General features: G+C 44.8%; 1 protein-coding gene across 2 annotated transcripts; it reads left to right on the top strand.

Moving 5' to 3' along the window:
• The first annotated feature begins 26,581 nt into the window (after nucleotides 1-26,581).
• On the top strand, nucleotides 26,582-231,053 carry PDCD2 (programmed cell death 2). Of its 2 annotated transcripts, XM_073551858.1 has the most exons (6): nucleotides 26,582-27,001; nucleotides 113,862-114,107; nucleotides 182,878-183,039; nucleotides 221,156-221,277; nucleotides 224,640-224,753; nucleotides 228,678-231,053. In XM_073551858.1, the coding sequence occupies exons 1-6, from the start codon at nucleotides 26,716-26,718 to the stop codon at nucleotides 228,837-228,839; spliced, it is 1,092 nt and encodes a 363-aa protein (XP_073407959.1). In that variant the 5' UTR covers nucleotides 26,582-26,715; the 3' UTR covers nucleotides 228,840-231,053. The 2 variants fall into 2 exon arrangements, with proteins under 2 accessions (XP_073407959.1, XP_073407958.1); XM_073551857.1 differs by lacking the exon at nucleotides 182,878-183,039 and having other exon boundaries at nucleotides 26,587-27,001.
• Nucleotides 231,054-288,358: the final 57,305 nt, after the last annotated feature.

Raw genomic sequence — 288,358 nt, forward strand, 5'->3', positions numbered from 1 at the left:
CAGGCCCCAAATCAATTCTTAGAATAACATTAATACTGGATTAACAAGGTTACCGAATATAATGAAAATTATTAAATGTTCTTACCTGTATTCAGATACAGACGATTCCCAGACTATACGAAATCCATCACTTCCCCTCAGTCCGCGATAACTGATAATGCCTCTGTTGATGCCTAATGTTAAGCAGAGGACTTACTTAAGGAGTTCCAGACTCCCCCGTGCACGGTTTATAGTACTCACCGGTGAGGGAAAGATATTGTATTTCCCAGCCAATGCACCAAATGACAGTGAAGTTTTAGTCTTCCAATTAGAAATCGTCCAGACCTGAATAAGTAAGATGATTTGTTCTTTATTGATCATGTCGGCATGGAGAGAGAATGACAGCTGCACCAGATGTGAGCAGTCACCTGTCTGCCCCAATACAGATTCTTTGAGTTTAAATAGAACAACAGAAGTTAATACAAAGTTTGCAAAATAGTACATATGTTGGAATATGCTTAAATGTCATCAATTCTTATCTACGTTACCAGAGAAGAGAAAGGGATGTCACCTTTATTTGTACGTTAGACTAGGTAAGCCAACTAAGCATTCACAAAAGTTATACCCATGTCTTCACAATACATCAGCTGAATAGAGTTTCTAAGTCAAGAAACTTAAATGTCATATATGCAATTATGCATATATATATATATATATATATATACACACACACACTGTATATACATACTGTGGTGTAGTGACCACTGTGTCCGCTAGGGGGGTGGTGTTTGGATGTCCTAGGAGAGAGGATGAATGGCAGAATACTGAATGACGGTTGTGTATCTCAAGGTGGGTGGCCTTGAGATGGAGACTTATGTGTGTGTTGATCAGCAGTGATACTGCTGAGGTGCTGTTTCAATGTGTCCAGGAGAAGTCTCCAGGTAGCTGGGGAGACGGGCGGAACTAGTTACCTACAAATCCACCCAGGGGTGTGGTTAAGAACAATATTGTAAAGAGTGTGAGAATGGTTCAAGGACCTGTGATGAGGTCATAGCCATGTGACCCGGTGGGCGTGGCTGCGGACCATATAAGGTGGCCAGGGTAGGGCACATGGGTGAATGCTGGGACCCGGTTGGTCCGTTGTGGAAGGTCCCGCTGGGAGATGTCTCCTTTCCTGACAGCACGTGAATGCTGGGTTGAATGGCTGCACGTGCCTGATGATTCCCTGGAGGGAATGGATGTCTGCAGCATGATGAAGTGGTCACACAGGGTAGGCATACACAGACTCTTCAGCCTCAATTATCTCACCCACGTCAGCGTTTCCAGGGATTACAGAGCTGAACTCTGTCATGGACGCTATGCTGACGTTATGAAGTTTTATGTTGCTGCGGTGGGTTTATGATGCTAAATAAACAGCATGGATTATGATTGTTTATGGAAAACTTGTGCCGGATCTGATTTTGTGGCTGGTAAGCGAGTATCCCCTACTTGAATAACAGCACTACCTTACAATACATATACATATATGTATATATACATATATATATATATATATATATATATATATATATATATATATATATATATATATATACATACAGATATATACACACACACACACACACACACACATACCTATACATAAAAGAAAGGACTTTATTACAATTATTATAACATTCCCTCATCTTGTAATAAAGTCATTTATCTGTACACATTGGGGACAGATTTCATTTGACAGATTTCACAGAAGATCTTTTAATTATATATACATACACATATACGGGGTGGGCCATTTATATGGATACACCTAAATAAAATGGGAATGGTGATATCATCTTCCTGTTTGTGGCACAGTAGTATATGGGAGGGGGAAAACCTTTCAAGATGGGTGATGACCATGGCGGCCATTTTGGATCCAACTACATTTTTTCCAATGGGAAGAGGGTCATGTGACACATCAAAGTTATTGAGAATTTCACAAGAAAAACAATGCCGTGCTTGGTTTTAACGTATCTTTATTCTTTCATGAGTTATTTACAAGTTTATGACCACTTATAAAATGTATTCAAAGTGCTGCCCATTGTGTTAGATTGTCAATGCAACCCTCTTCTCCCACTCTTGACACACTGATAGCAACACCGCAGAAGAAATGCTAGACTAAGGGAGTCCTTGTAGGAATGCCTAGACCTGACACCCATAATGTGGTGATGCACCATCTTGCTGGAAAAACTCAGGGAACTTGCCATCTTCAGTGCATAAAGAGGACAACACATCATTATGTGGCAATTTCAGATATCCAGAGGCATTGAGGTTTCCATTGATGAAGAATGGCCCCACTATCTTTGTACCCCATACCATCAATTATGGGTGTCAGGTCTGAGCATTCCTACATGAACAGTTTCCTGGAAAGTGGATTGGTCATCGTGGGGCAGTTGACTGGCCACCAAGGTCTCCCGATCTGACCCCTTTAGACTTTTATCTTTGGGGTCATCTGAAAGCAATTGTCTATGCTGTGAAGATACGAGATGTGCAGAATCTGAAACAATGGATACTGGAAGCCTGTGCTAGCATTTCTTCTGCGGTGTTGCTATCAGTGTGTTGAGTGGGAGAAGATGGTTGCATTGACAATCCAACACACTGGGCAGCACTTTGAACACATTTTATAAATGGTCATAAACTTGTAAATAACTCATGAGAGAATAAAGTTATGTTAAAACCAAGCACAGCATTGTTTTTCTTGTGAAATTCTCAATAAGTTTGATGTGTCACATGACCCTCTTCCCATTGAAAAAACAACGTTGGATTCCAAAATGGCCACCATGGTCAATACACATCTTGTAAAGTTTCCCCCTCCCATATTCTAATGTGCCACAAACAGGAAACTGATATCACCAACCATTCCCATTTTATTTAGGTGTTATCCATATAAATGTCCCACCCTGTACATATACAGTATATACACACACATAAAAGGACTTTATTACAATTATAACAGATAAACTTCCCAATTCTTCTGATCGGTGCACAGGGCTGCCACTAGGAATTTCAGATCCCAATACTGGCAACATTTTCGGGTCCTCTTAAGACTCCAACCCAGCTCCGCCTCCACCCATCGAACCTTCCAGTCCCACCGCCTACCCTTGGAAAAAATCCACTTCTGCACCTTTTGCTCACCACACAGTAACCGTTCCCATCAAACACCATATAGCCATCAGCTTTTGTTTGCACCAAAAGATTTTTTAAGCTGCCACCACAAGGTAGGCTCTTTTGGCTGGCCCTACTCTACTTTAACCTATTTCTTAAAGGGAACTGTTAGGCGTCGGGTTTCTGCAGCTGCAGAGATCCTGAGCCTTGCATTCGTCAGTCTCCCATTCCTCTCCGGCCGCAGAGGAGGTTGCTCAGCAGACTGGTTGATCCAGGCGCTCTGCTCAGACCAGCTCTGTAGGTTTAGTTGCTGCTGCCACCTCTGGTCCAGCAATAGCAACACATGCTGGTCAGCAGTGAGCTACTCCAGGGACTAAGTCCTCCTTTTGGTCCACTGAGAATGCTCTTGGGACGAGCTCTCATTGGAGATCGGAGGTCACATGCTCAGGTCCTTCTCCAGCTCGGATTGAACCATCAGGAAGGTCCCGGAAGGGCGCTGCTATAAAAGAGCTGTTGTTAGGGCTTAGAGGTTAGAGTCAGCGCCTCTCAGTGGCTAAGCTATATGCTACAGTGCATCCCAGTCCTCTGCACTGTCTAGCGTCTGACTGTGCCTTCCTGCTCAGGGTACTGTTGTACCGCTCCAGGTAGCAGTAACCGCCAGTGCGATGCCATGCGCACTTCTAGTGCTTTACTCCCCACCCTGGGTGGTTAGTGGCGTCCGCCAAAGCGGTACTGTGCGCACTTGGCGTGTTTCTATATATATTTCTATCTTTTGCTGGCACCGCAGCCACGGTGCCGAGCTCTGATGGTCTAGAGGAGCTCTAGTCCTGTGCCTCTAAGACAGAGCTCTGTGAATGCCAATTAGCACTCACTCAGCCAAGCTCTGTGAGTACAAACAGGCTACGGCATTTACTATTTGGAGGTTGTGCGGTTCTGTGAGGTAACAGAGTCCGCCTCTGTACACACTGGGTAAGGTTAACCCCATGTGTCCCTTTATTATACCGCCATATCACGTCCGTCATTACAGAGCAGCAGTTAACACCTCTGCACGGTGAACCCCGGGCTGCGAACGCACCTAAATACCATTTTTATTATTTGGTGTGTTCCGCCAGCCCCTAACATTATACTAGTGCAAGGGTCTGGCTAGTAATGGCGGACGAACAGCGACAGTTGCAGTACATCCGGCACCTGCAGGGCAGGTTGGAGGCTCTCGAGCGTTCAGCCTCAGCTGCGAATGTTACTGCGGTCGCTGTTCAGGCAGCCACGGAGGCTGTCTCCCGTGTGACCACTGCCATCCCTGCCCCGACTTTGTCCCGCCTCCCGAGTTCTCGGGCGATAGTGCTTCTTGTAGGGGTTTTGTGAGCCAGTGTTCTATACAGCTGGAGCTGCTGGTAGCACTATTCCCCTCTGAGCGGGCTAAGGTGGGATTTATTATTTCCCTCCTGTCGGGCAGGGCTTTGGAGTGGGCCACACCGCTGTGGGAGCGTGGTGATCATGTGGTGCAGAGTGCCTCGCAGTTCTTGGGCACTCTGAAGCAGGTCACCCATGACAGCGCGCTCCGGCTGCTGGCATTGTCACAGGGCTCGTCCATGGTCAGCCACTTTGCCATCCAGTTCCGGACGCTGGCCTCGGAGTTAGAGTGGCCAGATAAGGTCCTCATTCTGGCATTCTGGAGAGGTTTAGCTGACCATGTGAAGGATGCTCTGGACTCCAGGGAGATTCCCGCTACACTGGAGGAGCTTATCACCGTCTCCACCCGTATAGATCTTCGCTTTGCCGAGCAAAGGTTAGAGCGGTCACAGTGTAGGCAGAGGTTTAGGTTTGCACCCAGTTTTGCAAAACCTCTGGAACCTTCCGATCGGGCGTCCAAGCGTCAGAGGGGGCTTCCCGTGAGGGATCCAGGCCCTGGTCCGCTTGAGTCCCTGTAATCTGTCATGGTTGCCGGCAGTCCGGTCACCTTGCCAACCTGTGACCACAGCGGCTGGGAAAACGCTCGCGCCTAGTGGCTGTAGGAGGCGGCTCAATAGAATCCGCGGCGTTTTCCTCCAAGTTGTCCTTTAAGGGGATACTTGAGTTTGGTTCTCCCACTCTGGCCGTGGAGGTTTGCGTGGATTCCGGAGCGGAGGGCAATTTTGTGTCATCTGCCTTTGCTCAACGGCACGCAATACCACTGGTTGTGATGTCTAAGCCAGTCACCGTCAGAGTAGTGAACGGCGCGACTCTGCCCTCACAGATTACCCACCAAACCGCTCCACTAATACTCTCGGTGTCTCCATCTCATCAGGAGACTATATCCCTCCTCGTCATGCCCGAGGGTGTCGACCAGGTCCTTCTAGGGGTCCCCTGGTTGCGGTATCACTCTCCCCATATAGAGTGTTACTCAGGGAGAATTCTTGGTTGGAGTAAGTCATGTGAGGGTAGATGTCTGAGGGAGTGCATCCAGGTTGCCTCCACCGAGGTCCCCGCAGATCTTTCCTCGCTCCCCAAACACTATCAACAGTATGCGGACGTGTTCTCCAAAAAGGCGGTAGAGACCCTTCCACCGCATCGCCCCTATGACTGTCCTATTGACCTCTTGCCGGGTACTGAGCCTCCTCGGGGTCGAGTCTACCCCTTATCTCTCCTCTGCCACTGATATCGGAACTGTTCGATAGATGACGCGGAGCGAAAGTGTTTACTAAACTTGATCTGCAGGGAGCTTACAACCTGATTCACATCCGTGAGGGTGACGAATGGAAGACGGCCTTTAACACCAGGGATGGGCAATATGAATACCTGGTGATGCCCTTCGGGGTCTGTAATGCTCCGGCCGTCTTCTAAGACTTTGTGAACGACATCTTCCGGGGTATGCTCACCTCCTCAGTTTTAGTCTATCTGGATGATATCCTCATCTAATCTCCAGATATTGACTCCCATCGGAGAGATGTTTGCAAAGTTTTCGACCTCCTACCGGCGAACTCCCTATATGCCAAGTTGGAGAAGTGTGTTTTTGAGCAGGAGTCCTTGCCTTTCCTGGGCTATATCATCTCTGCCCAGGGATTGGCCATGTATCCTGCCAAACTACAGGCGGTGATGGATTGGCAGGAGCCCCATTCGCTCAAAGCGGTGCAGCGCTTTATGGGGTTCATAAACTATTATCGCCAATTCATTCCCCACTTTTAAACTTTGGTAGCCCCCTTGGTTGCCCTCACCAAGAAGGGTGCAAATTCCAAGTTGTGGTCAGAACCTGTCTCCAAGGCCTTCTCCTCCATTAAGACCCATTTCGCTAGCGCTCCCATTCTACATCGCCCCGATGTTGGTAATCCCTTCATTCTGGAGGTGGATGCTTCTTCCGTCGGTGCTGTTAAAGAAGGACTCGCAAGGTCGGAAGCACACATGCTTCTTCTTCTCTAAAACCTTCACACCGGCGGAGAGGAATTATTCCATCGGGGACAGGGAGTTGCTAGCGATGAAGTTGGCCTTCTCGGAGTGGAGACACCTCCTGGAGGGGGCTCGCCACCCTTTCCAGGTGTTCACTGACCACAAGAATCTGGTGTATTTGCAGACGGCCCAGCGGCTAAATTCTCGCCAGGCCAGATGGTCCTTGTTCTTCTCCCGGTTCCATTTCCCCCTCCATTTCCTATCCGGTGAGAAGAACGTCAGGGCCGATGCTCTCTCCCGCTCCGTGGTGTCATCAGAGGAGGAGGAGCCTCGGCTGATCGTCCCATCCGAGAGCCTGAGGACCGTGGCTCCGGTCGCGCTTGAGTCAGTACCTCCAGGCAAGACATTTGTCCCTGCCCATCTGATACCGGAGGTCCTCTCTTGGGCTCATTTGTCCAGGGTGGGTGGACATTTCGGGACAAAACAGACCTCTGAGCTTCTGGCGAAGACGTACTGGTGGCCGCATATGGCCCGTGACGTCAGGGACTATATTCAGGCGTGCGTCTCTTGCGCCCAGAATAGGTCCTCTCGGCAGCTGCCCGCTGGGCTACTTTACCCTCTGCCAGTATCGGACGGGCCCTGGGAGATGGTCATATGGACTTTGTGGTGGGACTGCCCAAGTCCAGTGGCAGCACGGTCATTTGGGTTGTCACCAACCACTTCTCCAAAATGGTGCACATGGTACCTCTCTCCCGGTTACCTTCTGCACGGGCCTGGCAGTGTTGTTTACTAAGCATGTCTTCCACCTGCACAGCATTCCGGAAAAGATTGTCAGCGACCGGGGTCATCAGTTTGCGTTTCGGTTCTGGAGAGAGCTCTGTACCCTGCTCAGCATTGAGCTAAATCTCTCCTCGGCCTATCATCCTGAGATGAATGGGCTGTAGAGAGAGCCAACCAGACCCTGGTCACATATCTGCGACATTTTGTCTCGGCCAGGCAGGATGACTGGGCATCCTTGCTGCCGTGGGCGGAGTTCGCTTTGAACAATGCTGTGGCCGACTCCACCGGTCAGACCCCATTCCTCCTAAATTATGGCCAGCATCCGCGCATCCCTGTGCCCATGCCCGTGTCATTCACCGACTCTAGTGTGGCAGACTGGGCGGTGGAGGCACATGACATTTGGGATCACACTCTGGATGCTATCTGGGCCTCCAAGGAGAGAATGAGGATCTCCAGTGACGCATACCGGCACCCTGCTCCGACCTTTGCCCCTGGCAACTTAGTGTGGCTCTCCACCCGAAACATCAGGCTGCGGGTTGAGTCCGCTAAGTTCGCACCTCGCTACATTGGCCCCTTCAAGGTCCTTGAGCAGATCAACCCAGTGGTCTACCGTCTGGCCCTTCCACCACACTTGGCTATCATTGACACCTTCCACGTGTCCCTCCTCAAGCCTGTTCACATGTCCCGGTTCTCCGAGTCATCTGCCAGGACATCAGACCTGTCTTCGGATGAGTTTGAGGTTAATGCCATCGTGGGATGCAGGGTGGCGCATAGTAAAAAGTTTTATTTGGTAGACTGGAAGGGTCATGGTCCAGAGGCTCGGCCCTGGGAGCCAGTGGAGAACATCCATGCTCCGCTTCTCATTGCGGCATTGAGCGTAGCGAGGCTCATAAAGGAGGGGGCCCTAGGAGGGGGGTAATGTTAGGCGTCGGGTTTCTGCAGCTGCACATCAGAGCTCGGATTGGACCATCAAGAAGGTCAGGAAGGTCCCGGAAGGACGCTGCTATAAAAGAGCCACATGGCCGCACGGCCATGCGCTAGTATAGACTCTGATGGCTTATGGTGTGTATGATGATGGATGCATGTATCTGGTGACTGACTCATTATGAAACCCCTACCCCTGGTTGTGACTGTTGTAAGTGCTTAGAGGTTAGAGTCAGCGCCTGTCAGCGGCTGAGCTATATGCCACAGTGCATCCCAGTCCTCTGCACTGTCTAGCGTCCGACTGTGCCTTCCTGCTCAGGGCACTGTCGTACCGCACCAGGTAGCAGTAACCGCCAGTGCGACGCCGTGCGCACCTCTAGCACTTTCCTCCCCACCCTGGGTGGTTAGTGGCGTCCGCCGAAGCGGTACTGTGCGCACTTGGCGCGTTTCTATATTTCTATCTTTTGCTGGAACAGCAGCCGCGGCGCCAAGCGCTGATGGTCTAGAGGAGCTCTAGTCCTGTGCCTCTAGGACAGAGCTCTGTGACTGTTAATTAGCGCTCACTCAGCCACGCTCTGTGAGTACAAACAGGCTACTGCATTTATATGGCGGTTGTGCGGCTGTGTGAGGTAACAGTCTGCCTCTGTACACACTGGGTGAGGTTAAACCCGTGTGTCTCTTTATTATACCGCCATATCACGTCCGCCATTACCGAGCAGCAGTTAACACCTCTGCACGGTGGACCCCGGGCTGCGAACGCACCTAAATACCATCTTTATTATTTGGTGCGTTCTGCCAGCCCCTAACAGGAACCTGTAACCCCCCACTGACATCACATGATGTCTTCCTTCTCGCGCCTGCATGGACGCGCGGCCTGAGATCCCGCCCCGGATTCTCTACTGATTTATTCACACTGCGGGGTGGGATCTCAGGCCGCGTGTCGATGCAGGCGCGAGAAGGAAGACATTATGTGATGTCAGTGGATGGGGAGCGCTAACTGCACATGCCCAAGAAACAAGATTACAGCGCAGGTGCCAGGTAAATAACTAAACGCTGAGGAGGCGGTGCCCAGAAGAATGGAGGAAATGACTGATGCCTGTGAGGCGTCTGTGTCCGGGGGGGAAAGACCTGCCCCCCGGACAAACTAGAGGTATGAGTGACAAATTATAACAATTCTTTCAGCGGTGGAAGGGACTCCAATTAAAAGAGCCACCTTGACAGAATGCAGCATTAGTGCTGCACAAGGTAGCTCTTTTAGTTAAAAACGCCTGGGGGGTGACAGATTCCTTTTAAAATATCCAATACTCTTTTTAGGTATGTATTTTTTTTAAATTTTCTTTTAAGGGAATGAGTGACATACAGTTTTAAAAATGACTAATAATATCACATATACCGTCACACCATGACCTGACCACATATTACCACCACATAGTGACCGAACAACACCACATACAATAGACAAATACCGCCACACCATGACTAGACCATGTATTAAAATCACAGTGACTGAATACCACATACAAGGAATACCACCACACCGTAGCTCAGACCACATATTACCACCACATAGTGACCAAATACTACAAAACTAATCATTAAGAAAACAAAATACTAAGTGCCATTATACACAGGAGCTCTTTATATAGTGTATAGGTAATACAGTGAACACCAGTGACATTATACACAGAAGTCCTGTATATAGCATAAAGTAAATCATAGAATCGTAGAGTTGGAAGGGACCTCCTGGGCCATCTGGTCCAACCCCCTGCTCAAAGCAGGATTCGCTAAATCATCCCAGTCAGATGTCTGTCCAGCCTCTGTTTGAAGACTTCCATTGAAGGAGAACTCACCACTTCTCGTGGCAGCTTGTTCCACTCATTGATCACTCTGTCAAAAAGTTTTTTCTAATATCTAATCTGTGTCTCCTCCCCTTCAGTTTCATCCCATTGCTTCTAGTCTTTCCTTGTGCAAATGAGAATAAAGTTGATCCTTCTACAATGTGACAGCCCTTTAGATATTTGTAGACAGCTATTAAGTCTCCTCGCAGTCTTCTCTTTTGCAAGCTAAACATTCCCAAATCCTGCAACCTTTCCTCATAAGACATGGTTTGCAGACCGGTCACCATTCTGGTCGCTCTTTTCTGAACTTGCTCCAGTTTGTTGATGTCTTTTTTAAAATGTGGTGCCCAAAACTGGACACAATATTCCAGATGAGGTCTGACCAAAGAGGAGTAGAGGGAAATAATGACTTCACGTGATCTAGACTTTATGCTTCTGTTAATACACCCTAGAATTGCATTTGCCTTTTTTGCTGCTGCATCACACTGTTGACTCATATTCAGTCTGTGATCTATTAGTATACCCAAGTCTTTTTCACATGTGCTGTCACTTAGCCCTATTCCTCCCATTCTGTATATGCTTTTTTCATTTTTATTGCCCAGATGTAGTACTTTGCATTTCTCCCTGTTAAAAACCATTCTGTTAGTTGCTGCCCACTTCTCCAGTTTATTTAAATCTTTTTGAATCCTCTCTCTCTCTTCTCTATTATTAGCTATCCCTCCTAGCTTTGTGTCATCAGCAAATTTAATCAGTTTACCCTCAATTCCTTCATCTAAATCGTTGATAAAGATGTTGAACAATACAGGGCCCAGGACAGCCCTGTGGTACCCTACTTGAGACATTCTTCCAACTGGATGTGCAGCCATTTACGACCACTCTTTGGGTCCGATCACTAAGCCAGTTATGAATCCACCTAACAGTTGCCTTGTCCATTCCATACTTAGTCATTTTTTCAATAAGGATTGTATGAGAGACTTTGTCAAATGCTTTGCTGAAGTCAAGATATACTATATCTACAGCATTTCCTTGATCCACCCAATCAGTGATACCGTCATAGAAGGAAATTAAGTTAGTCTGACATGACATATTAGTTACAAACCCATGCTGACTCTGTTTAATCACTTCATTCTTTTCCAGGTATTGACATACATGTTGTTTAATAATTTGTTCAAAGATCTTTCCTGGTATAGAAGTCAGACTCACTGGCCTATAGTTGCCTGGGTCCACCTTCTTCCCCTTTTTGAAGATAGGAACAACATTTGCTCTTCTCCAGTCTTCTGGCACTTCTCCTGTTCTCCAAGAATTTTCAAAGATTATGGAGAGGGGTTCAAAAATTTCTTCTGCTATCTCCTTCAGTACTCTGGGGTGTAATTCATCTGGACCTGGAGACTTGAATTCATTTAGGTTAGCTAAGTGTTTCCTCACTATCTTTCTGTTTATAGATATCCTGGATTCTTCTATTCCCTTGATAGGACAGTGAATAACAGTTGATGTTACATTTCTTTTCTGAGAGAAAACAGATGCAAAATAGGAATTTAAAAGTTCAGCCTTCTCAACATCCTGTCTTACCATTTCATTATTTTCATCCTGTAAAAATCCTATAGCATCTTTGACTTTTCTTTTACTTTTGACATATCCCCAAAATCCTTTATTATTGCTTTTGACATCTCTTGCAAGCCTCAATTCATTTTCAGCTTTAGATAATCTGATTTGTGCCCTGCAGGTTCTGCAGACAGCATTATATTCTTCTTTAGATATGCCTCCCTCTTTCCATTTTATAAACATTTTTTTCTTCCTTTTTAGCATGTGCTTAAGTTCTGTGTTCATCCATCCTGGTTTCCTTAAATGCTTCCTATTCTTGCCTCTTTTCGGAATTGTTAACAACTGTGCTTTGAGAATTTAATTTTTCAAGATTTCCCATCCTTCCTGGACATTTTTGTCTTTAAGGATATCCAGCCATTGGATCCCTCCAATTCTCTTTCTGAATCCCTTAAAATCTGCCTTTCTGAAATCTAACCTTGACGTCTGAGTCTTCACAGGTCTTCCGCCTCTAGTTATCCAAAATTCTAAAATAGCATGGTCGCTACCTCCTAGGGTCCCAGCCACTTTTACCTCCTCAACCATTTCCTCCCTGTTTATAAGGATTAGATCCAAGGCAGCAGTTCCCCTTGTTTTCTCCCCTACCTTTTGGAAGATAAAGTTGTCAGCAAGAGAGGATAAGAATTTCCTTGACCTGTTAGTTTTGCCTGAGAGAGATTCCCAACAAATGTCTGGATAGTTGAAATCTCCCATGACAACTATGTCATATTTTTTGGAGAACTTGGCCATTTGATGCATAAAGAGTTCATCCATATCTTCAGCTTGCACAGGCGGCCTGTAGTAAATGCCTACAATGGTGTCCTTTCCATTGTTCTGTCCTTGTATTCTTACCCAAACAGTTTCCACAGAACTCCCAGTCTCTGAAGCTTCAATCTCTGTGCAGATATACGCGTTTCTAGCATACAGTGCGACACCCCCTCCTCGTTTATCAAGTCTGTTTCTTGCAAATAAGTTGTATCCTTCTAGTCTTGTATTCCAATCATGTGTATTGTCCCACCAAGTTTCAGTGATTCCAATGACATCATATTTCTTTTCTTGTGTTAGTAGTTCCAATTCTCCTTGTTTGTTGCCCATGCTTTGTGCATTAGTATAGAAACATTTTAGTTTGTGATTGGTTTCTCTTTCTCCAATATTTTTATTAATTAGATTCTTTTGTCTTTGTTCTTCCTTTCCACTTCTAATAGCAGAGTTCTCAATAGCATTTGTCAGGTGTATGGCTTTTTCTGGTCTTTTGCTTCCCTTCCCATGTTGTTCTAGTTTAAAGCTCTCCTTACAAGTGTAGCAAGGCGACTTCCAAATACATGCTTTCCAGTCTTCGTAAGGTGCACCCCATCTCTAGCAAGTAGTCCATCGTATAAGTAATTCACTCCGTGATCCAGAAATCCAAATCGTTGCTGACGGCACCATCGGCGTAGCCAGTTGTTCACCTGCAGAATCTTATTCCACCTCCTTGTTCCATGGCCATCCACTGGGAGGATGGAAGAGAAGACCACATGTGCTCCCAGTTCTTTCACTTTCTTGCCTAAGTCTTCAAAGTCTCTGCAGATGGTTTCCAGGTCATTTCTTGCAGTGTCATTTGTCCCCACATGTAGTAGCAGGAATGGGTAGTCATCTGTAGGTCTGAAGAGTCCTGATATCCTGTCAGACACATCTTTAATTTTTGCACCTGGAAGACAGCACATTTCTCTTGAAGTTATATCCGGTCTGCAGATAGCGGCCTCTGTTCCTCTCAACAGGGAATCCCCCATGACCACCACTCTCCGTTTCTTCTTCACAACATTTTTCTTTCTCCATCCAGGAGGACTCTGAAGGCGTACAAGGTTGCTGTTTGTTGGCAAAGTCTTATCCTGATGTATTTCTTCATCGTTTTCCTACGCGAGAGCCTGGTACTGGTTCCTGAGCAGTATGGGTGCTGACTGCCTCCTGATCCTCCTGCTTCTCTGGGTCACATGTCTCCATTCCTCTGTTTCTTCAGGTGCACTTCGAATTTCTTCTCTTTCTGTAACATGAAGAGATAATTCTGCTCTGTCCAAGAACTCTTCACCTTCCTTAATGATCTTCAACGTAGCTAACCTCTCTTGGAGATTTTGCAACTTTTCCTCCAACAGGGACACAAGCTTGCATTTGTGGCATGTGAAGTTTGGCTTTTCCACTGGTAAGTCTGTGAACATGTAGCAAGAAATGCAGCTCACCAAATGGCTCCTGGCCTCTTCCATATTGAGATTTCTTAAAAACGATGAAAGATGAGCCAAAATTCCTCTTTTCAGCTGCAACGGCCAAAACCCAGTGATCGTTGAGCTCGCGGAGACTCTTCACTTATCCCAGAAGGCACTGGGAATATGCAAATGATCTCCTCAAGACTCTTCCCCTGGTTTTCCGATTTCCTCTTTTCAGCTGCAACGGCCAAAACCCAGTGATCGTTGAGCTCGCGGAGACTCTTCACTTATCCCAGAAGGCACTGGGAATATGCAAATGATCTCCTCAAGACTCTTCCCCTGGTAAGTGTACAGGTAAAACATTGACTCAACAGTGACATCTATAATTTAAATCCTTCATCTTTGCTTTTCTTTTTCATCGGGCACAGGCCGCCATCACTTCTTCCAGCCAGGACTACAGTGTACAGGTAATAGAGGGATAACCAGTGTCATTATACACAGGAGCTCTGTATATACTGTAGTGTATGTGCACTAGTAATAGCAATCACTGATGGCATTATATACAGGAGCTCTGTATATAGTGTCAGTATTCAGACAATAGAGTGATCACTAGTGACATTATACACAGGAGCTCTGTATATAATGTCATTAGACAGACAATAGAGTGATCACCAGTGACATTATACACATGAGCTCTGTATATAGTTTCAGTGTACAGGTTATACAGTGATTACCAGTGACATTATACACAGGAGCTCTCTATATAGTATCAGTGTACAGGTGATACAGTGATCACCAATGACATTATGCATAGGAGCTATAGTGTAAGTGTACAGGTAATACACTGACTTACCAGTGACATCTCTAGTTGAAGTCCTTCCTTTCTTTTATTCTTCATCCTTCTTTTCTTCTTCATCCAGCACAAACCGCCATTACTTCTTCCTGCTAGGACTCGTCTCTGCATAAAATAAGTTATCTAAAGCAATGCTTCCAGAGAACAATCCCCTTTTTCCCTTTGTTATACACTATGCAGCTGAATACAGATGTGCACCCACCATTAATATATAATTAGTTATTATGCAACCCACCATTCCAAATATAAATTATAATCCACCATTGTGCCTCCACCAACTATAAATAGCCACTTTCCCCACCTAATTGTCATGGTCACGTGTGACTGGACACACCACCTCCAGCAGGGCGAATTTATATGACACGCATGACCCTGGATACACCGCCTCCAGCAGGGCGAATTTAAATAATAGAACGTGCAGCCGGATACACCGCCTCCAGCAGGCGAATTTCAGTAGTACACGTGTGTCTGGATACACCGCCTCCAGCAGGGCGAATTTCAGATTAAAGGGAAAAACCAGGAAAATAATTACAATGGTGGCCCTGCGATAGGGAACGGGGACGTGGAGACCTCCTGCACTCCCCTGAGTCAGTATCTCTACACTCCTAACGATCCCTAGGCCGGTTCCGCACCGGGCGCCGATCAGGATACCTGAAATCCCTAGCTCGCCCTGAACCAATCCCTTACTAGTGAAGTGGACGGTGCAGAAACTAATCCCACCACTGCACTAAAACACACATTGAGGAAAGTGACAAACAGGAAAACACCACTTAGCTTTTCTCTGTTGCTAATGCTCCAAGCAACAGAGTCCGACACCTGAGTGCATCTTTTCCTCCAACCGGATCCAACATCTGAGTGCAGCTTTCCAACAACAGAGTCCCACATCTGAGTGCAGCTTTCCAGCAACAGAGTCCAGCATCCGAGGGCAGCTTTCCAGCAACAGAGTCCAGCATCTGAGTCCAGCTTTCCAGCAACAGAGTCCAGCATCTGAGTGCAGCTCTCTTCCAGCAACAGAGTCCAGCATCTGAGTGCAGCTTTCACCATAGCTGCCACTCCACCAAGCTTTGCAAGAACTCCTCGCTGACACCACAGCTGCCACTCCACCAAGCTTTGCAAGAACTCCTCGCTGACACCATAGCTGCCACTCCACCATGCTTTACAAAAACTCCTCGCTGAAACCATAGCTGCCACTCCTCCAAGCTTTGCCAGAACTCCTCGATGACACCATAGCTGCCACTCCAGGATTCTGATTGAGCTGCCAGGAACTCTCTCTAGCTCCTTCCTTCACCAAGGATGGTTGGAAAACACCAATATCAACAACAGTGAGTGAGAACACCTGACACACCTTTATAGTTAGGAGCAAGAGTCTCACACCTGTTAGAGATTCCCGTGCAATAACGCTCACCACCACCGGGGGCAAACTAGAACAAAAGACACCACAGTGCAATAACCCCAATGACCACCGGGGGCAAAACCAACTCCAAGCAACCAGCTCAAAGGAAGAAAAAGGTTACTTATTCTAAACCTGTCATTCACCCTGGATCATGACAGTACTCTCCCTCAATGAGGGGCCTCTGGACCCTCAAGACCACTCCTCATCAGGGAACCACCTACAGAGGGGACGGCCAGATACAGAGTTCACCTATGCAACTACCTGTACTTCAGGATAAAGACAAATGGGCACCGCTGGTATTGGCAATGTATGTTCTGGTGGCGTTGCACATCCCCAGAGCACCGTCCTGGGGAGCGAGTTGTGTATGAGCATGTTTGGAGGTAAAACAAGCTAACAAGACTCCGCACACACTTCCACTGGATGTTATTTGGTGGACACCCATTACTCATTACTTTGTCAAATGCTGTGAACTTTTACTGGAACTGACAACAGAGGTGTCCCCCTGTGTCACCACACTCACACCTCCGCTATTCACCAAGGGAAACACTACCCTCCAACCCCTCCTTGTCAGGAACACCGCACTGTACTTGCTCACTGAGCCAGTGCGCGTGTCCTGAGTGTCAGGATCCTGTCAGCGCCGGCGTGCAGCCTCCGCTGAGCAGGGACTCACCCGCACTGTAGGGGTACCGGGTCAGGTACAGCCAGAAAGTATCGATGCACAGGACCTGTGGATGCTGAAGTTTAGCAAGCAGACACGGGACCTACGGTCATGTGACTGCAAGGGGCGGGGCTTAGCGTCCTGCTTAGTGAGATGGAAAGACACTATACAGAATTATTCAGAGTCAGGCAAAACGGAGTTCATACACAGAGATAGCCGTAACGTACCAAGGATGAGACAGAGCCAAGCAGCAGTCAAAACCAAACAGGCACAGAAGGTACCAAGCAGAATCCAAAGCAATATCCAGAGAACAGACCGAGTCATACACAGATTATCAAGCAACCAGAACACTGCAAAAACACACTCAGGGGTCACCACACTATGCCAAGGGCAAGAGTATAACTGACAGGGATGGGAGCGTCCTGAGGCTATAAGAAGCTTCTCCCAGAACCAGGGAGAGGCCACAATCATAGCCCCAGGTGTGCAGGTAAGCCTGAACCGGGATCACAACCTTTAACCCCAGAAATGCCAGTCATCAGGACTGGTTCCAGACATTAACCCCACATTTGCGAGTCAAACCCGCACTAAGATCATGACAGTACCCCCTGTCAACGGGGGGCCACTGGACCCCCAGGCTTGCCCGGGTACTTAGCATGAAAAGCCCACACCAGGGGATCAGCATGCATCAAACGGGCTGGTACCCAGGACCTGTCTTCCAGTCCATACCCCTTCCAACCAGGTACTGTACCGACCGCCGTACCAACCTGGAATCTACGATATGACCAACCTCGTACTCCACCTGCCCCTCGACCAAAACGTAGAAGCAGCAGACTCGGAGTCTCCCCGGACTGCTTCAAAAGGTTTCAGTAGAGATTTGTGGAAGACGTTAGGGATCATGAAAGAGGGTGGAAGGCACAGCCTATACTCCACTGGATTGATTTTTTCCACAATCTTGTATGGGCCAATGAATTTGGGCCCCAAATTGGCTGAAGGAACCTTCAACTTAATGTTTCGAGTGGAGAGCCAAACCTTGTCTTCAACCTGAAACGTGGGCCCTGGTGTTCGTTTCCTGTCCGCGAAAAACTTATACCTGCCCTGAGACCTAGATATACTCCGCTGAACTTCTGCCCACGTATTCTGTAATCGCTGAACAGAGCCCTCAGCCCCGGGACACCCCGAGTCCAGATGAGAAAACTCACCAAAATGAGGACTGAACCCATAATTGATCAAAAAAGGAGTCATACCCGTGGATTGACTCACCCGACTATTGAAGGCAAATTCAGCCAACGGCAGTGCATCGCACCAGTCATTCTGTCTAGCAGAGGTTAGACACCTGAGAATCTGTTCCAGGGACTGGTTAGTGCGCTCCGTCTGACCATTTGCTCTCAGGATGGTATGCCGACGAAAAGGACAGAGACATCCCTAATTTTTTGCAGAAAGCATGCCAAAACTTAGCCACAAACTGCACACCACGATCAGACACCACATTCAGGGGTACCCCATGCAACCGGATCACATGCTGCACAAACAACCTGGCTGACGGCAGTGCGGACAGGGGTACAAAATGAGCCTGCTTAGAAAACCTGTCCACCACTACCCATACCACTGTATTACCCTTAGATGGAGGGAGATTGGTAACAAAATCCATGGATAAGTGAGTCCATGGTCTTTCGGGTACTGCCAAGGGCATCAGCTCCCCTGCCGGCCGGCTATGAGAGCTTTTAGAACGAGCGCAGACTCCACAACCAGCAATGAATTTTTTTATGTCCGAACCAAGGGTAGGCCACCAAAAGATCCTAGCCACCGCCAGACATGTGGCTGAAATACCAGGATGAGCACTCAGCTTGGATTCATGGAACTCCTGCAAGAGTTTCAGGCGAAGTTGCTCTGGGACAACTTCCCCTCCGGCTTGGCCGCCGGGGCCTGCGACTGGGCCCCCTGAATCTCCCGTTCCAATTCAGATGAGACCTCTGCTATCACAACCCCAGGGTGAAGAATGGAGGATGGTGGCTCAGGGGGCGACACCGGCTGAAAACTGCGCGATAAGACGTCAGCCTTGACATTCTTAGACCCTGGACGAAATGTAATCGTAAACTGAAAACGGGAAAAAAAAGTGACCAACGGGCCTTTCTGGGCGTTAGTCTCTTAGCAGACTCAATGTATGACAAATTTTTGTGATCCGTGATCACCGTAACCGGGTGACTGGCCCCCTCCAAAAAGTGCCTCCATTCTTCAAACGCCAATTTGACCGCAAGAAGCTCTCTATTACCTACGTCGTAATTTCTTTCCGCAGCAGAGAACTTCTTGGAAAAGAAAGCACATGGCCTGAGGGTGGTTAGAGTGGCAGGCCCTTGGGACAACACCGCCCCCACCCCCACCTCAGAGGCGTCCACTTCCACGACGTATGGTTTGGATGGATCTGGCTGTACTAACACAGGAGCAGACATAAAGCTTCTTTTCAGGGTCGCAAAGGCCTCTTTTGCGAGCGAGGACCAGTTTCTCACATCCGCACCTTTAACCCCAGAAATGCCAGTCATCAGGACTGGTTCCAGACATTAACCCCACGTGTGTGAGTCAAACCCGCACTAAGATCATGACACTCCTACTACGAGGCCTGCGCCTCTCTGGGTTGGCTAATGGCGAGGGTTGAGACTTGCCCCTACTCCCTGGCAGCACCCCTGCAGTCACATCTGGAGGAGAAGGGGACGAGGATATGGAGGAAATATATACACTCCCTGGTCGCCTTCCTCCACACGACCAGGAGGGGGCGGCTTATTCGGTGGTATGGAAGGATTGGCGTGAGCCCCGCGGACTATAACACAAATCTGCCCACCACAGGGACATACCCCTTCACCTCGGGGAATACCAGGCAGCACCATGGGGACACCCACTCCTCCCACCTGCCTGGGTGTGTCCGCATGCATGAGCAAGTCCCGCTCACCAGCAGGGACTCTGGGGGCTTCTTTGCCAGAGCCGCAATTTGATTTTCTGGTTGAGCCAGAGGGAAGGCCCCAGACCCTGATAACTGCTGCTGGAACTGCTTCAACACACCATGCAGCTCCTCACTCACCTCAGTGAGGCCCAGCAGCAATTACTCACCGGCCTGAACTTGGCTAAAGGCCTACCAGAAAAAAAAATGTAAGGTTGGTGATAATGTCATGGTCACGTGTGACTGGACCTCGCCTCCAGCAGGGTGAATTTATATGACACGCGTGACCCTGGATACACCGCCTCCAGCAGGGCGAATTTAGATAATAGCACGTGCAGCCGGATACACCGCCTCCAGCAGGCGAATTTCAGTAGTACACGTATGTCTGAATACACCGCCTCCGGCAAGGCGAATTTCAGGATAAAGGGGAAAACCAGGAAAACAATTACAATGGTGGCCCTGCGATAGGGAACGGGGACGTGGAGACCTCCTGCACTCCCCTGAGTCAGTGTCTCTACACTACTAACGATCCCTAGGCCGGTTCCGCACCGGGCGCCGATCAGGATACCTGAAATCCCTAGCTCGTCCTGAACCAATCCCTTACTAGTGAAGTGGACGGTGCAGAAACTAATCCCACCACTGCACTTAAACACACGTTGAGGAAAGTGACAAACAGGGAAACACCACTTACCTTTGCTCTGTTGCTAATGCTCCAAGCAACAGAGTCCGACACCTGAGTGCATCTTTTACTCCAACCGGATCCAACACCTGAGTGCAGCTTTCCAGCAACAGAGTCCCGCATCTGAGTGCAGCTTTACAGCAAGAGTCCAGCATCCGAGTGCAGCTTTTCAGGAACAGAGTCCAGCATCTGAGTGCAGCTCTCTTCCAGCAACAGAGTCCAGCATCTGAGTGCAGCTCTCTTCCAGCAACAGAGTCCAGCATCTGAGTGCGGCTTTCACCATAGCTGCCACTCCACCAAGCTTTGCAAGATCTCCTCGCTGACACCATAGCTGCCACTCCACCAAGCTTTGCAAGAACTCCTCGCTGACACCATAGCTGCCACTCCACCATGCTTTACAAGAACTTCTCGCTGACACCATAGCTGCCACTCCTCCAAGCTTTGCCAGAACTCCTCGATGACACCATAGCTGCCACTCCAGGATTCTGATTGAGCTGCCAGGAACTCTCTCTAGCTCCTTCCTTCACCAAGGATGTTTGGAAAACACCAATATCACCAACAGTGAGTGAGAACACCTGACACACCTTTATAGTTAGGAGCCAGAGTCTCACACCTGTTAGAGATTCCCGTGCAATAACGCTCACCACCACCGGGGGCAAACTAGAACAAAAGACACCACAGTGCAACAACCCCAATGACCACCGGGGGGCAAAACCAACTCCAAGCAACCAGCTCAAAGGAAAAAAAAGGTTACTTATTCAAAACCTGTCATATTCAGCCTGGATCATAACACTAATATATAATTAGCACCTGTACTCTTTCACCCAAGTCAATACCAGTCACTGCATCCTCAATGTCCCCCCACTATGTAGCTCCCGCTCCCCCGATTCATTATATTTACATGGCCCTTCCGCCACAATTTTCGCGGTAAAAAACGCATCCATTTGCACAAAAAGTGCAAAATGCATTAAAATGAATGGGAAGCTTCTTTTAGGCGTTTTTTGAGCGGATTTGTTGGTAAATCCGCGGGAAAAACGCGAAAAAAATGCAACTTGTGAACACAGCCTTATTCATTAGAGTTAAGGCTTGTGTACTAGTCATGCTAAATCGGCCCCTACATTGCGGTGATGGTTGCCCCGTCTCTCCCCTCACTTCTTAATTTGTTGTCCCCCCCGCACTTCATCATTTGCAGTCCCCCTTCATTTCATGTGCTGTCCCCCTCCCTTCATCATTTGCAGTCTCTTCCCCCCACTTCATCATTTGCAGTCTCCCCACGCCATCATTTGTAGTCCTCCTACCCCCTCACTTAATCGTTTGCAGTCCCCCACACACCCTTCACTTCATAATTTGCAGTTCCCCTCACTTCATTTGAAGTCCCCCCTTCCCCCCTCACTTCATTTGCAGTACGACTTCCCCCTTCACTTCATCATTTAGTCCCCCTTCGCCCCCCCACTTCATTTGCAGTATCCTTCCCCCTCACTTAATTTACAGTACGACTTCCCCCCCACTTCATCATTTGCAGTCCCCCTTCATTTCATCTTTTGCAGTACCCCTCCCCCACTTCATTTGCAGTACCCTTCCCCCTCACCTCATTTGCAGTACAACTTCCCCCTCACTTCATCATTTACAGTCCCCTACTTCAACATTTGCAGACCCCTCCCCACACTTCATCATTTGCAGTCCCCCTTCGCCCCCTCACTTCTTTTGCAGTACCCTTCCCCCTCACTTCATTTACAGTCCTTCTTCACCCCCACTTCATTTACAGTCCCCATTCACTTCATCTTTTGCAGCACCTCTCCTCCCACTTCATTTGCAGTAATGCTTACCCTCACTTCATCATTTCCATTCCCCTGCCTTCCATTTGTAGTCCCACTCCTTTCATAGAAGGATCACTGCAAATGATGAAGTGAGGGTAAGCATTACTGCAAATGAAGTGGGAGGAGAGATACTGCAAAAGGTGAAGTGAGGGGGAAGGGTACTGCAAAAGAAGTCACCCTTTCCCCCTCACTTCATTTACAGTCCCTCTTCACCCCCACTTCATTTACAGACCCCCTTCACTTCATCTTTTGCAGTACCTCTCCTCCCACTTCATTTGCAGTAATGCTTACCCTCACTTCATCATTTGTAGTCCCACTCCTTTCATCATTTGTAGTCACCCTTCCCCCTCACTTCTTTTGCAGTACCCTTCCCCCTAACTTCATTTAAAGTCCCTCTTCACCCCCACTTCATTTACAGACCCCTTCACTTCATTTGCAGTCCCCATTCACTTCATCTTTTGCAGTAATGCTTACCCTCACTTCATCATTTGCAGTCCCCTGCCTTCCATTTATTGTCCCACTCCTTTCATCATTTGTAGTCACCCTTCCCCCCTCATTTAATCATTTGCAGTCCCTCCTCACTTCATAATTTTCTGTCCCCCTCCCATCATTTGCAGTTCAGGTTAGATGGCTGTGGAGCTCCGTGAAAAGCTCCCAGGTGTTCACAACACACAGAACTTTATTGAACAATGGGGTCCGGTGAGTAGAAGCACAAGAAGGAGGGCTGGGCCCCCTTCTGTATTGCTGCTCACCGGGCCCCATACAGCAGTAGTGCCCTGATAACGGCCGTTGGTGCGATTTCCAAGGTCGGACCCAAATGATTAATAAGTTATGACCTATCCTGTTGGAGCCCATCCAGTAGCGTAGCTACCGGGGGGCAGAGGGGGCGGTGACCCCGAGCTACGCTACTGAAACTATCGGCGTGCACAGCGCGCCCATACAGTTACATTCTGCGGCAGAGCAGGGAGAATTGATCTCCCTACTCTGCCGCCCAGCCGCTATGGGCCCCTGAGAAGGCGGTGGGGGGCCCTGTGCCAGCAGTGGGCCCCCCACCTCACAGCCAGCAATGTCATCCTGGACTCCTGGGCTTTAATTTCTGTGTGCCCAAGACCTGTGATGAGGTCACGGGAGGGGCGGAATCAGGGGGTCACATGATCAGGGGCTTCAGCTGCTGCAGGGCTCTGCTGTGCTGGTTGTCATGGTGCTGGATGAGGTATGTGTGGGGTCAGGATTGGTTTACAGGGTGGATGTAGCAGGGCTGTGTGTGTTTGAGGGGTACAGAGCGGAGCCGTGTGTGTAGGTGTACGGAGGAGAGATATGCATGTATGAGTTGTACAGAGGAGCGGAGCCATGTGTGTATGGGGTGAGCAGAGCTGTTTGTGTACGGAGCGGAGCCAAGTGTGTACGGGGTGTACAGAGCAGAGCCGTGTGTGTACGGGGTGTACAGAGCAGAGCCGTGTGTGTACGGGGTGTACAGAGCAGAGCCGTGTGTGTACGGGGTGTACAGAGCAGAGCCGTGTGTGTACGGGGTGTACAGAGCAGAGCCGTGTGTGTACGGGGTGTACAGAGCAGAGCCGTGTGTGTACGGGGTGTACAGAGCAGAGCCGTGTGTGTACGGGGTGTACAGAGCAGAGCCGTGTGTGTACGGGGTGTACAGAGCAGAGCCGTGTGTGTACGGGGTGTACAGAGCAGAGCCGTGTGTGTACGGGGTGTACAGAGCAGAGCCGTGTGTGTACGGGGTGTACAGAGCAGAGCCGTGTGTGTACGGGGTGTACAGAGCAGAGCCGTGTGTGTACGGGGTGTACAGAGCAGAGCCGTGTGTGTACGGGGTGTACAGAGCAGAGCCGTGTGTGTACAGGGTGTACAGAGCAGAGCCGTTTGTGCGTGGTTTACGGAGTGGAGCTGTGTGTGCGTGGTGTACAGATTTGAGCCATATGTGTACGAGGTGTGTGGTGCGGAGTCGCGTGTGTACGGGGTGTGCAGAGCAGAGCCGTGTGTACAAGTTGTACAGAGCGGAGCCAGGTGTGTACAAGGTGTACGGAGCGGAGCCGCATGTGTACAGCGTGTACGGAGCAGAGCCGTGTGTATTTGGGGCGTGTGGAGCAGAGCCGCGTGTGTATAGGGGTATCAGGTGCAGTAATAGGGACACATACGGCAGCAGCGGCTCAGCATTGGGGTATCAGGTGTAGTAATGGGAACACATACGGCAGCAGCGGCTCAGCATTGGGGTATCAGGTGCAGTAATAGGGACACGTACGGCAGCAGCGGCTAAGCATTGGGGTATCAGGTGTAGTAATAGGGACACATACGGCAGCAGCAGTGGCTCAGCATTGGGGTATCAGGTGCAGTAATGGGAACACATACGGCAGCAGCGGCTCAGCATTGGGGTATCAGGTGCAGTAATAGGGACACATATGGCAGCAGCAGTGGCTCAGCATTGGGGTATCAGGTGCAGTAATAGGAACACATACAGCAGCAGCGGCTCAGCATTGGGGTATCAGGTGCAGTAATAGGGACACGTACGGCAGCAGCGGCTCAGCATTGGGGTATCAGGTGTTATGATTGAGTCACCGTAGGAGGCAAAAACAGAAATGCTAGCTAAGTCCAGAAAACCAGAGAGGTTGGCAGCTATCGGATTGCAGACCCCTGATCCTATCACAACTAACAGTAGCCGTGGGGGGTTCCTACGATGCCCTAGACCCCTCGATCACAGCCGGAGAATTAAATAGGCCTAAAGCAAGAAAGGGGAAATCTAAACTGCCCCAGAGAAGACCCCAAAGCAATAGGCAGCCCCCAACATATAATGACGGTGAAGCAAGATGAAAACACTAACACAGACAGAAAGATAGACTGAGCAAAGACGGGGCCCAAACTACCTAGATAGGAAAGGACAGGAAGGCTGCTGTCTGCAATCCGTGAAAAACCCTATGAAAATAAGAGCCAACAGACTGACAGTGAAAAAGGCCCTGAAGACGCTAGGCTTCAAAAAAGCTATGTCAGTACTCAGGAATATTCTGAAGACAGAGCAACCGGCAAAAGGAGATTCAGCTCATCCCAGCAGGGAATGGCAGAATCCAGAAAAGCAAGGAAAACAAAAACAAAACATAAATGCAAACAGGCAAAGCAGAAAACTTAGCTTTAGGGAAGCAGGAATCAGACTGGTGTCCTAGAAGTCCACAGAGAAATCACCCGCAGGGCAGAAGGGCGTCGGCAGCCTTATATCCAGTCAGTGACTCCACTCAGCCAGTCATCCTCATTAGGCTCAGGTGCCTGATAATCAGACTCATTACCTTCCTTTACCAGAATAGGGAGTTCACCAGACCTCAGTGACGAAGGGGAAAATGAACTCACAACAATCAGGTGTAGTAATAGGGACACATACGGCAGCAGCAGTGGCTCAGCATTGGGGTATCAGGTGCAGTAATGGGAACACATACGGCAGCAGCGGCTCAGCATTGGGGTATCAGGTGTAGTAATAGGGACACATACGGCAGCAGCGGTGGCTCAGCATTGGGGTATCAGGTGCAGTAATAAGGACACATACGGCAGCAGCGGCTCAGCATTGGGGTATCAGGCGCAGTAATAAGGACACATCCGGCAGCAGTGGCTCAGTATTGGGGTGTCAGGTGCAGTAATAGGGACACATACGGCAGCAGCGGCTCAGCATTGGGGTATCAGCAGGATGAGGAGTTTGTGCAGGTTGGGGATACATGGTGATGGGGCTGGAATATGAGAAGTGAAACGTGTCGTTGTTGTATTCTCTGAAGCCGAGTCCTGGCTGGAGGAGTTGTCATGTTAGTCTGGGCCAGATAGAAAAGACGTGAAAAGTGACCCATTCCATCAGAAAGAACGTCAGCGGTAAGACACCAACACCTGTGCAGTAAGCACATATGTTTTGTAGGACTGGTATTTACCACTGACCATATGGCGGTAATATCCATGTGGTCTTTAGGGATTATTTTCAGTAACAGCGCAGTCATCTCTTACATCCACTATTAGGGTGCGTCACCGAGTTGTAATCAAAGTTACCTATTTAGGGGCCACTCAGAAGTTTCGCCCCCCCTGAACCGAAACCCTAGCTACGCCTTGGAGCTCATCAATCAGCGTGTTTAAACCCCTTTAATGCAAACTATGACAACTGTACATCCCAGTTATGGCGGTGACCAGTAGATGTGCAGGAGCCGCCTGTGTTCTACAGCCCATGGCTCCACTATAGTGGGGATAACGCCTCACAGATATCTGCAGGTAGCTGTAAGGTGGGCCCCTAAAGTCCAGTCCTCCAGTTGCCCCCAGACCAGTAATTTCCTGCAGACACCAAGTTATTTATTGGTTAGACTATAACCCTACAGTTCCCAGTCAGGTAGTATGTGTTCTCACTATGCTGCCCTGTGCTTGAAAGAGGGCAAAGCACAGCGTGCAGCTGCGTCTGACAGCTGACACACAGGCAGCATGGCACGGCGGGAGGCACGCCTCTTTTTCCTGGGTCTTGCTCAGTGCTGGAGCGTGGAGACTTCTGCCTCGGAGCACAGCGCCTCTCAGCCTCATCAGACCGCGCGCTGAGGAGACCACGTGGTCTACACGTCTTCTGACCGCGAGCTGCTCCGTGATGGCGGCTTCCGTTACTGTCATGGAGATCGGCTTTGTGCAGGAATGTGAACCCTGGCGGCTGCTTAGCCCTCAGTTCCCGAGTAAAGTAGGGGGGCGACCAGCGTGGCTAGGAGAAGTGGGGCTGCCTGGCCTCGAAAGACTGCAGTGTGGGGTCTGTATGAAACCTCTGGCTTTCCTTCTCCAAGTGTACGCGCCGTGTACCGGGAGCTTCCACCGGACTATCTTCCTGTTCATCTGCCGGGATCCCTTGTGTCACCGGGCCGGAGAGAGCCGCTGCTATAAAGGTACGGTGGTATAGTGGTTGCCAGGAGAACGGTGTTATAGAGGTGTCTGTCACTCAGGCTCTGGTTCCGCGCCTGCGCACTGAGTCGGGGGAGGGCTGCGGCGGTTAGGGTCCGTGTGGTGGGTTCTCAGTGACTGTGTGTGCTCTGAGAGTGGCCCCTCCGGTGTACAGGTGTCGAATGCTGCAGTGTCAGTGTGCAGGGGCCCGAATAGAGATTGGTTGTAGACCCGAGGGTACGTTCACCCAAGGGAATGGCTGATAGTGTAATCGGTGATCGTAGGCCACCCCCTGAGGAGCCCCTCATTTCCATATTAAAATTTTACTGCATATATAACGTTGCATTTAATGTATATGGTTAGTCTGTTTTGTGTAGGGGCCAGTGTGTATGCGGTGTAGTGGGTACTTTTGGGGGGGCGACATCCCCTATCCTCAGGGAAGAGGAGCGTGCCTCACATGGCTGCTCCATTCTTACCGGGAGTCCCTAATCAGCGGGTCCCAGCGATCAGAAGTTTATTTTCGTTGGCTAGTCTCCATCCTACCAAAGCCTGTCCTCCCCTCCCTGACCGGGGCCACTCCGTGGCAATAACTCTGGGACTCTTATACTTTTCCCAGTGATTCTGAAGGTATTTTCCGTGACATATTGAACTTTTTCATAATAGTAATACATTCAGCACAATATGATTTATATCTACTGTATTTATGGAATTATTGAAATTTTGAAATATTCTCAATTTTCATGTGCTTAACCCCCTTCACATCCTTGGGGGTTTCCTTTTTTTTCAGAGCGCTAGTACTTCCGGATCATGTGCATCCGGCCTTAGATGGAAACCCCGATGTAAGTGCTCAGCATAGAGCGCAGGATAAATGTGATCATAAACCTTAGGTAAAATGTTCCCAATAAAAGCTTCAACTCAATCCACAAAAAAGCAAGCCCTCACTCAGGTCTGTCAGCTGTTAACAGAGAAATACAGTGGGCTTCCACGTTACTGGTAGCACAAAGCCTCTGTAAAAATGGCTCCTCGCCCCCCAAAAGAAATTCAGCAATTTCTTTACTTTCAAATCCCCCTCCCTTCTGATCTCCACACTTTGCTAAACCATATTTACTGCCCACATATTTTGCATTTCTGTAGTGATTGAGAGCCCGCCTAATTTACAGCTGCGTGTCTCTAGAAGCATGAGCTGGGCATAATGTACTGGTCACTACAGCGTACTGGTCACTACAACGACAGATTGCAATTTTCACTCAGTAGCATTCACTACTGCCTGTTTCTGGGAAAACACCCATGGAGTCAAAATCGTCACTGCACCTTGTAGATAAAATTGTCAAAGGGTTATAATTTCCAAAATGGGGTCACTTGAGGGGAATTCTGCTCTTCTTGCGCATATGGAGTCCGCAAACTATTCTAGCAAAATCAGCGCTCCAGAAGGCAAATAGGCCTCCATTCCTCCCGAGACTCCCTGTTTTAGCTAAGCAGGACTGTACAGCCACATATGGGGTATTTCTACATTCAGCAGAGATTGTGGGACAAATTTGGGTGCCATTTGTACCCAATTCCAAGTGTGAAAATGTAAAATCAGGGGTTGACACACAATCTTGGTGGTAAAAATGTACCGTAATTATTTTGTCTTCACTGCCCAATGGTATAAAATTCTGTGACACACCTGTGGTGTCAATATGATCACTGCACCCCTAGATAAATTTGAGAGGATGTTTGTAAAATGGGGTTAGTTATGGGGGCTTCTGCTGATCTAGCACCTCAGGGGTCCTGCCATTGTGACATGGCACCCTCAAAACTAGTGCAGCAAAATCTGAACTCCTATATAGCTTTTCTTCCATTCTGAGCTTTGCACTGTGCCTCAAAAGTAGTTTTCAACAACATATGGGGTATCGGCGTACTCTGTCGTGCACTTTCCCCTGTTACCCTTGTGAAAATAAGAAAATTATGCCTAAAAGAGAATTTTTGTGGGAAAATGTTTTTTTTTTTGTTTTTTTTTGTTTTTTTTTCACTGCTCAACGTTATTAACTTCTATGAAGCACCTTTTGGGTTCAAAGTGCTGACCCCACATCGAAACAAAGTCCTTCAGGGGTCTAGTTTTCAAAATGGTGTCACTTGTGAGCGGTTTTCACTGTTTAGGCACATCAGGGTCTCTCCAAACACGACATGGTGTCCGTTAATTATTCCAGAAAATTTTACATTCACGAAGTCAAACGGCGCTCCTTCCCTTTCGAGCCCTGCCGTGTGCCCAAACAGTGGGTTTCCCCCACATATGGGTTAACCATGAACTCAGGAGAAATTGCACAGCTAATTTTGGGGTCCATTTTTTGGGTCTAAAGTAACATTTTTGTTAACCCCTTTACCCCCAAGGGTGGTTTGCACGTTAATGACGGGCCAGTTTTTACAATTCTCACCACTGTCCTTTTGAGGTAATAGCTCTGGGACGCTTCCATGGATCCTGGTAATTCTGACATTGTTTTTTTCCTGACATATTGTGATAGGAAATTAATAAACACACTACCCAAACCCATTTCCCTTACCAAGGGATTGGCCACAATTTAAATATCAATGAAACATACTGATCTTGTAGACAATACGCTACATCTAGACCAAAAAAGTGTGATAGAATAGATAGAATAGTGAGAGAGATTCTCAATAAAATCTTCTTTATCACATAAATATTGCAAAAAACTGCATGGCCTGATTAGTGATAATTCACATAAAATAGATTCAAATTGACATTACAAAACTAACAAAATAGAATCATAGAAAACCGTATCAGTTTATAAATTGTGTGCTCCACAAATAGAGATAACATTCTGAAGAGAGTGCCACCAAAATTTATCATCCCTCTATTTAATTTATATATTCATTAGAAAAATTCCTTATAGCGTATTAATTCTACACAAAAAAAGGGCAAAAAGCACACTGAAGCAGTTCCCAATATTGCGGTGTGCCTTGCACAATGCAAAATCTCATTAGAAATGCAGACCAGAGCAGATAATTACAGCTACAAATACTGCCGTTGCATTGCATATAATGCTACATTGTATCATGGCTCACAACTAGACATATCATTCACATTATAAATGTCTCATAAAGGCATATTACCTATTCCCAGCTCTTGCCTCATAAATGCCAAATGGCTCGCTAAAGATCTTAGACCCCGACGCGCGTTTCGCTGTCAATGCTTCCTCCAGGGGTTGTTTTATTGAGAAATATAAAATTAAATTTAAAGATGATAATTCATCTCTGTATAATAATTATATGATGTGCTTCCAAAGATATTTTCTGCTTTATATTTTTCAAGATATTTTCACAAAAAATTGCAGAAAATATTTATGCACAACTTTGATATATAGCTTACAATATGTCTTTTATGTCCCTTGAACTTTTGTATTCCCTAAATTTTGATCTTTTGTATGGTATGAGGCACTTCATTTATTTTATATGTTGAAATAAAAATAGAAATTTTATCTACTGTATGTTTCTATCACACTTTTTTGGTCTAGATGTAGCGTATTGTCTACAAGATCAGTATGTTTCATATTGTGATAGGAGTAAAATTTCTTTTATATGACTTGCGTTTATTTGTGAAAAAAAAAACGGAAACTTAGCGAAAAGTTCACAATTTTCCAACTTAGAATTTTCATGCCCTTAAATCAGAGATATGTCACACAATACTTAAGTAACATTTCCCACGTTTACTTTACATTAGCACAATTTTGGAACCAAAATTCTTGTTTTTGTTATGAAATTATAAGGGTTAAAATTTGACCAGCGATTTCTCATTTTTACAAAACCAGTTTTTTTTTTTTTGTTTTTTTTTTTTTTGGGACCACATCACATTTGAAGTCACTTTGAGGGGTCTATATGATAGAAAATACCCCAAAGTGACACCATTCTAAAAACTGCACCCCTCAAGGTGCTCAAAACCAGATTCAAGAAGTTTATTAACCCTTCAGGTGCTTCACAGGAATTTTTGGAATATTTAAAAATGAACATTTAACTTTTTTTTTTTCCTCAAAAAAATTACTTCAGGTCCAATTTTTTTATTTTCCCAAGGGTAACAGGAGAAATTGGATGCCAAAAGTTATTGTGCAATTTGTTCTGAGTACACTGATACTCCATATGTTGGGGTAAACCACTGTTTGGGCACATGGCAGTGCTCTGAAGGGAAGGAGCGCCGTTTGACTTTTTGTATGCAAAATTGGCTGGAATTGAGATCAGACGCCATGTCGCATTTGGAGTGCCCCTGATGTGCCTAAACAGTGGAAACCCCCCACAAGTGACCCCATTTTGGAAGCTAGACACCCCCCCCCCCAAGGAACTTATCTAGATGTGTGGTGAGAACTTTGAACCCCAAGTGCTTCACAGAAGTTTATAACGTAGAGCCATAAAAACATATTTTTTCCCACAAAAAAATATTCTCCCCAATGTTGTTTACCCAAGGGTAACAGGAGAAATTGGACCCCAAGAGTTATTGTGCAACTTGTCCTGAGTATGCTGATACCTCATATGTGGGGGTAAACCATTGTTTTAGTGCATGGCAGAGCTCGAAAAGGAAGGAGTACAGTTTGACTTTTTCAACGCAGAATTGGCTGGAATTGAGATCAGATGCCATGTCACGTTTGGAGAGCCCTTGATGTGCCTAAACAGTGCAAATCCCCCAATTCTAACTCAAACCCTAACCCCAACACACCCCTAGCCCTAATACCAACCGTAATCCTAACGCTAACTTTAGCCCCAACTTTAGTCCTAACCCTATTGGGAAAATGGAAATAAATACTTTTTTTTTTTTATTTTATCTTCCCTAACTAAGGGGGTGATAAAGGGGGGTTTGACTTACTATTTATAGCAGGTTTTTATGTTTGGCAGCTTTCACACGCTAAAAGACGCTTTATATTGCAAAAAATAGTTTTTGCATCACCACATTAAGAGCTAAAATTTTTCCATATTTAGGTCCTCATTCATGTGAGGTCTTGTTTTTTGCGGGACGAGTTGTCGTTTTTATTGGTACCATTTGAGAGTCAGAATGATCAAAAACCAGCAATTCATGATTTTTTTTTTTTTTTTTTTTTTGGGGGGGGTGGGGGCGTTTATACCGTTCTGAGTGTGGTAAAATTGATAAGGCAGTTTTATTCTTCGGGTCAGTACGATGACAGCGATACCTCATTTATATTATTTTTTATGTTTTGTCGCTTTTATGCAATAAAACTATATAAAAAATTATTTTTGCATCGCTTTATCTGGAGAGTTATAACTTTTTTTTTCGCTGATGATTCTGTATGGGGGCTTGTTTTTTGCCGTTTTCCACGGTACCACGTCTATTTATATCGGTCTCCTTGATCGCATGCTATTCCACTTTTTTCCAGCGGTATGATGATAAAGCATTTTTTTATGGTGTTCACTAAAGGGGTTAACTAGTGGGACAGTTTTATAGGTCGGGTCGTTACGGATGCGGCAATACTAAATACCGTATATACTCGAATATAAGTCGAGATTTTCAGCCCAAAAAATTGGGCTGAAAGTCCCCCTCTCATCTTATATTCGAGTCATATACAAAGGGGGTCGGCGGGGGCGGGGGTGTCAGGTCATACTTACCCGTCCTGACGCTGTGTCTTGAGCCCCCAGCTTCTCCCCGTGCTCTCTCTTCCTGCCTTCAGCGGTCACGTGGTGCCGCTCATTAAAACTCATGAATACGCGCATATTCATGAGTTTTAATGAGTGGCACCACGTGACCGCTGAAGGCAGGAAGAGAGAGCGCGGAGAAGCTGGGGGCTCAAGACAGCGTCAGGACGGGTAAGTACAGCGATACTCACCTGTCCTGTGTCCATCGCTGCTGTCTGTCATCGGTCGGTGACTTCAGACAGCAGAGGGCGCGGTGACGTGATTAGTGCACGCCGTGCCCCCTGCAGTCTGAACGTCACTGACTGATGACGTGGCAGATAGCAGTGAGCAGCCATGGACGCAGGACAGGTGAGTATCTGACACCCAGCGACGGAGAGGTGAGTATGTCATTTTTTTATTTTTACATGCAGCAGCATGGGGGGCAGCATATGGGGGAACAATCTATTTAGCTTCTTCTGGGGTCAGCATATGGGGAAATAATCTATGGAGCTTCTTATGGGGTCAGCATATGGGGGAATAATCTATGGAGCTTCTTCTGGGGACACCATATGGGGGAATAATCTATAGAGCATTTCCCACCCTAGGCTTATACTCGAGTCAGTAAGTTTTCCCATTTTTTTGTGGCAAAATTAGGGGGGGTCGGCTTATACTCGAGTATATACGGTATGTGTACTTTTATTTAATTTTTTTTAATTTAAATATTTATTGATGGAATAAATATATATATTTTTTAAAAAATATTTTTACTTTTTTTTTTATTCCTCTATCTTTTACACTTTGTCCCACTATGGGACACTCATTTTGTGCAGGCTGATTGCTTCTATATCATGCAGATCTGCATGCTACAGAAGCTGTCAGCGCTGCACTTTCTTCACACTGACCTGAAAGACTTCCTGGTCATCACTGCGAATGACAGGAAGTCTCTCGACTCTGGAGACTCTGATGTCGTCATGATGACATTGGGTCTCCATGGCAGCGATTGGGACCCCGCATCTGTGACTGCTCCAGAACGCTGAAATCTTGTTTGATCGCAGTGTTCCGGGGGTTAAAGTGCCGGGAGCGGTCCATGACCGCTCCTGGTACTTAGTGCTGGGTGTCAGCTGTGAGAATCAGCAGACACTCGGCCGCACCCCCCCCTCCCCCGTGTGCAGCCATAGCTAATGACGTACTATTCTGTCCATGAGAATTAAGTCCCAGGTTACATGAACGGAATGGTAAGTCTAATGGCAGAGAGGGGTTAAATCTCCCCTTTTCGCCTCATTCAAAATAAAACAATAAAAAAAAATCAAACATACACGTTTTTGGTATCGCCGTGTTCAGAATCACCCGATCTATTAATAAAAAAAATTGCTAAATCGCTGAACGGCGTAGCGAGAAAATAAGTCAAATTGCCAGAATTATGTTTTTTGGTCGCTGTGACATTGCGTTAAAATGCAATAACGGGAGATGAAAAGATCGTATCTGCACCAAAATGGTATCCATAAAATGCTCGGCGTGCAAAAAATAAGTCCTCACCCAACCCGAGATCACAAAAAATGGAGACGCTACGGGTCTCGGAAAATGGCACATTTTTTTTTTTTTTTTTTTTAACAAACTTTGGAATTTTTTTATCACCACTTAGGTAAAGTTCACATTTGCGGTAGAGTCCGCTGCGTATTGTCTGCATTCATGAACGCATACAAAAACGCATGCAAATGCATGATAACACAGCGTTTTTTTCCGTATCATCTTACGCAAGGCGTTTTGCATGCGTTTGCGTTTTTTGGAAACCTTTTTTCCAGGAGATAATCTGGGACACCAGCCACGCCCAATGGGCATAGCTCATGGCATTTCGTTATATAGAGCAGATTTTGAGGCTGTATCCTGCATCAAGATGGATATTTCCAAGGAGAGTTTCTTGTTTAAACTGGATTTGGATATCAAATTCTCTTTTGCCTTTGCTTGTGACCAAGAAAGAGAAAGAAGAAGACGGTGTCGGCGCTTTTGGAAACACCCCATTTTTTAAGTCCGGCAGAGCCTTGGAACCTACCACTCCTTATTCAGTGAGCTCCAGACAAATATTTTGACTACACGAGGATGTCTCAACAGAGCTTACAAGAATTGCTCGGTCGTGTAGAGGGAGCCATCAGCAGACAGGACACCCAGCTCCGTAGAGCTATTCCAGCTGAGGAACGTCTGCTGGTAACACTAAGGTACGTAATATTTAAAACTAAACGCACGCTTGTCATATTGTTTGCAATGTCCCCTTTTTTTTTTTTTTTTTTTTTTTCCCAAAAACCATTGTTGATGATGATGATGATGATGATGATGATGATGATGATGATGATGATGATAATTATTATTAGATTTTTTTTTCTCTGTTTGGCAGATTCCTGGCTACCGGAGAGAGCCTATCATCGCTCCATTTGTAGTTCCGGATAGGCCTTTCCACCCTTTCTGGGATTGTTGTGGACACTTGCCGGGCTTTGTCAGGAATTTATCCCCCTTCCCAACACAGACATCTGGCTGGAAAATGCAGAAAAATTCTGGGAGGTTTGTGATTTCCCCAACTGTGTGGGAGCAGTGGATGGGAAACATATCAGGATATCCAAACCGGCTCAAAGTGGATCCGAGTACTTTAACTATAAAAAATACTTCTTCATAGTGCTGATGGCCATAGCAGCTGCAGACTGTAGTTTCATTGCTGTCGACATTGGTTCTTTTGGCCGTGGAAATGACTCCCAAACCTTTAAAAACTCGGAGATGGGCCAACGGTAGTGTTGAGTGATACCATCCGATACCCTAAAATATCGGATCGGATGGTATCGGCCCGATACGAAAAAAGTATCGGGTATCGCCGATTCCGATACCGGAAGTCCCATTCAAGTCTATGGGACATCCGGTATCGGAATAAGAAAAACCCTTTTCTGTCCGTGTACGGCTGTACCTCTCTGGGGTCTGTGCCGACTGTCCGGGGGTCTGTGCCGACTGTCCGGGGGTCTGTGCAGGCATCGTCCGATGGGACTACAAGTCCCATCGGGCGATGTCTGCTACCATGACGGTGATTGACACATTAGCCAATGATGGGACAGTAGTAGTCCCATCATCCGGCTAATGTGTTGAATGTAATAAAAAAAAAAAAAAATATATATATATATATATATATATATATATATATATATATATATATATATATATATATATATATATTTTTATTTCTCTCAAAGTGTGTGTGTATGTCCGGGATAGGCATCCGCACCGTCACAGCTACAGCCACAAAATTTGGCACAGTCACACGTCTGGACCCCGAGAGCGTCCTAAGCTATGTTGTGAGGTGAAATTTTAACCTCGCGCGTTCCAATTCACCAAACAATTTTGCCCCTATCTACATACTGGGGGGAAAAGTGTGTGTGCGTCAAGCCCCGCCCCTCATTGTGATGTCACAATGCCCCTATTTGCATACTGGGGAAGCAGTGTGTGCATATCAAGCCCCGCCCCTCATGATGTCACAATGGTTGCCATGGCGACGCTGATGTCATCAAAGGTTGCAAGCCCTGCCGCCGCTCATTATGATGTCATGATGGTTGACTATGGGATGGAGGATGTGTGATGGGTATATGGGCACTGGACTATGGGATGGAGGATATGTATGATGGGTATATGGGCACGGGACTATGGGATGGAGGATGTGTGATGGGTATATGGGCACTCGACTATGGGATGGAGGATATGTATGATGGGTATATGGGCATGGGGCAATGGGATGGGGGATAATTATAATTTGCTGTAACTAGCCACAGTTAGTTACTATGCCCGGGCAGCGCCGGGCCTTTCAGCTAGTGTATGTGTGTAATAAATATATATATATATATATATATATATATATATATATATATATATATATATATAATTACCTACATACATGCAACATACATACTGCATACATGCAACATGCATACTACATATATACCACATATATACTACATGCATGCAACATACATATATACTACATGCAACATGCATACTACATATATACCACATATATACTACATGCATGCAACATACATATATACTACATGCAACATGCATACTACATATACTACATGCATGCAACATACATATATACTACATGCATACTACATATATACTACATGCATACTACATATATACCACATGCATGCAACATACATATATGCAACATGCATACTACATACATACTACATGCATACTACATATATACCACATGCATGCAACATACATATATACTACATATATACTACATATATACTACATATATACTACATATATACTACATATATACAACATGCATGCAACATACATGTATACTACATGCAACATACATACTACATATATACTACATGCATGCAACATACATATATACTACATATATACTACATGCAACATACATACAACATATATACTATATGCATGCAACATGCATACCACATATATACATGCATGCAACATACATATATACTACATGCATGCAACATATATACAACATATATACTACATGCAACATATATACCACATATACTACATGCATGCAACATACATATAAACTACGTATATACTACATGCAACATACATACTACATATATACCGCATGCAACATGCACTCATATATATATATATATATATATATATATATATATATATATTACATGCATTCAACATACATATATACTACATACAATACATTCATACAATACATATAGACATACAGTACATATAACATAGAGTACATACTCGCCATCACTTGTCACTTTGATCCCCGAAGCCATTGTCATCTATGGAATAAATATTAAAATAACAAACCACCAATATACTTACCCCTGATCCGCAGAAGTCCACGAGTGTCCCACAACGATCTTGCGTGGAGAACAGCAGCATCAGCTGATGCTACCGTTCTCTACGGGCTCCAGGAATCCAATGACGGGAGGTAGGTATCCTTCCGCACTGTATTCCTCCGCCACTGTAAAAAAAAAAAAGTCCCTAATAAATAAATATACCACATATACTACATGCATACTACATGCATGCAACATACATATATACAACATATATACTACATGCAACATGCATACATATATACCACATGCATGCATATATACTACATGCACGCAACATACATATACTACATGCATGCAACATATATACTACATGCAACATACATACTACATATATACTACATGCATGCAACATACATATATACTACATGCAACATACATACTACATGCATGCAACATACATACATACTACATGCATACTACATATATACCACATGCATGCAACATGCATACTACATATATACCACATGCTTGCAACATACATATATATAACATATATACTACATGCATGCAACATACATATATACTACATGCATGCAACATACAGTCATGGCCAAAAGTATTGACACCCCTGCAATTCTGTCAGATAATACTCAGTTTCTTCCTGAAAATGATTGCAAACACAAATTCTTTGGTATTATTCTCTTCATTTAATTTGTCTTAAATGAAAAAACACAAAAAGAATTGTCCTAAAGCCAAATTGGATATAATTCCACACCAAACTTAAAAAAGAGGGTGGACAAAAGTATTGGCACTGTTCGAAAAATCATGTGATGCTTCTCTAATTTGTGTAATTAACAGCACCTGTAACTTACCTGTGGCACCTAACAGGTGTTGGCAATAACTAAATCACACTTGCAGCCAGTTAACATGGATTAAAGTTGACTCAACCTCTGTCCTGTGTCCTTGTGTGTACCACATTGAGCATGGAGAAAAGAAAGAAGACCAAAGAACTGTCTGAGGACTTGAGAAACCAAATTGTGAGGAAGCATGAGCAATCTCAAGGCTACAAGTCCATCTCCAAAGACCTGAATGTTCCTGTGTCTACCGTGCGCAGTGTCATCAAGAAGTTTAAAGCCCATGGCACTGTGGCTAACCTCCCTAGATGTGGCCGGAAAAGAAAAATTGACAAGAGATTTCAACGCAAGATTGTGCGGATGTTGGATAAAGAACCTCCACTAACATCCAAACAAGTTCAAGCTGCCCTGCAGTCCGAGGGTACAACGGTGTCAACCCGTGCTATCTGTCGGCATCTGAATGAAAAGGGACTGTATGGTAGGAGACCCAGGAAGACTCCACTTCTTACCCCGAGACATAAAAAAGCCAGGCTGAAGTTTGCCAAAACTTACCTGAAAAAGCCTAATACATTTTGGAAGAATGTTCTCTGGTCAGATGAGACAAAAGTAGAGCTTTTAGGGCAAAAGCATCAACATAGAGTTTACAGGAGAAAAAAGAGGCATTCAAAGAAAAGTACACTGTCCCTACAGTCAAACATGGCGGAGGTTCCCTGATGTCTTGGGGTTGCTTTGCTGCCTCTGGCACTGGACTGCTTGACCGTGTGCATGGCATTATGAAGTCAGAAGACTACCAACAAATTTTGCAGCATAATTTAGAGCCCAGTGTGAGAAAGCTGGGTCTACCTCAGAGGTCAAGGGTCTTCCAGCAGGACAATAACAAAAAACACACTTCAAAAAGCACTAGAAAATGGTTTGAGAGGAAGCACTGGAGACTTCTAAGGTGGCCAGCAATGAGTCCAGACCTGAATCCCATAGAACACTTGTGGAGAGATCTAAAAATGGCAGTTTGGAGAAGGCACCCTTCAAATATCAGGGACCTGGAGTAGTTTGCCAAAGAAGAATGGTCTAAAATTCCAGCAGAGCATTGTAAGAAACTCATTAATGGTTACCGGAAGCGGTTGGTCGCAGTTATTTTGGCTAAAGGTTGTGCAATCAAGTATTAGGCTGAGGGTGCCAATACTTTTGTCCGGCCCATTTTTGGAGTTTTGTGTGAAATGATCAATGTTTTGCTTTTTGCTTCATTCTATTTTGTGTTTTTTCATTTAAGACAAATTAAATGAAGATAATAATACCAAAGAATTTGTGTTTGCAATCATTTTCAGGAAGAAACTGAATATTATCTGACAGAATTGCAGGGGTGTCAATACTTTTGGCCATGACTGTACATATATACTACATGCATGCAACATGCATATATACTACATGCATGCAACATGCATATATACTACATGCATGCAACATGCATATATACTACATGCATGCAACATACATATATACTACATGCATGCAACATACATATATACTACATGCATGCAACATACATATATACTACATGCATGCAACATGCATATATACTACATGCATGCAGCATACATATATACTACATGCATGCAACATACATATATACTACATGCATGCAACATACATACTACATATATACTACATGCATGCAACATACATACTACATATATACTACATGCAACATACATACTACAGGCATGCAACATGCATACTACATGCATACTACATATATACCACATGCATGCAACATACATATATACAACATACATACTACATACAGTGCCTACAAGTAGTATTCAACCCCCTGCAGATTTAGCAGGTTTGATAAGATGCAAATAAGTTAGAGCCTTCAAACTTCACACAAGAGCAGGATTTATTAACAGATGCATAAATCTTACAAACCAAAAAGTTATGTTGCTCAGTTAAATTTTAATACATTTTAAACATAAAAGTGTGGGTCAATTATTATTCAACCCCTAGGTTTAATATTTTGTGGAATAACCCTTGTTTGCAATTACAGCTAATAATCGTCTTTTATAAGACCTGATCAGGCCGGCACAGGTCTCTGGAGTTATCTTGGCCCACTCCTCCATGCAGATCTTCTCCAAGTTATCTAGGTTATTTGGGTGTCTCATGTGGACTTTAATCTTGAGCTCCTTCCACAAGTTTTCAATTAGGTTAAGGTCAGGAGACTGACTAGGCCACTCCAACACCTTGATTTTTTCCCTCTTGAACCAGGCCTTGGTTTTCTTGGCTGTGTGCTTTGGGTCGTTGTCTTGTTGGAAGATGAAATGACGACCCATCTTAAGATCCTTGATGGAGGAGCGGAGGTTCTTGGCCAAAATCTCCAGGTAGGCCGTGCTATCCATCTTCCCATGGATGCGGACCAGATGGCCAGGCCCCTTGGCTGAGAAACAGCCCCACAGCATGATGCTGCCACCACCATGCTTGACTGTAGGGATGGTATTCTTGGGGTCGTATGCAGTGCCATCCAGTCTCCAAACGTCACGTGTGTGGTTGGCACCAAAGATCTCGATCTTGGTCTCATCAGACCAGAGAACCTTGAACCAGTCTGTCTCAGAGTCCTCCAAGTGATCATGAGCAAACTGTAGACGAGCCTTGACATGACGCTTTGAAAGTAAAGGTACCTTACGGGCTCGTCTGGAACGGAGACCATTGCGGTGGAGTACGTTACTTATGGTATTGACTGAAACCAATGTCCCCACTGCCACGAGATCTTCCCGGAGCTCCTTCCTTGTTGTCCTTGGGTTAGCCTTGACTCTTCGGACAAGCCTGGCCTCGGCACGGGAGGAAACTTTCAAAGGCTGTCCAGTCCGTGGAAGGCTAACAGTAGTTCCATAAGCCTTCCACTTCCGGATGATGCTCCCAACAGTGGAGACAGGTAGGCCCAACTCCTTGGAAAGGGTTTTGTACCCCTTGCCAGCCTTGTGACCCTCCACGATCTTGTCTCTGATGGCCTTGGAATGCTCCTTTGTCTTTCCCATGTTGACCATGTATGAGTGCTGTTCACAAGTTTGGGGAGGGTCTTAAATAGTCAGAAAAGGCTGGAAAAAGAGATAATTAATCCAAACATGTGAAGCTCATTGTTCTTTGTGCCTGAAATACTTCTTAATACTTTAGGGGAACCAAACAGAATTCTGGTGGTTTGAGGGGTTGAATAATAAATGACCCTCTGAATAAACTTTTCACAATTTAAAAAAAAATTACACAAAGAAATAACATTCTTTTTTGCTGCAGTGCATTTCACACTTCCAGGCTGATCTACAGTCCAAATGTCACAATGCCAAGTTAATTCCAAATGTGTAAACCTGCTAAATCTGCAGGGGGTTGAATACTACTTGTAGGCACTGTATATACTACATACATGCATACTACATATATACCACATATACTACATGCATGCAACATACATATACTACATATATACTACATGCAACATACATACTACATATATACATGCTACATATATACTACATATATACCACATGCATGCAACATACATATATACTACATGCATGCAACATACATATATACAACATATATACTACATGCATGCAACATACATATATACAACATATATACTACATGCAACATACATACTACATATATACTACATGCATACTACATATATACATGCATACTACATATACCACATGCATGCAACATACATATATACTACATGCATGCAACATACATATATACTACATATATACCACATATATACTACATGCATATAAACTACATATATACTACATGCAACATACATACTACATATATACCACATGCATGCAACATGCGTACTACATATATACTACATGCATTCAACATACATATATACTACATACAATACATTCATACAATACATATATATATATAGACATACAGTACATATGACATAGAGTACATACTCACCATCACTTGTCACTTTGATCCCCGAAGCCATTGTCATCTATGGAATAAATATTAAAATGACAAACCACCAATATACTTACCCCTGATCCGCAGAAGTCCACGAGTGTCCCACAACGATCTTGCGTGGAGAACAGCAGCATCAGCTGATGCTACCGTTCTCTACGGGCTCCAGGAATCCAATGACGGGAGGTAGGTATCCTTCCGCACTGTATTCCTCCGCCACTGTAAAAAAAAAGTCCCTAATCTCACTTTATGGCAAAAGCTGCGTGGGAAATTTCTCACACAGCAGTGCCATAAAGTGAGACTAGGGACTTTTTTTTTTTTTTTTTACAGTGCGGAAGGATACCTACCTCCCGTCATTGGATTCCTGGAGCCCGTAGAGAATGGTAGCATTAGCTGATGCTGCTGTTCTCCATGCAAGATCGTCGTGGGACACTCGTGGACTTATGCGGATCAGGGGTAAGTATATTGGTGGTTTGTTATTTTAATATTTATTCCACAGATGACAATGGCTTCGGAAACAGTGACAAGTGATGGTGAGTATGTACTCTGTTATATGTACTGTATGTAGTATGTATGTATGTTGCATGCATGTAGTATGCATGTTGCATGCATGTGGTATATATGTAGTATGCATGTGGTATATATGTAGTATGTATGTTGCATGTAGTATATATATAGTATATATGTATGTTGCATGCATGTAGTATATATGTATGTTGCATGTATGTTGCATGTATGTAGTATATATGCATGTTGCATGCATGTGGTATATATGTAGTATGCATGTTGCATGCATGTGGTATATATGTAGTATGCATGTTGCATGCATGTGGTATATATGTAGTATGCATGTTGCATGCATGAGGTATATATGTAGTATGCATGTTGCATGCATGAGGTATATATGTAGTATGCATGTTGCATGCATGTGGTATATATGTAGTATGCATGTTGCATGCATGTGGTATATATGTAGTATGCATGTTGCATGCATGTGGTATATATGTAGTATGCATGTTGCATGCATGTGGTATATATGTAGTATGCATGTTGCATGCATGTGGTATATATGTAGTATGCATGTTGCATGCATGTGGTATATATGTAGTATGCATGTGGTATATATGTAGTATGCATGTTGCATGCATGTGGTATACACTCACTGGCCACTTTATTAGGTACACCTGTCCAACTGTGTGTTAAGACTTAATTTCTAATCAGCCAATCACATGGCGGCAACTCAGTGCATTTAGGCATGTAGACATGGTCAAGACAATCTCCTGCAGTTCAAACCGAGCATCAGTATGGGGAAGAAAGGTGATTTGAGTGCCTTTGAACGTGGCATGATTGTTGGTGCCAGAAGGGCTGGTCTGAGTATTTCAGAAACTGCTGATCTACTGGGATTTTCACGCACAACCATCTCTAGGGTTTACAGAGAATGGTCCGAAAAAGAAAAAAAATCCAGTGAGCGGCAGTTCTGTGGCCGGAAATGCCTTGTTGATGCCAGAGGTCAGAGGAGAATGGGCATACTGGTTCGAGCTGATAGAAAGGCAACAGTGACTCAAATTGCCACCCGTTACAACCAAGGTAGGCAGAAGAGCATCTCTGAACGCACAGTGCGTCGAACTTTGAGGCAGATGGGCTACAGCAGCAGAAGACCACACTGGGTACCACTCCTCTCAGCTAAGAACAGGAAACTGAGGCTACAATTTGCACAAGCTCATCGAAATTGGACAGTAGAAGATTGGAAAAACTTTGCCTGGTCTGATGAGTCTCGATTTCTGCTGCGACATTCGGATGGTAGGGTCAGAATTTGGCGTAAACAACATGAAAGCATGGATCCATCCTGCCTTGTATCAACGGTTCAGGCTGGTGGTGGTGGTGTCATGGTGTGGGGAATTTTTTCTTGGCACTCTTTGGGCCCCTTGGTACCAATTGAGCATCGTTGCAACGCCACAGCCTACCTGAGTATTGTTGCTGACCATGTCCATCCCTTTATGACCACAATGTACCCAACATCTGATGGCTACTTTCAGCAGGATAATGCGCCATGTCATAAAGCTCGAATCATCTCAGATTGGTTTCTTGAACATGACAATGAGTTCACTGTACTCAAATGGCCTCCTCAGTCACCAGATCTCAATCCAATAGAGCATCTTTGGGATGTGGTGGAACGGGAGATTCGCATCAGGGATGTGCAGCCGACAAATCTGCGCCAACTGTGTGATGCCATCATGTCAATATGGTCCAAAATCTCTGAGGAATGCTTCCAGCACCTTGTTGAATCTCTGCCACGAAGAATTGAGGCAGTTCTGAAGGCAAAAGGGGGTCCAACCCGTTACTAGCATGGTGTACCTAATAAAGTGGCCAGTGAGTGTATATGTAGTATGCATGTTGCATGCATGTGGTATATATGTAGTATGCATGTTGCATGCATGTGGTATATATGTAGTATGCATGTTGCATGCATGTGGTATATATGTAGTATGCATGTTGCATGCATGTGGTATATATGTAGTATGCATGTTGCATGCATGTGGTATATATGTAGTATGCATGTTGCATGCATGTGGTATATATGTAGTATGCATGTTGCATGCATGTGGTATATATGTAGTATGCATGTTGCATGCATGTGGTATATATGTAGTATGCATGTTGCATGCATGTGGTATATATGTAGTATGCATGTTGCATGCATGTGGTATATATGCAGTATGCATGTTGCATGCATGTGGTATATATATGTAGTATGCATGTTGCATGCATGTGGTGTATATATGTAGTATGCATGTTGCATGCATGTGGTGTATATATGTAGTATGCATGTTGCATGCATGTGGTGTATATATGTAGTATGCATGTTGCATGCATGTGGTGTATATATGTAGTATGCATGTTGCATGCATGTGGTGTATATATGTAGTATGCATGTTGCATGCATGTGGTGTATATATGTAGTATGCATGTTGCATGCATGTGGTGTATATATGTAGTATGCATGTTGCATGCATGTGGTGTATATATGTAGTATGCATGTTGCATGCATGTGGTGTATATATGTAGTATGCATGTTGCATGCATGTGGTGTATATATGTAGTATGCATGTGGTGTATATATGTAGTATGCATGTAGTATGCATGTGGTGTATATATGTAGTATGCATGTTGCATGCATGTGGTGTATATATGTAGTATGCATGTTGCATGCATGTGGTGTATATATGTAGTATGCATGTTGCATGCATGTGGTGTATATATGTAGTATGCATGTTGCATGCATGTGGTGTATATATGTAGTATGCATGTTGCATGCATGTGGTGTATATATGTAGTATGCATGTTGCATGCATGTGGTGTATATATGTAGTATGCATGTTGCATGCATGTGGTGTATATATGTAGTATGCATGTTGCATGCATGTGGTGTATATATGTAGTATGCATGTTGCATGCATGTGGTGTATATATGTAGTATGCATGTTGCATGCATGTGGTGTATATATGTAGTATGCATGTTGCATGCATGTGGTGTATATATGTAGTATGCATGTTGCATGCATGTGGTGTATATATGTAGTATGCATGTTGCATGCATGTGGTGTATATATGTAGTATGCATGTTGCATGCATGTGGTGTATATATATGTAGTATGCATGTTGCATGCATGTGGTGTATATATATATATGTAGTATGCATGTTGCATGCATGTGGTGTATATATATATATATATGTAGTATGCATGTTGCATGCATGTAGTGTATATATGTAGTATGCATGTTGCATACATGTAGTGTATATATATGTAGTATGCATGTTGCATGCATGTAGTGTATATATGTAGTATGCATGTTGCATACATGTAGTGTGTATATATATATGTAGTATGCGTGTTGCATGCATGTAGTGTGTGTATATATGTAGTATGCGTGTTGCATGCATGTAGTGTGTATATATATATATATGTAGTATGCGTGTTGCATGCATGTAGTGTGTGTATATATGTAGTATGCGTGTTGCATGCATGTAGTGTGTGTATATATGTAGTATGCGTGTTGCTTGCATGTAGTGTGTGTATATATGTAGTATGCGTGTTGCATGCATGTAGTGTGTGTGTGTATATATGTAGTATGCGTGTTGCATGTAGTGTGTGTATATATGTATGCGTGTTGCATGCATGTAGTGTGTGTATATATGTAGTATGCGTGTTGCATGCATGTAGTGTGTGTATATATGTAGTATGCGTGTTGCATGCATGTAGTGTGTGTATATATGTAGTATGCGTGTTGCATGCATGTAGTGTGTGTATATATGTAGTATGCGTGTAGTATGCATGTTGCATGCATGTAGTGTATATATATGTAGTATGCATCAGGGCTGTGGAGTCGGTAAGCCACAGTTGCGACTCCGACTCCTGGACTTTATCAGGCTCCGACTCCGACTTCGGCGCCGGCTCCGACTCCTTCATTAATGGCCAATTCATAACAACAAATTTACTGTTGTAAAATATTAAACATCGTGCTTATTCAGTTTCTCACCATCATATAAGTAATCAGACCACTTAGAGCAAAAACTACATTTATTAGAATACAATTAGAATATAGCAAATAACTTTTATAAACTTTTCTAAACTGTAAGTAAATATGCAATAAACACTTTTATGCAGTTAATAAGAAGAAATCTATAAATTTGTTCTCAGAAAAAGTATTGCCTCTGTCAGATCCTCCTTCATGGATGCCCTCAAATCTGATCTAATTATTTTGAGAGCAGAGAACAACCTCTCTACACTAACTTGTGTTGGTAGCAAAGCAGTAACCACTCGGGCAACATCTCTGACAATGTCAGGATACAGAGGAATCGCTTGTTGCACTGTTATTTTTGATGAACGGTCAAATTTCTCAATTTCTTTTAGTGCACATGAAAAATTCTGCTGAAATGTACTGGCTGTGTTCCTTGATGGGGATGACTCTTCTTTTATGCGGGAACGCTTTGCACGGTCCTTGTGATCCAAATATTTTTTCGAAATTAAATTCTTCATCAGTTGATGATGAGGGTGAAGATGTGGCAGGACGACCAAATTCTTCTTGTTCCTCCTGACTGTTCTGCAACCCTTTCATCCTTACTGCTATTTCAAACAGAGCTTCTTTTCCTTTACTTAGCTGTGGATCATCTAGAAGAATCCGATGCATTGGGTCTACATAAACAGCTGCCAAAAGAATGTTATTTTGTAATAGTAGCTCCTCTCTCCGTTTCATTGATGTAGCAATGCCACTTGCAATTAACCCTCCTCTTTGGGACAGGCGAAACATCAGGTTCTTCCACTCCTTTAAGAAAATACCTGGAGTTAAGTCCTCTGCTTGTAATTTTTTAGTCACTGTAAATGGGTGCTCTAGCAATTTTTCCAGCTCAGTCACCTGATTCCACTGACTTTCATTTAGCGTCAGTTGAGGGTTAGCCATGTCTACAAGAAAGGTTTTCAGTTCAACCAAGCGCTGAATCATTAAGTAAGTACTGCCCCATCGTGTGGCTTGATCAATAATTGCCCCTTTTCCAGCACGTCTCTTCAAAATTGAGTCAACTTTAGGGGTTCTGGCAACAGTAGCCAATTTTCTCACCTTGCCAATCAGTGCAGCAGCATGTCCTTCTTGCAGACTGTCTCTTATAGCCAGCTGTAGCGTATGCACAACACAGCGCATGTGATGAATGAAAGAACATATTGACACAGTTTCAACAAGATCATCTAAACTATCATGTTGCTGTTCATCTGAAGCAACTTCAGTTTGCTCCTCAGTTACAATACTGTGTTCCTCTATTTCAAACATTTCTGTCTGTGGACCCAGAATGTTCTTCTAGCTGCTGGTCACCATCATTACTCTCATGCATTAGCTTAATAGTACTTATCATATTTGAAGCATTGTCAGTTACGACAGAAAGTACTTTCTCTTTTTTAAGTTCATAGTCTTGCAGAACCTTTTCCACCAAGACCTGGAGAAACTCACTGGTGTGATGAGCTTTGGTGTCTTTTACTGCCAATGTCTTGGTAACTATTTCATTTTTGTCACAAACAAATCGGACATTGATGGCATAATAGTTCACTCTGTGACGTGTGCAGGCATCCATTTTAAGAAACAGAAAGCGTCCCTTGAGAGTTTTTTTAAGTTCTTCCTTTTGTTTAAAAGCTTCTTCGATTACTAATTTTCTAATACTCTCTCTGTCCAGAGAAACACCAAGCTTGCGGGCCATTTCCCCATTCAGACACATAAAAGCTGGTCGTGAAAATAATGAAATAGGCACACTATCCTTTACAACAAGCTCTATGATCTGTTTTTTAAATGTATCTACTGTCATTGTCACAGTAACTTTGTCACTGACAAAATATCTTGCAACTGATGGCTGCAAAGTTCTCTGCTCCTTTGTTTGGCTGGAAGAGCTGGGCACTGGTTCATTGGTTTGGATGCAGTCTTTCTCATCCACTGCTTTCAGTACTTCTGGATGAAAGCGCTGTAAATGTCTCTTTAGATTAGAAGCTCTGGTAGGAGCATTTTTATCTTTGCCTGAATATGCACTCATCTTGGCTTCACAGCATTTGTTTTCGTCTGAATCATTTGTCATACACTGACAGACATAATGTTTTCTATCTTGAGTGATGGTGAAATGTTCAAATACAGCTTATTTAATGTGATGCTTCTTTGACATTCTCAGGTTTTTAATTCTGCATTCACAATCCAAATGACAATTGTTTTTCCTAAAAACAATTGTACAAAATTGCCAGGTCGTACAACTGATATAGTGGTCAGTAATACTGTTATTATTGCTCATGTACTCACAGTTAACTGATGCAAAGTTTGTTGAAAGGATAATACTTCTTACAGTCTTCCTCTTCTGAGAAGCAGGCAGCTGTGAGATGCTTGGAAGATGCACACCTAGTATGATCTAGTCTAGAGGAGGAGCTTTACTACTAAGAATTTGCAACACATTTTCACTTTCAGTTCCATACATTGTAAGTAGGGGGGTTGGGGCAGCATGAGGTTAACCAAGTATAAGATTAGATAAGGGCAGTGGAGAACAGTGGCACACAAGAAGTAAGAAATGTCTCTATCTCCAGCAGAACTGCTTATCACTGTTCATAGTTTGATAGAACATATATATTTGAGTAACATTTATAAAATTCATATGAAAGTTCAATTATGAAATATTAATACATTTTTTTTAAAAGCTGGAGTCGGTACATTTCTACCGACTCCAACCAAAACTAACTACGACTCCACGACTCCGACTCAGACTCCACAGCCCTGGTATGCATGTTGCATGCATGTGTATATATATATAGTATGCATGTTGCATGCATGTAGTATATATGTAGTATGCATGTAGTATGCATGTTGCATGCATGTAGTGTATATGTAGTATGCATGTTGCATGCATGTAGTGTATATGTAGTATGCATGTTGCATGCATGTAGTGTATATGTAGTATGCATGTTGCATGCATGTAGTGTATATATGAAGTATGCATGTTGCATGCATGTAGTGTATATATGTAGTATGCATGTTGCATGCATGTAGTGTATATGTAGTATGCATGTTGCATGCATGTAGTGTATATGTAGTATGCATGTTGCATGCATGTAGTGTATATGTAGTATGCATGTTGCATGCATGTAGTGTATATGTAGTATGCATGTTGCATGCATGTAGTGTATATATGTAGTATGCATGTTGCATGTAGTGTGTATATGTAGTATGCATGTTGCATGCATGTAGTATATATGTAGTATGCATGAATGTAGTGTATATATGTAGTATGCATGTTGCATGCATGTAGTGTGTATATGTAGTATGCATGTTGCATGCATGTAGTGTATATATGTAGTATGCATGTTGCATGCATGTAGTGTATATATGTAGTATGCATGTTGCATGCATGTAGTGTGTATATATGTAGTATGCATGTAGTGTATATATGTAGTATGCATGTTGCATGCATGTAGTGTATATGTAGTGTATATGTAGTATGCATGTTGCATGCATGTAGTGTGTATATATGTAGTATGCATGTAGTGTGTGTATATGTAGTATGCATGTTGCATGCATGTAGTGTGTGTATATGTAGTATGCATGTTGCATGCATGTAGTGTGTATATGTAGTATGCATGTTGCATGCATGTAGTGTGTATATGTAGTATGCATGTTGCATGCATGTAGTGTGTATATGTAGTATGCATGTTGCATGCATGTAGTGTGTATATGTAGTATGCATGTTGCATGCATGTAGTGTGTATATGTAGTATGCATGTTGAATGCATGTAGTATGTATGTTGCATGCATGTAGTATATATGTAGTATGCATGTTGCATGCATGTAGTGTATATACATGTTGCATGAATGTAGTGTATATATGTAGTATGCATGTTGCATGCATGTAGTGTATATGTATGCATGTTGCATGCATGTAGTGTATATATATGTAGTATGCATGTAGTGTGTGTGTGTATATATATATATATATATATGTGTGTAGTATGCATGTTGCATGCATGTAGTGTATATATATGTAGTATGCATGTTGCATGCATGTTGTGTATATGTAGTATGCATGTTGCATGCATGTACTGTATATATATGTAGTATGCATGTTGCATGCATGTACTGTATATATATGTAGTATGCATGTTGCATGCATGTAGTGTGTATATATATGTAGTATGCATGTTGCATGCATGTAGTATATATATGTAGTATGCATGTTGCATGCATGTAGTGTATATATGTAGTATGCATGTTGCATGCATGTAGTGTATATATGTAGTATGCATGTTGCATGCATGTAGTGTATATATGTAGTATGCATGTTGCATGTAGTGTATATATATGTAGTATGCATGTTGCATGCATGTAGTGTATATATATGTAGTATGCATGTTGCATGTAGTGTGTATATATGTAGTATGCATGTTGCATGCATGTAGTGTGTATATATGTAGTATGCATGTTGCATGCATGTAGTGTATATATATGTAGTATGCATGTTGCATGCATGTAGTATATATATGTAGTATGCATGTTGCATGCATGTAGTGTGTATATATGTAGTATGCATGTTGCATGCATGTAGTGTATATATGTAGTATGCATGTTGCATGCATGTAGTGTATATATGTAGTATGCATGTTGCATGCATGTAGTGTATATAGTATGCATGTTGCATGCATGTAGTGTATATATATGTAGTATGCATGCATGTAGTGTATATATATGTAGTATGCATGTAGTGTATATGTAGTATGCATGTTGCATACATGTAGTGTATATATGTAGTATGCATGTTGCATACATGTAGTGTATATATATGTAGTATGCATGTTGCATGCATGTAGTGTATATATATGTAGTATGCATGTTGCATGCATGTAGTGTATATATGTAGTATGCATGTTGCATGCATGTAGTGTGTATATATATGTAGTATGCATGTTGCATGCATGTAGTGTGTATATATATGTAGTATGCATGTTGCATGCATGTAGTGTATATATATGTAGTATGCATGTTGCGTATATATATGTAGTATGCATGTTGCATGCATGTAGTGTGTATATATATGTAGTATGCATGTTGCATGCATGTAGTGTATATATATATGTAGTATGCATGTTGCATGCATGTAGTGTATATATGTAGTATGCATGTTGCATGCATGTAGTGTATATATATGTAGTATGCATGTTGCATGCATGTAGTGTATATATATGTAGTATGCATGTTGCATGCATGTAGTGTATATATGTAGTATGCATGTTGCATGCATGTAGTGTATATATGTAGTATGCATGTTGCATGCATGTAGTGTATATATGTAGTATGCATGTAGTGTATATATATATATGTAGTATGCATGTTGCATGCATGTAGTGTATATATATGTAGTATGCATGTTGCATGCATGTAGTGTATATATATGTAGTATGCATGTTGCATGCATGTAGTGTATATATATGTAGTATGCATGTTGCATGCATGTAGTGTATATATATGTAGTATGCATGTTGCATGCATGTAGTGTATATATATGTAGTATGCATGTTGCATGCATGTAGTGTATATATATGTAGTATGCATGTTGCATGCATGTGGTGTATATATATAGTATGCATGTTGCATGCATGTAGTGTATATATATGTAGTATGCATGTTGCATGCATGTAGTGTGTATATATGTAGTATGCATGTTGCATGCATGTAGTGTGTATATATGTAGTATGCATGTTGCATGCATGTAGTGTATATGTATGCATGTTGCATGCATGTAGTATGCATGTTGCATGCATGTAGTGTATATATGTAGTATGCATGTTGCATGCATGTAGTGTATATATGTAGTATGCATGTTGCATGCATGTAGTGTGTATATATGTAGTATGCATGTTGCATGCATGTAGTGTGTATATGTAGTATGCATGTTGCATGCATGTAGTGTATATATGTAGTATGCATGTTGCATGCATGTAGTGTATATATGTAGTATGCATGTTGCATGCATGTAGTGTATATATGTAGTATGCATGTTGCATGCATGTAGTGTATATATGTAGTATGCATGTTGCATGCATGTAGTGTATATGTATGTATGTATGTATGTAGTGTGTATATATGTAGTATGCATGTTGCATGCATGTAGTGTATATATGTAGTATGCATGTTGCATGCATGTAGTGTGTATATATGTAGTATGCATGTTGCATGCATGTAGTGTGTATATATATGTTGCATGCATGTAGGGTGTATATATATGTAGTATGCATGTAGTGTGTATATATATATATGTAGTATGCATGTTGCATGCATGTAGTGTGTATATATGTAGTATGCATGTTGCATGCATGTAGTGTGTATATATGTAGTATGCATGTTGCATGCATGTAGTGTATATGTAGTATGCATGTTGCATGCATGTAGTGTGTATATATGTAGTATGCATGTTGCATGCATGTAGTGTATACATGTATGCATGTAGTGTGTATATATATATGTAGTATGCATGTTGCATGCATGTAGTGTATATATGTAGTATGCATGTTGCATGCATGTAGTGTATATATGTAGTATGCATGTTGCATGCATGTAGTGTGTATATGTAGTATGCATGTTGCATGCATGTAGTGTGTATATATGTAGTATGCATGTTGCATGCATGTAGTGTGTATATATGTAGTATGCATGTTGCATGCATGTAGTGTGTATATATGTAGTATGCATGTTGCATGCATGTAGGGTGTATATATATGTAGTATGCATGTTGCATGCATGTAGGGTATATATATATGTAGTATGCATGTAGTGTGTATATATAGTATGCATGTTGCATGCATGTAGTGTGTGTGTATATATAGTATGCATGTTGCATGCATGTAGTGTATATATGTAGTATGCATGTTGCATGCATGTAGTGTGTATATATATGTAGTATGCATGTTGCATGCATGTAGTGTATGTATATATGTAGTATGCATGTTGCATGCATGTAGTGTATATATATGTAGTATGCATGTTGCATGCATGTAGTGTGTATATATATGTAGTATGCATGTTGCATGCATGGTGTATATATATATGTAGTATGCATGTAGTGTGTATATATATATAGTATGCATGTTGCATGCATGTAGTGTGTATATATGTAGTATGCATGTTGCATGCATGTAGTGTGTATATGTAGTATGCATGTAGTGTGTATATGTAGTATGCATGTTGCATGCATGTAGTGTGTATATGTAGCATGCATGTTGCATGCAGTGTATATATGTAGTATGCATGTTGCATGCATGTAGTGTATATATATATGTAGTATGCATGATGCATGCATGTAGTGTACGTATATGTAGTATGCATGTTGCATGCATGTAGTGTACGTATATATGTAGTATGCATGTTGCATGCATGTAGTGTACGTATATGTAGTATGCATGTTGCATGCATGTAGTGTGTGTATATATGTAGTATGCATGTTGCATGCATGTAGTATATATAGTATGCATGTTGCATGCATGTAGTATATATAGTATGCATGTTGCATGCATGCAGTGTATATATGTAGTATGCATGTTGCATGCATGTAGTGTGTATATATATGCATGTTGCATGCATGTAGTGTATATATGTAGTATGCATGTTGTGTATATATATGTAGTATGCATGTTGCATGCATGTAGTGTATATATATGTAGTATGCATGTTGCATGCATGTAGTGTATATATATGTAGTATGCATGTTGCATGCATGTAGTGTGTATATGTAGTATGCATGTTGCATGCATGTAGTGTGTATATATGTAGTATGCATGTTGCATGCATGTAGTGTGTATATGTAGTATGCATGTTGCATGCATGTAGTGTATATATATATGTAGTATGCATGTTGCATGCATGTAGTGTATATATGTAGTATGCATGTTGCATGCATGTAGTGTATATATATGTAGTATGCATGTTGCATGCATGTAGTGTATATATATGTAGTATGCATGTTGCATGCATGTAGTGTATATATATGTAGTATGCATGTTGCATGCATGTAGTGTGTATATATGTAGTATGCATGTTGCATGCATGTAGTGTGTATATATGTAGTATGCATGTTGCATGCATGTAGTGTGTATATATGTAGTATGCATGTTGCATGCATGTAGTGTGTATATATGTAGTATGCATGTTGCATGCATGTAGTGTGTATATATGTAGTATGCATGTAGTGTATATATATGTAGTATGCATGTTGCATGCATGTAGTGTATATATATGTAGTATGCATGTTGCATGCATGTAGTGTATATATATATGTAGTATGCATGTTGCATGCATGTAGTGTATATATATGTAGTATGCATGTTGCATGCATGTAGTGTGTATATATGTAGTATGCATGTTGCATGCATGTAGTGTGTATATATATGTAGTATGCATGTTGCATGCATGTAGTGTGTATATATGTAGTATGCATGTTGCATGCATGTAGTGTGTATATATGTAGTATGCATGTTGCATGCATGTAGTGTATATATATGTAGTATGCATGTTGCATGCATGTAGTGTGTGTATATATATATAGTATGCATGTTGCATGCATGTAGTGTGTGTGTGTGTATATATATATATATATATATATGTAGTATGCATGTTGCATGCATGTAGTGTGTGTATATATATATGTAGTATGCATGTTGCATGCATGTAGTGTGTATATATATGTAGTATGCATGTTGCATGCATGTAGTGTGTATATACACTCACTGGCCACTTTATTAGGTACACCATGCTAGTAAGGGGTTGGACCCCCTTTTGCCTTCAGAACTGCCTCAATTCTTCGTGGCAGAGATTCAACAAGGTGCTGGAAGCATTCCTCAGAGATTTTGGACCATATTGACATGATGGCATCACACAGTTGGCGCAGATTTGTCGGCTGCACATCCCTGATGCGAATCTCCCGTTCCACCACATCCCAAAGATGCTCTATTGGATTGAGATCTGGTGACTGAGGAGGCCATTTGAGTACAGTGAACTCATTGTCATGTTCAAGAAACCAATCTGAGATGATTCGAGCTTTATGACATGGCGCATTATCCTGCTGAAAGTAGCCATCAGATGTTGGGTACATTGTGGTCATAAAGGGATGGACATGGTCAGCAACAATACTCAGGTAGGCTGTGGCGTTGCAACGATGCTCAATTGGTACCAAGGGGCCCAAAGAGTGCCAAGAAAAAATTCCCCACACCATGACACCACCACCACCAGCCTGAACCGTTGATACAAGGCAGGATGGATCCATGCTTTCATGTTGTTTACGCCAAATTCTGACCCTACCATCCGAATGTCGCAGCAGAAATCGAGATTCATCAGACCAGGCAACGTTTTTCCAATCTTCTACTGTCCAATTTCGATGAGCTTGTGCAAATTGTAGCCTCAGTTTCCTGTTCTTAGCTGAGAGGAGTGGTACCCAGTGTGGTTTTCTGCTGCTGTAGCCCATCTGCCTCAAAGTTCGACGCACTGTGTGTTCAGAGATGCTCTTCTGCCTACCTTGGTTGTAACGGGTGGCAATTTGAGTCACTGTTGCCTTTCTATCAGCTCGAACCAGTCTGCCCATTCTCCTCTGACCTCTGGCATCAACAAGGCATTTCCGGCCACAGAACTGCCGCTCACTGGATTTTTTTTCTTTTTCGGACCATTCTCTGTAAACCCTAGAGATGGTTGTGCGTGAAAATCCCAGTAGATCAGCAGTTTCTGAAATACTCAGACCAGCCCTTCTGGCACCAACAATCATGCCACGTTCAAAGGCACTCAAATCACCTTTCTTCCCCATACTGATGCTCGGTTTGAACTGCAGGAGATTGTCTTGACCATGTCTACATGCCTAAATGCACTGAGTTGCCGCCATGTGATTGGCTGATTAGAAATTAAGTCTTAACACACAGTTGGACAGGTGTACCTAATAAAGTGGCCAGTGAGTGTATATGTAGTATGCATGTTGCATGCATGTAGTGTGTGTGTGTATATATATATATATATATATATGTAGTATGCATGTTGCATGCATGTAGTGTGTGTATATATATATATATATATGTAGTATGCATGTTGCATGCATGTAGTGTATATATGTAGTATGCATGTTGCATGCATGTAGTGTATATATGTAGTATGCATGTTGCATGCATGTAGTGTATATATGTAGTATGCATGTTGCATGCATGTAGTGTGTATATATATGTAGTATGCATGTTGCATGCATGTAGTGTGTATATATGTAGTATGCATGTTGCATGCATGTAGTGTGTATATATGTAGTATGCATGTTGCATGCATGTAGTGTGTATATGTAGTATGCATGTTGCATGCATGTAGTGTGTATATATGTAGTATGCATGTTGCATGCATGTAGTGTGTATATATGTAGTATGCATGTTGCATGCATGTAGTGTGTATATATGTAGTATGCATGTTGCATGCATGTAGTGTGTATATATGTAGTATGCATGTTGCATGCATGTAGTGTGTATATATGTAGTATGCATGTTGCATGCATGTAGTGTGTATATATGTAGTATGCATGTTGCATGCATGTAGTGTGTATATATGTAGTATGCATGTTGCATGCATGTAGTGTGTATATATAGTATGCATGTTGCATGCATGTAGTGTGTATATGTAGTATGCATGTTGCATGCATGTAGTGTGTATATATGTAGTATGCATGTTGCATGCATGTAGTGTGTATATATGTAGTATGCATGTTGCATGCATGTAGTGTGTATATATAGTATGCATGTTGCATGCATGTAGTGTATATATGTAGTATGCATGTTGCATGCATGTAGTGTGTATATATGTAGTATGCATGTTGCATGCATGTAGTGTGTATGTATGTATATATATATATATATATATATATATATATATATATATATATATATATATATATTAGATTCAAGATTCAAAGAAGCTTTATTGGCAGGACTAAATACACATCAGTTTTGCCAAAGCAGGTGTACAGAAGGGAATTGGGATAGGGACTGTAGGGATGTTGGGAAGGGGCTGTAGGAAAGGTGGATGGGGCAGATCCAGGATGGGGCTATAAAAGTCCATGGCATAGGGAAGGTGGATGGGGGCATGGGGGCAGATCCAGGATGAGGCTATAGAAGTCCATGGCATAGGGAAGGTGGATGGGGGATTGGGGCATATCCAGGGTGGGTGCCATAGAAGTCCATGGCATATCATAGTTCTCTTTCTCGCAGTCTATGGCATTCGCTCACATATTGCGCTGCTATCTCCACTGCTCTCTCTTCTTCCCCCAGCAGGATATATGTTTTCTCTTCCTCCTTCATGGTGGTGAAATCCTGGAAGAGATGTCAGAGTCTCCTGAAGTGAGTGTCCCTCACTGCTGAATGCTTGGAGCAGTGTAGCAGGAAGTGGGTCTCATCCTCCAGGGCCTCCTGGTCACAGTGCTGGCACAGTCTTTCCTCCCTGGGCTTGTAGCTCTGCCTGTGTCGGCCGGATTCGATGGCCAGACTGTGGGCACTGAGTCTATACCGGCTCAGGATCTTGCGGTCTTTGGGGTCCGGGAGTTTCTCCAGGTATGGAGCCAGTCTGTAGTCTCTCTGTAGACTCTGGTACATGGTCAGTTTCTGTGAGCTGATGATGTCGTTCTTCCAGTCACTTACGTACCTCTCCTGGCCTTCGTCTACCATCTTCCTGATTCCGGCTTTTGTCAGGTTGTTGTGATTGGTTTTCTGGTCAGGTTGGGTTTGGGTGAGCTGTTCCGAGGGTCCTGGTTTTTCTGTTTCCCCTACATGTGTCAGGGCTTTATGGTGATGGGAGCTTGGATTGCTCCTACGTAGGTGAGCCCGGAATGACAGTGCACTCTTTAGAACCGTTAGGTGTAGAGGGAATCTGCCCAGCTCGGCCCGGCAAGCACTGTTGGAGGTGCTCCGATGGACTTGGAGAAGGTGCTTGCAGAATTCCAGGTGGAATATTTCTGTTGGGCTTGAATCCCACCTTGCCCAGTCTGGGTAGGTGTGAGGACCCCAGACTTCGCTGCCATACAGGAGGATTGGGGCGATGACAGAATCAAAGATTTTTAACCAGACCCTCACTGGTGGCTTTAGATGGTAGAGTTTCCTTCGGATGGCATAGAAGGTTTTGCATGCCTTGTCTTTCAGGGTCTCTATGGCTTGTTTGAAGCTCCCTGATCGGTGAATCTCTAGGCCCAGATAGGTATATTTGTCCGTTCCTGTAAGGGCGCAGTTGTTGAGGATAAATGAAGGGTGCTGGTCTGATTTTCTCTTTCTCTTCTGGAACACCATGATGTTGGTTTTCTTTAGGTTGACCGGTAGAGCCCAGGTGGAGCTGAATTTCTCTAAGATTTTCAGGTTGTCTTGGAGGCCTTTATCGGTTGGTGACAGAAGCAGCAAGTCATCTGCATACAGCAGGAATTTCACCTGCACGTCGTGGAGGGTGAGACCTGGTGCTGTGGAAGATTCCAGAGCGGTAGCCAGCTCATTGATGTAAATGTTGAAGAGCGTTGGGCTTAGGCTGCAGCCTTGTCTGACTCCCCGGCTCTGCTGGAAATAAGCCGTTCTTCTGCCGTTCACACTCACACTGCAGAGGTTCTCGGTGTAGGAGCTTTTGATAACATCGTAGGTCTTTCCTCCTATTCCGCTCTCCAGCAGTTTCAGGAATAAGCCTGGGTGCCACACCGAATCAAAGGCCTTTTTAAAGTCCACGAAACAGGCGTATATCTTCCCGTTCTTTGTATTGTGGACGTGGCTCTGAATGAGGCTGTGCAGGGTGTAGATGTGGTCAGTAGTGCGGTGGTTTGGCATGAAGCCTGCTTGGCTCTTGCTGAGGACGTTGTGCTTGGTGAGGAAACTGAGGATCCTCTTGTTCAGGATGCTGTTGAACAGTTTTCCCAGGTTGCTGCTGACACATATTCCTCTGTAGTTGGCTGGGTCATACCTGTCCATATATATATATATATGTAGTATGCATGTTGCATGCATGTAGTGTGTGTATGTATATATATATATGTATGTATGTAGTATGCATGTAGTATGCATGTAGTGTGTGTGTGTATGTATGTGTGTGTGTGTGTATATATATATATATATATATATATATATATATATATATATATATGTGTGTAGTATGCATGTTGCATGCATGTAGTGTGTGTATATATATATATATGTAGTATGCATGTTGCATGCATGTAGTGTGTGTATATATATGTAGTATGCATGTTGCATGCATGTAGTGTGTGTGTATATATATATATATATATGTAGTATGCATGTTGCATGCATGTAGTGTATATATATGTAGTATGCATGTTGCATGCATGTAGTGTATATATATAGTATGCATGTTGCATGCATGTAGTGTGTATATATATATAATGTAGTATGCATGTTGCATGCATGTAGTGTGTGTGTGTATACAGTGCCTACAAGTAGTATTCAACCCCCTGCAGATTTAGCAGGTTTGATAAGATGCAAATAAGTTAGAGCCTTCAAACTTCACACAAGAGCAGGATTTATTAACAGATGCATAAATCTTACAAACCAAAAAGTTATGTTGCTCAGTTAAATTTTAATAAATTTTCAACATAAAAGTGTGGGTCAATTATTATTCAACCCCTAGGTTTAATATTTTGTGGAATAACCCTTGTTTGCAATTACAGCTAATAATCGTCTTTTATAAGACCTGATCAGGCCGGCACAGGTCTCTGGAGTTATCTTGGCCCACTCCTCCATGCAGATCTTCTCCAAGTTATCTAGGTTCTTTGGGTGTCTCATGTGGACTTTAATCTTGAGCTCCTTCCACAAGTTTTCAATTGGGTTAAGGTCAGGAGACTGACTAGGCCACTCCAACACCTTGATTTTTTGCCTCTTGAACCAGGCCTTGGTTTTGTTGGCTGTGTGCTTTGGGTCGTTGTCTTGTTGGAAGATGAAATGACGACCCATCTTAAGATCCTTGATGGAGGAGCGGAGGTTCTTGGCCAAAATCTCCAGGTAGGCCGTGCTATCCATCTTCCCATGGATGCGGACCAGATGGCCAGGCCCCTTGGCTGAGAAACAGCCCCACAGCATGATACTGCCACCACCATGCTTGACTGTAGGGATGGTATTCTTGGGGTCGTATGCAGTGCCATCCAGTCTCCAAACGTCACGTGTGTGGTTGGCACCAAAGATCTCGATCTTGGTCTCATCAGACCAGAGAACCTTGAACCAGTCTGTCTCAGAGTCCTCCAAGTGATCATGAGCAAACTGTAGATGAGCCTTGACATGACGCTTTGAAAGTAAAGGTACCTTATGGGCTCGTCTGGAACGGAGACCATTGTGGTGGAGTACGTTACTTATGGTATTGACTGAAACCAATGTCCCCACTGCCATGAGATCTTCCCGGAGCTCCTTCCTTGTTGTCCTTGGGTTAGCCTTGACTCTTCGGACAAGCCTGGCCTCGGCACGGGAGGAAACTTTCAAAGGCTGTCCAGGCCGTGGAAGGCTAACAGTAGTTCCATAAGCCTTCCACTTCCGGATGATGCTCCCAACAGTGGAGACAGGTAGGCCCAACTCCTTGGAAAGGGTTTTGTACCCCTTGCCAGCCTTGTGACCCTCCATGATCTTGTCTCTGATGGCCTTGGAATGCTCCTTTGTCTTTCCCATGTTGACCATGTATGAGTGCTGTTCACAAGTTTGGGGAGGGTCTTAAATAGTCAGAAAAGGCTGGAAAAAGAGATAATTTAATCCAAACATGTGAAGCTCATTGTTCTTTGTGCCTGAAATACTTCTTAATACTTTAGGGGAACCAAACAGAATTGTGGTGGTTTGAGGGGTTGAATAATAAATGACCCTCTGAATAAACTTTTCACAATTTAAAAAAAAATTAAACAAAGAAATAACATTCTTTTTTGCTGCAGTGCATTTCACACTTCCAGGCTGATCTACAGTCCAAATGTCACAATGCCAAGTTAATTCCGAATGTGTAAACCTGCTAAATCTGCAGGGGGTTGAATACTACTTGTAGGCACTGTATATATATATATATATAATGTAGTATGCATGTTGCATGCATGTAGTGTGTATATATATATGTAGTATGCATGTTGCATGCATGTAGTGTGTATATATATGTAGTATGCATGTTGCATGCATGTAGTGTGTGTATATATATATATATATATGTAGTATGCATGTTGCATGCATGTAGTGTATATATATATATATGTAGTATGCATGTTGCATGCATGTAGTGTATATATATATGTAGTATGCATGTTGCATGCATGTAGTGTATATATATGTAGTATGCATGTTGCATGTAGTGTGTGTATATATATATGTGTAGTATGCATGTTGCATGCATGTAGTGTATATATATGTAGTATGCATGTTGCATGTAGTGTGTGTGTATATATTAGTATGCATGTTGCATGCATGTAGTGTGTATATGTTGCATGCATGTTGCATGCATGTAGTGTGTATATGTTGCATGCATGTTGTGTGTGTATATATATATATATAGTATGCATGTTGCATGCATGTAGTGTATATATATGTAGTATGCATGTTGCATGCATGTAGTGTATATATATGTAGTATGCATGTTGCATGCATGTAGTGTATATATATGTAGTATGCATGTAGTGTGTGTGTGTATATATATATATATATATATATATATATATATAGTATGCATGTTGCATGCATGTAGTGTATATATATGTAGTATGCATGTTGCATGTAGTGTGTGTGTATATATATATATTAGTATGCATGTAGTGTGTATATGTTGCATGCATGTTGCATGCATGTAGTGTGTATATGTTGCATGCATGTTGTGTGTATATATATATATATGTAGTATGTATGTAGTGTGTGTGTATATATGTAGTATGTTGTTTTTTGTTTTTTTTTTACATTCAACACATTAGCCGGATGATGGGACTACTACTGTCCCATCATTGGCTAATGTGTCAATCACCGTCATGGTAGCAGGCATCGCTAGATGGGACTTGTAGTCCCATCGGAAGATGCCTGCACAGACCCCCGGGCAGTCGGCACAGACCCCCCGGAAAGCCCGTACTGACGGTGCATCATGATGCGCACAGACCGCGCATCATGATGACGTCATGTCGGCAGCCAATCAGAGCCACAACAGTGGCTCATTGCATTATGGGAACTTCCGATTCCGATATTGAAAAATATTGGTACTCGGTAGCGGAATTCCGATACAGCGAATATCGGCCGATACCCGATATTTGCAGTATCGGAATGCTCAACACTAGCCAACGGTTGTATTCACAACCCTGACGGCCCGCCAGTGCCATTTGTTGTAGGGGATGAAGCTTTTCAGATGTGTGGAAACCTTCTCAAGCCATACTCCAGTTGGGACTTGTCTTGAACCACAAAAAAAGGATTTTTAATTACCGACAGACCAGGGCACGCAAAACTGTTGAGTGTGCCTTTGGTATTCTTGTGTCAAAATGGCCCATTCTAGGGACAGCAATTAATCTGAAAACTAAAACAGTGGATGAGGTCGTCAAGGCTTGTGTGGTTCTCCACAATTACATAATGGCTAAAGAGCAACCATTGTTTGATCTAGACGAATCAGTTGCTAACCAATTGCCAGATTTCCAGCATCACTCTTTCAGGACAACAAGAGAAATTGCAGAAATGAGGGATGCATTCGCGGACTACTTTGTTTCTGATATTGGACGTGTGGCATGACAAGATGCAATGGTTTAATGTATAAATTGTATGTAATGTTATGGTTTTTTCAAACTTTACCTGTCTTTTAAAGTTTTGATGTTACATAAAATTTTTTTGGGGAAAACACCTGTTTCCTTTGTTTTTATTCCCATGCTTTAAACTTAACTTGTGTCAGTAATGTTTCATTCTCATCATCTCCATCATCTCTTCAGTCTGCATTATATTTCCATATATAAATGTCCACTGAATAGATGATTGAAGAAATGTACCTCATAATTTTACTCACCAGCCCGTGTGTAGAACTACTGCAATCAGGATGCCAAAAGATACAGCATCCTGACTGTAATAGTATTTAAACCTGGACAGGTGAGTATTGCAAACCCCTGACCATTTCTGTTTATAATTTTTTATTTTTTATTTTTTTTATTTTGGTGTGAATATTATAAGCTTTGGGGTTTTTGTGTGTTTTTTTTTTTTTTTAACACCTCATAGCTTTTACATGACAGAAAAATCCCAAAAATAAAACAAAAATTGTGTTTCATGGAACTATGAGGTGGAAAAAAAGTGTGTATACGGCGATTTGTGTGTTGACGTCGCACAGTGTATGTTGCCAGCGACGAAAGAGACAAAAACCAAACAGTGGTATGGGGAAAAGAAAAAAGATTTCTTTACAAAAAAATAAAATAATTTTTTTTACACACTGAGGGGGAAATGTTACAGACCACGGGGGTGTGCAGATGGGAGGACTGGCTGGGGGTGGATGCTGCAGGGGTGCCAGGGGAAGGAGCTACAAGATGTGTTGGGTCTGGGAGATCAAGGATGGAGGTGGACACATTAGGAGTGGAAACATGGGACAGAAGAGACACATTAGAAGGGAGGGACAAATTGGACATAACAGACACATTGGGAGGTGAGGGTGGTGGAGGAATCACCACTGTCTTTTCCCACCACGGTTCCTTTCTCTTTTTTTCTTCTGTCTCTCATGTGTTGGGTGATTGCTTGTCCTTCTTCTCCTCTGACTCATGTGACGAGAAGGCGTGTTGGCGGTGGAGGAAACAGGATCAGGTATTTGGGAGCTGGTGGTCAGAATAGCTGGTGCTGGAACTTGAGTGTGGTGGTGGACAGTGTTGCTGGATAAGGACTCCTGGTGATGGTGGGAATCCGCGCAGGAGTAGGCATGGTGGTGGAGTGACTCTCCGCTGCACTCGGCATGGTGGAAGAGCTGTAGTGGATGGCGGCAGGACTGGGCATGGTGGTGACCATACAGGGGTATGCAGCAGAACTCGGTAGAGCTTTGAACTGGGTAACTGGTGGCACAGTGGGAAAAACAGGTGCCAGCGGGTACATCCAAGTCTGCTGCATAGCTTGAACGTATGCAGCATTTCAGGCCTGCATCACAATCAGCTGAAGTTCAGGCGTAAGGTTTTCCACCATGCCCTGTTCAATGGCCGTAAAAAAATGATGTGCTGGCCTCTGTATGTCGGTTCCCAGACTGTCAAGTCGCTGGTGGATAGACTGGAAAAGTGTGTCAACATGGCTCCTAACACTTTCCAGTCTATCTACAATCGACTTCATGCTATCCTGGAAAACCGAGCTCAAGTGTAGATACTCGGGCATGACTGTCCTGTCCTAGGCCTTCTGCTGCTGTCGGGAAGACCAAACATTAAAAAAAGAGGCGGAGGAGGCCTGGGACAGGGGAAGACCTGATGGGCCAGCTGCCTGTTCTCCAGTGTCTAGACAGGTTTACTCTGAATCAACTCCTGTGTTTCTCCACTCCATTCAATGTCAGCAAGCAGTTAATCCTGAATGCTTTATATGTGTCTTCAACTATGCAAGCTTATATCTGGTATATAGTTATTTCAACTTACTCTGCTTGTCCCCTTATGTTGTGAGGTCAAGAAACTTTTCAAAGTGCTTTATGATCCATGTAGTGCTGGACATCTGTTTATCTGACCACAACATTTATTGGGTCCTGCTGTCTCAATTTAGTTTGATTAACGAGAAGAGGGAAAGCAAAAAAAAAAAAAATCTAAGCCTTAGCCTCCTATATATTCAGACATAGCTTGGGGGAGAATTTATGCAGGGGACATTTATGCACATGTAATTGAAGTACATGTATCAAAGTATGAGGCAGTTATAACATGGCAGTTAGGGCAGGAGACAGGTAAGACATTTATATACATCTACTCCCTGTACATTTGGAGTGCAACAAATATATACCATATGCATTTGTGTCATTTATATCCTGGCCGCTGCATTCACACACGTCCATCGCCCTGACATTAACTGTCCACACTCCATCCATATCAGCCCCTCGCTCCTTTCCTCTATGTATAGCACTCACGCTCTTTTCACATTGTTAAATTGCACAGATCCAGTCAGTCCCACCATTCAACATGAGACACTCTCACAAATCACTTACTGTATATACTCGAGTATAAGCCGACCCCCCTAATTTTGCCACAAAAAACTGGGAAAACTTATTGACTCGAGTATAAGCCTAGGGTGGGAAATGCTCCATAGATTATTCCCCCATATGGTGTCCCCAGAAGAAGCTCCATAGATTATTCCCCCATATGCTGACCCCAGAAGAAGCTCCATAGATTATTCCCCCATATGCTGACCCCATGCTGCTGCTGCTGCATGTAAAAATTAAAAAAAAAAAAAAAAAAAAAAAAAAAAAGACATCCTCCAGGAGACAAGAGTGAGCACGTGTCCTAGTTCTTTTAAATGTCCAGCTAAAAGGTGTGTCCAGCCCCACCATATGGGGAATGATGTCACAAGTCTATTGTCCATTGGCTATAAACACTTCCCCTCAATACCTGTTTTAACCCGTATATAATACAGGATGCTAGAGGAGGGGGCCTCCTGTGTGCCACATGGCAGAAATACAGCAAGCTGGAGGAGGGGCTTCAGAGCACAAGATAACATCCTTGGGAATGTTTAAACACCCAATCTAATTAGGGTAGTTGCCTTGAAATATCAATGGTCCTTTGTTGATGGATAAACAAATGACCAGTAATTTACATTCCTTTATCTTAAGTAAGTTTCAGTGACCTTTTGCTTACCTCATCTCAGTGTATATTATATTAAACTGATTGAAACCATATAAAAATAACTCAGTATACATTCCACCCCTTGGTTTCAATCACTTTAATTAATTAACCTGCCACTAAACTATACCATTTATCATTTGCATTGCTCCTATATATATTTATTTATTTGCTACCAATAGAAAACCGCTTTGTTAAAAAACATCCTGGGCTTAAAACGGAACAATTCAAAACAAAAACATTGGACCAGCGGGTGCTGAAATATCAAATGTCTGTAGAAATCTTCTTTCTTTGGATCTTCTTGACCGCAATTTTTAAATGGGTCTGTTGCAGGGAAGCACGGGGAGAATTATGCCATCATCACTTGGCCTTAGTGACTTCACTACGTTCCCTGGTTAGCAAAAGAACAGACTCTGAAGAGCAATCTGTCCCTGCCCTTCATGACATTAACCCCTCAGTGCAGGTGTCCAATGGCTGAGCATAAGAGTACCTTTATCTTCTATTGCTGCCGCTGTTCAGGGCCTTATTCACCCTGGTGATGCTTTAGCAGCATCTGTGCTCAGTCTCATCGCTCAATTGGACATCTTCAGTCTACACACAAGACACAGCCTGCACTGTGGGAAAGTGAAATTCACAATCATACTTGAAAGTTCCAAAGTCTTGGCAGAGCTAACTCAGTCCAAAGCAACAGTCCAAAATAACTCAGTCCATGATATATTCACAGTCCAAGATAGAATAACTTGTTCAATATAACTCAGTCCTGGTGGCTTGTTTTCCACCCCTTGATCAAATGAATCAAACAAAATTACCGTAGGTTTGTTGGTCCAAATTAATTGTGCCCAGGATGACCTTTGAAGTTTTCTACTGTAGCAAATATTTCTACTCTCGATAATAACTACTACATAAAATATATCATATGCGTATGGACTTGTACACTGAAATAAATCATAATATCAAAATATCTGATACCAGTTATCTAACACATCAAATTCATGTCAATCACAATTGCATAATAACGATGATCATAATTACCAGTACAATCATGTTCATGGAGATCACAAAATAATGTTACTAGTAGTCAGAATCAGTACAATTACATGTTAAGGAAAACAGAACCCAAACCAATTTGCTATTAACCCAATTCTAGCAAATTATTATTTTTACATAATATACACATTATATCAACACACACACTCTGGCTTCACCTAATGCATTCATTCAGTAAGCAGGAGAGATTCTCATTTACATATAGACAAACACACTTTGGGTACCCACACATTTGCATTGCATGACATAGGTGAACAAAGCTATATCGAGAACAAAAGACAGACATTAACAAACTAGCATTCATTGAAATCATTTAACATATATGTTCTTCAAAACCCAATTTGCACGGGAGCTCCCAAAAAATAAAAAAATTTTAAAACTCAAAAATAAGTCATAAAATATTAGGCAGATGGACTCCTTTTTCACTACCGCAGGAATGAACTATTTTACTGTGCACTGTATTTACATGTTAATTAAATGGCCAAGGTTGTTTCTTTTACTCCTGCAAACAAAAGGTTAATTACACCCCCCAATCCAACATGTAGTGAACTGAAAAGAGAAAAAAAAACCCAATTCCTTTAAAAACCAAGAATGCTAAACACAGAACAATTAAAATTCAGAAAATGAGCTCATAAAAGATAAAAATATACCAAATAAAAAGTAAAAATACCACATGGATTTTTTTCTTTGGCTGTGAACCAATTTTATCAAGGGATATCCATGACAAATACACAAAGCACATACAATGACAATACAACACTTAGTACAAATAAGTCATCTATTTATCTTGTCAACCCCCCAGTATATTATCAGTCATCTAACTTTAGGTCAGTCTTAAATTCATTGTCTGTACTGTCACTCCCTTTTTTCCTTGTATGTTTCTCTCATGGCTCCCACATACAGAATCATCTTATATTTGCTGTGGTCTTTTGCCTTTTAAAACATCAAGGTCTATTACAAACCCTCAGGTGAGGAATGCACATTTATGCATCACCAAGACCAAACCCAATTCATCATATATCTCAGCCAGTGCATACGTCACAGTATACTCACGGAGTGTTTCTCTTCATATATCAGCCAGCGCATACTTCATAGTATGTTCACAGGAATATTTCTCAAGAAAATTATTCAGAACGAAAACAAACATCATTAGACATCAAATATTAAAACTGTTCAAACAACCATTTTCAGGGATGTTCCACAACTTTTATCTAAAATGTGCATTTAAAATTAGTCCATGAGGGAATCTTGGCAGGGGGTGTAGTATGCCATGGTATTGGAAAAGTGCAAGGGGCGGTTACAGTGGGGGCTTTGCATGCCTCCATCAGGTGTCCCACCTCTATCTTTCCAACTCCCTATCTCATTTGTCGCCACCCTCTTGGGTCTGGCAAGTTGCAAGTTACCTTTTCTCCTCAGATCTTGCCATCTTCTCAACATGTCACTTGTAGAGATCCCATCTATCTCCTGGAAAGGAACTCCACTAGCTATCAGGTCACAAAACAACTCCTTCCTGCTCTTTCTAATTTGGGTATCATCCTCTTTTTTTTCTCCTTTCTTGATCTACTGCCTTTACTGTACTATTTTTTGATACTTTTGCTCTCTCTAGAGCAGATAGCTGGGAGATTAAATTGCATGCTGTGTAGACATTAGTGGAATTTCCCATAAGTGCACTGAACATAGTGAACAATGGTGCTTTATAAGCAGCTGGGGCACCTTCTATGAACTTATTCTTCATCAATACTGTCAATATTGCAGCATCTGGTCCCTTCCAATCCTCAACAACAGCAAAGTGATCATTCAGATCTGGCACAGGATTGCGAGTTATACCTCCTATGCATGCGATTTCTCTCAATCTCTGAACTCCATCTGCAAGAGTCTCCCATCGTGTCTGTGGTATTACTTCCATGGGAGAGACATACACTTGTGCCACAGAATCCCTCACCAAATGCAACAAAGAGAAATTCTCTGCAGTGTCCCTTGCACGGCTCATTTTTAGACGCACCATAGGATCAATACAAATACTACAACGTCCTACTGCCTCAAGACGGTTCAAGATTATAGTTTTGGCTCCCTGATCCCATAATCTGAGAATCCATGCTAACAAAGGTTCTCCAGCTTGCTGCCTGTGCCTGGTAGCTAATTCGGTTAATTCTCCGGCTGTATAATTCCTAGTTTCCTCAGTCATTGAAGCTTCTGCTCCTGTAGCTGCGTTTCCTGCATCCATCCTATCTCCACTACGCTGTGTGACTTCTCTCCTTGTTTCAGTAGTCACAATCGGTCTGACTTGCTTTTCTTCCTCATCTGTCTCACTCTTACAGCCATCACATTCTAGCAAATCTGACCATTTCTCAATCATGGTTCTAATCTGTGCAGTACCAATATCTGACACTGGCTGCTGTCTCCTCCTGCACCTATTCTTATTCACATTTTTCATTACATAAGCTTCAAAATTCCTTTGCATATTGTCATGCTGTTTCATTTGGTCTCTCAAGGCTGATTGCAAGCTAAGCCTTTGCTCTATAGCTGTATGGAGCTCTAAACGCAAATTATCTGCTCCTGTAAGCTTTGAGACACTTGCACACAAATCCATCCAACGGCTGCTGCAGCTTTCTGCTCTTTTGCATCATACCTTGAGAGATCAAATTTGCCAGCCACATCTTGGGGATTTGATAACCGCTGTCCCTTCATATATTTGTTACATTCCTGTGCCATTGGGGTCCACTTTCCTGGTAACACCCATTCTGGCAAAGATCTAACACTACTCTCAACTGCTTTCCTACTCTTAACAAGCTTATTCAATTTTGCAAACATTTTTTATTCAGAACAATCCCACTTTTGACACCAATTTGTATTGTAACGGTTCCAATGGATTGTATTGACTAAGAAAATGCACACACGACAATTGAATTTACTAAATTGATTAAATAATAAACAATATAAAACTATAAATACATATGCATTAATCAGAAACAAGCATTATTCATACGTTGCATTATTCAGATAGATGTCCACCAGTCATCCTCCAGGAGACAAAAGAGTGAGCACATGTGTCCTAGTTCTTTTAAATGTCCAGCTAAAAGGTGTGTCCAGCCCCACCATGTGGGGAATGATGTCACAAGTCTATTGTCCATTGGCTATAAACATTTCCCCTCAATATCTGTTTTAACCAGTATATAATACAGGAAGCTAGAGGAGGGCCTCCTGTGTGCCACATGGCAGAAATACAGCAAGCTGGAGGAGGGGCTTCGGAGCACAAGATGACATCCTTGGGAATGTTTAAACACCTAATCTAATTAGGGCAGTTGCCTTGAAATATCAATGGTCCTTTGTTGATGGATAAACAAATGACCAGTAATTTTCATTCCTTTATCTTAAGTAAGTTTCAGTGACCTTTTGCTTACCTCATCTCAGTGTATATTATATTAAACTGATTGAAACCATATAAAAATAACTCATATTATACACCCTCAACTACCCTCACTAGTCTTCCCTTCTTTTGAGGTCCTTGCCGTCAGACTCTACTCCCCCTTCTCCATGCGAGTGGCGGTGGTGTATCGTCCTCCCGGCCCTTGTCAACAGTTCCTGGATCATTTTGCCACTTGGCTTCCACATTTTCTCTCCTGTGATATCCCTACCCTCATCGTGGGAGATTTCAACATCCCCATTGCTCTTCCCCTCTCCCCATCTGCTACTCATCTTTTATCTCTAACCTCCTCGTTTGGCCTTTCACAGCTTACTAATTCTCCAACGCATGAAGACGGAAACTCCCTCGACTTGGTCTTCTCTCAGCTTTGTGCAGTGGATGATTTTGCAAACTCCCCTCTCCCACTCTCTGACCACAATCTTCTTTCATTCTCTATCAAGAACTGCCAGGCTGCTCAGGTCACCCCCACTGTCCATACAGGCCATTAACACCCTGAAACTTATGAAGAACTTGCAGTCTTCATTGGCCCTTATCTCCTCCCTCTCCTGTCCTGATTCTGCATTGAAGCATTACAATGAAACACTTCAAAGTGCCCTGGATGAATTTGCACCCCCCATAAATAGAACACCACAACACAGACAGCAACAACCCCGGCACACCCTGCAAACATGTTTCCTGCAGCGGTGCTCCAGGTGCGCCGAACATCTGTGGAGAAAATCCAATCTACACGAAGATTTCATCCATTATAAGTTTATACTTAGAACATACAACACTGCCCTTCACCTCTCCAAACAAACCTATTTCAGTACCCTCATCACCTCACTGTCCAATAACCCTAAATGTCTTTGACACTTTTCATTCTCTACTCAACCCAAGAGTACAGGCCCCAACCACGTAGCTCCGAGCTGACGATCTGGCCAATTACTTCAAAGAAGAAATTGACCAGATCCGACAGGAAATTATCTCCCAATCACCTCATACCATGCACTGTCCTCCCTCCCCCACTGCATCTAGCTCACTCTGATTTTGAACCAGTCACAGAAGAAGTAGTAAGCAGGCTCCTTGCATCTTCTCGCCCAACCACTTGCACCAGTGACCCATTTCCGTCATTTCCTCCAGTCCCTTTCCCCTGCTGTCACCCCTCACTTAACTAAAATATTTAACCTCTCTCTCTTCTGGTATCTTTCCCTCCTCATTTAAGCATGCCATCATACATCCACTACTTAAAAAAACCATCCCTCGACCAAAACTGTGCCGCTAACTATAGACCTGTCTCTAATCTTCCTTTCATCTCTAAACTCCTGGAATGCCTGGTCCACTCCCGTCTTATCCGCTATCTCTTTGATAACTCTCTTGTCGACCCTCTCAAATCCGGTTTCCACTCTTTACACTCTACTGAAACTGCTTTCACTAAAGTCTCTAATGATCTACTAACATCTAAATCAAATGGTCATTACTCCATGCTAATTCTCTTGGATCTCTCTGCAACATTCGACACTGTGGATCATCAGCTCCTCCTCACTATGCTTTGTTCCATTGGCCTCAAGGACACCGTTCTCTCCTGGTTCTCCTATCTCTCTGACCGCTCCTTTACTGTATCTTTTGCCGGTTCCTCCTCCTCTCACCTTCCCCTTATTGTTGGGGTTCCTCAAGGATCAGTTCTAGGCCCCCCTCCTCTTCTCCTTGTACACTGCCCCTATTGGTCAAACAATCAGTAGATTTGGTTTCCAGTACCATCTCTATGCTGACGACACCCAATTATATGCTTCTTCTCCTGACATCACGCCAGCCTTTCTAGAAAACACCGTCGTTTGTCTAAACGCTGTCTAACATCATGTCCTCACTATATCTGAAACTGAACCTGTCAAAGACTGAACTCCTTGTGTTTCCTCCCGCTACTAATGTACCTATACCCGACTGCCATTTCCGTGTGTGGTTCCACTATTACTCCCCAGCAACATGCCCGCTGTCTTGGGGTCATACTTGACTCCGAGTTTTCCTTTGCCCCCCACATTCGATCACTGGCTCGCTCTTGTCATCTGCACCTCAAAAACATTTCTAGAATTCGACCTTTTCTTACTTTTGACTCCGCAAAAACTCTTTGTTTCTCTTATTCATTCTCGTCTCGACTATTGTAACTCTCTTCTAATCGGTCTCCCTCTTACCAAACTCTCCCCTCTCCAATCTATCTTGAATGCTGCAGCCAGGATCATATTCCTCACCAATCGTTACACCGATGCCTCTACCTTGTGCCAGTCATTACACTGGCTACCCATCTACTCCAGACTTCAGTATAAACTTATTACCCTCACACACAAAGCCCTCCATGGCTCATCACCACCCTACATCTCCTCCCTTGTTTCAGTATACCACCCTACCTGCGCCCTCCGTTCTGCTGATGACCTGAGGTTAGCATCCTCAATAATCAGGACCTCCCACTCCCGTCTCCAAGACTTTACACGTGCTGCGCCAATTCTTTGGAATGCACTTCCCAGGTTAATACGATTAGTCCCCAATCCCCACAATTTTAAGCGTGCCCTGAAAACGCATTTATTCAGACTGGCCTACCGCCTCAACACATTAACCTAATCTATCCCTGGGTGGCACAGTCAAAAGTTTTACCATAACCAGGTTCCCCGCATCATGTTCCCACATGCTTTATGCATCCATTAGCCTTCTGTGTCTGTACTGTTACACACTTAACATTATGGCTGGTCCAAACAATCAGGGCAGTTATTACCACCCACCTTTCATGTCTACCTCTTTCCTCATAGACTCTAAGCTTGCGAGCAGGGCCCTCATTCCTCTTGGTATTATAATCTGTGATTATTGTTATGCTGTAATGTCTATTGTCTGTACAAATCCCCTCTGAAATGGAAAGTGCTGCGGAATATGTCAGCGCTATAGAAATAAAATTTATACTATTATTATTACTCTCGAAAAACACATGCGTACGTACTCTAGCTTGTGCTTGCGCACGCATGCATTCTCATAGACTGTAATGCATTGTTTCGACGCATTCCTTCCGCAAGCGGCCACACGCGTCTGGCGGCGGCAAATTGCCGCCTCCAAAATCGTAACATGTTGCGTTAGCCGCGCCCCGCCGCAGAACCCACAATGATGCATGCGTAGTGAAACGCGGCCAAAAGCATACAAACGCATGCGAATGAATGCGGCATAAACGCTGCGTACTCAACTGCAAATGTGAATGCAGCCTTAGATAAAAAAAAAAGAACCTAGACACGTTTGGTATCTATGAACTCGTAATGACCTGGAGAATCATATTGGCAGGTAAGTTTTACCATTTGGTGAACATTGTAAAAAAAAAAAAAAAAATTGCACTTTTTTTGCAATTTCACCGTGCTTGTAAATTTTTTTTTTTTTTTTTTTTTTCCCGTTTGAGTACACGATATGGTAAAGCCAATGGTGTTCAAAACTGCAACTTTTCCCGCAATAAACAAGCCCTCACATAACCATATTGACAGAAAAATAAAAACATGTTGTGGCTCTTGGAAGAAGGGGAGTGAAAAACAAATGCAAAACGAAAATGGGCTGCGGCGCAAAGGGGTTAAAGGCAAAAGGTCTGTCAGACAGGGTCATAGGTACTATTCAGAAGAGCAGAAAATGGATAACATAATCTGTGGAAAAATATGGAAGATCTTTCATGGTATGAGGTTGTTTTTCTGGATTAATTTCACCAAGACATAGCCAGAAACTTGGATTTCCTACAGGCTGGTCTGGGAAGTGGCTTAAAATCTAGTACCCTCAAAGTCCAGGTGTGACTGGGGTTACCACGACAGTGTGGAGCCAGAAGACCGCAATGTCTGGTTGCTCCTACTCTGGCGCTGAGAAGAAGTACTTCAATTTAAATCTTTATTCCTTCTGGCAGAACAGGGGTCAATTGGCCATGTTGGAAATCACAGTTCTCAAAGCTGAGCTCTGTTAGCTACTCCCCTTTATAATCTGGGCTCTTATACAAATTTTTGTCAGAGCTAACATTTGCTGCATGGAGAGGAGTTCATATGAGAAGGCAAGTCGGAGGAGTTATCTGTGACTATTGCTTGGTTTGCATGTGGTAATTCCTTATCTATCATTCTCTATTTTAGTTTATTCCTCTAGCTCCACGCAACTTATCTGTGAGTGAATATTTTGTATGTCTGGAGTTTTCTATTAACCCTTGGTTGTATTGCCTTGTTGGCTTGGTGTACTACGGTGCACAATAGCCTCCCTCTTCCTTGGGTGGGGGAAGAAAACGGATGGAGGGGCTAACTCAGGAGATAAGGCATGGGTGGAGGCATCGGCATCTTCACCTTCAGAAGTATCCCTGGGAGTTGAGCGAGCTAGGGCGGCACGTAGTGCTAGGGACAGGGAAGGAACCCCTGGTCCCAGGTGTCAGCCTTCATGTTCTTCCTTTTTTTTTTTTTTTTCCTAGGATTTAGCAACTCATCTGTGGATGAGGAGATTCACGACTGCATCTTCCTGGGTACAGTCAAGAAGGGCCAACGTAATCCCATTTTGTGACCTTAATATTGTCCTCAAGGGTCTAACGCTACCTTCTTTTGAGCCAATATCCTCAATGGATTTAAATAAACTGTCCTGGAAGGCAGCTTTCCCTTGTAGCTTTAACAGCAAGAAAAGTTAGTGAACTAGACCATATGTGAGGATCCTGGAAGATAGAATTGTGTTCCATTTAGACCAATATTTTTAAAAAAAAGTGACATCAAAATTCCACATGTCTCAGTCGATAGTGCTTCCGTCTTTCTACCAGGATCCAACAAACAGAGAAAAGGAATTTAATTTGTTAAACGTACGTATAACCATTCTTCATGATCTCCAACAGATGCAGTCCTGGAGGAATGACCATAATCTCTTTATCCAATATTATGGACAAAACGAGGGGAAAAAGACTGTTAGGGTGCCCGAGGGTGAACCCACTGGACCTCGGCAACGAACCTCCCCTGGGCGAGTGGACCACCCCTATACAGGGAGTGTTAGGGACAGGCCTAGGGAAGACTATTACCGCGGCAGCTGGTACCCAGACAGCCGAAGACACAGGGTAGAGCAGCCAGGAGACAAGATACTGGACCGGGGAAGGATGGCACAAGCGCCGGAGACGGGACCAGGGTAGGACGGCAGGAACACAGGAGACTGGAACCGGGTAGGACGGCAGGAACACAGGGGACTGGACCAAGGTAGGACGGCAGGAACACAGGGGACTGGACCAAGGTAGGACGGCAGGAACACAGGGGACTGGACCAATGTAGGATGGCAGGAACACGGGACTGGACCAGGGTAGGACGGCAGGAGCACAAGAGACTGGACCAGGGTAGCACGGCAGGAACACAGGCGACTGGACCAGGGTAGGATGGCAGGAGCACAGGAGACTGGACCAGGGTAGGATTGTCCCACTGCAAACACAGGAGAGAGAGGTAACAGCGCTAGGTGTAGGTAGGCAGGCGCCGCGCAGAGGGATCAGGAGAGGACGCCAGAAAGTGTGTGGGGCCAGAGTCACGGGGAAGTTCCAATGACGATCAGGCAACGTCACTAGGGAGCGACGGCCTGATGTAGGAGAGTGGGGAGGAGCTTCCGGGTCAGGGTCCTCCTTACCAGCAGGGGAGGCGACGGGTTCAGAGAGGAAGTGCGCGTGCCCGTCGGGACCTGCGGGGAGCGCGCGCCCGGGAGGCCGCAAGCGCCGGCAGAGGAGCAGAGGCACCGACTGGAACGCGCCGGGGAGCGGTGGCCCGGTGAGTAGGATGGAACGCGGGCGGCGGTGACGTGACAGTACCCCCGCCCCCCCTTTCCCTTACGCGCCCTCCTCCCAAGGTTGGAGAGAAATCTTGCCAAAATCCGGGGAGCCTGAATGTTCTCCCGAGGTTCCCAAGATCTCTCTTCAGGACCAAAACCCTTCCAATCGACCAAGAAAATGTTTTTTCCCCTTAGCCTTTTCATGGCGAGAATGTCTTTAACCTCGGAGACCTCATCGGCGGAAACAGGCTGTGGAGTACGGGTGGTAGAGGCATGGAACTGGTTGAGGACCACAGGTTTCAGAAGAGAAACATGAAACGAATTGGGGATGCGAAGCGAGGCAGGGAGCTTTAACTTGTAAGAGACATCGTTGATGCGGGACAGGACCTCGAAGGGTCCAATAAACCAAGGACCAATTTGTGTGAAGGGAGACTAAGGCGGATGAACCTGGAGGATAACCACACTCTATCGCCAGGGTGGTAGAGAGGTGGGTCCAAGCGCCTCTTGTCTGCGTGTCTCTTCATCTTAACCTGAGCTTGTTCGAGGGCGGTTTTGGGCTCCTGCCAGATCCTGGAGAACTCCCCAGACAGAAGATCAGCGGCCGGCACACCTGAGACAGGGGGAACTGGAAGCGGTACGCCTGGATGCAGACCGTAGACAATAAATAAGGGAGACTTGGCTGAAGATTCGTTAGCGTGGTTGTACGCGAATTCGGCCCATGGGAGCAAGTCTGACCAGTCGTTCTGGTGAGCGTTGGAAAAATGACGGAGGTAATTAACCAAAATTTGGTTGGTACGCTCTGCTTGACCGTTAGTTTGAGGGTGATATGCAGAGGAGAAATCCAGTGTGACGTCCATAAACTTGCAGATCGCCCTCTAAAATCGGGAGGTGAATTGGACTCCTCTATCAGAGACAATACGTTGGGGAAGGCTGTGGAGACGAAAAATATGGTAGATAAAAATCTTTGCTAATTCAGGAGCCGAAGGTAATCCAGACAGGGGAACGAAATGAGCCATCTTGGAGAACCTGTCCACAACGACTAAGATGACCGTATATCCAGAGGAACGAGGCAGGTCAGTGACGAAATCCATGGCAATGTGCTGCCAGGGAGCCGAAGGGACTGGTAGCGGGTGCAGGAGACCAGAAGGTAATTGCCTGGGGACATTGTTTTTGGCACAGGATGGACACGAGGCTAAAAAATTACGTACATCCTGGAGAAGAGTAGGCCACCAATAGTAGCGCGAGACCAGAAGAAGAATCTTTTTCAAGCCCACATGGCCTGCAATCTTAGAAGAATGGCCCCAATGCAAGACTCGTCTCCTGTTTGGTTACCGGGACGAAGGTCTTACCCGGTGGCAGGGTAGACAGGCTGAGAGGAGCCACCGTGATGATCTTGGAGGGATCCAGGATGTGCGCAGGGGCCTCCTCGGAGTCAACGGCCAGAAAGGATCTGGACAATGCGTCAGCCTTAAGGTTCTTCCTACCCGGGCAGAAGTGCAGTTCAAAATCGAAACGGGCGAAAAACAAAGACCATCTAGCTTGTCGTGGGTTAAGTCTTTGTGCCGATTGGATGTAAGCCAGATTTTTATGGTCCGTGTAGACTTTAAAAGGATGCACCGCTCCTTCCAAAAGATACCGCCATTCCTGCAATGCCATCTTGATGGCCAAAAGCTCCCTGTCACAAATAGAATAGTTCCATTCCGGAGCAGAAAACATTTTCGAGAAGAAGCCACAGGTGGCAAGATGCCCGGAAGGGGATCGCTGAGAGAGTACGGCTCCAACGCCGATGGCAGAGGCGTCCACCTCCAAAATGAAAGGTTTGTTGGTCTCTGGGCGGTGAAGGACTGGAGCAGAAGCAAAGGCTCGCTTTAGGGCTAGGAAGGACTCCTCGGCCTCAGAAGACCAAACGTGCGGGTTGGCCCCCTTACGGATCAGAGGGGTGATGGGAGAGGGCAAGGAAGAAAAATGGGGGATGAATTGCCGATAGTAATTGGCAAAACCCAGGAATCGTTGGATTGCCTTGACTCCATGGGGTTGTGGCCAGTTGAGTACGGCTGACACCTTCTGTGGATCCATGCTTAGGCCAGAATCTGAAACAATGTACCCCAGGAACGGAAGAGAGGTTTTGTTCAAAGGAGCATTTCTCCAGTTTCGCATATAGGTGATTCTCTCGTAGGCGAGAGAGGACCAGACGAACACTCTTCCTATGGGTCGCCAGATCCGAGGAAAAGACGAGAATATCGTCCAGATACACCACCACACGAGTAAAGGAGGTCTCGGAAAATGTCATTCACGAATTCTTGGAACACTGCGGGGGCATTGCACAGGCCAAAGGGCATGACCAAATATTCATAGTGACCGTCCCTGGTGTTGAACGCGGTCTTCCATTCGTCACCAGGGCGAATGCGGATAAGATTGTAGGCCCCACGCAGGTCCAGTTTGGTGAAGATTCGTGCCCCCCGCAACCGATCAAACAGCTCAGGAATGAGAGAAAGCGGGTACTTGTTCTTGATAGTGATGTCATTAAGGCCCCTGTAGTCGATGCACGGGCGATGAGTCCCATCCTTCTTCACAAAAAAGAAGCCTGCACCTGCGGGTGAAGTAGACTTCCGAATAAAGCCTTTATCCAATGCCTCCTGGACGTACTCGGACATGGCTTGAGTTTCCAGAGGATTCCACGGATAAATTCGGCCCCGGGGTGGAGAAGAGCCTGGAACGAGGTCGATGGAGCAGTCATAGGGACGATGGGGTGGCAGGCATTCGGCACCCTTCTTGTTGAAACCGTCCGCGAAGGACCAATAGGCTGAAGGCAAGCCCACGGGCGCAACGGGAGTTCTAGGAGACTTGATGGGCAGGACAGGAAGGCGACACTAAGAGTGGCATGACTGACCCCACCGAAGGATATCCCCGGATCGCCAATCAAGAACGGGTTCATGGGTCCTTAACCATGGGAGGCCTAAGAGTAACGTGTGAGAAAGTGAGGGCAATACCAGGAAGGTTATCTTCTCCCGATGTAGAGCTCCGACTTGTAATTCCACTTCTTCGGTGACCAATGTAACGACCTCCCGCAGGGGAGCACCGTCGACAGAAGCTAACTGCTGAGGAGACGCCAAGGATCTGACAGGTATCCGCAACTTTTCGACCGCCTCGAGCTGGATGAAGTTCCCGGCAGCTCCAGAATCAATGTAAGCCAGAGCAGACACGTGGGAGGTACCCAGATTGAGTAGGACAGATAGAGTCAAGGGTGGAGAGGTATCACTAACACCTAGGAAGGCCTCTGTTACCTGTCCTAGGCGGAGGCGTTTCCCGGCCTCACCGGACATGAGCGCAGAAGATGGGAAGAGCTGCCGCAGTAGAGACAGAGACCCTTGTCGAACCTCTCCTGGCGACGTTGCTCTGCCGGTTTGAGGCGATCTACCTGCATGGGTTCCGAAGCCAGGACAGCGGAGGTAGAGGCAAACCTCGGAACGGAAGGACTGCGGGTGGCTAGGGAAATGCGGGGAAATCGTCTCTCCCTGGCGGACTCGCGGGAGCGCTCCTTGAAGCGCAAGTCAATGCACGTCGCCAAGGAAATGAGATCCTCCAGAGCTGTGGGAGTGTCGCGACCCGCTAGCTCATCCTTAATGCGAGGAGATAGGCCACGCCAGAATGCTCCCACCAAAGCCTCATTGTTCCAGCCGAGCTCCGAGGACAAGGTGCGAAACTGGATAGCATATTGCCCTACAGAAAGGGTACCCTGGTGAAGATTAAAAAGGGACTCCGTAGTTGAGGCCAGGCGTCCCGGTTCGTCAAAGACCTTGCGAAAGGTCTCGAGGAACGTGGAGAGCTGGGAGACCACCGGATCATCCCGCTCCCAGAGAGGGTTTACCCAGGCCAATGCCTCACCCTCCAAGTGGGACACCACAAAGGCCACCTTGGCACGATCCGTAGGATATTAGTGAGGCAGCAATTCGAAGTGCAATTGGCACTGATTGAGGAACCCCCTGCATAATCGGGGGGTCTCCGCCATACCGCGGAGGCTTAGCTAACCGGGGAGGTGGATGTGGAGACGGGGCCTGGGCAGGGGCAGCCGCGGCAGACTGGAGCGCAAGGAGCCGGTTATCCACCAAAGCCATATAATTTAAAATATGAGCCTGGATATCGCGTTGCTGGGCGAGCTCCTGCAGGAGACTGGCCAGCTGCGACGCACTTCCGGGATCCGAGGGCTGGAGGGCCGATAACCGGGACTACATAGATTTTAGGAAGGTCATGATCCGGGCCTGATTGTCTCGGAGGGCCGCCAGCTCCTTCTGGGTGGTTGCTGAGGTACCTGCGGGATTCATGGCCTGATCGTACTGTTAGGGTGCCCGAGGGTGAACCCACTGGACCACGGCAACGAACCTCCCCTGGGCGAGTGGACCAGGTGGACCACCCCTATACAGGGAGTGTTACGGACAGGCCCAGGGAAGACTATTACCGCGGCAGCTGGTACCCAGACAGCCGAAGACATAAGGTAGAGCGGCCAGGAGACAAGATACCGGACCGGGGTAGGATGGCACGAGCACCGGAGACGGGACCAGGGTAGGACGGCAGGAACACAGGAGACTGGACCAAGGTAGGACGGCAGGAACACAGGGGACTGGACCAGGGTAGGAAGGCAGGAGCACAAGAGACTGGACCAGGGTAGGACGGCAGGAGCACAAGAGACTGGACCAGGGTAGGACGGCAGGAACACAGGCGACTGGACCAGGGTAGGAAGGCAGGAGCACAGGAGACTGGACCAGGGTAGGATTGTCCCACTGCAAACACAGGAGAGAGAGGTAACAGCGCTAGGTGTAGGTAGGCAGGCGCCGCGCAGAGGGATCAGGAGAGGACGCCAGCAAGTGTGTGGGGCCAGAGTCACGGGGAAGTTCCAGTGACGATCAGGCAACGTCACTAGGGAGCGACGGCCTGAAGTAGGAGAGTGGGGAGGAGCTTCCGGGTCAGGGTCCTCCTTACCAGCAGGGGAGGCGACGGGTTCAGAGAGGAAGTGCGCGTGCCCGTCGGGACCCGCGGGGAGCGCGCGCCCGGGAGGCCGCAAGCGCCGGCAGAGGCACCGACGGGAACGCGCCGGGGAGCGGTGGCCCGGTGAGTCGGATGGAACGCGGGCGGCGGTGAAGTGACAAAGACTTCAAAGAGTACCATAGCCAACTGGATTAAGAAAACCATTTGTGAAGCATATAGAAGTCAGTCTTCTGGAGAAGTTGAGAGCTCACTCCACAAGAGTCGTGACTGTCTCCTGGGCCGAAAGGGCCATCACCTCCATCGAACAGATCTACTGAGTCACCACAAGGTTTTAGGTCAATACCTTATCCGAACATAATAAATTAGATTTAGGCTATGTGCACACAGTGTGTTTTTGCTGCGTTTTTTTTCTGTGCAGAAATGGGCCAAAAACGTTATGGAATCCTTATGCAAGGTAATTCAATGACAATCCTGAAGTGTTGTGCACATGATGAGTAAATTTCCTAAGTATTTGCAGTGCATTTTTTTTTTTCTGTGCTCACAGTTGAAAAAAAGTGAAATAATTACATGCGCATTCACATAAAAATAAAACACATTAAGTTCACCTAACACCAAATCCCCGATGCCCTCGTCTCCTAGCAATAATGTAAAATAATAAACCACCATATCCTCGCCTTTCTGCCGTAGTCCAAGTAATCCTGAGTGTCCCATGGCGATCTCGCTTGTAGAACAGTCACATTGGGAGATGTGACTGCTCTACCCGGCCGCCGTTGATACGCTGACAGGAGGTAATTGCCCCTGCGGTGTATCACTGAGCTGCCATGATTCACCGGAGTTTATCAGCTCTGGTGCTCTCACTTAGGGCACTGCTGCTTGAGAACTTTCTGTAAAGGGATCACCTTAGCTGATGAACTCCGGTGAACTCACGGCAGCTCAGTGATACACTGCAGGAGCGAATACCTCCTGTCAGTGTATCACCGGCTGTCTTTGAGAGCAGTCACATCAGTGACGACCTGGCCTCCACAGTCACCAGACCTGAACCCAACCGAGATGGTTTCGGGTGAGCTGGACCGCAGAGTTAAGGCAAAAGGGCCAACAAGTGCTAAGCATCTCTAGGAACTCCTTAAAGACTGTTGGAAGACCATTTCTGGTGACAACCTCTTGAAGCTCATCAAGAGAATGCCAAGAGTGTGCAAAGCAGAAATCAAAGCAAAAGGTGGCTACTTACCTAGAATATAAGACATATTTTCAGTTGGTTCACACTTTTTTGGTAATTATATAACTCCACACGTGTTAATTCATAGTCTTAATGCCTTCAGAGTGAATGTACAATTTTCATAGTCATGAAAATAAAGAAAACTCTTTGAATGAGAAGGTGTGTCCAAACTTTTAGTCTGTACTGTGTATATATATATGTGTGTGTGTTTGTGTGTGTGTGTATGTATATGTATATGTGTGTATATATATATATATATATATATATATATATATATATATGTGTGTGTATATAATATATTTATTATACTAACTGAAGAGCCCGGCATTGCCTGGGCATAGTAACTTACTGTGGTTAGTTATAACAAATTATAATGATTGTTGCACATAAAAACCGTGCATCTAATCCTATCCTGTGTGATACTGCTGAGCTGTGTATCTAATCCTATTCTGTGTGATACTGTCTGCTGAGCCGTGTATCTATTCTTATCCTGTGTGATACTGACTGCTGAGCTGTGTATCTAATCCTATTCTGTGTGATACTGACTGCTGAGCTGTGTATCTAATCCTATCCTGTGTGATTCTGGGCTCCCCCTGCAGTCTGTGTCAGAGGGTGGTCTGTGTTGGCACGGTAATAAATTGTTATTTCCAGCTTTACAGAAGGACGATAACACCATAGAAATGATAAGAATAATAGGCCTCAGTTACCACAACTGTCTACAAAGAAAGCTGTTGCTGATAGCAACCAATCACAGCTCATTTTTCATCTTTTGAACAGATCTGGGACAGCGTGGCGAGTTTTGAGTGGCGACTTTTGTTTCGACTTTTATGTGGCGAGGTTGGTGTATGTGTGGTGAAATGTGTGCTGAGGGTGGTATGTGTTCAAGCACGTGATAGTGTGTGTGGCGCATTTTGTGTGTGTGTTCATATCTCTGTGTGTGGTGAGTGTCCCATGTCAGGTCCCCACCTCATCAACTGTAAGGTATACACTCTTTGGCGCCATCGCTCTCATTCTTTAAGTCCCCCTTGTTCACATCTGGCAGCTGTCAATTTGCCTCCAACACTTTTCCTTTCACTTTTTCCCCATTATCTAGATAGGGGCAAAATTGTTTGGTGAATTGGCATGCGCGGGGTTAAAATTTCACCTCACAACATAGCCTATGACGCTCTCAGGGTCCAGACGTGTGACTGTGCCAAATTTTATGGCTGTAGCTGTGACTGTGCGGATGCCAATCCCAGACATGCATACATACATACATACATACATACATACATACATACATACATACATACATACAGTACATGCATACACACCCACATTGAGCTTTATATAATCTAATATATAAAGCTCAAAGTATGTGTGTGTGTGTGTGTGTGTGTGTGTGTATGTCCGGGATAGGCATCCGCACCGTCGCAACTACAGCCACAAAATTTGGCACAGTCACACGTCTGGACCCCGAGAGCGTCCTAGGCTATGTTGTGAGGTGAAATTTTAACCCCGCGCGTTCCAATTCACCAAACAATTTTGCCCCTATCTACATACTGGGGAAAAAGTGTGTGCGCCTCAAGCCCCGCCCCTCATTATGATGTCATAATGCCCCTATTTGCATAGTGGGGAAACAGTGTGCGCGTATCAAGCCCCGCCCCTCATTATGATGTCATAATGGTTGACTATGGGATGGAGGAAGTGTGATGGATATATGGGCACTCGACTATGGGATGGCGAATATGTATGATGGGTATATGGGCACGGGCCTATGGGATCGTGGTTATGTATGATGGGTATATGGGCACGGGACTATGGGATGGAGGAAAATTATAATTTGCTATAACTAACCACAGTTAGTTACTATGCCTGGGCAGCGCCGGGCTCTTCAGCTAGTATAAATATATAATCTCTCGCTGGGAGCGTCACTCTCTCCGAAGCCTTTATAGACTGCATGACACGCCTGCGCAGTCTGGCTCCAGACAGAATAAGGCACCCAGCGTATGGCGCCGGAGATGGCGGTACGCATAGACCCTGAATGCATAACGCCGTCTCCGGCGCCATACTTAGCTGACTGGGAGGAGCGTTGTCGCGGCGCTTCTCACCGGAGACAGGAGTTCTTTGTCCGAATCGCGCATGCACATAGCGCTATACGGCGCCATTTTACTGAAGACACATTTGCAGTGTGTCTTCAGCAATATGGCGCCGGAAAGTGCGGTATGGGCATGAGCGTACTCCGGCGCCACACTCCTCCCCCGGCAGAACGGGACAGCGCTGGAGCACAGGGAAGAAAGGTGAGTATAAGGGTGTGTGCACACGCTGTGGCTTCTGCTGCGGATCCGCAGCGGATTTGGCCCTGCGGATCCGCAGCAGTTTTTACTGCGGTGTACAGTACCTTTATATTCTGTGGAAAACAAAAACCGCAGTGCACACGGTGCGGATTTGCTGCGGTTTCAAAACCGCAGCATGTCACTTTGTGCGGATTCCGCTGCGGTTTTATACCGGCTCCATTGTAGAGGTGTCAAACCGCAGGGGAAAACCGCAGGCTAATCTGCAGGTCTTTTGACCTGCGGATTTTGCAAAATCCGCTCTGAAAAATCCGCAGCGTATGCACACACCCTTGGATGGGGGGGGAGGGGACCGTGCATACCTGGATAGGGGGGGGAGGGGACCGTGCATACCTGGATAGGGGGGGGAGGGGACCGTGCATACCTGGATAGGGGGGGGAGGGGACCGTGCATACCTGGATAGGGGGGGAGGGGACCGTGCATACCTGGATAAGGGGGGGAGGGGACCGTGCATACCTGGATAAGGGGGGGGAGGGGACCGTGCATACCTGGATAAGGGGGGGGAGGGGACCGTGCATACCTGGATAAGGGGGGGGAGGGGACCGTGCATACCTGGATAGGGGGGGGCAGCACATACCAGGATGGGAGACCATATACCAATAAAAATGCTCACCACCCGGGCGTAGAACGGGTTCATTGTGTGTGTGTGTGTGTGTGTGTGTGTGTGTGTGTGTGTGTGTGTGTATGTATATATATATATATATATATATATATATATATATATATATATATATATAATTTTCAGTTCCTAGATGTGGGGAGCAGTGAATATTTTCATTAACAGCTGGCACAGTGTTGGCTGCATCCTCTTGTACCAACCCTGCCAGCATCACTGCATGGCCTCCCATCCCCCACACACCAACTTACTCACTGCTCCAGACCTTGCTGGGTGTTCTGTCTGCTGAAAGCTTTATGCTGTGTGCCTCTTGCTTCCTGGCTGCTCTCTGCATGCTTCCTGGCTGTGTGCATAGGGGGGCGGTGCCAGAATTCTCTGGTTCTTATGGAATCAGGGTGCACCTGTCTAAAGTGTCCCTGACCAATTGCCAAGAGTTCTCTAGTATTTAGGGCAGCTCCCCCCGGTGGTAGCTGCCTGAGCAAAGCCTTAACTCAGCGTCTTGCTACTGAGTTGCCTGGTCCTGTCATTTGTTTCGCCTTCTCTGGAGGTTTGATTCCTAGTCCTGTATCTGTGCCTGTCTGCTCTGCCCTCCAGGAGGCAGAATATCCTGGTCTCTGTGTCCTTGTTCCTTGCCTTGTACTTCTCCGTCCGCCCTCCAGGAGGCAGAATATCCTGATTCCTGTGCTATTGTTCCTTGTCTTGTTTTGCAAGTGTCCTCTCTGCCCACCAGGAAGCAGTATATATCCGACTCCCTGTGTCTTTGTTCCTGTACCTTGTTTCGTACCATTTCCTTGTCTGAACTTAGTCCTGGCTCTGCCTGTGCTCCGCACGCGTGGGGCTCTGCCTGTGCTCCGCACGCGTGGGGCTCCACTTTGTTCTGTTTTGTCTTGCTTCTGCTGCTGCAGTACCTCTTGCTGCTAACTGCAGCTCCTCACCGCAGCCTTGTGGTTCTTCACCTCCTGTGTGAACAGGTTTCAACCTGTTCCTTCATACACCATTCCTTCCTGCCAGTACTTGCACCTGCTGTGTGAACAGGACCCTACCTATTCCATACATTACTCCTTCCTTCCCGTGTCCCTGTGCCTTTCGAGTTGGTCCCCGCCTGCCTGTGTCTCAGCCGTGCCTGCCTGCCTGCCTGTGTCTCAGCCGTGCCCGCCGTGCTCACCTGCCTGTCTGCTAGTTGTGCCTGTCGCCCGCACCTGTCTTAGTATTCTGGCTCCCCAAGTGGGATCAGCAGCCACAGCCAGACACCACCCTGGAGTGGCACCTGGCAGCTACCTGCCGCACAAGCCTGACCTCCCCATCAGAGGCTCCAGTGAAGATCAAGGTAGCAGTCTTAGTCACGCCCCTTTCAGGGTAGTCTGGTTTGTGGCACAGTGGCGCCATAACCCCCTGACTCACGCCCACCAGTCAGGGCGTGAGTGTGACACCGCTGACTCCTATATCACTCTCTTCCTAGCTTCTCCCTAGCCCCGCTCCGCCTCCCCCCAGGCACAGCCACAGGGGACATATACATGAGGTACCTACGGACTATAAGACGCACTCACCCACTTTCCTCCAAAATTTTGGAGAAAAAAAGTGCGTCTTGGGCTACATTCCCATGATCGGGAAGTAGTAGCGCTTTGGACACAGCATATTTTTGCTGTGTCCAAAGCGCTGCATTCTAACCACAGAGGTAAGATTTAATATATCCAGTACATTTCTATTGTGGAAACTAGCGTCTGGGCTTGTACTGTACAACACAAGTGTTTTCCAAAATGCTGCTATTCCTAATGGTGGGCACGTACCGTCGTACTCCGAAAAATACGGTGTGTGTGTATACACGAGTGTGTATGCATATTATTTCTCTGATCACTGACAGAACATCGTTTATACCCTGCTTCTGGTTGGGTCTAACCTGGCAGTCCCGGATGTTAAGTGACCTCCTGCTGCCATAACTACCTGCGGGATGCCATCCTCCTTCCCTCTCACAAGCTTGTAAATACTGCAGTCGCTAATATTGTGTGTAGTGATGCCATTATTGTGTTGAATTGCCTGACCATACCTGTGCCAGCTCTACTGGATTTAATTTTGAGGCTGAACTCTACTTAATGGGATGGACTCCGGCTGTTTTATCTCACCTGTCCATCCAGATTCCCTATATAAGGATATGCTATTGCTTTTTTCAGTACATTGAGCTTGTTTTTCTTTGTGTGTATTTCTTTTCTGCTATCTTAGGCTGGTTTAACACTAGCGTTTGATCGCGCAGCGCATCGTGCGCTATCGGGCGCACGTGCAATGTTCCCCTATCTTTAACATGGTGATCACAGGGTCTTGCGAATGTACGCGCTCATCAGCGTTAAGCGTGCGCTGCGCATTTTACAGGTGTGCGCCCAGACGCGCCGAACGCTATATGTTGCATTTTTTTGCTCCGCCTACATACTTAAAAAAAGCGCATGTGTGCACTCGGTGTGCGCCCAAAAATAGCATTACAGTCTGTGATCGCTGACGAGCGCTTTGCACCGCGCACGTCAGCGCCTTGTGTGCGCATGCGCTTTGCCTCCTGACGAAGAAGCGAAACGCGCGTTGGGGCGACGGGGATGCCAGCGCTACACACTCCCTCTTATGTAAGTGTCCGATTGGGAATTTTTCATTGTCTAATTTACTTAGTGCACCTTTTTGAAATGCTCATTTAGAGCTAGATGGTATTTCTTGCTCATAGAGTATTTTCATATTGTGTTATGCCCTTATCCATTTGGAATAATTTTAGCATGTTTACTCGGTTGATATGAAAGCAATTTATATGGGTGTTACTATGGACATATGAGTTTGGCATTTTTGTAGGCATGAAGGCCTTTGCAATATTATGCATTTGTTAATGCCAACTTCGGGCATTTGTGCAATATGGCTCCTCTTTAGGATTGCAGTATCCCTGTTTGATCTGTGAATTTTCTTGTTTTGTCATGCTATTGTATTTAATAAAATTTTGTTGTTATTGGCAATTTATACTAGTTTGGTGTTGTGTATTAACCCCTTCACGACCTTTGATGCCACGTAGGCGTCATGAAAAGTCGTGACAATACGACCCATGACGCCTATGTGGCGTCATGAATTGATTGCCCCCCTGCGGGTCAGGTGACACTGAAAGGTCACCCGACCCGCACACAAAGGACCCTTCAGAGTTAACACCTGGGGGCGTGGCTTAGCCCCCATGTGCCTACGATCGCTCTGATTGGCTGTTATAAGTGAAACTGCCAATCAGAGCGATTGTAATATTTCACCAATGAAAATTGGTGAAATATTACAATCCAGCCATGGCCGATGCTGAAATAGCTTCGGACATGGCTGGAGACCGAGACCCGACCCCCCCCCCCCCCACACACACACACCGACTGACGGCACTGATCGGCAGCCGCCGTCATAATCTGCCCCCCGCCTTCCGATCATCCCCTCTCACCCTCCGATCACTCCCTCTCACCCTCCTTTGTGCCTCCGACCTCCCGCTATCCGTCCCGGTGTCCCGCCGTCCAGCGTCATGGGCGCCGCCATCTTGGAAGATGGCTGGCGCATGCGCAGTGCGCCAAATCGAATCTGCAGTGCTGCAGATTCATTCATTTATTTTGATCACTATGATAAACTTTCATAGTGAGCAAAATAAAAAAAAAAGTAAATCACCGCCCCCCTTATCACCCCCATAGGTAGGGACAAATAATAAAATAAAAAAAATATATATATTTTTTTTTTATTTTTCCATTAGGGTTAGGGTTGGAATTAGGGTTAGGGTTAGAAATAGGTTTAGGGTTGGGGTTAGGGTTGGACTTGGGGGTTGGGGTTAGGGTTGGACTTGGGGGTTGGGGTTAGGGTTGGACTTGGGGGTTAGGGTTAGGGTTGGACTTGGGGTTAGGGTTGGACTTGGGGTTAGGGTTGGGGTTAGGGTTGGACTTGGGGTTAGGGTTGGACTTGGGGTTAGGGTTGGACTTGGGGTTGGGGTTGGACTTGGGGTTGGGGTTGGGGTTAGGGTTGGACTTGGGGTTAGGGTTGGACTTGGGGTTAGGGTTGGACTTGGGGTTAGGGTTGGACTTGGGGTTAGGGTTGGACTTGGGGTTAGGGTTGGACTTGGGGTTAGGGTTGGACTTGGGGTTAGGGTTGGACTTGGGGTTAGGGTTGGACTTGGGTTGGGGTTAGGGTTGGGTTGGGGTTGGGATTACGGTTAGGCTTGTGGTTAGGGTTAGAGTTGGGATTTCGTTAGGGGTGTGTTGGGATTAGGGTTGTGGTTAAGATTATGATTAGGGTTGGGATTAGGGTTATGGGTGTGTTAGGGTTGGAGATAGAATTGAGGGGTTTCCACTGTTTAGGCACATCACGGGGTCTCCAAACGCGACATGGAGCCACCATTTATTCCAGCCAATTTTGCGTTCAAAAAGTCAAACGGTACTCTCTCCATTTTGAGCCCCGACGTGTGCCCAAACAGTGGTGTACCCCCACTTATGGGGTATCGGCGTACTCAGGAAAAATTGCACAACAACTTTGGGGGTCTAATTTCTTTTGTTACCCTTGGGAAAATAAAAAATGGGGGTTAAAATAATTATTTTTGTGGAAAAAAAATGATTTTTTATTTTCACGGCTCTGCGTTATAAACTTCTGTGAAGCACTTGGGGGTTCAACGTGCTCACCACACATCTAGATAAGTTCCTTGGGGGGTCTAGTTTCCAAAATGGGGTCACTTGTGGTGGGTTTTCACTGTTTAGGTACATCAGGGGCTCTGCAAACGTAACATGACGTCCACAGACCATTCCATCAAGTCAGCATTTCAAAACGTCACTACTTCCCTTCCGAGCCCCAACGTGTGCCCAAACCGTGGTCCCCCCCCCACTTATGGGGTACCAGCGTACTCAGGACAAGCTGGACAACAACTTTTGGGGTCCAATTTATCCTGTTACCCTTGTGAAAATAAAAAATAGCAGGCTAAAAAAATATTTTTTGAGGAAAAAAATTTTTTTTTTTATTTTCACGGCTCTGCGTTATAAACTTCTGTGAAGCACCTGTGGGTTCAAAGTGCTCACTATGCATCTAGATAAGTTCCTTAGGGGGTCTAGTTTCCAAAATGGGGTCATTTGTGGGGGAGCTCCAAAGTTTACGCACACAGGGGCTCTGCAAACACGACATGGTGTTTGCTAAAGATTGGAGCTAATTTTCCATTCAAAAAGTCAAATGACGCTCCTTCCCTTCTGAGCCATGCCGTGCGCACAAACAGTGGTTCCCCCCCACATATGGGGTACCAGCGTACTCAGGACAAACTGGACAACAACTTTTGGGGTCCAATTTATCCTGTTACCCTTGGGAAAATAAAAAATAGCGGGCTAAAAAAATCATTTTTGAGGGAAAAAAATATTTTTTTTATTTTCATGGCTCTGCGTTTATAGACTTCTGTGAAGCACTTGGGGGTACAGAGTACTCGCTACACATCTAGATAAGCTCCTTGGGGGTTCTAGTTTCCAAAATGGGGTCACTTGTGGGGGTTTCTACTGTTTAGGCACACAGTGGCTCTGCAAACGCAACATGACGCCCGCAGAACATTCCATCAAAGTCTGCATTCCAAAATGGCGCTCCTTCCCTTCTGAGCTCTCCCGTGCTCCCAAACAGTGGTTCCCCCCCACATATGGGGTATCGGTGTACTCAGGACAAATTGCACAACAACTTTTGGGGTTCAATTTCTCCTGTTAGCCTTGTGAAAATAAAAAATAGCGGTCTAAAAAATCATTTTTGAGCAAAATAAAATGTTTTTTTATTTTCACTGCTCTGCGTTATAAACTTCTGTGAAGCACTTGGGGGTTCAAAGTGCTCACCACACATCTAGATAAGTTCCTTCGGGGGTCTAGTTTCCAAAATGGGGTCACTTGTGGGGGAGATCCAATGTTTAGGCACACAGGGGCTCGCCAAATGCAACATGGTGTCCGCTAACGATTGGAGCTAATTTTCCAATCAAAAAGTCAAATGGCGCTCCTTCCCTTCCGAAGGGGCCCTGCCGTGCGCCCAAACAGTGGTTTATGACCACATGTGAGATATCAATGTACTCAGGAGAAATTGCCCAACAAATTTTAGGATCCATTTTATCCTGTTGCCCATGTGAAAATGAAAAAACTGAGGCTAAATAAAATTTTTGTGAAGGAGAAAAAAAAAAAAAAAATTTTTTACGGATCAATTTGTGAAGCACCTGGGGGTTCAAAGTGCTCACTATGCATCTAGATAAGTTCCTTGGAGGGTCTAGTTTCCAAAATGGGGTCACTTGTGGGGGAGCTCCAATGTTTAGGCGCACAGTGGCTCTCCAAACGCGACATGACAACCGCTAATTATTCAAGCATATTTTCCATTCAAAAAGTCAAATGGCGCTCCTTGCCTTCTGAGCCCTGCCGTGCGCCCAAACAGTGGTTTATGACCACATATGAGGTATCGGTGTACTCAGGAGAAATTGCCCAACAAATACTAGGATACATTTTATCCTGTTACCCATGTGAAAATGAAAAAACTGATGGTTGGAAAAATTCGTTCTGAACTGATGAAAATGAGGAAATTTAAAGGAGAGAGAGAGATTGAGAGAGAGATTGAGAGATTGATTGATTGTCCGGCACCCAGAAAGAATTTCGGCTTAAATGAGTGTCTGGAGGATCCGCCAGAAAAAAAATCTTTCAGGATGGTGACGGACAGCAACTTTTGGCGGATCCGCTAAAAAAACGGATGCAACGGACGGCAATCCGCCAGTAATGGAAGTCAGTGGGGAAAAAAAAAACCTGGCGGATTGTGACTGATTGTAAAAAACTGAAGTGTGAAAGAGGCCTAAGCAAGCAACATTGTTTAGGAGGAGTGTAGATAACAGGTGTCTTCAGGGACAATTACTCTACAGACAGCCTTGCAGAGAGACCAGAGAAGAGCCTTTACAAGTGTGGATTCAAGCTTCAGGAGCCAAAATGTGAGTATTCTTCAACATAATGTCTGTGTGTCCTGTACAATTTTATCATGTACTAATGTATTTTTTGTTTTCATTTCAGCATGTCTTCTTCTGGATCACTGTATTCGCCATCTCGGCAAGAACTGGCCCAAGCTGATCGTGAGGTTACAATCTTGCTGCCTTTGGGTAAAAGTATAGCTGCATCTAGAAATGTGTTTTAATTTATTTTTTTACAGACATCGGACACGGGCAGTGAAGATGAAGTGTGGGAGCAGTCTGAGCGGGAGGATTCTGAGCGGGAGCAGCGTAGTCAAGTCGTGGCGAGGAGACGCAATGTGAGTATATAATGTGCCTTTTTTTTTTTCTGTCTTTATTTTCATCTTTTATCTTGCTTCTTCTCTTTTTCTTTTTCTATCTTTTTCATTCTCCAAAATTACAAACATTCTAATATATTTCTTTTTTTTCTAGGTTCCAGAACGGGATGACGAAGAAGTCTACATCGACAACGAGCACCTCATCCGCCTCGTTGAGGAGCGTATCCCGTTGTGGGACAGCCGTGACCAGCAGTACAAAGACACAGTGGTGACCCGGCAGCTCTGGAATGAGGTGGCTGCAGCGATGATGGATGACTGGGACAGTGTCTCTGCAGCTTCCAAAAGGGCGTTCAGTAAGTATAAAGATGCTCTGTGATACTGCATTGATTTTTTGTCCTGATGGTGCTGGTGTTTTTTTGTCAAGATATATTCTTGCATTAAAAACACCAATGCCATGTGGCACACTGTGATTGAATTTGGTCTTCAACTGCTGCATTGATTTATGGTCCTGATGGTGCCAATGTTTTTTTGGTAAGATATATTGTAGTGAAAAGTTCAATCTGTTATGTGTGCTGATAAGTTGCCTTAAGTGCATTTTATAATTTTTTTTTTTCTCTACAGTGAACAAAATACGCACACATTGGCGCTCGTTGAAGGACCGCTTCAACACTGATGTTCGTGCTGAGGGACCGGTTCGGAGTGGTTCAGCGGCAAGGCGCAGAAGAAAGTACCGCTACTATTGAGAGTTGGCTTTCCTGAGACCGGTCCTTAACAGCAGAGCGTAAGTATTTTTTTGTTTTGTTATTACTATGTGCTTTTCAATTCAACAGGTGATGCTTCTTGTAAATACATGATACTAATGTTTTCCCTTTCTTTCCACAGCACTTGGAGCAGCACCCTGCAACCTGTCCCGGGAGCGGTTCTAAATCGATCGACCTCGGACCCGTCCAAGCCATCCGACAGCCAGGAAGCATCTTGCAGGTCAGCAACACAGACAGCTGGTGACCAGGAAGCTGGTCCATCAGGTGTTCCCCTGTCCCAGGTCTCTGTCACTGGTTATGCGGGCACTACCCGCCAGCGGCAGAGGCCCTCGGACAGGCCTGTCATGCCAGAGTTCATGCTCTTGAGTGAGGCCTTTAAGGGCAGTCTCAAGGCGCTGTCCGCCAGAATGGAAAGCGTTTTTTCCCTGTTGGAAGGTGGTTTTAACCACATGGAACACCGACCTCAACAAACCGGCGCACCATTTTTTCAGTAAAATTGAACAGGGCATGGCGGAACACCTTAGTCCTGAGCAACAGCTGAGTGTGTTACAGGCCTGCAACACTGCTTACTTGCAGGCTATGCAGCAGAATCGGTATGTTTAGCAGTCAGTGGTGTCATTTCCAACAGTCCCACCGTTGACTCGCTTTACCACACTATCGACTTCTGCTGCATACCACTGCACGGCCACCTGCATTCCCAGCGAAGCCGGACACCACTACACCACCCCAAGTCTGAGTGCTGCTGGACACTCCTCCGCCACCACCACTATGTCAAGCGCTGCTCCTGTATGGAGCACCACCACCGCCAAACCACCATAGAACCTGCTTGGGCCACTGACACCACCAGTCAACACCAAAGGAGCACCGCCAGCACTCCTCAGCAAAAGAGCACCGCCAGCACTCCTCAGCAACAGAGCACCGCCACCAATTCTCCTCCTCGGAGTCCCCAAAGAACTTTGCCTGAGATCCCAGACAGGCAGCCTCCTGCTCGGAGCACCGACCCAACTTTCTCCCCTTCTAGGAGCACTGCCACTTCCAAGCAGCACCGCCACCACAGAGCAGCAAAGTGGGGATCCGCATTCCCTTTTTTTACAGGGCAGCGCCACAGTCCACCGTCACCAGGCGGTCAACAAAAGTAAGGCGTTCACAGGCTGCCAGTCGGTCCGGGCAGGATATTCCTGCGCCAAAGAAAAAGAAAAAAAAAACTTTGTTCGTCCATCCACCTTCTCCTAATGTCTCTCAACATGCCTCCTTGTCCATTCCAGAGCTCCCTTCCCCCAGTACTTTCGTCGCCCCTTCTCCTAGAACCCCTTCCTCAACCTCCAGTCGTTCCTCGTCTCTCCACACACCCAAAGTATCCCAAACTTCCCCCAAAGGTCATTCCTAATAAAATGTTTTTTTTTTTTTGTTTGTTACAAAATAAATGTGCACTTGTGCTTTCACAAAATCTGGATTGGTTACTGTCTATCGCCAACTACACACACTGCGCCGTACACACACTGCGCCGTACACTTAGCGTTTTTGCCACCAGATATCTCCATTACTGACATGTTTCTTGTGTCACTCTTGGAGATGTGTTGTCAACGCAACAAATCTACATGACTTGTCTTTTCCACAGCAATCTCTACATTCTTGTAATATTGCACGGTTCCCCAACTCCAGTCCTCATGGGCCACCAACAGATCATGTTGTATAGAATCCTCTTTAAATTTCATTACTACTTGATCTGTTGGTGGACCTTGAGGACTGAAGTTGGGGAACCTTGAGTAATAGTGAAATCTTGATGCACAAAACACAGCATCATAAATTCACTGATACACCTGGCTACTTGCTAATGGTATTGGGAGTGTAAAAACAGAGAATGCACTCAGTACAGGTATCAAAACAGTTTTTTTTTATTAACATACCAACAACATGCAATAAAATTTTTTTACAACATTTGCTCTTGCCCTTCCACCAGTACATCTGAGTTGAAGTAGGCTGCAAATTGGTCCCTCATTTGGCCAACTTCAACGGATGACCTGAGAGGGTGCTGTGTAAATTCTGGCAAAGGATTAGGAGCAACATCATCAAGATCAAAGTTCGGATGCTCTCGAGAAATTACAAAATTATGTAGAACAACACAGGCCTTGACCACCTCATCCACGGTTTCCAGTTCAAGATTAATAGCTGTGCCAAGAATGCGCCATCTCGATACAAGTATACCAAAAGCACACTCTACTGTTCTCCTGGCCCTGGTCAGCCTGTAATTAAAAATTCTTTTTTGTAGGTCCAAGTCCCGGCTGGAGTAGGGTTTGAGGAGGTTTTGGCACATCTGGAACGCTTCATCACCAACCATTACAAATGGCTGTGGCGGACCTTCGGTGTTGGGAAGAGGCCGTGGCATGGGGAAATCGAAGTTGTTGCCATACAGCCTCCTGCCCATGTCCGATGTCTTAAAAGCCTGGAAGTCATTCCTACGGCCAAATGCCCCAATGTCCACTGCAATAAACTTAGTCTGCATCCGCAATGGCCATCAGTACAGTAGAAAAGTACTTTTTGTAGTTATAGAACTCAGAGCCAGTTCTTTTGGGCTTGATAATCCGGATGTGTTTCCCATCCACCGCTCCTAAACAGTTTGGGAAATTGCATACAGTCCAGAATCTTTCGGTGATTTCCAACCACTTTGCTGCAGTGGGCATGGGCATGAATGCGGGACAAAGAACATTCCAGAGAGTCCGGCAGGTGTCCTCTACAATTCCAGACAACGTGGAGATTCCAATCCGGTACTGGAAGTGCAGTGACGAGAGGGTCTCTCCAGTAGCCAGGAATCTGTAACACAAAGAAAATAATTAATATTTGTGTATACGTAATTTTTTTACACACGTTTAATTAACACCCCTCCCCCCCCCAAAAAAAAAAAAAAATTCTGCAGCCTTTGGTTCAATACATGCCATGAAAAAACTACCACAGCTTTTATTAGTTAACGACATGGCAGAACTGTAAATCAGCAAGATTTGGAAGAGTACATGTCACAACCAAGAAAAATCAGCAGCCATTGGTTTATGAAAACTACGTACCTTAATGTGACCAGGAGCCGTTCCTCAGGAGTAATGGCAGGCACTGTACTGAATAAGGATAGTGTCTCTGACTGTAGAGCCCCCATGGATTTGATGATAAGTGAACTCCGTGCAGTGCCTCCCCTCCCACTACTCCCCCCAGGTAATGCCATGATTTAGGACGCCCCACTGACCAACGGAAAGAGAGGAAGGGGCGTCCGGCCACACCCTCAGGAGTTAAATTCAGGTGCTGGAGTGGGGGTCTTTCTCTTTCCTCTCCGCCACCAACCCCACCACTGTCACAAACACCTGCGTCGCACACTATTTCATTGGCAGTCAGAACGCCATCCCCATTAGACACCTACAGTGGAAGCAATAATAACGCCACACCACTTACTCGACTGCCTACAAAACAACATACACCCGGACACCACGAACGTAGACACATACGTCACAGATCCTCCACACCATCCTCTGCGGATTCCTCCCACCACCACCTTTCTCGCTGTCCCTCTGGCTGTCGTTGTTCCCGTTGCAGGCGAAGGCGTACCTACAACAGGAGTCGCCACAGGTCGCGCTCTTCCAGACGGAGGTCAACTTCCACATCAGGGCAGTCCGATGTGTCCGAGGGCCACCGCAGCAGGCGTTCTTGGTCATCAAGCCGTAGACGTCGCACGAAATCTCCAAACCAGACTACTAGCCGGAGGAGCAGCGATGAACATCTTGCGTCCTCCAGTCAGACGCATAGCCAGCAGGGAGCGCCGCCACAAGCTCACGGCAGCCTTTGGCTGCGACGGGCTCCATCGTCATCATTAATTCGAGAAGATCCTTCCCTTTCCACCATGGCTCATCAGCATCGAAGTTCTGTCATCGATTCAGAATTCCAGCCACGTTCCAATGGCCAAGACATTTCTGGCCAGATCGGGCCTCCAGCCGGGAGCAGGATATCGCAGGGGTACCTCCTTCACAAGGAGACACTCGCCTGGCGACAGACAGCAGTGAGTCTCGCATAACCAATCCACATATCAACATACACAACACAGAAGAGAGCAACCTGGCATCTGCCATCAGGGCTCTAGTCGACCACTTTAATCAACACAGTGGTCAAACCGTCACCAGGAACATACCTCAATCAGCTAGTCTACATAAAGATGCATTTTTTTGCGGAATTAGTCCGCTAGGTACACACATAGACTTAGAGAAAAAAGAGAAGATCTGTAATAATGACTATATAGACATATGGTCACTGTTATCAGCGGACCAACAGTCAGTGGATAAGGAGAGGAGGACAGGCGAGTGGTCATACGATAGAAACAGAGGTAAAATAGCGCATACAATAAACAACTGGCTGCAGGCCTTCGCTGTCCTAGGATGTATAATGGGCCAAAAACATCCTGAACGCTGCTCTGAGTTATTCATATATATGGATTTAATATATAACTCCTATAAGTCTCATGGTGGCGTCGCTTGGAGGCGCTATGACGAGGAGTTCCGCAGGAGGCTAGCCCTGCAACCAGATTTAGGATGGGGAGTTAAAGCCACAGATGTCTGACTACGATTAATGCTTACACAAAAACACCCTCCCTTTTCATCATCGGCCACTAGTTTCTCAGCAGCCGCAGGCCAAAACTCTGTGGTCGTACGGAGACCAGGGGCCTGCATGTTATTCAATGGTGGAAACTGTCGCTTCCAGGCGGCATGCAGATATAGACACGACTGCTCAGCCTGCGGCGGCGGACACCCTGCATCAAGGTGTACACGCCTCGCAAGCGGAACTGCTACGAGGCAAAACCCCGGTGAGCGTAGCCGCCATGGGCCCATGGCTAAGCCTTTATCCCAATAAAGAAGCTGCTCAGCAATTATACGACGGTTTTAAGTACGGTTTCTTCATCCCCTTTAAATTTAACCGAACACCAACATCGGCAAAAAACCTTAAATCAGCCCGAGAGTTCCCAGAGATTTTACAGCAAAAAATCACAAAAGAGGTAGAACTCGGCAGGATGGCGGGCCCATTTCGATCATTACCATTCAAAAATTTCAGAATCTCGCCTCTTGGTATTGTGCCCAAAAAAGAACCCGGTAAATATCGGCTAATTCATCACCTTTCCTACCCAAAAGGCGATTCGGTCAATGACGCAATACCCCCGGAAGACTCGTCGGTAACCTATGCTTCGTTTGACAGAGCAGTGGAGCTCGTGCGCGCGGCGGGGCACGGCACCCTACTGGCAAAAACCGACATCGAGTCAGCTTTCCGTCTTTTACCGGTGCACCTTGAATGCTACCATTTGTTGGGTTGTAAGGTGGACCAGCTTTTTTATTTCGACATGTGCCTGCCAATGGGCTGCTCCATTTCCTGTCATTATTTCGAGCTTTTCAGCACCTTCTTAGACTGGGTAGTACGTCACGAAACAGGCAGCAATTCAACAGTGCACTACCTCGATGACTTTTTGTTCGTCGGACCTAGGGACTCTAAACTCTGTTCTTTTCTTCTTCAGAAGTTTTAAATTTATTTCAAGGCGTTTTGGTGTCCCACTATCGCCGGAAAAAACGATCGGTCCATGTAACGTTCTCCCTTTCCTCGGTATCGAAATAGATACTAATGAGATGATTTTTCGTTTACCGGCGGATAAATTAGAAAAAACACTTCAGATAGTAAAAAGTTTCATTGTTGAAAAGAAAGTCACCCTCCAGCAGATGCAGTCCTTACTAGGCTTACTCAATTTTGCTTGTCGTGTTATGCCGGTCGGCAGGGCTTTCTCACGCAGGTTATCATTAGCTACAAAGGGCATCGCCCAGCCGGGCCACCGAATCAGAATTAATCGCTCAATGAAAGCTGACTTGGCCGTCTGGAAAACATTCTTGGAAACCTACAATGGCCATACATGTGTTATGTCTCATGAGATGCTAAACAGCGCCCTAGGTCTACTGGTGGGCGCGGACCTCACAAATGGTTTTGTTGCAATCTACTGCAACCAATGGTGCAAAAGCAGATGGCCGGTCCCGTGGACCTCTACCACCTGGGGCAGCAACCCCGTTTTGTTGGAAATATTTGCCATAGTGACATCAGTCGAACTATGGGGTGACAAACTAAAAAACGCAAATATCAGATTTCTTATAAAAAACCCGGGAAGCGCTAAATGCTTAAACAGTATGTCTTCATCATCGCCACCAATCCTCGCGCTATTGCGCCGCCTTGCACTATTATGCCTTAGACACAACATCTGGTGCCGAGCCAGAGTGACGTCTACTCTGGATGATAAGATGGTTAACTCTCTGTTGTCTTCCGATTGGCAGGCCTTCAAAGTCTTCCTTCCCAACGCAGAACCAACAGGCCTACTGTGTCCTCCCTCCCTCTGGGACACAGTGGCCAATCACTGATGCCCTTGATCCGAGCCTCAGTCACACCGGCTACCTGGCAGGTTTATGGTAAGGCATGGGAAGAGTGGTGCTCGCTAATTAGAGGAAGGTCGGTCGATACTTGTGATCGGGCGAGATGCGACGTGGTGGTAGAACTCCTGAATCAGCTCAGGAGTAGAGGTGCGTCGGGCACATTAGCGCAGCGTCATTTATCGGGAGTAGCCTTTTTCTTTCAGCTAGTGGGATGGGCTGATGTTACTAAATATTTTTTTAAAGGCTGGAAAAGGCTCCAACCTAGTCAGGAATGTCGTCGCCCCATTTCTTTAAGTCTGTTGCATGATATTATAACAATATCTAAAACGGTGTGCAAGTCTCAATATGAGTCAGCCCTAATATCTGCAGCGTTTGCAATCGCATTCTTCGGGGCGCTACGAATTAGTGAACTAGTGCCGCATTCTAAAATAGCTTTTGTAGGCGGGTTAATTAATGAGGATCTCGTAATATGCAGCGACGCTCTGCGCATTAGAGTGCGAAAATCCAAATGTGACCCCACCGGTAGGGGGTCGTGGGTCCTGGTTAAGGCCGTAGACGGCCCCGTATGCCCTGTCAAGATAGTCAGACACTACGCGGCCATAAGGCACGAAAGTAGATTTTTTCTCTCTCACACCGACGGGTCCCCGCTTACTAAATATCAATTTCACACAATTTTTAAGCTATGTCTACAAGCTGTCGGTGTGGACTCTAAACAATATGGGACGCATTCTTTTAGAATAGGAGCAGCCACTGAAGCAGCTAGGGCCGGTGTAGCAGAAGCTGAAGTGCAGAGATTGGGACGTTGGAAATCCGCATGCTTTGCGAGATACATAAGACCAGACCTGCTATAACACATCTCGTTTCTTACAGGAGGTCATAGGCCCACAGTTTGGGTATTGGGACATTCTTTTATTTATTGGGCGGGCAAAAGAGCAGAAATACGCCCCGGTGGAAAGAATTTTAAACTCCCACGTATACAGGTCAACTGGAGAGGCATCAGAGGGCTCCTGTGGGATCAAATCTTCCCGGAGTTGGTAAAAATTTCTAAAATGGCAAAAGGGCTGCTGATATTGGTGTTACATGCTGGTGGTAATGATTTGTGCAAGACAACAGGAGCGGAGCTCTTCACGACAATGAAAACTGACATAAAGCGGGCTGTTTGCTTGATACCAGATATGGTGGTTGTGTGGTCTGATATAATATCACGAGCGGTCTGGCACGGAGCTAAAGACCTTAAGGCCGTCGACAAATCAAGGAGAAGGATAAACGTAAAGATGGCAACGTTCGTCAAAGAGAACTACGGCATCGCGGTTCACCACCACAATCTAGAAGAGGACATCTCACTCTTCCTGAGACCGGACGGCGTTCATCTCACAGACATCGGGCTAGATATGTTAACTAATTTGCAGGATGGGGTTGAACAGGCCCTAATGATTTTGTGTGGGGGTCGGAGTCCTGTGTAGGTCATACACATGATCCTCCGTGGCGGTAGTGTAGAGGGCGGCAAGGTTCGTAACCTCTCATCAGCCGACGTGCCCAGCGGTCGTGGGCCCACAGCTGTGAGAACGTTGTGAATTGTACTTGCCTCTCTCTACTTATTAATAAACTGTGACCGACCTGTTCAACCCATCCATGCTTGTCGGTGTTTTTGTTATGGTGGGATTGGTGGGAGGCGGGATGGCACTGCTTACGACACACAGGTCTCTGCAGTCTGGCAGGCACTGTACTGAATAAGGATAGTGTCTCTGACTGTAGAGCCCTCATGGATTTGATGATAAGTGAACTCCGTGCAGTGCCTCCCCTCCCACTACTCCCCCCAGGTAATGCCATGATTTAGGACGCCCCACTGACCAACGGAAAGAGAGGAAGGGGCGTCCGGCCACACCCTCAGGGGTTAAATTCAGGTGCTGGAGTGGGGGTCTTTCTCTTTCCTTTCCGCCTGATACCTAGAAGCTTTTGTCCCACCCTCCCTCCCTTATAGATTAGCAGACGTGCGGCGCAAAGGTTGTTTAAAATCTATAGTTTAAAAAAAAAAAAAAATATTCATGTTTGGTTTGTGTAAAATTACTATTCACATTATCTTTTTATTTTGTCACAGCGGTAGTGTAGAGGGTGGCAAGGTTCGTAACCTCTCATCAGCTGACGTGCCCAGCGGTCGTGGGCCCACAGCTGTGAGAATGTTGTGAATTGTACTTGCCTCTCTCTACTTATTATTAATAAACTGTGACCGACCTGTTCAACCCATCCATGCTTGTCGGTGTTTTTGTTATGGTGGGATTGGTGGGAGGCGGGATGGCACTGCTTACGACACACAGGTCTCTGCAGTCTCGCACGCCGGAGCTGCGTGTCCTGTCTCCGGATGACTTCTTTTACCCGACCAAGCAAATAGTGAAAGGTTTCTTGGGTCATCCGGGTATAATCCGTAAATTTCTCCGGGTTTGCCTGGAGCTCGCTGTAGAGGGTGTGGTACGCTCCACGGCTGTCCCGGAGTTCAATAATGGGATGTATCCACAAACGCCGCTGCTGCCGTCTTCGCTGCCTCTCTCTCTCCCTCTGTTCATGGCAAGCAACGGCATAAGCCTGAGCCGTCCTCATGTCCAGATCCAAGTCAAAGTGAAAGCTCTTCCAGCACAGATCCATGTTTCTCAAGTCAAATGCAAGCAAATGTGAAGAATTCAACTGTAAAAAGGGGCTATATAAAGAATTTCCATAAGACACGCCCACTGCTGTCCCATTAGTGGAGTGTGTTGCAAGAATTTTCCAAGGATTTTTTCTCTAGTTTATTGCGCATTAAAAATCCAAACGCATAAAAACGCTGCGATTTTTTTGTTCGTTATGCGCACAATAATGCTACAAAAAAAGCAGCGTTTACCAGCGTTTGTATGCGCTTTTCACATGCGCTTCATGTGCGCTCCTAACGCAGCGCAAAAAAACACTAGTGTGAAACTAGCCTTATTGTGAGCAGCTTCACTTAAAGGACACACTACCAACCCTTCCATAATCAGTCATTTGGATTGATGTTCTGTCTCAAGACTTACTCGTTTTTCATGTGCATGAGTTTTTGACGATAAGGCTACTTTCACACATCAGGTTTTCGGCGTCAGGCGCGATCCGGCGTCGTGCCGGAATGCCGGATCCGGCAAATGTTTTGTAAAACCTGAAGTGCCGGATCCGGTTTTCTGCCGGATCCGTCTTGTTCTTGACAGACAAAACCGGATCCGTCTCATCCGGTTCATCCGTTTTTCTATCCGTTTTTCTATCCGTTTTTCGACGGATTACGCCGGATCCGGTTTTTAAAATTGACCCTTGTGGCCTTCCGAACGGGATTGGCTACTGGAAAACTAGATATAGCATGTTCCTACAGCCCTTCTTTGACAGGTTGTAGAGAAGAAAGTGCAGGTTGGAGAGAAGAGCAAGTTACTGGCGAAGATGGATGTTGTCATTGGAAATATTACCACTAGAAGTTCTGTGACGGTTTCAGGGACAATTTTCCACTATACTTTGTCACCTCAAGGCAGAGTACACTGGGATGACAGAGTGTGAGAGATTTTTGCCCTAAACTTGTGTACCTTCTGGACCAACAGTATATACCTTTGCCAACCAAAGTTGGCTATCTTGTCATGGTCTTACTATTTTTACCTTTAGGCCACAGGTGTGTACCTGGTTGTGTTTTATGCAAAGTATTTCACCTTTTAACAAAAGTTGTGTACATTGGTAGGAAATCACCAACAATAAACACAACTTTTTAAGTGAAATACTTTGCTTCAAACACAACCAGGAACACAACTGTGGCAAAAAGCTAAAATTTACCCACAGTTATACCTGGTTTTGAATACCTTTTTACCTTTGAAATACCCTGTATTTAACCTTTTTTTAAAACATAGTTCGCCGCAGAAAGAAATGACAGACAACCATTGTGAAACGATAATTTAACTTTTATTTAAATTTTTTTTTTTTTTGTAAAATGTTTTTAAAGTGCAAAAAAACTTTTTTAGAAAGGTTTTAAACCCAATGGGCATTTTTATTACAAAAAACACACATTACAATTCTGTGTACTGTGGGGTGGAAATACTGCTGGAGGGGCTGCGGGACACTTCGACACTGGGTGTGTGGAGAGAGGACTGGGATCTTGGTGGGGAAGGAACAGTTAGAGGTGAAGGTGTGGAAAAAGCTACAGAATGGGTGGACATGTGGGAAGCAGAAGAGGTGGAGGGTTGGGCAGGGACTGTAGGAGCAGATGATGTTGATGGAAAGTTGTATGGGGAAGGAGTTTGGTAAGGGGAAGGAGTTTGGTACGGGGCAGGTTGCTGGAAGTGGGGAGATGACTGGTACTGGGGAGGTTGCTGGTACTGGGGAGGTTGCTGGTACTGGGCAGGTTGCTGGTATGTAGTAGGAGGGGGAGGATGAAAAGTGGCTGGAGGGGGTGCAGATGTAATAGGAGGGGGAGGATGGAAAGTGGCTGGAGGGGGTGCAGGTGGAGGAACTACAGTGGTGGGAGGTGGAGGTTGGGAGGTAACCTGCTGTAGAGCACCGTGGCACGAATGCATTACATGCATCTGCTGGGTAGGAGATAGTGTTGCCATGCGCTCCACAACAGACCTGAAAAAGGTGTGGTTTGGCGAAGATCTTGCTTCTGAATGCATGGTTTGCAGAAGTGTCTTCACCTCCAGAATGCTGGAGTTGATCTGCTGAAAGCCTGCGGAGATTTGCTCTGACAAGACTTTGAGACAGTTCTGGAAAGATGCATTCAGATGCAATAACTCTTGCGCATCACTCTTTTCCTGACCCCTCTGCCGCTGCCGCCCAGTACCCGCAGGTGTACTAGAGGTGGCAGGGGCAGAAGGGTGGGGTAAAGGGAAAGCGATCTCCTCACCAGCAGCTTCATGTAATGTAAGCGGCCACGATGCTCCTGTGCTGGTGGATGGGACAGATGGGTCGAATGTGTGGGAAGGCAGGGAAGGTGCAGATGTACCGGGGCGGTCGAAGTGTCCCTCGGTGCCGGTCTCCTCAGGGATCGCCTCAGAAGGGTCCAATCGTGCAGGCTCCCGAGTGCTGCTCACCGTGCTGTGGAATAAAGAGAAAAAAAAACAATTAAAATACTGACATGGTATGGCCCTGGCTGAAAAAAAAAAGTTACATCTAACATTTTTTTCACATGTGGTGTGTAATATTTACCTTCTGGTGAGCATTGTTTCCCGGAGGAACGACAGGGCTTGTGCGTACTTGTACTTGCTCCTGCGTCCTCCAGATCCACTCGGGGCCCGCATCTCTTTATTGAACTCCTTCTTGAAACGATCCCTCACAGACCGCCACCGATTCACAATTCTGTTCCCTGAAACGAGAAAGGAGTGGTTAGTATACAACATCAGTGTTTCACAAACTCCAGTCCTCATGGTCCCCAGGGGTCATGTTTTCAGGATTTCAATAGTAAATAGAAATCCTGAACACATGATCCGTGGGGACCACGAGGACTGGAGTTCGGGAAACACTGGTTTACATCAAGCAACCGTTACTGTATATACTTACGCTCTTTAATCTGGTCCCGAGCTTCGAGGTCCTCCCAGCGGCCCACAAGGAGAGAACAGATTTCCTCCCAGAGTCGTCGGGTAATGATCAGGTCAGCGTGGCGGCGGTCAGCCATATTCCAGAGCGGCTCCCTTTCTCTGACGAGATCGATGAGGCGGTCCACATCAATCCCTCCATCCTCACCGTCAGAGTCGGGAGCACGCTGTGAAGGCTGTTAAAGAAAAAGACAAAAATAACATAATTAGCCTCCACAAAAGAAATGAAATAAAAAGTGCAAAAAAACAAAGCAAAAATATTTATACTTACACGCTGGTGACCGCCGCGTTGCTGTCGCCGACGACCCTGGGAGGCACTGCGAGGACCTCTTGGCCGAGCACCAGATTGGGAAGACTAGAGAAGAAAACAAAAAATGTTATGTCTTTGGATGTAGGCATTTGTTTGCTGTGTGTGGTCTGCAGAACATTGTTTTCTATGTGTTGTGTGTAGTGTGATGATGTGTTTCTGCGTTTGATGCAAAAAACTTACGAATTGTGAGCCCACTCCAAGCGTCTGTCCACCCCTTCCTTCTTCTTCTGGGAGCTCCTCTTCATCTTGTGATTCCTGTTTTGAAATAAAAGGCAATGAATAGACATATATTACAGAGATGATGGATTTTGGAAATAAAAACTTACCGTCAAACGCTGACGATGCGAGGAAGGGCTCCCAGAAGAAGATGTGCTGTCCTGTTGATGGCCAGACTCCATGGCTGTGGGTATTGCTGCTGCCAGTGATGCCATTTCTGCTGCTGCTGCTGCTGCATCTCTTTGGCGGCTGTTGAATAAAGAGAAACAAAGGGCCAATGAATATCTTGATATTCCATGGCCCTAGTTTGGAGGAATGGGGGATTTGATAATTACCGTCTCTCATCTGCTTCTGGACTCCCCTCCCGTTCAGCATGCTGCTCCATTTGGGGTGGTGCTGATGGTGCTGCTGCTGCAGATGTCTGCTGCCTTCTCCTGCTCCTGGTTCTTGGCTTGGGTGGCATGTTGGGTGTGGCTGAGGGTCCCATTGTCTTGCTTTTATATATTTCCTGTGGGCAGAGCTACTGAGCATGCTCAGACCAAAAAAACCGGATCCGGCCACCGGATCCGGCGCATTGCGGCGCTCATAGGCTTTCATTGTGTGAAAAAGCCGGACGCGCCGGATCCGGCGGGTACGGCTTTTTCGCCGGAGACAAAAAACGTTACAGTAGACGTTTTTTCCAGACGCCGGATCGCGACACATTGCGACACATTGCCGGATCCGGCGAAAACCGGATGAAACGCATGGCCATCCGGCGCAAATGCAAGTCAATGGGGGGGAAACCGGATCCGGCATTGCATTTCGCCGGATCCGGTTTCTGTCAAAAGCGCCGGATCGCGCCTGAAGGCGAAAACCTGATGTGTGAAAGAGGCCTTAGTCCTCAGTGTCCTTAACTGAATGTATGTTATTGTAGTAATGGAGTAGGTATGGAGTAATGAGACAAATTCTTGTTATGAACATCATCCTTATTTGTAAGGGGTGATATTTATCCCTACCAGGTGCCAAATAAAATAATTCTGGTTGATTAGGGTAACCTTAACCCCTTAGTGACAGCCATTTTGCAGCTTAATGACCAGGCCAATTATTACAATTCTGACCACTGTCACTTTATGAGGCTATAACTCTGGAACGCTTCAACGGAACCCGCTGATTCTGAGATTGCTTTTTCATGACATATTTTATTTCATGTTAGTGGTAAAATTTCTTCGATATAACTTGTTTTTATTTATGAAAAAACGGAAATATGGCGAAAATTTTTAAAATTTTGCAATTTTCAAACTTCACATTTTTATGCCCTTAAATCAGAGAGATATATCACATAAATTTCTTAATAAATAACTTTTACCACATGTCTACTTTACATCAGCACAATTTTGGAACAAAATTTGTTTTTGTTAGGAAGTTAAGGGTTAAAAGTTGCTCAGCGATTTCTCATTTTTCCAACAAAATTTACAATACCATTTTTTTATCGACCACATCATATTTAAAGTCATTTTGAGGGGTGTACATGAGAGAAAATACCCAAAACTTACACCATTCTAAAAACTGGACCCCTCAAGGTGCTCAAAACCTCAGTCAAGAAGTTCATTAACCCTTTTAGTGCTTCACAGGAACTGAAGCAATATGGAATGAAAAAATTAACATTTAACTTTTTTTTTGCAAATAATTTACTTCAGAACCAACTTTTTTTATTTTCACAAGTGTTAAAAAAATGAACCACAAAATTTGTGGGGGTAAACCTCTCTTTGGGTGCACGGTAGAGCTCCGAAGGGAAAGAGCCCCATTTGACTTTCAACGCAGAGCTGGCTGGAGTTGAGATCGGACGCCATGTTGCGTTTGGAGAGCCTCTGATGTGCCTAAACAGTGGAAACCCCCAACAAGTGACACCATTTTGGAAACTAGACCCCCCTAAGGAACTTATCTAGATGTGTTGTGAGCACTTTGAACCCCCCCCCCCCCCAAGTGCTTCACAGAACTTTATAACTTAGAGCCATAAAAATATCATTTTTGCACAAAAATGATCTTTTTGCACCCAATTTTTTATTTTACCAAGGATAACAAGAGAAATTGGACCCCATAAGTTGTTGTGCTATTTGTCGTGAGTATACTGATACCCTATATGTGGGGATAAACCTCTGTTTGGGTGCACAGTAGAGCTTGAAAAGGAAGGAGCACCGTTTGACTTTTTAATCTCAAAATTGTGAGACCGGATGCCATGTGGGGTTTGGACATGTGCCTAAACAGCAGAAACCCCCCAAAACTGACCCCTCAAAGATTTTATCCAGGTGTATATTGAGCAATTTGAACCCACAGGTATGACACAGAATTTGATAACATTAGGTCGTCATATTGAAAAAGTTCATTTTTTCCCACAAAAATCTTGGTTTAGACCTGAATTTCTCACTTTTGGCAGAGATAACACCAAAAAGTGGACCCCACAACTTGTTATCCACTTTCTTATGAGCGTGGCGATATCCGATATGTACCGTATTTTTCGGACCATAAGACGCACTTTTTCCCCAAAAAATTTTGGGAAAAAATGGGGGTGTCTTATGGTCCAGATGCACTTACCAGGAGACACCATCCGAGGTTGATGGGTGGTGCGGAGGCTCCGCCGGCATTGGTGGAAACCCTGGAGCCCCCACACATCCATCCCGGGCTGGTGCGGCACTTTTGCAGGTGATCGGCGGTGCAGGGGCTCCGCCGGCATTTTGTGAAAGGAGCCCCCGCACTTCCATTGTTGTAATGCTGAATTGAAAATGGCCGCGCATAGTGAGATCTCGGGAGACGAGATCTTATCTCCTGAGATCTCACTCTGCGCTTGCGCCGCCTCCGGCGGCCATATTCCTGAAGCTCAAATCAGCATTACAACAATGGAAGTGCTGGGGCTCCGGCCTTTCAAAAAAGCCGGAGGAGCCCCTGCACTGCAGATCACCTGCAAAAGTGCCACACCACCCGGGATGGATGTGCTGGGGCTCCGGGATTTCCACCAATGCCGACGGAGCCCCCGCACCACCGATCATCTGCCAAATCGCCGCCCATCAGCCTAGGATGGATGTGTGGGGGCTTTCACAAAATGGCAGAGCCCCCACACCACCGATCCTGCTGCACCAGCCAGGGATGAGCCAGACCACCTCCTGTGACCCTACTCCACCAGCGTTCCATATCACACCCTACCCTCCAGGTAAGCTGAATAATTTGGACTGTAAGACGGACCCTCATTTGACGCCATTAATTTTTTTCCCTATTTTTCTTCTGAAAATTTGGGGTGCGTCTTATAGTCCGAAAAATAAGGTAGTTAAAAAGATCTGTTTGGACAAACTGCAGTGCTCAGACAGTAAGGGCACAATGTGACAAATTTGGCTTTATTTTATTATGGTCCTAAAAATACATTGGCTGATTATAAAATTTGGTCTTGCTAACAAAACAGTTGTCCCGCATTTGCGTATATTGTAGCAGGAAGAATAAACTGTACTGGAATGAAGGGCGAAATGTGAAGGAAAATGGAACCAACTATGTGGCAAAGCTGAGTTTGTTCCAAAGATGAAAGAATACCAGCAGGGCTAGAATGACAGACTTTCAGGGACTTTTTGTACAACGTCCTTTTAGCTCCATCAATCTCTATATGAGAGACGAATGTGCCAATAGATGTGGTACACCATAGCAAGCTCCCACCCACCAAGGTCAGAACCGCTATATGCACAAAACAACCAATCCCCTACCGAATCTGTATTGTCTGGTACCAGAGGTTCGGCAAGAACCATACGGTAAAGTCCATAGTGTATAAGTGCGGAACTTCCCCATCTTTAGAAATCCTCAAATAAAATGATCATGCCCGTATCACCAACATAAATATAAGTAATATAAATGGAAGCCAAAGTTTTGTGTAGCAAGACAGTCGTTAAAACAGTCAAAGTTAGATAAATGGTCAAAAATGTTTGTGAGTAATCAAGTCCTTGAATTTTCAAATGAACTGACTTTTCAGGAACATTTGTGGGGTCCACACTCTAGAGCGTACAGACGTGGGTACGTGGACGAGAATTTGTTGGAATAGTAGTTATGGGATTGATCAAGTGTTGGAATTAATTGTGGAATGGGGTAAAATGGGATCTACTAATGAAAATATTCTCTATTACTTGTTCCAAATTACTCTACTGGGGCCACTAAGCAGAAAATAAAACTTTTATAAAAAAAAACATAATTGTAGGTGATGTGGTAGGTCTGAAAGCAGGGGGAGATACAAAGGCCTGTTTGGGATGGGCATGTGGGGCAATAGTACCGGGAATCACTCCGTTTGCTGTGCTTCCTGCAAACCCAGCATCGTTTTTGAGGATACCTTTGGGTGGGAGTAACAGGGTGAGGAAAATGGCGCTCTGCAAGTCTCCGGGAATCCTCAGACTCAAAGGCTTCCCCCGGTGACTGACTCAAACATGAGACCCTCAATTTTTTCCTTAAACTGTAGGAATGTAAGGGGTCCTTGGGATTTTTTTAAACAGGGCAAAGCTGTTGTATGTGGCAGTTTGAATTAGGTAGATTGCCTCCTTTTTGTACAGGCCCTGGTCTTCCACTTGACCAGGTATGGTTGCAGAACCTGGTCTGATAAGTCAACGCCACCCATAAATTTATTATATTCTGTGACGCAGACCGGTTTTTCCTTGTCCCTGGTGGCACCTCTCTCTCTGACCGTCACAGTAGTGTCCGCATGCAGTGTGGTTAGCATGTAGACGTCCTTCCTGTCTTTCCACTTCGCTGCAATAAGTTGGTCATTTGCAAGTGAGAATGATGCCCCCTTCTCCACACGTCTGGACACCAACTGTGATGGAAACCCCCACTCTGTTTTTTCTGATTGTCCCACAGGCCCCTGTATTTGGAGCATGTAGGGATTTATATAGGGGGACGCTTGTGTAATGGTTGTCCATATACACGTGGTACCTTTGATTTAAAAAGGGCGTCATTAGCTGCCACACAATTTTTCCTGGGATGCCAATTGTCTGGGGGCAGTTTGGGGGGTTTATTTGGCAGTCCCTACCTTCATAAATTAGGAAGGTGGAAGTGTACCCAGATGAGCTCTCACAAGTTTTGTATAATTTTATGCCGTATTTGGCACGCTTGGAGGGGATAAATTGGCGGAACGACAGACGGTCCTTGTAGCTCATCAAGGACTCGTCGACTGCCACATTTTTTCTCGGGTATAGGAATTTAGAAATGAATTTTGCAGGAGGGAAATTAGGGGTCTCAATTTGTTTATAGCCGATCATAATTGGGGTCAGTTCTTGGGGGGGGGGGGGGGGGGGGAGGGGGGCTTGGGAATTGTCACTGAAGTGGAGGAATCTCATCAGGGCTTCGTAACGGACTCCGGACATGACGGCTGCAAACACAGGGGTGGTGTGGGCAGCTTTTGTAGCCCAATAAGAACGGAGTGGTTTTTTTTTTTTTTCTAAACCCATATTCATGGTAATGCCTAAAATTTTTTTTTATTTTAGTGACATTTGTGGGCATCCAAGAGCGGGAATGAAAGGCAGTGGGCTTTTGGGAAATGTATTGGCGGGTATATAGGTTTGTCTGGTGGATGATCAGTTCTAGGACTTCGGGGCTACTAAAAATTTGGAAAAAATTAATGGGGGTATAAGCTGAGTTTTTCAGCCCATTTTTTTTTTGGGCTGAAAGTCCCCCTCTCGGCTTATACGTGAGTCATATACCGGGGATGTCAGCGACCATACTCGCCCCTCCTGGCACGTCTCTGCAGCCCCAGCTTCTCGGTTGTCGTCTTCCTGCGTTCAGCGGTCATGTGGTACCGCTCATTAAACTCATGAATATGTGCATATTCATAAGTTTAATGAGTGGTACCACGTGACCGCTGAACGCAGGAAGACGACAACCGAGGGAGAAGCTGGGGCGGCAGAGAAGACCGTGCGCCAGGAGGGGTGAGTATGACGGGGGCAGAGCAATATTCACCTGTTCCCCCGTTCCATCGCCGTGCACCGCTGTGTCTCTGGGTCCTCCTGCTGTGACGTTGAGCAGAGGGCGCTGGCCAGGGCAGCACCGCCACCAATGCCATTGTGATTTACAAGGTACAAGCATTTATCCAAAAACTTACTGGAGGAGTGTCACTCAATCCATAAGGACCTTCGGGACTTACATCTCGGGATTAGCACCTGCTTCATCTAATACTGAGGTAGTTTCTTCCATCCGTGGTTGTTTAACCCCTACTGTCTTATGATGTAATCTTGCTCCACACACAGTATCTGTTATAAGAAGCAAATTCAGCATCCTAAGGGAAATGTATGACTAGTTTGATGCTAATCTTATTTTTATTCTTGTCTTAATCTGATTATTTATAACTGCTAATATATATTTGACTGTTGACTTTTATAAGCTAAAAATTCACCTGAGTAAAACAGACTGACTCTAATCGCAATAGTCATTTTTCTATTTATATTGATTTTACTTCTGACATCCACGGTGACTGGTGTCTTTTACTTATGGTGCTGGAGTCGGTTTTAACATTATTTATAGGTTTTATAAATTTACCTGACAAAGGCTTTTGCTCTTTTCAAGCCGAAATGCATTGTTTTTACTTGTTATATATAGAATAAAAAACTTTATGAATCAAGCCATTTTAGTCCATGATATATTTTTCGGGAGCGCAGGCACCAGACTTTTTTTTGTTTTTGCATCTTTCCTACTGTCCATCCAAATGTCAGATGAATGTAGATGTATAGTGGTTACCAGCTGAATACTATGGGGACCAGGTCTATCCAAACACTTTGAGAAGTCCTACGACTTACTCCCACAAAATCTTTCTACTGCTGACTTTCTGCATCCTCTGACACCTTAAAAACACATGTGACATGCACAAATGTGAACTGGTCGGTCGGACAGTGTTCACACCACCCACTGACTGAAACGCAAAAAGAAAACACAGAATGACAAACGTGCAAAAATACTCTGTAGTAAAAAATAACAGTAGTCAGCTATACAGGGTATTTAGTCGATAATTTTTTTGCAAAAAATGTTTACCAAGCCTCTCCACCTCGTCACTGTAACCCTCAACGGAGCAATCTCTATCTAATGTATTTAAAACCTGAACACCGGCAGCGTTTCCACTTTACTATAAGCCAGTGAGGCCAGGGTCTTCTTCCCTCTGTACCAGATTGTTACTGTTTGTTTTTGTTCATTGTAAATTTTTTTTTTTTTGTATGTAAACCCTCTTCACATGTAGCGAATCAGGGCCGCTTTTAAAATAAAAAAAATTAAAAAGGATGAAATCTGCAGTGATTGAACAGATGTGCGTCAGACTATACCTTTTAGATTTTTTGTTCATGTATTTGTGACAGATTATTTCAATTTACCGTAATCCAAAAATGTGTGCAACTCTAGGAAATTCTTATTCTTACGTTGCAATTTAAGCATTGTTTTTTTCTTTTCTTTTCTCTAGTTTTCCGAAACCAGCTGCCAAGAAAAAATGACACTTATTCTTATGGTCCACCTCCAGACTCTCCACCACCCCATGGAGAGCACCTTACAAGCTTCCAATTGAAATGTGGTCTTAGTCTGTGTAGGGTATGTGGCTGCCTGGGGCCCAAGTCTTGCTCCAGATGTCATAAGGTGAATTACTGTGACAGACTGCACCAAATGATGGATTGGAAGGTTCAGCACAAGCAGCTATGTGGTAAAGTGTTAGGTAAGCTATATGCTGGTATGGCATCTTTTATCTGACATTGAATTTAAATGTAGTCAGATGCTCCTAATTCAGGAAAAGGTATACCCCTCTTTGTGAATCAGGAGCGCCTGACAAGTGGCGTGCACTTCAATGCGTGCATTGCTACGAGTCATACCCCAGTCATTATAATCTTTTTTTATAATCTTTTTTTATTTTTATTTAGCGCTATCATATTCCGCAGCACTTTACAGTTTTGCACACATTATCAGTCCCTGCTGGAGTAAGATTTATGGCCTATCCAATACTTTCCCCTTGTCATGAATTTCAGCAGAGCTGTGAGAAACAGGCGTGAAGACACCAGAAGTATCAAAATGTAGGTGCGGCTCCAAATTGCACCTAAATTTGTGCAACTTTTCAAATGTTTCACGCCAAAATTCTGACAGGAAAGATTTGATGTTTTGGACCAATGATATTTTGAAATGTGAAATTTCTGAGCAATCCTATGATACATTTAAAGGGAACCTGTCATATTGACCATAATGTCTGATCTGCAGAAAAGACTGAGCAAATTGAGATATAGCTTTTATTTTAGGTTTATTGTATTAGAAGTTTTACCAATAAAACTAAGAATAAAGTCAAGTATATCATAGCAATAAACATACAAGGAAAACAAGACAGAACGTAGTAAGGGGAGAGGGAAGGCTAATATGTAGTACATATACAATGCCAAGTTAAGCATCAAGGGAGTGGTGTGTATGGGTTATTTGATCAGCTGTAATGTGCCTCTAGCAGCCACGGGTGGAATAGCGATCCACACGTGGCTGACAATAAGTTAAATGTCGCTGTAAAGCCCTGCTAGGTGTAGCACAAGCGATCAGGAGATCACAGCTTTAAGTACACCATGTGAAAAAAGTTCTCCAGCGTGGTCAAAAATCAAACATCATGTTTATTGTAGAAACATTAAAAAGACATATAGTGGATACACTAGGAAGCCCAGGATGGCTAGCGACTGATGCATTTCGATTGTGAGGTCTTAGTCATGGTCTGTGTTTTACCCCTATGCAGGGACTTATATCTCTGAACACCAGTCAAGTGTGACATAATCTATCAATTGCTATCGAGGGAGGAAAAAGAGTAACCAATCCCTATAGCATAATCAGTAAGCAATGTATGAAACAGACATCCTGGAAAGCATATATAGAATGTAAAAAATATTCTATCACAATATAAAATATTGAAAAATATAAATATATGCTACAGTTCAGCTTTAATTATTGTAGTATAATGGCCTGTCGAATGCTAAGTCCCTTCGGAATTCTTGTCTGCAACTCAACCCCTTAGTGATGGAGCCATTTTGGTACTTAATGACCAAGCCAATTTTCACAATTCTGACCACTGTCACTTTGTAGTTATAGCTCTGGAACGCTTCAATGTATTCCACTGATTCTGAGGCTAAGTGCACACGCTTGCGGATTGGTCTGCGGATTTTTATCTGCAGAACCCCAGGTAAAATGACCTGTGGACTGACCTGCGGTTTTGCCCTGCAGTTTATCACCTCTACCATGGAGGAGATGGTAAACCGCAGCTGAATCCGCAGAAAATAAGTCACATGTCATTTCTTTCTGCGGATTCAAAACCAGCAGAATGTAAATCTCATAGACTAACATGCTACTGTACACTGTCTGCAGAACTGCCTGAGATTGTTTTGTTTCATGACATATCTTCCATCATGTTAGTGGTAAAACGTCTTCGCTATAACTTGCGTTTATTTAGTAAGGTCTTCCATCTTGTAAATCCGACCCATTTCTTCAAACCATTCAGTCAGTGAAGGACAATGGGGTGTCTTCCAATGTCTTGGAATGATACAGTAGCTCTAGCCGCCGAGAGGCAGAATCGGAGTATGTCCTGTTTTTGGGACTTAATGGAGCCCAGAAGTATTGATATGGGTATCTTATCGATCATCTGCCCACTGATTAGCTGATAAATGTGAAACACTCCCTCCCAAAATGGCTGACTCTTTCCACGGCTCCACCAAATATGTAACATAGAGCCTCTCTCACTATTACACCTCCAGCATTCTTCAGGGACAGAGGGGAAAACAGCGTGTAGAATCACCGGGTAATGATACCAACGGGAAAGAATTTTGTAGTTCTTTTCCTGAGCTGCACACAGGCCATCGACAAACTGAGACAGGACGCATGCCTTCTTCCGTTCTGTCTCCGATATCTGCATTTTGAGATCTTCCTCCCTTCTCTCGAAAAATTTTGGTTTAATTGTCTCATTTCCTGAGTTTAGGATGTTATATAACTAGAAAATACAGTGAACAGGCTGGGACTCCAAAACAAACAGCTCCTCGAATTTAGTTAAAGGGGCCCTAAAGCTCCCTGTTTCTCCCCTGTGGACAAATATGATTTTAATTGAGAGTATTTGAACCAAAGCATTGCAGGTCCTATGTTTGTCAGCGATTCTAAGGGCATCAGGTCTCGTTTTCTCAAAATATGGAAAAGACGTGGTTCATCACGTTCCCTCCAACCCAAGAATGTCTTTACCTTCAATGCCGGGGGAAGTCCAGATTATGGAAAAATGGCGCAAGGGGGCCTATGCCTGAGGATATGTTGCCCATCCTAACCTCTCTATCTCAAAACCTTAAGGTTGTTGCCAGCATACCTGTCTCAAGGCCAGTCATGTCCCTGCCACCGGAGGGGATCCAGGGCAAGCACCACAAGGGGGTCGCCACATCTAACTGCTCCAATACAACACATTGTTTGGATTCTCGATGGTGTTGCCAATCCAACAAGCATAACAGGATGGTATTTTGGTATTTTTATTCGGACTCCCATGACAGCACCACGAGAGAGGGGATCCGCCCTATAGGAACAGGAAACCTACAGATACAAAAGGGCGGCACCTCTCCCACGCATCAGTTGGTTTCCTGTTCCTGAGGGGACGGGATCCTACAGAAGATTTGGATCCCAGGCCGGCCAGCCGACACCGGTAGCGAGGGGGTCTCCTACCTCGGCCTGGTTCGGATTTCCTGGAAGACGCCACGGTGGCCCAGGATGGGTGTCACGGCGGTGGCGTGGACAGCAGGGAGCGGCGTCCGGAGGATGGCCGTCTCCAGGAATTTAGCCGCCGCCGGTAAGTATACCCCCCCCGGGGATTTCCGACTCCGGCGGCGCACATGGGTGGCAGCGCTGTGCAGGGGGCTGCGACCGGCGCTGCTCCGAAGCTCCCGGGCGTCCCGCGGGGCTTCCGGCGTTTCCGGGGTAGCGGTGACGTCAGGGGGCGGGCGGAGGAGGCGCTTCCGGGTCAGCGCGCCACTGCGCATGCGCGGCAATTCCAAGATGGCGGCGCCCATCGGAAACACCGATGGCGCGAGTTCGGGCGCCAGCTGGGGTAGGGAGCTCCATTAAGGGGGGGGAGGGGCGCGGCATGGATACTGCTGACCGGAGGAGGGGGTATTTAGGCGGGACCCGGGCAGGGTTCCTTGCCTTGGCCACATTACTACATGCAGCAGTGTGCAGCAGCAGCAGTGGTAATGGAAAGCGATCGAGAGCAGCAGCGGCAGAAGCAAGGGCAGCAGCGGCAAACATCACTGCCGCCCCTGGATGACCTTCGGCAGGTCAAACAGAAAAAGAAAGGGTCCCGTGACAGTAATGCGGGACGAAGTGACCAGTCCACTCGTAAGAGCTCCTCCAGGCAGACAGGAGCATCGACCGAAAGAAATCCCCCTCGTTCTCCGGTACTTGATTGTGGCACTGGTAAGTGATCTTCGTGAAAGTTCACTCAGTGACGGGACCCCCCTTCTGTGTTTTTTCTTTTCTAGGGAAAGAAAGCTACAACTAAAAATAAGCATAGGGAATGCGCACTCTGTGCATGCCCATTACCGAATGCGTGCCTCAAAAGATTGTGCCCCCCTTGTATTCAGCAGACGGTGGCAGATGAGTCGCCTGCAGTAGCGGCGAGTTTGAGACACATTGTCAGGGTAGAAATGAGGGAAACCCTAAAGTCCTTGTCTCAGCCGCAAAGTCTAAGGGGCGAGGTCCCGGCGGAATCTGATTCCTCGATAGAGTGGAGAAAAAGCAGAGACTCCCAGGCTTCATCTCCCTCGTCCTCCTCAGGAGAAGAGGACTCGGGGCGATTTTGTCTGCCTCTTGACCGGGTAGATAAGCTGGTCAAAGCAGTCAGAGGGACAATGGAGGTAGAGGAGCCTAAGCCCCATTTATCCATGCAGGATGTCATGTTCGGTGGGCTGGAACAGAGGAAGCGGAGAGTCTTTCCGTTGAATCAAAAAATACAGGATCTGATCCACAGAGAGTGGAAAAAACCGGACAAAAGAGGGTCGCTACCACCCGCCCTCAAAAGGAGATACCCCTTCGACGATCCGGCAGTAAGTTCTTGGGACAGAGCCCCCAAATTAGACGCTGCCATTGCAAAGGCATCAAAAAAATCCTCGCTCCCATTTGAGGACATGGGAGCCCTTAAAGATCCCTTAGATAGGAAAGCTGATACTTTCCTAAAAAACACCTGGGAGATGGCGGCCGGGTCCTTAAGACCAGCAGTGGCTTCAACGTGCACGGCCAGGTCCATGATGGTCTGGTTGGACCAGTTGGAGTCACAACTAAAGCAGGGTACATCAAGACAGACAATTCTTGGGGCCCTACCGACCATCCAAGAAGGAGCAGCCTTCCTGGCAGACGCCTCAGCGGATGCAGTGAAAATGGCCGCCAGAGCAGCAGGTCTTTCTAACGCAGCTCGCAGAGCCCTGTGGCTAAAGTGCTGGCAGGGAGACATCCAGTCCAGAGCAAAGCTCTGTGCGATTCCATGTGAGGGCGAATATTTGTTTGGGACAGTCCTAGACGAGCTGCTTGAAAAGGCGGGGGACGACAAGAAAAAGTTTCCTAACCTTTCATCAGCGTCCTACCGTCGCCCATTTGGTAGAAGGAGATTTGGCCAGGGGAGAAGGCGCAACTCTTCGCCTGTTAGAGATCGACCCAGATGGGAAGACAGAAGGAGACGAGGTACGGGCTATATGTTTACATGCTCGTCGAGAGATCAAAAGAAACCAAACCAATGACTAGCGGTTCCCGTAGGGGGTAGACTGTCATCCTTCTTCCCGGCATGGTCACAGATTACGAATAGTGACTGGGCGCGTAAGGTAATATCCACCGGGCTTAGGTTGGAGTTTACCCAGATCCCGCGGAACACCTTTAAACTGACCCCCTTAAGATCTTCTCATCTCGAACAAGCGGCTTTAGAAGCGGAAGTCTTGAGCCTATGTCAGAAAAATGTTCTGGTAGAGGTTCCAGAGGCTGAAAGAGGAAGAGGGTTTTACTCTCCCCTGTTTCTAATCCAGAAGCCTGATAACACATTCAGAACGATTATAAACCTTCGTTCCCTTAACGAGTTTTTGATTAATCATAAATTCAAAATGGAGTCCATTAATACAACAATAAAAATATTGTTTAAAGGTTGTTTTATGGCAGTCATAGATTTGAAAGACGCGTACTATCATGTACCTATCCATACAGACTTCCAGCAGTTCCTGAGGGTGGCAGTTTCAGTAGAGGGCACAGTACGTCATTTTCAGTATAGAGCCCTTCCCTTTGGTCTCTCAGCAGCACCCAGGGTTTTTACAAAGTTAGTGGCCGAAGTTATGGCTCACTTACGGGAGGTGGACGTCTTAATCATTCCATATTTAGACGATTTCTTGATTGTAGGAAAATCGGTGGGTCATTGTAAATCCCAGATAGAAAAAGCTAAATCCAGGTTAGAAAACCTGGGATGGATTTTAAACTACGAAAAATCCCGACTCCAACCCTTAAAGATACAGAAATTTTTAGGGTTGATACTAAATTCAGACACTCAGCGGTGCCTGCTACCACTAGATAAAATACAAAAGATACAGGAGCAGGTCCTTCGGGCAATGGATAATCCATCTATGACCCTCAGACAGGCCATGTCCCTGTTAGGTTCTCTAACTTCATGCATCCCAGCAGTAAGGTGGGCACAGTTCCATACCAGAACCCTTCAAAACGACGTCTTGTTTAATAGCAGGGCCCTTGGAGGCTCCTTACAAGGTCGGATGTGTCTAAGCCCCTCAACTGTTACATCACTGAGATGGTGGCTTGAGAGCGAGAACCTAGCGTCAGGGGTGCCCTGGATAACACAGATAACCCGTATTATAACCACAGACGCAAGTTCCTTCGGTTGGGGAGCCCATATGGGGGACATAGTGGTACAGGGCCAGTGGGATTCTAATTCTGAAATCTCATCCAACCAGAGAGAACTATTGGCGATAGAGCGGGCAGTCAAGAAACTCATTATCTACCTGCAGGGCCATCATGTGAGGATACACTCGGACAACCAGGTAGCGGTAGCATATGTCAACCACCAAGGTGGAACCCGCTCCAGCGCTCTGATGCAGATAACAGAACGGCTCCTCCAGATAGCAGAGGAAAATTGTCTATCTTTGACCGCGCTCCACATCAGCGGAAAAGACAATGTAAGAGCAGACTTTTTAAGCCGCAAGGCTCTAAGACAAGGAGAATGGGCCTTGAACAAAAATATTTACCGCCAGATTGTCCGCAGATGGGGCCAGCCAGAGGTAGACCTCTTTGCCACCAGGAAAAACAGAAAAGAAAGATTGTTCTGCTCTCTGAACCCCAGGGAAAATCCCCTGGCGGTGGATGCCCTACTGATAAGATGGGATTTTTCTCTGGCATACGCCTTCCCACCATTGAATCTTCTTCCTCTGGTAGTCAGGAAGATCAGAGAGGATCAGGCAAGAGTCATACTGATTGCCCCCTTTTGGCCCAGGAGGACCTGGTTCGCATGGTTGAGGACCATGTCGATAGGCGATCCCTGGGTATTGCCGAACCTTCCGGATCTCCTCTACCAGGGGCCAGTCAGCCACCCACAAGTAGCGGGACTTCATTTGACGGCGTGGTATTTGAAAGGTCACTGTTAAAAAATAGAGGGTTCTCCAAGAACTTAATTGACACCCTCCTAAGAAGCAGAAAATTAACCACCACTAATATCTATGCTAGGACCTGGAAACGCTTCCTGTCCACCTTTCACTTTGACATCAGAGATGGAATTCCCACGAAACAGATTCTGGAATTTCTCCAGAAAGGTTTCGAATTGGGTCTCTCCACAAGCACGCTAAAAGTATAAAAGTACAAGTTTCAGCCTTAGGGGCCCTGTTTGCAGCTGATATTGCAAAAGATTATTGGGTAGCAAGGTTCATCAGAGCAGCGGCCAGATCGAGACCTATACACAAAGACAGATGCGTACCATGGGACTTAAACTTAGTCCTTACAGCCATGACAGAAAGTCCGTTTGAACCTTTAGATTCCGCCTCACTAAAGATTATATCCCTTAAAACAGCATTTCTGGTAGCAATAACATCCGCACGTGTTTTTTTATGGATATCTTTGAGAAAAAGCTTTCTTCTTGCCACTCTTCCATAAAGGCCAGATTTGTGCAGTGTACGACTGATTGTTGTCCTATGGACAGACTGTCCCACCTCAGCTGTAGATCTCTGCAGTTCATCCAGAGTGATCATGGGCCTCTTGGCTGCATCTCTGATCAGTCTTCTCCTTGTTTGAGATGAAATTTTAGTGGGACGTCCGGGTCTTGGTAGATTTGCAGTGGTATGATACTCCTTCCATTTCAATATGATCGCTTGAAATCCGGCTTTAAACTTCTCCACAACAGTATCACGGACCTGTCCGTTGTGTTCCTTGGTCTTCATGATGCTCTCTGTGCTTCAAACAGAACCCTGAGACTATCACAGAGCAGATGCATTTATACGGAGACTTGATTACACACAGGTGGATTAAATTTATCATCATTAGTCATATAGGACAACATTGGATCCAGAGATCCACAATGAACTTCTGGAGTGAGTTTGCTGCACTGAAAGTAAAGGGGCCGAATAATATTGCACGCCCCACTTTTTAGTTTTTGAATTTCCACAAAAATGTAAAATAACCAATAAATTTCGTTCAACTTCACAATTGTGTCCCACTTGTTGATTCTTCACCAAAAATTTACATTTGGTATCTTTATGTTTGAAGCATGATAGGTGGGAAAAGGTTGAAAAGTTCCAGGGGGCCGAATAATTTCACAAGGCACTGTATCTATAGGGATTGACTGGAACAGGAACAAGAACTGAGGGAAGCACGTCCATTTTTATCGCGTTAATGCGACCAAACCACGACAACTTCCGTTTATCGTAGGTTTTAAGATCTCGAAGTGTTCTCTGAAGCAGAGGGAGAAAATTTAAGACCAATCAGTTGGGTGTGGTCCCTAGGAACTACAATTCCCAAATATTTCAAGGCCGAATTCTGCCATTTAAATGGAAAACTATCTGCTAAATGCAATTGTTCCTCAGAAGGAAGGGAAATATTCAATGCCTCAGACTTAGTGAAATTAACCCTAAAGTTATGAAGACTTCCAAATTCTTCAAATTCTTTAATCAAAGAGGGGAAGGTAGTACAAGCCTGAGACACAAACAAAAGTAAATCGTCAGCAAATAGGGCGGTTTTATTATGTGTCCCACCACCACCACCCCCCTTTTATTGGGATTTCGCCTTATGGCAACTGCAAGGTGTTCCATTATGATAACATATAGCAAAGGGGATAGAGGACATCCCTGGCGTGTGCCATTACGTGTAGAAAAAGCGAGAGAAAGGGAGCCATTTGCTCTAACTCTTGCCGAGGGGCAGGTTTATAGGGAGGCTATCCAATTTAGAAATCTAGTCCCCAGTCCGATCTGCTCCAACGAGGCCCTCATAAATCTTCAGCTGACCCGGTCAAAGGCCTTCTCCGCGTCCACTGAAAGTAAGCACATTGGAGTGGATTGGGCCCTTGACCGAGCCATGAGAAGTAGTAGTTAATTAGTGTTGTCTCTAGCCTCTCTACCTTTTGACAAATACCACCTGGTCATTGTGGATAATTCCAGGAAGGAGAACTTCCAACCTATATGCTAGAATTTTAGAAAATAATTTGAGGTCGATGTTAATTAAAGATATAGGTCTATAGTTAGCAGCTTCTGTCTGATCTTTTACCGGCTTAGGGACAACACTAATGTGAGCCTCCAATGATTGGGGAGTCCATAAGGAATCAAGCGGAATCGCGTTGAAAACCTTCGTCAAAAAAGGTGCGATCTGGGGGCCAAACTGCTTAAAGAATTTAGTGGTAAAGCAGTCTGGACCTGGGCATTTCCCACCTGGAGAACCCTTAATGGCGTCCAAGACCTCTGCCTCAGAAAACTCAGCTTCTAAAGAGTCAGCATCCAAAGGGTCAAGGTGTGGCAATGCCGTATCATTTACATATGTCCTGATCTTGTCCTGAACCAGTTGGGGATCCATGTCATCATATCGGCCTTTGATGTTACAGGGGTTGCTATAGAATTTTTGGAAAGCATCTAGAATCTCATCAGGGTTTTGTTAGTAACGCACCTGGCTTTCTGAGTTGGGGAATATGACCTGGATTTCCCCTGGGATGGAGCATCCTGGCTAAGGGCCTACCGCACTGGTCCCCATATTCATATAGGAATCTATGAAGTCTCATTCTCTGACGTAGGTATTTCTCGTCTAGAATGGCTCTCAATTCCTCTCTGGTCTTAATAAGTTCAGCTAAGGTTTGTTGAGAAAGAGAAAGTTTGAGATCACTCCAAGTCAGAAATTGTTTTCAACAACCGCACTATCTGCTCGGCTTTCTCTTTCTTCAAGCGAGCTCCCATGTTTCAGCAGAGCCCCTCGCACCACACACTTAAGGGCCTCCCATTTAATTGGAAATGCTGTCGTATCAGATTTGTGGATTGTCATAAACTCCGATATGGTGTCTTTAATCTCCGAAGCACAGAAAGTCTTTTAGGAGGTTGTCATTCAAATGCCACGTCCACTGTTTCGGTCTCCCCTCCGGCAGGGTCTAACCAGCAGATATGACCAATAGAAGATTGAATCTGCCAGGTCAGAGCAGTTTGGCTGATTAAAAAAATCAAATCAATCCTACTATAAGAGGAATGGGCAGTAGAGCAAAATGTGTAGTCTTTCTCTGTAGGGTGCAAGACCCGCCATAAGTCGACCATACAAAGACTCTGAACTACCCTTTTGAACGCCTTAATTTTCCTGAGAAGGGGTGTCTCCCGGAGGAGTTGTCCAACCTTGGGTCCAGTGTAAAGTTGAAGTCCCCACCTGCCACCAGAATCCCCTCAGCAAAGTCCGCAAGGGAGGAGAGAAAAGAGATACAAATGGATATCGGGTCTCTATTGGGCAGATACCAATTAGCTATCGTAAAGACCAAAGAGTTCACCCTGATCTTTAGGAAAACATATCTGCCCTCTGTGTCTAAGTGTGTCTATGACTGAATGTGTCAGGGATCTATGCAATGCTATTGACACTCCCCCCGATCTAGCTTCTGGATCAGGGCTATGGAGCCATGTAGTGTAGTGGCGGTCATTGATGCCAGGGATGTGCCCCAGCTTGAAGTGGGTCTCTTGCAGAAGTAGAATATGCACCCTATGTTTGTGCATATCATAGAGTATCTGTTTTATTTTTTGGGGGGTGTTAAGCCCCCTTACATTTAGGGAAACCCACTTAACCAGGGACCTCTCTACAAAGAAGCGCCCCCGAACAAACTTAAGAAAAGTTCTAGTCTGTCTGGAGGGTAAAAACGACTGATAAAGTGATTCGGACCTGGAGAAACCCCTTCTAGCAGTAAATACTAGTGCTATTGCGTCTCCTGCAAACTGTATTCGCAGCCTGTAGGAAGAAACAAAGGAAAGGAATAAGGTATGTAGAGGAAGAAGAGAGAAAAAAGAGAGGGGGCGGGGGGTATAGAGCAGAAAGAATAAGAAAAAAGGAGAGATTGTCTGGTATACTGTGTCCTGAGGATTACAAAGAAAACTCTGGTTAATTGTAGTGTTAGGGAACATCTAAACTCAGTGTGAAAAGAAAGAAACCGACACGCTAGTGCTGTCGAAAGTCCCAAGTAAGGAAGGGGCTTTCTACCGACAAGCCTCCCGTCCTGGACCACATGATAACAATTAAACCAGAAAACAGGATCTCGTTAAATAAAGTATGCAGCACCTGGGGGGGGGGGAGGTCCCTTGACTCATCGGACTCTGGCAGGCCTGATGTTGTTCCTGCGGCCTCTATTTTCGCCATCATCTATGGCGTCTACGAGATATTGGATTTGACATGATTGTCTGTCTAGTTGTTGTTTTTGAGACCTGCATGCCTCCTCCAGGGTTAGGGTTCTGCTGGAGTGGTCCTGACTCCGAGTGTTTACTCTGTCTACTTCACCTCTTAGGCTGGATAGTTCAGTGCGGTAGGCCAGCTCCAGTCTTTTAAAATAAGACTCCATATCCTCCCTCGTGAGGATAGAGGCCATGCGTGCCCGCAGGTCTGCAAGTTCAGCTAAAACTCCTTGTCCTTGCTGGGATGACCCCAGGGGGCTGCAGGCTGCCCAAGAGGGTGCTAAATGTTCAAGGGGAGCAGACTGGGAGCTCATGAGGGAGCCTGCTGGTTGTCCCCCCACAGGTGTCATTATAACTCCACATGAAGCAAGGTCACTGAGGGGCTCTCCCATCAGCCCTCCAGCCCCTGCTGTGCTCATGATCCCTGCAGGACCCACCACAGCAATCTGCTGTGGTGTGATCGGGGTATATCATACCTCTCCTACACCCCCCCCCCCCGGTACAGCTGCAGTCTGAGGGAGCAACATGGGAGGGCTGTCTGCAGCTTCCAGGTACCTGTCATCACCGACTTCCTCCTGATTTGCTGGATGATTTCTGGAGCCCTTGGTTGAGACACTGGAATGTCTGGAAGGGGTTAAGCTGGAATGTGCTTATCTCTGCTCTCCCTTATGGGGGCTTTACACATAGCGATATCGCTAGCAATATCGCTAAAGCGTCACCGATTTTGTGACGCAGCAGCGATATTGCTAGCGATATCGCTATGTGTGATACCTCCGACCGACTCCCCCGCTGGCAATTGCTGATCGCGCGAGATCGTCCAGTTCCATTTCTCATCGGCTGCTTCCTGCTGGGCTTCCTGCTGGCGCCAACGAGCGACGCGTGGACGCGGGCGGGAGGATGTCATCATCGCCGCGTCTGAAAGGTAAGTAGCGACCGCTGCTGCGTCGCTATGTCGCTGTGAGATCTGCCTGTTTGGCAGCTCACTAGCGACCATTTAGCGATGCACCAGCGATCCTGACCGGGTCGCATCGTTATCGGGATCGCTGGTGCATCGCTAAATGTAAAGGGGGCTTTAGAGGTGATGATATAGCAGCTGCTGTGGAGGACTCTTTCCCACCTCCTCTGGACACTGTGGCCATCTTTGATCTCCCTGTGCTAGCAGGCTCCTGTTTCTGCTCAGTAAAGAATTGCAGAATAGAGGTTGTATGGCCCCCAGGGACCTGTAATGAGGGCCTCTGTGCTCTCCCCGGTCTCCTGCAGCTCATACTCTGGTGTATATCGGTCTGAACGATTGTGATCGTGCTGATATTCGATCCGGCACGGGAGCAAGAAGGACGTGTCTTCACTCCTCCATAGCCAGGCCACGCCCCCCACAAGTAGTTTATTAACACTTCAGGTGCTTCACGAGAACTAAAGCAATGTGGAAGGAAAAAAATGAACATTTTACTTTTTTCACAAAAAATTTACTTTGGAACCAATTATTTTTATTTTCACAAGGGTATCAGGAGAAAATAGACCACAAAATTTGTTGTGCAATTTCTCCTGAGTATGCCGATACCCCAAATGTGGGGAAAAGCCACTGGGGGCATGGCAGGGCTCAGAAGAGAGGGAGCACCGTTTGACTTTTTGAATGCAAAATTGGCTGGAATTAATAGTGGCGTTGTGTCGCATTTGGGGACCCCGTAATGTATCTAAACAGTGGAAACCACCCAATTCTATCTCCACCCCAAACTACAACAACACCCCTAACCATAACCACAAACCTAACCCCAACACACCCCTAACCTTAATCCCAACCCCCTCACACTCCTAACCTTAACCCCTTAAGGACCAAACCATTTTGTAGGTTAATGACTAGGCCTTAATTTTGAAATCTGAACACTGTCAATTTATGTGCTTATAATAACTCTGGAACGCTTCAACGGATCCCGCTGATTCTGAGATTGTTTTTTTCCATTCTACATGACGGCACCACGAGAGAGAGGGGATCCGCCCTACGAGGACAGGAAACCTTCAAGATAAAAGGGGGCGGCTCCTCTCTCCGCATCAGTTGGTTTCCTGTCCTCGACGGGGAACCCTCAAGATGAAAGGCTCTTTGAAGATTCCGAAGAAGAGGATGCCTGGACCTGGGTCGGGTGATTAATGGCAAGCATGGGTTTGCTACACCCGACGCCGGGTACCGGTAGTAGCCTCGGGGGCCATATATACCTATGTCCCCCCTGAGCGAAGGCATGGCCACAGCCGGTGGGGCAGATACCCAGGCGAAGCGGGGTACCTTGGCGGTGGACCCTCCAAGATGTCAGCACACAAAGAAGGTCCAGGAAGGCCACTTATAGTGTTCCCTCCCTGTTGACATACAGTGGCCATGCAGCCCAGGAGCACATCGGTGCCCGGGCAGAGAGCTCCTCGGAGGCCACAGACGGTGTACCCTCCCTGTTGGAGACCAGACACCGGACCCCGCAGCAGAAAATCCCTAGATCTGTAAATTCTACAAGCAGAGGAGTGAGAGTATACCTGCAGTCAGGTCAGGAAGGGATCCATCGCGCAGGTAAGGGGTGTCTGGGGGCCCGAAACAAGCAGGGCCCAAGCGCTCACCCGGCCCGGGTTCGTATGGCCGCACCGGGAGAGGCGCGTGTTGGGAGCGCGCATGATGGCCGATGAACCGGAAGTAGAGCGGCGCGCACAGCACCACGGGGCCTGGGAGAGGCAGAAGGTGTGCACGGTCCCGGGAGGGCACGCAGAGGCATGACGCGCGCACGCGTCCACACAGCAAGCGGGGCAGGTGCGAGACCAGGTGGTAAAAAAAAAAAAAAAAAAAAGGGGGTGCTATTTAAGATCGCCAGAAAAGGCGAGCAGGCGTCACAGCACCAATTTGGAGTGGAAGTGACTGCTTGCAGCCATAAGCAGCATAATGGAGAGCCCTTCGCCAGAGCAGGTGCAATCGCGCCAGGAAGCAAAGGAGAGGCGGTCGTGCTCAGAGGAGAAAGCAAAGACACGCCGCAGCAGTAGTGTGAGCCACTCGGGCAGCGCACGGGCGGGTCGTCACCGCAGGAAAGAGGGGTCCATAGTCTCGTTGGGAGACAGTGAAAGGACCAGCCAACCTCCAGATCCCGTACCCGTTCTATGAAGCGTCCGAGTGGTGAGTGAACTTCGAGAAAGTCCAGTAATTTAATGTCTGTTCTCTTTCTCTTTTTCTCCTCTCTTTCCCTCTCCTCCTCCTCTTACATACATTGGCGGGTGGAGTATAGGAGGTCCCTAAGAAATGTAGGGGAAAGTCAAAAAATAAAGAAGGTGCTTTATGTAAAAATCCCATAGAAGCAGCCTGGAACAAAAAGTTATGCCAGGAGTGCATTAACAAGACCATAGCGGAGGAGACACCCTCATTTTCGGATAGTCTGAGGTCCATAATTCAGACAGAAGTTTCCAAGTCAGTAAGGGCATTACAAGCTGTAGATACAGAGAGAAAAACTAAGAGATCAAGCCCTTCAGGGGTCTCTCAACAAGACTCTACAGGGTCAGAGGACGACTCAAATAAGTCGCAGTATTCAGGAAGTAGCTTGGACGGGGAAGATACGTTTCCAGTAGAAACCACGGATGAACTCATTAAAGCAGTTAGATCTACCATGGGGCTAGTAGAAGAGCGGACAAAAAAGACAGCCCAAGATCTCATGTTCAGTGGACTGCAAAAGAAAAAACGTAAGACCTTCCCTGTTAATGAGCAACTAAAAGCACTCATAAAACGCGAATGGGAAAAGCCAGAAAGGAAGTCCCAGATAACGAATTCCCTGAAGAGGAGATACCCCTTTGAGGAAGAGGCATCCTCATCCTGGGATAGGGCCCCCAAAATTGATGTAGCAATATCAAAGGTCGCCAGAAAATCTTCCCTACCCTTTGAGGACCTGGGGTTTCTAAAAGAGCCGCTGGATCGAAAGGCGGACAATTGCCTTAAGGCAGCCTGGGAAACCTCGGCTGGCGCACTAAGGCCCGCCATCGCAGCCACTTGTGTGGCTAGGTCCCTAAAGATATGGACAGACAACTTGGAGGATCAATTAGAACAAGGAGTTCCCAGAGAGACGATTCTAGAATCATTGCCGGCTATTAGAGCGGCGGCGGACTTTCTCGCAGAGGCATCAGCAGATTCGGCCAGACTAGCATCAAAGTCAGCAGCCTTAACCAATGTAGGACGGCATGCGGTATGGCTTAAATGCTGGCCGGGGGACACCCAGGCAAAAATGAAACTTTGCTCTCTACCATGTGAAGGAAGTTTCTTATTCGGTCCAGCATTGGATGAAGTGTTGGAAAAAGCGAGTGATACAAAAAAGAATTTTCCGAAACAACCATTTCAAGCCTTTCGGCGCTCCTTTCAGAGGGGCCGAAAATTCAGAAGGCAACAATTTAAAGATCGTGACAGAAACAATTCTGACAAGCGATACAGAGGAGGGAGAGGCTTCTATTTCAGCAAGCCCCCTAGAGAAGCCAAAAAACCCGCCCAGTGACGGTCCTTCTCAGGTGGGAGTAAGGCTCTCTCACTTCCTCCCAGCCTGGGAAAGGATCTCATCCAGCACCTGGATCCGACAGATAGTAGGGTCAGGTCTGGAGTTAAAATTCCACCACTGGCCACCACAAAAATTCATTCAAACTCCGGTACAATCATCTCAAGAAAGACAAAAGAGTTTGGAAGAGGAGGTATTATCGCTTGTACAAAAACTCGTACTGGAAGAAGTTCCAGAAAAAGAAAAGAAGGAAGGCTTTTACTCCCCCCTATTTCTGATAAAGAAACCAGACGATTCCTGGAGGACAATTGTAAATCTGAAAGGCCTCAACAAGTATCTGGTAGTCCCATCATTCAAGATGGAGACGATAAGATCTACAGTGAAACTCCTCTTCCCTCGGTGTTACATGTCGGTCCTGGATCTCAAGGATGCTTACTATCATGTCCCGATCCGGCAGCAAGACCGCAAATATCTCAGGGTGGCAGTCCACATAAAATCTCAGTGGCATCACTTTCAGTACAAGGCTCTGCCCTTTGGGGTAGCAACAGCCCCCCGAGTCTTCACGAAATTAATTGCGGAGGTCACGGCACATCTCAGAGAAAAAGATGCTCTAATAATACCATATCTGGACGACTTCTTGATAGTGGGGAAAGATTTCGCTCACTGTCAGGGACAAGTCAAGATAGTGATAGAGACTCTTCAGACTCTGGGTTGGCAACTGAACTTCAAAAAATCCAGGTTGGAGCCAACGATGGTCCAGAATTTTTTGGGCCTAACAATAGACTCGGTAATACAGGAGTGTCGCCTCCCAGAGGAGAAAGAAGAGAAAATCAAAAACCTAATCAGAACAACATTAGGAAAGCCAACAATGACTCTGAGGAAAGCCATGTCAGTGTTGGGGTCCCTAACCTCCTGCATACCAGCAGTAAAATGGGCTCAATTTCACACAAGGGAGCTTCAGTGGTACGTGTTACAAAGCGATCTGACGATTCAAGGGCAGTTAGAACAGAAGCTCACCATCCCGGATCCTGTACTCCAGTCACTAAAATGGTGGTTACAAATAGAGTCCTCTCCGAGGGGAGTACCCTGGACATATACAGCCTCCAGAGTAGTCACGACAGATGCCAGTCCCTGGGGCTGGGGAGCCCATCTAGACACCCTATGGCTCCAAGATCCTTGGGCTCAGGGGGAAAAAGATCTATCAAACGAGTGGGAACTACTAGCCATCGAAAGAGCGCTGGAAGGATTACTTACACACCTGAGAGGACATCATGTGAAAGTCCTATCGGACAATCGTACAGCAGTCGCATACGTGAACCATCAGGGGGGCACCCGTTCTCGGTCGTTAATGGAAATAGCAAGAAGAATCCTGACTCTGGCGGAACATCAGTTTCTCTCATTATCGGCCCTGCATATCCGAGGCGCAGACAACCTGAAGGCAGACTTTCTGAGCAGGAACCACTTGAAGCAAGGCGAATGGTGCCTAAAAGGGTCCATTTTTCAACAAATTGTGCAGAGGTGGGGAAAACCCATAATAGATCTCTTCGCCTCAAAAACCAACAGAAAAGTTCAAAAATTCTGCTCCCTAAGGCCAGCAGACATGCCACTGGAGGTAGACGCCTTCAGAATGAAATGGACATCAGGTCTCCTGTACGCCTTCCCTCCGATATGCCTTATTCCATTAGTCCTGAAGAAGATCAGGGAGGATCAAGCCAGAGTAATTATGATAGCTCCCTTTTGGCCAAAAAGGCCGTGGTTCTATTGGCTAAGAGTGATGTCAGTGACAGACCCATGGGTGCTCCCAGAGGACCACGACCTCCTAATACAGGGTCCCTTCAATCACCCTCCGAATTCCAGGCTGCATTTGACAGCCTGGAATTTGAAAGGTCACTGTTAGAGAAGAAAGGCTTTTCAGCAAGGTTGATTGCCACCCTAATCAGTAGCAGAAAGCCAGTGACTACAAAAATATACGGGAGAATATGGAGAAAATTTTTGTCCACCTCAGGCCCAATACAGGAGGGGGAAGTACCTGTGAGGGCAGTGCTAGAGTTTCTACAAAGGGGTTTAGACTTGGGCTTAGCGGTCAGCACCCTGAAAGTACACGTTTCAGCCCTGGCAGCATTATTCAACTATGACCTGGCAAGCGATAGATGGGTCGCCAGATTTATCCGGGCCTGTACTAGAGCTGACTCTGTCCCATCTCCTAAACCTCCTCCCTGGGATCTAAATTTAGTCCTATCATCCCTAAAGGAAAGTCCATTTGAACCAATAAACGCAACATCAGATAAAGTGTTAACTTTAAAAACAGCCTTGTTAGTGGCACTCACATCGGCACGTAGGGTTGGGGACTTACACGCACTATCAGCAGACCCGCCATACACTCAGGTTATGGACGATAGAGTCGTGTTAAGATTAGATCCAGCATTCCTCCCTAAGGTAGTGTCGAAATTCCACAGAGCTCAGGAAATAATCTTGCCATCCTTTTGTCCTAACCCCGGTAACAAAAAGGAAGAGAGATTACATTGCTTAGACGTTAGGAGATGTATCCTACAGTATTTAGAGGTGACAAAACCATGGAGGAAACAGAGGGCCTTATTTGTCTCATATCAGGGGGCAAGGAAAGGCCTTAAAGCCTCTAAGCAAACTATAGCTAGATGGGTGAGAGAGGCCATCATACTAGCATATAGTAGTGCAGGCAGGGCTGTTCCAGAGGGCCTAAAAGCCCACTCCACGAGGGCCATGGCAACGTCCTGGGCGGAGAGAGCGGACGCCTCCATCGACCAAATCTGTAAGGCGGCCACTTGGTCCTCTCCATCTACCTTTTTCAGACATTACAGATTAGACCTATCTGCTGCCTCTGATCTCACATTTGGGAGAAGAGTATTACAGGCAGTAATCCCCCCCTAAAGAGAATACAAATCTCTGTAACTCTCTCGTGGTGCCGTCATGTAGAATGGAAAAACACGGGTATTACATACCTGGTAATGTGTTTTTTCATGAGACATGACGGCACCCTTATATTCCCGCCCTATTTTGATCACGTCATTAGTTGGGTGTTTCGTTAGTATTATACAATCCCTTGGTGTTGGAAATTTAGCAGTGTAAAATATGTATTAATTATGTGTGCACTAACCTGCGGAGTTCCTCTCGTGCTCTGTAAAACAACTGATGCGGAGAGAGGAGCCGCCCCCTTTTATCTTGAAGGTTTCCTGTCCTCGTAGGGCGGATCCCCTCTCTCTCGTGGTGCCGTCATGTCTCATGAAAAAACACATTACCAGGTATGTAATACCCGTGTTTTCGTGACATATTGTACTTCATGGTAGTGGTAAAATTTCTTCGATGTGACGAGCGCTTATTTATGAAAAAAATGGAAATATGGCGAAAATTTTTAAAACTTTGAAAATTGCAAACTTATTTTTATGCCCTTAAATCAGAGATATGTAACAAAAAATAGTTAATAAATAACATTTTCCACATGTCTACTTTACATCAGCACACTTTTGGAACCAAATTTTTATTTTTGTTAGGAAGTTATAAGTTGACCAGCGATTTATCATTATTCCAACAAAATTTACAAAACTATTTTTTTTAGGGACCACCTCACATTTGAAGTGAGTTTGGGGGGGTCAATATAACAGAAAATACCCAATAGTGACACCATTCTAAAAACTGCACCCCTCAAGGTGTTCAAAACCACATTCAAGAAGTTTATTAACCCTTTAGGTACTTCACAAGAATTGAAGCAACGTGGAAAGAAAAATGAACATTTAACTTTTTTTTCCCCAAAATGTTATCTTTGAACACAATTTTTTTTATTTTGTCAAGGGTATCGGGAGAAAATGAACCACAATATTTGTTGTGCAATTTCTCCTGAGGACACTGATGCCCAGTGTGTGGAGGAAGACCAATCTTTAGGCGCACGGCAGTGCTCAGAAGGGAAAGAGCATCATTTGAGATTTTGAATGTCAAATTGCCTGGAGTCGAGAGCAGACGCCATGTCGCGTTTGGAGAGGCCCTGATGTACCTAAACAGTGGAAACCCCCCATAAGTGACACCGTTTTGGAAAATAGACCCCCAATGAACTTATCTAGATGTGTGGTGAGCACTTTGAACTCCCAAGTGCTTCACAGAAGTTTATAACGTAGAGCTGTGAAAATAACAAAATCATATATTTTTCCACAAAAATGATCTTTTTTGCCCCCAAATTTTTATTTTCACAAGGGTAACAGGAGAAATTAGACCCCAAAAGATGTTGTGCAATTTGTCCTGAGTACGTGGATACCCCCATATGTGGTGGGGAGCCACTGTGATCGCTTTACTGTGGATCTTTGGGAGGCAGAATGAACAAATCCACAGAAGGTGAAGAATTGGTTTTATTTTTTACGCCGTTCCTCGTGCGGTATTAGCGATTAGGTGACTTTATTCCTCGGGTCAATACGATTACAGCAATACCAGATTTTTATCCCTTTTTCATGTTTAGCTTCTGTCACACTAAAAGACGCTTTTTTTTTTTTGTAAGAAATTTTTGTATCGCCGTATTTTGAGAGCTATGATTTTTCTATATTTCGGCCGACATTGTCATGTGTGAGCTTCTTTTTTGCAGGACGAGCTGACGTTTTTATTGGTACCATTTTCGGGCACATGACATTTTTTTGATCGCTTTCTATTACGATTTTTGTGGAGGCAGAATGAACAAAAACCAACAATTCAGGAATTTTTCTGTTTTTCCCATTCCGCGTGTGGTAAAATTGGTAAGGCAGTTTTTTCTTCGGATAACTAGGATTACAGAGATACCTCATTTATATCTTTTTTTTTTTTTTTTTTTTTGGTGTATTTTACGCAATAAAATTTTTTTATAGAAAAAATCATTATTTTTACATTACTTTATTCTGCAAGCTGTAACTTTTGATTTTTCTTCTGATGGAGCTGTATGGCGGCTTGTTTTTTGCGGGACAAGATGATGTTTTCAGCGGTACCATGTTTATTTATATCTGTCTTTTTTGATTGCGTGTTATTGCACTTTTTCCAAGTGGTATGATGATACCGCTTGGAAAAAGTATAATTTGCTACTTTTTTTTATTACGGCATTCACTGAAGGGGTTAACTAGGGTGACCCTTTTATAGATGGGATTTTTACGGACGCGGCGATACCAAATGTGTGTTTTTTTGTTTTGTTGCTCGATTGCAGCAGTCAGGGGTTTAACAGCCAGGGGCGGTGTGGACGCTGCTCCTGACTGTCAGTACAAGATGTTCAGCCACTGCAGCGCTGAGCTCCTGCACTGATTGGGCAGGAGATTCTGAAATTTCAGCATCTCCTGCCCGATCGCTCTGTGTTTGGCCAGTCAGATTGACTGACCAATCACCACGCTCTGGGTGCAGAGACCAACTGCAAGGGTACCCGCACCTCATTCCGTGCCTGTCGGCTATCATAGACAGCTGTCGGCACTGAACTGTCACTATGTGTTTACACGCATTGACAGTTCGAATGAATGACGTGCACAGTCCGTCATGGTGCGAGAAGTTATACTCGGCCATGACGGACTGTGCATGTCACTGGACGTTAAGGGGTTAATCCCAACCATAACCCAAACTCTAACTTTAGCCCCAACCCTGACCTTAAGTTCAGCTCAACTCACTTTAGCCCATCTCTAACCCTAATGGAAAAATGGAAATAAATACATTTTTCCTTTTTTACTATTTTTAGGTAACTAAGGCTAGTTTCACACTAGCGTTCTCAGGCGCAGGGCCGTCGCTAAGCCCCGCCCCCGGTTGCGCCCCCTCCAGTCAGTTCCACCTCTGATCGCATGACGCTGCATGCGATCAGCGTACCCTATATTTAGAGTTGGGTACGCTGACCGTGCGCTGGTATGATTTTGCTGGCGCTCCGCCCAGCGCACAAAAACATGCTGTGTTGCATTTTTGTGCGCTGGGCGCAGTGCCAAAAGGGCGCAGTGCCAAAAGGGCGCAGCGCCAGCAAAATCATACCAGCGCACGGTCAGTGTACCCAACGCTAAATATAGGGTACGCTGATTGCATGCAGCGTCATGCGATCAGAGGAGGAACTGACCGATGGGGGCGGGGCTCAGCGGTTGCCCTGCGCTGTGCCCGAGTACGCTAGTGTGAAACTAGCCTAAGGGGGTGATAAAGGGGGGTTTGATTTAATAGTTTTGTTTTTTTTTAATTTTGATCACTGTGATAGAACGTATCACAGTGATCAAAATGAACCAATAGGAAAATGTTACTATTGTTGCTGGGTGCTGGCCGGCAGATCTCAGCAGGCGCACTGCGCATGCACTTGCTATTTTCTCCCGGAAGAAGACGCCGGTGGCCTGGGGGGACTTCACGCGGGGTTGAAGGAGCAACGGAGGTACCTGGGAATGATTGAGGGACCTTATTTCTCTCTCCTCTGATGTGTGATTACATCAGAGGAGAGAGAAATTAAATGGAAAATCTGATTTTTATTTTATTTGTGGTCGCCGTTGTACTGTTAATAACGGCAACCGCAACACTGGGGTCGGTAAAAACCAACCAGAATTATGTTCTCTGGGGTCTCGGCTACCCCTGGTAGCCGAGACCCCGGAGAAATTCCGACTCTGGGGGGGGCGCTATACCCTTATTGCTCAGCACAGTTAAAAAGCGGCGTTGTGGCATAAGTACCGTTAGAGGAAAGGTGCCGCAATTTTATATAATTTGCAAAAAAAGAGTAAGTAACAAAACATGTTGTTAAAGCAAATGTTGTACTAACCAGGATTTATGGTTTGTTTGTAATAATGTTTTAATGTAGCCACTGGGCGCTGCCATCTTAATTTGCAGATCTGTGGAGGACTCATACAGTCTGCAGATATGGCCGTCCCTGGACATAGGAGACTGCGGTCGGCTCCCGACCCCACCATGCAGCCTCATTAGCAGTGAACTGGGCACGCCCCTGTGGGCTGCACCATTCACTGCTGTAGGTGTGGCTGGGCGCCATTTTACTGTAGCCCAGTGCTATCTGCTGAGCTCCTCTTTCTGCACCGTGCTTCCTGCTCCAGCTCCACTGTCCTCCTGCTCTGTCTCCGCCTCCTCACTCACACACAGCCCCAGTGATCTCCGGTAATCTGACACCTTTGCTTTTATGAGAGCTTTTATGGCTGTCTGAGGACAGTGACATATACAGCCCATAGTCTAGTGTATAATTGGGGGGGGGGGGGCTGGACGTTTCACCAGTGTGGGCATATCTGTAATACTGTCTCCTGTGATACTGCCTGCTGAGCCACGTATCTAATCCTCTCCTGTGTGATACTGACTGCTGAGCTGTGTATCTAATCCTATCCTGTGTGATACTGACTGCTGAGCCGTGTACCTAATCCTATCCTGTGTGATACTGACTGCTGAGCCATGTATCTAATCCTCTCCTGTGTGATACCGTCTGCTGAGTTGTGTATCTAATCCTCTCCTGTGTGATACTGACTGCTGAGCCGTGTATCTAATCCTCTCGTGTGATACTGACTGCTGAGCCGTGTATCTAATCCTCTCCTGTGTGATACTGACTGCTGAACCGTGTATCTAATCCTCTCCTGTGAGATACTGACTGCTGAACTGTGTATCTATTCCTATCCTGTATGATACTGACTGCTGAGCCGTGTATCTAATCCTATCCTGTGTGATACTGACTGCTGAGCCGTGTATCTAATCCTCTCCTGTGTGATACTGTCTGCTGAGCCGTGTATCTAATCCTCTCCTGTGTGATACTGACTGCTGAACCGTGTATCTAATGCTCTCCTGTGTGATACTGACTGCTGAGCCGTGTATCTAATCCTATCGTGTGATACAGTCTGCTGAGCCATGTATCTATTACTATCCTGTGTGATACTGTCTGCTGAGCCGTGTATCTAATCCTCTCCTGTGTGATACTGACTGCTGAGCTATGTATCTAATCCTATCCTGTGTGATACTGTCTGCTGAGCCGTGTATCTAATCCTCTCCTGTGTGATACTGACTGCTGAGCCGTGTATCTAATCCTCTCCTGTGTGATACTGACTGCTGAACCGTGTATCTCATCCTCTCCTGTGTGATATTGTCTGCTGAGCCGTGTATCTAATTCTCTGCCGTGTGATACTGCTCTTCTGAAATACTCTGTGCTGCTGTCACCCTGCTGGTTTTATGTGTGATCTACATGGTGGTATTGTGTATGATCTATATGGCGGCATTGTGTGTGAAGTATATGGCGGTATTATTTGTGATCTGCTAAAAGGGGACCCATTCTAGGGTGGTTCTGGCTGAGCACCTGCACACGGGTCAAGGGTAATAGGTGCAGTCAGGGGAGGGCTGGTGAAGCAGCTGAAGAGGGTTCTCATTTTTATCGTTACTGTATGGCTCCATTCCCCCCCAGCCTGCTTCCCAGCGTCACCCCGGACTGCGCCTGTCGCCTCGCTTTCACACATTGCCAGGACAGGATCTGAGGAGGGGAATGGGGTCTTTGCATGCAAAGTCTGGATCAGAACAGGCCATCAATCAGCAGAAATGTTTCCTGGATTTCTGTGCTGCTGTCTCCCTTCTCCTCCCCCATATATCTCCCTCTGTGCCCCCCATAGACCAGCGCACTGCTCTCCTGAAATACTCTGTGCTGCTGTCTCCCTGCTCCTCCCCCATATATCTCCCTCTGTGCCCCCCATAGACCAGCGCACTGCTCTCCTGAAATACTCTGTGCTGCTGTCACCCTGCTCCTCCCCATAGACCAGCGCACTGCTTTCCTGAAATACTCTGCTGCTGTCACCCTGCTCCTTCCACCATATATCTTCCTCTGTGACCCCAATAGACCAGCGCACTGCTTTCCTGAAATACTCTGTGCTGCTGTCACCCTGCTCCCTCCACCATATATCTCTCTCTGTGCCCCCCATAGACCAGCACACTGCTCTCCTGAAATACTCTGTGCTGCTGTCATCCTGCTCCCAGAATCCTTGCTGCCTGCCATCCTCGGTGACCGAAGACCCCATTCCTCTCCTCAGATCCTGTCCTGGCGATGTGTGAAAGCGAGTCAACAGGGGCCTGATACATGGAGGAAGGAGCAGGGTGACAGCAGCACAGAGTATTTCAGGAAAGCAGTGTGCTGGTCTATGGGGGGTCACAGAGGGAGATATATGGGGGAGGAGCAGGGAGACAGCAGCACAGAGTATTTCAGGAGAGCAGTGTGCTGGTCTGTGGGGGGCACCCTGTTCGGTGCCAGGGATTGTACATAGAGCGCTGTGTTTTATACACATGGATGGACCGTCTTCTTGTCTGCTCCACAGAAATCCAGGAAACATTTCTCCTGATTGGTGACCTGTTCTGATCCAGACTTTACACGAAAAGACAGTCAGTATAACTTTGCAGGCCCCATCAAAATGGCAGCTCACTGTGTCCCTAAATGTCATCCTCTCTTTTCCCTTAGCAAGCACCCAGTAGGGGAGGAGAGGAGTGACATCACACCCATGTCAGCAGATTCCGCCCATACAGTGTCCATTTTAGGGCATGATCATATATCAAAATCAAACATCATGGACACTGTACGCCCATAATTACTGCAGGACAGTAATGTGAGCTAGTTGTACACTAGGTTTTTGTGCCAAATTTCAGTATCTGCTCCCCCTAGTGTTACCAAGTGGAAATGCCAAACTTTTTAATATTTTTCATATTTTACAAAATTAAAAACAAATGATAATATTTTTTAAGAAAATGTAAACATTAATTCTTTACATTTTTTCAATTGCTGAAAAAAATTTTTTGGGATGGCACATTCCCTTTAACTGCCGCTGTTAAAAGATGTATCCGCTGTTGTTAAAGGGTTAAAGATCCAGTATGGTTCTCGATTGAAATTTTTTCTCACAATACCACCTCTAAATGGTTTGAAAACCTTTTCTATTCCTATGACTGTGTCGGTATTGCCTCCATGTATGAGTTTGCAGTGTTTGAAGACGGCTGAGATATTTTGTGCAGTGGACCTATTTTCATCTGGCAGGTGCCTTCTGATTCGTGTTATTTTCAATTGACCTGTAGTGCATCCTACGTTTTGCAAACTGCAAGATGTGCAGTCTATAAAATAGATTACACTTTCAGGATTGCAATTAGCAAAAAAACTCTTAATAGGAAATGCCTGTTTCTGTGGATTTTTAAGAAAAGGTTGTAGTTTTGTTTGTGTAAGCATGTTCTGCATGGGTGAGAGCCACTTTCTTATTTTTTTTTTAATATAAATTCAGATCACCCTCTTTTTGGCCCATTCAAAATAAAACAAAAATATTAAGTACGTATGTTTGGTATCGCCGCGTTTAGAAATGTCTGGTCTATCAAAATATAACTTATATGTATAGTTGAAGAAGAAGAAATGCAGCACTCACCAGTTGAACTGAAAAACTGTGCGTCTTTTATTTCACATAAATTCCATTGACAGGTATGTGGACATGCAGGACGCTAGAGGAATGCTGGGGGAGGGAGATGCCAGACAACGGCCGTTTCGCGATTACTCGCTTCCACGGGTCCAGGTGAGGGGATTAGCTTAAGGTCATTTCCTTTATAGGACCACAGACCTTACTAATTAACATTCATAACGAGTTGTGAGACAAACATTTACAAGTATATGTTTAACAAGGAAAGGATAATTCTTTCCATATCAATTCACATTGATAATCTATATTTTTACAATATAATAGGAAGATTATAATCTAAATAACGCTATATATACAATTATTTATAAAAATACTGATTGATCGATCCGGTCATTTAGTCCCAGAGGACCTTGTGCGTTCGCTTTCAGAATCCATCTTGCATCTTATTGAAATAAAGCTTTGTCATGATTGCCTCCTTGAGGTGGAAAATTGACCTTTTTAACCCCTACAAAACTCAAAATTTCTGGGTTAGCTTTATGTACATCTTGAATATGCTTAATCAGTCGCAAAGAGCCCTTTCCTGAGGTAATAGATCTATAATGTTCACCAAAACGTATCGTAAGTGGTCTTATAGTTTTTCCAATATAAAAATAACCGCATGGACAGAAAATAATATAAACCACGAATTTAGTTTGACAAGAAATGTAGTTTTGTACCTTACTGTATGTTCAATAGAGCCAAAATGTATAGAATTCCCTGTCAGGTGAAGATGACAGTATTTGCAGTGACCACATTTATAATTTCCTTTTACTGATAAATCTCGTAGCCAATTTTTTTGAGGGGGACGAAGTCTATGATGTACTATTAAATCGCCTATATTATGTGCCCTTTTGTATGCAAATTGCGGAACTCCAGAATTGTTTTTTGGTCACCACCACATTGTAATAAAACGCAGTAACAGGTGGTCAAAACATCATGTCTGCACATAAAAAGTAGCCCTCACCCAGCCCTATATGCCGAGAAATGGAGATGCCAGGGTCTTGGAAAATGGCGACTTTTTAAAAAAAAATTTTTCTTACAAGCTCTTGGATTATTTTTTTCACCACTTACCGTATTTTTCGCTTTATAAGATGCTTCGGATTATAAGACGCATCCCAAATTTTAAGGAGAAAAAAAAATGTTTTTTTAATAAAATGGTGGTGCTTCTTATAATTCTTGCATCTTCTTATTGTTTACCAGGGGTGGTCTCTGCTGCTGCTGCCAGGGGTCTCTGTTGCCTGCCGCCGCTGCTGCCCAGGGTGTCCGAGGCCGCCACTGCCCAGGGATTTCGGCTGCTGATGCCCGCCGCCGCTGCCCGGGATGTCCGCAGCGGCGGGGGGGCTCTGTCGACATTTCTTGAAAGACCAGAGCCCCCTGGAAGTACCGTAGTTTCAGCCTGTGCGTGTGGACTCCAGTAAAATGGCCGCCGACGCATGCGCAGATGGAAATCTCAACATGTAGATCTGGGGAGATGAGATTTCAGCACTGAAATCTCATATCTCCTGAGATTTTCGTCTGCACTTGCGCCGCCTCCCGGCAGCCATGTTACTGGAGTCCACCGCACAGGAGGAAACCACAGAACTGCTAGAGGAGGGCTCTGGCCTTTCACGAAATGTCGGCAGAGCCCCCCGCAGTGGCATACATCACGGGCAGTGGACGCGGACATCCCAGGCAGTGGCGGCGGGCTACTTACGGGTAAGCGGTTACCACCGGTATATCTGCATTGTAAGACGCACCACCATTTCCCCCCCCCCCCCCCCCCGAATTTGGGGGAAAAAAAGGGCGTCTTACAAAGCGGAAAATACGGTAAATAAAAAAGAACCTATACATATTCGGTATCTGTGTACTTGTGCTGACCTGTAGAATTATAATGCCAGGTCCATTTTAGCATTTAGTGAACATGGTAAGTTAAAAAAAAAAGCAAAACTTTGTGGAATTGCACTTTTTTGCAGTTGAAGTGCACTTGGAATTTTGTTTTTGTTTTCCAGTACATTTTATGGTTAAAACCAATATTGTCATTCAAAAGTACAATTCGTCCCTCAAAAACAAGCTGTTATACAGCATAGATGGAAAAATTAAGTTATGGTTCTGGGAAGAAGGGGCGCAGAAAGCGAAAACTTCAGATCGCAAGGATATGAAGGGGTTAGAGGTTGTCCAACCCTAAAATCCAAAAAAGATTTTCAGCTAATCTGTGCTATATTGTAATATACAGCACACTTATAAATTTTGTTTTCTACTTTTTGTTCCTTCTGAATTTCCACTCCATTGCCTGTAGACACTTGTTTACTTGGTATACCTGCTCCCTGTGCTTTTTTTTTTTTCTCTGCCCAGAGCTAGCCCCGACCCTGGCCTCAGTGTCCAACACCATCCTCTGCCCGCTCACTACACACTCATTGGCTGTTAGTAGCTGCCCCAGTACTGACCTCTGTAATTCATTCCAGCATTGGAAGTGACAGAATAGCAATCCCGCTGCTCTTATTTGTAGCAGTGCAACTCCAATAGTGGAATGCGTCGAGAACAATAAATATAAATGTAATGTCCCATGGAGGTCTGGATTTGGAATGATGGTCAAAATCAAAGTGGAAAATAAAATTACAGGCTGATCCAACTTCAGTGGAATGGCTCAAAACAAGGAAATGATGCTCAGTAGTGTGTGTGGCCTCCATGTGCCTGTATGACCACCCTACAACAACTTGGCATGCTGCTGATGAAGCGATGGATGTTCTCCTGAGCGGTCACCTCCCAGAACTGAATTAAATCATCAGTCAACGCCTGAACAGTTTGTGGTGCAACATGGTGTTGGTGGATGGAATAAGACATGATGTTCTAGATGTGCTAGATTGGATTCAGTTCTGTGGAACTGACAGTCCAGTCCATAGCATCATTGCTGTCATCATGCAGAAACTGCTGACACACTTCAGCCACATGAAGTCTAGCATTGTCCTGCATCAGAAGGAATCCAGGGCCCACTGCACCTGCATATGGTCTCACATTGGGTCTGAGGATCTCATCCCGGTACCTAGTAGCAGTCAGGGTACATGGAATCTGTTTCTGACAGTTTGAGCAGACACATGGATGTTAGTGGTCTGCTGGAGGTCATTTTGCAGGACTCTGGCACTGCTTCTCCTTGCATACAGGAAACAGTGTATGGGGCCCTTTGTCTTCTGCTCATCGGGCCCCAGCAGCAGGATTCTTTCGTTACAGTAACTGAATCTGCCTCCGAGCCCCAGATTCAGTTAAAATCTATTGCTCTGCAGGCCCGCACGGAGGCTTGCAGATGACATCAGTGCGTATGTCGCCAGTGTATGATGTCATTGTCATTTACCAGCAAGTCTGCACTTCAAATGGATGGAGGGGACGTCGCCGCTGGACTGCGGCCAGGTTTTCTTTTTTTTTTTTCCTTTAATTGAAAGCGGCAAACCCCAATATGTTTTGACGGCACGATGGAGTCAGATGAGGCAGAATGGATTATTCATGAGAGGAGGATGGGAGAACATATGGCTGGAGCCAGGAATGAGATACAAGGGGGCTAGGATGGGGGATATTGTTACTGTAAGGACTTATTAAGGAGTATTATTCCTGCAGTGATGTATTTTATTTTTTAAGAATTCCGTTTTCAATGGGGAAGTCCTGTTACTTTACAGAGCGACACTAGGTCGCCTTGTTTTTGTAGTGTAGAAGTTGTGAAAAGATTAATGTGCTCTGCAAAAGGTGCTCTAAATAACTTATTTCCTGCAGAGACGAGTCCTGGCTGGTAGAAATGATGGCGGTCTATGCTGGAAGAAGATGAAAAGTGAAGTTGAAGGACTTCACCTTGAGACATCACTGGTGAGTCAGTGTATTGCCTGTTCACGCACACTATACACTGTATATTATATACAGAGCTCCTGTGTATAATGTCACTGGTGATCACTGTATTACCTGTGCACTGACACTATATACAGAGCTCCTGTTCAAAATGTTTCCGGTGATCACTGTATTACCTGTACACTGACACTGTATACTAAGTGCCGATCTTCTGTGTATAATGTTACCGTGATATTAGTATTGTGTTTTTCTATTAATGATCAGTATTGTAGCATTCGGTCACTGGTGGTAATATGTGGTCTGGCCATGGTGTCTGTATTTGTCCCCCTGTATGTGGTATTATTCGGTTGTTATTTTTTGGTAATATGTGGTCCGATCATGGTGTGGCGGTAGTTGTTCCTTGGATGTGGTATTATTCAGTCACTTTGGTGGTAATATGTGGTCTGGCGGTATTTGTACCCTGTATGTGATATTTGGTTATGTTTTGGTAATATGTGGTCCGGTCACGGTGTGGCGGTATTTGTTCCTTGTATATGGTATTATTCGGTCACTTTGTGGTGTTATTATGGATGGTTGGAGGCAGAGCTGAGGTGGAGCCTGGGAGGAGTCTCGAGGGGGCCCAAAAATTATGCCAGTATAGGGGCCCCGAAATTCCTAGTTGCAGCCCTGGTGGTGAGAGCAATGACAAAATGCAAAAGTGACCAAAAAAATAGCCAAAAGTGATGAGAACAGAGAAATGATCTGTGGTCACTCACTGCAGAGCCACTCCTTTTTATAAGAGGTGTCTTGTCTTGCTAATTGCTCCCCACTCTTGTAAATGGGTGAGATGAGGCCTTGATTCCAGGGAAGTAGCCAGCGCTCAGCACAATATTAAACAATTTAGCCCTATCACTTTGGATTTCTGGTGGAATTCCGTAGTGTACTACACTCCTTTCTACATTGGAGTTTAATGTATATCTTGCTAGAGAGTCTCTCTTGGTACGGCCATTGAGTATATAAAGTCATAAACTTCTACATAAATTCAGCTCTGGTCCATGTTTACAGGAGGATCTGAATGTCTTGAATTTTCAGTCTTTGTATAAAATTGTGGTCATTTGTTTTACATTCAAAGGCCGAGTTGTTTAGGCCTTGGATGTCCCAGTTGCTAATTTTAATTTGCCATTTTTCTACATATCTTGTGTGTGTATATAGCTTGTAATGGGTGTGGCTGTGTAGGACACCCCGGATTTCTGACTGGTTTATTAATGACGTTTGTTACATCCAGTCACATTAGTTTCCGTCACAATGTGCTGAGCATGGACTTTATCTCCTCCTTGTCTCTTCTCTGGATGACTGTTTTGCATGTCTGTTAGTCCGGTGGTCTCCTCCGTGGTAGTATTCTCTGATGGTCCGATTTTGGGTGAGGGTCTTTGTTTCCAGCTTCCTGTGATGTAATTGTGGTTTCTGGTCTTTCCATGGAATTTTGGTTGGTGTCTGGTCCAGTTCTAGAGTCCCTGTTTAGTACGATGTCCTTCAGCTCTTGAACTAGAAGGCTGTCCCCTTGTTTGTTGAGGTGCTTGCTGTTATACAGGTGGTGGTGATTTATTAGAGGAGTGTTGTGCCATGGTCACTCCTGGCACAGATTTCATTCTTGTGGTTAGGTTCATGTTGATGATCTGGATGGTTTGGCTGGATATATGCTTTTTTTGGGAGCAGAGATGATAGCTTGATTTTGCTGTCTGTGAATTGTCGTGTCGTCCTTGCTAGTTGAGTTAAGGCCCCGTTACACATAACGATGTCCCAGCGATCCAACCAACGATCTGACACAATGGGATCGCTGGGACATCGTTAGGCTGATCGCTGGTGAGCTGCCACAAGACAGCTCCTCCAGCGAGGACCGCCGCGGTTCCTGGATATTGCATTTTTTCTGTGCTGTGTTGTGCATATATATGTGATTCTTCAGATGTTGTATTAGTCAATGCCTGATGAAGAGACCTGAGTAGTCTTGAAAGCTTGCAATGTGTTACCATCTTTTCAGATAGCCATTAAAAGGTACAGTATCAACCACTGAGGGTTCTCAATTCTGAATATTTTTGCAAGCTAAATAATGATCTATTACAAAAAAGAGTTGTGATGCAACTTCTTTGTGCAACCTCTTATTTTGCTTATTCCATTGAAGAATAATGTTTATACACACAGATCTATAGATGGATAGATATAGCTATCCATCTATTTATACATATATCTATAGCTAGATGGCTAGATATATCTCTATACAGATGGATAGCTACAGTGCCTTGCGAAAGTATTCGGCTCCCTGGAACTTTTAAACCTTTTCCCACATATCATGCTTCAAACATAAAGATACCAAATGTAAATTTTTGGTGAAGAATCAACAAGTGGAACACAATTGTGAAGTTGAACGAAATTTATTGGTTATTTTAAATTTTTGTGGAAAGTCAAAAACTGAAAAGTGGGGCGTGCAATATCATTCTGCCCCTTTAGCTTAATACTTTGTTGCGCCTCCTTTTGCTGCGATTACAGCTGCAAGTCGCTTGGGGTATGTCTCTATCAGTTTTGTACATCGAGAGACTGAAATTCTTGCCTATTCTTCCTTGGCAAAACAGCTCGAGCTCAGTGAGGTTTGATGGAGATCGTTTGTGAACAGCAGTTTTCGGCTCTTTCCACAGATTCTCGATTGGATTCAGGTCTGGATTTTGACTTGGCCATTCTAACACCTGGATACGTTTATTTGTGAACCATTCCATTGTAGATTTTGATTTATGTTAGGGATCATTGTCTTATTGGAAGACAAATCTCGTCCCAGTCTCAGGTCTTTTGCAGATTCCAACAGGTTTTCATCAAGAATGGTCCTGTATTTGGCTCCATCCATCTTCCCATCAACTTTTTCCATCTTCCCTGTCCCTGCTGAAGAAAAGCAGACCAAAACCATGATGCTGCCACCACCATGTTTGACAGTGGGGATGGTGGGTTCAGGGTGATGAGCTGTGTTGCCTTTACGCCAAACATATACTTTGGCATTGTTGTCAAAAAGTTCGATTTTGGTTTCATCTGACCAGAGCACCTTCTTCCACATGTTTGGTGTGTCTTCCAGGAGGCTTGTTGCAGACTTTAAACGACACTTTTTATGGATATCTTTGAGAAATGGCTTTTTTCTTGCCACTCTTCCATAAAGCCCAGATTTGTGCAGTGTATGACTGATTGTTGTCCTATGGACAGACTGTCCCACCTCAGCTGTAGATCTCTGCAGTTCATCCAGAGTGATCATGGATCTCTTGGCTGCATCTCTGATCAGTCTTCTCCTTGTTTGAGATGAAAGTTTAGAGCTACGTCCGGGTCTTGGTAGATTTGCAGTGGTATTATACTCCTTCCATTTCATGCTTGCACAGTGCTCCTTGGGATGTTTAAAGTTTTGGAAATCATTTTGTATCCAAATCCTGCTTTAAACATCTCCACAACAGTAACACGGACCTGCCTGTTGTGTTCCTTGGTCTCTGTGCTTCAATCAGAACCCTGAGACTATCACAGAGCAGGTGCATTTAAAGTATACTGAGACTTGATTACACACAGGTGGATTATATTTATCATCATTAGTAATTTATGACAAGATTGAATCATTCAGATATCCACAATGAACTTCTGGAGTGAGTTTGCTGCACTGAAAGTAAAGGGGCCGAATAATATTGCACGCCCCACTTTTCAGTTTTTTACTTTCCCCAAAAATGTAAAATAACAATTAAATTTCGTTCAACTTCACAATTGTGTTCTACTTGTTGATACTTTACCAAAAATTTACATTTGGTATCTTTGTTTGAAGCATAAGTGGTAAAAGGTTGAAAAGTTCCAGGGAGCTGAAAACTTTCGCAAGGCACTGTATATCTATAGATATATCTAGAGATAGAAAAAAATTGGCGTTAGACCGGGGTCACACTTGCGAAAAACTCGCACAAGTCTCTCGTCTCAATACCCGACTAAAACGTTCAGCTGCATAGAAATACATGCAGCTGCACACTCCGATCCCGAATGCCGGCGGCAGTGTCAGGTATTGAGGTGCGAGACTCATGCGAGTTTTTCGCAAGTGTGACCCTGGCCTAACGCAGTATCTGTTTGATATATAAAAAAATTGGCGAGGGCTCTCGCGCAATTTTCTGCGCCAGAGAGGGAAAGCCAGCCACTGGGACCCGATGTTTATAGCCTGGGAAGTGGTTAATACCCATGGATCTTCCCAGGCTATGAATATCAGCCCGCAGCTGTATATTTAGCCTTTAATGGCTATTAAAGGGAATCTGTCACCCCATCTTCGGCCTATAAGCTGCGGCCACCGCCATCAGGGTCTTATCTACAGCATTCTGTAATGCTGTAGATAAGCCCCCCCCTGCCCCCGATGTAACCTGAAAGACAAGTTAAGTATATTGAGTTTAATCTAACTCGTTTTTCCTTACCTTTCAGGTTTCATGGGTGGGCTTATCTACAACATTATAAAATGCTGTAGATAAGCCCCTGATGGCGATGGCAGCAGCTCATAGGGCTAAAAATAGGTGACAGATTCCCTGATACTCATAAGGCCCCGTCTCACTAAGCGATCTCGGTAGCGAGATCGCTGCTGAGTCACAACTTTTGTGACGTAACAGCGATCTCACCAGCGAGATCGCTGTGTGTGACAGCGATCAGCGAGCGGCCCCCCTGCCGGTATCGCTGATCGCTGGAAGAAACCTCTTTACATTTCTTTGGTCGCTGGTCTCCCGCTGGCCAGCACGCATCGCTGCGTGTGACAGGCGGGAGACCAGCGATCAGCTGTAAAAAATAATAAAAAAAATAAAAAATATAGTTATTCTCACCTTCCGACGTCCGCGAGACTGTGTTATCCCTCGAGACCGTGACATCTCGCGGTCATTCGTGCAAAGCATCACTGGGACCGGAGCGTGGAGAGAGGCAGGATGGCTGAACGGGACGTCAGAAGGGGAGAATACTATATTTTTTATTTTGATTCTATTTTTTACAGCGATGGCAAGCGATGCCGGGCGCTCGGCATCGCTGTGCTGAACGCTGGTGAAGCTGTCTGTGTGACAGCTCACCAGCGATCACATAGCGACTTACTAGCGATCCTGACACCTTGATATCGGTGTCGGGATCGCTGGTAAGTCGCTTAGTGTGACGGGGCCTATAGCCTAGGAAGGGTTCTTGGATATTGCCCCCCCGGCTTACAAACAACAGCTCTCAGCCGCCCCAGAAATGGCGCATCTCTAAGATGCGCCAATTCCGGCACTTAGCCTCTCTCTTCCCACTGCCGTGTAGCGGTGGCATATGGGGTAATGGGTGGTTGATGTCACCGTTGTATTGTAAGCCCAGTTAGTAATGGAGAGGCGTCAATAAGACCCTGGTAAAGGGTTAAAAAAAAACACAGCCAGAAAAGTCTCTTAATGAAATAAAACACTAAACACAGGTTTGCCATTTTATTGTACACCTAATTCATGCGAGGACCTCTATCTCTTGCAAAAAAAATAAACACAAATACTCCCTGTTTGACATAATCCAATTAGTCATGGGACACCTTCTATCTCCCCTGTGTAACAGGGACATAGGGTGATATCACTGCTCTACAGAGCCTCCAGTGACACACTGACAGGAGATAATGGCTCCTGCAGTGCATCACTGAAGAGGTTACCAGAGTTCAGGCTTTCACTTTACGACAATGCTACGTGAGAATTTTCTCACACAGCGTTGACGGTGAGATAAACTCAGGTGACCTTTCTCCCGGCAGAGGATTACCTCCACCAGTCAGTTCATCGCGGGAGTCCCTGTAGAGCACTGACATCACCCGATGTCAGTGTTCTACACGGGAGATCGTCGTGGGACACTCGTTATTAACTGGACTACGGCGGAAAGGTATGTATAGGTTGATTTATTATTTTTATTACAGGAGATCAAGGGCTTCGGGGACTAGGTGATTAGTGTACTATGTTATATATTGTATGTACTGTGTTATATGTATGTACGGTCTGTGTGTTTTGGGTTTTTTTACACTACTGAACACAGCCATTGTCTGATGGGACTCATCTGCTATGTCACTGTCATATGTGACAGCATTCATAGCTGGATGGGGCAGTAGTCCCATCAGACAATGGCTGCTTACACAGACACGCACACATGCAGACACACACACAGACCCCCGCACTCAGACACGCCTGACTGAATGGAAGTCAATGGGTGCAGAAACGCTGCAGATCCACAAAAAGAATGGACATGCTGCGGAAAAAAAACTGCTACAAATCTGGACGGATTTTTCCGTAGCATGTGCACAACAATTTTTAATTTCACATTGACTTACATTGGCTGTGCACTACACTGTGGATTTGATGCAAATCCGCACGTCCAAAAACGCTGCAAAAAGGCTGCGGAAACTCATCTAAATCTGCACGTGTACAAATAGCCTAAGGGTGCAGCATACCATATGCAGCAGCAGGACTAAAATGGAAGAGGAGGAGGCTGCAGCTCCTGCAAGATAACAGGTTAACCCTACAGAAGTTATCACTACTTCTGTTAATGCTCTTCTGTGCTGTACTAGTTATCAGCCGTAGATCTGCATATATATGCTGCTATATATGAAAACACAAAATATATATATATCTATATCAATGTGAGTGTGTGTGTATCACCAACCAATCACGAAGCATCTTTCATTTCACCGGAGCGGTTCAAAAGAAGCTAAGCTGTGATTGGTTGCTATGACCTACAGTTTTCCTTGCAACCAATCACTAAGCATCTCTCATTTCACCAGAGCTGGTTAAAAGTAGCTGAACTGTGACTGGTTGCTATGTGCAAGTTTTCCCACTTGACAACACCTCAGCAGACACTGACATGGTGGGAGAAATCTAGCATCCCCAGGAACATAAGCTCCTGCCATCGTCTGTCCTCCAGAAAGGAGCAGTGAGTACATGACAGAAATGAATCCTCCCCTCCCATGTGGAATCATTAAGTGACACACATGAATGGAGGAAAGTGCACATATTAAATGTCATGTGGATTTAATATTTTCTCACAGACCCTTTTATGCATTATTGATGTTACTGTGCTCTGATGCTGTGAGTTTTTTTATAGTGCTACTTTCCCCATAATTCACCTGAATATACCCATATAACATGTAATGCTTTTGCCATAACAACCCATTAAATATGATACTATACTGCATACAGATGCTGTACATCCATGAGCAACTCAGCCGGACAAATTACAAGTTGACGGTGCATGAAAATGTGTGTGAAGGTTTCTCTACTGTACTAACGTATAAGGTTTGTACCTGTCCATTGGTGAAAAGCATGACTGATGTTTATGGTGGCAGATAAGTGAGATTATCAGCCTGATCAGTAGAAAACCTGGGATCTTAGTGAACCATGTTTCTGTGCAATTTCACTATTCTACTTTTACTGGCTTTGGCAGGATGATGTGGGATATTAGGGGTAGTAGTCCGGTAGCTCTGGCTGACGGGATAATGTGGGATATTATAGTGAATGTGGTTATATGGAGTGGGCGGGGCTATACACTCAGAGAGAGAGAGATATCCTCCTAGATCTGAATGCATGAAATATTCTCACTGAATACTTTGTTCCGTACAAAGTTGAATGTGCAGACAACAATCACACAAAAAAATCATCAATGGAAGTAAAATTTATTAACCAATGGAGGCCTGGATTTGGAGTCACACACAAAATCAAAGTGGAATGTAATGTCCTTAAAAAAAGTCAAAATGAGGCTCAGAATTCTGTGTGGCCTCCACGTGCCTGTATGACCTCCCTACTGTACAACGCCTGGGCATGCTCCTGATGAGGTGGCGGATGGTCTCCTGAGGGATCTCCCAGACCTGGACTAAATCATCCGCCTTCTCCTGGATAGTCTGTGGTGCAACATGACGTTGGTGGATGGAGCGAGACATGATGTCCCAGATGTGCTCGATCAGATTCAGGTCTGGGGAACGGGCGGGCCAGTCCATAGCTTCAATGCCTTCATCTTGCAGGAACTGCTGACACACTCCAGCCACATGAGGTCTGGCATTGTCCTGCATTAGGAGGAACCCATGGCCAACTGCACCAGCATATGGTCTCACAAGGGGTCTGAGGATCTCATCTCGGTACCTAATGGCAGTCAGGCTACCTCTGGCGAGCACATGGAGGGCTGTGCGGCCCTCTAAAGAGATGCCACCCCACACCATTACTGACCCACTGCCAAATCGGTCATGCTGAAGGATGTTGCAGGCAGCAGATCGCTCTCCACAGCATTTCCAGACTTTGTCACATCTGTCACATGTGCTCAGTGTGAACCTGCTTTCAGCTGTGAAGAGCACAGGGGGGCCAGTGGTGAATTTGCCAATCCTGGTGTTCTGTGGCAAATACCAAGCGTCATGCACGGTGTTGGGCTGTGAGCACAACCCCCATCTGTAAATGTTGGGCCTTCAGACCATCCTCATGGAGTCGGTTTCTAACTGTTTGTGCAGACACATGCACATTTGTGGCCTGCTGGAGGTCATTTTGAAGGGCTCTGTCAGTGCTCCTCCTGTTCCTCCTTGCACAAAGATGGAGGTCCTGCTGCTCGGTTTTTGCCCTCCTATGGCCCCCTCCATGTCTTCTGGTGTACTGGCATGTCTCCTGGTAGTGCCTCTGGATGCTACGCTGACACACAGCAAACCTTCTTGCCACAGCTCGCATTGATGTGCCATCCTGGATGAGCTGCACTACCTGAGCCACTTGTGTGGGTTGTAGAGTCCGTCTCATGCTACCACGAGTGTGAAAGCACAACCAACATTCAAAAGTGACCAAAGTGTCAGCCAGAAAGCATTGGTACTGAGATATGATCTGTGATCCCCACTTGCAGAACCACTCCTTTACTGAGTGTGTCTTGATAATTGCCAATAATTTCCATCTGTTGTCTATTCCATTTGCACAACTGCATGTGAAATTGATTGTCAATCAGTGTTGCTTCCCAAGTGGACAGTTTGATTTCACAGAAGTTTGATTTACTTAAGGGCCTATCACACTAAGCGATATCGCTAGCAATATCGCTATGGCCGGTTTCACATTTGCGCTTTATGGCGCTGCGACGGCCGCCGCTAAGCCCCGCCCCCTGCCGGCTCCCTGCCCGCCCCATCTGGTCATCGCCGCCTACTAGCGCACATGGACGCTTGCGATCTGCGCACCCTATCTTTAGAATAGGGTGCGCAGATCGTGCGCTGGCCGTGCGCTAGCAGGATTTTGGCATGCGCTGGGCACTTTTGAAGGTGCGCCGTGCGCGCCGAAATGCAACATGCTGCGTTCGGCGCACACGGGCACACCTTCAAAATTACTATGCCCGGGCAGCGCCGGGCTCTTCAGCTAAAATATATATATTATATAAAATTCAATGAAGCTTTATTAGCAGGACTCAATACACATTACTTTTGCCAAAGCAAGTGTACAAAAGGGAATAGGGACTGTAGGGATGTTGGGTAGGGACTGTAGGAAAAGTGGATGGGGGCAGATCCATAATGGGGCTATAGAAGTCCATGGCATAGGGAAGGTGGGTGGGGGGATGGGGGTAGATCCAGGATGGGGCTATAGAAGTCCATGGCATATCATAGTTCTCTTTCTCGCAGTCTGACATTCGCTCACATACGTGTGTGTGTGTGTGTGTGTGTATATATATATATATATATATATATATATATATATATATATATATATATATATTTCTCATATATAAATCTCAATGTGGGTATGTATGTATGTCCGGGATTGGCATCCGCACCGTCGCAGCTACAGCCACAAAATTTGGCACAGTCCCACGTCTGGACCCCGAGAGCGTCATAGGCTATGTTGTGAGGCGTAATTTTAACCCCACACGTTCCAATTCACCAATTTTGCCCCTATCTACATAATGGGGAAAAAGTGAAAGGAAAAGTGTTGGAGGCAAATTGACAGCTGCCAGATGTGAACAAGGGGGACTTAAAGAATGAGAGCAATGGCGCCAAAGAGTATATACCGTACAGTTGCTAAGATGGGGTCCTGACATGGGATACTCACCACACACAGGGATATGAACACACACACAAAATGCGCCACACACTACCACTTCAACACATATACCACCCTCAGCACACATTTCATCACACATACACCAAATTCGCCACATAAAAGTCGAAACACAAAAGTTGCCACTCAAAACTTGCCACTCTGTCCCAGAGCTGTTTAAAAGATGAAAATGAGCTGTGATTGGTTGCTATCAGCAACAGTTTTCTTTGTAGACAGTTGTGGTAACTGAGGCCTATTATTCTTATCATTTCTATGGTGTTATCGTCCTTCTGTAAAGCTGGAAATAACACAATTTATTACAGTGCCAACACAGACCACCCTCTGACACAGACTGCAGGGGGAGCCCAGTATCACACAGGATAGGATTAGATACAAGGCTCAGCAGTCAGTATCACACAAGATAGAATTAGATACACAGCTCGGCAGTCAGTATCACACAGAATAGGATTAGATACACAGCTCAGCAGTCAGTATCACACAGGATAGGATTAGATACGCAGCTCAGCACACAGTATCACACAGAATAGGATTAGATACACGGCTCAGCAGTAAGTATCACACAGGTTAGGATTATATGCACGGTTTTTATGTGCAATATAATTATACAAAAATTGAGACCACTGCACAGTTTTATAAAAATCAACTTCTCTACATGTCTGAAAAACATTCCATTGCAGTTTCATTTGAATTCCAACCAGAGTACACCTCATTCTACATAATGTGCTTCTGATTAGGTGATCACCTGAGCCAAATCTTATTTAATGAAGGACAGTATAAAAAAAACCCTGCTGTGGTGTTCACAATCCTCATGCAATTGGGCAAGCTGGATGGCAAAACGAGTACTAGTAATATCCCAAAAGTAATAGGAATGAAAACTGTCATGATCCATGTTGGATCATGACAGGTAAATGCACAAAGTAGCCTTTTTTTTCCTTGAGCTGTGTGCTCGGAGTTGGTTTTTGCCCCCCCGGTGGCCATTAGGATTATTACATGGTGGTGTTTTTTGTTCTAGTTTGCCCCAGGTGGTGGTGAGCGTCATTGCACTCTGGTTTCTTTAGTTAAGTGCACATCATTATTATGCAGGTGTGATTGCTGGCTTTGCTATAAAAGAGTCACAGGTGTTGCAATCAGTGTTGGTGATAGTGTTCATTTCAACCATCCTTGGTGGAGGAAGGAGCTGGAGAGCGTTCCTTGCCTTGCAGCTCTGACAGAGCTTGGTGGCAGCGATTCAGGAGGAAAGCTGCATGCTGGTGGTGGACTCTGTTGCCAGGAGCAAGTGCAACAGAGTAAAGCTAAGTGGTGTTTCCATGTTTGTGTTTTTCCTTAGTGTGTATTAGTGCAGCAGTGGGGCCAGTGCCTGCGCCACCCAGCTCCCTAGCAAGGGATAGGTGTAGGCTGTGCTAGGGTGACAGGTATCCTGATCGGCGTCCGGTGCGGAACCGGCCTAGGGGAACGTTAGGAGCGTAAGGGACATTGACTCAGGGAAGTGCAGGAGGTCTCCACGTCCCCGCTCCCTATCGCAGGGCCCACCGTTGTAACTGTTTCCCTTCCCTTTGTCTTGTTTTAGTTACCGGCCTGCGAGCCGAGTCACACAGGACAGTATCACGTGCCGCGTCCTGTTGTCCTAGTACTGGCCTGCTGGTCGCGTCACACAGGACGGGTCCACGTGACAAAACCATAACTTTTAACCATGCCAAGGGAGTTGAAATGAAAAGTCTTGAGTGAGGAAAAGAAGCACTCAGTTCTGACTTTACTTGAAGAGGGATACAGTGACCGTCATGTTACCTCCATCCTTAAAGTTTCTAATATGGTAGTCCATTACAACAAGGTCAAGCAGGAGACATTGGAGACAACAAAGTTACAGACTGGCAGAGGGTGAAAACTGCTCTCTACTGACCGGGATGACCGTCATCTTATTCAGATGTCACTCAGCAACCGCAGGATGACATCAAGTGACCTACAAAAGGAATGAGAAATGGCAGCTGGAGTGAAGTGCACAGCAAGAACAGTTCGTAAAAGGCTCCTAGAGGCAGGGCTCAAGTCATGTAAAGCTAGTAAAAAGCCTTTCATCAATGAGAAGCAAAGGAGAGCCAGGCTAAAGTTTGCCAAAGACCATAAGGATTGGAGCATAGAGGACGGGAGTTAGGTAATCTTTTCTGATGAATCTAATTTTCAGCTTTGCCCAACACCTGGTCGTCTAATGGTTAGACAGAGACCTGGAGAGGTGTACAAGCAACAATGTCTTGCACCCACTGTGAAATTTGGTTGATGATCTGGGGATGCTTCAGCAAGGCTAGAATTGGGCAGGTTAATCTTTGTGAAGGACATATGAATCAAGCCGCATACAAGTTTATCCTGGAAAAAGAGTTGATTCTTTCTGCTCAGGAAATGTTCCCCCAACTCTGAGGACTGGTTTTTCCAGCAGGACAATGCGCCATGCCACACAGCTAGGTCAATCAATGTGTGGATGAAGGACCACCACATCAAATCTCTGTCATGGCCAGCCCAATCTCCAGACTTGTACCCCATTGAAAACCTCTGGAATGTAATCAAGAGGAAGAATGGATAGTCACAAGCCATCAAGCAAAGAAGAACTGCTTAGATTTTTGTACCAGGAGTGGCATAAAGTCACCAAAAAGCAGTGTGAAAGACTGGTGGAAAGCATGCCAAGACCCATGAAAGCTGTGATTAAAAATCATGGTTATTCCACAAAATATTGATTTCGGAACTCTCCCTGATTTAAAACATTAGTATTTTTGTTTCTAAATGATTATGAGCTTGTTTTCTTAGCATTATTTGAGGTCTGCAAGCACTGCATGTTTTTGTTATTTTGACCATTTCTCATTTTCTGAAAAATAAATACAAAATTTAGTGCTTGGAAATTCAGACACATGTTGTCAGTAGTTTATAGAATAATAGAGCAATTTACATTCTACTAAAAAATATAGCTATTCAGAGAAAAATCAGACAAACTGAAAATTTTGCAGTGGTCTCAATTTTTGCCTGAGTTCGCCTCCCCGTGGCCATTTTTCTGGAGTCCACCGCACATGAAATGCGGGGGGTTTTGGCCTTTCACAAAATGTCTTCAGAACCTCTCCCCCCGCAGCATCAGATACAGAGTGCTGCGGCAAGAACCGGGGAGGGGACACAGTTCTGCGTCAGCACCGATAATTTGGGGAGGAAAAGGTGCATCTTATAATTCGAAAAATATGATGTGTGTGTGTATATAGAATCACAAAATATTGTGTGGGTGTATTTCTATCTAATGTCAAAGTGCAGTCAACCACGTTAATCAATCTGTGTATAAATAAACTTGCACTGTACATTTATTTCCGTGTACTCTGTGGCATTAATTAAAAAGTTTGCCCAAGATTTAAAAAAACAAAAACAATGAAAAACAGCAGTAGGGAACAATATAAAATGAAAATAAAAAAAGCAACTATTCACTTGGCAAATCCCTGAAACTCTAGCACTGCTATGCTATTCATTTTTCTCAGTAGTCTCTCAGCACTGGACTCGTAGAGTTATGGCCACAGAGAAATCCCTACAAGCCCAGTGCTGAACACTCATCAGCATCAGTCAGTCCGCGCCCTGGCCAGCATTGTGACCGTGGTAATACTGTATATGCTAATAGCTTGTGACGTTGAGTTAGACCACGTGCACGTGTTGAGTATTTGGTCATATTTTTACATCAGTATCTGAAAGCCAAAACCAGGAGTTGGGTGATAAATACAGAAGTGGTGACGCGTTTCCATTATATTTTTCTTCTGATTGTTCCACTCCTGGTTTTGGCTTATAAATACTGACGTAAAATAATGGCCAAATACTGAAGGTGTGCACGTGGCCTTAGGGATACGAGGTGTCTATTGCACAGGGTAAGCTATGTCATTCCTTAGGGCTGAGAGCAGTGCAGTCTTCATTTACTTGCACTGGGACTCCACGCTGCTTACTTATATTTTGTAGATAACACTTATTCTTGTCAGAAGTGCTTGGCATATACAATGTTAGCACTGTCACAGTGGTGGCCAGGGCACAGACTGCTGCATCGATAATAAGCGCTTGGCACTGGACTGAGACTCTCAGGGAAGTTCCTCCACAAGCCCACATCTGAGAAGTCTCAGGAGCGCAGCAGTCAGTTTGCGCACTGGCCGTCACTGTATATGGTGAGCAATGGTCAGCCTTTATTGCACAGATCAGTGCTGGACTGGTAGAGGTTTTCCTTCTCCCAGTCCAGCACGGAGTGCTCATCATTAGGCAGTCTCTAGTGCTAGGGAGTGAAACTGCTTATTCCATGCAGAAGACCCCATTTATTCCTTTCAGAAGTGCTCAGCATATACAGTATTAGCACAGTGCCAACCAGGGCGCAGACCCACTAAATCCCTTTACAAGCCCAGCACTGAGCAGTCTGTGCTTTCTGACAGACACACTGATTGTACCTAAACTTCATATGCTAAGCAATGCTGATAATACTGCACAATAGGGCTATGTGCGCACTTTGAGTATTTGCTTACAGAAATTTCTGCAAGGTTTCTGCATCTCTTGGCGGTGTTTTGCTGCGTGTTTTGGTGGTATTTTGCCACAGTTTTGTATGTCCTTTTGTGTGCATTTTTGTACAGCAATGATTATTTTTTTTGTGCTAAATAAAGCTATTTAAAAAAAAATGTTTTGTGATGTAATTTCTTGGTTGAACACCTTCTTTTTAATTCTGATGCAGTGGCATCAGGGTAATGGTATTAAGGCTTGGTGTTGACAGCGGTGGTTGACACCAAGCTCTAGATCTAGTAATGAAGCGGTGGCAGCCGGACACCCTCATTGCTAAATCATTAAGTAAATAGATAAATAAACACGCATATTGCCACCAGCCTATGTAGGTGTGTTGACAGAATGAACCTACATAGGCTGTAACCAAACAGCAACTGTTAATTTTTACAAAAAAATTAAAAAAAAATGACCTGGGCTCACAACCAGCAGAGGGAAAGCTGAGGGCTGAATGTAATATTCTGGGAAAGAACCAATAGCTATAAAGGTTCCCATGCTATTAATAATATTAGCTCACAGATTTTTGTTAATCCTTTACTGGCTACTTTACAGGGGGACCCCAGAAAAAATTGACATAGAGTTCCCCTATAAAATCTAACCAGCATCGGCTAGGCAGACAGCTGTGGGCTGATATTAATAGCCTAGGAATGGGCCATGGTTATTGGCCACTCCCAGTCTAAAAATATCAGCTCAGCCGCCCCCAAAATGGCGCATCCTTAAGATGCGCCAAATCTGGTACTTAGCCTTGCTATGTCCACTTGCCCTCATGCGGTGGCAAGTGGGGGGGGGTGATGTCACCTTGGTCAGATGACATCAAGCCCAGATGTTGGTAATGGAGTGGCATCTATAAGAGAACTTATTTTTCTGTCCACATAGACATACGAGGTGTGGGGGAACAGGACCCGTTCCTCCCACATCACCAATGTGACGTAAATACACAGGCACAGCTCTCCGGCGCCCCCTGTGTCTCTCAGGTCAGTAAGGGAACTGCACCTAGAGCAAATGGCTGCCGGGGAGGATGTCCTGTTACCCTCTGGGTATTCTAAGAGTTGTAATCAGAGTAAAAGCATCAGCCCAAGATTAATTTTATGGTTTAATTGCCTTAAGGGCGCACTAGATAATTACAGAAATATACAGTAGGCTATACAATGGAATTACAATGGATTTGCAGTCAGAGTAAAATATAACAATACGGGTACAAGACTTAGAGATATTAAGCTGGAGGTCAATTTACCAGATTGTAGGTTGCATGTGGGTGCCAGGAGAGTCTTGCAGTCCACAGGTACAAGAATCTTAGTTGCCAGACAGACCCCAAAGCCTGGGCCGCTGCTCCCCTTGGCATATCTGTCCCCAGTTCCTTCTTAGATCATAATCGTCTGGTTCTTCTGTGAGAGTGACACTCTCTGCCATGGGCTGCTAGTTCTTAAGCACGCTAGGTCCCTCCCCCTGTGTTAGAGGGTGGGCTAATAATCTCCACCCTTTAGCTCCCTGCAGAACTTATTCCCAATATCTAAGAAAGGGCGTAACTTTCAACAGCATGATCGGATCAGGATATGAGAGGTACCAGTGAATGCAGTTTGTTTTGCCTGTCGTGTGGAGAGCAAACATGGCCCCATTGGGTCGCTGTGGAGGGCCAGTCTATGTATCTCAGGCCCCAGAACCCTCACCTGTTCAGGAGTCACACTGCCAGATGTGCGATTTCCTCAGGGTCACTCGGATATTTTCATGAGTCCATAACTCGAAAGATGTGCTCATAATCCATGATCCTAGGATGGAGTCGGGGCGGCTGGGAGAGACAGTGGATGTGTATTTCTGTTTCTAGCTGACGTATATTCTAATTGAGGCCCCCAGGCACCTTCCTGCCCCATGCTGACGTGGCTCCTACGCAAGCTTTGAAGTTCTGTTCTGGGCCTTATCTCATTATCATACTAAAAGGCCTTGCTATTCAACATTGGAGCACTAAATCCTGCTTTTTCATCACATGAGGGTTTGTTTTTGTGGGACAAGTACTTTTTGAATGACACCATTCAGTTTACCACATAGTGTACTGGAATATAATATCAAGTGGGAAGAAATTGTGGAAGGAAAAAAAAAATTCTATTTCTTGGGACATGTTTTTACGGCGTACATTTTGAGGTAAAAATGACCTCGTAATATGATTCTGCTCATCAATACAATTACGGCGATGCCCAACTTGTTCAGTTTTTTTTGTTATTTTAGTGGTGAGAAAAGATCAGAAATTTGCAAAAAAAAAAAGTTGCGTTGTCGCTATTTTCCAAAACCCGTAAACATTTTCAGTTTTAATCTGATGGCTTATATGGTGCTAGGTGAGACAGCGCATTCATTGATACTATTTTGTAACAGATGTAAAATTTTAATATCTTGTTACAGCATTTTTTGTGGAATTGCGGAGACAAAAAAAACTTGGTGTTCTTGAATCTTTTTTGTTTACAGGACTTACCGATCATGCAAATTTTTTTTAGATTTTGATAAATCTGTCTTTTCTGAAAGCAGTAAGACCATATACCGTCTCTTTCAGACTATAAGATACACTTTTTTCCCCAAAAAATTTTTTGGGGAAAACTGGGGTGCGTCTTATAGTTAGAATGTACGGTACTTACACTTAGCGTGGTGGCAGCAGGAGTCGGGCAATTCTTCCGGAGGTCCTGGTCAGACGCGTTAGGGCGATGATTGTGCGGTGGTGCTGGGGGCTCCGGCGACATTTTCTGAAAGCCCGGAGCCTCTCACTTCTATTGCCTCGATGCTGTGGCCTCGGGAAAATGGCCGCCGGAGGTGGCGCATGCCAGATTGAAATTGAGGCTCCGTGATCTCAGGACGAGATCTTGTTGTTGAGAACTCAATCTGCACATGCGCTGTCTCTGGCGGCCATTTTCCCGGAAGCCACAGCATCCAGGCAATATAAGTGTGGGGGCTCTGGGCTTTCAGAAAATGTCGCCGGAACCCCCAACACCACCGAGAACCATTGCACTATCATCGTCCTGCAGCATTGGACATCAGAAAATATCGCCAGAGCCCCCCACACCACCGAGCACAGCCGCACCATCATTGTCCTGCAGCACCGGACATCAGAAAATTTTGCCGGAGCCCCCGACACCACCGAGCACCGCCGCACCAGGCTGCATGGGAGCGAGATCATTGCCCTGCAGCGTCGGACCACCGGAAGAATCTCCTGACTCCTGCTGCCACCAGCGCTGCTGATCCCCCCCACGGGTAAGATTAACTCAGGACTGTAAGATGCACCCCCATTTGACGTATTCATTTTTTTCCCCCATCTTACTTCTGAAAATTTGGGGGACGTCCAAAAAAATACGGTATATGTATATTCTATTTCTATATATATATGGCTTTATTTTCAGTAGGGGAAAAGTGGAGTGATTTGAACTTTTATATTCGTTTGTATTTTAGATATATTTCTTAAACTTTATTTTTACTTTTCACTGTATTTTTTAGTCCCCCTTAGGGGATTTCAATCTGCGATCTGATCGCTCATGCTATATACAGCAATGCCACAGAGTTCACGGTGTCCTTTGAAGCCTGGTCACAAATCATGGTATCCTTTGAAGCCTGGCCACAGGTGGGTGTATGCAGATATCCTAATACCCATGGATAAAGGAGCATCTCCCTAGATTAGAAGAACGTACAAAGATTTGGAGCATTGATGCATCTCCCTCTCTGGAGGAGAGATGTAATATATGAATGGACAGCAATGTGATACAACCATAAAATGGTATTGAAGTACAGAAATGGTGTTCTCACATTCAAGTTCAAATGCACAGTAGAAGGGTATAGGCAATGTGAATGGACTAAAAGGAAATCTGGTCAATTCATGGTTCCTAAGCATGCTAAAGTGCAGAATAGTGCTTACCCATGTGGGAGAATACTAGGTGTATGTTCATTTTCAAAATAACTATTAAAGTTTTTATAATACAAAGATGAAGGGGAGGTGAGGGTAGAGGATTCGGAATAAGGTTTAAATTGCTTTATTAACAACCTACAAAGGGCAAAAAGGAAAGGGTGGAGGGGGGTAAATATAACAGTAAAGTTACATTTTAGGCTGGGTTCACACGTAGCAGAACTCTCGCGTAAATTACCGCGAGAGTTCCGTAATTCCATTCCGCGGGAAAATCGCATTTTAAATTCCCGCGATTTTCCCGCGGAAAAACTAGCATTTTGCAAGCGTAATTAGCTTGCAAAATGCTAGTGTTTTCCAAGCGATCTGTAGCATCGCTTGGAGAACTGATTGACAGGTTGGTCACACTCGTCAAACATAGTGTTTGACAAGTATGACCAACTTTTTACTACTGAGGCCGCCTATGCGGCATCAGTAGTAAAAGATAAAATGTAAAAAATAATTAAAAAAAATAAAAAATGGCGTTATTCTTACCTTCTGACTTCCCGCGCAGCCTTCCCGCCTCTCTCCACGCTCCCGTTCCCAGTAATCCTTTGCGAAAATGCCCGCGATGACGTACGTTCTCGCTGGATCGCGACGTCTCGCGGTTATTCGCGATAACGTCTCGCGAATGACCGCAAGACTTCGCGATCCCGCGAGAACGGACGCCATCGCGGGCATTTTCGCAAAGGCTTACTGGGAACGGGAGCGTGGAGAGAGGCGGGAAGGCTGCGCGAGACGTTGGAAGGTGAGAATAACAATATTTTTTATTTTAAATTCTATTTTTTACAGGGACATGGTACCCAAAGCTCCTCTCCTCCGGACCGTGGGTACCATCCGCAATTGTTCCGCTTACTTTTCGCATGGTGTGCACAGCCACATGCGGAAAGTAAGTGGAACAATGCATTCCTATGGGTGCGGGATCGCCGCGATTCCGCAAAATTAATGAGCATGCTGCGGTTTTTAACGCAAAGCGATTCCACCGCGGTAAATACCGCAGCATTAGCACAGCATTGCGGAATCCCATAGGAATGCATGGGATGCTTATTTTTCGCGTTTTCGCGGCAAAATCGCGCTGTTAAAACCGCCGCGGAAACGCAAAAAAAAGCGCCACGTGTGAACTCAGCCTTACAGAGATAAGTAGAGATACATAATATATCTATAAACTTAACAGTAGGATATTACTTTATTATAGTGTGGTAAGAAATTAACATCGCCACATGGAGTTAAACAGAGATTATGGAGATGAAATTTTCGGACCAAAATGAGGACCATTCAAACTAACTTACGGTATAAATTTAGCCCAAGAGTTCCACCTTTTACTGAACTTATCAAAATAATTATTTGCAATTGCATGAGATTTTTCATAAGAGTAATGTAGTGCCATCTTATCCATAATGTCACTCACTCTGGGAACCGAATTCTCACCCCACAATGTAGCAATTGCGTTTTTCGTTATGATAAATAAGTGAATGATTGTATGCCTTTGAGAAGGAAGTAGGCTGTCTAATTCTAGAGAGAGCAAGGCCATCTGCGGAGTTAAGACAATCTTTTGTTTAAGAATCTTATTAATTATATTCAAGATTTCAAGCCATAGCGGACCAATTTTGGGACAACCCCAAAATACATGCAATAAACTTCCTGAAAATCCACAACCCCTCCAGCAGTCCGATTTACTTGGGAAAATTCTAGCCATTTTTGCCGGAGTATAGTACCATGTGGAGGTGATTTTATAATAAGATTCATGAAGTGAGGCACAGATACTTGAAGAGTAGGTTATCTTAGGCCTCTTTCACACATCAGGTTTTCGCCGTCAGGCGCGACCCGGCGCTTTTGACAGAAACCGGATCCGACGAAATGCAATGCCGGATCCGGTTTCCCCCCCATTGACTTGCATTTGCGCCGGATCGCGCCGGATGGCCATGCGTTTCATCCGGGTTTCGCCGGATCCGGCAATGTGTCGCGATCCGGCGTCTGGAAAAAACGGCTACTGTAACGTTTTTTGTCTCCGGCGAAAAAGCCGGACACGCCGGATCCGGCGCGTCTGGCTTTTTCACACAATGAAAGCCTATGAGCGCCGCAATGCGCCTGATCCGGCGAAAGCCGGATCCGGTGGCCGGATCCGGTTTTTTTGGTCTGAGCATGCTCAGTAGCTCTGCCCACAAGACATATATAAAAGCAAGACAGTGGGACCCACAGCCACACCCAACATGCCACCCAAGAAAGCAAACAAGCGCAGCAGGAGAAGGCAGGAGACCACTGCAGCACCATCAGCACCACCACCACCCCAAATGGAGCAGCAAATGGAACATGCTGAGGAGGGGAGTCCAGCAGCAGATGAGAGACGGTAATTATCAAATCCCCCATTCCTCCAAACTAGGGCCATGGAATATCAAGATATTCATTGGCCCTTTGTTTCTCTTTATTCAACAGCCGCCAAAGAGATGCAGCAGAAATGGCATCACTGGCAGCAGCAACAGCAGCAGCAATACCCACAGCCATGGAGTCTGGCCATCAACAGGACAGCACATCATCTTCTGGGAGCCCTCCCTCGCATCGTCAGCGTTTGACGGTAAGTTTTTATTTCCAAAATCCATCATCTCTGTAATATATGTCTATTCATTGCCTTTTATTTCAAAACAGGAATCACAAGATGAAGAGGAGCTCCCAGAAGAAGAAGGAAGGGGTGGACAGACACCTGGAGTGGGCTCACAATTGGTAAGTTTTTTGCATCAAACGCAGAAACACAACATCATACTACACACAACACATAGAAAACAATGTTCTGCAGACCACACACCGCAAACAAATGCCTACATCCAAAGACATAACATTTTTTGTTTTTTTCTCTAGTCTTCCCAATCTGGTGCTCGGCTAAGAGGTCCTCGCAGTGCCTCCCAGGGTCATCGGCGACAGCAACGCGGCGGTCACCAGCGTGTAAGTATAAATATTTTTGCTTTGTTTTTTTGCACTTTTTATTTCATTTCTTTTGTGGAGGCTAATTATGTTATTTTTGTCTTTTTCTTTAACAGCCTTCACAGCGTGCTCCCGACTCTGACGGTGAGGATGGAGGACTCGATGTGGACCACCTCATCGATCTCGTCAGAGAAAGGGAGCCGCTCTGGAATATGGCTGACCGCCGCCACGCTGACCTTATCGTTACCCGACGACTCTGGGAGGAAATCTGTTCACTCCTTGTGGGCCGCTGGGAGGACCTCTATGTTCGGGCCCAGATTAAAGAGAGTAAGTATATACAGTACCGGTTGCTTGATGTAAACCAGTGTTTCCCGAACTCCAGTCCTCGTGGTCCCCACGGATCATGTGTTCAGGATTTCTATTTACTATGGAAATCCTGAAAACATGACCCCTGGGGACCATGAGGACTGGAGTTTGGGAAACACTGATGTTGTATACTAACCACTCCTTTCTCGTTTCAGGGAACAGAATTGTGAATCGGTGGCGGTCTGTGAGGGATCGTTTCAAGAAGGAGTTCAATAAAGAGATGCGGGCCCCGAGTGGATCTGGAGGACGCAGGAGCAAGTACAAGTACGCAGAAGCCCTGTCGTTCCTCCGGGAGACAATGCTCACCAGAAGGTAAATATTACACACCACATGTGACAAAAAAATGTTTAGATGTAACTTTTTTTTTTCAGCCAGGGCCATACCATGTCACTATTTTAATTTGTTTTTTTTTCCCTTTATTCCACAGCACGGTGAGCAGCACTCGGGAGCCTGCACGATTGGACCCTTCTGAGGCGATCCCTGAGGAGACCGGCACCGAGGGACACTTCGACCGCCCCGGTACATCTGCACCTTCCCAGCCTTCCAACACATTCGACCCATCTGTCCCATCCACCAGCACAGGAGCATCGTGGCCGCCTACATTACATGAAGCTGCTGGTAAGGAGATCGCTTTCCCTTTACCCCACCCTTCTGCCCCTGCCACCTCTAGTACACCTGCGGGTACTGGGCGACAGCGGCAGAGGGGTCAGGAAAAGAGTTATGCGCAAGAGTTCTTGCATCTGAATGCATCTTTCCAGAACTGTCTAAAAGTCTTGTCAGAGCAAATCTCCGCAGGCTTTCAGCAGATCAACTCCAGCATTCTGGAGGTGAAGACACTTCTGCAAACCATGCATTCAGAAGCAAGATCTTCGCCAAACCACACCTTTTTCAGGTCTGTTGTGGAGCGCATGGCAACACTATCTCCAACCCAGCAGATGCATGTAATGCATTCGTGCCACGGTGCTCTACAGCAGGTTACCTCCCAACCTCCACCTCCCACCACTGTAGTTCCTCCACCTGCACCCCCTCCAGCCACTTTCCATCCCCCCCTCCTATTACATCTGCACCCCCTCCAGCCACTTTCCATCCTCCCCCTCCTATTACATCTGCACCCCCTCCAGCCACTTTCCATCCCCCCCTCCTATTACATCTGCACCCCCTCCAGCCACTTTCCATCCTCCCCCTCCTATTACATACCAGCAACCTCCCCAGTACCAGACATCTCCCCACTTCCAGCAACCTGCCCCGTACCAAACTCCTTCCCCGTACCAAACTCCTTCCCCGTACCAAACTCCTTCCCCGTACCAAACTCCTTCCCCGTACCAAACTCCTTCCCCGTACCAAACTCCTTCCCCGTACCAAACTCCTTCCCCGTACCAAACTCCTTCCCCGTACCAAACTCCTTCCCCGTACCAAACTCCTTCCCCGTACCAAACTCCTTCCCCGTACCAAACTCCTTCCCCATACAACTTTCCATCAACATCATCTGCTCCTACAGTCCCTGCCCAACCCTCCACTCCACCGCCCACCACCTCTTCTGCCTCCCACATGTTCACCCATTCTGTAGCTTTTTCCACACCTTCACCTCTAACTGTTCCTTCCCCACCACGATCCCAGTCCTCTCTCCACACACCCAGTGTCGAAGTGTCCCGCAGCCCCTCCAGCAGTATTTCCACCCCACACTACACAGATTTGTAATGTGTGTTTTTTAATAAAAATGCCCATTGGGTTTAAAACCTTTATTAAAAAAGTTTTTTGCACTTTAAAAACATTTTACAAAAAAAAAAAAATTTTAAATAAAAGTTAAATTATCGTTTCACAATGGTTGTCTGTCATTTCTTTCTGCGGCGAACTATGTTTAAAAAAGGTTAAATACAGGGTATTTCAAAGGTAAAAAGGTATTCAAAACCAGGTATATAACTGTGGGTAAATTTTAGCTTTTTGCCACAGTTGTGTTCCTGGTTGTGTTTGAAGCAAAGTATTTCACCTAAAAAGTTGTGTTTATTGTTGGTGATTTCCTAACAATGTACACAACTTTTGTTAAAAGGTGAAATACTTTGCATAAAACACAACCAGGTACACACCTGTGGCCTAAAGCTAAAAATAGTAAGACCATGACAAGATAGCCAACTTTGGTTGGCAAAGGTATATACTGTTGGTCCAGAAGGTACACAAGTTTGGTTAGGGCACAAATCTTTCACACTCTGTCATCCTGCCAGTGTACTCTGCCTTGAGGTGACATAAAGTATAGTGCAAAATTGTCCCTCATTACTGAAACCGTCACAGAACTTCTAGTGGTAATGTCATGGTAATCTTGCAAGGTGGTTTCTTCAGAGGTGTCCTCAATGGAAATGGGTTCCTTGCAGATAACAAAATTGTGGAGTACCACGCACGCTTTGATCACCTCGTCCACAGTTTCTGTCTTGAGGTTGATCGCAGTCAATAGGACCCGCCATTTGGCTGTCAGAATACCAAAGGTACATTCAACCATTCTTCTTGCTCTTGTGAGGCGGTAATTAAAAATGCGTTTTGGTCTTGTCAATCCTCTGCTAGCGTACGGTTTCAAAAGGTGTTCTGACAGCTGGAAGGCTTCATCCCCTACACAGACAAATGGCATAGGTGGACCAGATGTTTGCGGCAGCGGTCTAGGTGGTGGGAACTGGAAGGTGTTTCCATACAGTTTACGCCCCATGGCAGACAGTTTGAAAACTTGAGAGTCATTGGAGCGGCCATAGGCCCCAATATCAACCGCAATAAATTTGTATTCCGCGTCAGCGATGGCCATGAGGACAATTGAAAAATATTTCTTGTAATTGAAATATTCCGATCCCGATCCAGCTGGCTTTACAATGCGGATATGTTTCCCGTCCACAGCGCCCAAGCAGTTTGGAAACTGACATATCTGTTGAAACTTGTCAGCAATTTCAATCCACCTCTCTGTTGTGGGCTCTGGTAAAAACTCTTCAGCTAAGGAGTCCCCACAGTGCACGGCATGTGTACTTCACAATTCCAGATATGGTGGAAATCCCGAGTCTGTACTGGAAATGCAGTGACGAAAGGGATTCTCCAGTTGCAAGAAATCTGTGGGGAATTAAAAAACAATAAATTAGTTTTAAATCACAGCATTACATACCAAAACTGAGCTATAACACTTGGAGATACAAACTACCACCAACAAGATTGCAGTGAAAGTGTGCTCTGATGCGATCACATCCAATAAATGTGGCTTACCTTAAAGTCACCATCAGACGCTCTGCGGGTGAAACAGAGAAGCGGCAATAGGTGTCCGCTTTTCTTATGAGGTGTGCAATGCGCTCCACCAAGTAATCAAAATTCTCCATTTTCATCCGAACATATCCAAAAAATTTATCCGGGTTTCGTCGAAGGTCCATGCAGAGTGTAGAATAGACCCCACGCGTCATTCTCTTGGCTGTGATGGGGTGGATCCACAAACGTCGTCTACGATGCCTGATGCGCTGCTGTCTCGCTCTCTCCTTCTCCAGAACAATCACCCTCAAACGATTCGCCTCCGCTATAAAATCCGCCAAATTCTTCAAAATATTTCCAATGACAACATCCATCTTCGCCAGTAACTTGCTCTTCTCTCCAACCTGCACTTTCTCCTCTACAACCTGTCAAAGAAGGGCTGTAGGAACATGCTATATATAGTTTTCCAGTAGCCAATCCCGTTCGGAAGGCCACAAGGGTCAATTTTAATAACCGGATTCGGCGTAATCCGTCGAAAAACGGATAGAAAAACGGATGTACCGGATGAGACGGATCCGGTTTTGTCTGTCAAGAAAAAGACGGATCCGGCAGAAAACCGGATCCGTCACATCCGGTTTTACGAAACATTTGCCGGATCCGGCGTTCCGGCACGACGCCGGATCGCGCCTGACGCCGAAAACCTGATGTGTGAAAGTAGCCTTAAAAGCCCTCTGCTACTCCTCCAGGGATATTGAGATACCAAGGTCTTTTTCCCAGTTTACCATAAAGAGGGATTTTTCCTTATCTTCGTCTTCATTAAAGAAATCATAAATGTTTCTAGACCTCCAATAGACCTTATTAGTTGGGTTGCATAATAATAGAGGTAAACTCTGTGATTAAGGACTTTTTCTTTATAAATTTAATTATAAATTTTTTCAGCAGCTTGACCAGTTTTAAGTCTTGTGAGGAAAAATTATGAATTTGTAATGTTTCATTATTTCTCTAGCAACCTTCCATGACAGCATAGGAGCAGCACTTACCAGCTCCTATGCTGTCATGGAAGGTTTCTAGAAACCGAATTACCGGTGTAACGGGGTCTTCCTATCTCGGGTACCTCTTTCAGTACCACCCCGTGTTTCTGGAGGTCCACTCTGCTTTGGCTGGAGTCTGAATGAAGGACGCTGGCTGGAATTCCTTGGTTACATGGGCGCATATAAAAGATCACTGCTTCTCCACGTATTTCCAGTCTGACAACGCTTTACTCACAGGACACAGGATATATCACACAGATACAGAGGGCAGGCCAATAGAAAAGCGGCAGGCCAGACATACATTACAATAGCCGCAGATGGCCGGAGCCTGCTGATATTTGCTGTGGGAATTACAAAGGTGGGGGGGTGGCTGGACGCAGCCTGTGGGCTGATGCATTAGGGACATGCATCTGCCATGGAACCTATTATGCATACATATAACTGCACAACATATTCTGGGTGCTGAGTGGTTCCGTAACACGGCTCCCCTTTTCAGCGACGCGATCGGCATACACGGTCTGATCCTTAACGGATCGGTTTGGGGATGACCGAAGTTTATGGGGTTGGTACAAGTTCCGTTTGTCGACTTAGTCCATCAGCGTTACCGTTTTGTTTGCCGGGTCTGTAGTGGATGGTGAAGTCCAGAGGTTGTAGGGCTAAACTCCACCGCAGCAATCTGGCGTTGTCTCCGGAGACCCGATTAAGCCATACTAGGGGATTATGGTCCGTTAGGAGGGAAAACTGTCGTCCATACAAATATGGCTGCAACTTTTTGAGTGCCCATACTACCGCCAGGCACTCCTTCTCGATGGCCGCATAGCTTACTTCACGGGGCAGTAGTTTCCGATTCAGGTAAGCTACCGGGTGTTCTTGGCCGTCCGGCCCGACTTGGCTCAGTACTGCCCCAAATCAAACATAGAAGCGTCTGTGTGAACCAGGAAACGTTTAGTTGGATCGGGTGCGGCCAATACAGGGGTATTGGTGAGGGCGTCCTTTAGTTGGCGGAAGGCTTCCTCACACTCTGGGGTCCAGGTTACCTGGCGGGGTTGGTTCTTACAGGTCAGATCAGTGAGGGGCTTGGCTACGCTGCTGTAATTGGGAACAAATTTCCTGTAATACCCCGCTGTCCCTAGAAACGCCATGACCTGGGTTTTAGTGCGTGGGGTGGGCCATTTGGCTATGGCCTCAATCTTGGCTGATTCTGGTCGCTGTTTCCCACTTCCCACCCAATGCCCTAAATACTGAACCTCTTTAACTTCTGGTAGTTGTTTTCCATTCATTCCTTTCCTCCTGTAGAAGGGGTATCATATCCCACTGCTGCCACCAGTGTAACGGGGTCTTCCTATCTCGGGTACCTCTTTCAGTACCACCCCGTGTTTCCGGAGGTCCACTCTGCTTTGGCTGGAATCTGAATGAAGGACGCTGGCTGGAATTCCTTGGTTACATGGGCGCATATAAAAAATCGCTGCTTCTCCACGTATTTCCAGTCTGACAACACTTTACTCACAGGACACAGAATATATCACACAGATAGAGAGGGCAGGCCAATAGAAAAGCAGCAGGCCAGACATACATTACAATAGCCGCAGGTGGCCGGAGCCTGCCGATATTTACTGTGGGAATTACAGGAGGGGGAGGGGCTGGGCGCATCCTGTGGGCTGATGCTTTAGGGACATGCATCTCCCATGGAACCTATTATACATACATATAACTGCACAACATATTCTGGGTGCTGAGTGGTTCCGTAACACGTAACAACCGGTAAGTTTAATTCTGTTTTACGAATTGTTTACCGTCATTAACCGTTTTAATGTTGGTTGTTTTCCAATTTGCTAGAATATCTTTTTCGAATGTTCTTAAAAATTTTAGAGGAATACCTCTTAATTGGATAAATCTTGTATTTTTCTTTTTTTGAATTTGAAGACTAGCTAGCCGTTTCCACGCTTGTAGCGTAGCATAGATTGTTGGAGATTTTCGTGGCGCACCTACAGGACCGGATGTCAGGAGGAAATTCACAATCACTCTCAATAGAGAAGTACTATTGCTGTAATATCTTTCGATTTTTACCCAGAGAGGAGTGTCAACAGGGCTAATCCAACTTAAAGATTGATGGGGATGGTAAAATAGAAATTGACCAAATTCGGGAGAGATAAACCTCCATTTTTTTTTATTTTTTTTTCATGAGGGTGGATGATGCGATTCTGGCTCTTTTTTTTGTTCCAGACAAAAGAATTTAGTATTTTTTGTAATTTCCTAAGGTGCTTAAGTGGTATGGAAAGTGGAACAGCTCTAAAGATGTACAGTATCTTGCAGGGCTGTGGAGTCTGTAAGCCAAACCTGCGACTCCGACTCCTCAATTTCCCTTACACCGACTACGACTCCACGACTCATGTGGAATTGTATAATTAACAAAAAAGTGTGAAACAACTGAAAACACGTCTTATATTCTAGGTTCTTCAAAGTAGCCACCTTTTGCTTTGATTACTGCTTTGCACACTCTTGGCATTCTCTTGATAAGCTTCAAGAGGTGGTCACTGGAAATGGTCTTCCAACAGTCTTGAAGGAGTTTCCAGAGATGCTTAGTACTTGTTGGCCCTGTTGCCTTCACTCTGCGGTCCAGCTCACCCCAAACCATCTCGATTGGGTTCAGGTCTGGTGACTGTGGACCCCAGGTCATCTGGCGTAGCATCCCATCACTCTCCTTCTTGGTCAAATAGCCCTTACACAGCCTGGAGGTGTGTTTGGGGTCATTGTCCTGTTGAAAAATAAATGATGGTCCAACTAAACGCAAACCGGACGGAATAGCATGCCGCTGCAAGATGCTGTGGTAGCCATGCTGGTTCAGTATGCCTTCAATTTTTGAACAAATCTCCAACAGTGTCACCAGAAAAGCACCCCCACACTATCACACCTCCTCCTCCATGCTTCACGGTGGGAACCCTCTTAACAGTTGTTGTAGAGATGTGTCTGCTGCTAGAACTCTGTGTGGCATTGACCTGGTCTCTAATCTGAGCTGCTGTTAACCTGCGATTTCTGAGGCTGGTGACTAGGATGAACTTATCCTCCGCAGCAGAGGTGACTCTTGGTCTTCCTTTCCTGGGGCGGTCCTCATGAGAGCCAGTTTCTTTGTAGCGCTTGATGGTTTTTGCCACTGCACTTGGGGACACTTTCAAAGTTTTCCCAATTTTTCGAACTGACTGACCTTCATTTCCTAAAGTAATGATGGCCACTCGTTTTTCTTTACTCAGCTGCTTTTTTCTTGCCATAATACAAATTCTAACAGTCTATTCAGTAGGACTATCACCTGTGTATCCACCAGACTTCTGCACAACACAACTGATGGTCCCAACCTCATTTATAAGGCAAAAAATCCCACTTATTAAACCTGACAGGGCACACCTGTGAAGTGGAAACCATTTCCGGTGACTACCTCTTGAAGCTCATCAAGAGAATGCCAAGAGTGTGCAAAGCAGTAATCAAAGCAAAAGGTGGCTACTTTGAAGAACCTAGAATATAAGACATATTTTCAGTTGTTTCACACTTTTTTGTTAATTATATAATTCCACATGTGTTAATTCACAGTTTTGATGCCTTCAGAGTGAATCTACAATTTTCATAGTCATGAAAATAAAGAAAACTCTTTGAATGAGAAGGTGTGTCCAAATTTTTGGTCTGTACTGTGTGTGTGTGTGTGTGTGTGTGTGTTTGTGTGTGTGTGTGTATCTCAGCTAAAGCCTAGATCCTCAGGCTACAGTCACACTATGGGCGTAGCCAGGATCAAACCTAGGGGGGCACAGAACCTCATGCTGTTCCGCAGAATTTCATACTGCACACCTCAGCTGCTGCAGAACCTCATACTGCACACCCCTACACTTGAAAATAAAGCCTGCACCTTAAGAAGATGTGATGAATGCAGTCTATTTATTCCAACTATCAATTGATGTTGATGTGTTACTGAAGATGAGCAATGCCTGTCCTGGGCGTCCTTTTGGGCAGCTATGAGGTGTCCCTGACTGGTGCTAAAAAAAGGTGTGCTAGTCTGTGTGCTATCCGGCTTTCATTCTTTTTGGTACAGATATGATATGGATATATAGAGCAGATTTCTAATCTGCTTTTGCTATTGAAAACATCTATGAGCTCAAAAACCTTTCAGGTGATGCGGTTTTTTAAAAAGCTTATCTGCTTTTGCAACTGAAAAACGTATCCTCAAAAAACGCAGGAAAAACGCTGTGTGTGAATGTAGCCTTAGATCAGGAATAGAACAGTCATTTATAGGACATTTCATAACTTTCCCAAATTCCTATGAAAAAATATTCAGCATATTCTGCATTGAACTACTGTACCCAATTTATTATATATTTTAGGAGTCGGAGTCGGTCCATTTTATACCCACTCCACCAAAATGAGCACCGACTCCGACTCCACAGCCCTGGGATCTTGAGCAAAATAAATAATTTAAATAATATAATTGTGCCTGTCCATGAAATTTCAAATTTAGATAGGTCACTAATTTCGTTTGGTGTATTTTTAGTGACATTTTTCATGTTGATCTCAATGGTCTTACGGAAATCCCTAGTGATAGAGATTCCTAAGTAATTGATAGCATCTCTTTCCCAACTGAAACCAGCAATCTCCTTAATTTTTGCGGTAATTTCATCATTGAGGTAGAAATCCAAAATTTCGATTTATTTTCATTAACTTTATAAAAAGAGACTTTAGAGAAGTCTTCAAGCAAAGAAATAACCTCCCTGATGGACTCAAAAGGTTCAGTGAAACTCAAAATAATATCGTCTGCGAACAGATATATTTTGTAGTTGTTGCTTCCAATCTGGATTCCTCTAATCTTTTGGTTCATTCTTATGGCTTCGGCCAATGGTTCCATGGTCAGGGCAAATAGCAAAGGGGATAGTGGGCACCCCTGTCTGGTGCCATTAGATATCAAAATCTGTTTTGATAGGTTATTATTAGCAAAAACATTCGCTGAGGGGTTGGTTTATAATGCCATAACCATTTTTATAAAACTGCTATTAAAACCAGATTTGGATAGGGTAGGAGTTAAAAAGGAACAGAGAGGAACAGAGGCCGCTATCTGCAGACCGGATATAACTTCAAGAGAAATGTGCTGTCTTCCAGGTGCAAAAATTAAAGATGTGTCTGACAGGATATCAGGACTCTTCAGACCTACAGATGACTACCCATTCCTGCTACTACATGTGGGGACAAATGACACCGCAAGAAATGACCTGGAAACCATCTGCAGAGACTTTGAAGACTTAGGCAAGAAAGTGAAAGAACTGTGAGCGCAGGTGGTCTTCTCTTCCATCCTCCCAGTGGATGGCCATGGAACAAGGAGGTGGAATAAGATTCTGCAGGTGAACAACTGGCTACGTCGATGGTGCCGTCAGCAACGATTTGGATTTCTGGATCACGGAGTGAATTACTTATACGATGGACGACTTGCTAGAGATGGGGTGCACCTTACGAAGACTGGAAAGCATGTATTTGGAAGTCGCCTCGCTACACTTGTAAGGAGAGCTTTAAACTAGAACAACATGGGAAGGGAAGCAAAAGACCAGAAAAAGCCATACACCTGACAAATGCTATTGAGAACTCTGCTATTAGAAGTGGAAAGGAAGAACAAAGACAAAAGAATCTAATTAATAAAAATATTGGAGAAAGAGAAACAAATCACAAACTAAAATGTTTCTATACTAATGCACAAAGCATGGGCAACAAACAAGGAGAATTGGAACTACTAACACAAGAAAAGAAATATGATGTCATTGGAATCACTGAAACTTGGTGGGACAATACACATGATTGGAATACAAGACTAGAAGGATACAACTTATTTGCAAGAAACAGACTTGATAAACGAGGAGGGGGTGTCGCATTGTATGTTAGAAACGCGTATATCTGCACAGAGATTGAAGCTTCAGAGACTGGGAGTTCTGTGGAAACTGTTTGGGTAAGAATACAAGGACAGAACAAAGGAAAGGACACCATTGTAGGCATTTACTACAGGCCGCCTGTGCAAGCTGAAGATATGGATGAACTCTTTATGCATCAAATGGCCAAGTTCTCCAAAAAATATGACATAGTTGTCATGGGAGATTTCAACTATCCAGACATTTGTTGGGAATCTCTCTCAGGCAAAACTAACAGGTCAAGGAAATTCTTATCCTCTCTTGCTGACAACGTTATCTTCCAAAAGGTAGGGGAGAAAACAAGGGGAACTGCTACCTTGGATCTAATCCTTATAAACAGGGAGGAAATGGTTGAGGAGGTAAAAGTGGCTGGGACCCTAGGAGGTAGCGACCATGCTATATTAGAATTTTGGATAACTAGAGGCGGAAGACCAGTGAAGACTCAGACGTCAAGGTTAGATTTCAGAAAGGCAGATTTTTAGGGATTCAGAAAGAGAATTGGAGGGATCCAATGGCTGGATATCCTTAAAGACAAAAATGTCCAGGAAGGATGGGAAATCTTAAAAAATGAAATTCTCAAAGCACAGTTGTTAACCATTCCGAAAAGAGGGAAGAATAGGAAGCATTTAAGGAAGCCAGGATGGATGAACACAGAACTTAAGCACATGCTAAAAAGGAAGAAAAAAATGTTTATAAAATGGAAAGAGGGAGGCATATCTAAAGAAGAATATAATGCTGTCTGCAGAACCTGCAGGGCACAAATCAGATTAGCTACAGCTGAAAATGAATTGAGGCTTGCAAGAGATGTCAAAAGCAATAATAAAGGATTTTGGGGATATGTCAAAAGTAAAAGAAAAGTCAAAGATGCTATAGGATTTTTACAGGATGAAAATGATGAAATGGTAAGACAGGATGTTGAGAAGGCTGAACTTTTAAATTCCTATTTTGCATCTGTTTTCTCTCAGAAAGGAAATGTAACATCAACTGTTCTTCACTGTCCTATTAAGGGAATAGAAGAATCCAGGATATCTATAAACAGAAAGATAGTGAGGAAACACTTAGCTAACCTAAATGAATTCAAGTCTCCAGGTCCAGATGAATTACACCCCAGAGTATTGAAGGAGATAGCAGAAGAAATTTTTGAACCCCTCTCCATAATCTTTGAAAATTCTTGGAGAACAGGAGAAGTGCCAGAAGACTGGAGAAGAGCAAATGTTGTTCCTATCTTCAAAAAGGGGAAGAAGGTGGACCCAGGCAACTATAGGCCGGTGAGTCTGACTTCTATACCAGGAAAGATCTTTGAACAAATTATTAAACAACATGTATGTCAATACCTGGATAAGAATGAAGTGATTAAACAGAGTCAGCATGGGTTTCTAACTAATAAGTCATGTCAGACTAACTTAATTTCCTTCTATGACGGTATCACTGATTGGGTGGATCAAGGAAATGCTGTAGATATAGTATATCTTGACTTCAGCAAAGCATTTGACAAAGTCTCATACAATCCTTATTGAAAAAATGACTAAGTATGGAATGGACAAGGCAACTGTTAGGTGGATTCATAACTGGCTTAGTGATCGGACCCAAAGAGTGGTCGTAAATGGCTGCACATCCAGTTGGAAGAATGTTTCAAGTGGGGTACCACAGGGCTCTGTCCTGGGCCCTGTATTGTTCAACATCTTTATCAACGATTTAGATGAAGGAATTGAGGATAAACTAATTAAATTTGCTGATGACACAAAGCTAGGAGGGATAGCTAATACTAGAGAAGAGAGAGAAAGGATTCAAAAAGATTTAAATAAACTGGAGAAGTGGGCAGCAGCTAACAGAATGGTTTTTAACAGGGAGAAATGCAAAGTACTACATCTGGGCAATAAAAATGAAAAAAGCATATACAGAATGGAAGGAATAGGGCTAAGCGACAGCACATGTGAAAAAGACTTGGGTATACTAATAGATCACAGACTGAATATGAGTCAACAGTGTGATGCAGCAGCAAAAAAGGCAAATGCAATTCTAGGATGTATTAACAGAAGCATACAGTCTAGATCACGTGAAGTCATTATTTCCCTCTACTCCTCTTTGGTCATACCTCATCTGGAATATTGTGTCCAGTTTTGGGCACCACATTTTAAAAAAGACATCAACAAACTGGAGCAAGTTCAGAAAAGAGTGACCAGAATGGTGACCGGTCTGCAAACCCTGTCTTATGAGGAAAGGTTGCAGGATTTGGGAATGTTTAGCTTGCAAAAGAGAAGACTGCGAGGAGACTTAATAGCTGTCTACAAATATCTAAAGGGCTGTCACATTGTAGAAGGATCAACTTTATTCTCATTTGCACAAGGAAAGACTAGAAGCAATGGGATGAAACTGAATGGGAGGAGACACAGATTAGATATTAGAAAAAACTTTTTGACAGAGTGATCAATGAGTGGAACAGGCTGCCACGAGAAGTGGTGAGTTCTCCTTCAATGGAAGTCTTCAAACAGGCTGGACAGACATCTGACTGGGATGATTTCGGGAATCCTGCTTTGAGCAGGGGGTTGGACCAGATGGCCCAGGAGGTCCCTTCCAACTCTACAATTCTATGATTCTATGATTCTAAGTCCCAATTTACCCTATCAAAAGCCTTTTCTGCGTCAAGGGCCAACAGAAGAGAGGGACTTTTATTTATTTTAATATGGCTAACTAAATGTAAAACTCTTCTAGTGCCATCACTAGTTTGTCAACCCTTAATGAATCCTAATTGATCTTTATGAATATCTGGCAGAATTTTCTCCAATCTCTTTGCAATAATTTTAGAATATATTTTAATGTCTGAATTTATCAGAGAAATGGGTCTGTAGTTCTTATCTAGCTCTAGATCTCCTTTTGGCTTAGGTATCAAAGTGATAGTGGCCTTCAACATTTCAGGGGGGAAATCTCCCGTTGCAACTGCCTTGTTAAAAATTTTAGTGAGATGCGGAACCAGAATAGGAGCAAAAGCTTGAAAATACTCATTTGTGTATCCATCTGGGCCTGGTGATTTTTTTTGTTTTTAAGATTTTTGATAGCGTCAAAAACTTCAGTTTCCACAATTTGTGTTTCGAGTAAAGTTGACTGCTGGCTGGTAATTTTTGGAACCTCTAACCGGGAAAGAAAACCCTCAATAGACCGTTTGTTAGGCTGGCTTATATCTCTATCAAGTTTTAAATTATATAAAGTGGAGTAGTAATCCGCAATAGGCGTATGTTCATGATGTCCCCATAACGCACGTTTTGCCTTGTGGGCTTCTTTGGGGGGGCTGAGTTAAAGTATGCAAACTTTTATAAATGATCACTCATGTAAACTGGTCAGGTTACCAGAGAGTAAGCTAATATGGGTGATACATTCTGTGCTTTACCCTGTAGCCTCAGGCGCTGCCTAGCAAACAGCCTGTAATCTGGGGTTGTGTCTCATTAGAACACCGCACACTGACCTGCCAATTCCAAAATGGCCCTCCTGTAAACTGTGATTCTCTCAAAATAATTCTTCTATTCACAGATAATGATTTCAAAGGTGATTTATTCCATATTTATTTATAAATACAGACTCCTTCCTATTACATTTGCAATATGTGGAAAGTTGATAGGTAGTGATGAGCGAGTATACTCGTTGCACGGGTTTTCCCGAGCATGCTCGGGTGATCTCCCGAGTATTTTTGGCGTGCTTGGAGATTTAGTTTTCTTCGTCTCAACTGCATGATTTGCCTGTTTGTTAGGGAATTCCCACATGTATTCAGCCTGTCTACAAGTCGCAAATCATGCAGCTGAGACAACGAAATCTAAATCTCCGAGAATGCCAAAATTCTCAGAGACCACCCAAGCATGCTCAGGAAAACCCGAGCAACGAGTACACTCGCTCATCACAACTGATAGGTCCTCTTGGCTAGAACTTTGGTCAGCAGTTTGGAATTCGCAACATGTCAATTTCTCTTCAGACTACGCAACGTTTTTTTGTGTGGAATTTCCCCATACAGTTGCATTAGATGTGGAAATCCCCCTGTAAAAATAAACAGTTCTAAAAACACGTGATCTGCAAATGACTCTCAATAAAGCCTGACAATGAAGACAAGAGTGCACTGGACCTGCATCATATGACAGGTGACACGTGCGCTTCACACTGGTTTTCTTTTTGTTTGTTTTTTTCCTCCCCTATGTATAATTATACTGGAGGACTCTGGAGTCTTTTTGCGTGGAGCAAGACACTACAGAACACAGTTTGTAGGTGAAAGTCTATATTGTAAACGCACGGTGCTTGAAACAAGTGTAGAGAACTCAAGTCCATAACACTTAGAATAACTACTGAATAAAAGTTGACAAATCTGTTGGAAACATTAGAGGGAAGTGCAGTTAGTGAAAGTCTGTGAAAGGTAGTCAGTACTTTGAGTATGCTGGAAACAAGTAAGTCCGTGTTTAGTCCATGCACGGATAAGCAAGTCCAAACAAGGTGTTAGATTGTCCAGGGAGGCCTGGGTAGGAAGTCTCAGATTAAGCAGAGCAGCTAATTAAACAAAGGCAGAACCTGAGCAGCAGCCAGCTTACGTGTTTAGCAGTTGCAGGTGAAGGTCAGCTGCACCGAGGAGCAGCACGAGCAGTCAGGAGCAGGAGGCACACTGGCACAGATGAATATAGCAGGACCCCAGAGAGTGAGGAGCAGGATATTCACACAAGTTTGCAGGAGCAGCTAGAAAGCCAGGAAACCAAGAGGAGCAGAACACAGGCAGAATACTCAAGCACTGACTAGAGTATGGGGTGGCGTTATAAGGCACGAAGACAAGGGGCATGTGAAACAAAAAAAGCCATCTTGAAAAAAGACAGTCATTCCCAAAAGGTAATCAAAAATATTCAGAGTACTGACACCCTACTTCCAAGAGCCATAACTTTTTTTTTTTTTTTTTGAGGGATGAATTGTAATTTTGAATTGATTTTACCATATAGTGTACTGGAAAATGGGGGAAAAAATACAAATGTGGTGAAATTGCAATAAAAGTGCAATTCCACAATTTTTTGTTTGTTTATTTACCATGTTCACTCTATAGTAAAAATTGACTTGGCAGTATGATCCCCTAGGTCAATACGAGTACAGAAATACCAAATATTGAGAAATTTGTATGAAAAAAGTTTGTGCGTTTGTCTGCATTTTCCAAGACCCATAACATACTGATTTAAATCAGCCATAAAGTGCTGAGAAAGATGCAGACTCAATGTGTTAGCCCGCCTCAAAGGCAGGGACACGCCCTATAACTTAAATATGTCATTGGTCGTGAAGGCGTTAAAGTGTTTGTCTCTTTTCAGATGACTTTTGCCCAGGTGCAGTTGTGAAAACATAAACCGTGCAGTACTAACGTTCCCCAGGTCCATCAGCAAGACTCTGCTGCTGTTCCTGTTTGGCATTTGTTGCGGGGCTGACTTTGGTTTACAGCATAGTAATCAATTGGTGAGCTCAATAGCTCTGAAAGAGAGTGTTCCATCTAAACAGGCAGAGCAGTTGAGCTCTCTGGCTGCTGATGTGACATCAGCGCTGCAGCCAATAATGGCCATTGGAGCAGCAGCGGAGACTCACTGGTGGACCCGAGGGATGGTTAGTACAACGTACCTTGTTCATTTTAAGAAATTGCAGTAGAGGCCGAACATCATCTGACAGGGGACCATTCTTTTAATAGGTTGAGTAGAGTTAAGTGTTTGGAAACGGTCGCCGAATCTGAATTTGCCATATTCGTGTTATATTGTTACCCTATTCGTGCCAAATTTGTTTGATTGGTTCCAAACGTATTCGTTCATTTCTACCCCCATTGATTCCAATGACGCTCGTATGTGTTTGACGAATATCTCAGAGACCATAATTGGAACAGAATTTTGAAAAATTCTAGTTAAGAGTTATGCTCTTCTTCCAGTTATCATGAGCACATGATTGACAGTTCAGACTAGTGGAATAGCTGTTTCATGTGCCAAACTGTACTCTTAGTTGCTTCTAGCAGAGGTGATTTTTTTTTTTTTTGTCTGAGAAGCATTGGAGGAGTGCAGCTGGTCTAAAGGTGGCTAGTGTACCCTTCCTAGCCTAGGAAACTAGCAAACTCTTTTATACTGCAGAGGTAGCTGGTATCGAAGCAATGAGCAATAAATTATGACTTTCAAAATCTTTTATATTTCTTGGAGATCAGAGAGGATTTTTATAACCTGTCAGCTATTTTGGCTGCTATAAGATGCGGCCAGTGCCTTTCAGGGCTTTTCTATAGCATTTTATAATGCTATAAATAAGCCCCCCTCCGTCCTGCCAAATAAGAAAATTTATTATACTCACCCGGGGGTGGGGGCTGTCTGGTGCGGTCTGGACCGCACCAGACCCCCCCAGCGTGAGTATAATTAAACTTTATTTTTCTTAACTTGCAGGTCGGACCGGAGTCTTATTTACAGCGTTATAGAATGCTATAGAAAAGCCCTGAAAGGCACTGGCCGCATCTTATATTGGCCAAAATAGCTGACAGGCTCCCTTTAATAAGAAGTAATGTTTCTTGTTTTCACAAGCAGTTTGCAATTGTACTCTTTTAGAAGTTGTGACAACCTCTTTAGCCTGTTTAGAAGTTATTGCTGGAAAACCCCCTTTTAATAAAGCTAGAAAATAATCACAGAATTTGATTACTAATTTTGTTGGCGTTATATGTATGGTTTTTTTGTATAAAGGAAATCATAAATTAGGTCAGTATTCCCCCAAACTCCAGTCCTCACGGCCCCCAGCATATTGTTTACAGGATGTCCTTAGTATTGCATATGTGATTTAAATTATCAAGGCATCACAAATTGTCATAAATTCTCTCACCTGTGCACCACTAAGGAAATCCTGAAAACGTGTTTGGGGAAGCTTTGATTTGGGATTTAGACATTGGGCTAGCCTACAGTTAATTTATCAATGTTTTATCTCTTTCCAGGTGCATACCAAGTTGAGGTTGTAGATCATGGATTTTTGTTTCCAGAATATGAGCTTGTTACGGAGCCTGAAGAGCTGGATTCTGATACAAGTCTTAATGATGATTCGACATTGAGTCATATGGATGCGGAATCAATGATGTCAAATGCATCATCCAATCTTGGTAAAGGGCATCTTTGTTTTGTGATGTTTTTAGGGAGGGGGAAGAGCACACACCTAAACACCCTGTCAGCTTGCTTGGGCAGGATTGGGATTTTCTTAGTGAACTGTTGAATGAGACTTCAGTAATGAAGCTGCACTGGTACATAGGATCTAGTGACATGAGCTGTATCCTGAACCCCAGCGTGTATTACTGAGACGAACACCTACCGTCCACAATATCAATAAATATGGACGGTGAGGCCGCAAATCCCAGAGAAATTGACCTTTTTATTGACCAAAGTGATGTTTCGGTTCCAGTTAGTTTTTTTTTGTTTTTTTTTTCATGCATGCTGTAAAAACAACCTGTCCGCTCGATTTTGTAATGTACAGTGAAGACAGGATGTAGTGATTCTGTAATACATATTAGATTGATACCTTTGCTGCCTATGTAGCAGTATTTACAGTGTAGAGGGGTTTATAATGGTGACAGACTCGCCAGTAACCCCTTAAGGACCGAGCTTCTTTTTTTTTTTTTTTTTTTAAAAAATCTAGCCAGCGTCACTTTGAGGTAATAACTCTAAAACGCTTCAACGTATCCCAGTGAATCAGAGGTGGGTTTTTTTCGTGATATGTTGTACTTTATGTTGGCGGTAAATTTTGGTCGATATTATTCCGTTAATGAAAATATTACATATTTGGCAAACATTAGACAGTGTATAACTATAACCAACTCCCCCCCCCCCCCCCCCACACCAGACATACAGCCACACCTTCATACCATAATATCAATGCTGTCAATTTGCTCTCTCATGTACCAGTCTGTAAATTGGAAGCAACTATGAATTGCCTGGCGTGTAGATAAAGTCTGGGCATTAACAAAAGACCATGTAAGGAAAAAAACGTTCAGTGTATTTTTCTTTGTTCAATATTGTCTTTATCCAGTCCATCTTGAAGAGATGGGCTACCTTCATAGTAATTAAGCTCAAAGAAGGGAGTATTATTCTGTGCTCATAGATGAAGAATACTTTTGCGGGTGGCTGCCGCCCAGATGAGTAGAATGCAACGCTGCTGAACAGAAAGCATCACCAACTGATCTTGTGGGAGAATGTTGAATATGGCCCTTTCTAGAGTGAGAGAAACAGATACACCAAAGGTATTAATGAGATGTTGCAAGAGTGTATCCCAAACCTCCTGTATTTTTGGACAGTCCCAGAGACTATGAAAAATATCAGCTGGGGAATGTAAGCATTTAGGGCAGGGAAAATCACCTGAGGGGAACATTTTAGATTTAACCTCTGGGGAGATGTATGCTCTATGGAATATCGTGAGTCATGTTTGTGTAGCTATCATAAGGTAACAACAGAGTTAATACGTAATATGTCTTTCAAGGGGTCTTTTGCCTGACAGTCAGTTAGTTGAGATGCCCATCTCCCTGGACCCAGTGAAGAGTCTGACCACTGTATGGAAGGTTTCAGTGACTTGTATATAAAACTTAAAGAATAATTCCCCTTGTGAGCTTTAATGGAGATTAAGTTTAGAGGGTGCGCTCTAACGTCATCCATTATATCCTGCAGTACCGAGCCTACATAATGTCTATTTTGAGTAATAGTAAAGTTATCTCCCACCAGCATTGGGTATTTAAAGACGGTGTCTTCCAAAGTAAGAGGACATTGATTATCTGCAAGCATGTCACAAACCAGTTTACATCCATTATTCCTAAGCACACGATAGATGGGAGGTGACCTGCCCTGTGAAAAGGAGGGATTGCCTCGGAAGGGAAGAAACACCGAGATATGGGGGTCAAGTCCACTATTTAGTCTATCATGGCACCATCCCAAGGTTACTGACCACAGTAGGGGGTTATCCCCAACCTCCACTGGGACCTCAGCTTGTTGTAGGTGAAGCAGGGCAGGGAGCCTAAAAGGTCTACAAATCGCCTGATCTATTGGTGTATTGGTGAAGCGGGTGAAGGCATAAACCCAGTCCAGGTAGTGGCGGAAGATGGCTGTTATACTATATAGAGGTATATTAGTGAGATTAAGGCCACCTAAGGATTTAGTTTGTTGCAGTTTAAAAATACTAATTCTAGAACCCCAATTTGAGCCCCAAATAAATTGACGGAAGATGTTTGTTAAGCCTGTCATCAGCTTTAGATAATAGAACTGGCAGCATCTGGAAGGGAAAAAGTATTTTAGGGTAAGGGATCATTTTAATCAGATGGGCCTTGCCCGCAAAGGACCGTTTAAGAGATTTCCAGGACTGTATTTCCTTTACAACTGCAGAAATGAGGGGTCGAATATTCAGTTTATAAATGTCATCGGGCTTTGAGAGTAGCTAGACCCCAAGATAACTTAGGGAGTCTCTCTTCCACTGTTTCTGAGCAGCTTTGAAGATAGCTAAAGCATGAGATTTGTCGTAGTTTATGTGAAATTCTGAAACTGCTCCAAACTCGTTAAAGGCATCCATTATAGAAAGAATGGATTCCTTAGGGTTGGTTATCATGAGTAAAATATCATCATCAAATGCCAATGTTTTAAGCGTATGGTGTCTGATCCCAATACCCCCAAAGGAAGGGATCATATCCAGGAATCTCAGCTAAGGGTCCAGGGCAATATTAAATAACAGAGGTGACAGGGGGCATCCCTGTCTCGTACTCCCGAAGATGAAAAAAGGTTGGCTGAATACCATTAAGCCAAATCTAAGATTGGGGGTTGGTGTAAAATGTCCTTACAAAGTTGAAAAAGGTAAAGCCAAACAATCTATACTTAAGGGTTTGAATGAGTTAAGACCAAAACACTTGATCGAAGGCTTTATCAGCGTCAAGACTGACCAGAATATGCTGCTTGCCCTTAGCCTGGTAACTGTGTAATGGCAGCCAATGCCGTCCTAATATTATAAGTGATAGACCGAACATGGACAAAACCTATTTGAGATGAGGTGAGAATATCAGGAAGTATAGACTGAAGTCTATTAGCCATGATTTTCGTAAGCAATTTAAAATCAACGTTTAGGAGAGAGATCTGACACTACGAGGCAGGGCGAAGGGGGTCCCTGCCTGGCTTTAGCAACAAAGACAAACAAGCTCCGGGTGCCAACCTCCACTGTTTGGCAGGGTGAGTAGGCTGTTCTCAGGGTCAGGCACCCCCCTGTGGTGTTTTCAAGTTTTGTGTGTTGTAGTATTTCCGTTATGATTTTACATTTTAATATGTCTAAATATGTTTTATTTTTAAGCATAAATGTTTACGGTGATCCAATTGAAATTACTCTTATTAATAATTTCTTGTGATACTGTGAAAACGGTCAGGCATAGAACCCAAATCAATAATCTGATTAATAAGAGAAGTAAGCTGGGGGGGAGTGAGTAAAGGTGGTAACATTTTATAAAATTCAACCGAAACCCTTCTGGGCCTGGTGCTTTAACCCCTTCACTACCAAGGGTGGTTTGCACATTAACTCCCGGGCCAATTTTTACAATTCTGACCACTGTCCCTTTATGAGGTAATAACTCTGGAACGCTTCCATGGATCCCGGTGATTCTGACACTGTTTTCTCGTGACATATTGTACTTCATGTTAGTGGTAAAATTTCATTCAAATAACTTGTGTTTATTTGTGAAAAAAAAAAACGGAAATTTGGCAAAAATTTTTAAAATTTCGCAATTTTCCAACTTTGAATTTTTATGCCCTTAAATCACAGAGATAGGGCACACAAAAACTTAATAAATAGCATTTCCCACATGTTTACTTTACATCAGCACAATTTTGGAACCAAGATTTTTTTTTTGTTAGGAAGTTATAAGGGTTAAAAGTTGACCAGCGATTTCTCATTTTTACAACACCATTTTATTTTTATGGACCACATCACATTAGAAGCCACTTTTGAGGGGTCTATATGATAGAAAATACCCAAAAGTGACACCATTCTAAAAACTGCACCCCTTAAGGTGCTCAAAACCACATTCAAGAAGTTTATTAACCCTGCAGGTGCGTCACAGGAATTTTTTTGAATATTTTTTAAAAAAATGAACATTTAACTTTTTTTCACAAAAAAAATACTTCAGGTTCAATTTTTTTTATTTTACCAAGGGTAACAGGAGAAATTGGACTGCAAAAGTTATTGTGCAGTTTGTCCTGAGTACGCTGTTACCTGATATGTGGGGGGGGGACCACTGTTTCGGCGCATGGCAGAGCTCAGAAGGGAAGGAGAACCGTTAGACTTTTTCAATGCAAAATTGGCTGGAATTCAGATCGGACGACATGTCACGTTTGGAGAGCCCCTGATGTACCCAAACAGTGGCAACCCCCCACAAGTGACCCCATTTTGGAAACTAGACCCCCCAAGGAACTTATCTAGATGTGTGGTGAGAACTTTGAGCCCACAAGGGCTTCACAGAAGTTTATAACGTACAGCAGTACAATCAAAAAATCATATTTTTTCCACAAAAATGATCTTTTCACCCCCAATTTTTATTTTCCCAAGGGTAACAGGACCCTAAAAGTTATTGTACAATTTGTCCTGAGTAAGCTGATACCCGATATGTGGGTGTAAACGACTATTTGGGCGCATGGCAGAGCTCAGAAAGGAAGCAGCGCTATTTGACTTTTTTGGCTGGAATTGAGATCGGACACCATGTCGTGATTGGAAAACCCCTGATGTACCAAAACAGTGGAAATCCCCCACAAGTGACACCATTTTGGAAACTAGACCCCCCCAAGGAACTTATCTAGATGTGTGGTGAGCACTTTGAACCCCCCAGTGCTTCACAGAAGTTTATAATGCCCGGGCGTGAAAATAAAAAAATCGTATTTTTTCCACAAACATGATCTTTTAGTCACCAATTTTTTTTATTTTCCCAAGGGTACCAGGAGAAATTGGACCCCAAAAGTTGTCCAATTTGTCCTGAGTACGCTGATACCTCATATGTGGGAGAAAACTACTGTATGGGCACACGTCAGGGCTCGGAAGGGAAGTAGTGACGTTTTGGAATGCAGACTTTGATGGAATGGTCTGCGGGTGTCATGTTGCTTTTGGAGAGCCCCTGATGTACCTAAACAGTGGAAACCCCCCACAAGTGACCCCATTTTGGAAACTAGACCCCCTAAGGAACTTATCTAGATGTGTGGTGAGCACTTTGAACCCCCAAGTGCTTCACAGAAGTTTATAACGCCCGGGCGTGAAAATAAAATCATTTTTTTCCACAAAAATGATATTTTTGCAATTTGTCCTGAGTAGGCTGATACCCCATTTGTGGGGGTAAAACACTGTTTGGGCGCATGGCAGAGCTTGGAAGGGAAGGAGCACCATTTGACTTTTTCAACGCAGAATTAGCAGGAATTGAGATCAGACGCCATGTTGCATTTGGAGAGCACCTGATGTGCCCAAACAGTGGAAATCCCCCAATTATAACTCCAACCCTAACCCCCAACACACCCCTAACCCTAATCTCAGCCCTAACTCTAGCCCTAATGGGAAAATGGAAATAAATAAATTTTTTTAATTTTATTATTTTTCCCTAACTAAGAGGGTGATAATGGGGGGTTTGATTTACTATTTATAGCGGTTTTTATTTTTGGCAGCTGTCGCACGCTAAAAGACGCTTTTTATTGTAAAAATAGTTTTTGCATCACCACATATTGAGAGCTATAATTTTTTCATATTTTGACCCACCGAGTCATGTGAGGTCTTATTTTTTGTGGGACGAGTTGACGCTTTTATTGGTATCATGTTCGGGCACGTGACATCTTTTGATCGCTTTTTATTCCGATTTTTGGGACGCAGAATGAACAAAAACCAGCGTTTCATGAATTTCTTTTGGGGGGGTGCGTTTACACTGTTCCGCGTGCGGTGAAATTGATAAGACGGTTTTATTCTTCGGGTCGGTACGGTTACAGCGATACCTCATTTAGGTGGTTTTTTTATGTTTTGTCGCTTTTATGCAATGGAAACAATTTTATATAAAAAATATTTATTTTTGCTGATGATGCTGTATGGCGGCTCGTTTTTTTGCGGGACAAGACGTTTTCAGCGGTACCATGGATATTTATATGCGTCTTTTTGATCGCGCGTTATTGGACTTTTTGTTCGGCGGTATGATAAATCATTATTTTTATTTTTTAAAGGGTTTGCTAAAGGGGTTAAGTAATGGGACAGTTTTATAGGGCTGGTCGTTACAGACACGGCGATGCCAAATATGTGTACTTTTATTGTTTTTTTGTTTTTTTTTATATTTCCAAAAAATGAATTTATTTGGGAATATTTTTTTTTTTAAATTTATTTAGTGATTTTTTTAAAATTATTTTTACGCTTTTTTTTTTTTAACTTTATTACATTGTCCCAGGTGGGACATCACTGTCCTGTGACAGATCGCTGATCTGTCACATCACAGATCACTGTGACAGATCAGCGATCTGTCACAGGCACTGCACAGGCTTTCCTCCTGCCTGCGCTTTGCAGGCACTGAGGAAGCCAGCTCCCTGCAGGCCCCCGAAGGTCCCAGTCGCCATCTTGGATCCGGGAACCTGCAGGGAAAGAGCCCCCCCCCCGCAGCAGCGCTGCACATTACGCTGCTGTGGTGGGCTCAGGGAAGCACGGAGGGAGTCCCCTCCCTGCCGATGCTTCCCTTTAACCCCGGGGGGCTCAGGGAAGCACGGAGGGAGTCCCCTCCCTGCCGATGCTTCCCTTTAACCCTCGGTGCACCGCGATCGTGTTTCATCGCGGTGTGCAAGGGGTTAACTTGTCGGGGGCGGTCCGTGACCGCCCCTGACACATTGTGCCGGGTGTCAGCTGTGATAATCAGCTGACACCCGGCCGCGATCAGCGGCGCTCACCACGTGGGCGCCGCTGATCGCTATGACGTAATATTCCGTCCATGGGAATTAGTTCCAGGGTCACATGGACGGAATATCACGTCCATTGTAGGTAAGGGGTTAAGCAACTTTGAAGACTTGGTGACTGATCCCACCTCCCCCGGAGGAGTCGGCTGATTAAAAATTTCCTTTTGAGGGTGGTATGGCCTGGTACCTGATGTGAGCGGACGGCTGCTGGCGTTCCTCCGTTGTGCAAAACCTTTTATCCTGCAGTAAAATCCCTCCAGAGTCCCGGGACTGGTTTGTGCTGGTGGGGGAAGGGAGCAGAGTCTGACCCCGAGGTGCAGCTTTGTCAGGAATGGCCGTGATGGGTCGGAAAAAAAAAACAGGACACCAAGACAGGAGCAGGGAACCAGGCTCAAGATGGCGCCGGCAGCAATGATGCAAGGGAGAGAGCAGACTCCAACAATGTCTCCTACTCAAGGAGGTTAGAGGTAGCAGCCAGGCTGGAAAAGTATGCCTGGGTGGAGGGAGCTGCGAAGGAGATGGCTGAGAGGAGGAGGGAGAATGACTGAGAGTCTGTAATAGTTAAGGATGAAGACAGAAGTAGTAGTGGTGTGGGGTTAGTCAGAGGGGGAGGAAGAGTGCCAGGAGCAGGAGAACATGGGGTAGGAAGTTGGTGTGGAGCATGAAGTGGGGGAGCCCACGCTGCGTGACATTTGACTTGGTTAAATTCTGTAAAACAAAATTAACGTCCCTTACACACAGAGTGGATGGGATTAAAAGTAAGGTGACTAAACTGAAAGCGACAGTGAATAAAGTTGATACCAGAATAGGTGTAGTGGAAGAAAGGGTGAGAGTGCTGGAAGATCAGCTTGCTAAGATGCAGAAATCTCACACTCAATGTCTGCAGAAATGTTCTGCCCTGTCTGATAACAATGACTTTGGAAACCGGTCCAGAAGGAATAATGTGAGACTTGTGGGCATCCCTGAAAAGGCTGAAGGGACTGATCCTACGAAGTTTATTGATGAATGGCTTCAAAATAAGATTGGAGTCACCAATTTGTCTAAATTGTTTGCAGTGGAAAGGGCCCATCGTGTCCCCATGAGACCCCTTCCTCTTGGATCTCACCCTCGTACCATAATTTCCAAAATCCTTGATTACAGAGACATCATACTGAGGAAAGCCAGAGAGGCTGATGATATGTGTATCAATGGTCAAAAGATCTCTATCCTGACTACTCGGCTGAAGTGCAAAAACAGAGGATTAAATACGGAGCAGTGAAGCAGAGGCTGAGGGACTTGGCAGTGAGCTACTCAACACTATACCCAGCAAAGCTCAGGGTTGTGGCCCTGGGCACGGTTCATTTTTTCTCAACACCGGAGGAGGCTACCAAATCGTTGGACTTAAATGCTAAGAAACTTAAAGCGAGAAAGGAAAGAGGGAAGTGAGAAGAAGACGAAGATTTATATGGCAAAATTGGACAATCACCGCCCTGTGGAGTCTGATGGTTCCTGTTTTAAGTATAGGACGCAGACTTGGGAGGGATAGTTTTATGTTAAAAATAACAAAACAAAAAAAAACGTATTATAGTTTTGTATATGCGGAGGAGTTGCTGGGGTGTGCTAGATTGACAGCAACTTAGAGGTAACGTTAAGAGGGTAATCGGTATCAGGTTTCCCCACTCTCCAAGAGGAGAGGTTGAATATATATCAAAGATATGTTTATGGGCTATTGTAGTGTTAAATGTTGGGGAGGGAGGGGGGAGTGGAGATTTATTGTTATGGAACAAGTTTAAAAAAGCACATGTAGCAGTGGTCTATTTCATGGGGTCTGGGAAATTATCCACCTGAGTATACATGATGGGGGATAAAATTAAAATACTCAGCTGGAATATGAGGATTGTCTGAAGGGACACGGAGGGCGTCAATTCTGGAATATTTTAGAAAGAGGGGGCCAGATGTGATATGCCTTCAGGAGACACATTTACTGAGGGAAAAGGTGGAGATATTACAAAGGAGGTGGATTGGGAAGGCGTATCACTCCACATATTCTTCATACGCCAGAGGGGTCTCCCTGCTCATAGGGAAATCTACGCCAATTGAGGAGGTGGAGAGTCATGTGGACAGTGAATGACAATGTTTTTTTAATTTGTCGAATCTATGGGCAGCCGATTTGTGTGGCGGCTATGTATATACCGCCCCCATTCTCGAGGACTAAGATCCGGGAAATATTTTACTTATTTAAGAAGGGAATGGGATTACCGCTGCTGCTTATCGGAGACTTTAATAATGTAATTGATGAAGGATGGGACAGGCATAAAAAGGGAGTGGATAAAGGGGCAAAGAAACTATCGCCATTTGGTATGTTTGAGTGAAATGGGGATGGTGGATCTCTGTAGAGTAAGGAACGAGAATGAAGTTTGTTACTCCTGTTACTCTGCAACTCATGGGTCCCTCTCAAGGATAGATATAGTTTTGGCCAATGAGTTGATGACACGGACGGTCTGTGGGGTGGAATATCTCCCGAGGATAATTTCGGATCATAAGCCTATTGAACTATCTATCAAAAAGACGATGGGGGGGGGGGATGGGACGAGGGGGGGGATGGAGAATGCACCCCTTATGGTTCGAACATGTAAATATGGACATCATAGAAAGAGAGATGAAAGAATACTGCCAGGTCAATGAAGGTAGTGCTAGTAAACTGGTGGTTTGGGATGCCATGAAGGCCTTTCTGAGAGGCCTCTTCTTTCGGGAAATATCTAAGTGTAAATTAAAACTAGATTAAAGGATAAGTCGATTGTGGAGTCATTGGAGAGGGCGGAGATAGATATGGTGGCGGACCCATCAGAGGAAAATCAGCGAAGGCTTTTTATAAAAGTTGTATACATCTGGATTGGAAGCTCCGGTTGGGGACATTAAAGATTTTCTTGAGAGGGTGAGACTCCCTAATAAAGAGTGTGACAGACTTAGGTTGGAGGAGCCCATAACGGAAGAGGAGATTGAATCTGCCATCATGTCAATGACCAATAATAGGGCCCCTGGGGTGGATGGCCTGCTGGGACAAGTCTATAAGCAATTAAAGGGGATGACAATGACTCAGTTGAAGGTGGTTTTTGAGGAGGCACTGAAGGAATGGGAGCTGCCGATGTCCATGAGGGAGGCGGTGGTGGTGGTTATTCCAAAGGAGGGTAAGGATCCGGAGTTAGCTGAGTCATAATCGGCCCATCTCGTTGCTGATGGCGGATGTTAAGATTCTTGATAAAGTCCTGGCTATTCGATTGACGAGTGTGATCCAGGATCTGGTTCCTCCCGATCAATCTGGTTTCATGCCAATTAAGTCCACAGCAGTTAATCTACGCAGACTGTTCTTGAATTCGCAGCTGCCATCGGACAATGGGTGTCGTAGGGTGGTGGTATCGTTGGAATCAGACAACGGGTGCACCACCGAAATGTCTAAAGGGATCCAACCCTGGCCTACGTAACAATGTAACAATGTAAGAGAAGAAAAAAGAAATAGGCCACAAACAGGGGATCACCCAAGGCAGGAAGTAGCATAAAATTATATAAACTTTTTTGACATAGAAAAGACAAGCAAAAAAACATTAAAAATAGTCACACGTGACATACAGACAAATCCCACTAGACTCATAATAGAGCCAACGACCTGTAGCAAAAATACTCCACAAAGTACCAATGTAAGTGAAAGCCCTAGAACCATATAAACAACATATCAAAATGTGATAGATGTGGACCATCCATATAGTCAGTGCATAACCTATGTAGAGAATATAGAATAGACCCATCCACAAATATATATGCAAGTAATAGTTCAAGACCTAATAAAGCATAGCTGAAGTTGGCAACTAGGGGTCACCATGAGCAGGGCACACACATAATATAGATAACTAGCTGAAGAGCCCGGCATTGCCCGGGCATAGTAACCAACAGTGGTTAGTTATAACAAATTATAATGATTATATTGCACATAAAAATCGTGCATCTAATCCTATCCTGTGTGATACTGACTGATGAGCCATGTATCTAATACTATTCTGTGTGATACTGACTGCTTATCTGCGTATCTAATCCTATCCTGTGTGATTCTGACTGCTGAGCTGTGTATCTAATCCTCTCCTGTCTGATACTGACTGCTGAGCTGTGTATCTAATCCTATCCTGTGTGATACTGACTGCTGAGCCGTGTATCTAATCCTATCCTGTGTGATACTGGGCTCCCCCTGCAGTCTGTGTCAGAGTGTGGTCTGTGTTGGTACGGTAATAAATTGTGTTATTTCCAGCTTTACAGAAGGATGATAACACCATAGAAATGATACGAATAATAGGCCTCAGTTACCACAACTGTCTACAAAGAAAACTGGTGCTGATGGCAACCAATCACAGCTCATTTTTTATCTTTTAAATAGCTCTGGGACAGCATGGCGAGTTTTGAGTGGCGACTTTTGTGTTTCGACTTTTATGTGGCGAGGTTGGTGTATGTGTGGTGAAATGTGTGCTGAGGGTGGTATATGTGTTGAAGCACATGGTAGTGTGTGGCGCATTTTGTGTGTATGTTCATATCCCCGTGTGTGGTGAGTATCCCATGTCAGGGCCCCACCTTAGCAACTGTACGGCAGCCCTTGTGGGACAGTCCCTACTCTAGTATTTAAAATCTTTTCGCTTGCCAAGTGACGTGAATGTGAACAAGGATCGAGCAGCTGAACCACTAGTAAAAGTTTAGGCCAGACAGGATGGTTTTCCCAGCTCAGAAAGAGGGCGGTCACACCCATATATGCACTGAATGCACAATGAAATGAATAAAAAAACTGACGTGACGGGATGGCTTGTACATTATTTTGATCAAAATTATGTTTACTAAATACCCTTATTATTATTACCTTTATACATTATTTGCAGTTTATTTTTTACTTTTTAGTTCAGGATATTTGTGTTTTTTGCTTTATGCTTTCTATGATGCTCCATACAGTATAATGGCCCCACATGATGCTTCATATAGTATAATGGCCCCACATGATTCTCCATACAGTATAATGGACCCACATGATGCTTCATACAGTGTAATGGCCCCACATGATGCTGCATACAATATAATGGTCCCATATACTGCTCCATACTGTATAATGGCCCCACATGATGCTGCATACAGTATAATGGCCCAGCATGATGCTCCATACTGTATAATGGTCCTATATATTGCTCCATACTGTATAATAGCCCCACATGATGCTGCATATGGTATAATGGCCCCACATGATGCTTCATATAGTATAATGGCCCCACATGATTCTCCATATAGTATAATGGACCCACATGATGCTTCATACAGTGTAATGGCCCCACATGATGCTGCATACAATATAATGGTCCCATATACTGCTCCATACTGTATAATGGCCCCACATGATGCTGCATATGGTATAATGGCCCCACATGATGCTTCATACAGTGTAATGCCCCCATATACTGCTTCATACTGTATAATGGCCCCATATACTGCTTCATACTGTATAATGGCCCCACATGATGCTGCATACAATATAATGGCCCCATATACTGCTCCATACTGTTTAATGGCCCCACATGATGCTGCATACAGTATGATGCTCCATACTGTATAATGGCCCCACATGATGCTCCATACTGTATAATGGTCCCATATACTGCTGACGTGGCGGGATGGCTTGTACATTATTTTGATCAAAATTATGTTTACTAAATACCCTTATTATTATTATTACCTTTATACATTATTTGCAGTTTATTTTTTACTTTTTAGTTCAGGATATTTGTGTTTTTTGCTTTATGCTTTCTATGATGCTCCATACAATATAATGGCCCCACATGATTCTTCATATAGTATAATGGCTCCACATGATTCTCCACACAGTATAATGGCCCCACATGATGCTGCATACAGTATAATGGCCCCACATGATGCTGCATATGGTATAATGGCCCCCACATGATGCTGCATACAATATAATGGCCCCATATACTGCTCCATACTGTATAATGGCCCCACATGATGCTGCATACAGTATAATGGCCCAGCATGATGCTCCATACTGTATAATGGTCCTATATATTGCTCCATACTGTATAATAGCCCCACATGATGCTGCATATGGTATAATGGCCCCACATGATGCTGCTTACAATATAATGGCCCCATATACTGCTCCATACTGTGTAATGGCCCCATATACTGCTCCATACTGTATAATGACCCCACATGATGCTGCATACAGTATAATGGCTCCACATGATGCTCCATACTGTATAATGGTCCCATATACTGCTCCATACTGTATAATGGCTCCACATGATGCTCCATACAGTAAAATGGCCCCACATGATGCTGAATACAATATAATGGCCCCATATACTGCTCAATACTGTATAATGGCCCCCCATGATGCTGAATACAGTATAATGGCCCCATATGCTCCATACTGTATAATGGTCCCATATACTGCTTCATACTGTATTATGGCCCCACATGATGCTGCATACAGTATAATGGCCCCACATGTTGCTGCTTACAGTATAATGGCCCCATACAGTGCTTCATACAGTATAATGGCCCCACATGATGCTTCATACAGTATAATGGCCCCACATGATGCTTCATACAGTATAATGGCCCCACATGATGCTTCATACAGTATAATGGCCCCACATGATGCTTCATACATTTTATTGCCCCACATGATGCTGCATACAGTATAATGGCTCCACATGATGCTCCATACAGTATAATGGCCCCACATGATGCTGCATACTGTATAATGGCCACATATACTGCTTCATACAGTTTAATGGCCCCACATGATGCTGCATACAGTATAATGACCCCACATGATGCTGCATATGGTATAATGGCCCCACATGATGCTGCTTACAGTATAATGGCACCATACACTGCTTCATACTGTATAATGGCCCCACATGATGCTGCATACAGTATAATGGCCCCACATGATGCTCCATACTGTATAATGGCCCCACATGATGCTCCATACTGTATAATGGTCCCATATACTGCTCCATACTGTATAATGGCCCCACATGATGCTCCATACTGTATAATGGCCCCACATGATGCTCCATACTGTATAATGGTCCCATATACTGCTCCATACTGTATAATGGCCCCACATGATGCTGCATATGGTATAATGGCCCCACATGATGCTGCTTACAGTATAATGGCCCCATATAGTGCTTCATACTTTATAATGGCCCCACATGATGCTGCATACAATATAATGCCCCCATATACTGCTCCATACTGTATAATGGCCCCACATGATGCTGCATACAGTATATTGGCTCCACATGATGCTCCATACTGTATAATGGCCCCACATGATGCTCCATACTGTATAATGGTCCCACATACTGCTCCATACTGTATAATGGCCCCACATGATGCTGCATACAGTATAATGGCCCCACATGATTCTGCATATGGTATAATGGCCCCACATGATGCTGCATATGGTATAATGGCCCCACATGATGCTGCTTACAGTATAATGGCCCCATATAGTGCTTCATACTGTATAATGGTCCCACATGATGCTTCATACAATATAATGGCCCCATATACTGCTCCATACTGTATAATGGCCCCACATGATGCTGCATACAGTATAATGGCTCCACATGATGCTTCATACTGTATAATGGTCCCATATACTGCTCCATACTGTATAATGGCCCCACATGATGCTCCATACAGTATAATGGCCCCACATGATGCTCCATACAGTATAATGGCCACATATACTGCTCCAAAAAGTATAATGGCCCCACATGGGCTCATTCTGACCCCCCTCCCCCCGTCCCCCTGGGCTCATTCTGATCCCCCTCCCCCCGTCCCCCTGGGCTCATTCTGATATCCCCCCCGTCCCCCTGGGCTCATTCTGATATCCCCCCCCCCGTCCCCCTGGGCTCATTCTCATCCCCCCCCATCCCCCTGGGCTTATTCTCATCCCCCCCCCCCGTCCCTCTTGGCTCATTCTCATCCCCCCCTGTCTTTCTGGGCTCATTCTCATCCTCCCCCCGTCCCCCTGGGCTCATTCTCCTCGTCCCCCTGGGCTCATTCTCATCCTCCCCTTGTCCCCCTGGGCTCATTCTCATCCTCCCCCCATCCCCCTGGGCTCATTCTCATCCTCCCCCAGTCCCCCTGGGCTCAGTCTCATCCTCCCCCGTCCCCCTGGGCTCAGTCTCATCCCCCTCCCCATGGGCTCATTCTCATCCTCCCCCCCGGCCCCCCCGGGCTCATTCTCATCCTCCCTTGTCCCCCTGGGCTCATCCTCCCCCCCCATCCCCCTGGGCTCATTCTCATCCCCCCCCCCTCCCCCTGGGCTCATTTTCATCCTCCCCCCCCCCCCCCCCCGGTCCCCCTGGGCTCACTCTCATCCTCCCCCGTCCCCCTGGGTTCATTCTCACTCTCATCCTCCTCCCCCCCCTTGATAGCATGGCTGGGCTCAGCTGAGTTCTCACGTGGTCCCTGCATTTAAATCCAGGCGCCTGTATCCTCTCCTCTTCCTGTATGAGCGGTCACGTGGTACCATTAAGGTCATGAATATGGACAGCACGCCTATGGGAGAGGAGTGGCGTCCATATTCATTAGTGTATTGAGCAGTACCACGTGACAGCTCACACAGGAAGACTAGAGGATACCAACGTACGGAGCTGCAGGCACCGCTGGAGGAGGTGAGTATGATGTCTTGGGGGAGGGGAGGAGGAGGGACCGATCCCGGACTTATATATAAAAAAAACAAAAACTTGCCCCTCTGCCACTCGGCCGAGCCCGCCCCTGGTGGCAGTACCGGATCGCGGCTCTGAGTTTCCCTGGTTCGGGGAACCTGCTGCTTTTTTAACAAGCGGTTCCATCGAACCGGGGAGAACAGGCTGGATCCCACCCCTGATATAATCCTATAATGCCATGTACTGTCCAGTGATGTTACATCTTATCCTATAATACCGTATACTGTCCGGTGATGTCACATTACATTCTATAATACTGTATACTTTAGGCAGGTTAATGTCCCCAATAGGCAGCACTGGTCCCCAATAGGCAGCACAGGTCCCCAATAGGCAGAATTGGTCCCCAATAGGCAGCACAGGTCCCCAGTAGACAGCACAGGTCCACAATAGGCAGCATTGTTCCCTATAGGCATCACAGGTCCCCAATAGGCATCACAGGTCCCCAATAGGCATCACAGGTCCCCAATAGGCAGCACAGGTCCCCAATAGGCAGCCACAGGTTCCCAATAGGCAGCATAGGTCACCATTAGGCAGCATTGTTCCCCAATAGGCAGGCACAGGTCCCCAATAGGCAGCATTGTTCCCTATAGGCAGCACGGGTCCCCAATAGGCAGCACAGTGACATACTGACCTGGCGTTGGAGTATAGTGCACAGTGACAGGCTGCGACGTGTCTGAAGTAACTCAGCTCACACTGGGCAGTGGCGCGCGGTGACTCCTCCAGCTCCAGTTAACCCGCCAATAGCCGCACTGCACTGCCGCAGGAATCAGTGCGCGGGGGCCGCCGGGGTGTGCTTTGCTCAGTTGTCCCTGTAGTCAGACAGAGCACGTATCAGTGCGCGGTATCCGGCGGGCGGGGCTAGGAAGGAAGCGGAGCAAGAGTCCTCCTCTGCTCCGGCTCCTGCAACATCAAAGTACCGGATCGCTGCTCTGGAGCTCCCCGGTTCGGAACAACTGATTCCATCGAACCGGGGACAACCGGCTGAATCCCACCCCTGTGCCTATGCTTCAGTTTGAAGAGGTTCATGGGCATCCCTTGCTGTTTTTTCATGACCATTATTGGTTAGTGTTTTTTCCTTCAATGAGGAATTTAGCTGGAAACAAATGTTGCATCTTTACTTTATTATTCAGGGAAGATATGTATGTAATGGAGCTGATGGTGAAAGAGGTGAATATTACAGTATTTTGGGTACAAATTTGTTGTGGAGCCCTCATGGCATTACATAAATTTTTTTCATGGAACATAAGGGGACTGGGGACTGCTAGGAAGCGGAATATGGTGTTTTCTCAGATATGTAACACACATGCGCAGATAATCTGCCTCCAAGAGACTCACCTGACACCAGACACTATATCTAGATTGAATAAACCTTGGATACAATGGCAGAGACACGCCACACACACGACATATTCTAGGGGGGTAGTCATCATGATTCATAAATCCTTGCGATGGTCGGCACAAGTAGTAAAAAGAGATCCGGAAGGTAGATTTATCTTCATTTATGCATTCAATTCATAGATATGGTGCCTTATGTGTTGCTCAATATTTATAATTCGCCACCGACTAAGGTGGATATACTCCAACAGGCTGCAATTTTTGTTGCACAATACTCTGAGGCTAAAATGATATGCATGAGAGATTTTAATATGTTTCTTAAAGCCCATTTAGATAGACTAAGGGCCCCTTCACACATAGCGACGCACCAGCGATCCCACCAACGATATTACCTTGTCAGGATCGCTGGTGTGTCACTACATGATCGCTGGTGAGCTGCCAAACATGCAGCTTCACCAGCGATCAGCACCAGCGACAGGAGGGTAACAAGCAACGCACGTCGCTTAGTTACCCACTGTGTACCTTACTTACCAGCGCGCTGGTACAGGGAGCTGGTAACCAAGGTACACATCAGGTTTCTAAGCAGCGCGCAGCACTTAGAAACCCGATGTGTACCTTGGTTACCAGCTCCCTGCACCAGCGCGCTGGTAACTAAGGTACACATCGGGTTTCTAAGCGCTGCGCGCCTCTTAAAAACCCTGTGTTTACCTTAGTTACCAACGCGCTGATCGCTGGTCTCCCACCTGTCACACGCAGCGATGCGTGCTGGCCAGCGGGAGACCAGCGATCAAAAAATGTCCTGGCCATTCCGGGACGATTAGCGATAACCGGCAGGGGGGCTGGTTGCTGGTCAGTGTCGCACACAGCAATCTCGCTGGTGAGATCGCTGTTGCGTCACAAAACTTGTGTGACGGGGGCTTAAGTCCTGCGGGTTCTAGGTTTGGTAACCAAACCACTACTATACTGGAGGCTTTTATAACAGAGATGAGGTGGGTGGATTTGTGGAGGCAACGACATCCCTTTAAGAGAGAATTTTCCTGCTTCGCGCCGGCTGCCCGCTGTTTGTCCAGACTTGATCACGCATTTGGAAATAATGCTATATTATCGGATTTAAGTGAAATAGAGTACCTCCCCAGGGTGGTATCTGATCATGCTCCACTAGTAATCAGCTTCTGTTTGGGTGGCCCAGGTAGACCCAAGAGATTCCGCATACACCCATTTTGGCTTTCCCTTATAGGGGAACAGGACAGAATAACGGACCAGCTGGAGGTGTTTATAACGGACCACGGTGACTTCCCTGATGGATTGGTGGTATGGGATACACTCAAAGCATTTCTGAGAGAGGGTGTGTTAGATCCACAATCTCATATATTAAAGGAGAATCCTGTATTAAGGAGCAGAGACTAGCTGAGCAATGTAAACTTTTGGAGGGTGAATATATTAGTAACCCTTCTGACAATTCTTTACACAGGTGGTTTGGGAAAGGTAGGGAATATCTGTTGCATCTGCAGGAAAAAGCCCAGAGAAAACTTTTTTTCTCTAAACAGACTTATTTCGAATTGGGTAACCAGTCGAGTAAATTCTTAGCATATATAGTCCATCAAAATCAATTGTCCCCACGTGTACTAGCCATAAATACTAAGGAAGGAACCCCGCTACTTAAATCTGATCAAATTGCAAATAGATTTGAAGAATATTTCAAAGATTTGTATGATTCGCAATAGAATCATACTATAGGAGAAATTGAAGAATATTTAGACCATATAATATTCCCCACACTGTCGGATGTGGATCGGGTGTTTTTAGATAACGATGTCACGCTGGAAGAGACCCTGGAAGCCGCTATATCCCTCTCTAATGGTTAAACCCCAGGCCATGATGGAATGCCCATAGAACTCTATAAAAGATATATTGATCAGATAGGTCTGGTTTTGTTGCAGACCCTTTCCGAGGCATTGGCTGGGGGAGCAAGTGTCCAATTTTTTATGATGCCACTATAGTGGTAATTCCAAAACCGGATAAGCCTACTGAGTGTGGCTCGTACCGTCCCATATCTCTACTTAATACTGACTATAAAATACTCACCAAGCTTATCGCCAATAGACTTAATTCTTAACATAATACATGAAGATCAATCCGGCTTTATGCCAGAAAGATCCACCTCCTCTAATATCAGAAGGGTGCAGGTATTACCGCAAATAGGACATAAATATGAGAAACCTTGGGCGATAGCCTCTTTGGACACTGCAAAGGCTTTTGATTCAATGGAGTGGGATTTCTTACAGCAAGGGCTTCGGAAATTTGGCTTTTCAGATAAGTTTCGTGGGTGGATTAAATTACTCTATCATAGACCTAGAGCTAATATCCTTGTTAATGGCCTATTATCGGATTATTTTGAGTTGGGCAGGGGAACTAGACAGGGATGCCCACTGTCCCCAATGCTCTTTGCTCTTGCAATTGAGCCGATTGCATTGAAGATCAGACAGGATGCTGGGGTGGAAGGAATTATTATAAACTCCAGGATGGATAAGGTGGGATTATATGCTGATGATCTAATACTTTTTCTGGATAAAATGGACCACTCCTTGCCAAGGGCAATTGACCTCATTAATCGATTTGGGGAACTATCTGGTCTTAAAATCAACTGGGACAAGTTGGTGATTATGCCGATGATAGATAACCTACCTGTGCCTATGCTATGTGGCTTACAGGTAGTACAAAAATTTAAATACTTAGGAATCATAATAAATCAGAACCCAATCAACAACCTTAAAGATAATATCTACCCCCTGGAAGATATGATCAGGAAAAAATTTGAGACGTGGTCCCGACTTCCCCTATCTGTTGCGGGTAGAATTGGATTGATTAAAATGATAATCCTTCCCAAATGTCTATATATGCTGGAGCACATATCAATAAGGGTGCCTAAGGGTTTCTTTAAAAAAATAAATAGTATGATGGCAACGTTTGTATGGGGATCGTCTAGATCTAGGTTGAGTATTGGATCCCTGCAGAGGCCCAAAAATCAGGGTTGTTATGCTCTCCCAGACCTGTACTTAAAATATTTATCTGGTCAACTACGTCATCTAAAACACTGGTTAATTGGAGCAGGATTCAGTAATGCAGAGGCGCATCTAGTGCACTTCCTGAATGGACATACACCATGGGCAATATTGGAAGGCTCATATAGACCCCCCCCCCCCAGGGATTATCTGCACATAAATTAGCGATAAAAATTTGGCAAGAAAGTAAGCATATTGTGAAATTTACTGATCAGATTGGGGATGTTCTGATATGGAATAATCCTGAGTACCCACACCTTCAGAGCTTGCAGGATCCAAATTTTTGGAAACAGAATGGAATAACAACACTTGGTCAGATTTTTGAAAATTGAATTTTATTATCGTTTGAACAAATGCATGTGAGATTTGGAGTCTCTTATAGAGAATTTTATAGATATCTGCAGCTGAGACACGCCATAATGTATCAATTCCCGCTTCCTAGAATGAGAATATCTAAATACCCAGTGATAGTGATATCTAAATACCCAGTGATACCCTCTGAATTTCCCCATGGTGGGACGATTAAAGGATTATCTTATAGGAATATTATCAACTCAGGGACCTACGGGGATGATTTCCTCTCTTTACACCTTTTTATTGAACTCTAAGATTGCATCCACTCAGCTCGTTGTAGAGAGTAAATGGAGCCGCTTGATATGTTCTATCACTGATGAACAGTGGAATGACGCCCTAGATGCACATACGATGGTGTCACCAGCTGCAAACAACAAATTAATCCAATTGTATATTCTTCACAAGTCGTATTTGACCCCGAGCCGACTTTATAAATTCGGTAGAAGGGCAACAGATGAATGCCATAGATGTGGGGAATCGGGGGCGGATTTTTGGCACCTTATCTGTGGTAGCATACGGGGGTATCTGAGAGATGTCATGTATACGTTGGAACGAATATTGGGAATACAGATTGAATGCACTCCTGAATTATGTCTCCTGGGTGTTATGGATAAAGAGATGTGGGTCCATTATGATAGAATATTTCTCCGAGAGGTTTCATTTATGGCTAGGAAGGCAGTGGTGTTGAGATGGATGGGAGGGAGATCCCCTTCGATTAATCAATGGAATAAATTGGTAAATGACATAATTCCTTACGAGAACATATTATATAAAAACAGAAAATGTCCCCAGACGTTCCATAGGATTTGAAAAGGTCGTGTGACTCCCCTTTGACACACTTGGCTCCTAATGATATGGTCTCTTCGATTTCGAGATATGGTCCATGATTTGTGTCAATACTAGACCATGCAAGCTTTGATTTATGTGAATTTTAGAATGTGTATCTTCTATAATCTGACTTGATACAAGCTCACGGATCCTAAATAAACCCTGTAAGTTACAAGATGCAATGGAAGGTATACTATACTGAGTAAGAATATTGTGTTGTAACTGTTTTTTGTTTGTTATTACTGGAATATGATATCATGGTTATGTTACTATGAATAACTCTGACTTTATATTGTAATGTTCTATGTTTGATATACTATGTTGGGGAATCCTTCAATAAAGAGAGTTAAAAAAAAGATTAAAGTTAATGGGCTATTGTCAGACAGTTTCGGCCTTCACAGAGGGACTAGGCAGGGGTGTCCACTGTCCCCGCTACTTCTTGCATTGGCAGTGGAGCCCCTGGCACAGACAATTAGAAATGCGGCCTCGGTCAGGGGATTTAAATATGGGAGGATAGAAGAGTAAATAGCTTTGTATGCGGATGACGTGCTGCTCTTCTTGGAGGACTCTGGAGATTCATTGTTGGGTGTGATGAACATTCTTAAAACATTCGGAAATGTGTCGGGCTTAGTCATTAAATGGGAGAAGTCCAATAATTATGGCAGTTGATAGTGGAAGGATGAGCTCATGTTGGGGGGAGAGGGTGCGAAACTGGCGGTGGTTCAGAGATTTAAATACTAGGGTGTTCAGGTGTCGCTTCCACTTTCTAGTTATATTGATCTCAATCTGATTCCACTGTTGGGGAAATTCAGAAACAAAATAGGGACATGGAGCAGATTGCATATCTCAGTGGTGGGGAGAGTCAATTTGGTCAAGATGATTTTAATGCCTCAGCTACTATATCTGTTACATAATGCCCCTATCTGGATTCCCAAAAGATGGTTTCGTACCATTAGTTCCATTTTCAAAGATCTGGTTTGGGGGAAAAACCAGGCAAGGCTTTGACTGGAAATTCTGCAAAGACCTAAGGATGAATGGGGCTTGGCACTTCCGAACCCAGGATTTACTATCTAGGGGCACCATATAAAGGGCTGTAGAGAAAGTGATAATATGGGTTCAACACAAAGGGTTGGCCCATGTTTTAGATAGGAGCCCACTGATCCAGGGCATGGAAGCAGGAAGCTTTAGGAAATTAGGACTGATCTACCCCACTTGTTTACTGATCCATAAGGTGTGGGAGGAAATTAAGAAGATTAGGGGGGTAGAATATCTAACTGACTTCTCTCCAATATGGCAAAATTATAATCTACCGTAGTTTGTCAAAATGGGGGACTTTAAAATTTGGAAGGGTTTGGGAATATGTTACATTGGCCAGGTACAGGACGGGCAGGACTTGCTACCTTTTGAAAAACTACAGGAGGTTTATGGACTGCCAGAGATCTGTAGGTTTCAGTACAGGCAATTTCGCCACACTCACAGAACTCAGAGTAAAACCGTTAATATGAGGGTTCAGGCGGATATTCTGGTAAACTGTCTGTGCAAAAGGGGGAACGAGAGGTGTTGTTTCAGGTATATATAGGGACATACTGTTTGCCTTCCTACAAAGATATCCAATTAAAGCAAAAGAGAAATGGGAAAAAGAGGTAGGGGACGTAGAGGAGGATAAATGGAAAACAATAATGGAGTATATACCTAAGTTATCACTGAGCGAACCGGCCAGACTTTCGCAGTTATATGTGCTCCATAGTGTGTATAGGACTCCAGATAGGCTGTACAAGGCCGGGTTGAGACAAATCTCCGAATGCCAGAGGTGTCGGACCAAAGGGGCTGGGATTGTACACATGCTATGGCATTGTCCAAAATTAAATACGTTTTGGGTGGAAGTGACGGCCGCTATTGGAAGGGTATATAACTGTAGAATTGAAAGGGACTCTCTGATATGTATTTTGGGGTATGTTGAGATTTGGGTATCGAGTTGCCATAAACTAGCAATAGCTAGACTGTTGTATATTGCGAGGAAATTGATTGCCAGATGTTGGATAAGTGAAGAACCACCGACAATGCGGGAGTTCTATAGGCAGTCTGACTACATTATGGATATAGAAAAGAGTATATACGCTAAAAGAAAAAGGGCTGGTACCTTTGAAACAATATGGAATCCCTGGGCGGAGAGGTGCTGACCTCGGAAGATCTATGCTGCATTACTGTGTATGTGTATTTTTATTTGAATAATTATATGTGCTTTATAGAGGGAAGGGGGGTGGGGGAAAGGAAATGGGGAAGACATTGAAAAATTCATAACTTGTCTACTGTTGACAGATTGAATGTTTGTTTTGTATTTTGATATGCAATAAAAATGTATCTGATTTTAAAAAAATATTTCCCTTTGGGAAGTGGAAAGTTTTGGCCTTATGTAAAAATTTGTATCCATCCTCCCGGGAGTCTAGGGATAAGGCCATAAAGGTCTGTGCAAAAATCTGTAAAAACCACACAGATTTTAGTCTGGTCACCTGTAATGGAGCCATCGGGTAATGCAATATTTGAGACTCCAGTAGCCGCTTTGAATAAGTTCGATAGGGATGTCAAAAGACGGCCCACCGAAAATATCGATTGCGTTGATGAGCTAACTAATTGTATGCCTGTTCATGCAATAGGGTGTTTTAAGTTTTCTTTAGCCATAAGGTAAGCCTCTTTGAAGAAAGGGAGTATTATGTAATTTAAAACGTCTGTGATTGAGTAAGACGATCTTAAGAGAGACCACAAGAAGGACAAAAATTTCTTTTTTTCTGGGACACAAAGGAGATATGTCTCCAACCCACCCCCAATTCTAAAACTAAAGGCCCTTTTACATTTAGCGATGCACCAGCGATCCGACCCGGTCAGGATCGCTGGTGCATCGCTAAATGATCGCTATGTGTAAAACCCCCTTAACTGGAACAACATATAAACCAAAATACTGAACATTAGGTTAAATTATCCCAACTAACTGCAACCCCTAGAAAGGAAATTTACAAGATAAGAACAAACATTGTGCAAACTAAGAAAAAAAGCCTAGGTAATGTGCAATTAGACTACATCACCACCCAGATCCAAATACTCAAAGGTAATAGAACATATGACCACAAACCAATGTCAAGTAACCTGAGAGGATGCCAGGGAGGAACGTCCTATTTCCTCCAAGGCTGTATCAGGATGGTAAAAAAAACCACCGACTTCCGTGAAGCACCACCCGGAGGCGTACAGGGTATAAAAGGGCAAAACGTATGCTCCTGTCGTGTAACAGTTTACAAACTGATGAAAAAGCACAGCGCTTGGCCACTACCAAAGAGGAGAAGACATGAAACATGAGCAGGGTGTGACTTCAATTTTATTATATTTTACATTCTATCTTTTACTATTGATGCTGCGTAGGCAGCATCAGTAGTAAAAAGTTGATCACAATTGTCAAACACTATGCTTGACAAGTGTGACCAACCTGTCAATCACATTGCAAGCGATGCTTCAAATCGCTTGGAATGCGCTTGAATTCCGCACCTGAAAATCGCGTGAAAAACGCATGTTTTCCGTGGGAAAGCGCATGTGAATTCGCATGCGGTTTTCCCGTGGTGGGAGTTGCGGAAATGCTGCGGAAATTTCTGCAGCATTTCTGCAATGTGGGTACTTCGCCTCAGTGTGACACGCAGCAGCGACCAGGCCCCCGCTGTGAGATCGCCGATCGTGGTGGATCGTCCTGGATCATCTTTTGAACGTCGGTCTCCCACTGGCCATATTCTAGAATACCCGATACGTTAGAATCGGGCAACCATCTAGTATTATATACTAGCTGAGACAAAACAGTGTATCAATAAAGCATATTACTTATTACACACACAAGTCTACAGTCTATTGCATACATATATATTTATACCCAAGCTGGCGACTATAAATATATATATATACACTCACTGGCCACTTTATTAGGTACACCTGTCCAACTGTGTGTTAAGACTTAATTTCTAATCAGCCAATCACATGGCGGCAACTCAGTGCATTTAGGCATGTAGACATGGTCAAGACAATCTCCTGCAGTTCAAACCGAGCATCAGTATGGGGAAGAAAGGTGATTTGAGTGCCTTTGAACGTGGCATGATTGTTGGTGCCAGAAGGGCTGGTCTGAGAATTTCAGAAACTGCTGATCTACTGGGATTTTCACGCACAACCATCTCTAGGGTTTACAGAGAATGGTCCGAAAAAGAAAAAAAATCCAGTGAGCGGCAGTTCTGTGGCCGGAAATGCCATGTTGATGCCAGAGGTCAGAGGAGAATGGGCAGACTGGTTCGAGCTGATAGAAAGGCAACAGTGACTCAAATTGCCACCCGTTACAACCAAGGTAGGCAGAAGAGCATCTCTGAACGCACAGTGCGTCGAACTTTGAGGCAGATGGGCTACAGCAGCAGAAGACCACACTGGGTACCACTCCTCTCAGCTAAGAACAGGAAACTGAGGCTACAATTTGCACAAGCTCATCGAAATTGGACAGTAGAAGATTGGAAAAACGTTGCCTGGTCTGATGAGTCTCGATTTCTGCTGCGACATTCGGATGGTAGGGTCAGAATTTGGCGTAAACAACATGAAAGCATGGATCCATCCTGCCTTGTATCAACGGTTCAGGCTGGTGGTGGTGGTGTCATGGTGTGGGGAATTTTTTCTGGGCACTCTTTGGGCCCCTTGGTACCAATTGAGCATCGTTGCAACGCCACAGCCTACCTGAGTATTGTTGCTGACCATGTCCATCCCTTTATGACCACAATGTACCCAACATCTGATGGCTACTTTCAGCAGGATAATGCGCCATGTCATAAAGCTCGAATCATCTCAGATTGGTTTCTTGAACATGACAATGAGTTTACTGTACTCAAATGGCCTCCTCAGTCACCAGATCTCAATCCAATAGAGCATCTTTGGGATGTGGTGGAACGGGAGATTCGCATCAGGGATGTGCAGCCGACAAATCTGCGCCAACTGTGTGATGCCATCATGTCAATATGGTCCAAAATCTCTGAGGAATGCTTCCAGCACCTTGTTGAATCTCTGCCACGAAGAATTGAGGCAGTTCTGAAGGCAAAAGGGGGTCCAACCCCTTACTAGCATGGTGTACCTAATAAAGTGGCCAGTGAGTGTATATACTGTATATATATATATATACACACACACACACGGATACTGCTGCACTAGTACAGTAGTATCACAACAATATCACACATTAAAATCCCACAATGAACTGCCCGAATTACCCAAATCACGCATGCACTATAATCCCTTCCATCTATGGCTTACTAGCCCTAATGAGGTTTGTGGCGTTAAAAAACTGGAGTACAGTGCCTAGTAAGAAAAGGGGTTACAGGGTATACTTAGCCACCATGTGTGTCCTTGATTGTCCAGGAAGTAAGAGACCAGACGAGCACACCTGGTATTTATAGGTCCAGCTAGAAAGAGGTGTGTCCTGCCCCAGTTGTGGGGGGATGATGTGACCAGTATATTATCCACTAAGATACATCCACTCAATCCCGATTAAACCTGTTTTTCTAGCACATGGCAGAATGCAGCAGGCTGGAGGAGGGGCTTACATGTGGCATACATGTGGGTGAATTATATATATATATATGTGTATATACACAAAACATGCACTATACAGATCTTTATTTAATGATATACATTTTGGTGCACTTCCCCTCTACAATCCCCCTGTTGAGAAAATGATAATTAAATTTGAGGGAAGTGTTGTGCTGGATTTTATTTGCCTAATCAACCCCATTTATAACTTGTGACAGTTCAGGATGGAATGAAGTATAATGCTGCACTTGGGTACCTAGACATTCTCTACACAGCCACCAGCTCTTCCTTGCTGTTCACCGTAACCCAACGTCTCCATCTACAGAATACACCTTCTTCTTTCTTGGATCTTAATCAGTCTTTTTTTTTTTTCTATGTCTTTTCTCTGTGTTCATGTTGTTGCCAGTCTTCAGGTGTCCCCCCTATCCCAATGTCATCTTACTGGTCAGACTCTGGAATGGCTTCACCCTTTCAGTCCATAGGTCAGCCAGCGTCATACTGTGCACACTCCTCACCGTGCCAGACTTCAGGTTACTCTATCTTGAGGTATATCTGGCTTGATGTGACTGGTGGGTGTCAGTCTGTAGATGGGCCTCACAACATTTTTGTAGCAGAGGCACGACTTCCTTCAGGCATGCATCAGAGACGACTTCCATCGGACATGACTTCCATCAGGCACTTCTCCTGTTGTCTTGATTTGAAGATTGTTGTTAATGTTTCTTCCATGGATAGATACGCAGATTTTTACTAAGCAGGTCAGAATTTCTTGGGTAGGGAGTGATGTCACAATATCTAAGTTGACTGCAGCAAAGCACACTGTTTAATTCTAACCGACATTCAATCCATCCCTTATGAGCTTCACTATTGCTAAGGTTAAAGTGGCAAATACCTTACAAGGTGAAGGGACCTGTCCCTAGAGGCCCTCACTCTTTTTCTCCATTCACACAAAACATCTATTACAGTTCCATTCCAAAATAAGTCTTTGGTTTGAATGCATATAAAGACTTAAGCTAAAATAGCATGGATGTTACTGATCCATAATGCACATGCAGATCATTGATCCATGTGCAGTTGGCATTATTTACCGGCTGTAAATGCATGAACACCTTCACATGAACACACTTAATGTGGACTGAGTATGTCCATGTACAGGTAGTCCCCCACTTATTTTTATTACTATTATTATTATTTATTTTTATAGCGCCATTGATTCCATGGTGCTGCACATGAGAAGGGGTTACATACAAATTACAGATATCACTTACAGTAAACAAACTAACAATCACAGACTGATATGGAGGGGAGAGAGGACCCTGCCCTTTCCGGCTTACATTCTACAGGATGGTGGGGAAGGAGACAGTAGGTTGGGGGGTTGCAGCAGCTCCAGTGATGGAAAGGCGGTGGCTCCAGTAGTGGTGAGGGGGCAGCGGGGATCATTGCAGGCTGTAGGCTTTCCTGAAGAGATGGGTTTTCAAGTTCCGTCTGAAGGATCCGAGTGTGGTTGATAGCCGGATGTGTTGGGGCAAAGAATTCCAGAGGATGGGGGCTATTCGGGAGAAGTCTTGGAGGCGGTTGGGAGAGGAGCGAATAAGTGTGGAGGAGAGAAGGAGGTCTTGGGAGGATCGAAGATTACGTGAGGGAAGATATTGGGAGATTAAAGGGCATGTCACACTAAGATATCGCTAGCAATATCGCTATAACTTGTGGTCTGGTATACAAAGGGGTTGTGGTGGTTGAATAATAAAGACTTGCCGTGTTTGGTCTATATTGTTTTTGAAGTGCATGGCGAAGTCCTCAGCAGAGATGAGGGAAGTTGGAGGGGGCAGTGGTGGGCGGAGGAGGGAGTTAAAAGTATTGAACAACTGCTTAGGGTTGTGGGATAAGGAAGATACAAGGGATGTAAAGTAGGCTTGTTTAGCAGAGGTGAGAGCTGATTTGAATGCAAGTTTTGCTTGTTTGAGTGCAGTGAAGTCGTCTTGGGAATGTGTTTTCTTCCAGCGTCGTTCTGGATGCTTCCCGAAGCTTTTTAGTGGTGTTATTGTGCCAGGGTGGTCTATTGATTGTTCGCACTTTGTTATGCATGACGGGGGAGACCGATTCAATGGCTGATGCAAGAGTGGCATTGTAGAAGCTATTGGCAGTGTCTGTGTCGTGGAGTGAGGATATGGAGGACAGTGGTAAGATGGAGTCAGTGTGCGAGTGTCTAGATGTGCAAGGTTTCTGCGAGGGTGTGCGTGTTGCTGAGCATGGGTGACAGGTGAGGAGGACAGGGATGAGAAAGTGAGTAGATGGTCAGAGGGGAGGTTGTGAAGTTAGATAGGGAGCAGAGACGGGTGAAGACCAGGTCAATTGTGTGTCCGTCTGTGTGGGTGGCTGAGGAGGACCACTGAGTAAGTCCAAAGGACGAAGTAAGGGACAGAAGTTTGGAAGCTGCTGACTGGTGGGTGTCAATGGGGATGTTGAAGTCACCCATGATGATGGTGGGAATGTCAGCAGAGAGAAAGTGAAGGAGCCAGGTGGAGAATTGGTCAATAAAGGCAGTGGTCGGGCCTGGAGGTCGGTATATGACAGCTACTTGTAAGTTGGAGGGAGAGTAGATGCGGACAGAGTGGACTTCAAAAGAGGGGAGGACAAGGAAGGGAAGAGGTGGGATTGGGTTGAAGGTGCAGTTGGAAGAAAGGAGAAGGCCCACTCCTCCACCATGTCTGTTTCCAGGGCGAGGAGTGTGGGTGAAGTGGAGGCCGCCATAGCATAGCGCAGGAGGGGAGACGGTGTCAGCTATGTTTCAGTGAGGCCAAGGAAGGAAAAATTACGAGAGGTAAAGAGGTTGTGAATCACATGGTTTATTGCAGACGGAGCAGGCATTCCAGAGTGATCCAGAGCGAGGGAGCGGGATGGTGGGCGTCAAAGGCACGGATTTGAGGTTGGAAAGATTTCGGGTGGTTTTTTTGGATTGGGAGTGATAGAAGGGGGTAATAATGGGAGGTGTGAGCTGTGGGGCTCCAGGATTGGGAGATATGTCACCAGCAGTGAGGAGAAGCGCAGAGAGGCAGAGCAGGTGGGGGGAGGAGAGTGGGAGATGTGTTGTGTGTGTTAGGAGAGATCTGAAGTTGAGGAGCAGGTCAGCGGAGGAGGTCAGGTGGGGGGGCAAGAGGGAAGAAGAGATTAATACTTGGTTAGAGGGTGCTGTGGTCTGTGGATAGCGAAGGAGAATCAGGAGTAATGGAGGCAAAACCATTAGAGCATATTTCAGCATGGTAAGAGAAAGTGTGGAGCTGACAGAAAGAAATTTGGTGTATTTAAACAGAGTTTTGGCGTACCTTCTGGTCACTTCTGGCTTATTTCTGGCATATTTCAATTATTATCCTTATAATGGCATCCTTGCAATGGCAGACCATACACCTAAAGTGTCTATATGCACGCAGTAAACCGATCAATTTACATAAAACACATCATTATTTTTCTACAATATATATTGGATCCCCGTGGTAAAGGACTCGATTTTTCTTATGTCCTTAACCCCCTTCTCTGGCTGAGTTAACCCCTTCCTGACATCCGACGTACTATCCCGTCCATGGGACCCGGGCCCCTATGCCCATGGACGGGATAGTACGTCTACCGCGATCAGCGGCGCCCACGTGGTGAGCGCCGCTGATCGCGGCCGGGTGTCAGCTGATTATCACAGCTGACACCCGGCACAATGTGTCAGGGGCGGTCACGGACCGCCCCCGACACGTTAACCCCTTGCACACCGCGATCAAACATGATCGCGGTGTACCGGGAGTTAAAGGGAAGCATAGGCAGGGAGTGGGCTCCCTCCTTGCTTCCCTGAGCCCCCCACGGCAGCGCAATGTGCAGCGCTGCTGCGGGGGGCTCCTTTCCTCCAGGCCCCTGAATCCAAGATGGCGACGGGGGCCTGGAGGAAGCTGGCTTCCTCAGTGCCTGCAAAGCGCAGGCAAGAGGAAGTCTTCTTCAATGCCTGTGACAGTGATGTCCCACCTGGGACTATGTAATAAAGTAAAAAAAAAATTAAAAAAAGTGTAAAAATAATTTTAAAAAAATCGCCAAATAAATTAGTAAAAAAAAAAAAATATTCCCCAATAAATTCATTTTTTGAAAATAAAAAAACCCCAAAACAATAAAAGTACACATATTAGGTATCGCCGCGTCCGTAACGACCCGCCCTATAAAACTGTCCCATTAGTTAACCCCTTTAGCGAATCCCTTAAAAAATAAAAAACGAAGCAAAAAATAATGATTTATCATACCGCCAAACAAAAAGTGTAATAACGCGCGATCAAAAAGACGCATATAAATATCCATGGTACCGCTGAAAACGTCATCTTGTCCCGCAAAAAACGAGCCGCCACACAGCATCATCAGCGAAAAAATAAAAAAGTTATAGCTCGCAGAATAAAGCGATGCAAAAATAATTTTTTATATAAAATAGTTTTCATTGCATAAAACCGACAAAACATAAAAAAACGACCTAAATGAGGTATCGCTGTAACCGTACTGACCCGAAGAATAAAACCGCTTTATCAATTTTACCGCACGCAGAACGGTGTAAACGCACTCCCCCAAAAGAAATTCATGAAACGCTGTTTTTTGTTCATTCTGCGTCCCAAAAATCGGAATAAAAAGCGATCAAAAAATGTCACGTGCCCGAAAATTATACCAAAAAAAACGTCAACTCGTCCCGCAAAAAATAAGACCTCACATGACTCGGTGGGTCAAAATACGGAAAAATTATAGCTCTCAATATGTGGTGATGCAAAAACTATTTTTACAATAGTCTTTTAGCGTGCGACAGCTGCCAAAAATAAAAACCGCCATAAATAGTAAATCAAACCCCCCGTTATCACCCCCTTAGTTAGGGAAAAATAATAAAATTAAAAAAATGTATTTATTTCCATTTTTCCATTAGGGTTAGGGCTAGGGTTAGGGTTAGGGCTGAGATTAAGGTTAGGGGTGTGTTGGGGTTCGGGTTGGAGTTAGAATTGGGGGTTTCCACTGTTTGGGCACATCAGGGGCTCTCCAAATGCAACATTGCGTCTGATCTCAATTCCAGCCAATTCTGAGTTGAAAAAGTCATATGGTGCTCCTTCCCTTCCAAGCTCTGCCATGCGCCCAAACAGTGTTTTACCCCCACATGTAGGGTACAGCCTACTCAGGACAAATTGCAAAACAATTTTTGGGGTCCAATTTCTCCTGTTACCCTTAGGAAAATAAAAAATTGGGGGCAAAAATATCATTTTTGTGGAAAAAAATGATTTTTTTATTTTCACGTCCGAGAGTTATAAACTTCTGTGAAGCACTTGGGGGTTCAAAGTGCTCACCACACATCTAGATAAGTTCCGTGGGGGGGTCTAGTGTCCAAAATGGAGTCACTTGTGGGGAGTTTCAATAGTTTAGGTACATCAGGGGCTCTCCAAACGCACATGACACCCGCAGACCATTCCATCAAAGTCTGCATTCCAAAATGGCACTGCTTCCCTTCCGAGCCCCGATGTGTGTCCATACAGTAGTTTTCTCCCACATATGGGGTGTCAGCGTACTCATGACAAATTGGACAACAACTTTTGCGGTCCAATTTCTCCTGTTACCCTTGGGAAAATGAAAAAATTGGGGACTAATTGATCATGTTTGTGGAAAAAATACGATTTTTTTATTTTCATGCCCGGGCATTATAAACTTCTGTGAAGCCCTTGGGGGTTCAAAGTGCTCACCTCACATCTAGATAAGTTCCTTAGGGGGTCTAGTTTTCAAAATGGGGTCATTTGTGGGGGGTTTCCACTGTTTAGGTACATTAGGGGCTCTCCAAAGGCAACATGACACCCGCAGGCCATTCCATCAATGTCTGCATTCCAAAACGTCACTACTTCCCTTCCGAGCCCTGACGTGTGTCCATACAGTAGTTTTCTCCCACATATGGGGTGTCAGCTTACTCAGGACAGATTAGACAACAACTTTTGGGGTTCAATTTCTCCTGTTTCCCTTGGGAAAATAAAAAAATTGGGGAATAATTGATCATGTTTGTGGAAAAAATACGATTTTTTTTATTTTCATGCCCTGGCATTATAAACTTCTGTGAAGCACTGGGGGGTTCAAAGTGCTCACCACACATCTAGATAAGTTCCTTGGGGGGTCTAGTTTACAAAATGGTGTCATTTGTGGGGGGTTTCCACTGTTTAGGTACATCAGGGGTTTTCCAATCGCGACATGGTGTCCGATCTCAATTCCAGCCAAAAACGTCAAATGGCGCTGCTTCCCTTCCGAGCTCTGCCATACGCCCAAATAGTGGTTTATCCCCACATGTGGGGTATCAGCATACTCAGGACAAATTGCACAATAACTTTTAGGGTGCTGTTACCCTTGGAAAAATAAGAATTGAGGGTGAAAAGATCATTTTTGTGGAAAAAATATGATTTTTTAATTGTACGGCTTTATGTTATAAACTTCTGTGAAGCCCTTGGGGGGTTCAAAGTTCTCACCACACATCTAGATAAGTTCCTTAGGGGGTCTAGTTTCCAAAATGGGGTCACTTGTAGGGGGTTTCCACTGTTTAGGTACATCAGGGACTCTCCAAACGTGACATGGCGTCCGATCTGAATTCCAGCCAATTTTGCATTGAAAAAGTCAAACGGCGCTCCTTCCATTCTGAGTTCTGCCATGCGCTGAAACAGTCGTTCCCCCCCCACAAATCGGGTATCAGCGTACTCAGGACAAATTGCACAATAACTTTTGCAGTCCAATTTCTCCTGTTACCCTTGGTAAAATAAAAAAAATTGAACCTGAAGTATTTTTTTTGTGAAAAAAAGTTAGATGTTCATTTTTTTTTAAATATTCAAAAAAATTCCTGTGACGCACCTAAAGGGTTAATAAACTTCTTGAATGTGGTTTTGAGCACCTTAAGGGGTGCAGTTTTTAGAATTGTGTCACTTTTGGGTATTTTCTATCATATAGACCCCTCAAAGTGGCTTCAAATGTGATGTGGTCCTAAAAATAAAATGGTGTTGTAAAAATGAGAAATCGCTGGTCAACTTTTAACCCTTATAACTTCCTAACAAAAAAAAATTTTGGTTCCAAAATTGTGCTGATGTAAAGTAAACATGTGGGAAATGTTAGTTATCAAGTTTTTTGTGTGCCGTATCTCTGATTTAAGGGCATAAAAATTCAAAGTTGGAAAATTGCAAAATGTTTGCCAAATTTCCGTTTTTTTCACAAATAAACGCAAGTTATTTGAATGAAATTTTACCACTAACATGAAGTACAATATATCACGAGAAAACAATGTCAGAATCACCGGGATCCATAGAAGCGTTCCAGAGTTATGACCTCATAAAGGTACAGTGGTCAGAATTGTAAAAATTGGCCCGGTCATGAACGTGCAAACCACCCTTGGTGGTGAAGGGGTTAATGGTGCTCAGCCTGAATTCTGTGCAGTTGGGCATCCAGTCCTGCAGATCACAAACAGTCCAATATACATAATAATGACCAGGAGGAAAATGACAGGAAGAGGTAGCTTTGGGCTTTACTACAGTCTCCTCCGCATGTCTGAAATCTAAGAGGAGATATTTCAGCTCAGCACCAAATTCGAGAGGGGTCTTCTGGAGTCTCTCATGGGCATGTGGGCAATGGTCAAGTCTTCTCTGTGGAGTGATAGGTGTTCTTCTACATCGATACCTAAAATGGTATTAAGGGAACAATACGCTCCTGGGAGTTCTCCCGGAGCAATTAATAAACATCCTGGCACTAGAAGATCTCCCTGATGTGATGCTTCCCTGTCCCACCAAGCTCCCTTATTCTTGCCTTCAGGGTGACCTCCCCCTGTTAACCTTTCTTGAGCTGCCCAGTATGTTAGCTAATGCCTCAACTTCTGAACCCCACAAAATGAATGCAATTTTCCTTTAGTACGATACTATTTAGTTGCTTCTGTTTCCTATACAGACACCCCTTCCAGTTTTCCACAATTCAAAAAAGTAACATACAACCCTTGCAGCTACTTAACAGGAAAACTAAACCTCAAACTAAGGTACACTGTTTGTAGTTGTATCCTGCATCAAGTTTTAAACAAAACCATGTTATCCATCCAAACTTCAAGGTCTAAGCACACGGTATAACACGACACTCCATAGTGTACATCCATTCTGTCCATGCTTCTCTGCTTGTCTTAGGCTAAGTTCACACTTGAGTTTGACTGGTCTGCATAGGGCTGCATACGTCTTCCCTTAAGCTCCGCCTACGCTCCACCTACTTCGGTATGCGTCCTGCGTACCTCTCTTTAACATTGGCTATGCAGGGACATGCATTGTATGCGGATGCGTCCACATGCGGTGTTTTGAAGTTGCCGCCGAATGCACAGAAATGCAACATGTTGCGTTCGGCAGGCACGTCAGGATGCCGCATGCGGATGCATCGGCATATAACACATATCTCTGTGTACCCAGTGTTAAAGATAGGTACGCAGGAGGCATGCAGAAATGGGCGGAGCTTAAGTAAAGAAGTACGCAGCCCTATGCAGAGCAGCCAAACGCAAGTGTGAACCCGGTCTTGGTTCACATAACATCAACCTTCATCCAATCCAAAATGAAACAAAAGCATGTTATCCATCCAAACTTCAAGGTCTAAGAACACAGTATAAAATGATACTCCTTCGTGTACCTCCGTTCAGTCCATGCTTCTCTGCCTGTCTTAGTTCATGTAACAGCCTTCATCCAATCTAAAATGCACAGAAAACTAAAAAAAAAAATTTTTATACAAATTTAACCTCTGAACTTCAAGGTCTAGGTGAACCCACACCTCTTTACCTATCTTAGTTCAAGCAACAAAATCAGAGCATTCATGGATGTGGCTCTATTATCCTACGATTTGTTACTCTTATCATTTTGAATTCTATGGAAAACAGGAGCTAAACACAGGGGGTCTGATAAAAAATGGCAATCAACCAACATACTGACAAATCGATCCTGTTATAATTGCCTTCACATTGCACCTCCGATAAAGCCTTTCTGCCTCCTGTCAGAACCTCACTGGTCTAACAATACATTTAAATTGAAAAAGAGCGAACCTAGTAAATAGAAGAGAGAAAAAAGAAAACTAAAACAAAACAACCAATCAGAAAGACTAGAGGCCAGTTAGAAACTCTGATAAACGGAGTTTCCATCAAGGCCTCACTAGCCTCCCTGGTTGTAATCCGGCCATTTTGAGGTGTCTGCACATGGTGGGGCACATGAGACTGAGAGAAAATGCAATTATGTCTGTGTAAATGCCTGTGCTCCAAGTCAATATTGCTAGGCCCATCATAATTACTTGTGCAATAATAATTCCTTGCAATATATCCAAAGTGACCACATGTAATCCCTTAGTGACGGAGCCAATTTGCAGCTTAATTACGGGCTAATTTTTACAGTTCTGACCACTGTCAATTTGAGGTAATAACTCTGGAACGTTTTAACGGATCCCGCTGATCCTGAGATTTTTTTCGTGACATTTTACTTCATGTTTCATGTTAGTGGTAAAATTTCTTCATTATGACGTGCGTTTATTTATGAAAAAATGGAAATATGGCAAATTTTAAAAATTTGCAAACTTTTAATTTGTGTGCCCTTAAATCAGAGACATATGTCACAAAATAATAAATAACATTTCCCACATGTCTTACTTTACATCAGCACAATTTTGGAAACAATTTTTTTTTTTTTCTTAGGAAGTGATAAGGGTTAAAAGTTGACCAGCAATTTCTCATTTTTACAACAAAATTTACAAAACCATTTTTTAAGGGACCACCTCACATTTGAAGTCTCTTTGAGGGTTCTATATGACAGAAAATACTGAAAAGTGACTCCATTCTACAATCTGCACCCCTCAGGGTGCTCAAAACCACATTCGAAAAGTTTATTAACGCTTTACGTGCTTCACAGGAACTGAAGCAATGTGGAAGGAAAAAATTAACTTTTTTTTTTACAAACATTTTACTTCAGAACCAATTTTATTTATTTTCACAAGTGTAAAAATAGAAAATGAACCACAAAATTTGTTGTGCAATTTCTCGTGAATACACCGATGCCCCATATCTAGGGGTAAACCACTGTTTGGTCGCACGGAAGGCGCACTGTTTGACTTTTTCAATGCAGAATTGGCTGGAATTGAGATCAGACGAAGTGACAGTGGAGAGAATTGTAAAATTTGGCCTGGTCAGGAAGGTGAAAACCAATCAATGAAAAAAATAAAAACTTTATGGTTCTTGGAAAATAATAAACTTGTATTTTTTTTTCTCCAACAGTTAAATTAAAAAAAAAAAAAACTATGCAAGTTTGGTATTACTGTAATCTTACTGATAAGAAGAATCTTACTGCATGGTAATTTTTTTGCCATATGTATGTTTGAAAAACAAAACTCTGGAAAACCAATGGATTTCCATTGTTTTTCAGTTTAAAGATCCTCTGAAAGCATGAGTTATCCCAAACAATAAGATATCCAGTTTGTAAAATAGGGGGCAGGTCATTGAGGGATCAGTGTCATAAGCCTTAAGGATTAATATGTATGCAGAGCACCACATGCACCCCCGCCCCCAGAGGCTGCCCCGCAGCACGAGAATCTCATTAGCTGAAATCTACACATAAAGATTACAGGACAACCACAAGACAGATTTCATCAACCAAGGTATCATTTTAATCAGTATAATGGTGCCAACCTGACACTGTCTATGGGTTACTCGGCACAATCCTGCTGACAGGTTCCTTTTAAATAATTAACACATTGACCATGGCTTTTAGACATATACCAGCTATGTAGAATAGCTTGCATCCACAGTGTGTGGAGCGAGCTCAGTTCTTGTGCCCCCTTCACACTTGCCAGGGACTATGTTGTACCCTACATGAAGCCGATGACTTTCAGTCATCAAGGAGGGATGGAAATCTGTCAATACTCACTACACACAGTGAAAGCTTTTTAATCACTCTTTGGCTCATTGACATGCAGCATGCTCCACAGCGTATCTGTGCAGCGGGTATGTGTAGACCAGTCTGTCAATCAATGTGTCAGGAAGTGATTACAGAGAATTGTGCAATGAGTGATGACTGTATGATAGCTCCCTGCAACAGCCAGATGACTATTTTTTTTTCTCCCTGTAGCTGTGTTTCCAGTAAGCTGGCTACACAGGATTTAAGTGCAATGTACCTGCAGATTAGCCTATATCTGCAGGTGAATAGGTGAGTTTCAATGCTAACAAAGTTATGCAAAAAAGTCTAAATGTTAGAGAGGAGACTATTCATCGATAGAATCTTGCATGGCATTTCTTCGTGGCGAAGATCAGTTTCATTACACTGTTTCATTGTATCTGTCATCCCTTTTCTTAGAGTCCTCTATGGATGATTTGAAATTAAATGAAGAGGAGTTGCTGGCCATGGCAAAGCATGAAAGTGAGGAAGACAAGGCATTTAGAAGATTCAAGAAGCGGATTTCAATTGAACCTGAGCAGGTATTCTGATATGAACGGCCATTAAATAACAGTAATTTAGCTTTTTTTTTTTTTAATTTAGTAATTTACAATTTTTTTGGCAATTCATCAGCTATTCAGCTTTGGCAAATCATTCCCTTTTTTAAACTAGTTGCTAAAAATGCTAAAAGAGTTGTAGGGGTTGGCCACTTTAACTTATTTTTTACAGCTGTGTTGGGAATATATTAATATTACATGTTCTTCACCTGCACTTGTTATAGCAGACTTCCTCACAGATTGCGTTTTTCATGTCAACATAAAAACACCAAGTTGGAAATCTGCTTTTCTTTTGGAGGGCGGTGACGGACTTGTTTAATCACATGCTAATCACTATTTTTACAATAAAAAGCGTCTTTTAGCGTGTGACAGCTGCCAAACATAAGAACCCGCCACAAAGTGAATCAAACCCCCCTTTATCACCTCCTTAGTTAGGGAAAAATAAGACAATTTTAAAAATGTATTTATTTCCATTTTCCCGTTGGGGTTAGGACTAGGGTTAGGGCTGAGATTAGGATTAGGGGTTGGAGTTAGAATTGGGGGTTTCCACTGTTTAGGCACATCAGGGGCTCTCCAAATGCAACATATGGCGTCTGATCTCAATTCCAGCCAATTCTGCGTTGAAAAAGTCAAACGGTGCTCCTTCCCTTCCAAGCTCTGCCATGCGCCCAGTGGTTTACCCCCGCATATGGGGTATTGGCCTACTCAGGACACATTGCACAACAACTTTAAGGGTCCAGTTTCTCCTGTTACCCTTGGGAAAATAAAAAATTGGGGGCAAAAATTTTTTGGAAAAAAATTATTTTACGGCTGTACGTTATAAACTTATGTGAAGCCCATGGGGGTTCACACCACAAATCTAGGTAAGTTCCTTGGGGGGTCTAGTTTCCAAAATGGTGTCATTTGTGGGGGATATCCACTGTTTAGGCACATCAGGGGCTTTCCAAACGTGACATGCGTCCGATCTCAATTCCAGCCAGTTTTTGCGCTCCTTCCCTTTCGAGCTCTGTCATGCGCTGAAACCGTGGTTCCACCCCCACACACACACACACACACACACACACACACACACACACACACACATACATATCAGGTATCAGCGTACTCTAGACAAATTGCACAATAACTTTTGCAGTCCAATTTCTCCTGTTACCCTTGGTAAAATAAAAAAAAAATTGGACCTGAAGTAATTTTTTTGTGAAAAAAAGTTAAACGTTCAAACGTCCTTTTTTTTTTTTTTTTAAACATTCAAAAAATTCCTGTGAAGCCACCTGAAGGGTTAATGAACTTCTTGAATAGGGTTCTGAGCACCGTCAGGGGTGCAGTTTTTAGAATGGTATCAGTTTGGGGTATTTTTTTATCATATTGACCCCACAAAGGGACTTCAAATGTGATGTGGTCCCTAAAAAAAAAACCAATGGTGTTGTAAAAATGAGAAATCGCTGGTCAACTTTTAACCGTTACAACTTCCTAATAAAAAAAATTTGGGTTCCAAAATTGTGCTTATGTAAAGTAAACATGTGGGAAATGTTATTTATTACATTTTTTGTGTGCCATATCTCTGTCATTTAGGCTGTGTTCACGCGTAGCGTTTTTTTTTTGCGTTTTCGTGGCTATTTTAAACGTGCGATTTTGCCGCGAAAACGCAAAAAAAAAGCACCTCATGCAATCCTGTGTGATTCCGCACATGCTGTGCTAATGCTGCGGATTTTTCCGCGGCGGAATTGCATCGCATAAAAATACGCAGCATGCTCATTCTTTGTACGGAATCGTGGGAAAATCCGCACACATAGGAATGCATTGTTCTGCTTAGTTTCTGCATGTGGCTGTGCCCACCATGCGAAAAGTAAGGAGAACATTTGCGGATGGTACCCACGGTCTGGAGGAGAGGAGATTCTCCTCCAGGCTCTCTGTACCATATCCCTGTAAAAAATAGAATTAAAATAAAAAGAATCGTCATATTCTCACCTTCCGATGTCCCTCGCAGCGTCACCAGGCCTCAGCGTTGCTCCCGGCAGGTCCCGTTCCCAGTGATGCATTCCGACAAAGACCTTTGATGACGTAGCGGACTCGCGAGACCGCGACGTCATCTAAGGTCATTGCCGCAATGCATCACTGGGAACGGGACCTCTAGGGAGCATCGCGATGATCGGGGACGCCAGAAGGTGAGAAGATCACGATTTTTTATTTATTTTTATTATTTTTAACATTATATCTTTTTACTACTGATGCTGCATAGGCAGCCTCAATAGTAAAAAGTTGGTCACACTCGTCAAACAATCAGTTTTCCAAGCGATGCTACAGATCGCTTGAAAAATGCTAGCATTCTGCAAGCTAATTACGCTTGCAATTCGCTAGTTTTTCCTCGGGCAATAGGCGGGAATTAAAATGTGGCTTTCTCGCATATTTCCCGCGGAATGGAATTCCTACAGCAATTCCGCAACGTGTGCACATAGCCTTAAGGGCATAAAAATTCAAAATTGGTAAATTGCGAAATTTTCGCCAAATTTCCATTTTTTTTCACAAATAAACGCAAGTTATGTGAATTAAATTTTACCATTAACGTGTAGTACAATATGTCACGGGAAAACAGTATCAGAATCACCAGGACCCATGAAGCGTTTCAGAGTTATTATTACCTCATAAAGGGACAGTGATCAGCATTGTAAAAATTGGCCCGGTCATTAACGTGCAAACCACCCTTGGGAGTAAAGGGGTTAATATTTTTTGTTGAACTAAAATTTAAACTTAACGTTTATATAACCTATTTCTTGGCGCATCGTTGAGGGACTCAGGAAAAACCATAGGGTTGATCTAGTGCCACAAGAAGCTGATGCTGGAACAGTTGGCTTCTCCTCAGTAGGCTATACTCCCCTATTGGCACCAAGCTAACTTACATATAGCTTAGAAAAAAAAACATAGGTAGGAGCAAATCTGGTGTCCAGACCCATGTTTTCCACCTCCAGTGACAGGTTTTTTTTTTAACTTTTTTTTTTCTGCTTTCAGTTGGGAAACTGGCCACTCTGCCACCCCACTATAGAAGGAGAGAATTGTGCTGAATGGTCCTATTGTAGCCATTCTGGTCTGGATTAAAATGAATGGGAAGCGTTTTTTAAGCGTTTTATTTGGTAAAAAAGCAACGTGTGAACACAGCCTAATAGTTGCACTTGTTAATATTGCAAGATATATTAATTAAAATGTATTTTATTTATAGCACCACCACTTTGTGTTTATACATATTTCTTTTTATTAACTTTTATATTTATCCAAGCACTTTTTTATATTTGACTTAATCATGTATCTGCCTGTGAGGAAAAAAATGCGCTTTGTGTTGAATTTTGCTGTAGGTCCTGAGATACAGTAAAGGCGGTGAACCTCTCTGGATATCGTTACAAAATGTTCCAGTCGAAAATGATATAATTAACTGTGATTGTGGTGCCAAAAGAGTTTTTGAATTCCAGGTAAGGAGATGAAATGTATGATCTATTTTTTTTTTTTGTTTAAATGATTTTTATTAGGGGAATTTTTATATAAACAAGGAAAAGTAAGGGTAGGGAAGACAACAGAAAATATGCAAGTATGAAATACAATATAAGAACTGAAAGTATTCACAGTAGAGTAAAATAAAACCTCAATAATACAATATACAATGTATACCCCAAAACCTAAATGATACTGGAGGGAAAGATGGGGGTTAGGGCAAGAAGAGTGAATGTAGGAAAAGGAATAGGAAGGGAAAAGGACTGAATCTGATTAAAAAAATGGGGGGGGGAGAAGAAAAGGAAAGGGTAGAAAATGAAATTGGTAAGGGGAAGGATCAAGATAACAATGAGAAGGGAAGATATAGCTTGGGTAAGGGGGGAAAAAGGAAAGGAAAGGAAAAAGAAAAGGTAAAAATAGTCCACTAAGAAAGTTTAACATGGAAAGATCAAACCTTGATATACAGAGAATATGACAATCAAATTGAGTTAAAGTACCGGCAAATGTTACGCTTCTAGAAAGGCGCTCTGCTTGTATATGATTTAATTTTGAAGTTATTGTACCTAATTTATTTAAACTGACAACTGATACATGGTGCTTAACTCATTGACAGCATGTATCAGATGCTGTCTGCATGATTTCATCAGGGTATATTTAGTTTCAATAAATTTTTATTTAGAAACTTAATAAACCAAGTCCAAGTTATGAACTCCCATGCAAGGGAGTGTAAACTAACAATTTAACATACATTCAATAAACTTCAAATAATATAAGGGAAGACAGGACACAGACAGGGGTAGGGAAAGGCACAAAGGATTTTAATTATGCGATATCCAATAATCTATAATGATATCATCAATAACCAATCCAGCGCGTTTAAAGCGGTTATATATTTAACACTGCTAGCACCGATCACGGGCGTTTAACTTCTCTAATACTGCTGTCAATAGTGACAACGATATCAAGGAGCATCACACAGGGAGTAAGCTCCGTGTCTGCTCCCATTGGCAAAATACGATTTGATCACGTTGAGCTGATGGTCTGTGGTAACCTCAGGCCACAACATGGCCACGGGGTCCTTCAAGGAAGGTGACTTGTGAGCGCTTGCTAAAGGCCCCATCACACTAAGCAATCTCGCTAGCGAGATCGCTGGTTTTGTGACATATCAGCGATCTCGCCAGCGAATTCGCTGTGTGTGACGGGGATCAGCGACCGGCCCCCCCTGCCTGTTATCGCTGATCGTGCTCGAGCGGCCTGGGTCGTTTTTCGATCGCTGGTCTCCCGCTGCCCAGCGCGCATCGCTGCGTGTGGCAGCGAGAGATCAGCGACGCTGGTTGCTAATGTAAACGTCGGGTATCAAGGAGTCGCCGTGGATACCTGCTATTTACCTTGGAAACCGGCGTACACGCTGGTTTCCAAGGTAAACGTCGGGTATCAAGGAGTCGCACGGCTCCTGGATACCCAACATTTACATTAGAAACTAGCATCCAGCGTCGCTGGTCCTGATCGCTGGGGCTGTCTAACGATGTCCCAGCGATCCCATCATGTCGGATCGTTGGTGGGATCGCTGGGACATAGAACATATACCGAGCAATGTCACAAATAGGACTCAAAAGCTCAACCGCAAAGAAATATATTGGATCTACCGGCTGAGTACACTAAAACTGCATGGTTTAAATGAATGAAGTCACTGAGGTGTAATTATGTTCTGTTCTAAAAAAAAAATTTTTTATTTTTTCACTTTTTCCTTGTCTTGATTTCTAGTGTGGGTTTTTTGTTTTTTTTTGAGCACATGCAATACCCCGCCACTAATTCATTGATAATTATATTTTAATATGTTGTTTAATATCGTGAACATCACTATTCCTATATACCGCAAATTTTACTGCACAACCCATTCAAAAAAGAAAGGATAATGTAAGTAATTTTAAATATATATTTTTAATTTTTATATGGATATTTATATTTTTTATATAAATATCTTTTATATGAATAATGTTTATGCAATTTTTATCTTCCAGCAAGAACTGTGCAATAAAATATATAGAAATAAGACCAAAAAATGTCTTTTGTAAGAATATTTTATTCAGAAATGTCATGGTATAAGTTTGTTTTTCTATACATGTTGTTGGATTTGGCATTGTTTGTGTGGTTTTCATGGTGGCTCTCTTGAGGATGTTCTCCCTGTAAGGCATTTCTTCTTTTTTCCCCCGTTTTTGGAGGTTCTCATCCCTTTCTTTTTAAATTTTCTTTTAATAATTTTTTTTACGGTGATGTTAATAAAGAAATTGATATATATTCGTTATCTTATAATGCAAGTATAATAATAATTTTATAACAGAAATGTATATATATTTTGTCTATCAAATGTCTATCATGTGTTTAAGCAATGAACTTTGACATCCTTTGAATCAGGTGACCTGTTAGACGCCGAGCACCTGAATGACAAGTGTACTGTTTTTTCTATTTAAGAACCTGTTCATGATACTTGCATGTGGTTTTTTTCCTGAGGAAGGAGTTCTGTGAAACTTCGAAACGCGTCGAATAAAGACCACTGTAATAATAATTGTTCATAGTGATTCGCAGCGCGGATTGTCTGACCACTTTTTACCTATCCTGCATCATTCTCATACTGACAGATCGCTGATGCAATGCTTCTGCAGCCTCTGACAGGCAGGGAGGAGGCATGTCAGCTCCTGCTCTTAGCAGACACTCACAAGCCACCTTCCCTGAAGGACCCAGCGGCTATCTGTCTCCATGGTGATCCCCATCTGCAAATCGGCACAATGCGAACGCATCATGTTGTGCTGATGGTAGCAGATAGAGAGCTTACTGCCTGCGCAATGGTCCTATGTGTTGCTGTCACTATTGACAGCAGCATCAGAGGGGTTAAACATCCACGATCGGTTCTAGCACAGATCATGGGCGTTGCTGCAGGGTGTTAGCTCTCACTTATATTTGCCACCCGCTCCCAATTGCCAAGACGCTCATCATGAGTTAACAGCACCGTACATATACTGCGGTTTGCGGAAGCTTCCGCAGCGCCTTATATGTACGGTGCATGTCGGGAAGGGGTTAAATGGGTGTGTCCTCGGTACTACAGAACAGGAGAAGGACAGTGGTATTCTGGTTACAAGTAAGCTGAGCAGCAGTACTCAATGTCAAGCAGTAGCCGTGAAAGCAAACAAGATTTTAGGGTGTATAGAAAAAGAGAAAATCCCATGATCCCAACGTATTGTTACCCCTCTGTAAATCACTGGTGAGGCCACATCTAGAATATGGGGTCCATTTTTGGGCTCCACATTTAAAAAAGGATATTCAGAAGTTAGTCAGTTCAAAGGTGGGCATCTAGATTATTACAATGGACCAAAGGCCTCTCATGATGAGAGGTTGAAAAGTTGGGCTTGTTTAGCTTAGAAAAAAAAACTACTCAGTAGAGATCTCATTTACATGTATAAATATGTGGTCAGTGCAAAGGACTGGCGCATGACTTTTCTTCCAAGGACCACACTAAGGATTGGGGGGGCACTCATTACGGGTGTAGGAAAGGAGATTCCAGACGCTAAATAGGAAAGGCTTCTTTACAGTTAGCAGTCAGAATGTTGAATGCCCTAACACAAGAGGTAGGAATTGGAGACACTATAACAGGTTTTAAAGACGGGCTGGATGATCTCCTCAATACACATAATATTGTGGGTTATAGTTAATTTAGTGACAAAATGTATAATTGGTGAAAAAAAGTTGAACTTTATGGACCGAGGTCTTTTTCAACCTATTTCAATGTATCCTATATCAATGTAACTCTGCCCTGCCATATTCTGTTTGTAAATATTTTCTTGCCTAATCTTTTTTTTTTTTTTTTTTAGTTCAGTAGAACATCACTTTATATGTCTAATTTATTCCAGGTCATGCCGCAGCTACTAAACTATCTGAAAGTGGATAGCCTTCAGCAGAGCATCGACTGGGGCGTTCTGGCGGTCTACACTTGCTCTGCTAATTGCAATGCGGAAACCCATTATGTGGAAGAGTTTTTATGGAAGCAAGATGTGTCAGCAGACAAGATGTAAAGTACACAGTACCATGGGCGGACACAGACTGCAGAGGGCCACTGTGCGACAAATATGTATGGTCCCTGCTTCCATACCACAATGATGTTATTAAAACATGCACAAGGGCTAATATGCAGTATAAGCCACAAGTATCAAGCCTAAACAATAAAGTAAAGCTCCATATTTGACAGAATATAATACACAGCGCTCATGTAACCAGGATATAATATATGCATGTATTTAGCAGTACTAACAGTCAGTTACTTAGTGGGGGCAGAGTTGGGCTATATTCACATGTTGCGTTTTTGCTTTGTTTTTTAATTCAATTTTTAAACTGCATTTTACAGAGCCAGCAAAAGCTATGAGATTTCAGAAATCTCATGCACACACACTTGTTTTTTTGTCCTGAGATGATTTGGAAAAGTGCTGCATTTTTTTTTAAACTGCAGCATGTCATTTCAGTGTTTTTTGAAGCATTTTTTCACACATAGAAAGCAATAAGTAAGTGCAAAAACACAGCAAAAAAATGCAGGTATCAGGTTTTGGTGCAAAAATCCAAGGAAGTTGCGTCGTAGGTTTTTTTTTTTTTTTCTGTTTTTATATTGGGGGGGCTAAACTTCATCAGCATGCAGAAGAGACAAAAATGCAGCAAATACGCAGAGATAAAAAGCAAAGCAACAGCTTTTTTAGGCTATGTTCACACAAGGCTTTTTTTAGCATTTTTTCTGTCACAAAATCTGCTCTCTTGGCAGTAAAGATGCTGCAGAAAGAAGGATGTTTTGCTTCTTTTTTTGTCATGTTACAGTTGTCTCTTGTGCATGCTGATAAAGTTTAGTGCAAAACAAATCTGATTTAACACAAAAAACGCTGTACAACCTGATTTTTTTTTTTGGGTGCATTTTTTTCACCACCAATTACTTTCAATGAGCGAAATATGCTGAAAGTGGTGACCAGCTATATTCTGCAAAAAAGAAGCAAAGGCTCAAAATACTGATGACAAAAAACATTGTGTGTGCATGAGATCTCTGAAATCTCAAACTTTGCTGGTACTGTAAAACACAGCTGAAAATTACCATAAATGGCTTAATAAACACATAGTGTGAACATAGCCTTAGGTATAAAATGGAACAGAGGCAGTGGAGGTGCTCTATCCCACCCAGAGCACTTGCAAGCTTATTTGCATACCACTCCTAAAGCGCTTTCCTGTAGCAGCTCAGCGTTTTGTTTACTATGGTTAAAGATTCATTTTGACGCTCGTCAGCAGTTTGGCAGAGGCGCTAGAATTGGCTAAAAGATTCCCTTTAAAAGGGTTGTGCCTTTAGCAATGTGTTGTATGATAAGGCTGCAGAGCTGCTAGGCCCCCAGCTGCCATGAAAGCTACCAACAGTCTGCTGGCCTGTCACAAGGGTGATAAAGGTAGCCCCCCCTCTCTCTTGCTAGCCACTTAGGTGCTGCAGCAATTGACACTATTATCTAAGTGGTTAAAAGGCTGAAGAGCAGCATGTGATAGCGACCACCGCTGTTGGGGGCACAGGTTCAGCTCCTCATCCTGCCCCATCATTGTACTGTGCATGTACAGCATTCGCACATATGAAATCCCAGCTGTGACATTAGACTAGGGCTACACACGCGCAATCATCATTCTATGCCACTGCTACATTGCAGCATAGTGCAAGTGAACTTGGCAGCGTTGCAACCCACAAGTTGCAAATACAATCATTTGGATTATTTGCATCTTCACTATGGCGTCATCCCAAGCCTGGGCTGTGATAGAGCAGAGGCATACAGCGACTCGGTATAACCTTCACTGAAATGGCATGTGTACACATCTTTTTCAGGCGGATATGCTCAATGGTCTGAAAAAGTGCTAAATAGATGCTAAAACGCATGAACTTATGCACTGCAATTTTAAACGACTTGCTGTGCACATCTACAAACTTTTCAGCTTCTTTTCACTTGAGGTTTTCCAAGACATTTAAAAAAAAATCTAAAATGACACTTCAGGAAGAAAAAATTGCTGGCAATTCCTGAAGTGTCTTCTGTTTGAAAAACTCATTGGGACCTCACACTTGTAAAACTTTGTCATGTGCCCATACATGACTGTATGTTACCTGTGGGATAGATGTATAGAAGAATGAGCCACAGGAAACACACAGATGATGTGAGGTGCATTTAAATGTGTGGATAGAAAAACATTGTGGATAATATAACTTAATAAAGAGTAGATGCTGAGAGGGTGATCAGTGTATTATGTGCTGAACTTTAGCCTACAAATTACTTCTCTGCAGATGGAAACTCTGATTTTACCATTCACTGATAAGATTGCATATAGCAGCACCCTGCACTGTAAAAGAAAAAAAACAACTTGGTCCATAGACGCTCCATTGCTTAGTGCCCACAGATGTTCACTCTTAATGGGTCAGAAGCTGTTGACTTCGGCCCACAGGGTCCTGAATGCATCATAAATAGTGTTGAGCATTCCGATACGGCAAGTATCGGGTATCGGCCGATATTCACTGTATCGGAATTCCGATACTGAGTTCCGATACTTTTATCATATCGAATACCGGAATCGGAAGTTCCCATAATGCTATGAGCCAGTTTGATTTGATTCAGCCAATGACAATCCTCAGAAGAGTGGGCACATCCTGTTAGGCATGTTAACTAATGGCATGGCTGTGATTGGCTGCTGAAATGATGTCATGATGCACTATAAAAGCCGCCGCCATTTCTGGTTCACTCTGCTGTGAATTCAGTTAGGGACAGGCTGCTGATCAAGACTGTGAGGGACAGTTAGAGAGCGATTTTACAAATCACATTGTGCTTTACCCAGGCTACATTCTCAATAAGTGTAGCTTTCTTTTGCCCTGCAGCAGTGTTCACAGCTGTCTGCAAGGTCTGTGTGAGTGCAGCTCACGCTGAGTAGTGTGTCCTGCAGCCATGTCTGGTTGTAGGACGCTCAGCGTGTCACTGCCTCATACATATTTTTCATTTTTTGCTGCTCATTTTTCAGTCTCCTATTTGTGTGCACTGTGCATCCATCCGTATCCATATACGTTGGTTGCAAACACTATAGGAGTAGACAGCGGAGCCTCTCTGCAGCCTTTCAGTGCTAGTGCCCAGTTTGCTGCACTGTTCACGGCTGTCTGAGAGGTCTCTGACTGTGTGTGAGTGCAGCTCACGCTGAGTAGTGTGTCCTACAGCTACGTCTGGTTGAAGGCCGCTCAGCGTGCGTCACTGCCTCACAGATATTTTTCTTTTATTGCAGCTCATTTTTTATTCTCCTATTAGTGTGCATCCTTCCGTATCCATCTACATTGGTTGGTTGCAAACACTATATAGGAGTAGATAGAGGAGCCTTTTTTCTGGCTTGTGCCCTTCATCTGCAGCCAGATTAGTACCGTGTTTCCCCGAATATAAGACAGTGTCTTACATTCTTTTGACCCCCAAAAGTCCCACTATGTCTTACTTTCGGGGTATGTCTTATATTAGAAAAAAAAAAATGACGATTTTTGTTTTAACCAAAAAATAACATTTATTAACAAGCTGAACAGTGTGGTGTTCACCACAAAACAGTTTTATTAAACCAAGTGCCCAAGAAAGTGCCAAGAATGTCTTGTTACAACCGTATCATGACGGTATTTCCATGTATAACATGTAAAACATTTAAAACAATGAAAAACGGTAACAATGAACAGTCTGAATAAGTTATACTGGAAGATAAAACAAGATTTATTCGATGACAACCATGTCATCATCTTCAGGAAAATCATCGTAAACATCCACACTCTGAGGTTCCTGTGGATTTTCTTGGGACTCTCGGGAATCCATTTCCGCCTGAATCATTGGCCCATATCTCTCATGGGTAGCAATGGCACTGTCCTGAAATGAGCAGGCCTTGTCTAGGTAGCCAGCTCGCAGTGCATTTTCAATGCAGGTGTCACTGATCTTATCCCATGAATTCTTCACCCAGTTCACAATCTCAGGCAGTTTTGGCTTAACAAAGTTCCCACGTACGTTCCTCTCCATACGGTTTTCAATGTAGTCATTGATTTCCGCACGCAGATTGTCCTTGAAGGGCTTGTTTATGGCGATATCCAGAGTCTGGAGATAAGCCGTCATCCCTGCCGGAATCATGATCTGGTCGATACGTCACTCATGAAGGAAGTTTTTCATGTCTTTAGCCCGGTGTGTGCTGGCTGCATCCCAGATCAGCATCCCTCTTTTGCTCCCTCGCATAACAAGCGGCAGCATTAAATCAAGCCACTTCCTTATAACCGCTTGTGTGGCCCAGGCTTTTTCCGTTTCCAGCACATAAATACCAGAAACCCGCTCTATCTTGTCCTTCTTGCCCTTTGAAATCAGCAAAGGTGTGACTTTAGTGCCATCCAGACGAATCGCCAAAATGCAGGTGACACGTGCACTTTCATAAGCGGTGGAGGGAACGTACACTGAGGAGGCACCTCGTTGATCAACGGTGGTTTGAGCTGCTTGGCCCATGAACACAGCAGTTTCATCCATGGCGATCATGTGGCAAAGATTGTATTTGGAGAAGTCAGTGTCATCCACAAACTTCTTGTAGGCAAATGCACGTTTCACAATCTCTGCATCTTCCAGCCTAAAGAGGGTCGTGGATCTTCTCAGAGACAGGTCATTGCGTTCCATGAAGTTATCCACCCAGTGCTGTGACGCCTTGAATTGTTCAGGGGTAATGTCAAACTGTGGTGCCACAGCAAGGGCATACTCCTGAATCTGAGCCCTGGTCACCACCAATGTCTTCGCTCTCCTGTCAGCAACCCACTCACACACCAGGCTTTCCAGCTCGGGATACATTGGCTGCCGACCACATCCAACCTTACGCCTTTTAGCCATTCCACTCTCCGCTTTCTCACTCAGGTTAGTGTATTCTGCACGCCATTTTTGGAACAGTCGGTGATCCATCATCTTCTCCTTGCAGAACTCCACTACATTTTTGCCCCAAGATTCTTCAACCATGGCTTTTTTATACTCCACAGAGTAGCTCTTCCTTTTACTCGGACCGGAACCACTCATGTCTGGGGGCAAAAATATAGCGTATAAGCATTGCTTATGGTTCCGTATCACAGTCACCCATACAGTCCCATACAGTATCCCACAGCAGCCTGCCATACAGAAGGGTTGCTGCCAATACAGTACGGTATCTCACAGCCTGCCATTGTACAGTATCCCACAGCCTGCCATTGTACAGTATCCCACAGCCTGCCATTGTACAGTATCCCACAGCCTGCCATTACGGTATGGTACAGTATCCCACAGCCATTGCTTACCGGATGGCGATTCCTCTGCGGTGCGGGACAGGGCAGGGCAGGCTTCTTCCTCGTGCAGGGGGACACTGGCCAATGAGCGGTGACGTCAGGGCGGCGGCCGGCGGGCGGGCTCACAGAAGCCGCTGGGCCAATCAGAGAGGCCCTGACTTCTGCCCGGGGGACACAGGGGGACACAGGCACCGGTACCGGTATGTTAAACCTAATGCATTATACCGGTACCGCACAACGTCTTACTTTCGGGGCACCGCTGATCCGCTATGTCTTATAAACGGGGGATGTCTTACATTAGGCATCCCCCATTATTCCCCTAGTACGTCTTACATTCGGGGGTGTCTTATATTCTGGGAAAGACGGTATTACCCTATTTTTTGGAGCCTCATCTTTTGCATTGTAGGTTACCTTCCTGCATTGTAATAGCTCCAAAAAGTTAGTGATACTATCACTTTCAAATCTTTGGTCACATCCTTTGTTTTTTTTTAACAAAAAAAACAAAACAAAATAAAGTTCATCAAACACTCCATTTCACAGTTATGTAGGCCACATTAGCTCCTATTAAAGTGTAGTCCACACACACAATTCATAAAATTAGTGTTTCTTATACCTGTTAGCAGCTGTTCAGGAATAAGCACACTAAGCCCCCCCCCCTTTGTACTTTTCTGCCTATCATTATCAGTCTACCAAGATGAAGGCAGGGAGTAAGGGACGTGGGCATGGGCGTGGAGTTTCAGCAGGGAGAGGACGTGGGGATTCTGTGCCTGCTGCTGGCACCAGTGAGTCAGCATCTCCCAGTTTTACCAGGCAACAGTCCTTTATGCGCAGCTTTGTAGGACCTCGCCGTACCCCACTGCTGCGGGAGGAACAAATTGAAGCCGTTGTCGGATGGATGGCAGCTAACGCATCGACTTCAATGACTTCCACGTCCTCTCAGGGCCAGAGCACTGAAGAGCAACCATCTGTCTCTTCACCACCTGCCAAAGTGGCCAGGCAGTCAGAGAGCTCTGGACAGGAGCCATCACAGTCTCTACTTCTGTTCTCTGAATCTGTTGGCTTGGAAAGAGGGGGCCAGCCAAGCAGCATTCAAGAATGTGAAGAAGGGGGAGTATGCAGTGATGCGCAACTTCTTTGTCCCTCTGAATCTGAAGAGGCGGGTGGGCCAGTGCCTATGGTCAGCACACCTCAGTACGCATCAGATGATGACGAGACTCAGGTGCCACTTTCTGGTGTGTACGGTGCTGGCGAGACAACCCAGGAAAAGCAGGTGTTTGAAGAGGGGAGTGTAGATGATGAGGTCCTTGACCCATCATGGCGTGAGGAACAGGAAGGTGGTGGGAGCAGCTCTGAGGAAAAGATTCCCCGAACGGCCAAAACAGGAGGGAGAGGGAGGGGGCAGACTTGGTTGCCTGTAGCCTCCACTTTGGCACCCGTTAGGAGCATTCCTCTTTCAAAAGCCAAAACAGGCGCTCCCAAGACTTGCAGTGCGTGGTCCTTTTTTGACACAATTGCAGATGACATTTGCTTTGTCAAATGCAAGCTGTGTCATCAGAAAGTTAAAAGAGGGAAAAATGTCAGCAACCTCAATACTACAAATATGTGGAAACATGCGGACCAAGCACGAGGTGGAGTTACACAGACACACTGAAGACGTAGGCCAACGTACAGCACCACCTACCACCTCTTCAGCTCGTGTTGGGGCCTCTTCCTCCAGCTCACACACAGCTGGTTCGGCTTCCTCACAGGATCGCCAAAGGAAGAACCTCTGGCACTGTTGTCCGGAGACCCAGTGACATTCCACCCACAGCACCACGTTCCCAGTCATCGTCACACTCCCAGGCCACTCTACAGCCATCGGTAGCACAGGCATGGGAGAAAAGGCGGCCATACTCGGCAAACCATCCCCGAGCACATGCTCTGAATGCTGTCATTGCCAAACTACTGGCCCTTGAAATGCTCTCATTCAGGCTTGTGGAGACTGACACCTTCCGGAACTTCATGGCATTGGCAGTCCCACAATACACCGTGCCCAGCCGCTTTTATTTCAGCAGGCAAGCCGTCCCTGCCCTTCAAAAACATGTGGAGGGAAAAATAAAACATGCGCTACTAAACGTCGTCAGTAGCTAGGTCCACCTGGCCACCGATGCGTGGACCAGTAACCATGGACAGGGACGATACCTTTCCCTCACTGCCCATTGGGTCAATGTTGTGGAGCTGGGTACAGATCTGGAGAGTGGCGCTGTACGTGTTCTGCCAACTCCACGGATTGCAGGAATCCAGTCTCTACACATTGACTCCTCCTCCTACTCAAGTTCCTCAGAAACAGCGCTGCAGGAGCCTGTTACGACCGATATGAGCACAGCCGTGGCCAAACGTCAACAGGCCGTACTCAAATTAATTTCTTTGGGGAATCGAAGCCACACAGCGCAGGAGCTCTGGAATGCCATCAAGCAGGAGAGCGACGTGTGGTTTGTGCCAGCGAATCTCCAGCCGGGCTTGGTAGTGTGTGACAAGGGCTGAAATCTGGTGGCAGCGCTTGGCCTAGGCAACCTCACTCACATCCCATGTCTGGCACATGTGCTGAACTTGGTCGTGCAGAGCTTTCTGAGGGACTATCCGGATCTTGATGCACTGCTGCACAAGGTCTGCATAGAGTGCGCTCACTTGCGGTGTTCCAGTACGGCAAGATCGCGCCTTGCTGCTCTGCAGCGCCGATTCCGCATTCCGGAACATCGCATCATATGTGACCTACCCACCAGGTGGAATTCAACGTTACATATGTTGGAGCGGTTGTGTGAGCAGCAGGCAGCAGTCATGGAGTACCAGCTGCATCAGGCGCAAACAAGTCGCACTGTGCGCCGGTCACACTTCAGCACCACTGAGTGGGCCTCTATGAAGGACATCTGCCTCGTTTTGCGTGCCTTCGATGATTCCACGCAGATGGCGAGTGCAGATGATGCACTAGTCAGCATGACTGTCCCCCTTATCTGCCTGCTTCAAAAAACACTGCAAGCACTAAGGGAGGAGGTTTTGGAAGAGGTGGAGGATGAGGAGTCACACATGTCATCTGCTTCTGGACAGTCTGCGCTACGTGGTTCCTCACAAAGGCCTAGGCAGGGGACACTTTGTGAGGAGGATGAGGATTAGTCAATGGAGGAGGAAGACATCTCTCCAGAGGAGGGAGGTACACAATGCTCTAGTCAGTATGTACAGCGAGGGTGGGGTGATGCAGAGCAGGCAGAGATGACTACTCAAGCAGGGGACAGCGTTTCTTTGGCAGTTGGGAGTCTGCAGCACATGGTTGATTTCATGCTGCAGTGCCTGAGAAACGACCGCCGCATCGCCCACATTCTCAACACGACTGATTATTGGGTGTACACCCTCCTAGATCCTCGCTACCGGGACAACTTACAAAGCCTCATACCACCGTTGAACCGGGAGCGTAAACTGCAGGAGTACCAAGACACACTGGTGCAGTCCATCATGTTCTCCATTCCAACCGACAGCAGTGCTGCTAGTGCTTTACAAAGCAGCTCTGTGCGTCGAGGCAGTGGAGGAAGCTCGGCACAAAGAGGGAGCAGAGGCAGCGCCTCAGCACAAGGCAAGACCACTATGGCCCAAATGTGGCAAAGATTTGTGTGTCTGCCACAAATGTCAACACCATCACAGACGGCTCCAGTCAGCAGGAGGCAACGCTTCCGTCAGATGGTGACAGACTACATGTCTTGCCCTGTCAGTGTACTCCCAGATGGCTCTTCCCCCTTCAAGTTTTGGGTCTCAAAACTGGATACATGGCCAGAGCTTAGCCAGTATGCATTGGAGGTGCTGGCTTGCCCTGCTGCCAGTGTATTATCGGAACGCGTCTTTAGTGCTGCATGTGGTGTTCTAACAGACCGTCGCACGCGAGTATCCTCCTATAACGTTGACCGGCTTACTTTTCTGAAAATAAACAAGGCCTGGATCTCGCCAGAAATTGCCAGTCCTCTACCAGAATAAATAGTTGGTTGGCAACAGTATCCAGGTCTCCTGTTGTGTTCATGTTTCTACCACCTGAACGGTAATCCCTGGGCTTCAACACAGCCAGTTGTCGCTCAGAAGTGCCGTCTGGACAGAGAAAAACACTAGCTCCTGTGTTAGTGGGGTTCAGTAACGCCATCTGCTCCCCTGCTGTGTGGACGGAAAAGTCTCCTGCTCCCTCCACAATCGAACTACTACTGATTTTTAACCGTGCTCCACTTAGGCCTCTGGCTCCACTGTCTCTAGTATTTCCCCTGGCCTCCAACCCAGCCAGTTGCTGCCATGAAGTGGCGTCTGCACAATCCACACTTGTCCCTGTGTTCCTGGGGCTCAGTCACGTCAGTTGATCCCCTGATGTGTGTCCGGCAATGTCTCCTGCTCTGTCCACATTCCCATTACTAGTAGTGGGAATGTGGACAGAGCAGGAGACCTTGCCAGACACACATCAGGGGATCAACTGACGTGACTGAGCCCCAGTAACTCAGGAACATGTGTGGATTGTGCAGACGCCACTTCAGAGCAGCAACTGGCGGGGTTGGAGGCCAGGGGAAATACTAGAGACAGTGGAGCCATAGGCCATAGTGGAGCACGGTTACAATCAGTAGTAGTCTACAACCTATATAAAACTTGCTGCACGTTGGCGTCCGCCTGCTGCATGATTGATCCTGGGCTTCAACACAACCAGTTGTCGCTCGGAAGTGCTGTCCGCACAGAGAAAAACACTAGCTCCTGTGTTAGTGGGGTTCAGTAACGTCTGCTGTGTGGACGACAATGTCTCCTGCCTCCACATTCAAAAATCATCAGGCCTCAGCCTGGTCCATGCCTGATCCTGGGCTCCAACAATGCCAGTTGGTGTTCAGAAGTGCCGTCTTCACAGAGAAAAACACACTAGCTTCTGTGTTAGTGGGGTGCAGTAGCGTCAGCTGTTCCCCTGCTGTGTGGACGACAAAGTCTCCTGCTGCCTCCACATTCACAAACCATCAGGCCTCAGCCTGCTCCATGCTTGATCCTGGGCTCCAACAACGCCAGATGGTGTTCAGAAGTGCCGTCTTCACAGAGAAGAACACACTAGCTTCTGTGTTAGTGGTGTTCAGTCACGTCAGCTGTTCCCCTGAGGTGTGGACGACAAAGTCTCCTGCTGCCTCCACATTCACAAACCATCAGGCCTCAGCCTGCTCCATGCTTGATCCTGGGCTCCAACAGCGCCAGTTGGTGTTCAGAAGTGCCATCTTCACAGAGAAAAAACACTAGCTTCTGTGATAGTGGTGTTCAGTCACGTCAGCTGTTCCCCTGCTGTGTGGACGACAAAGTCTCCTGCTGCCTCCACATTCAAAAACCATCAGGCCTCAGCCTGCTCCATGCTTGATCCTGGGCTCCAACAAAGCCAGTTTGTGTTCAGAAGTGCCGTCTTCACAGAGAAAAACACACTAGCTTCTGTGTTAGTGGGGTTCAGTAATGTCAGCTGTTCCCCTGCTGTGTGGACGACAAAGTCTCCTGCTGCCTCCAAAATCACACTACATCTTACTTTCTACTCGCTCCAAGTAGGCCTCAGCCTGCTCCATGATTGATCCTGGGCTTCAACACAGCCAGTTGTTGCTTGGAAGTGCTGTCCGCACAGAGAATCACTAGCTCCTGTGTCAGTGGGGTTCAGGAACGCCAGCTGCTCCCCTGCTGTGTGGATGGCAAAGTCTCCTGCTGCCTATATAAAACGAGAGAAGCCAGCGCTGCCGATGGTCAGAACGCATAACATGAAGTGCAATGCACATATTGACATCTAACTGTAATCAAAATGAGACATTTGGCAAAATATTGATCAATACATTGAGCCATCCCGCCGCGCCAAGGCAATCTCATGTGGGGAGTCCTACTCTACATTTTTTATTACTCACTGTGCCATTACGGCCTCCTGAATATTTTAAAAGCAAGACCATATCTATTACAAATGTACCTGAAACATGTCTGAATCGCTCCCGTGCAGCCAGATGAAACAAGTGCAGATAAAGGCCAACCAGGTCTGAACACAGACATCTCAGGTTAAACCTCCACACACTGCCCAACCAGCAAACACAGATGAAGGGCGATGCAGGCTCAGACACATGTCCAAATTATAAAGCCTGGGGCAGGGCGGGGCTGCTGTGTGTGTGCACCGCAGTCTAGATCCATCACAATGAATACAGCAAAAATGGCGAACATAACACAGCGCGCACAGCAACAGTGGTTGTCAGCCACGACACAATATGCAAATGTAAATGTAGAGTAGGACCCCCCACATGAGATTGCCTTTGCGCGGCGGGGTGGCTCAATGTATTGATCAATATTTTGCCAAATGTCTCATTTTGATTACAGTTAGATGTCAATATGTGCATTGCACTTCATGTTATGCGTTCTGACCATCGGCAGCGCTGGCTTCTCTCTTTTTATGTTTGTCTCCTGCTGCCTACACAGTCACACTACTACTGATTTTTAACCGTGCTCCACTTAGGCCTCTGGCTCCACTGTCTCTAGTATTTCCCCTGGCCTCCAACCCCGCCAGTTGCTGCTCCGAAGTGGCGTCTGCACAATCCACACTTGTTACTGGGGCTCAGTCACGTCAGTTGATCCCCTGATGTGTGTCCGGCAATGTCTCCTGCTCTGTCCACATTCCCATTACTAGTAGTGGGAATGTGGACAGAGCAGGAGACCTTGCCGGACACATCAGGGGATCAACTGATGTGACTGATCCCCTGTAACCCAGGAACAAGTGTGGATTGTGCAGAGGCCACTTTTGAGCAGCAACTGGCGGGGTTGGAGGCCGGGGGAAATACTAAGAGACAGTGCAGCCAGAGGCCTAAGTGGAGCACGGTTACAATCAGTAGTAGTGTACAACCGATATAAAACTTGCTTCAAGTAGGCCTCAGCCTGCTCCATGATTGATCCTTGGCTTCAACACAGTCAGTTGTTGCTTGGAAGTGCCGTCCGCACAGAGAAACACTAGCTCCTGTGTCAGTGGGGTTCAGTAACGCCAGCTGCTCCCCTGCTGTGTGGATGGCAAAGTCTCCTGCTGCCTACACAGTCACACTACTACTGAATTTTAACCGCGCACCACTTAGGCCTCTGGCTCCACTGTCGCTAGTATTTCCCCTGGCCTCCAACCTCGCCAGTTGCTGCTCCGAAGTGGCGTCTGCACAATCCACACTTGTTCCTGTGTTACTGGGGCTCAGTCACGTCAGTTGATCCCCTGATGTGTGTCCGGAAAGGTCTCCTGCTCTGTCCACATTCCCATTACTAGTAGTGGGAATGTGGACAGAGCAGGAGACCTTGCCGGACACACATCAGGGGATCAACTGACGTGACTGAGCCCCTGTAACCCAGGAACAAGTGTGGATTGTGCAGACGCCACTTCTGAGCAGCAACTGGCGGGGTTGGAGGCCGGGGGCAATACTAGAGACAATGGAGCCAGAGGCCTAAGTGGAGCACGGTTACAATCAGTAGTAGTCTACAACCGATATAAAACTTGCTTCAAGTAGGCCTCAGCCTGCTCCATGATTGATCCTGGGCTTCAACACAGCCAGCTTTTGCTCGGAAGTGCCGTCTGCACAGAGAAAAACACATGCTCCAGTGTTAGTGGGGTTCAGTAACGCCAGCTGCTTCCCTGCTGTGTGGACGACAAAGTCTCCTGCTGCCTCCAAAATCACACTACATCTTACTTTCTACTCGCTCCAAGTAGGCTTCAGCCTGCTGCATGATTGACCCTGGGCTCCAACATCGCCAGTTGCTGCTCAGAAGTGTCTTTGGCACGGGTACTCCCTCCTGCCCAGACTGGTTTCAGCACGCCTGCTGTTTCCGGGTAGTGTCAACGTCACTTTGCCACCAATACATAGTCCTGTCGGGTTAGCCGAGTCTATGGTGCCTGCAGTTTAGGTGCTTCCTATGTGGGCTGCGGGTTCTGGTAATAAAGGCTGGTTCCGTAGTGCCAATAGGACAAACACCCCCTGTAGGACTGTGGGTTTCGGTAACTGCAGCCGGCTCGCAGCCTTGCAACGTTGTTTTTCAGGGGTAGCTTCTGCTACCCATCCGGGTTCCAGCACCGTCAGCTGGTTCTCGGCAGTGCCATTGGCCTAGGTGCCTCCTCTGTATCCGAGTTCCAGCAACATCTGCTGGTCCTTGGTAGTGCTTTGTAGCACAGGTACCTCCTGCTTAGTAACCATGTTCCAGCACTGTCAGCTGGTCCACGGTTGTGCAATTTGCTCTTGTTCCTTCTGATGCCACTCTGGGTACCAGCACCGTCAGCTGGTTCTCGGTAGTTCCATTGACCCTTGTAGCTTCTGCTACCCATCCGGGTTCCAGCACCGTCAGCTGGTCCTCGGCAGTGTCTTTGGCCTAGGTGCCTCCTTCTCGGTATCCGAGTTCCATCAACGTCTGCTGGTCCTTGGTAGTGCTTTGTAGCACAGGTACCTCCTGCTTAGTAACCGTGTTCCAGCACTGTCAGCTGGTCCACGGTTGTGCCATTGGCTCCTATTCCTTCTGCTGCCACTCTGGGTACCAGCACAGTCAGCTTGTTCTCAGTAGTTCCATTGACTCTTGTAGCTTCTGCTACCCATCCGGGTTCCAGCACCGTCAGCTGGTTCTCGGCAGTGCCTTTGGCCTAGGTGCCTCCTTCTCGGTATCCGAGTTCCAGCAACGTCTGCTGGTCCTTGGTAGTGCTTTGTAGCACAGGTACCTCCTGCTTAGTAACCGTGTTCCAGCACTGTCAGCTGGTCCACGGTTCTGCCATTGGCTCTTGTTCCTTCTGCTGCCACTCTGGGTACCAGCACCGTCAGCTAGTTCTCGGTAGTTCCATTGACTCTTGTAGCTTCTGCTACCCATCCGAGTTCCAACACCGTCAGCTGGTCCTCGGCAGTGTCTTTGGCACGGGTATTCCCTCCTGCCCAACCTGGTTCCAGCACGCCTGCTGTTTCCGGGTAGTGTCAACATCACTTTGCCACCAATACATAGTCCTGTCGTGTTGCGGTCGGGTTAGCCGAGTCTGGTGCCTGCAGTTTAGGTGCTTCCTATGTGGGCTGCGGGTTCTGGTAATAAAGGCTGGTTCCGTAGTGCCAATAGGACAAGCACCCCCTGTAGGACTGTGGGTTTCGGTAACTGCGGCCGGCTCGCGGCCTTGCAACGTTGTTTTTCAGGGGTAGTTTCTGCTACCCATCCGGGTTCCAGCACCGTCAGCTGGTTCTCGGCAGTGCCTTTGGCCTAGGTGCCTCCTTCTTGGTATCCGAGTTCCAGCAACGTCTGCTGGTCCTTGGTAGTGCTTTGTAGCACAGGTACCTCCTGCTTAGTAGCCGTGTTCCAGCACCGTCAGCTGGTCCACGGTTGTGCCATTGGCTCTTGTTCCTTCTGCTGCCCTTCCGGGTTCCAGTACCATCAGCTGGTTCTCGGCAGTTCCTCAGCCTTCTTGTACCTTCTGCTACTTTTCAAAGTTCACGCTTGTGGAAATGGTTTTTGGTTCTCACTCTGGATCTCCCTGACAACGACCCTGAAGACGACGACCCTAAAGACCACACCGAAGAAGACCAAAAAGATGACCCTGAAGAAGATGACCAAGATGACAAAGAACATGAAGACAACCACCAAGATGCAGAACAAGAGACAGAAGACCAAGAAGCAGAAGGACCAAAAGCAGAAGAACATTAAGCATAAGACTAAAAATCAGAGCAAAAGATATTATCTAAATTCTAAGCAATGTATGGGGGTGAGTCCGTTCCTCCTCGTGATGCCCCTGGAAAATGCCTGCTGCTGCAGGCCAAACTGAACGCGGACAAATCCTGTTGTAAATCTTTTGTGACAGGCAGAACAGAAGGTGTAATCTTCAAACTTTTAAAGATAACAACTACAGGAATGCCTGTCACAAATAAGAATATGATGATGAAGAAGAATAGGAAGAAGATGAAGAAGTAGAATATGAAGAATAGTTGAATAAGAAGAATATGAAGAATGTAAAAGAAAAGAATAATAGGAAGAAGGTGAAGATGAATAAGGTGAAGAAGAAGTTGATGAAAAAGATGCTGCTGCTGAGGATGATGAAGGAGAAAGTGTTGGAGAAGTAAAAAAGAAGGTGAAGAGCATGGAAGTAGTGAAACATACATATCTAACAAAATATACAAAAGGTTAACATAGTCAATATCTTTGTAACTCCGAACATCTTTAAAACAAAAATGTATTCCTGCTATTCCATTTGATTGGGCTAAACCTCTATGCCTTTAACCCCTTCATGACCCAGCCTATTTTGACCTTAATGACCTGGCCATTTTTTGCAATTCTGACCAGTGTCCCTTTATGAGGTAATAACTCTGGAATGCTTCAACGCATCCTAGCGATTCTGAGATAGTTTTTTTCGTGACATATTGGGCTTCATGTTAGTGGTAAATTTAGGTCGATAATTTTTGCGTTTATTTGTGAAAAAATCAGAAATTTGGCGAAAATTTTGAAAATTTCGCAATTTTCAAATTTTGAATTTTTATTCTGTTAAACTAGAGAGTTATGTGACACAAAATAGTTACTAAATAACATTTCCCACATGTCTACTTTACATCAGCACAATTTTGGAAGCAAAATATTTTTTTGTTAGGAAGTTATAAGGGTTAAAAGTTGACCAGTGATTTCTCATTTTTACAACAAAATTTACAAAACCATTTTTTTTAGGGACCACCTCACATTTGAAGTCACTTTGAGGGGTCTATATGGCAGAAAATACCCAAAAGTGACACCATTCTAAAAACTGCACCCCTCAAGCTACTCAAAACCACATTCAGGTGTTTCACAGCAGCTAAGGCAATGTGGAAGGAAAAAATGGACATTTTAATTTTTCCAACACAAATTTCCTTTCAGCATCAATTTTTTCATTTTCCCATGGGCAACAGGATAAAATGGATCCTAAAATTTGTTGGGCAATTTCCCCTGAGTACACCGATACCTCATATGTGGTCATAAACCACTGTTTGGGCGCATGGCAGGGCTCAGAAGGGAAGGAGCGCCATTTGAATTTTTGAATGGAAAATATGCTGGAATATTTAGCGCTTGCCATGTCGCGTTTGGAGAGTCGCTGTGCGCCTAAACACTGGAGCTCCCCCACAAGTGACCCCATTTTGGAAACTAGACCCCCCAAGGAACTTATCTAGATGCATAGTGATCACTTTGAACCCCCAGGTGCTTCTCAAATTGATCCGTAAAAAAAAAAAAGTACTTTTTTTCCACAAAAATTATCTTTTAGCCTCAGTTTTTTCATTTTCACATGGGCAACAGGATAAAATGGATCCTAAAATTTGTTGGGCAATTTCTCCTGAGCACACCAATACCTCATATGTGGTCATAATCCACTGTTTGGGTGCACGGCAGTGCCCGGAAGGGAAGGAGCGCCATTTGACTTTTTGAATGGAAAATTAGCTCCAATCGTTATCGGACACCATGTCGCGTTTGGAGAGCCCCTGTGTGCCTAAACATTGGAGCTCCCCCACAAGTGACACCATTTTGGAAACTAGACCCCTTAAGGAACTTATCTAGATGTGTAGTGAGCACTTTGAACCCCCAATTGCCTCACAAAAGTTTATAACATAGAGCAGTGAAAATAAAAAATCATTTTTTTTTCCTCAAAAATGATTTTTTAGTACGCTATTTTTTTTTTTCACAAGGGTAACAGGAGAAATTGGACCCCAAAAGTTGTTGTCTAGTTTGTCCTGAGTACGCTGATACCCCATATGTGGGGGATGACCACTGTATGGGCACACGTCAGGGCTCGGAAGGGAAGTAGTGACGTTTTGGTATGCTGACTTTGATGGAATGGTCTGCGGGCATCATGTTACATTTGCAGAGCCCTTGATGTTCCTAAACTGTGGAAACCCCCCACAAGTGACCCCATTTTGGAAACTAGACCCCATAAGGAACTTGCCTAGATGTGTGGTGAGCACCTTGAACCCCGAAGTGCTTCACAGAAGATTGTAACGCAGAGCCATGAAAATAAAAAATCTTTTTTTTCCTCAAAAAATGAATTTTTAGCTCGCAATTTTTTATTTTCACAAGGGTAACAGGAGAAATTGGACCCCAAAAGTTGTTGTCCAGTTTGTCCTGAGTACGCTGGTACCCCATATGTGGGGGGAAACCACTGTTTGGGCACACGTTGGGTCTCAGCAGGGAAGTAGTGACATTTTGAAATGCTGACTTTGATGGAATGGTCTGCGGGCGTCATGTTACATTTGCTGAGCCCCTGTGTGCCTAAACAGTAGAAACCTCCCACAATTGACCCCATTTTGGAAACTAGACCCCCCAGGGAACTTATCTAGATGTGTGGTGAGCACCTTGAACCCCCAAGTGCTTCACAGAAGTTTATAACGCAGAGCCGTGAAAATAAAAAATCATTTTTTTCCCTCAACAAAAAATGATTTTTAGCCCACAATTTTTTTTTTCACAAGGGTAACAGGATAAATTGGACCCCAAAAGTTGTTGTCCAGTTTGTCCTGAGTACGCTGATACCCCATATGTGTGGGGGAACCATTGTTTGGGCACACGTCAGGGCTCGGAAAGGAAGTAGTGACGTTTTGAAATGCAGACTTTGATGGAATAGTCTGCAGTCGTCATTACGTTTGCAGAGCCCCTGATGTGCCTAAACAGTGGAAACCCCCCACAAGTGACCCCATTTTGGAAACTAGACCTTCCAAGGAACCTATCTAGATGTGTGGTGAGCACTTTCAACCCCCAAGTGCTTCACAGAAGTTTATAATGCAGAGACATGAAAATGAAAAAAACATTTTTTTTCCACAAAAATAATTTTTTAGCCCCCAATTTTTTATTTTCCCAAGGGTAACAGGAGAAATTAGACCCCAAAAGTTGTTGTGCAATTTTTCCTGAGTATGCTGATACCCCATATGTGGGGGTAAACCACTGTTTGGGCACACGTCGGGGCTTGGAAGGGAGTGAGCACCGTTTGACTTTTTGAATGCAAAATTGGCTGGAATCAAAGGTTGCACCATGTCGCGTTTGGAGACCCCCTGATGTGCCTAAACAGTGGAAACCCCTCAATTCTAACTCCAACCCTAACCCCAACACGCCCCTAACCACAACCCTAACCCCAACACATCCCTAACCCTAATCCCAACCCTAACCATAAACCTAACCCCAACACACCCCTAACCCCAACACTAACCATAACACTAACCACAAGCCTAACCCTAATTCTAACCCTAATTCCAACCCTAACCCTCTTTCCAACCCTAACCCTCTTTCCAACCCTAACCCTCTTTCCAACCCTAACCCTCTTTCCAACCCTAACCCTCTTTCCAACCCTAACCCTCTTTCCAACCCTAACCCTCTTTCTAACCCTAACCCTCTTTCCAACCCTAACCCTCTTTCCAACTCTAACCCTAACCCTCTTTCCAACCCTAACCCTCTTTCCAACCCTAACCCTGATGGAAAAATAAAAATATTTTCTTTATTTTATTAGTTCTGCCTACCTATGGGGGTGATAATCGGGGGGTCATTTACTTTTTATTTCATTTTGATCACTGTGAGAGTGATCAAAATGAAATAATGGAATCTGCAGCCGGCAGATTCGGGCGGGCGCACTGCGCATGCGCCCGCCATTTTCCAAGATGGCGGCGCCCATGAACCGGACCCGCCGGACACCGGGAGCGACGGGGGGACTTAGAAGGTGCCGGGGGCGGTGAGAGTGGTGAGGGTGGGATCGGAAGCTGGCGGGGAGCGAAGGGAATGGGAGGGGGGCAGATGATGACAGTGGCGGCAGATCGCCGCTGTCATTCAGTGGCAGGGGGGGCGATCGCCGGTGGGGGGGGTCGAATCGGTGTCTCCAGCCATGTCCGATGCTACTGCAGCATCGGCCATGGCTGGATTGTAATATTTCATTAATTTTCATTGATGAAATATTACTATCGCTCTGATTGGCTGTTTCACTTTTAACAGCCAATCAGAGCAATCGTAGCCACGTGGGGGCGAAGCCACGCCCCCTGTGGTGAATTACAAAGCCCCCTGTATCTGCGGGTCAGGTGACCTTTCATTGACCCCGGTCACCCGACCCGCAGGGGGGCTTTGAATTCATGACACAGGGTATGCGTCATAGGTCGGATTGGCACTGACTTTCATTACGCATACGCTGTGTCACAGGTCGGGAAGGGGTTAATGTCTCCCCCACCTCCCTCAATACATTCTACATTATTCTTAGTTGTTTTTCTTCATGTAGAATTAAACTACAAGGAAAGAAAGGGTTTTTTTTAATTCCGATATTTCTGTTCCATTGACTTGAATGGGATTTCCGAGATCGGAATCGGCGATGCCCGATACTTTTTTCATATCGGCCTATCCAATCCGATCCGATATTTTTCAATATCGGGTGGTATCTCTCAACACTAATCATAAATCATGTCAGATGCAAAGCATTGTTTCACAGGCTGCAGGAGTGACCCACTGTAAATCTGCCATGTAGGGCAGCTCATGAACCCAGGCCTGACCAGACGTACACAAGTAGCATCATTATATATACTCTAATATAAGCCTACCCAAGTATAAGCCGAGGCACCTAATATTACCACAAAAAACTTGGAAAACTTATTGACTCAAGTATAAGCTTGGAATGCATCCCTTTCCTGGTATGCATGGTTCCTTATCCCTATACTTGTATGCATGGCCCCCATCAAATGACATAAAAAATTATAAACCATCCTACTTACCGTCCCTGTGCTCCCTCGCAGCGTCTTGTTCCGATGCAAGAAGCTGATTTATGCTTGTAAGTAGCGCATGGCAGTGACGTCATCCGCTGCTTACAAGCAGAGGACACCTGCCGGAATACTCACTCCTCTTCACACCTGGATTGTGTGTGTAGAGCAGTGAGTATGCATTGCTATTTAGTAGTGCACACAGTGTCATTCACCAGCTTCCTGCAGTGGCCGGGCAATCATGTGTGCCCACTACTTAAGAGAAATGAATATTCACTTCTCTCCACTCCCATGGGAGTGGAGAGAAGTGATTATTGATTTCCAGGACGTCCCTCCTGACAGCACCACCAGGAGGTTGTCCTTATCCTTGAACACAGAAGAGGTTAAATAGCCCCTCCCCACCAACCCCTTCAGTGTTTTTCCTGTCCCGGTGGCAGGAGCTGCTGGTAGCAGTGTCCTCTCAGAGGGTTTCAGGCGTCCCTCAGCGCTGGGATCGAGCTAGCTGCTCCCCGTCGGCGCGCATCCCCTCGGAGTGCTCTGTGCTACAGCAGCTGCTTTCCCTGGCTGCAGGACGCAGGCGCCTCGGGTCCCGGATTTCCAGCACGCCATGTCATCAGGGAGCGCAATGGTGACAACTTACGGGGGCGGAGCCAGAAAACATGGCTGCGCCCAGCGCGACGTGGCCTGGGCAGACGGTACCTTACAGGGCCAGCGTCGCTTGGATCCTGATGCCCTGGACATGGAGGGGCGTCGGCAAAGGCAGCAGACCCGCACAGATCTGCGCACCGAGGGTTGCGCAGCAGGCAGCCACATAACAGCAGCTGGGCTCAGAAGGAGGAAGAATCAGATGTCTTGAAGCCGGGTAAGTCGACTACTTAAGACACACTGACGGACAGCACACTGACTCAGTTTAGATGGAAGGTGGTAGCCGTCCAGACGTCCAGTCCCTAGAGCCAGATTCAGACCATGTGAGTAAAAGGGTAGTAGGGTCCCTTACAGTCTCCATACACAGACACACAGGACCCTCTTTCATATATATTTTGCAGGCTAAAGAGGCACCTAAGCAATCCACCTCGACCACCAGGAAAAAACCCTGTATATCAGGACTCCTAAGACAAGAACAGTCCTCTCCTGGGCAATGTGAGATTGGTAATACGAGAGGAGGTGCAGTCCGCAGTCGCAGCACTGGTACCGGCAAAATCCCCGCGGCCCTAAGAGGCCCAGATGGGAGCTGGAACAGAGTTCGGAGGAAGGAGAGGTGTCAGACTACTCTGATCCTGACTCCGGCGAAGGTTCCTCGGCAGCAGGTCCGGAAGAAAGGAAGAGATACCTCTTCCGCGGAAGATACAGACATACTCCTACAGGCAGTCCGGGATACAATGAAGGTAGAAGATTCTACTGAACCACGAACAACCCAAGATGAGATGTTCGGAGGGCTGAGAGCCCGTAGAAATACAGTATTCCCTGTTAATAAACACAACAGCGATGATATTGGAAGAATCGGGGAAGAAACTAATAGTCCCAAAAGACTTCAGGTACCGTCTTCCTTTTGATCCAGAAAAGACAAGTGTGGGAGACTGTTCCGATGATCGACATACCGGTATCCAGAGTGTCAAAGAAAATGACTATCCCCTTTGAGGATTCATCCGGCCTTAAAAGATCCAATGGATTAGAGATCAGAGGACCTCCTCAAGAAAGCCTGGGAAGCTTCAGCAGCAGTTATGAAGGCTAACATAGCAGCCACCTCGGTAGCCAGATCAATGAGCCTATGGGTGGGGGAACTAGAGGATCATATCAGAGACAAAAACCCCAGAGGAGATCCTAAAATCACTACCTCTCCTGAGAATGGCTACCGACTTCATGGCGGACGCCTCGGCAGAATCAGTCCATTTTGTGCAAGAAATAATGCCTTATCTAATGCAGCAAGGCGGGCGCTGTGGCTGAGATCCTGGACAGTAGACACTCGGTTGAAGAACAAACTATGCTCTATACCCTTCTCTGGACTCCACGTCTTCGGGCCCGTATTGGATGAGCTACTTGAGAAAGCTTCCGACAAAAAGGCTTTCCAGAGGAAAAACCTAAACGAATGCCTTTTTTCGGAGGACCCGCTCCCATCCCAGACAGGACTATAGGGGAACGGGAAAGTCCGGTAGGTGGAGCTACCCGAAGGGAGGAAGAAGTTCTCAGGAGCAGGAAGCAAGACCTTCCAGGAAATGACGCCAGGAAGATAAGAGGGAGACTCCCTTACTTCCAAAACACCTGGAAGGATATTACCCAGAACCCGTCGGTTCGGAATACTGTCGCAGAAGGTTGCAAAATCGAATTCACCGCGCGACCGCCCAGGAGATACTGTGTAACCCATACCCAGTCCCAGGTGACCCACCAAAGACTGTTAAAAGACATACAGGACCTGATAGAGATAGGAGCCATAACCCGAGTACCCCATGCTCAGAGATTTCAGGGTCACTACTCAACATTATTCTCCATAAAAAAACCAGGATGAGAATACCGCACCATAATAAATCTAAAGCCTTTAAATCGCGTGACCTACAAAAGATTCAAGATGGAATCTCTAAAAGCCGTCATACCATTAATAAAAAAGGACTCGGTCATGTGCACCCTAGACCTGAAAAGTGCCTATTATCATGTGCCCAATCACTTATCTCACCAAAAATTCCTCAGGTTTGCGATAAAAGATCACGGGAAAATACAACATTACCAGTTCCGTTGCTTGACATTCAGACTCGCCTCGGCGCCCCGGATCTTTACAAAACTCATAGCCGAGATCATGGCCCATCTAAGGGAAAGAAATGCCCTTATCATACCGTACTTGGACGACCTGCTGCTAGTGGCGGACTCTCCACAACAAATGGAGCAAGACCTTACTTCCACCATATCGGTCCTACAGAGCCTAGGATGGGTAATAAATTGGAAGAAGTCAAGCCTAAGACCAGAAAAAGAGATGTTTCTCGGAGTCATACTGAACTTGAGGAAAGAATGTTCCTTCCTTCCCCTGCACAAACAGCAGGCAATCACACAAGAGGTCCAGTGGATCCAGAGACGCAGGTACATCTCCATAAGGAAAGCCATGAGAGTCCTGGGTCTCATGACTTCATGCATATCCAGTGTACAATGGAGCCAGTTCCACTTAAGAATCCTACAAAGAGAAGTCTTGGCGACCTGGGATGGCAGATAAACATCGCTAGACAAGAACATGAGACTCTCCGAGGAAGGGAAGGAGTCCCTTTCCTGGTGGACAAACACACAAAACCTCAGAAAAGGAAGACCCCGGAGACTGTTGCCATGCACAAACATCACGACCGACGCCAGTCTCGGAGGCTGGGGGGCTCACATGGAAGGTCGATACCTCCAGGGGACATGGGGCCCATGAGTACTCAATCGGTCTTCGAATTACAGAGAGCTCAGGGCAGTCTGGGAGTCGCTAAAAACATGCCAGGAAGAACTGAAGGGTCAGAATGTCAGAATTTTCTCGGACAACTCGACTACAGTTGCCTTCCTTCAACATCAGGGAGGCCCCAGATACCGCCACCTTCAGGACCTAGCGCACGAGATCTTTTGCTGGGCAGAACGGACAATAACCTCAGTTATGGCAGTCCACCTGAAACGTTCCAGAAATCAGGTAGCCAACTTCCTGAGCAGAGAGAAGATCCAATCTTCAGAGTGGTCACTAAGCGAGGAGGTCTTCACACAGCTATCCCAACACTGGGGGACACCAGAGATCGACTTATTCGCCACAAGAAAGAATTCAAAAACAAAAATTATTTTCGCTCAACCCGGCAGACAACCCTACAGGAGTAGACTCTTTAGCCCAGGAATGGAACATGGAGCTCGCTTACGCCTTCCCACCACTCCCTCTTATACCAAGGGTCCTAAGAAAGATCCAGGAAAGCAGAGCATCAGTAATATTGATCGTTCCTTATGGGCCCAAAAGAAGCTGGTTCTCCTTACTAAGATGGATGGCACGGGAATACTATTACCAGAGAAATGCGACCTGTTACATCAGGGACCCATAGTTGTAGCATTTCTGGTTTCTGATGAACTATCGGCCTGGATTCTGAGGCGGAGATTCTAAAATCAAAAGGACTCTCTATCTTGGTAATATCTACTATGCAGAACAGTAGAAAGCCGGTAACCTCCGCTATATACCAAAAGATCTGGAAAACATTCTGTTATCAATGTAAGGGACAAGTATCAGTCATCCGGGGTCCAGATATCCCGCAGAGTCTCGATTTTCTCCAGGCGCGCTTTGACAAAGGACTAAGGCCTAGTACACTTAAAGTACAGGTGTCAGCCTTGGGCTCATACTTCGACTTCCCCCTAGCCAATCATCCCTGGGTAGTGAGGTTCATAAAAAGCCACTCGGCGGATGAGACCCACAATCCGTAGCTCGATACCACCTTGGGATCTTAGCTTGGTCCTAAACGAGCTACACAAAGACCCATATGAGCCACTAGAGCAGGCCCCCTTAAGATCAATGACATTTAAAACACTATGTCTAGTGGCAATAACTACTGCTAGACGCATAGGGGAGATTCAGGCCCTGTCTATAGAGCATCCATATTTGAAGATCCAGGAGGACTGCATCGTCTTAAAATTAAATCCAGCCTTTCTTCCCAAAGTGGTTACAGACTTCCACAGAAGTCAGGAAATTGTACTACCGGCTTTCTGCCAGAATTACAACAATGAGAGAGAACGCGCTCTCCAACTCTTGGACGTTAAAAGAGCTGTCCTCCATTACTTAGATGTTACAAAAGACTGGAGAGTAGACTCTAACCTCTTCATCCAGATGGCAGGTAAAAACAAAGGGAAGAAGGCATCGAAAGCTACCCTGGCTAGATGGTTGAAGTCAACGATCAGTGCAGCATATGTGTCAGTGGGAGAGACTCCGCCAGAAAACCTTAGAGCCCATTCTCTAAGAGCAGTTTCGGCCTCATGGGCAGAGAGCGCGGGAGCATCTATGGACCAGATATGCAAAGCCGCAACCTGGTCTAGATTTAATACCTTTTGCAAATATTATAAATTAAATGTTATGGCAAATCTTCAGACAGCCTTTGGGAGGAAAGTCCTCCAAGCTATATTCTCGCCCTAATTGGAGTAATTTGGTAATTCTCCTGGTGGTGCTGTCAGGAGGGACGTCCTGGAAAGTAGGAATTAGTCCTACCGGTAATGGTATTTCCAGGAGTCCATCATGACAGCACCCCTTATATACCCTCCCTTGAATTTACTATCTGATATGTGATGTAACGTGTGGTAGGAGGTTCAATAAAATTGTGTTGCATCCATCCCAGTGTGGTACTTAGAAAATCACTGAAGGGGTTGGTGGGGAGGGGCTATTTAACCTCTTCTGTGTTCCTGTTCCTATCAAGGATAAGAAGGACAACCTCCTGGTGGTGCTGTTATGATGGACTCCTGGAAATACCATTACCTAATTCCTACTTTCTCTTACGTAGCGGCAAACGTGACCGCGCGGCTACTGCAGGAAGCCGGCGGCTGCAACTATTGTGCGCACTATTACAGAGAAATTAATATTCACTGCCAGCGCAGTGAATATTAATTTCTCTTTAGCTGCAACAGCCGGCTTCTGCCTCTGTGACCTGCTGCTCTGCCGCTGCTGCTCCCCCTCCATCTTCTGGGACCCTCACTCAAGTATGAGCCGAGGGGGCGTTTTCAGCACAAAAAAGTGTGCTGAAAAACTCTGCTTACAGTGCCTTGCGAAAGTATTCGGCCCCCTGGAACTTTACAACCTTTTCCCACATACCATGCTTCAAACATAAAGATACCAAATGTAAATTTTTGGTGAAGAATCAACAACAAGTGGGACACAATTATGAGGTTGATCGAAATGTATTGGTTATTTTACATTTTTTTGGGAAATTCAAAAATTGAAAAGTGGAGCGTGCAATATTATTCGGCCCCTTTACTTTCAGTGCTGCAAACTCGCTCCAAAAGTTCATTGTGAATTTCTGAATGATCCAGTGTTGTCCTAAATGACGATAAATATAATCCATCTGTGTGTAATCAAGTCTCCGTATAAATGCGCCTGCTCTGTGATAGTCTCAGGGTTCTGTTTGAAGCACAGAGAGCATCATGAAGACCAAGGAACACAACAGGCAGGTCTGTGATCCTGTTGTGGAGAAGTTTAAAGCCGGATTTGGATACAAAATGATTTCCAAAACTTTAAACATCCCAAGGAGCACTGTGCAAGCGATCATATTGAAATGGAAGGCGTATCATACCACTGCGAATCTACCAAGACCCTGCCGTCCCGCTAAACTTTCATCTCAAACAAGTAGACTGATCAGAGATGCAGCCAAGAGGCCTATGATCACTTTGGATGCACTGCGGAGACTACAGCTGAGGTGGGAGTCTGTCCATAGGACAACAATCAGTCGTACACTGCACATATCTGGCCTTTATGGAAGAGTGGCAAGAAGAAAGCTATTTCTCTTTCCCCCATGACGGCACCGCGGAGAGAGAGGGATCCGCCCTCAGGGACAGGAAACCTACAGATGAAAAAGGCGGTACCTCTCTCCCACATCAGTTGGTTTCCTGTCCCTGACGGGGAACCTACAGCATGTACCTGGAGTCGTCGCAGGATCCGGGGACTGATCCAGTCCGGCAATTAGGCAGCGGGGCGCCCTGCCTCGGCTGGATCGAGGCCTTGAACAGGCTCCCCCCCCCGAAGCACCACCATCGGGGTCGGCGGGCCTTGAGGGTGAGTGGGAAAAGGCAGTGAAGACTCCTGGAAGCCTGCCGATCCTAGGAAAAAGGGGAAGAAAAAAGGAATGCAGGAATCCGACGCCTAACACATACATAATGTGACTTGGACTCAATCTAGGTTTAAAAAAAAAAAAAAGCCCTAGAGAAGGCTCCCTTAAAAATATTGTCGCTTAAGACTTCCCTGCTAGTAGCCTTAACTTCGGCCCGCCGCATTAATGACATGCAAGCTCTGTCTGCCCATGCACCCTTCACGCAAATTCTGGATAGGGTAATTCTTAAAACCGACCCAGCTTATCTCCCCAAAGTATCTACACAGTTTCATAGGACCCAGGAAATCTCCCTACCCTCTTTCTGTCCCAATCCCAAAAACAAAACAGAAGAGATGTTACACACTATAGACGTAAAAAGATGCCTGGTCCAATGTTTAACAACCACGAGGGATTTTAGGAAGGATAGGGCTCTGTTTATCTGTTATCAGGGGCCTCGGAAGGGTCAAAAAGCATCGAAGGCCACACTGGCAAGGTGGATAAGAGAGGCCATCACCCTATCCTACTCCTCCTGCGGGGCCGTACCAGAGGACGTAAGGGCCCATTCAGCCAGGGCAGTGGCATCATCCTGGGCGGAGAAAGCTGGCGCTTCAATAGATCAGATATGTAGAGCGGCCACTTGGTCTTCCCCCTCTACATTTTTCAAACATTACCGTCTAGACTTGACCTCCTCTTCAGATCTCACCTTTGGGAAAAGGGTTCTGGAGGCGGTGGTCCCTCCCTAGATGTACAATCTTTGTAATTCTCTCAGTGGTGCCGTCATGGGGGAAAGAGAAAATTGTAGTTACTTACCGATAACGGTATTTCTCTGATCCCTTGACGGCACCCGTACATCCTCTCCCTTTCACACACACACACACACACACACACACACACAGGTGTGCACGTTAGAGTGAGTTCGTTAACTTAGTACTTAGCCACACGGTGCCTCTATTAAGCTTAAGTTGAGTAAATTGATTAATTTGGGATTTTTTATAACCATTTGAGTTGCAGCTGAAAGTTCTGTGTAATGCTCTGTAAACCAACTGATGTGGGAGAGAGGTACCGCCTTTTTCATCTGTAGGTTTCCTGTCCCTGAGGGTGGATCCCTCTCTCTCCGTCGTGCCGTCATGGTTTCAGAGAAATACCGTTATCGGTAAGTAACTACGATTTTCTCAAAGATATCCATAAAAAGTGTCATTTAATGTTTGCAACAAGCCACCTGGGAGACACACCAAACATGTGGAAGAAGGTGCTCTGGTCAGATGAAACCAAAATTGAACTTTTTGCCAATAATGCCAAACGATATGTTTGGCGTAAAGGCAACACCGCTCATCAGCCTGAACACACCATCCCCACTGTCAAACATGGTGGTGGCAGCATCATGATTTGGGCCTGCTTTTCTTCAGCAGGGACAGGGAAGATGGTTAAAATTGATGGAAAGATGGATGGAGCCAAATACAGGACCATTCTTGAAGAAAACCTGTTGGAATCTGCAAAATACCTGAGACTGGGACGGAGATTTGTCTTCCAACAAGACAATGATCCCAAACATAAAGCTAAATCTATAATGGAATGGTTCACAAATAAACGTATCCAGGTGTTAGAATGGCCAAATCAAAGTCCAGACCTGAATCCATTTGAGAATCTGTGGAAAGAGCTGAAAACTGCTGTTCACAAACGATCTCCATCAAACCTCACTGAGCTCGAGTTGTTTTGCCAAGGAAGAATGGGCAAGAATTTCAGTCTCTCGATGTACAATACTGATAGAGACATACCCCAAGCGACTTGCAGCTGTAATCGCAGCAAAATGTGGTGCAACAAAGTATTAAGTTAAAGGGGCCGAATAATATTGAATGCCCCACTTTTCAGTTTTTTAATTTCTACAAAAATTTTAAATAACCAATAAATTTCGTTCAACTTCACAATTGTGTCCCACTTGTTGATTCTTCACCAAAAATTTACATTTGGTATCTTTGTTTGAAGAATGATATGTGGGAAAAGGTTGAAAAGTTCCAGGGGGTCGAATACTTTCGCCTGGAACTGTACTGTATATTCAGTATATGTGTCAGGGTTGAACTTGGGTAGCTGGGCCTGCCCTACAGCTATGTGCAAATACCTGTTGTCCATTATCCCCATTATAGTGAAGCATCAACTGTAAAGCACAGGAGGCACCTGCACAGCTAATGAGCTCCACCATAATTGGCATGTACAATTACGGTAATTTGCATTAAAGTCCCAATTCATGGACTCTACAGGATAGGTGATTGTTTAGGTCCGACCATTAGAAACTGCACCGATCTGAAGAATGGAGTATTATTCCTGACAGGACACTTATCCCCATTTTAAAATGGAGGGACAAGTGCGATGTCTGACCCAGCTGCTTTAATTTTATTTCAGGCTTCCAGAAAAATACAAGCTCAGCATTTGCAGCCACTGAGGGTATGACTGGATCAGTGGTCAAGTCACACATGCTTCCTTCTAATGGGGATAAAAGGTCCACGTTGTGCCAATTTAGGTCCCAGTAATCAGACTCCCATCAATCAATACGTTATCTATACGTTATCCCTTATCATGGGGAGAGGTGATAACTTTTTTTCCACAGGAGAACCCCAGTAAGTGCATCTGTGTTGCAAGAATATAATCTCTAATAGAAATAAAGAATCTTCCCCTTATTGATATCAGAGAGAACGAATGACCTCCATACACAACACAATCCACTATACCAAGAGCAATAATACCACGGAAGAAATACCACCACACCTTGACCAGACCACAAAGTGACTGAATAATACCACTTAGAAGGGACAAATACCGCCACACCATGACTAGACCACATATTACCACCACATAATGACAAGATAATACCACATGCTGTACAAAGGAAAATACCATCACATAGTGACTGGATAAAATCACATACATAGGACAAATACCGCCACATCATGATCAGACCGCAAATTACCACCCCAAAGTGATCAAATACTACAATACTGATCATGAATACAAACCACAATACTAACAACACTTTTTACCACCTTTATACACACGAGATCTGTATACAGTGTATATTGTATGTGTACAGGTAATACAGTGATCACCAGTGACATTATACACAGAAGCTCTGTATATAGTGTACAGGTAATAGTGAGCACTAGTGACATTTTACACGGAAGCTCTGTATATAGTATACAGTGTATAGTGGAAATATACAGGTAATAGTGATCACCAGTGACATACATGAGCTCTGTATATAGTATTATACATTGTATAGTGGAAGTGTACAGGTAAAGGGATCACCAGTGACATTATACACAAGCTCTGCATACAGTGTATTGTGGAAGTGTACAGGTGATGGGATCACCAGTGACATTATACACGAGCTCTGTATATGGTATATAGTGTATAGTGGAAGTGTACAGGTAATACATTAGTTTCCTAAAAAGCAAACAACATAGTAGTAATAATGTCCCTAATTGGATCCTATAAAAAAGTATGTTCCCAACTTGCCACCATAAACTAATAAAGACAACTTGGTAGGGATGATGTCCAGCAACAGATCTGGAGAGATAAATAGTAAAAACAAATATTTAAGTTAATTATTTTTTTGTGTCATATTAGTACACCAGACTGATGCACTTCGAACTACTTGTTATTAGTATGGTATGAGAATAAGTAGTTTGAAACGTGTCAGTCATATGCAATTTTTCTTAAACAGTGTTTTTATTAGAGTTTTCAAGATAACAGAAATATAAAATATACATTCATATCGTGTGAGCCATTTCCATATGGCATTTTGAACATTGTATATCAATACAATACAGTATAATACTACTTTCCTTCATGTACCAAAACAGGGACACTTGGGATGAATGTAAACAAAAAAAATTTAAAAAAAAATTAAGATCAACCAACAGGCAAATGTAGGACACCGGCAGGCATCTGGAACTATGAAGTTCTTGAGAATGATATGAATGAAGAAAAAAAAAAGGGTTCAGGAAATAAAAACATCTTCTATTTTAGATTTAAGTTCTATCCATTTATTCCATCTATCTCCAAATAGTTTTATTGATAGATTATTGATTTAATGAATTTTTTCATATGTATAATGTTTATCGACCAACATAATCAATGTAACAACTTCAGGTGGTTGCATATTGTTCCAACCTTTCGCTATCAGATACACTGCAGACATTAGAATATGAGCGACTAAAAATTTTTCTTTTTTAAACCTATAGATTCCAATGAGTAACAAGGCTAAAGCTGGGTGTGGGTGGATATGACAATTACATATAATCGAGATTAATTTAAAGACTTTGAGCCAATATACTTTTAAGATAGGGCATCCCCAAAAAACATGAAGCAAGTCAGCTGGTGATCCACATCCGTGCCAGCATAGGCCAGACCCCCCTCCTCCAAAGTGTCTGAGTCTGTTTGGAGTAAGATAGTATCTATGGACCAGCTTATAATGAGTCTCGAGAATATTCATACATTTTGTGGCTTTAGATGCTATTTTAAATGATGTTGTCCATTGTGGAATTTGTATTTGTTTCTGTAGAGTGGTTTCCCACTTTTCAAAACATCCCTTATTGGAAAAGGTATATTTATTGGTTAGAATAGTGTATAAGGGTTTTAGAAAACTTTTGTGGCTGGGAGGTGTGTTATTTAAGAAATTATATATAGTATGGTTAATCATGACCACTCCACAGAAATTTCTCTTATAATTATTATACTCCTCTTTAAGAAGGAGATATGTCATATATTCAGTGTTGGGAACTCCAAACTTGGTTTTAACCAGTTCAAAAGGTATGATTTTATTATCAAGTAAATCATCAACAAACATGATGGAGAATTTTGTCCAGCTGTCAAAAAATGGTCTCAAAGAGATTCTGACAGGCGACAAAAAAGGAATTCTCAACTTTGTAGTCGAATAAGGGTAGGCATTAAATTTCTTTTTGCACAGATGTGTCCAGCAAATTATTGAAGCCCTAAGTATTGGGTTCTCTATATTTGGAATCTTGTGAAAGAGAAAGTAAGATATGTATAGTAATGGCTCTTTGTTAGGCATCAGATTTCTCTCAATTTCTGGCCAACCCATCCCAGTCTGCCTTGTAAACCACATTTTTGTAAGTTCAGCCATAGTAGCGAAGTAATATGCCTCCAGGTCTGGGAGGGCTATCCCACCATTTTCTTTGGATTTGAGCAGAGTATGTTTCCTCACCCTAGATTTTTGGTTATTCCATATAAATTTATTCATTTGAACGGTGAGTTTCTGTATAGACTGCATTGAGAGAGGTAAAGGTACGTTTCTATAGAAAAACAATACCTTTGGGAGGCAGAACATTTTATATAGAACTATTCTACCCATCCAAGTGGCTGGGGTCCTTGACAGTTCTCCCAACTTGAGTTCGAGAGACTGCAAAAGACATTCAGTGTTCACCTCACCCATGTGTGTAAGATTACCTGTTAACCATATTCCGAGATATGGGATCTTTGTACAATCCCAATTAAAGGGGTATCTGTCTCTTAGTTGCTGCTTAACGAGTACTGGAATAAAAAGTGACAAAACATTAGTTTTCTTTATATTAAGCTTGTAATATGAAACTGATCCAAACAGGTCTATAATGTCCCAAGTCTGTTTCAGAGAGGCAACAGGGTCTGTCAATGTGAGGATGATGTCATCCGCATATAAATTTATTTTATGCTCTGAATCTCCCAGCCGGACACCCTTTATCTTATCTGAGTCCCTTATCATTTGAGCCAGTGGCTCCAAACTCAGAATGAAAATGATCGGGGACAGGGGGCAACCCTGCCTTGTCCCATTTGTTATAAAGAATTTTTCAGACATGGTATTATTAACCAGTACAGAGGCAGACGGCTGAGAATAAAGAGCTCCAATCCCCCTTATCATCTCCCCTCCAAAACCCAGCTTTTCAAGTACTGCGAAGGCATAAGCCCAATTGACACGGTCAAAAGCCTTTTCGGCATCTAGGGCTATAAATAGACTCGGAATTTTTTTCTTATTGCATAGATGTAAATGGTGCAAAACGCTTCTAGAGCTGTCAGAGGTTTGTCTATTTTTCACCAAACCCACCTGATTGGGTTGTATAAGACAAGGAATAACATTCTGCACCCTCTCCGCCAATACTTTAGCATAAATTTTAATATCTGCGTTCAAAAGGGATATAGGTCTGTAGTTTTCAATTTTTGTGGGGTCTTTGTCCGGCTTAGGAATTACCACTATTGTGGCCCTCAACATGTCTGCACTGCATACTCCTCTTGATTTTATGAAATTTAGAGTATTTGTTAGATGTGGGACAAGCGCTTTTTGAAATGTTTTATAATATTCTATTGGGAAACCGTCAGGGCCTGGAGCTTTGTTACTTTTCAAATTATTGATCACAAAAGAGACTTCACCCTCTGAGAAGGGTGTGTCAAGGAGTTCCCTCTGTTTTGGAGATAGAGATCCTAGTTTTACATTATCTAGAAATTTTTTTATCATCTCTGTAGGAGGAGGACTAGCCCCGTTTTCCCCTATGTTGTATAGGTTAGAATAAAATTTCTCAAAGGCCGAAGCTATTTCTTTTGGTTTTCCTATAGTTAATGAATTCTGGGATATCTTTTTTTATTAAATGCTTCTTATTTATAGGTTTAAATCTGTTGGCTATACTTTTTGATGTTTTATTGTTATTTATATAAAACCCTGCTCTGTTGAACAGAGTCTTTTTCTCATAAATATTTATTAGAAGGTTCCAGCCTAAGAGAATATAACTCATTGTATTTGGTGAAATTTTTGTCTGCTTTGGCTAGGCCCTCTAATTTTGTGATTTGATCTAACAGTGTTTTTTGTTTAAGCTCCCTTTCTTTCTTTTGTCTTGAGGCCATTTGGATCAAGTGCCCTCTAATGACACACTTATGTGCCAGCCAGAGAGTCTCAGGCGTGATCTCCTGGGATATGTTCTCTCTAAAGTAATCCATCAGGGTTTTTCTTATTAATGTTATATTGTCTAAGGAGTCTACAACAAATTTGCTGTATCTCCAGTTGTAATGTCTTTGGTCTAGTGAGGAGATACGAAGTGTCAACAGAATAGGAGCATGATCTGACCATGTAATAGGACCAGTTTGAAAATCTAAGTATAAGTCTAGCAATGAGAAACTTGTAAATATATGGTCTATTCTGCTGAAGGATTTATTTTGAGGGCAGAACCGGGTATATTCTTTTGAGGTGGGGTTTAATATTTTACAGCTGTCATGTAAGTTGGAATCTTCCAACCATTTCATCAGGTTTACACTCTTATAGTATGAAGCAGAGGAAGAACAATCAGTGTCTGGGTTTACAATACAGTTAAAGTCTCCTCCCCATATAATTTGACCTTTACTAAAGCTAGAAAGTTTTCTCTTAACTTTGTTGAGAAAGTTAATTTGTCTGACATTGGGAGTATACACATTGACCACAGTATATTCTATACCCTCTAGAGTGAAGTTAATGGCCAGTTGTCTGCCTTTATTGTCTTTGAATACGTCCGAGACTACCAAGGGTAGATCCTTATGAAAGGCAATAGCTACACCAGCTTTTTTCCTTCCCTCATTATTGGAGAAGAAAATCTGAGGATATTCTGCATTTTTGAATCTTACATTATCGACCTCTAGAAGATGGGTCTCCTGTATCATTACAATATTTGCTTTTAATCTAGTAATCTCTCTCCACAATGCAAATCTTTTAAAAGGACTGTTTAGTCCATTCACATTAAATGATAAGATTTTCAAATCCATAGTGTGTCTGAAAATGTAAATGCAATAGTTGTATCAATAAGACAGAATATTTATCCTGAGCATGAACCCAAGAGATATGGTATTTCTCTGGAAAATGTTTGCCAGTGTCTGCTTTGCCCGTATATAAGAACATTTAACAAACTAAGAAAACAGAAATTTGTTACAAAATATAACAAGAGGATTAAATTTCTCAAGAGAAATGATGCCAAGAGAGAAGCTCTCAGCACGTGGGGGGTGTAAAAGTTCAGGCCAAGAGCCAGGGTCAGCACCTACCAAGGTCCTCATCTTTTCTTTTGTGTAGACCAGGTTGATGATAGACGTCTTGGATGTTGCGGAGAGTTGCTCCTCTCTTGATTGGAGGATGAATTCTTCATTGGAGGAATGCCTAAATCCTGAAAAAAATCTGGCACAGTTATCAATATTAGAGAGGGCAAAAGTAGTATTCTCCTTAATAACCAGCACTTTCGTGGGAAAGCCCCACCTGTATAGCACTTTGTGTTCTCTCAGATGAGTAGTAATAGGGTAGAAGTCCCTCCTTTTTTGCAATGTAGCTTTTGAAAAATCTGCAAAGATTCTTATGTCCTCATACGGTCTTGGTAGTTTAGGTGACTGCTTTCTTTTTTTCAGAATGTCCTCGTTTGTCAAGTAATAATGAAAATAAGCAATGACATCCTGCGGGGCTCTCTCAGGGGCATACTTGGATTTAGGGAGTCTATGTATACGTTCCATAAGAAGGTCCCCTTTGGTGGCCCCAGGGAGCAATATATGAAGCATTTTTTGTACATAAGAATTGAGGTCTCTATCTTTAATATTTTCAGGTATTCCTCTGAATTTGAGGTTATTTCTTCTACTTCTGTCCTCTTGTTCTATTAACTTTGATTTTAGAAAGGTGATCTCTTTTTCTAAGGCATAGTGTTCATCTATTAAGGTATTGTGAGATTTAACCATTTCTTCCATTTTGGACTCTAAGTGATCCACTCTCTGGCCCAAACTGTCTATGTTATTCTGGAGGTTTGTATTATAACCATCTGTTTGTTTTTGGAATGTTTTTGCTAGGAAGCAGATCATATTTTTTATGAATACTTCTGAGGCTGCAGTATTAGTAGCTTCTACCTCTGTCAGCACTTGTAGTATATTCTCAGATGCAGGGTTATCTGAGGAGAGTGAGTCCTCCAGTTGTGATTCCTGTTGCAGCTCAGCAGAGCTGCCGCTTAATCTGCGGCTATTTTGTGACTCGGGATAGATTCCTCTGTGACGGCGTTAAAGGGGTGTCCGATATATTAGATATATCAGGGCAGGAAGAGGCGCTCCTTATTGTATTTATTTCATGTGCTGCAGCGGTGTGCGCTGTTGCTGTGCTGTATTTTGTATTATGCATGGGAATCTGGCGTAATGTACGCAATTTGCGTACCAGTGGCATAGAATCATAGAATCGTAGAGTTGGAAGGGACCTCCTGGGCCATCTGGTCCAACCCCCTGCTCAAAGCAGGATTCGCTAAATCATCCCAGTCAGATGTCTGTCCAGCCTCTGTTTGAAGACTTCCATTGAAGGAGAACTCACCACTTCTCGTGGCAGCCTGTTCCACTCATTGATCACTCTAACTGTCAAAAAGTTTTTTCTAATATCTAATCTGTGTCTCTTCCCATTCAGTTTCATCCCATTGCTTCTAGTCTTTCCTTGTGCAAATGAGAATAAAGTTGATCCTTCTACAATGTGACAGCCCTTTAGATATTTGTAGACAGCTATTAAGTCTCCTCTCAGTCTTCTCTTTTGCAAACTAAACATTCCCAAATCCTGCAACCTTTCCTCATAAGACAGGGTTTGCAGACCGGTCACCATTCTGGTCGCTCTTTTCTGAACTTGCTCCAGTTTGTTGATGTCTTTTTTAAAATGTGGTGCCCAAAACTGGACACAATATTCCAGATGAGGTCTGACCAAAGAGGAGTAGAGGGAAATAATGACTTCACGTGATCTAGACTGTATGCTTCTGTTAATACATCCTAGAATTGCATTTGCCTTTTTTGCTGCTGCATCACACTGTTGACTCATATTCAGTCTGTGATCTATTAGTATACCCAAGTCTTTTTCACATGTGCTGTCACTTAGCCCTATTCCTCCCATTCTATATATGCTTTTTTCATTTTTATTGCCCAGATGTAGTACTTTGCATTTCTCCCTGTTAAAAACCATTCTGTTAGTTGCTGCCCACTTCTCCAGTTTATTTAAATCTTTTTGAATCCTCTCTCTCTCTTCTCTAGTATTAGCTATCCCTCCTAGCTTTGTGTCATCAGCAAATTTAATCAGTTTACCCTCAATTCCTTCATCTAAATCGTTGATAAAGATGTTGAACAATACAGGGCCCAGGACAGAGCCCTGTGGTACCCCACTTGAGACATTCTTCCAACTGGATGTGCAGCCATTTACGACCACTCTTTGGGTCCGATCACTAAGCCAGTTATGAATCCACCTAACAGTTGCCTTGTCCATTCCATACTTAGTCATTTTTTCAATAAGGATTGTATGAGACTTTGTCAAATGCTTTGCTGAAGTCAAGATATACTATATCTACAGCATTTCCTTGATCCACCCAATCAGTGATACCGTCATAGAAGGAAATTAAGTTAGTCTGACATGACTTATTAGTTAGAAACCCATGCTGACTCTGTTTAATCACTTCATTCTTATCCAGGTATTGACATACATGTTGTTTAATAATTTGTTCAAAGATCTTTCCTGGTATAGAAGTCAGACTCACCGGCCTATAGTTGCCTGGGTCCACCTTCTTCCCCTTTTTGAAGATAGGAACAACATTTGCTCTTCTCCAGTCTTCTGGCACTTCTCCTGTTCTCCAAGAATTTTCAAAGATTATGGAGAGGGGTTCAAAAATGTCTTCTGCTATCTCCTTCAGTACTCTGGGGTGTAATTCATCTGGACCTGGAGACTTGAATTCATTTAGGTTAGCTAAGTGTTTCCTCACTATCTTTCTGTTTATAGATATCCTGGATTCTTCTATTCCCTTAATAGGACAGTGAATAACAGTTGATGTTGCATTTCCTTTCTGAGAGAAAACAGATGCAAAATAGGAATTTAAAAGTTCAGCCTTCTCAACATCCTGTCTTACCATTTCATCATTTTCATCCTGTAAAAATCCTATAGCATCTTTGACTTTTCTTTTACTTTTGACATATCCCCAAAATCCTTTATTATTGCTTTTGACATCTCTTGCAAGCCTCAGTTCATTTTCAGCTTTAGCTAATCTGATTTGTGCCCTGCAGGTTCTGCAGACAGCATTATATTCTTCTTTAGATATGCCTCCCTCTTTCCATTTTATAAACATTTTTTTCTTCCTTTTTAGCATGTGCTTAAGTTCTGTGTTCATCCATCCTGGTTTCCTTAAATGCTTCCTATTCTTCCCTCTTTTCGGAATTGTTAACAACTGTGCTTTGAGAATTTCATTTTTCAAGATTTCCCATCCTTCCTGGACATTTTTGTCTTTAAGGATATCCAGCCATTGGATCCCTCCAATTCTCTTTCTGAATCCCTTAAAATCTGCCTTTCTGAAATCTAACCTTGACGTCTGAGTCTTCACAGGTCTTCCACCTCTAGTTATCCAAAATTCTAAAATAGCATGGTCGCTACCTCCTAGGGTCCCAGCCACTTTTACCTCCTCAACCATTTCCTCCCTGTTTATAAGGATTAGATCCAAGGTAGCAGTTCCCCTTGTTTTCTCCCCTACCTTTTGGAAGATAAAGTTGTCAGCAAGAGAGGATAAGAATTTCCTTGACCTGTTAGTTTTGCCTGAGAGAGATTCCCAACAAATGTCTGGATAGTTGAAATCTCCCATGACAACTATGTCATATTTTTTGGAGAACTTGGCCATCTGATGCATAAAGAGTTCATCTATATCTTCGGCTTGCACAGGCGGCCTGTAGTAAATGCCTACAATGGTGTCCTTTCCATTGTTCCGTCCTTGTATTCTTACCCAAACAGTTTCCACAGAACTCCCAGTCTCTGAAGCTTCAATCTCTGTGCAGATATACGCGTTTCGAACATACAATGCGACACCCCCTCCTCGTTTATCAAGTCTGTTTCTTGCAAATAAGTTGTATCCTTCTAGTCTTGTATTCCAATCATGTGTATTGTCCCACCAAGTTTCAGTGATTCCAATTACATCATATTTCTTTTCCTGTGTTAGTAGTTCCAATTCTCCTTGTTTGTTGCCCATGCTTTGTGCATTAGTATAGAAACATTTTAGTTTGTGATTGGTTTCTCTTTCTCCAATATTTTTATTAATTAGATTCTTTCGTCTTTGTTCTTCCTTTCCACTTCTAATAGCAGAGTTCTCAATAGCATTTGTCAGGTGTATGGCTTTTTCTGGTCTTTTGCTTCCCTTCCCATGTTGTTCTAGTTTAAAGCTCTCCTTACAAGTGTAGCAAGGCGACTTCCAAATACATGCTTTCCAGTCTTCGTAAGGTGCACCCCATCTCTAGCAAGTAGTCCATCGTATAAGTAGTTCACTCCGTGATCCAGAAATCCAAATCGTTGCTGACGGCACCATCGACGTAGCCAGTTGTTCACCTGCAGAATCTTATTCCACCTCCTTGTTCCATGGCCATCCACTGGGAGGATGGAAGAGAAGACCACCTGCGCTCCCAGTTCTTTCACTTTCTTGCCTAAGTCTTCAAAGTCTCTGCAGATGGTTTCCAGGTCGTTTCTTGTGGTGTCATTTGTCCCCACATGTAGTAGCAGGAATGGGTAGTCATCTGTAGGTCTGAAGAGTCCTGATATCCTGTCAGACACATCTTTAATTTTTGCACCTGGAAGACAGCACATTTCTCTTGAAGTTATATCCGGTCTGCAGATAGCGGCCTCAGTTCCTCTCAGCAGGGAATCCCCCATGACCACCACTCTCCGTTTCTTCTTCACAACATTTTTCTTTCTCCATCCAGGAGGACTCTGAAGGCGTACAAGGTTGCTGTTTGTTGGCAAAGTCTTATCCTGATGTATTTCTTCATCGTTTTCCTGCGTGAGAGCCTGGTACTGGTTTCTGAGCAGTATGGGTGCTGACTGCCTCCTGATCCTCCTGCTTCTCTGGGTCACATGTCTCCATTCCTCTGTTTCTTCAGGTGCACTTCGAATTTCTTCTCTTTCTGTAACATGAAGAGATAATTCTGCTCTGTCCAAGAACTCTTCACCTTCCTTAATGATCTTCAACGTAGCTAACCTCTCTTCGAGATTTTGCTAACCTCTCTTCCCCTCGTAGTCTCGCTTGTTTCATGGCTGGCCTCACGATATTTTGCCTGCTTGTAATCAGCGCTGCTTTTAAATGCTTTTTTAGCGGTCCCCTTGCTAGCTGGGGTGGCGGTTTCAGCAGGGTTGGGGTCAGACTTACCCCCAGACTTGAATACAGAATGTTTCACCCTCTGTGGTGTCCTCACCCGCTCCACGCCGCTCAGGCTGGGGCTGCAGGCAGCGGCTGCTGTGTGACGGACGCCATCTTGACTCAGTATGAGAGGAGAGCGCTCCGGTTTCTTTGATTTATCTGCTCTTTTAGTGAGTGGATCCATGTTCTGAGAGCACCGCTAGTGTCAGTGGAGCTTCCGCAACCCCTCCACGCCAGTCCTGGCTTAAAAGTCGCTTTTCTTCTCCTCTTGGCAGGCCGCCCTGGAAAGGAGCACAGAGCTCAGGCTTCCATACAGCTCAGACGCTGGCCACGCCCCCCGTCATATGCAATTTTTACAAATGATTAAAAACTTATTTTTAAAAAATTATTTTAACACTTTGCTCTCTGGATCTGTTGCTGGATATCTTCCCTAGAAAGTTGTCTTCATGTCCTGCTGCCGACACAGGCTCTCTTGTCCCAGGACTACATGACGACTTTGGTTTATGGGTGAGCTGGATAACCATTTTTTCTATGTGCATAAACTAATAAAGTATGTTCCTCATTAAGTCCCACACCCTGGCGCCCTTCATTTAATAATGTCGTCCAGTCTGGGCCCCCTTTAGTAATATGCCCAAGCCTGGCCCCCTAAGTCCCTTGTCCAGCCTGGCTCTCATATGTGCATCCTGGGCCCCATATGTCCGTGGTCCACCCTGGCCCCACCATGTGTGCGTCCTGGCCCCCTTTATTCATCCTGACCCCTATATGTTTATCCGGGCCCCATACGTTCCTTGTCCCGGTCCCCTTATAAATCCATCCTGGCACCCATATGTCCCTTGTCCCCTCCCCCATATAGATATATGGGACAGATGTCCTACCTCCCTTCTATATATCCATCCTGGCCCCCATACAGTGGGGGGGGAAAGTATTTAGTCAGTCAGCAATAGTGCAAGTTCCACCACTTAAAAAGATGAGAGGCGTCTGTAATTTACATTATAGGTAGACCTCAACTATGGGAGACAAACTGAAAAAAAAAAATCCAGAAAATCACATTGTCTGTTTTGTTTTCATTTTATTTGCATATTATGGTGGAAATTAAGTATTTGGTCAGAAACAAGCAATCAAGATTTCTGGCTCTCACAGACCTGTAACTTCTTCTTTAAGAGTCTCCTCTTTCCTCCACTCAATACCTGTAGTAATGGCACCTGTTTAAACTTGTTATCAGTATAAAAAGACACCTGTGCACACCCTCAAACAGTCTGACTCCAAACTCCACTATGGTGAAGACCAAAGAGCTGTCAAAGGACACCAGAAACAAAATTGTAGCCCTGCACCAGGCTGGGAAGACTGAATCTGCAATAGCCAACCAGCTTGGAGTGAAGAAATCAACTGTGGGAGCAATAATTAGAAAATGGAAGACATACAAGACCACTGATAATCTCCCTCGATCTGGTGCTCCACGCAAAATCCCACCCCGTGGGGTCAGAATGATCACAAGAACGGTGAGCAAAAATCCCAGAACCACGCGGGGGGACCTAGTGAATGAACTGCAGAGAGCTGGGACCAATGTAACAAGGCCTACCATAAGTAACACACTTCGCCACCATGGACTCAGATCCTGCAGTGCCAGACGTGTCCCACTGCTTAAGCCTGTACATGTCCAGGCCCGTCTGAAGTTTGCTAGAGAGCATTTGGATGATCCAGAGGAGTTTTGGGAGAATGTCCTATGGTCTGATGAAACCAAACTGGAACTGTTTGGTAGAAACACAACTTGTCGTGTTTGGAGGAAAAAGAATACTGAGTTGCATCCATCAAACACCATACCTACTGTAAAGCATGGTGGTGGAAACATCATGCTTTGGGGCTGTTTCTCTGCAAAGGGGCCAGGACGACTGATCCGGGTACATGAAAGAATGAATGGGGCCATGTATCGTGAGATTTTGCGTGCAAACCTCCTTCCATCAGCAAGGGCATTGAAGATGAAACGTGGCTGGGTCTTTCAACATGACAATGATCCAAAGCACACCGCCAGGGCAACGAAGGAGTGGCTTCGTAAGAAGCATTTCAAGGTCCTGGAGTGGCCTAGCCAGTCTCCAGATCTCAACCCTATAGAAAACCTTTGGAGGGAGTTGAAAGTCCGTGTTGCCAAGCGAAAAGCCAAAAACATCACTGCTCTAGAGGAGATCTGCATGGAGGAATGGGCCAACATACCAACAACAGTGTGTGGCAACCTTGTGAAGACTTACAGAAAACGTTTGACCTCTGTCATTGCCAACAAAGGATATATCACAAAGCATTGAGATGAAATTTTGTTTCTGACCAAATACTTATTTTCCACCATAATATGCAAATAAAATGAAAGAAAAACAGACAATGTGATTTTCTGGATTTTTTTTTCTCAGTTTGTCTCCCATAGTTGAGGTCTACCTATGATGTAAATTACAGACGCCTCTCATCTTTTTAAGTGGTGGAACTTGCACTATTGCTGACTGACTAAATACTTTTTTTCCCCACTGTATATACCTTGTCCTGGCCCCTCCACATGTCCCTCGTCCTGGCCCCTTCACTTGTGCCAGCCCCTCCTCATGTCCCTCTTCCTAGCCCCAATATGTACATCCTGGCCCCCATATATCCAAGCTGCCTTTCCCCATATATCCATCCTGGTTTTTTGTCGTGAACTCCGCACCATGCCGCAGCCACAGAGGAAAAAAATATTCCGCTTACCAACCTGTGCCGCACAGTGTCCTCTTCTACAAATCCATTGCACTTATGTTAGAATGGCTGCCAACCTAGCAGAGGTCCACGGCTGACTTCAATTCGCCCATCGCAGGTGGCGTAGGACTGTGACGTCATATGCACAATTGTCAGCAATCATTAGGACATGAAACGCGGCTGTTCAGGTAATGAACGCTACATGTGCGTGTCTCTGCATATACTCTGCCTACATTTTTAAAGAGCCTGTGCCCCTAAATAACGCAAACTGTTTTTTTTTTCTTCCCTTCTATCTCTCATGTCCACAGCAAGGGCCTGATACCCCGCCAGGCCAGTTCAACCCTTTGTACACACATACACAATATCCACATGCACGTACGAAAAAAGTTTACTGTACATGCGCACTGTAACATGTGTAATACACTACAGCTGTGCTCAAATGTTTATATACCCTGGCAGAATTTTTGCTTTATTTGCCTTTTTTCAGAGAATATGAATAATAGCACCAAAACTTTTTCTCCATTCTGGTTAGTGGTTGGGTGAACCCATGTATTGTCAAACTACTGTGTTTCCTCTTTTTAAATCATAATGACATCCCAAAACATCCAAATAACCCTGATCAAAAGTTTACATACCCTGGTGATTTTGGCCTGATCACATGCACAGAAGTTGATACAAATGGGTTTGAATTTCTATTAAAGGTAACAGCCTCACCTGTGACCTGTTTTCTTGTAATCCGTGTGTGTGCATAAAAACTGAGTGAGTTTTGGGATCCAGACACTGTTGCATCTTGCATCTATCCACTGACATTTTCTGGATTGTGAGTCATGGGGAAAGCAAAAGAATTGTCAACGGGTCTACGGGAAAAGGTAGTTGAACTGTATAAAACAGGAAAGGGATACAAAAAGATATCCAAGGAATTGATAATGCCAGTCAGCAGCGTTCAAAAAGTGACTCACAAATGGAAAATTGGGGGCTCTGTAAAAACAAAACCACAGTCAGGAAGACCAACAAAAGTTTCATCCATAACTGCCAGGAAAATTGTTCGGGATGCAAACAAAAACCCACAAACAACATCAGCTGAAATATTGGATATTGTGAAAACTAGCAGTGTGGCTGTTTTCAAGATGCCTAATAAGGAGGCACTTGGAGAAAAATGGGCTGCATGGTCGAGTCGTCAGGGAAAAAAAGCAATAACTGCACAAATGCCATAAAGTATCTTGCCTACAATACGCGAAACAGCACAGAGACAAGCCTCAAAACTTCCGGAACAAGTTAATTTGGAGTGATGAGACCAAAATTGAACTTTTTGGCCACAACCATAAACGTTTCATTTGGAGAGAGGTCAACAAGGCCTATGAGGAAAGGAACACTATTCCTAATGTAAAGCACAGAGGTGGATCGCTGATGTTTTGGGGATGTGTGAGCTACAAAAGCACAGGATACTTGGTCAAAGTTGAAGGTAAGATGAATGCGCATGGGACGTACTTGGACGTTCCAACATGACAATGATCCAAAACACAAGGCCAAGTCGACCTGTCATTGGCTACAGCAGAACAAAGTGAAGGTTCTGGAGTGGCCATCTCAGTCTCCTGACCTCAATATTATTGAGCCACTCTGGCGAGGTCTCAACCGTGCAGTTCATGCTAGACACCCAGGAATTTTTAGGAACTGGAGACTTTTTGCCAAGAAGAGTGGGCAGCTTTACGATCTGAGAAAATAAAGAGCCTGATGCTATTTTTTTCCCTGAGGAAGCCTCCTTTGCGTAGCGATACGCGTGGGATCTCATCCCACACTGGGGCTCTCTTTATCTTGGTGGCGCTGCTGGTCTTATTATTTACTCTGGGGCATATAATGATCCTGGTGTCTATACAGATTCATTTGTGTGGTTTCACACACCATTGCTCCAACTCACCATTCAGCCAGTTTACAGACAGTTAACCCCTGTTCAGGGGCCACTCTGTTTTATTTTTTTGAAAGAAAGGATTATTTGTCTTATTACGGTATCTTTTCTTTCCATCATAAATGCTGTTGCACCTCTCCTTGCTGGTAGGGTATTCACACTCTGATTTAGGTTGCATACATTTTTGTATATTGGTGCATTGTTATCTATGTGTGACTCATACTGATTTTATGGTGTGTCTTCTCATACATTGATTGTGTGGTCATATATGTTTAAGCCAGCTATTTTTCTTATATAGCGCCTCTGTGAGTACCCTGTGTGGTTTGCCACAGTCTCCATATTAAGGTGTAGCATTGTTCTGGGCTTCTTTGCACTAATTAGATGAAATTTTAATTGTTTTTATACATGTTTTGGTTTTGTCATATATGTATTCTTGTTTGTTCATTAATAAAATTACAGCAAAATTTTTTTCATATTGTATTTTTTTGTGCAATTGAGGTGTTCCCTCTTTGTGGGTATGATCTTTCCTTTTTTTTGCATTTATTGTCTCTAGTATACCCTGGTGAACCCTCTTGTTCTTATATATATTCCTGTCTACGATTTACTAGTGGTTCCCTCCACTCCCTTTATGCAAAAGACTTCAAGCTGTCATTGATGTTAGAGGGGGCAATACACTGTATTAAGAATTTTTGATCGAGTCATTTGGATGTTTTGGGTTGTTATTATGACTTAAATAGAGAAAACACAGTAGTTTGACAATAAATAGCTTCACCCAGCCACTAATCAAGAGTGGAGAAAAAGTTTTGGTGTTATCATTCATATTCTCTGAGAAAAGGCCAAGAAAAATTCTGTCGGGGTATGTAAACTTTTAAGCACAACTGTATATACACAATATTACATATACTGTATACCATATAAACAGTCATATATACTAAACTGTGTTCCAAATTATTATGCAAAAAGAGTTTAGGAGTGATAAGGTTAGAATTTTTTTTGTTTGTCATTTAAACTCATTGATGGTGATGTGTGTCAGGGCTCTTTATATCACTGAAAGCAGTTGCAGATACCTGTGCAAATTAGTTTGGCAGGTGTGTCCAAATAAAGGCAAGACTACTTAAGAAGGCTGTTCCACATTATTAAGCAGCCTACATTTTTTGCCAAAATGGGAAAGAAAAAGGATGTGTCGGCTGCTGAGAAGCAACAAATTGTGGAGTATTTAGGTCAAGGCATGACCACAATCAACATTGCCAAGACACTTCATCGTGATCATCGCACAATCAAGAAGTATGTAGCTGATTCCCAGCACACACGTGTGCATGCTGATAAGGAAAAATTGAGGACTCTTTCCAACAGGCAATTGCGTCGTTAAAAGAGCAGCTGCAAAAATGCCTTGTCATATCATCAGACAAGTTTTTGAAGCTGCTGGTGCCTCCAACGTCCCCCGAACAACAAGATGCAGGGTCCTTCAGAGGTTTGCAGCTGTGTGTAAGCCATCCTGTCGACCAGCTCTATCTACTGCACACAAGCAGAAACGGCTCCAGTGGGCCAAACGATACATGAAGACTGACTCCAAACTGTTTTGTTCACCGATGAGTGTCGTGCAACGCTCGATGGTCCAGATGGATGGAGTGGAGGATGGCTGGTTGATGGACACCCCATGAAAACACTCTAAGGCTCCAAGGAGGAGGTGGAGTAATGTTTTGGGCTGGAATCATGGGGAGAGAGATTGTCGGCCCCTTTAGGATCCCTGAAGGGGTAAAGATGAACTCCATAATCTATGTGGAGTTTCTAAAACAGCACTTCCTGCCATGGTTCAAGAGGAAGAACCGTGCTTTCCACAGCAAGATCATTTTCATGCATGATAATGCACCGTCTCATGCTGCAAATAACACATCTGCATCTCTGGCTGCTATGGGCATAAAAGAGGACAAACATGGTGTGGCCACCATCTTCCCCTGACCTCAACCCCATTGAGAACCTCTGGAGCATCATCAAAAGGAGTGTCTATGATGGCGGGAGGCAGTTCACATCTAAGCAACAGCTCTGGGAGGGTATTCTGTCCACATGCAAAACAATTGAAGCACAAACCATCCAAAAACTGACAAATTCAATGGACGAGAGAGTTCAGAAGCTTCTTTTGAACAAGGGGTCCTATGTGCAAATGTAACATCACCTAGAATAAAGTTTTGACTTGAAAACGGTTTGATTTCATTTTGCAATAAGCTGATAATGCTTATAATTTCACAATTGACCATTTTTTTTGTCCAAAATAAAAAGGTTGAAAACTCTGCTGTGCATAATAATTTGGAACATGCATTTTGAGTGTTTCTTATTTTTAAAAATATACTGTTTTCATAGGCAGTTTGTTCAAAAACATTGCAATTATACTAGAATATTAGATGACTGGAAAATAACAATGACTGCAATTCATATAGGTAATTTACAGAAAATATGAGGAAATATTTCTTGCATAATAATTTGGAACACAGTGTACATGCTGTTATGTACACTATATATAAATTATATACCCACTTAAATACACTATATGCCATAGCCATACTATTATAAACTGTATATACTACATACATTTACATACACTTTATACTGTATATAGACAGATATGCCTGCCTACGCTGAAGTCTGTCTCCAGAAGCAGTCGAGATCTTCACACATCTGACCGCTCCCAGTACAGCAGTCATGAGTGGTCATCAGGATATTGCGGACACAGCATAGCAGGACAGAGAACGGAGTAGCTTCCTGTCAATGCCTCTTCACACAGTACAGCTGCCATATCTGTCCTCCCTCTCCATCTGTCCTGACTGTCTAGTGATGACGGTACGTGGTTTATGCACTGGTGTCATGGAGTTGAGGGAGTGTATCTACTCAGGAGCTGGGGTACCTTCCTGCACCACCATACAGCTGGCAGCTGCACACTTCTCAGTCTATTAGCAAGCAACATCAATCTGTGATGCCGCCACCTGCTGGACATAATGATGTTTTTTCTCAAACAGAGAAGACATCATTACTGAAGCTTCCAGAAACTGAGACTGGACACAGAACTTACCTGGACTGTACAGGAGCTGGTCAGGAATTCCACAAAATCGGCAATCCATGACTGTCCACTAGGGCCTGGTAGCAACATGGCAAGGCAGACACATGTCTATCCTCAAGTGTCAGTCAATTACAGGTATGTATAGAAAGCCGAGTCTGATTGGCTAAAAGGGGGTGAGGCATAAGTGTCACTGCAGAACTGTATAAGGAGCCCCTCTCCAGTCTCCCCCTTTATAATGGCTATGGCTAATGTCTTCACCAAGTACAATTATCTACCCCATTGGACACTCACTTTGCAGATGATCATGACTCGAGACCAAAAAGTCACCATCCAGCTGCAGCATACATGAAGGCTGTTATCTCGGAGTGCAGGGCAGCCTCAACTCCAGAGAGATCCATGTATGAGGGCAGAGGGACCTACACACGGTGTACTGCTCCATGTGGCCGCTCTCCCTGCAGCATCGCATGGCTCCTATCAGCAGTGGTTCCAACAGTAGCAGGAGATACAGGGGCCCTTAACACTTTCATTTGCAGAGTGAAGCAGAGAGGGGCCCCATCTGTCTGCAGATGACAATGGAACAGGCCACTACCTTTCCTCATGGTGTTCTTGCTGCTGCCCATCTCTGATGGATCAAGCATCATCAGTGGTTGGAGGGACCCCCCCTCCTTCAGGGCCCACGTGCAGCTGCATGGGCAGTATGTCCACCCCTGCACAGCACACCTAATTTTACATGTTCTACATAAAAGGACAGTGTTCTCTTGGTTATATTTGAACAAAGTCTTGGTTAAGTTTACAGAAATTCTTTTTATAGTTATGCCTTGATATAGAACTTTAACGTTTTCAAGAAGATGTATGGAATGTTTGTCCAGCAGCAACTTTTTTTTTAGACAATTGATACAGTATAATAAATGTGAGTGAAACTAATGTACAGAGGATTTCAGTATTGTAAGCACTCTAGGGATTTAACTCACTCAGCTGCGGTTTGTAAGCACAGGAAGATGTTTCAGTAAAATGTCCAGGCAGATTTACTAAGCTTCATAAACCGCACAGATTAAGCAATCCAAACAAGACTGCCTTTTACAGCACAGAGTGAATAAAACCGATGATAAACAGTTGATTTTAGTAGTGCGGGTCTGCCTGGTCAGGTAAGTGTCCGTTAACAAACACACTGGAGGTCTCCACAACTCCAGTCACAGACCCTGAATGAGACATTTGGTCTCGATTTTATCTGCCAAACCACACCCCCGGGGTGGGTATATGCGAGCAGTCAGTCCCACCCATCTCTTTGACTGCTCGTATTATCCAGCCCTGACATGCCCTATAAACTCTCTCCGCAATGTACATGCTAGAGCCTCCTTTCCCAGGCTTGCATCACCAAAACTAGCAACCTCCATACATATCTCCCCTCAAGGACCTGTCCAGCGGCCATCTTACATTCCCCCCCTCCCTCTACCCAAAGCCAGGGGCTTGGCATCTTCTGCCATCAAACAGTGGACTCTCAACATAGCGTCAGTATTGCCATGCAGTTTCCAAGGCCTATGCTCTACGTGGAAGCTAAATTCCTGAAGTGATAGGAACCACCTAGTCACTCGAGCATTGTTCCTCCCTCATCCCCCTCAGTGGGCATGGTCTGACACTAGCCTGCATTTTCTACCTAAGAAGTAGCTTAGAGCAGGGTTCCCCAACTCCAGTCCTCAAGGCCCACCAACAGATCGTGTTTTCAGGATTTCCTTAGTATTGCTAAGGTGATAATTGCTTCACCTGTGCAATACAAAGGAAATCCTGAAAACATTATCTGTTGGTGGGCCTTGAGGACTGGAGTTGGGGGACCCTGTCTTAGGGTACCGTTACACCTAGCGATGTACCAGCGATCCCGACCAGCGATATGACGCGGTCAGGATCGCTGGTGCATCGCTAGGTGGTCGCTAGTGAGCTGCCACACAGGCAGATCTCACTAGCGACATCGCTGGGGTCGCGGATCGCTACTTACCTGTCAGATGAGGCGATCCTGCATCCTCCCGCCCGGCTCCACGCGTCGCTCGTCGGCGCCGCAGGAAGTGACCGACGAGGAATGGTCCAGCAGCTTCTCGCGCGATCAGCAATAACCAGCGGGGGAGCCGGTTGGAGGTAAGTATCACATGCAGCGATATCACTAGCAATATCGCTGTAACGTCACAAAATCGGTGACTTTACCGCGATATTGCTAGCGATATCGCAGTGTGTTAAGGGGGCTTTAGAGTGTCCAATGCCCACTGGATGGCCATTCTTTCTCCACTATGGAGTAATTATTTTCACAGGATGTCAGTTTCCAACTTAGATATATTGTAGGGTGCTCTTCCCCATTCACCTCTTGTGATAGGACAGCTCCCAGCCCGATATCTGACAGGGCCATATGGACCACAAACTCTTTAGAGAAACCCGGTGCCATCAACACTGGCTGTTTACACAGGGCTTGCTTCAGTTCCTGGAACGCTGTCTCAGCTTCTGGAGACCACTTAGTCAAAGCCAACTTCGTCCCTTTAAGGAGGTCTGTCAGAGGGGCAGCTATGATGGCGAAGTTAGGGATAAGCCATTTGTAGTGAACGTGGAAAATATTGTCCTGCATTTTAAATTGGCACGGCACGTGGCAAGGGACGGGGAACTGGACATGATGGTGTATGCAGAGGCTGAGGCTATGGGCAAGCTGAAATTGTGCCACAGCAAACACCCATATCTTCTCGCCCGACCTTCCTTTCCCAATTACTAGGGGACCGAAGCACACCACTATTGATCCCAGAGCAGTGTCAAAAGGTTGTTGGTTGGATAGTGGATACTGCTTCTAGTCACTTTGCCATCACCACCACCACCCTGTCTTCCACGCGGTCAAGTCTCTGTAGCAATGAGTTGACCGCATATTCTTCACCCTGATCCTCCTTCCTCCCACCATTTCAAAAGCCCGGAGACAACTGATCGCACACTTGGAAGAGATGTTCTATTTTCCATTTATAGATGCAGGCCTCTCGCCCAGTCCACTTGAAGCGGGGCAAGAGGATATCGCATATTTGAGCTGCCACGGTCACATGAAGGCGACGGTGGGAACGTGTCACAAGAGGTGGACGATGAGACACAATTGCCTGAAAGTCACAGAGGAGGACCAGGGTGTGGAAGTGGAAGACGAGGTGGTGGATGATATAGTAACTGACCCAACCTGGCAATAGGATGTGTAGAGTGAGGACAGCAGCACACAGGGGGAGGGAGGCGTAGCACCCCAACAGGCAGGAAGAAGCAGTGTGGTGGCCGCAGACAGGAGGCTGGCAACCATTCCCCGTAACACCAACACAGCGGAAGTTGCCAGTCCAACTGTTAGGTCTTCCCGAGTCTGGTTGTTTTTTAAAAACTCTGCCGATAACCTCAAAAAGGTCGTTTGCACCACCTGCCAGGATAGCATCAGCAGGGGTAGCAAAACTACCAGCCTGACCACCACCAGCATGATCAGGCACATGGCAGCAAAGCACCCGATTTTGTGGGCCGAACCCCAGGATCCAGGAACAGTGTCTGCAGGTGACACCACTGCTCCTGCTGTTGTACGTGCAAGTCAATCCTGTAAACATGGTGCATGCGAAGATGCCTCCTGCCCTGCACATGTTGCACACACTCAACTAGCACCATCAGCAAGCATGTCCACGTCCTTGTCCCAGCACAGCGTTCAGTTGTCCATACCCCAGTCCTTAGAATGCAAGTGCAAATATGCAGCCAACGACCCACAGGCCACACTACTAAATGCCCACATTTTGCAACTGCTTGCGCTTGAAATATTGCCTTTTAGGCTCATTGAGACAGAAGCTTTCCGCAACCTGATGGCGGCGGCCATTCCTCGTGTGGTGTGTCCGCTAGGGGGCGCTGTGTGGGTGTCCCAGGACGGGCATATAGCCATATCCATTGTGGTAACAGGAGTAGGGTGCTAAAGGATCGCTATGTATCCCAAGGTGGGTGGCCTTGGGTTGAAGGCTTGATAATGTGCTGATCTTTTGTTGCAATGTGTTAGGGAGAAGTTTTCAGGTGATTGGTGGGATAAATCACCTACAAACCCACCTAGGGGCGGGTGTCTAAAACGCCCATAGTAAAGCATGTGTATGAATGGTTGAAGGACCTGTGATGAGGTCATAGCCATGTCATCTGGTGGGCGTGGCTACGGACCATATAAGGTGACCAGGGTAGATCACATGAGTGAATGCTTGGACCCGGTTGGTCCATATGGAAGGTCTCGTCTGGCTGACGTGAGGCCGATTGAGGAAGATGTGTCTGATAGTTCCCTGGTGGGAATGAACGTCTGCACTGAGAAGCAGCCATGAGGTAACCCAGACGGGGATATAACTGTGAGGCTAGAGAGCCTGCGTACCGGACATGGCAAAGCCTGTGTGACCACGGGGTTAACAGAGTGGAGCTTTGTCATGGACGCTATGCTGATCTGACATGAACTTTAAGTTGCTGTTGATGGTTTATGCTGAATAATAAACCGCGGGGACTGAGTTATGTTTGAGAAACCTATGCCGGACCTGATTTATTGGCTGCCTAGCGAGTATCCCCTACCTTAATGACAAGCGCTACCTTACACTCGGTACTCAGTACCCAGCCGCCACTATTTCTCCCGGTGTGCCGTCCCCGCATTATGCAAGCACATGTCCCACAAGACTAGCCGTATCGTCAACAAAGCTGTTACTGGGAATGTCCACCTAACCACGGACACGTGGACAAGTGCTTGTGGGCAGGGATGGTACATCTTGCTGACGGCACACTGGGTTAACATAGTGGAAGCCGGGACCCAGTCGGACCTTGGGATGGAACATGTCCTCCAGATGCTGAGGATTGGGGGCCCTAGGTCAATCAGGGTTGCCTCCACAGTCTACAGCTCCTGCACCTCATCCTCCTCCCCCTCTTCAGCCTCCATCTCTGAAATGATGACATCAGTAACAAGCTGGAAGCACTGCAGCACTACTTCAGCCAAGTGGCAACAGGCTGTGCTGAAGCCAATGACCCACAGGCCACACTACTAAATGCCCACATTTTGCAACTGCTTGCGCTTGAAATATTGCCTTTTAGGCTCATTGAGATGGAAGCTTTCCGCAACCTGATGACGGCAGCCATTCCTTGTGTGGTGTGTCCACTGTCCGCTAGGGGGCGCTGTGTGGGTATCCCAGGATGGGCAGGTGCTTAGGTGACAAACCGCACAATGCTGAAGAGTTGTGGACAGCTCTGAAAGACCAGGCAGACCTGTGGCTGACACCGGTGAACCTACAGCCAGGCATGGTCTTTTGTGACAATGACCGGAACCTGGTGGCGGCTCTGAAGCGAAGCGAGCTCACACGCGAACCATGACTGGACCATGTGCTTAACCTCGTGGTTCAGCTGTTTCTCAAAACCTACCTGGAGCTGCCAGATGTGCTTGTGAAAGTACGCCGCCTGTATGCCCAATTTAGAAACTCCGCTACAGCTTACCCCGCCCTTGCCATGCTTCAGCAGCGTTTGCATCTTCCGGCTCATTGACTGGTTTGGATGTCCCCACGCATTGGAACTCTACAATGCAGATGTTGGAAAGGATTTGTGAGCAGCAGAGAGCAGTTGTTGACTACCAGCATCAACAAGGCTGTCGGTATTCAGTTCAGACTCTACACATAAGGCCCCTTTCACATATCATTTTTTTGCCGTCAGTCACAATCCGTCGGAACGACAGATCCGTCGTAGATTGTGAAAAACTGATGCGATGGATCTGTTTTTTCCCCGGATCCCACTGCCCTACCTGGTAATAATAATTGGAGCATGCTCAGTTCAAAAAAACGGACAGCGACGGATAGGCGTCCATTCCAGCAAACGGACGGTGCCGGATCTGTCACTGTCCGACTTTTCACACAGACAAAAAACGTTACTTTGTCCGTTGTCTCCGGCCGCCGGACCCAAAATTTCCGATGGATCCAGCGAATGACGGATGAAATGTGAGGTCATCCGTTGCTAATACAAGTATATGAGAAAAAAACGGATCCGGCAATATCCTTTGCCAGATCCATTTTTTTTCAAAAATTGCCGGGTTGCGACTGATGTAAAAAAACTGATAGGTGAAAGTAGCCTAAGACCTCAGGAGTGGACTTGAATGTCAGACATATATACCCTACTCCTAAACTTTGAGGTCCCTTTAAAAACAGGGTGGCACATGTTAAGGAGCTGAAACTCCTAAACCCTTCATCCAATTTTAATGTGGATACCCTCAAATGAAAGCTGAAAGTCTGAACTTCAACTGCATCTGTATTGTTTTGTTTGTGGTAATGAACCAAAATTAGAAAAATGTTGTCTCTGTCCAAATATATACGGACCTAACTGTATGTTCCAGATATAACTGATAGGGGCTAATTTGTCTATTTCAAACCTCAATGCATGTGCTAGCTTATCATCAAATCGAATGTGTCTTCTAATTTCCTCATATCTGTCCGTCCACTGACATTGTCGCCTTATAGTGTGGATCAGAAAGTGGGTCCAGAAATAATTCTCGTATTGGAACATCATACGATTTTTGACTCCCTGCCAGCAGTAAAAGTCCAATGTACGCATAAAGTTCCTCTTTTGAGATATTTGTCCAGGACTTATTTTTTGAAGAAGCGATACGTCTTCCTTCTAGGTTTGAACATAAAAGGACCCCTCCTGCAATATTGTCAGAAAAAAAAGTACAGAATACGTCTTTAGGAGAAAAGTAACTGCGACTTCCCACAGCTCCTTGAGCCTGTCTCACAATATTATGGATTGCAGTACATCCGACTAATGTAGGATTGCTGTCCCAAAAAACATTCATTTTGGATGTTCTACTTATCACTTCTTAAGGATCCACTGTATTCACATCATCATCAGAAGAAGAATCACTTGAGGATGTTTGATTCTCTGGTGGCAGGTACTTGTCATCGGACAAAGTTCACTTTCATCATCACTTTGAAACACAATTGCTTCAATCTCTTGGTCACTCAGATGCTTGGAGGAAGACTGTGCCATTGCTGACTAGATGTTAGTAAACTAAAAGAAAAAACAACTGTTGTCCACTCTTTGCTTGTGTGTGACACACTGTAAGTGTAAAGTGCCCCCTCCCTCCTCTCACCCTCTCTTATCTTTTATACTTTCTTTTAGGTGTTGTACAATTCTTTGGATGTCTGTAGCTCAATAGCTTTAAGGGCATGTCACACTAAGAGATATAGCTAGCAATATCGCTATAACTAGTGACGTTATAGCGATATTGCTAGCGATATCGCTGTGTCTGATACCTACGACCCGCTTCCCCGCTGGTTATCGCTGATCGCGCGAGAACAGGCTGGACTGTTTCTCGTCGTCAGCTTCCGGCGGCGCTTCCTGCTGTGACGACGAGCGACGCGTGGAGCCGGGCGGGAGGACGCAGGATCGCCTGGTGTGACAGGTAAGTAGCGACCCCCGTCCCCAGCGATGTCGCTAGTGAGATCTGCCTGTGTGGCAGCTCACTAGCGACCACTTAGCGATGTACCAGCGATCCTGACAGCATCATATCGCTGGTCGGGATTGCTGGTACATCGCTAAGTGTGACAGTACCCTTACCCTTTGCAGGCTTCTTAGAATCAGAGAAACTGAAACTGAATCAGACTTCCTCTCAACATCTTATCTTATCTCAGGTCCTTCACAATTATCTCACAGAGTATACTGTCCTCATTACTCTCTACACAGCTCATTACTGTGTTCAGAAGGACCTGAGATGATGTCATGGCCTTATCTCTCCCTCCAAAAATCACATGGCATCATATGGCATTATCCACACCCTGGCCCCTCCACCAGCATTACTGAGTACAAATAAAGTACCTTGAGACACAAACACTACTGAGAACATGATAAAAAATACATGGGGGCCTAAAAGGCCCCAATCCGTACAGATGTGGTTTTCACCAAAAAAGCATTGTTACACCGAAATGCCTATGAAAAAAATTATATGAACTGGATATTACCAACAACGAGATACTTGAGGATTACCTGGAGTTTCAAAATTCTAACTTAAGTAATTTTGCAGATAATAGCAAAAAACTAAGCATGGGGCCTAAAAGGCCCCCAATACGCATGCAAGGGGAATGGTAAAGGCCGCCTGATGGCCCTATAAAAATTGGCTTTGTGACTGAGTCCCTGCTTCATAAACTAAACATGATGTGTTTGATTATATGTCACATACCACATGGCCAGAAAAAGTTGTAAATTGTTAAAATGATATTTCCCAGTGAATGCATTTGTCTTGGTTGAAAGCAATGCTAAAGTTCAAAAACTCATCCAAACCGCTACATGTGAACATAGCCCAAGGTGAGGAGGAGCATTTTTGGTTATTTATTTTGCGTTATATTCAAGTCATTACCCTGGAAAGCATATTTCTTAACATATTTCTTAGGAAAATCCATTTTGGTTTTGTTTTTTTAATGTTTTATTGTGAATCTGTAAAAGTGGCATAACACTCTGGCAACATTGTTCACAGCAGTGACCTGAGAGTCAGATATGCTTCCAGGGGGTCTTCCCCATGCTGTTCCCGTGTCATTTGAGCATTTTTCCCATCGATGTCCGCAATTTCTAGTCCCTCTGCAGACCGCCGAGGAAGGGGGGTGGCGCCGGAAAAATGCTCAAGTTTCCCAAAGACTTACATTGGGCTTCTTGCTTGGGTTGAGCACCCGAGCATTCCAATTTGCTCAACACGAGCACCTGAGCATTTTAGTGCTCGCCCATCACTAACAGCCACCAGATGTGGCTCTGATTTCCCTCTTTTAGGAGTCGGCCCCCCTTTGGGAACCCTAGTATAGAGATTCTAAGACCCCTCTCTTCCCCTAAGGAACTGTTTCCCGCCTGGTACCTTTCCACCAGGCTCACCAGGTCATCGGCATTACAGGGGATCACCCTGGCAATCCAGGATTGCACCGACCTTGGTAGGGAGTGTATGAACCTGTCCATGACGACCCTCTCCACCATTTGTGCTGGGGAGGAAGATATATGTTGCAACCACTTTTTGACTAGGTGTAGGAGGTTGAACATTTTGGATTGGTATATTTGTCACTGCAATAGGCCCAGTGGTGCACCCATTGCGCCCTGACAGTCAGTCACTCCTAAGCGCCTTAAGATCTGTTTTTAACTTGGTGTACTCTTTTGCGTCCTGTAAGGTCAGGTCACAATAGGCTTTCTTCGGTTCCTCTCTTAAATATTGTGCCAGAACCTCCGCCCACTGCTTCAAAGAAAATTTCTCCCTTTCCACCTCTCTTTCAAAAACCGTCAGAAACGCCTCGACTTCATCACCCAGGGTCATCTTTTGTAAGAGTCTCTCCTTAAAGTCCTCCTCATGTGTGGGTCAGCACCTGGATTTGGGGGTGGGACGGTGCCCTGCCATGGATCACCTCGGTTAGGAGTTTCAACTGCTGCTGCCTGTGCTGCATCAGCTGCTGCTATAGCTTTTGCTGTTGGAGATTAGCCTGCACCAGTTGCATTATCAACTCCTCCATGCTGTCGGCTTTCGCTCCTACAGCCGCTTTCACCCAGGACATGTGGTATCTATGTGGCAGTCACACTGCCCCTTGCGATTCATGCCCATGCTTCTAGCACCAATTGTAGGGGGTTTCTCTCACTCAGCTGTGGTTGAGCAAGGCACAGGAAGCTGTTTCAGTAAAATGTCCAGCAGGTTTATTAAACTTCATAAACCGCACAGGTTAAGAAAACAAAACAATACAGCCTTTTACAGCACAGAGTGCAAAAACAGATAATAAACATTCTATTTAGTAGGGTGGGTCACTCAGGTCAGTGTTTTGTAACAAACACAGTGGAGATCTCCACACCTCCAGTCACAGGCCCTGAATTGAGACACTTTGTCTCCATTTTAGCTGCCAAACCATGCCCCCAAGGTGGGATATGTGAGCAGCCAAGCCCACCCATCTCTTTGACTGCTCATAAATCCTGGCCCTGATACGCCCTTTTAACTCTTCGGCACCATACGTGCTGGAGCATGCTTTCTGGAGTTTACATCATCCAAAGCTACAAACCTCGATGATGCATATCTCCCTTCAAAGACCTGTCTGGTGGTCATCTTACAGCACATTCTTTTTACCTATAGAATACACAAAGCTCCGTAAAGGCAATCTGTAAATAAGATAAAACGCCTACTCCAAACTGCATACATGAGCACAATGGTCTTTGGAATGTAACTGTTAGGGACGGCAGAACGCACTAAATATTAAATAATAGTGCGTTCGGCGCCCGGGGTCCACTGTGCAGTAGGTGTTAAAACCGCTGCTAGACGTGCTATATGGCGGTATAATGCACACGGATTCAACGTCACCCGATGTGCACAGAGCGGACTCTGTTAACTCACAGAGGCGCTGTAACAAACATAAACACCGAGCCTGTTAGACTCACAGGTCTCAGCGAAATTGCACGCACGGTATCAGGTCACAGGACAGGGTCCAAGACAGGGGACGGTGCCCGTCTAGACTTACCGTGCTTGCGGCGTCGCAACTGCGGACGCCGGTAAGTGCTGCTGAATGCAGTGCGGCGGAAGACAGCCGCTATGCAATAGTGCCATGAGAGACGTGACACCCCCGGACGCTAGTGTAGAGGTGCGGTGTGCACAGTGGCCTAAGGTTTGCCACTGACTGGCGCTGACTCTTTCTATAGTTCCCTATCCGCATGCGTAATATCAGAGGGAGGGGAATCTTAATAAGTCAGTCACCAGAATCATACATCCATCACCAATCACACATCTAGCAACAAGAGTCTATACTAGCGCATGGCCGAGCGGCCATGCGAACCTTTTATAGTCAGGACCTTCCAGAAGCTTCCAGATCCCTGAGATGGACCAATCAGATCTGGAAAAGGACCTGGACATGTGGCTCCCGATCTCCAATGAGAAATCGTCTCGTGAGCATGCTCAGTAGAGCTACGGAGGGACTTGGCCTCTGGAGTGATTTGCTGCTGAGCAGCCTGCATTGCCATTGCTGACCCAAAGGTGGCAGCAATAGCCAATCCCACAGAGCAGGTCTGGGCACAGCGTCAATGTCCTCTGCGGTCGAAAGATAATGGGAGACTGCAGAATGTGAGGCTCTGGATTCCTGTTGAACCGCTGCAGGAACCTGACGCCTAACATTACCCCCCCTCCTAGGGCTCCTGTTATGATTGGGTCACCAAGGAGGAAAGCAAGACCAAGCTGTCGCGTCACCGTCAGTCGCAGGGCCTGCTGTTCCGCCCTCAGCCACTAGGAGGCAACGGACTGTCACGCCGCCCTCGGGCTTGGGGCATGCTGTCTGGGCCTCGGCCACCAGGAGGCGCCGGACTGACACATCGCCGTCGAACTCGGGGCCTGCTGTTCCTGCCTCGGTCACTGGGAGGCGCCGTGGTTCACGCCCGAGTGATCGCGGCAACAGTGAAAGGGCTTCTGCGCACACGTCTAGTGGACGCAGACTCCGCTCCTCTGTTAGTCATGAAGGGGTTGGTGCATCGTCATCGGGTCTGGTCCTGGGGGCGGTCCTGATGACATCAGCAGGCCGGAAAGCTGTGAGAGATGACCTGATCCCTCAAATACATTGGGACTGGGCTTGCAAGCCGCCGGATATAGTCTTGGTTTCCCCAGTGTGCTAGTTGTTATTTGCTATCTTTGATTCTGACCTCTGCCTTGATTCTGACTCTGCTACTGCCTAACGATTCTGTACCTTTGCCGTCCTCCTGGTTTATGACTCTGACCTTGGCCTGAATTTGACTCTGCTATTGCCTGCCGTTTTTTGTACCTTTTGCTGTCCGCCTGGTTAAGACTCGGATTCCCGACTACACTTTTGGTCCCGTTTTTTAACCCCTCTCTGGCGACCATCCTGCTCTGGCCGCTGCTCATATTCAGACAGCGCCCCCTGGGCTCTGCTGTAAATCCAGATCCCTGTATAGGGGTAAAGGGTATCGGGGTTGCACG

Source organism: Dendrobates tinctorius, unplaced genomic scaffold (assembly GCF_039654945.1).
Source record: "Dendrobates tinctorius isolate UK_male_01 unplaced genomic scaffold, ASM3965494v1 ptg000181l, whole genome shotgun sequence".
Classification (NCBI taxonomy): domain Eukaryota; kingdom Metazoa; phylum Chordata; class Amphibia; order Anura; family Dendrobatidae; genus Dendrobates; species Dendrobates tinctorius.

Bases quoted from the DNA above. Each gene is read 5' to 3' on its own strand.
- PDCD2 (XM_073551858.1), top strand. From the start codon at position 26,716: ATGGCGGCTTCCGTTACTGTCATGGAGATCGGCTTTGTGCAGGAATGT. The intron at 27,002-113,861 runs GTACGGTGGTAT...TCTTTTCTCTAG, and splicing joins AGAGAGCCGCTGCTATAAAG to TTTTCCGAAACCAGCTGCCA. The intron at 221,278-224,639 runs GTATTCTGATAT...ATTTTGCTGTAG, and splicing joins TTTCAATTGAACCTGAGCAG to GTCCTGAGATACAGTAAAGG.